At 38.9% G+C, this 252706-nt stretch overlaps 1 protein-coding gene across 3 annotated transcripts; it reads right to left on the reverse strand.

Moving 5' to 3' along the window:
* Nucleotides 1-117052: 117052 nt before the first annotated feature.
* SYT16 (synaptotagmin 16) lies at nt 117053-237840 on the reverse strand. 3 transcript variants are annotated; one of them, XM_060003420.1, is made up of 7 exons: nt 237321-237840; nt 158404-158616; nt 152930-153186; nt 146911-147351; nt 143807-143996; nt 123298-123413; nt 117053-117119 (listed from the first exon to the last, which is right to left on the reverse strand). In XM_060003420.1, exons 1-7 carry the CDS (start codon nt 237838-237840, stop codon nt 117108-117110), a joined length of 1749 nt encoding a protein of 582 aa, XP_059859403.1. In that variant the 3' UTR covers nt 117053-117107. The 3 variants fall into 3 exon arrangements, with proteins under 3 accessions (XP_059859403.1, XP_059859402.1, XP_059859401.1); XM_060003419.1 differs by lacking the exon at nt 117053-117119 and having other exon boundaries at nt 120629-123413; nt 152990-153186; XM_060003418.1 differs by lacking the exon at nt 117053-117119 and having other exon boundaries at nt 120629-123413.
* Between the last annotated feature and the right edge of the window lie 14866 nt (nt 237841-252706).

The following is a 252706-nucleotide window of genomic DNA, read 5'->3' on the forward strand; positions in this document are numbered from 1 at the left end:
TCAGACAATAGTACAAAACTATACTAATCAAGACAGTATGATACTGGCACAAAGACAGAAAGACAGATCAATGGAACAGGATAGAAAGCCGAGAGATAAACCCATGCACATATGGTCACCTTATCTTTGACTAGGGAGGCAAGAATATACAGTGGAGAAAGACAGCCTCTTCAATAAGTGGTGCTGGGAAAATGGACAGGTACATGTAAAAGTATGAGATTAGAACACTCCCTAACACCATGCACAAAAAAAAATCAAAATGGATTAAAGACCTAAATGTAAGGCCAGAAACTATCAAACTCTTAGAGGAAAACATAGGCAGAACATTCTATGACATTAATCACAGCAAAACCCCTTTTGACCCAGTTCCTAGGGAAATAAAAATAAAAACAAAAATAAATAAATGGACACAGTGACGCAGCCTGAGGAGCAGGGGTGGGAGCTTAGAGACTAGGGCAGAGCGAAAGCCGTGTGGATGAAAGGCTCTTGGTGCTACAGCCAGGAGTCAGTGCTGTGTCTCTGAGGTGGGAGAGCCAACTTTAGGACACTGGTCCAAAAGAGGCCTCCCAGCTCCACATAATATCAAACGGCGAAAATCTCCCAGACATCTCCATCTCAGCGCCAGCACCCAGCTTCACTCAACGACTAGCAAGCTACAGTGCTGGACACCCTATGCCAAACAACTAGCAAGACAGGAACGTAACCCAACCCATTAGCAGAGAGGCTGCCTAAAATCATGATAAGTCCACAGACACCCCAAAACACACCACCAGACGTGGACTTGCCCACCAGAAAGACAAGATCCAGCCTCATCCACCAGAACACAGGCACTAGTCCCCTCCACCAGGAAGCTGACACAACCCACTGAACCAACTTTAGCCACTGGGGATAGACACCAAAAACAATGGGAACTACGAACCTGCAGCCTGCAAAAAGGAGACCCCAAACACAGTAAGATAAGCAAAATGAAAAGACAGAAAAACACACAGCAGATGAAGGGGCAAGATAAAAACCCACCAGACCTAACAAATGAAGAGGAAATAGGCAGTCTACCTGAAAAAGAATTCAGAATAATGATAGTAAAGATGACGCAAAATCTTGGAAATAGAACAGAGAAAATGTAAGAAACATTTAACAAGGACCTAGAAGAACTAAAGATGAAACAAGCAATGATAAACAATACAATAAATGAAATTGAAAATACTCTGTATGGGATAAATAGCAGAATTACTGAGGCAGAAGAACGGACAAGTGACCTGCAAGATAAAATAGTGGAAATGACTACTGCAGAGCACAATAAAGAAAAAAGAATGAAAAGAACTGAGGACAGTCTCAGAGACCTCTGGGACAACATTAAATGCACCAACATTTGAATTATAGGGGTTCCAGAAGAAAAAGAGAAAAAGAAAGGGACTGAGAAAATATTTGAAGAGATTATAGTTGAAAATTTCCCTAATATGGGAAAGGAAATAATCAAGTCCGGGAAGCACAGAGAGTCCCACACAGGATAAATCCAAGGAGAAACATGCCAAGACACATATTAGTCAAAGTGTCAAAAATTAAATACAAAGAAAAAATATTAAAAGCAGCAAGGGAAAAACAACAAATAACACACAAGGGAATCCCCATAAGGTTAACAGCTAATCTTTCAGCAGAAACTCTGCAAGCCAGAAGGGACTGGCAGGACATATTTAAAGTGATGAAGGGGAGAAAAATACAACCAAGATTACACTACCCAGCAAGGATTTCATTCAGATTTGATGGAGAAATTAAAACCTTTACAGACAAGCAAAAGCTGAGAGAGTTCAGCACCACCAAACCAGCTTTACAACAAATGCTAAAGGAACTTCTCTAGGCAAGAAACACAAAAGAACGAAAAGAGCTACTATAACAAACCCAAAACAATTAAGAAAATGGGAATAGGAACACACATATCGATAATTACCTTTATGGAAAAGGATTAAATGCTCCCATCAAAAGACACAGTATGGCTGTATGGATACAAAAACAAGACCCATATATATGCTGTCTAAAAGAGACCCACTTCAGACCTAGAGACACATACAAACTGCAAGTGAGGGAATGGAAAAAGATATTCCATGCAAATGGAAACCAAAATAAAGCTGGAGTAGCAATTCTCATATCAGACAAAATAGACTTTAAAATAAAGACTATTAGAAGAGACAAAGAAGGACACTACATAATGATCAAGGGATCAATCCAAGAAGAAGATGTAGCAATTGTAAATATTTATGCACCCAACATAGGAGCACTTCAATACATAAGGCAAATACTAACAGCCATAAAAGGGGAAATCAACAGTAAAATATTCATAGTAGGGGACTTTAACACCCCAGTTTCACCAATGGACAGATATCAAAAATGAAAATAAATAAGGAAACACAAGCTTTAAATGATACATTAAACAAGATGGACTTAATTGATATTTATAGGACATTCCATCCAAAAACAACAGAATACACATTTTTATCAAGTGCTCATGGAATATTCTCCAGGATACCTCATATATTGGGTCACAAATCAAGCTTGGTAAATTTAAGAAAATTGAAATCGTATCAAGTATCTTTTCCGTCCACAATGCTATGAGACTAGATATCAATTACAGGAAAAGATCTGTAAAAATTACAAACACATGGAAGCTAAACAATGCACTACTTAATAACGAAGTGGTCACTGAAGAAATCAAAGAGGAAATTAAAAAATACCTAGAAACAAATGACAATGGAGACACAACGACCCAAAACCTATGGGATGCAGCAAAAGCAGTTCTAAGAGGGAAGTTTATAGCAATACAATCCTACCTTAAGAAACAGGAAACATCTCGAATAAACAACCTAACCTTGCACCTAAAGCAATTAGAGAAAGAATAACAACAACAACAAAAAACCCAAGTTAGCAGAAGGAAAGAAATCAAAAAACAGATTAGAAATAAATGAAAAAGAAATGAAGGAAACGATAGCAAAGATCAACAAAACTAAAAGCTGGTTCTTTGAGAAGATAAACAAAATTGATAAACCATTAGCCAGACTCATCAATAAAAGAAGGTAGAAGATTCAAATCAATAGAATTAGAAATGTAAAAGGAGAAGTAACAATTGACACTGCAGAAATACAAAAGATCATGAGAGATTACTACAAGCAACTCTATGCCGATAAAATGGACAACCTGGAAGAAATGGACAAATTCTTCAAAATGCACAAACTGCCAGGACTGAATAAGGAAGAAATAGAAAATATGAACAGACCAATCACAAGCACTGAAATCGAAACTGTGATTAAAAATTTTCCAACAAACAAAAGACCAGGACCAGACGGCTTCACAGGCAAATTCTATCAAGCATTTAGAGAAGACCTAACACATATCCTTCTCAAAACTCTTCCAAAATATAGCAGAGGGAGGAACATTCAAAACTCATTCTATGAGCCCACCATCACCCTGATACCAAAACCAGACAAAGATGTCACAAATAAAGAAAACTACAGGCAAGTATCACTGATGAACACAGATGCAAAAATCCTCAACAACATACAAGCAAACAGAATCCAACAGCACATTAAGAGGATCATACACCATGACCAGGTGGGGTTTATTCCAGGAATGCAAGCATTCTTCAATATACGCAAATCAAGCAACGTGATACACCATATTAACAAATTGAAGGAGAAAAACCATATGATCATCTCAATAGATGCAGAGAAAGCTTTTGACAAAATTCAACACCCATTTATGATATAAACCCTCCAGAAAGTAGGCATAGACGGAACTTTCCTCAACATAATAAAAGCCATATATGAGAAACGCACAGCCAACATCGTCCTCAATGGTGAAAAACTGAAAGCATTTCCACTAAATCAGCAAAAAGACAAGGTTGCCCACTCTCACCACTCTTATTCAACATAGTTTTGGAAGTTTTAGCCACAGCAATCAGAGAAGAAAAGGAAATAAAAGGAATCCAAATCGGAAAAGAAGAAATAAAGCTGTCACTGTTTGCAGATGACATGATACTATACATAGAGAATCCTAAACATGCTACTAGAAAACCTCTACAGCTAATCAATGAATTTGGTAAAGTAACAGGATACAAAATTAATGCACAGAAATCTCTAGCATTCCTTTACACTAATGATGAAAAATCTGAAAGTGAAATCAAGAAAACACTCTCATTTACCACTGCAACAAAAAGAATAAAATATCTAGGAATAAACCTAACTAAGGAGACAAAAGACCTGTATGCAGAAAATTATAAGACCACGATGAAAGAAATAAAGATGATACAAATAGATGGAGAGGTATACCATGTTCTTGGATAGGAAGAATCAACATTGTGAAAATGACTCTACTACCCAAAGCAATCTACAGATTCAATGCAATCCCTATCAAACCACCACTGGCATTTTTCACAGAACTAGAACAAAAAATTTCACAATTTGTATGGAAACACAAAAGACCCCGAATAGCCAAAGCAATCTTGAGAAAGAAAAACAGAGCTGGAGGAATCAGGCTCCCTGACTTCAGACTATACTATGAATCTACAGTAATCAAGCCACTATGGTACTGGCACAAAAATAGAAAGATAGATCAATGGAACAGGATAGAAAGCCCAGAGATACACCCACACACATATGGTCACCTTACTTTGATAAAGGAGGCAGGAATGTACAGTGGAGAAAGGACAGCCTCTTCAATAAATGGTGCTAGGAAAACTGGACAGGTACATGTAAAAGTATGAGATTAGAACACTCCCTAACACCATACACTAAAAGAAGCTGTAAATGGATTAAAGACCCAAATGTAAGGCCGGAAACTATCAAACTCTTAGAAGAAAACACGCAGAACACTCTATGACATAAATCACAGCAAGATCCTTTTTGACCCACCTCCTAGAGAAATGGAAATAAAAACAAAAATAAACAAATGGGACCTAATGAAACGTCAAAGCTTTTGCACAGCAAAGGAAACTATAACCAAGACCGAAAGGCAACCCTCAGAATGGGAGAAAATATTTGCAAATGAAGCAACTGACAAAGGATTAATCTCCAAAATTTATAAGCAGCTCATGCGGCTTAATAACAACAACAAAAAAAAAACACAATCCAAAAACGGGCAGAAGACCTAAATAGACATTTCTCCAAAGAAGATATGCAGATTGCCAAAAAACACATGAAAGGATGCTCAACATCATTAATTATTAGAGAAATGCAAATCAAAACTACAATGAGATATCACCTCACACCAGTCAGAATGGCCATCATCAAAAAATCTAGAAACAATAAATGCTGGAGAGGGTGTGGAGAAAAGGGAACACTCTTGCACTGCTGGTGGGAATGTGAATTGATAGGGCCACTATGGAGAACAGTATGGAGGTTCCTTAAAAAACTGGAAATAGAACTACTATATGACCCAGCAATCCCACTACTGGGCATATACCCTGAGAAAACCATAATTCAAAAGGAGTCATGTACCAAAATGTTCACTACAGCTCTATTTACAATAGCCAGGACATGGAAACAACCTAAGTGTCCATCATCAGATGAATGGATAAAGAAGATGTGGCACGTACATACAATGGAATATTACTCAGCCATAAGAAGAAACGAAATTGAGTTATTTGTGGTGAGGTGGGTGGATCTTGAGTCTGTAATACAGAGTGAAGTAAGTCAGAAAGAGAAAGACAAATACCGTATGCTAACACATATATATGGAATCTAAGAAAAAAAAAATGTCATGAAGAACCTAGGGGTAAGACGGGAATAAAGACACAGACCTACTTTAGAATGGACTTGACGATATGGCGAGGGGGGAGGGTAAGCTGTGACAAAGTGAGAGAGTGGCATGGACATATATACACTACCAAATGTAAAATAGATAGCTAGTGGGAAGCAGCCGCATAGCACAGGGAGATCAGCTCGGTGCTTTGTGACCACCTGGATGGGTGGGATAGGGAGGGTGGGAAGGAGGGAGACGCAAGAGGGAAGAGATATGGGAACATATGTATATGTATAACGATTCACTTTGTTATAAAGCAGAAACTAATACACCATTGTAAAGCAATTATACTCCAATAAAGATGTAAAAAAAAAAAAAAGAAAAGAAGAGATTAGGGCTTCCCTGGTGGCGCAGTGGTTGGGAGTCTGCCTGCCGATGCGGGTGATGTGGGTTCATGTCCCGGTCTGGGGGGATCCCACATGCCACGGAGCGAGTAGCCCATGAGCCATGGCTGCTGGGCCTGTGCGTCTGGAGCCTGTGCTCCGCAGCAGGAGAGGCCACAGCAGTGAGAGGCCCGTGTACCGCCAAAAAAAAAATTAATTAATTAATAAAGCTTTTATAGATTAAAATAAATAAACCAATATGACCTAATGAAACGTAAAATCTTTTGCACAGCAAAGGAAACCATGAAGAAAATGAAAAGACAACCCTCAGAATGGGAGAAAATATTTGCAAATGAAGCAACTGACAAAGGATTAATCTCCAAAATTTATAAGCAGCTCATGCAGCTCAATATCAAAAAAAAAAAGAAACCCAATCCAAAAATAGGCAGAAGACCTAAATAGACATTTCTCCAAAGAAGATATACAGATTGTCAACAAATATTTGAAAGAATGCTTAACATCATTAATCATTTGAGAAACGCAAATCAAAACTACAATGAGGTATCACCTCACACCGGTCAGAATGGCCACCATCAAAAAAATCTGCAAGCAATAAATGCTGGAGAGGGTGTGGAGAAAAGGGAACACTCATACACTGTTAGTGGGAATGTCAATTGATACAGGCACTATGGAGAACAGTATAGAGGTTCCTGTAAAAACTAAAATTAGAACCACCATATGTCCCGGAAATCCCACTACTGGGCATATACCCTGAGAAAACCATAATTCAAAAAGAGACATGTACCACAGTGTTCATTGCAGCTCTATTTACAATAGCTAGGACATGGAAGCAACCTAAGTGTCCATCAACAGATGAATGGGTAAAGATGTGGCACATATATACAATGAAATATTACTCAGCCATAAAAAAAAACGAAATTGAGTTATTTGTAGTCAGGTGGATGTACCTAGAGTCTGTCATACAGAGTGAAGTAAGTCAGAAAGAGAAAAACAAATACTGTATGCTAACACATATGTATGGAATCTAAAAAACAAAACAAAAAATGGTCATGAAGAACCTAGGGGCAAGACGGGAATAAAGACGCAGACCTACTAGAGAATGGACTTGAGGATACAGGGAGGGGGAAGGGTAAGCTGGGACAAAGTGAGAGAGTGGCATAGACATATATACACTACCAAATGTAAAATATCTAGTGGGAAGAAACCGCATAGCACAGGGAGATCAACTAGGTGCTTTGTGACCACCTAGAGGGGTGGGATAGGGAGGGTGGGAGGGAGGAAGAAGCAAGAGGGAAGAGATATGGGTATATGTGTATATGTATAACTGATTCACTTTGTTATAAAGCAGAAACTAACACACCATTGTAAAGCAATTATACTCCAATAAAGATGTTAAAAAATAAATAAAATTTTAAAAAGAGAGGAATCCAGGGTTTAGACATTTAAGTATGGCAGGAAAAGAAACAGAGAGCGGTTTGTCAATGGGAGCCAAGCAGCAGGAGGGGCACAATGAGCAGGCCCTGAGCTTCCCAGGGTAGTGAAGTCTCCAAGGATGGAGACCAGACTGACATGAATGAGAACTCAGAATGGCTCATAAGTGTAAACCCTGGGTTTGCTCCTGAGGGCCTATGTAATTTTTTTTTTCTGGAATAAGGATGCTAAAATGAATAATGGCAGATTTTTCACAGGAACACTGTGTCAATTAGGCAGCTTATCTTGAAATTAATCTGGCAAGCCCGTAGTATTAGTATTTATAAAACCCTAGTCTCCGGGGACTGGGTAACAGAAACTGGAGGCATGTTTGCGGTAACAGATTGCTTTTCCCTCTGTGCACAAACTCATCCCACCAAGCATCACAATCATTCCAAATGACCCAGGTGTTATGGGAGAAATGCTGCTCAGTATACAGATTTCCCGCTAGAATTCTCTCAGAGAAAGAAAGAGACTTTGAGAGACAATTGCTTACTGCAATGTTCAGTTAGCTAGGATCCAAAGTCCAAGCTTACTTCCAGGGAGACCCAACCCTGAGTCAACCAAATATTATTAAAAATGTGATAGAAAGTTCTATGAGTGAGAGTTAATAATAGCATGTTCCATTTCTGCCTCACTCCAAAATTCACCTGTGAAGCCATTAGCTGCACAACCCACCACTCACCTCCTTTTTTAAATTAAGTATTTGTGTAGAAGCATTAACTACCTATCAATTCTACATCAGAAAACTGAACAGAGTAAAGGTTTGAAGAACCTTACTCGTGCACAGCCAAACGAAGAGACTCAAGGGAGGAAGCTTACCAGTTAGTCACTGCTCAGCTCAAGGTAATAACAAAAATTGTAAACCTCAATATAATGCCTGAATGCCGTATTAGGAGCTGAAATGAGAATCTGACCACTATTGGAGATTTTGGTTCTATAGCTAAGCACAAAACAGCCAACTGCTGGAAAGCTGTCCTCTAGTGATAGAATGACTACCAATAATGCTCATGTATAAAGTACAGACCAACATGGAGCAGGACAAATTAACATGGTCCATCCAAATATTTTATCAGTAATAGGAGACCTTGTGGGGTAAGCTGCTTTCCAGCCTGAGCCCAGCTGACAAGTGTCATCCTGAATGTGAATATAACTACTCCAGACTCCTCTAAGTCACCATAGGAGAAAACCTAGATGACCTTGGGTAGGGCAATGAATTTTAGATATAACACCAAGACACAATCCATAAAATAAATAACTAAAAACTTTATTTCATTCAAATTAAAAACTTTTGTCCTGTAAATGAAAACGAGAAAACGGAATGAAAACACAAGCCATAGAGTGGAAAAAAATATTTGCAAAAGATTCATCTGATAAAGAATTGTTATCCAAAATATACTAAGAACTCTAAAAATTCAAGAATAAGAAAAACAACCCACTCTTAAAAAATGAGCCAAAGACCTAACAGACGCCTCATCAGAGAAGATATTCAGATGGTAAATAAGCATATGGGGAGATGCTCTACATCATCTATCACCAGGGAAATGCAAATTAAAACAATGAGATACCACTACATACCTATTAGAATGGCCAAAATCCAGGCACTAACACCACCAAAAGCTGACAAGAATGTGGATAAAAGGAACTATCACACATTACTGGTGGGAATACAAAATGATACTGCTACTTTAGAAGACGGTTGGTGTCTTACAAAATTAACATACTCTTATGACACAATCCAGCAATCACTTGCCTTAGAACTTACCCAATGGAGCTGAAACTTCTGTCCACACAAAAACTTGCACAAGGATGTTTATAACAACTTTATTCATAACTGCCAAAACTTGGAAGCAACCAAAATGTCCTTCAGTAGGTAAGCGGAAAAATAATCTGTGGTACATCTGTGCTGGAATATTACTCAGTACTAAAAAGAAATGAGCTATCAAGCCATGAATAGACATGAAAGAACCTCAAATGCAAATTACTAAGTGAAAGAAGCCAATCTGAAAAGCCTATACACTGTATGATACCAACTACAGTTGACCCTTGAACAACGTGGGGGTTAGGGGCACCAACCCTCCATGCAGTTGAAAATCCACATGTAACTGTAGTCAGACCACAGTATCCATGGTTCCTCCACCATATCCATGGATTCAGCCAACTTTGGATCATGTAGTACTGTAGTACTGTGGCATTTACTATTGAAAGAAATCTACATATAAGTGGACCCATGCAGTGCAAACTTGTGTTGTTCAAGGGTCAAATGACATTCTGGAAAAGGCAAATCTATGAAGATAGTAAAAAAAAAACAAAAAAGAAAATTAGTGATTGTCAGGGGTTTGGGTGTGGGGAGGGATGAACAGGTTGAGCACAATGGATCTTTAGGACAGTGAAAATACTTTATATTATACCATAGCAATGGATTATGTTATATAAATTTGTTGAAATCCATAGAATGTACACATTATGAGTGAACCCTAAAGGAAACTATGGACTTTGGGAATTATGATTCCCAATTATGATGTGTCAATGTAGGCTCATCAATTGTAAAAAATGTGTCACTTTGGTAAGTGATGCTGATAATGGAGGAAGATATGCATTTGTGGGGGCTGAGGATATATAGGAAATCTCCGTACTTTCCTCTCCATTTTGTGGTTAACCTAAACTTCTCTGAAAAAAACAAAGTCTTTAAAAGAAAACAATAGTAGCAGGTAGATTGGAACAGAACACCAAAATTTAAAGCACTAATGAAGTGACAGTGAGTTTACTAATTTTCCCCTCAGGATGCCTCAGTCTGGATTTAAAGCAGCCCAAATCCCAAAAGTGACCATGGGCACAGATAGAAACAGCTCCTGAAGAAGCCCTCTAGTTCTGTCTACAAGAATGGGAAAGGGGCTTCCTAATTCTCAGAGGGAGTGGAAGAGATATCTGGGGTGTTTCTTCCTTCATCTTTTTACCCTCCAGTGACAAGACAGTCCCATGTGGGTAGCAGCATTGACAGTGGCAGAAACAGAGGCAAGCAGGTGCCAAAAATGCAGGGGAATGTTCCAGTTTGATCCAAGGATCTGTGGCCCCAAGAGTGTATAGTAAATCCCTATTGTCTCTTTTTCTTTCTCCATTTTCCCAAGGGAAGTATGTGGTAGACCATGGTAAATAAAGGCCCAGCTTTCTGTCCAGGAAACTCAAAGGATTGTGACAGGCAGAAAGTACCAGAGAGATCATGGAGAGGGAAGAGATCGGAATAATGACCCCATAAAATTATCTGTTAATTTTCTGCACACTCCTGAGAAGTACATGTGTGGATCTGATCCTTTAAAGCTCGAAGTGAACTAAGTGATAAACCATCTCCTGAGTCTAAGACTGGTCACTGGGTGGCACCCACATGGGACAGATCAGAATAACATGGCAAAGAATTTGAATACAAAACTTCCATTGAAATCACAAGCTACAGAAGATTTGTCTGAAATCAACTGGGTCAACTGGGTGGTGAAACAAAAATAAACATTTTCCATGGGACTTAAATAAGACCCAGAATCTCATCACAGAATACCCAAAGTGGCCTGGATACAATCCAAACTTATTTGGCAGATGAAGAACCAAGAAAACCTCAACTCATGTGGGAAAAGAAAATCAACAGATGCCATCAGTGAGATGACAAAGGTGTTGTAAGTGTCCAACTGACTGTAACACAGCAATTATAAAAAATATTCTCCAAAATAAGAGCAAAACTCTTAAGATGGATGGAAATATAGAGAGTCTTAGCAAAGAAATAAAATGTATAAATAAGAACCAAATGGAAATTTGAAAATTGAAAACAATAGTAAAAAATTTTAAGGCACTGGATGGTTTTAACAGCAGAATGATGATAAATAGAGGAAAGAGTCCATGAACTTGATGACAGGAAAATCGAATCTATCCTATGTGAAAAACATAAAAAAGATTGAAAATAATTAACAAGGTTTAAGTGATCTGGGAGACAATACCAAAAGGATTAACACTCAGCAAACCCTCAAAAAGATACTGAAAGAAATCTCCACCCAGACACATAATAAACTGCTGAAAACTAAAGACAAAGAAAAATAGTGAAAGTCAAGGAAAATGATGCATTACCTAGAGAAACAATGAATTAAATGGCTGAGATTTCTCACCAAAAATAATGGAGGTCAGAATAGAAGTAGAACATTGTTATAGTGCTTAAAGAAAATAAATGTCAACCCAGAATTATATATCCAGCAAAAGTATCCTTCAGAAATTAAGGTGAAATAAAGAGCTCCTCCAATGGAGGAACATGAAGTAATTGGTTGCCAGATCTATTCCAACAGAATTGTTAAAGGAAATTCCTCAAACACAAGTGAAATGATAGGAGGAAGAAAAGTGGAGCCTAAGAAATGAAAAGGAGCAATAGAAGTGGTAAATATAATAGACTATTCTCTTCTTGAAGTCTGTAAAATATGTTTGATGGTTGAACGGAAAAATTAAAACACTGTCTGACTGCGTTGTCATTGTTTATAGATATAATTCATAAGAAAACTATTGATATGACATAAAGTGGGAAGGTTAAATAGCTCTAAATGATGATGGCAAGCTTTTTACATTCCACTTGAAGTGGTAAAATATTAATTCTAAGTATATCATGTAAAGTCAAGTATCTATCTGTAGATCAAATTGTGTGTGTTATTATCTAAAACACAACAGAAAACTTAAAATGAAATGATAAAACAACGTTCAATTAACCCAAAATAAAGCAGAAAAGGGGACTGGGAACAAAAAACAGAATAGAAAAAAACCATCAAATACTAGACCTAAATCCAAACATGCCAAAAATTATATTAAACATAAATTATCTAAACACACCAGTTGAAAGGCAGAGATAGCCAGAATATAATTTTTTAAAAATACAACTACATATTGTCTACAAGAAACACACTTTAAATATAATGATAAAGATGAAAAGGATGGAAAAACATATAAAATGTAAGCACTAATCAAAAGAAAATTGGAGTAGTTATTTTAATAACAGACAAAACAGATTTCAGAGACCAGGGATTAAAAAGAGATATCACATGATAAAGGGTCACTTCACCAGGAAGACATAACAGTCCAAAATGGGCATGTACCTAACAACAAGGCTTCAAAACACATGAATTAGAAATTGACAGAAAGTGAAAGAGCAATAGACAAATCCATAATTATAGCTGGAGATTACAACCTCCCTGTCTCAGTAACAGACAGACTTAGTAGATAGAAAATCAGCAAGGATACTTAAGAACTGAACACCACCACCAACCAAGTGAATTTAATTGACAGGTGCAAAACACTCCCCCAACAAGAGAAAAATATACATTTTTTCAAGTGCACTTAAACAATTACCAATATTAGGAATAAAAGAAAATATCATTACAGATTCCATAGACATTAAAAGGATAATAAGGGAGTATACAATTTACAATTCTTTAAGAACAAGAGACTATCAACCAGAAACTCACTTAAAATTAAATATAATCTGAAAAGTCCTACAACTATTAAAGAAATTCAATACATAATTTAAAAGCTCCCAAAAGAGTACTCTCCAGGACCATATTATTTTAATGGAGAATTCTACCTGACATTTAAGGAAGAATTAACACCAATTCTACACAAACTCTTCCAGAAAATACTGAGTCAGCCAAAAAGTTCGTTTGGTTTTTTCCGTAATATCGTACAGAAAAACCTGAACGAACTTTTTGGCCAATCCAATATGAGAAGAGGCAATACTTCCCAACTCCTATTATGAGGCCAGATATCCCTAATACAAAAACCAGACAAAAGCAGTATGAGCAAACTCTAGACCAATATCCCTCATAAACATAGATGTAAAAGTCCTCCAAAAAATAGCAAATCTAGCAATATATAAAGAAAATACATTACGACCAATTGTGGTTTATTCTGGAACACACAGCTGATTCAATACATAAAACTCAGTCAATAGAATCCATTACATTAAAGCCCAGAGAAGAAAACCCAGATAATCCCATTAATTGATACAGAAAAAGCATTTGACAAAATTCAATGTCTACTTATGCTAAAAAAAAAAAAAAGAAAAGAAAAAGAAAAGAAAAGAAAACCTCAGCAAAAAAAAAAAAAGGGCATCTATTAAAAACCTACAGCTAACATTATGCTTAAGGGTGAAAAAACAAATGTTTTCCCCCTGATATCAACAATAGGACAATAATGTCAATTCTCACAACTTCTATTCAACACTCAAGATTCTATCCAAAGGAAAAAGATGTAGAAGGGATCATCCAGATTGAAAAGAAAGAAATAAAGCTCTCCCCATTCATAGATGATATGATTGTGTATAAAACAAGAAAGAAAGAAAAGAAACGAAAAAAATGAAGGTGGGAGGGAGGGAAGGAGGGAGAGAGGAAGGAAGGAAACAAAGGAAATGAAGAAAGAAGGGAGGGAGGGAGAAAAGAAAAAGAAAGAACTACAACTAATAAATGTGTTTGTGTTTAGCAAGGTCACAAAGTCAACACAAAATATCAGCCAAATTTCTATATACTAGCTGTGCTAAGCAGAATAATGGTCTTCAAAAGATGTCCACGGCATAATCTTTGGAACCTGCCTATGTTATTTTACACAGAAAAAAAGACTTTACAGATGTGATTAAGGTTACAGATCTTGAGATAGAGAGGTTATCCTGGATTATCCAATATAATCACATGAGCACTTAAAGTTGGAGAACATTTTCCAGCTAAGGTCAGAAAGAGATGAAAGGAAAGATGCAAGGTCAGAAGACTTGACCTGCCATTGCTGGTTTTGAAGATGGAGGAAGGGGGGGCATGACCAAGGAATGTGGTTGACCTCTAGAATCTGGAGAAGGCAAAGATTGTTCTCTAGAGCCTTCAATAAGAAATGCAGCCCTCCTGATACCTTGGATTTTAGTCCAATGAGACCTGTGTTGGACTTCTGACCTATAGCATTGTAAGATAATAAATTTTCATCATTTAAAGCCATTAAGTGCATGGTAATTTGACAATTAATATACAACCATGAATACCTGGAAAGAGATTAAAAAATAATCCCCCTTACAATAGCTCCAAAAATATGTCATACCTTGGAATAAATCTAAAAAAACATGGGCAGGATCTATGTGCTAAAAGCTATAGGGACATCCCTTGTGGCGCAGTGGTTAGGAATCCGCCTGCCAATGCAGGGGACACGGGTTTGATCCCTGGCCCGGGAAGACGCCACATGCTGCAGTGCAACTAAGCCTGTGCACCACAACTACTGAGCCTGTGTGCCACAACTACTGAAGCCCACACACCTAGAGCCTGTGCTCCACAACAAGAAAAGCCACCACAATGAGAAGCCCATGCACCACAACGACGAGTGGCTCCCACTTGCACAACTAGAGAAAGCCCACGTGCAGCAACAGACCCAACACAACCAAAAATAAATAAATAAAATTTTAATTTAAAAAATTAAAAATAAAAACTATAAAACACTGATGAAAAATTCAAAGACCTAAGTAGAGAAACACATTTTGTTCATAGACTGGAAGGCTCATCATAGCAAAGATCTCAATTTTCTCTCCCCACATTGATCTATAGATTTAATGTAATTCTAATAAAATCCCCAGCAGAAATTTTGGCAGAATTAGCCAAGCTGATTTAAAAATTTATATGGAAAGGAAAGGGAAGCAGAATAGCCACAACAATTTTGAAAAGAAAGAATAAAGTTGGAGGAATCACACTACCCATTATTGAGTATGAAATAAAGCTATAGTAATTAAGACAATGCAATACTGGTGAAAGGACAGACAGATAGATCAATGGTATAGACTAGAGTCTGGAAGTAAACTCCCAGAAAAATAGTCAATTGATTTTTAATAGGTGCAAAGGAAATTCAATGGAGAAAGGATAGTCTTTTCGAACAATCGGTTGATAATCCATGCATAAAAAATAAAATGAATTTTGACCTAAATATTACCCCTTGAACAAAAATTAAGTCAAAATGATCAGAGATGTAAATATAAAACCCACAACTCTAAAACTTTTAGAAGAAAATATGGGGAAAATCTTCATGACCTGAGTTAGGAAAAGAGATTACAGACATGACACCAAAAAGTACAATCAGAGAAGAAAAAAATTGATATATTAGACTTCTTCAAATTTAAAGTTTTTTGTTCTTACAATGACAGTAAAGAAAGTAAAAAGACAAGACACAGACCGGTGAAATTTTTTGGAAATTACATATACAACAAAGGCTCTGTAACTTTATATATATATATATATATATATATATATATATATATATATGTGTGTGTGTGTGTGTATATATATATATATATAATGTGTGTGTATATATATATATATATATATATACACCTCTCAAAGCTCGATGGTAAGAAAACAAACAACCCAATTTAAAAATAGACAAAAGACTTCACAAAAGATCACATACAGAAGGCAAATAAGCCCATAAAAGGATGTTTAATATTACTAGCCATTAGCCAGGGAATTCTGGGAAATCAAATTAAAACCATGATGAGATATCACTCTATACTAATTAGAATGGCTAAAATGGAAAATACTAACAACACCAGGTGCTGACAAGAATACAGAGCAACTGGACCCCTCATGCATTGCCTGAGAAAATGAAGAATATTACAAGCTGGACGACAGTTTGGTAGTTTCTTATAAACATACATGTACATATGACCCAGCAGTTCACTCTTAGGTATTTACCCTAGAGAAATCAAAACTTAACGTTGACACAAAAACCTGCATGTGAGTGTTTACAACAATTCTGTTCACCGTCACCAAAAAATAAAAATAAACAAATGTCTTTCAACACTTGAATGGATAAACACACTGTATTATGCCCATACAACGCAATACTACTCAGCAAGAAAAAAAAATGAACTATTGATACACGCAATGATATAGATGAATCTTAAAGGCATTATGCTGAATGAAAAAAGCCAGTTTCTAAAAGTTGCATATTGTATGATTCTAGGTATATAACATTCTGGAAAACAACAACTTTATATAGAGAGAACAGATATATGTACCAATATAGATGAATCTTAAAGGCATTATGCTGAATGAAAAAAGCCAGTTTTTAAAGTTGCATACTGTATAATTCTAGGTATATAACATTCTGGAAAAAGAACAACTTTATATAGAGAGAACAGATTACTGGTTTCCAGGGGCTAGAGGTGGGAGGGGAACTTGACTACAAAGGAGCAGCATGAGAGAGTTTTGGAGATGGAACTTTTCTGAATCATGATTGTAGTGACAGTTATTTAAATCTATATATGCATTAAAATTCATAGAACTGTACACCCCAAGTCAATTTTACTGCATGTTAACTTAAAAAATAAAATTAAAAAAATAAAGACTGTTCTTCAAGGAACTGAGAGTCTAATGGAGTGAGGAAGACTATAAATCTCACACACACACACACACACACACACACACACACACACACACACACAGTCTGATGGCAGAGACTCAACACCCCTCAACCTCTGGAGTGGGGAGCATGTCTCGCTTATCTTTATATTACCCATCTCAGGCTCTGACATTGTTCTCAGTAAATATTAATGGGACTGAATAACTGATAAATGCTGCATGTGGCAGCCAGGTTCACTGGCACAGAATCTACTCCATGGTGCCTTACCAGTAGTGGACTGTCAGTGTTAAGAGAGAGAAAGTAAAATCTGTATCTCCCTTCGTGCAATCAAAGATCACTGTGAGGGCCTCCCTGGTGATGCAGTGGCTGAGAGTCCGCCTGCCAATGCAGGGGACACGGGTTTGTGCCCTGGTCTGGGAGGATCCCATATGCCGCGGAGTGGCTGGGCCCGTGAGCCATGGCCGCTGAGCCTGAGCATCCGGAGCCTGTGCTCCGCAACAGGAGAGGCCACAACAATGAGAGGCCCGCGTACCGCAAAAAAAATTAAAAAATAAAAAATCACTGTGAATGTGACATAGTCCCAAACAAGAGTATACCATGTCCACTGAGGGATGAGATAGGAGTGAACAAGAGATTGCACTTTGTGAATCCTCAAAAACTACATATTGGATGAATTCAGGATCTCCCACCAATACTAGCTAAGGAAGAGAAGTGGCCCACTGGCCCTGTAGTATAATCTTGTCTCTGAACACAGTCCATTCTTTCAAAAGCAAGAATGGTTCCAAGATCTCAAGAATACACTTCAACTATAATGTTTTCAGTTTGATTACTAAAGACGCTCCTTCCCTTTCTAATAGCAATTTGCTAGAATAATTTAGCTTTCTGAATTCTTCAGTTTTGTTGTCAGAAACACAGTGGAATAAAACACAAAGTTTTGCTCTGTGGGAAAACAAAACTCTAGTGACCTTATTTTGCAGCTGTGTGCTGGTGAGACCTGGAACATACAGGTTACAAAAAAGGAAACGAATAAGGCAAATACCCTGCCTTAAGGGCTTAGCAAGAGACAAAAAAATACTCTAGACAGCGTATAATTGGATGCCTGAGAGAGGTATGAATTGCTACAGGAGAGGTACATCTGGAGGAGATGGGTGGGGTAAGGTGGGAATCCGAAAAGCTTTATTGAAGATAATCTCTTTTAGTCTTCCTTTTGTTCTAACAATTGCCACTTGCATAGTATAGTATTATAGAAGTCTTTCCTACACATAGCAGATGAGGACTTACAGTGTCCATTCGAAAGGCATTTTCATCTTCCAGAAGATAACACTGCTTACGGTTTGTTCAACTAATTTTTTTCCAGGGGTAGCAAAAACAACTTTCCTTTCCAGACAGTGATATCTCTTAGAAGAAAGATGGATGTTTGGGATTAAAGCTGGTGGTAAAGTCATCTCAGGCTAAGCACTTCTAACACAGTTTTAAGACATTGTGTGAATCAGAGAAAAGACAGATGACTACCCACTGTCTGAATTATTGCTAACTCTATTTTTTTCTATCTCCTAAATTCAGTCACACTATTTTCCTTACACAAATGCATAGAGAAGCTATTTTTTATCACAGCCTAAGAAAGTCATTTCAAATTGAAGTTTTCATTTTGTAATGACAACAATTAAAAAGAAAATCACATGCTATGATAAATGCTACCCCCAAATCCCCAGGAGAAATTCTGCAATTTCCTCTTTGTATCAGCCACCAGCACAGGAAATTTTGGAGACTGTCCTGGTGCTGAGTTCTTTTGAGATCTGACACTATTGCTTTTTCTACTTTTCTCCAAATATATATTCTTACATATCAATTTGATAACTTCTTATAACTGACTATTCCCATATCAAAGTTATTAACTCAATTGTTCTTCATCACTTGCATCTTTTATTTAATAGTTAAAATCACAGCCACATTGGGTTGCACTCCCACTAAGTACTAGGCATTGTGTTATAATCCCTGCAACAGCCCTTCCAGGTAATTATAATTTTTGGCATTTTACAAATAAGGAAAAAAAGCCCCAAAGAGATGAAGTCACCTGCCCAAGCTAGTATACAGCAGAGCTCAGGTAGGAACTCATGTTTATCTGACCTAAAATGTACTGTTGATGAAAAATTAATCAGTCGATCTAAGAATTGGAAAATTTTATTTGAGCCAAATTTGAGGCTTATAACCCGGGAAAAGGATCTCAGAAAGCTCTGAGAACTGTTCTGCCCATTAGAAGTCAAGACACACTTATGTAAGTTTTTTGAGACAGAGGGCTGTACATTACATGACATATTATTGACAGGTTACTTAATCCAGATTTCAGCAATATTGTGGTGGGTCATGTGACCCTTTACAAGATCAAGAAAGAACGTTATCATTTAAGGAGCTGTCATGTTAATGCTAGGACAATGTTGCTGTTTATGGTTGAGCAGATACTCCTGCTGATGGGGAAGGTTGGGTCAATGCATAAGGCTGACACACAATGCACAGTCGGGGGAGAGGAGGCCAAAGGGCAGAGAAGAATTTTTATGTTTAAGTGTTTTTCTTGTCTTGCCATAACTATGAATTTTATTTCACAGTACTTACCAAACGTCATATGTGAATGAAATTTTCTTATTGTCTTAATAATTTTGCTAAAGACCCAATAATGAAAATAATAGTCAGTAAGGACATTCTAAAGAACAGCAGCTAAACACATTTTTGCAGAACTAATAAATGTCTGCTGAGAGCATCCCCTCATTACCCACCTCCAACTGATAGAAGGATAAATACTAGAAAGGAAAATTACTGTGCAGGTACCACCAGAGGTAGAAGTGGAAATAGGGCAAGGGACAGGGACACAGGTAATGTCAGCCAGAATATGTATCACCCACGTCAGAGAGCTCTGGTGTAGGGGCCCCAATGATGCAGCTGACAAAGAAGTAGCATTTGGACACATACCATAGAGGGCTTCATTTAGCCAGTATTTATCAAGCAAGAACCTTAATGATAGTACTAGATAAGAAAAAAAGATTTCGGAGCTTCCCTGGTGGCACAGTGGTTGAGAACCCACCTGCCAATGCAGGGGACACAGGTTCGAGCCCTGGTCCAGGAAGATCCCACATGCCACAGAGCAACTAAGCCTGCACCACAACTACTGAGCCTGCACTCTAGAGTCTACGAGCCACAACTACTGAAGCCCATGCACCTAGAGCCTGTGCTCTGCAGCAAGAGAAGCCACCGTAGTGAGAAGCCTGCGCACCACAAAAAAGAGTAGGCCCTGCTCGCAGCAACTAGAGAAAAAGCCCACACGCAGCAATGAAGACCACATGCAGCCAAAAATAAATAAATAAATTTATTAAAAAAGAAAAAAAGATTTTGCCTCTTTCATCTAATCTCTTCTCCCCTCCAAATACTGAAATGGAGGTAGAGGAAATAGAGAAATTGAAGGCTATGACGATGTCATTTCCCCTCTATAGGTCCCAGCTGTGTGTGTGGCCCAAGACTGGAAGGGAGGAAAAAAGCTAGGAATCATATATGAGACTCAAGTTTTTATTTAGGCTTGGTAAGAATTTTAATCATTGAAATCAAGTCATAGAGGCCAAAAGGAGACCATTCTTAAAATTAAAAGGGTCAAAACTACAGGATTTCCCCCAAGATATCAGAAAAGAGAGGCTATAGAGCATGTTAAAAGACAGGGAGGGGTTGGGTGGGGCGAAGGCAGGATATATCCAATTTGCCAGCCCCCCCCCCAAAGAAGTACACTTAAAATATGAAGCAATATTTGAGAAAATGATACTGCTTAGGGCTGAAGAAAACCATCTAAAGCAGTAGTAAAGTTAAAAAAAAAAAGATCCAAAGTAATGTAATAAGGGTTTTATTTTTTTTTAAGATACATGAGAAACAATAGTGCTTATTCGTGGACAGTGGCTTGTGATCAGTGAGGAAGGGAGAATTACTTTCCATTTTATACTCTTGAACACTGTTCGAATTTTTACCATGTGTGTATGTTTATAGTTAAAATGTCAATTAAAAGTGATGATTCCAATATACAACCAAGATGGCAGAGTAGAAGGACGTGCTCTCACTCCCTCTTGTGAGAACACCAGAATCACAACTAACTGCTGAACAATCATCGATAGGAAGACACTGGAACTCACCAAAAAAGATACCCCACAACCAAAGACAAAGGAAAAGCCACAATGAGACGGTAGGAAGGGCGCAATCACAATAATATCAAATCCCAAAACTGCTGGGTGAGTGACTCACAAACTGGAGAACACCTATATCACAGAAGTCCACCCACTGGATTGAAGGTTCTGAGCCCCACGTCAGGCTCCCCAACCTGGGGGTCCGTCAAGGGGACGAGGAATTCCTAGAGAATCAGACTTTGAAGGCTAGTGGGATTTGATTGTAGGACTCTGACAGGAGTAGGGGAAACAGAGACTCCACTCTTGGAGGGCACACACAAAGTAGTGTGCGCATCGGGACCCAAGAGAAGGAGCGGTGACCCCTGGGGAGACTGAACCAGACCTACCTGCTAGTGTTGGATGGTCTCCTGCAGAGGTGGAGGCGTGGGGACAAGGACACTGGCAGAAGTTCTGAGAAGTACTCCTTGGTGTGAGCCCTCCCAGAGTCAGCCATTAGCCCCACCAAAGAGCCAGGTAGGCTCTAGTGTTGAGGTGCCTCAGGCCAAACAACTAGCAGGGAGGAAACCCAGCCCCACCCATCAGCAGACAAGCAGATTAAAGTTTTACTGAAATCTGCCCACCAGAGCAACAGCCACCTCTACCCACCACCAGTCCCTCCCATCAGGAAACTTGCTCAAGCCTCTTAGATGGCCTCATCCACCAGAGGGCAGACAGCAGAAGAAAGAAGACCCACAATCCTGCAGATTCACAGAAAAATAGACAAGATGAAAAGGCAGAGGGCTGTGTACCAGATGAAGGAACAAGATAAAACCCCAGAAAAACAACTAAATGAAGTGGAGATAGGTAAACTTCCAGAAAAAGAATTCAGAATAATGATAGTGAAGATGATCCAGGAGCTAGGAAAAGAATGGAGGCAAAGGTTGAGAAGATGCAAGAAATGTTTAACAAAGCCATAGAAGAATTAAAGAAAAAACAAACAGAGACAAGCAATACAACAACTGAAATTAAAACTACACTAGAGGGCTTCCCTGGTGGCGCAGTGGTTGGGAGTCCGCCTGCCGATGCAGGGGACGCGGGTTCACGCCTCGGTTCGGGAGGATCCTGCGTGCTGCGGAGTGGCTGGGCCCGTGAGCCATGGCCGCTGGGCCTGCGCGTCTGGAGCCTGTGCTCCACAACGGGAGAGGCCGCAGCGGTGAGAGGCTGCAGCGGTGAGAGGCCCGTGTACTGCCAAAAAAAAAAAAAAAAAAAAAACTACACTAGAAGAAATCAATAGCAGACTAACTGAGGCAGAAGAACGGATAAGTGACCTGGAAGACAGAATGGTGGAATTCACTGCTGAAGAACAGAATAAAGAAAAAAGAATGAAAAGAAATGAAGACAGCCTAAGAGACCTCTGGGAAAACATTAAACACAACGTTTGCATTATAGGGGTCCCAGAAGGAGAAGAGAGAAAGGACCCAAGAAAATATTTGAAGAGATTATAGTCGAAAACTTCCCTAACATGGGAAAGGAAATAGCCACCAAAGTCCAGGAAGCAAGAGAGTCCCATACAGGATAAAGCCAAGGAGAAACACACTGAGACATATAGTAATCAAATTGGCAAAAATTAAAGACAGAAAAATTATTGAAAGCAGCAAGGGAAATCTGACACATAACATACAAGGGAACTACCATAAGGTTAACAGCTGATTTCCCAGCAGAAACACTACAAGCCAGAAGGGAGTGGCAAGACATACTTAAAGTGATGAAAGGGAAGAACCTACAACCAAGATTACTCTACCCAGCAAGGATCTCATTCAGATTCGATGGAGAAATCAAAAGCTTTACAGGCAAGCAAAAGCTAAGAGAATTCAGCACCACTAAACCAGCTCTACAACAAATGCTAAAGGAACCTCTCCAAGTGGGAAACACAAGAGAAGAAAAAGACCTACAAAAACAAACCCAAAACAATTAGGAAAATGGTAATAAGAACATACATATCGATAATTACCTTAATCATGAATGGATTAAATGCTCCAACCAAAAGACACAGGCTTGCTGAATGGATACAAAAACAAGACACATATATATGCTGTCTACAAGAGACCCACTTCAGACCTAGAGACACATACAGACTGAAAGTGAGGGGATGGAAAAAGATATTCCAAGCAAATAGTAATCAAAAGAAAGCTACAGTAGCAATACTCATACCAGATAAAATAGACTTTAAAATAAAGCATGTTACAAGAGACAAGGAAGGACACAACATAATGATCAAGGGATTAATCCAAGAAGAAGATATAACAATTGTAAATATTTATTCACCCAACATAGGGGCACCTCAATACATAAGGCAACTGCTAACAGCTATAAAAGAGGAAATCGACAGTAACACAGTAATAGTGGGGGACTTTAACACCTCACTTACACCAATAGACAGATCTTCTAAACAGAAAAAGAATAAGGAAACACAAGCTTTAATGACACAATAGACCACATATATTTATTTGATATTTATAGGACATTCCATCCAAAAACAGCAGATTACACTTTCTTCTCAATTGTGCATGGAACATTCTCCAGGATAGATCACATCTTGGGTCACAAATCAAGCCTCAGTAAAGTTAAGAAAACTGAAATCATATCAAGCATCTTTTCTGACCACAACACTATGAGATTACAAATCAATTATGGAAAAAAACATAAGAAACACAAACACATGGAGGCTAAACAATACGTTACTAAATAACCAAGAGATCACTGAAGAAATCAAAGAGGAAATCAAAAAATACCTAGAGACAAATGACAATGAAAACACGACAATCCAAAACCTATAGGATGCAGCAAAAGCAGTTCTAAGAGGGAAGTTTATAGCTATACAAGCCTACCTCAAGAAACAAGAAAAATCTCAAATAAAAAATCTAACCATACACCTAAAGGAACTACAGAAAGAAGAATAAAGAAAACCCAAAGTTAGCAAATGGAAAGAAATCACAAAGATCAGAGCAGAAATAAATGAAATAGGAACAAAGAAAACAATAGCAAAGACCAATAAAACTAAAAGCTGGTTCTTTGAGATGATCAACAAAATTGATAAACCATTAGCCAGACTGATCAAGAAAAAGGACAGGACTCAAATCAATAAAATTAGAAATGAAAAAGGAGAAGTTACAACAGACATCGCAGAAATACAAAGCATCCTAAGAGACTACTACAAGCAACACCATGCCAATAAAATGGACAAACTGGAAGAAATGGACAAATACTTAGAAAAGTATAACCTTCCAAGACTGAACGAGGAAGAAATAGAAAATATGAACAGACCAATCACAAGTAATGAAATTGAAACTGTGATTAAAAATCTTCCACAAAAAAAAGTCCAGGACCACATGGATTCACAGGTGAATTGTATCAAACATTTAGAGAAGAGCTAACACCCATCTTTCTCAAACTCCTCCAGAAAATTGCAGAGGAAGGATCACTTTCAAATTCATTCTATGGGCATTTTGGGAAGGGCATTTTTTACGGAACTAGAACAAAAAATCTTAAAATTTGTATGAAGTCACAAAGACCCTGAATAGCCAAAACAGTCTTGAGGGGAAAAAAACGGAGCTGGAGTAATCAGGCTTCCAGATTTCAGACTATACTACAAAGCTACAGTAATCAAGACCATATGGTACTGGCACAAAAGTAGAACATAAATCAACAGAACAAGATAGAGAGCCCAGAGATAAACCCACGCACCTATGGTCAACTAACCTATGACAAAGAAGGCAACGATATACACACAATGGTGAAAAGACAGTCTCTTCAATAATTGGTGCTGGGAAAACTGGACAGCTACATGTAAAAGAATGAAATTAGAACACTCCCTAACACCATACACAAAAAATAAACTCAAAATGGATTCAAGACCTAAATGTAAGACTAGACACTATAAAACTCTTAGAGGAAAACATAGGAAGAACACTCTTTGACATAAATCACAGCAAGATATTTTTGATCCACCTCCTAGAGTAATGGAAATAAAAACAAAAATAAACAAGTGGGACCTAATGAAACTTCAAAGCTTTTGCACAGCAAAGGAAACCATAAACAAGATGAAAAGACAACCCTCAGAATGGGAGGAAATATGTGCAAAGGAATCAACGGAGAAAAGATTAATGCACAAAATTTACAAGCAGCTCATGCAGCTCAATATCAAAAAAACAAACAACCCAATCCAAAAATGGGCAGAAGACCTAAATAGACATTTCTCCAAAGAAGACATACAGATGGCCAAGAAGCACAGGAAAAGCTGCTCAACATCACTAATTATTAGAGAAATACAAATCAGAACTACAGTGAGGTATCACCTCACAGCAGTTAGAATGGGCATCATCAGAAAATCTACAACAACAAATGCTGGAGATGGTGTGGAGAAAAGGTATCCCTCTTGCACTGTTGGTGGGAGTGTAAATTGATACAGCCACTATGGAGAACAGTATGGAGGTTCCTTAAAACCTAAAAATAGAATTACCATATGATCCAGCAATCCCACTACTGGGCATACACCCGGAGAAAACCATAATTCAAAAAGACACATGCACCCCAATGTTCATTGCAGCACTATTTACAATAGCCAGGTCATGGAAGTAACCTGAGTGCCCATCGACAGACGAATGGATAAAAAAGATGTGTTACCTATATACAATGGAATATTACTCAGCCATAAAAAGAACAAAATTGGCTCATTGGTTGAGATGTGGATAGATCTAGAGACTGTCATACAGAGTGTAGTCAGTCAGAAACAGAAAAACAAGTATCGTATATTAATGCATGTATGTGGAACCTAGAAAAATGGTACAGATGAACCGGTTTGCAGGGCAGAAATTGAGATACAGATGTAGAGAACAAATGTATGGACACCAAAGGGGGAAAATGGCGGGGTGGGGGTGGTGTGCTGAATTGGGTGATTGGGATTGACATGTATACACTGATGTGTATAAAATTGATGACTAATAAGAACCTGCTGTATTAAAAAAAGAAAAAAATAAGCAATGATTCCCTGTGTTGCTAGATATAATAGGAAGCCATCTTTTGGAAAATAAAAAAATATATTTCAGATAAGTTCCCAGTTACTTTTCATACTTCTGAAGGATCAGGAGAAATACAATTGATACTGTTTTCACAAAGCAATTGCATATTCTTCTTTTCATCCATCAGTAGTTAAGTGGAAAGAAACCACCATGGTCTGTTTATGACAATTCTCCTCTGCTCTGGATTGTGTCTGATATTTTTAACTTTACAATTTAGGCAGGGTTCTGAAGCAGCCAGAACTGTGGGCTTTTAGCCTTGTGCTATGCCATGCTTGAGATGAGGGCTGCAGGAAGCAAATTGATTGGTAAGTGTGCAGAAAGATCCCATTTGCTGACAAGGGAGCTCCAGAGTAATGCCAACACTGTCACTGAAACTTACAACACAGGTCCTCAAACTTCAATTATTACTCATTTTCTCCACCTTCTTATCACTTGTGTTTGTCAGCCGTTCAGTGACAATGAAAGAAAGGTTTTCCATCTCCAGGTATTATGCTGGTTGGCCAGATTAACCTCTGGAAAGATTTAATTATCTTTGAGAAGGTAGTCCCTCTGACAACATCCCTTTATCCATCTTGTCCAAACTGGTATTTGCTTCAGTGATTCTCATCCTGAGATTTAACTCCCCTGTCACCTCACACTGTGAGTGGGTGTCATCAAACACCAGAGGCTGAGCCTCTTTTCAAGAAACATTAATTCTGTGGCTGCCTATTTCCAGCTGTATCTTGATACACAGAAATGTGCTTGAGGTTGTCCATCAGGATAAGCATTAAAATTAGGTCACAGGAAAAACAGGTTATAAAACGGGCTGTTTGGTATGATCCCCTCAAATGGAGTATACGTATGCATAGCAATGTAGTCTAGAAAAATGCAGGGTACTACCAGTGATTATCTCTGTATGGTGGGATTACTGGTTATCTTTATTTGCTTTATGCTGATGTGTTTTCTGATTTTTCTGCCTACACCTATTTCCCCTTTAATCACACAAAATAACAAAGCTATTTTAAATATTTAAATGTGACTTCAGAGTTGGGGAATTTTAGAAAGATGATTGGATGTGTCCCCTAACTTGAAAAAGAGCTCTAAAACGGCCATATTTTGGAAGTGGCAGATACTCTACTTTTTTCCAATTCTGATTCATTTGATTGTTGGAGCTGTTTATTTGAAATAAGCTCACTTCGTGGCTTTCAGATTGAATTTCCAAGCAGAAGGGAATGGGAGACTGTGTGGCGTCAATAACTGAACAGCAGTGACAACTAGGCTGGATGTCAGTACTCTGTAGACAAACTGTTCATGTACTTGTGGCCGTGTGTGCATGGATGTGTGTGTGTTCGTGCACATGCGTGTATGCATGTGTAAAACCTTCTCTAAAAGGTCCAGTGGGCAAGGGTTACAATCAAAGCAAGTCAACTTCCCTGGGAGCCCTCAGCTGAAGACAGTAACAAACGCAAGACAGGGGTTTCTCCAGTACTCTCCCAACTGCCTTTTTGCATCCTACTACGTCTGCTGGTGGTAGACCATTAGGTGAGCCTAAAGCTTTCAAAGCAGGAATCTCTTCTCAGCATGTTGGTGGCCTGTGAAGCTGCCCAGAAGCACAGGAGTGGGAGAAATACTCACAGCTGTCTCTGGTTGATCCTCTAATGCTGGCATTTGGGGCCTCTGGGGTGTCCTTCTGTAGCCAACATGAAAAAGATTACTGCTGCTCTGAAAGGTAGCAGTTTATGTTTAGGGTTTATGGAGATCCAAGCAATAGTAAGCCTTCTCCTTGCCTGAGTTTAAGATCTACAGTGACTTAGAAGCTGAAAAGATGAAAATTAAAATGTCAGCTTTATTTTTGATAAAACTATTGGAGAACATTCTCTAGGTGCAGCAATATTGAGCTTCCTGACACTGAACCCCAAAACTAGACAGCTCCGTCCTAGGCAGTCAGACATAGGCAGTTCTGAAATTGCAGGCCTGTGTGTTGGAGGCACCCCAATAAATCTGTAGCATGAAGGAGCACCTTAGATTGCTTGCGTGCTACCGGCAGGGCAGTCCCTGCTAGAGATCAAAAGAGGGAGAGACAGCAACTTGAAAACACATAGCTCCCTTTCTCAGCTTACCCAACTGATAATAGAAGTGTGTGAAAGCAGGTAGAGAGGCCAGGAGTGAATAGAAAATCCTTCTTGATGGAAGCAGAGTAGGGGGAATAAGCTGCTTGCCCACTGTGTTGGGTCTTACCTGCCTTCTAGTCCTACCTCTGTAAATTTGGCAAAGAGGGGACCCCTTACTGAGGAAACTGGATCTAGTTTCCTCATCTTTACGATGGCGTGTTGGTCCAAATTAGTGATAACCCAATAAAGCTAATCTGTTGTAATCATCAGGACAGGCTTTTGCCCACACTCAAATGGCTTGAGAACCACTGAATTCAATCACCTCTGGTCTCTTCCAGGCCTGAAACTTTTCTATGTTTGTCACTTACCCCAAGTTATCACCACTCACTACATATGTTAAGCAACCTTGAAGTTAAAACAAAAAGTACGCGAATAGGATGAAAAATGGGCCAAAACATTTTAGAGCAATTTAGTGTCATTATTAATCCAGGAAAAGAATCTGAAAAGCTAAATGCTAAATAATTTGTAAAAGTTGATTAATTAAACATTCAAGTAAGAGCAACATTAAGCCGTGATTTATAATTCTCTTCTCTATGAAAACACAGTGGGCTAGAAGATAGCTTAGCAATTTTATTCATATCATGCAATTTGCTCATATCTGTTACTCTGATGGATTATTCATTTTGAAACTTGAGTCACCTGGGACAGAATATAAATAAACAAGACCCAGAGGAGCTGCCAAATTTGGAGCCCAAGTCCGGATGTGAGCCAAGCAGAGGTAGTGGTTAAGCGTGGATATTACCTACCGTAAGGCTTGAATCTGCCAAAAGAATGTATTCTTATTACTATGGTCTGAATGTGTGTATCCCCCTGAAAATTCATATGCTGGAATCTTAACGCCCATTGTGACAGTGTTAGGAGGTGGGGACATGGGGAGGTGATTAGGCTATAAGGGTGGACCCCTCATGAATGTGATCATGGCTTTATAAAAGTGGCTCCATAGAGATCCCTAGACCCCTCCACCACGTGAGGATACAATGAGAGATCTGCAGCTCAGAAGAGGGCCTCCACCCGACCATGCTGGCACCTTGATCTCAAACTTTCAGCCTCCAGGACTGTAAGGAAAAAAATGTTGTTTATAAGCTACCTAGTCTGTGGTATTTTGTTTTAGCAGCCCAAACTGACTTAGATACCCATTAACACAGATACAGCATGGCCTTCAACCAAAGGGGAAATTTATTTCTCCTTAATCTGCTTTGTTTGGCCATATTGAAATGATCCCATAGGATAACCAGAGAAAAACTGAAGCATCAAGTCACAAACTGGCCAAACAGCCATGACTTAGGAAAAAAATAGGCAGGCTTAATCCTTCATTCCCTCATTTATTCAACAAGAATTATTTGAGTACCTACTATATGCCAGGCACTCACTGTGTTAAGAATTAGGGGTTATGGTAATAAATAAGATGGAGTTTTTATTTTGGATTTTCTCTCCAAACTGACTTAAACAAAGTGAGCTATTTTTAGCAGGACCATGGTAAAGAAGGCATGATGGAGTAGAGTATTCCAAACAGAATAATTTGGTCGACTACTGATTCCTGACAAATTCTCCGAGGCCACAGCAAAATGAAAAAGAATCAGATGTATGTGAGTGTGGTGTGAGGAGTTGGGTAAGGTGGCCTCCTTGGAAGAATTATTCTTTGTTCTAATCTTAGTCCATCCAACATTTTTGGTATTAAAAAAGGTTTTTATGAAGTGTAGTATTAGTAAATGGTTGATTTTCCTTTCGATGTCCTCATTTTGCAAACTAAAAGGCTAGAAATCCTATGTCAGTCCCCAAATTGTTTTGGAAATTTTACTTGCTCTTGATTACTAAAGGCTTGGGAATTCTATGCTAAAAAGAATGAGGAAGATGTACAGGCTGAGTTGGCAGATGTAATACATCCTGGAAGAAAAGGAGAGCTGTTAAATCTCAGATTAGTAGAGGTTGAAACAGTAGGAAAAGCAGGTTGACATGCAGTAAGGGCAAAATTGCTGAGTCAGCTCTTCCTACTTTGTTGGTTGATTCCCAAGTCCGGGTTAAGACTTGATTGTATCACGGCTAGTTGACATATAGGACATAGTTTTCTTCAGGAGCTCAGAATACTCTAACCAGTAGTGGTCAGTTCTTACTGTCCAGTCTCCACATACATTTGAAAAAAGACTAGGGAAAAAAGAAGCTGGCAAAGTTCTCAATAGAACATAAACAAACTTTCTCTGAACAGAATAAACCCTACTTTCACTATTCCTGAATAAGGCAAAATAAAGTAAATTATAAGAAGCTAGATATGGACTATAAACAGCAGGAGTCTAGAGATCCTGTTTGGAAGGTCCATATGACTTTGGGGAGATTTCATACAATGTACCCTGGAGAGGTAAGCTGTTTCCTGGACTACGTGCAGGCCTGGCCCTGATAATCTTCTCTATTGAATCTGAGAGGAGGGTGGGAGGAAGAGAGAAGACTAGCAGTAAGTTTGAGGCAGCTGAGGAAACCAAAAGCAATACAGCGTTGATGAGTCACAGAGGTCTCACACCAAAGACCTTATATGCTTAAAATCCTCTCCCCAACCACTCACTTTATGACCCTATGTTCAAGTTCATAATTAATTCCTATTTTTCAGGAGCAGCTCTGTCATTTTTTGTTTAGTCCCTTTCCTTCCTTCCCCACCTCAAAGTACATTAGTTGCCATGGGAACCATGATGCTAATTCTAGGGGTGGAGCCCAGAGAGATGGACAAACAGAAGAAGAAAGATTCAGTGTCAGGGTTTGAAATACAGACCCCGAGTTAGAAAATTGCACAAGTTGAATAAACCACATGTGACTTCAACCTCACAAGTACATCCTGCTTGGACCAGTTCACTCTTGAGCCAATTAATAAAATTCTAACAGAAAAATCAAGCACGCACAGAGGTTTCTGTGCTATTCTTCACTGGAGCTTCCATATAAACCAAACCATCAAGGAAAGTGCTTCCCATACAAGCATCTGACTGAGGATTTATGTTTCCCTATCTCTCAGGTGACAGCCAGAACCAAGCTCTTACAAACCATTGCCCTCTTTTCTCTGGGTACCAATGTTATACATTACCTTCTCCTAAATGTTATTAGAGCCCTCAAGTCTTTCAAACTTTCTCACTCACCAAGAGAAGATTTCTCCAAAGAACTTATCAAAACCAGTGAGGTCTGGAGTACTTAGGTCACTGTCCTCCCAGTGGTAGACCACTGTCATATCTCTCTCTCCAAACTTTCTCCTGGCCATGAGCACCAGAATACCACCACTATTCCAACCCAGATATTTTATTCCTGGCCCTTTCATCCAATGGGCACTGAATGTATCAATACAACAAACCTGATGTTCAGAAGTTCCTTTATAACCCAGGGTATTCTGAGAGTAATAAAACTTGTGTTCATTTAGTTCCTCTTTTACATTTTGGGTTTCTACACTGGAAAGAACAGTATTTAGCCATCTAGTAAATCTGTGTCTTGGTCTTCAAGCAGTGTTCTCCATATCCTATGGAGCTGGATTCTGAAAGGGCTGAATTTGAACCTTGAGATTATAGGGTCAGGTTAAAATGTTCCAGTTACTTCCCATCGGTAAGTAGGTAGGGAAGCATCAACCGTATCAATGTGTACCAGCTCCCTCAGTAGAGGGAGCTGAAGGGCATTCAGTAAAGATGTGTCAAAAGTTAAGGGAACAAGCAGGGGACAGCACCTAGAACTAGCAACAGTGAGGAGTCCTTTAGATATGAAGCAGCCACTGGAACATAGCAATAAACTATAGAAGAAGAGCCACTTGAGAGGAGACGTGGCATTTAGTAGAGGAAGGTAGCCCCTTCCTGAGCACAGTCCAGCTGATAGGGAGGGGAATAGGGTCTGCGGAAGTTGGGGAGGAGGTACAAATACTGTAATCTCTCTCTCATCCTGCTGCCTTCTGACTGTCTCCTTGTCTTCTCCTTGGCTGAAACTAACCAGAAGAGAGAAGACATGGGAGCTAGGAGATCCATGGAGGTCAGCCTCCTGGGGCAAAAATTGGGTGGAGAAGGATTAAGGGAAATCTGGAGGGGCAAACAAAGTATCCAGCATGTAATACATTCTGTGTGTAGACCTGCAAAAGAGACAGTGCCCATCAAGGGATGGGAAGTTCCTTGCATATAATTATACAAGTCTTGGGAGTTTGAAGCATCTACTTTGCTGTGGAAAGAGAAAATATACACAAACCAACTCGAAGACACTAATGACCATACTATGGACCTACCACCAAGACAGGTGACTCCAACGTACATCTAGGAAACTAAATGTCATGCCACATCTTGGAGGAGTGACTTTTCCTAAGTCTTTCCTTTTCACAGATAAGAACTCCGATTCTGGGAGAAATCATCATCATCACAATTGTAATAGCTAACATTCAATGGCACACCATGTGCTGGACTCTGAAGTGTATAACCCAAATTAATGCATTTAATTCTAACAACTCAATAATGAGCATTATCATCCCCATTTTCTGACGAAGGAAAGTTCAATGACTGAGAAATAGAGAAGTTACATATCAAGTCAATGGTGATACCAGGATCTGAACCCAGGCAGCCTGACTCCAGAGCCTACACTCTTAAACCCTACACTTAACTGCCTCCCAATTTATTTTCAATACAGTTACACTACTAGCCATTATTTTCATGTTACTGGCATCTAAAATCATACCCAAACAGGTGTGAAAGTAACTACACAGAGTTACAGAATTTCAGGGCAGAAATCGTAACAACTCACTTATTAGGAGGGAAACACACACAGATGGATACATGGTATAATTTACCTGAGGTGAGAATGCTTTGTAGTGCCAATGCCAAGATTAGAACTCATCTTCTGATCACTCATCCACGGCTCTTTCAACTTCATCATGGCTTCCCCCGTTTGCAAAGAAATTGTACCAGGCTCTACAAAGGACCAAAAAAAGTCAGGCAAGAACCTGCCTTCCAGAAGTGACCAGAGTGAACTGAGCAGAGAAAAGATAGATGTTGCCACTAGAATCTAAGTGGTCTTGCTGACAATTATGATTCTCTATAAAATGATGGAGTTCAAAGGAGCAACTGTTTTCCACAGGAGCATCTGGTAGGGTTCGGTAGAGGAGATGACCTCTAGACTTTCAGAATAGCTAATAAATAGGGAATAATTTCTAGCCCATGGATTTGTCCAGGGCCACAACACACCCAATTTAGAGGCAAAATTGCTGCTCTCTAGAAACCTGAAAAACTTGAAGTTTGTGGGGTAAATTATTTGTAGATACTAACACACCAAGAATGCCTCACCTTCATCTTACCATTCAAGATTTTTCACCCCAATCACCCACATGGGTACCATCATCCAGGAGTTCTTCTCTTAAGAATTAGCAGTGGAATAGAAATCAGGGTTTGAAATAATGGAATGAATTAGGGCCATCACTGAGAAGAGCAATTGCAGAATGCTGGTGGGTGCATTTCTCATTCCTGGAGTCAGATTGTGGGTTTTGGTGCTCAGTGGAATAGGGAAATGTAATAACTCTCTAACTTAACAGAGACTTTGAGAGAGGGCAGAGGTAGCTTCTTCACCTGGAAGAATGTGCTCCAGCGTTTGTGACTCACACAAAGGCCCCAAGTGGAGTGCAAAGCCCACTTTGTTCTTGCTCTATAGGGCAGGCGAGCCAGGTAAAGGGTGTTCAAGTTGTAAGCATTCCTACTTTTTCTCCTATTGTCTCTAGACAATAAGCACACTCACCACTCCTGTTACCTTCTCTCACTGTCTCCAAACTCCTCTTTTGAAATTTAAATGAGTTACTTGGAAGATAAATGAGTCCCCCATGAACCCTTCTTTTTCTTGGGGGGGGCACACATTGCAGCATGGGGGAACTCAGTTCCCCCATCAGGGATGAAAGGCGTGCCCCCTGCATTGGGAGCATGGAGTCTTAACCATTGGACCACGAGGGAAGTCCCCAACCCTTCTTTCTAAGATTGTTTCCACATCTACAAATTCCGGACCACTGCAGCCTGAACTCTTCCAAACTCCACTGACCCTCCCCTTCCCTTCCCATGCCATCTGCTCCATGGTATTTGGATGGCTCTAACTCCATGTACAACTATTCCATAAGCCTCATGGGGGCACGTACAGGACATGCTTTTCCAGTATATCCCATAATGCATCTTCATAGCCAGTGCAGATTAAAGGTCTATTAATTTAATATGATTTAATTGCATGGCTGGGAAAAGAGAACAGAGGACTCATAAAAGGCCTGCCAATGTTGTTTTGTTTTGTTTTTCCTTTGAAACTCCTGGTTTAGTAACTCCCACTTTGTTCTGAAGAAAAAACAATTGGCTATCTCCAGAGGTACTCCGTGTTGAGCGAACCAGTTTTCCGCTCAGGTGTAATAAATCTCACTGTTTCTGCACTTTCCCTGAAGAGCTAGGGCAAACCCTGTTTCTAATTGCTGTGAAGATTCCTTCAGACAGAGGGCGCTCTTCCTGGAACTCACTAATACTCACTGATCTCATCAAACCTACTTGGCAGCCCATCCAGCAGGCTCTGACACACTTCCCACGTGCCCAGTGACTTAGTGACCTCTGCAGGTATCCAACACCAAAATTTGTACCAGGTCCCAGTTTGCTCACTTTCACCTTCACAACTCCATTCAGGCTCATAGAAACTACCAGCTCACCTGCAGAGCAATGATTTAAGCACAGTTTGGGGTGACCTCCTTTAGGGCCCAAACGTACACACATTAATGAGAATATCTAATGGTAATGGAATATTGCTAGGTTGTCAAGGTTTTATCCAAGGTCTCAGCCTCTGGGTAGACATGGAGGAGAATTTTTATCATCAACACTTGGAAGAATTAGATCCTCCACTAAGAGCATGAAAAAACAAAAATCCAAGAGCTTATAGCATATAGCCAATGACAGGGAGCAGACAGAATAGTACCAGATTCAGAGGATGGAGGGGGCTCAAAGCTGGCCTTTGGAGGATAGGTAGAATTCTGTGCTCAGAAGGGAAAGCAAGAAGCCAGTCCAAGTGAATAGGATGGCCGGGAAATAACAGAATGAGGATCAGATAAAATATGCCTTGTAGCTGGAGAAAAAGCAGGAGACGTGACTGAAAATGCAGGTTAGTCCCAGATTATGGAGCACATTGAGAATCAGGCTGCAAAGTTTGAACTTTAATGACACAGAGCTCTCAAAAAATTAGCTACCAATAGTAGAACGGACTTCCAATGCAATGTCCTTACATCGTTACAGGTATGTCAGCTAACACTAGATCTGTTAGGGGTGAGCAACTGGAGTTTTTCTGCCCTGTGTTATGGAATGCAGGACTGGATGATCCAACAGAGACAGTGGTACAGAGGAGTTTAGAATGTGGATGAAGTCAAAGACCTGGACCTGAGAGGAGCTGCCTCTTACTGCTTTTGTCACCTTGTGATTATCATCATGAGCCTCATTTCATCAACTGTAAAATAAGCATAATGTTACCTACCTCACAGGGTGACTGGACATTCAAAATACATGCAACGTGGGAATCTACTTTGTAAAAGTATAATACATTATAGTTAGTATTAATGAATGTTAACCAACTCCATTCCAACTTTCAATTTCTTGGTTATATCCTGGAAGTGTTATGGTCCAGAAAAGTGTGTCATGCTGAAAATTGTGTTGTAATAAAAATGGAATACTTGTAAGTCAGATAGGTTTGGAAAGAAGAGAAAGTAGAGATGGGGAGAGATTTCTTAATAGCCTAGGACGCAGTCATGGGGTGGGGAGAGCCTGAACTAAGATGGGAGCAGTGGAGAAGAGAGGGTGTGGGATAGTAATTTAAAAAAATTTGTGATGGAAGAATTTTTAAGAAGAATGTTTAGGAATTAAATGTGATTCTGAGTTACAGGAGAAGTAGCTTATTTGAAACATCTCAGTCCCAGTACATCCAGAATAAGAGAAAAATCGTCTAGCGCTTCCGTATACAATACAGTAGCCACTGGCCACATGTGGCTGTTGGGCACTTGAAATGCAGCTCATCCAAACTGAAGCGCACTGTAAGCGTAAATGACACACCAGATTTCAAAGATCTAATGTGAAAAAAAGAATGTCAAGTATCTCAGTAATTTTTATATTGCTTAATGTTGAAATTATTTGGGGTATGTTGAGTTAAATAAAAATATTTTTAAGTTAATTTCACCTGTTTCACTTTAATTTTTTCAGTAGCCACATTAAAAAGTAAGATAACAATGTAGCTGGTATTATATTTCTATTGAACTGCACTGGTCCCACGTATAATTCTCAGTAGAAACTCACTGGAGCTTTTCCCATCTCGACATTTCAGGCTACTTGAATCAGCAGAACCTGTGAGAGACTCTCTATTTTTTTTTTTTAAGAAGCTCCCAATGATTATGAGGGCCACATAATTTCTGCTTTAGAACATTCAAAGTGTGTTAAGCTTTATTTTAGTTTATATAATCATCACCGGAGGAGCTCTTTAAGAGACAGATTCTAGCCCCAGATATTTTGATGAGTTAGATCTAGACTTCTGGCTTGAAGTCCCTTGGAACCTTCATTCATCATGTGATCTGATGCACGTGAGCCAAGTACCACGTTTGGAGAAATGCCAGTCTTGGGAGGAAAGTGCTGTGTTACCAAATAGGCAGATTAGGAATAACTATCTAGCAGTGTACCAGCAGAACAGGGACAAAAGTGGGGAGGGGAGAGGATGAGGATAAAAATCAAAGATGTATCTTTGACATTCAAAAAAATTATCAAAATAGTCTGATAGGAAATCTTTTTTTTTTTTTTTTTTTGCGGTACGCAGGCCTCTCACTGCTGTGGCCTCTCCCGTTGCAGAGCACAGGCTCCGAACACGCAGGCTCAGCGGCCACGGCTCACGGGCCCAGCCGCTCCGAGGCATGTGGGATCTTCCCGGACCGGGGCACGAACCCGTGTGGCCTGCATCGGCAGGCGGACTCTCAACCACTGCGCCACCAGGGAAGCCCTGATAGGAAATCTTAACTGTTTATCTTGCTTAACTTTCTTGCATTTTGGTTTAGAATTTTCCTGCATTATTACAAATTACACGACAGGGGTGGATACTATCATCTTTTCAGAGCTTGGGGACTCTAAAAACCTCATTCTGGCCTTAGGTAAGAATAGTTATTACCCCCAAACATGGAGGCTGCTCCATCTTCCTCTGCAGGCCACTGGAACGAGAAGGTTGTGCACACACACCAACCTTTTGGTCCATTAATCTTGAAGGCAGAAAGTCTCACCTTTTTGTCTCGATGTACTGCTTTTCGGCAAGTCATATTTTCCTTGTTAAAGGGGAAAACCAAACTACTATATTCAGAGGAAGATGGATCTTCTAGTAGGAAATAGCATCTGGCAGAAGGCCTTCGGCTCATTAAATACCCTAGTTAGGTTTCCCTTGCAGGCCCTCCAGGCCTGGCTGGTCCACAGCACAGCACAAGAATCAATACCTCTGGCAACCAATTTCCTGTCCACAGAAAGTAGCTATTCAAAGACTGATTCTACTGCTAATTAAAAGCCCGCCCACCTTGAACTCCTGGGAGCCCAGGTCCAGGCCCATATGCACCATCTCTGCATTCTCAGAACATGTCAATCACACCATGAGCTGGAGCCCCCTTTTATTATATTTTAAAACAGATTTCCCAAGTGCTCAGAAATCTTATCTCTGATATGCTTCACTTCTTCTAACTTGCAAATTTCTTGCCCTTAATGAAAGAATTGTTTTGAGCCGATTCAGAATCCTAAGATTTAATCAAATTCCTACACCACTTAGTTTAGCAGTTTACTAAGAAGCTGACAGTGATCAACAGGCAGTGACCACCATGGTAAGTGGTCCCTGGAAGATGGCACTGTTCTTTTCACGCTGGGAGATTTGATGGGCTAACTAGTAAGCAGTAGGTGATCCCCTTTTTCCATCTTTCTGTCCTTCTCTAGAAGTTAGGGTGGCATAGCTGGACACCCCATACTTCCAGAAGTGCTTTGCTTTGTGCTTGTCAAATGTATGGCTGAGGTCAGACAATCTTGAAATAGGAAATTTTGAAAATTTACCTTGAAAAAGGAAACTAACCCAGCCACACAGGAATCAAGACTATGACCTCAGCATCTCCAACTCCAGGCTCTTATAACTTCAACCAGCCAGCCACTCAGGGGGCAGAGCACCCCCCTGGCACTGTGTGAAGGCATCTCATGGGAAACACGGGCTGTTAGTGCCGAAAGGTACAGAAGCAACTGTTAGACCCTACACTTCTCTGCAGGTAAAGGACTAAAGCCTGGAGAAGTTCAAGGACCTGGAAAAGGGGATGTAACTAGTTAATGGCAGAGGCAGGACCAATGCCCAGGTTGCAGCTCCTAGGTTTTAAACTCTTACTAATTATGGAAGTAATTAAGAATGATATGTGATATGACTTCAGCAAAAATTAAAATATTATAAATACATGTAAAGAGCCTTCTGATATCACACATATGCAAAAATAGTTCAAAAATTCACATAATTAATTATAGTTTTCCTATGGAATCAGCTGTATCACAGCAACTACAATTTATTGAATATTTACCACATGTAAAGCACTGTGGTAAGAATATGGACATTGTTACCCCCATTTTAGAAATCAAGGCTGAGGAATAACTGAATAACTGTATAACTGAGTAACTGAATACGGGTAAGTCATTGAAAAGTTCATTAACTAGTAGGAGGCAGAGTCTGAATCCAGGTCACTCTGTGTTCAAAGTGGACCCTCTTAGTCACAATGCTATACCTCCCCTTTGAACCACGTCACCCTCCATGGATGGCTGGATTTCTTTAGGGTCCTGCAGCAAGTTCAGGTTCCTGCTAAAAGTAGATCCCCTATCCTTGTGACCCACCTCCAATCCCCCCCAACACACACACACCCACACCCTGCTGCCCAACTTCAGATCTCCGGGATTCACTATCAGTTTACCACGGGAAGAGTCTACACACCTTCTAACCAGGGTCAGCAACGCCCTTTCCTAAAGGTCACCTGATGGCTAGATTGTCCTCATTGGAGAGCACTTTCCTATAGACTTCAAGTGTAGATACCTAGGATGTCTTCAGGGGAAGAAAGCAGGAAGCAGAGTGGCATACTGGAGGACAGGACAAACGTACCACCTCCCTCACAACTCTGCACAAACAAGTCCAACTTTGAAGACAAGGGAAAAAAGCAGTTTCCTCAAGCCCCAAGTTCTCCTCTCTTGAGGAACCTCACCTTCATACCCCAACCTCTCCTCACCCTCCTCTCAAGTCCTAGAGTCTGACCCCCTTCTCTTAGTGGATGACCTAGCTGAAGACGACTCACGACTGTAAAGTTTATCATCCCAACAAGGACACTTTGATAAGTGTAAGGGAGCATTATTAATAAATATGTTGGGACATTCAGACATAAGACAAACTGTCCTCGGCCACCTCGATGAATAGTCACCTTGTAATATCTCCCTGTTGCCTTCTAGGCAAGACAAAATTTTAATGGGCAGGGGAGGAAAACGGTCCATCTGCAGGGACAGCACTTTCCCAGTGGGGGCTCTTGTCCAGAGTGTCCACGCCCACGGCATCTCCCCAGGTGGCCACCATCCCTGACACGTAGAACCTACAAGGGCAACAACTGGCAAAGCTGGTTGGCTCGTCTTAATTCAGATTTCTTTCCTTCTTCCGACATCTAATTTCTTCAGAAGGGGGTGCTGGTTGAGGATAGCGTGTATGGAGATGAATTTCTTAGCAAACTAAGGCATCAAAGAGAAAAGGTGCGACACTTGTGAGCCTTCAAATTTGGCTGAGACTCACTCGGAGGGGAGCAAAAGCAATGGTTTGCTGCCCCCTGCTGGTGAAGACGAGTCTCTACCAAGGAGCGGACAGCAGCTGGGCTCAAGGCATTTGAGCGTTTCACGAAGTCTTCAGGAACCCAGACGCTTCAACTTATACCAGTACTGAACCACAGAACTACCATTTCAAGCATTCATTCAACAAGCACTTACTGTGAACCAGCTGCACCCTAAGCCATTGGGGAGACAGTAAGATGATTAAGATGAGACTCTCGCCCTTGGTTTGATTGGTTTAAATCTATTTCACGAGAGGACAGATGACAGATATCGTGTAATACACCTTTGTATCTTACACACACACACACACACACACACACACACACACACACACACAAGAGCCTATCCCTTGATATGTTGAAGTGTTTAGGAGTTTCCCAAGGACGATGCATGTTCTAGTAATTTCTCTCAGTTCATTTTGATTAGGAAATAATGAATGTGCCACACAGAAACTAATCCTAGGGGTTACCTTTATTCCTACTTCATGCTTCTACTTTCCTTATGACCTCTACCTTTTGTCCTATTACCATAATACATAGGTACCCAACTGTCTCAGATTAAGATGGGGAAGTAATCTTGTAAAATTATTTCTAAAGTGTAATATTAAATCCTTTCCAAGTATGTTAGCAGTAAAGGGCTTGGAGTAGGAGGGAGAAGCAGGAAAAGCAGAACAGAGCAGGCATAATACTTATTAACTGGTTAAAGAGCAAAATGCCATGAGGTTTCAAATAGGTTTTGGGTTTTGCTTTGTTTCTGTTTTGTTACCTTAACTGCTGATTTGGGGCTGAATTGAGAGGGTTTCCCAAATGGGATTGTATAGATCATCAGTATAGTCTTTAAGGCATGAACTTCAACTTGACTGCCTAGGAATTATGTAGGCTTAGGCAAATTACTTAACTTTCTGTGCCCGTTTCATTGTTTATAAAATAATGGTAACGATATAACCTACCTCAGAGGTGAGGACACTTTGAAAGTGCAAGGGGGAAGTACTAATAATTATTGTTATTATTCTGATGGAAATAATCAGAGTATTAGAGGAATTAAAATATGTCAAGCAGTTAGAACAATGTCTGGAACATAGTAAACACAAATTGTTTGTGCTTGTACATGTCTGTATTTTTTGTGTATGTCCCTTAGGCCCATTCTGTCAGGTACCTACAATCAGGGAATGAATCAAAATTTCTATTGAGAGTTCAGTGACTTCTTCATATTAACCAATGGTCAAGTGGATGCTGGAATCTGCAATACAGTCATTACAGCACAGTCTGTAGCCTAGAATAACCTCCATACCATTGTTTACCACTTGCCTCTTAAGAGGTCTCTATCTTGAGAGTTTGTGAATCACAAGCAGAGGATACATGAACTGGTTAAGCAGCAAAACCCCATGAAGTAGCAACTGGGTCATTTTAACTGCTGATGTCAGTTAGGGAAACCGATAGAGCGAAAAAGAAATAAACTCGTGTCAGGCTTTCAGCAGCGGGAGAGATCATTTTAGATGTACTCTGGCTGAAAGTCATTCCCTTCTCCTCCAAAAACAACAGCTTATAAAGCCTTTCCACCTCTGCAGCATACATATTTTGTCAGCAGTAGCTACAATAAGCATTTTATAGAGTCAGAGAGGAGCTGCCTTGAAATCCCCAGCTTTATGTCCCAATACAGAGAAACACGTTGGTAAGAACTCAATTTAAAGTTTAAGCTTTGAACAATTGCAGACAGCGAAACTGAGAATGCTCTAGAATTGGTAAACTGATCCTGGCAGTTGAATATGAGCGATCTCAGACCAGAAGGCAAAGCAGAAGAGAATCAGAGTAGGAACACATTGGCCCTGACAAAGGAAGGAGATGCACAGAGAACCAGGAATGAGACATTTCCTCTGGGTGAAGCCTCTTCCCAGATTTTAGTGAGGAAGGAACATATTGCAGATGTAGTTATAGCTGTGTGTTATTTATAATGTGTTTTCTGGGTGTATTTAAACGTGTTTAGGAAAATGAACATAAGTCTTTCCAAGGTCTCTTTCCATTTCATCACTTATGTGGTCTTCATAAAATCCCAAGTTTAAAATAATTCCTTTAAATTTAAAAAGATGCCTAAAACAAGTCCATTCCTGCTTGGGTATGTGCTAATTACACTTGTCTTTCATTGGCTATGTTTTTATGCCCCAAATGCAATTCTTAAGTCATCAGACTGATAAACAAATCTCAGTGACCCAGTAGGAAACAATAGATTTCTGACCCAGTGAGTGTCATAGAAACTGGTCATCAACATGACATGAAAACAAGTAAAAATTAGTGCCTAAAGAACATCAACTCCTTAGCTTCAGACTCTATATTAATGACTTGACAATTTGTCCCAACGTTGTTTTTTATACCAAATAAAGGAATAAACCCCTTCTCAGTTCACTTGAAGGATGACAAATTTATTCCCAATTCTACTGAGGCTACCCACATAATAGTTCTCAGAATCATCTACCACTTTATTACCTTCACCCTGAATCCTAATATATTTTTATGTTAAATTTTATATTAGAATATTTAGCATGGCCCTAGCAATGTTTCTAATGAAGGCAGTTACTGGAAATGGAGGGAAAGGCCAGACTCTGAGTCATCATAAAGAAGAGCTGATGTGGCATTTCGAGAACAGGTCACCCTGCTTCACGTTCACTTAAAATAATGCAGGAAACAGAAAAATCAGCTATTGATTTAGACTGAGCAAGAATTTCCAATTTGAGCGCGTGAGGTCAAAAGCATCCGCTAATGAATTGCTCAGTCAAACTTAATCGGTGCACACTCTCGACCTGTGACAGGACTGAGGAAATCTCAGGCTAGTGCTTCTTTCCTGACCTGAAGAGACTCTAGTTAATCACCTGAATAACTGTCCTGCACATCAGAGATGAACCGCTCAGAACCTGCCCTTCGGCACCTACACATCAGAGCCGAGACGCCACATGTCACAATGCGGTTGTTTGAGGTTAAGACAAAGGGAGACTCGGACTCTCTGATCCAACATTGTCTCTCTCAGAGAACACAGAATAAAGATGCTGAGGGGAAAAAAATATTTCGGTGGAAGAAAACGAAAAGCTTTACTAACCTTTCTCTCCATCTCATTAATTAGCATAGCCACTAACTCATCATCTCCTGGCAGAATGCCAACTGTGCCGCCGCATGGATTGTGAGAGGGAGGTAATTCCATTAGGTCTCTGGAGTTTTCCTCCTTTAAAGTCCACTTTTTAAAGATTCTTTCCAATGTCCTGTTCTTTCTCAGCTCCCAGTTATTGCCTCTTCTTTACAGAAAAATTTCCAATGTAGGGGTAATCTAATCACACGAGGAACTAGAAAAGGGGTGTGGTACCGACTGCTCCTAATGGGTATGTGTTTAAGGAAGAAGGTAGAAGGAAGAAAAGAGGCAAACAGCTACTAAAGGCCTGATAGAACCTAAAAGTGGAAGAATATATTTAGTAAATATTTAAAGAGTCCCTAGAAAGAAAGAAATGTTCTGAAATGTCTTTAACAGGTGGCGGTAAATGAATTCTACACAGAGATGGCATCTATAAGTTCACAGTGACACTCAGTCACCAAATGACAAGTCATTGATGAGGGTTAAACCAGCTGTTTGGCATCTTGTACCAGAGAAAAGAGATTCCTATCCCAATCCAGAGAAGCAGGCGTCAGAAGGCTGCAAGCAGTCCTTCCTGGGGTAGAGAACGAAGTTTCTGATGGCACATCCATTTTTGTGCACTAATAACTAAGCCACTTTTATCCCCTGAGACGGCTATGTTTGCCTAAATATCCCTTCAGTCCTAGCATTCTCTGAGCTTTGACCTATCCTTGCATTTATTCATTCAGCCAACAGTTGGGTAAGATACTCTACAAAATGCTAGAAAGGATTAAAAGACCCAGAACACACCCTGAAGGGTCTCATAATCTAATAGAAAGCTCTACAAATAATTCCATTTTAGAAAAGGCAATCATTCCTATCATATACATATAAACACACACATATATACACAATATACGTACACACAGAGGGAGGAGGAGAGAGGGGGCGAACAAATGCACTAAGAGCATAGACCAGAGTCTCTGTTAGCCTAGGAAATTCAGGACATGTCACAGAAATGGGAAGGAATGTTTGAACCAAAACTTAAAGGGTGGGAAGATTTTGTCAGGTCAGCAATGGAGGGGACAAGGCAAGCCACGTTCAGCTAAAGGAATACCATGTGCAAAGCTCCAAAGACATAAGATAGCGGAGCTGTTCAGGGAACTAAAATCCTGTAACCACCCTCAACATTTTCCTATTTCCTCTTTGGTTGACTCTTGATGGACAACAATCAGCTTCATAGAATGATCCAAATGCATTCACCTCATGTAAGAGTAAAAGCACTGGCTCTTTTCATGACCATGATCAGGGGTGGCTGATCAGTGAATTCAGTAAGCTTATGCGGTGAAGAACAGTGGCCCTCAAGACTAGCCACTGGAAGGGGACACGGGGCAGAGGTTAGGAATGTGGGCTTTGGAATCAAGGCACCTGTGAGCATTATGCAGTATAATGACACTAGGAGGTATTTAGCACAATGTCTGGCACAAAATCGGTGCAACTGTTGAAAGCTTTACAGCTGATGAACAAGAATTGGAACGAAATGCATTAGCTAACTTTGAGGGGAAATAGAAACTAAGGACAGTGAAATAGGGTGGCTGTTGCCAGCTGTTGATACTCTGGATTAAGACAAAAAAAGCTGAGATGGACAAATTGGCAGTTAAAAGCTAAGTTTAAGGGCTTCCCTGGTGGCGCAGTGGTTGAGAGTCCGCCTGCCGATGCAGGGGACACGGGTTCGTGCCCCGGTCCAGGAAGATCCCATATGCCATGGAGCGGCTGGGCCCGTGAGCCATGGCCGCTGAGCCTGCGCGTCCGGAGCCTGTGCTCCGCAACTGGAGAGGCCACAACAGTGAGAGGCCCGCGTACCGCAAAAAAAAAAAAAAAAAAAAAAAAAAAAAAAAAAAAAAAGGCAGTACTTCCTTGGTCTTGAATGAAGTGGTTCTTATCTCCTCAGCGGGAGAGAAGAAAAAGCTATGGACCTCACCTAGGAACAGTCAAGTTTCATAGAATAAACGCCCAACTAAGGCAGATCAGCTGTGCCACAGTCAGGACCCTGATTTCAAAGAAATGAGATGCTGACACATGGGATGAGGACATTATGCTGATGGGCTCAAAAATCTTGAATCACTGCTGTAAACTCTCTAAGCCTGCAAAAGTGGCCCAATCCTCCCAGTGAAGGGTTAGCCCTCTTCTTTTGCTTGAAAGTCACGCAGAGATCTCACCCATGCCAAAACATATGTGCAGCTCAGAATCTGGCCCCACTCTCCCTCCTGCCCACTTGACCAATAACTCTAGTAAAATCACAACATAACTCAGTTGGAGACATGCTAGAAGGAGGGAGGCAGTACCCCAGAGTAACTGCCTGGTTCAGTAGCCAGAAAAAGTATAAACAGCACTGGATTCTGAGTGCGCTGGACCAAGGTGGGTAAAACATAAATGGGAATCAAAGTATTGATATTGGAGTAATCCTTCATGATACAACCATTAATCTGACAAGAACCCTTGGAAATAATGCAAACACAGCTAGGATGGCCTCTAGAAGCATGAAAAAGGTAATGGCCCAAACTAAGTGAGATAGAAATAGCAGCATTACTGTGTCAGACAATGGAAAAGGGCTTAAAAGATGTAGAGAAGTGGTTATGTCCACATGGATATACTACGTAAGACCAGAAAATCCGCCAGATCACTTTGTTTCACAGGAGAGCTAGAGGGTATACCATTTACCAAAGCAACAAGGAATGACTGGTGAGAGGGGCAAGGACATCACTAGAAGTTTGGTGGTAGCTCCCCTACGAAGGCCAGGAGATGCAGAGGTGGGCTCACATCTGATAACAATGAGCACGCTAACTCGCAGAAGCAAGCAAGCCCCTTATGTCGGCACTTAAACAATAGAAGCCAGGTGGATGCAAGTACTGTGATGAGTGGCAAGGTCAACGTGGCAGTGCACGGAGGGCTGACCAGCTGTGGGATATGAAGATCGTTAACAGAGAGGCGTTTCGCTAGGAGGGAACTAGATGGGCAGTCAACAAAGGTGCTTTTCAATCTGTATAACTAAAAGAAATCCAAGACGGTTAATCAGGAATCTGAAGGCAGTCACCCCAATACAAAATCATGATTCCTTTATCAGTTTCTAAATCTGAGCCAGGTTTCAGCATCAGAACCCACTGATTGAAGGAGATGCTGGGTCTCCAGGAGGAAGAACCCAGCAACACCGTGGCAAGTATCAAGAAATGATTCCCCCAATCTTTTCCCAGAGACATAGACAATGGATTCAGGGAACTGTACACTTGAGAAAGGGAAATCCAAACATTTTAAGGACTTTTGACAAAGGGTCTGAGTTGACAGTGACACTTGGATACTCAGAGAGTCTGCATCCAGTGACTGGTCAACACAGTTAAAACACGACCAGGCCTCTTACCAGAAACTCAGGGGGACTCTGGAGGGTCATCCAGGCCCAGAGCTCCCCATGTGTTTGGCTGAGGCCTTCTTTGGGACTACTTTGCATCTCATCTCTTTCTGCCCAATTCTTCCTCCTTCTCTTCCACCTGTGTGTATTGATTGCAAAAACACTTCATACTGAATCCTGCAAGCTAGTCTTCTTAGAGTCCACTCCCAGTTAATCTACAGCACTGGGTGAGTAAGGGAAACTGGTGGGAAATGAGAGGTTCCTTGTGTGTGATCTCCTGGTCTGTTCTCCCCGCTTCTTTCTGTTTGTTCTCTGGACTGTGTCATCTAAGCCCCTTTTGCCCACTGGCTTCTCAAGGGAAACTAACAGGAGATTGACAGGTGGGAGAAGAAAGCAAAGCCTCCCTCACGGTCTTGCCACAGGTTGGGTCATGACTGCAATCCTCTACTGAAGACCTTAGCTCCAGAGGGCGGCCTTCTCCTATGTCTAGAGCTACAGCTCTCCCCAGTTTCCCCTAACTGTCCCCCACATCCTCACTTATACCTTTGGATCTAGGAGTATAAATGACTCTTTATTGCTAGCCCTGGGAGCTTCATTTAACGTTTTTGAGGGGTTTCCCTTAATCCTGATCACACCTTTGTAAAGGGCATACTTAATAAACTCTGCTAAATACCCTACTTGACTATGCAATGCTTCCTGCTGTCCCCTCAAAAATACAGACCAGCTAGAGCCTACTGTTCAGGAGATTAGAAGTCAAGCAGATCTGGATTCAAATGTCTACACGCATGACCTGAAACAAATGATTTTACCTCTTCTATGAGCCTTAGTTTCCTTATCTAGTACCGGAGAGCAAGGATACCTGCCTATAAGATGCATTTAGCTCTAAAAAACAGAAAATCTGAACCAAATTGACCAAAATTATCATCATGTTTACCTGGTATAGCAGGAAATTCAGAGGTCATGTGGACTGAGTGAAGTACAACCAGAGTTCCAGCACCATTTCTCTGCAATTCTCTTGCTTTAGCTTTGCCCTCCTTTGTGTGTAGGTTTTGTCTTGCAGCCAGCACTCTTCACTATTGAAAGAAGATCACGAGCAGCAACGATGGCAACATGATTTCTGGTTCCCTTCCAGTGGAAGAGCGTGAACAGCTTTCACCTGAACCATGAAATGAAGCCTTTCCTTCATTCTGATTGGATCAACTTAGTTTGCTTTGCCCGACCCTTTCCCAGTGAAAATTGCTCTGATTGGCCAAGGCCTAGATACTGAACCAATCACTGGCAAGGAGAATGCTATTACCATGATTCATTTAATATAATTAGGATCCATCCCCTTGAGTTGGCATTTCATAGGCTGCCTGGAGGAAAAAGAGATGCCTTTTGGGTGAGGGGCTCAGGTAAACACTGTCTTGTGGAGAGCAGGCTTGGGCTGGTATAGCTGTATGCAGGGTACAGCTGTGCTCTAAGGAAAGACTATCATTCCATGTCATTCTCCCTTTCTCTGATCTAAAACAATTGAATTTGGTCATCAACTTGTCTGAGTTGAGCCAAGTCCTTGTGATTTGTCCTCTTTTCTATACGTATGCTAACATACATACAATTTTAAAAACTCAACTTCACATTCTCCATCAACTACCACCCATCTTTCACGTGCTGTTCTAGCTTATCATCTTCCACTCATTCCTTAAGCCACACTCATCGGGCTACTTGCCCCATGATTCCCTCATAATCGGTCTAGCTACCATCACCAATGACATTCATGCTGTGAAGCCAATGGATTTCTTTCACTCCTAGTTTTATACGACTTCTGGGAAGCAGTCCACCCATTTCACCTCTCCCTTGTTTGGCTTCTATGGCTCCATACTTTTCCAGTGTTCCTGCCACAACTCTTGTCATTCCTTAGATCCTTTCATTACCCTCCTCTACAAAACTACTAAATGTTGCAGATATATTCTAGTAGTTCTCAAATTTTAGCATGAATCAGAATCACCTGGGAGGTTTGTTAAAACACTGAGTTCTGGGCTCCACCCCCAGAGTTTCTGATTCACTAGGTCTGAAATGGAGCCCAAGAATTTGCATTTCTAATAAGTTCCCAGGTGATGCTACTGCTCTAGGAATCATACTTTGAGGATCACTATCCTACCCGACTCTCTTCTGGACTCCAGATCTATATATTTAACAATACCTTTTGGATACTTCCCTGGCATTGCAGATGCTACTTGTCTAAAGCTGATGTCATAATCTAGTGCCCACACCTGTTTCTCTTCCAGTTATCTATGACTTAATCAACTCAACTACTTGCTGAAGCCTGATGCTGGGATGATTACTTGATTCCTTGATTACTCCCTTCTCCTCATTCCCCATATAATCAATTACTAACCCCTGAGTCATCCACCTCTTACATATCTCTCAAATCCATCACCTTTATCCCCATCACCACCAAAACCTTTTGCCTGGAAGATTGCATAGCTTCCCACCTAGTCCCCTATTATTCATACACTGAGCTATTCTCCACAAAGCTGCCAATGATCTTCTCTAAACCTAATTTGATCCCATTATTTTCTTATTATTTTCTTATTTTAAACCTTCACATAGCTCTCAGATAAATTCAAAAGTCCATAGTATGGCCGACAGGCGGCAGGGATTCCCGCCCCCCCCACACCCCAGCCAGTCACATCTCATGCCACTCTCCACCGGGCACCAGCCATCCTGGACCCACTCTCAGTTCCCTCCCTCCTGGGGTCCTGTGCCCTGCCTGGCTCCCTCACCCTGTTCTTTCACCAAACTAACTCCTAGTCTCTCTTGGCTTCCCAAACTAGATTGTTTTAACTTCTGTAAGAATTTATTTGTAAATCTTGTAAGAAAATTGTCCTTTATGAAATTTTTCCAAAATATCATTAGTAATCAAGGGGCATTTCATTTACTACAGAGCTCTGAAAAGCAGAATCCGTGTGTGTCTCGTTTTTGTGAACCCCAAAAGTAGTTAGCACTCACTAAATATTTTTGAAGGAAGAATGCATGAATGTGTGCGGGAGTACAAAGGAGGTAGCTAACTATCTCTGGATCTAGAGGGACCAAGAGAAGCTGTGTAGAGGATGAGATATTGGAGTTGAGCGGTCTTGAAAGATGCACAGTAATTTACTAGTTGATTGTCTCAGTGATTTTCCCCAAAGAGTGACAAGGTTCTTACCCATTTCTCCTATCTAAAGGATTAAAGAAGTCTCAGGCTATCCTGAAAGGTGGCCATCCATCCAGAAATTTTCATATTAAAATTCAATTTCTGCTCTGTTCATGTAGGAGAGAGGCTACCACAAAGAGAGAAGCAGGTGAGAGTGAGTCATAGGGCACACCACCAATCCTGTCCTCAGAGAAGTGAAGATTCTCATACCTGCAGATCAGGAGGAACCCGGAGACAGAAGATGCCCGGGAGAGCTGTAGTTGGGCATAAGGAGGAAAAGTGAGATGGTGCACTGCCAGGTTGCCCTGAGCATAGAGAGGAAATGTGGTAGGGTTACATATTAAAACAACTTTGTGGATGGGAGCATATTTCCATCTTTTCAAGCTGCAGGATCTGCATCCTCACTGTACCCATGTAAATGTTTACCCCCTTCCCCAGAGGCATGTCACAAAGAGCTAATGCCAAGATAGAATTTGTGGAGTCTTGGCCTTAAATAAATGCTTTAGAGACAAAGTTTATGTGACCACTTCCCCACTGTTGTCTCTCTTCTGTTTTAGCCAATCCATATACAATTGCGAAAACTGTCCTTATCCCTTCTGTGTAGTGACAGAGCAGGATTTTAACATGATGAAACATTGCCATCTACAGGAGAAGAGCATGCACTGCAGCATGTCGCCCAAAAGAGAATCTGACCACAGAATCCTAGAATCACAATACATAACCCTGCAAAGAGCAAAGTGGCCATATGGAGTGACGTGAAAAGCCTTGTCTCTTGGATCCCCTTTAAGGTGGAAAAGCCCCCTTTCAGGAATTTATTCAAAGGAACTTATTCACAAGCTGAGGTCAAAAAACCACCAGAAATCATTAGAGACCTTACAGGCCTGTAAACTCTAAAGTTTGTGAAACGATCTTAAAAATTAATCAATGGTTGCATGCAAAGATTTATACATTTCTTATCAGAGAGATATTTTTGACACCAAAAGAACTGAAAGAATAGCAATGTCCAACAATAGAGGTTTTTTTCAAATTGTGGAACACTTTAGAATCACTAAAAATAATATTATGAAAAATATTGAATGACTTTAAAACATTTTTATAAAATATAGTGTATTATATGCAAGTGTGTGTGTATGTGTAAAAGTAAGGTTTAAATAAAAAACGGGGGCTTCCCTGGTGGCGCAGTGGTTGAGAGTCCGCCTGCTGATGCAGGGGACACGGCTTCGTGCCCCGGTCCAGGAAGATCCCACGTGCCGCGGAGCGGCTGGGCCCGTGAGCCATGGCCACTGAGCCTGCGCGTCCGGAGCCTGTGCTCCGCAACCGGAGAGGCCACAACAGTGAGAGGCCCGCATACCGCAAAAAAAACAATAAAAAACGGTATGTCCAGTATTATCCTACCCTTGGGAGGGAAAGAAAGAGAAAGAGAAGGAGAGAAACAGAGAAGGAGGAAGAGAATGATCTATATGAAAATTCAGAGAGTGGTTATCTCTGAATGTTGAATTAAAAGTGATTTTTATTAGATTCTTTTTCCTTACCTATATTTTTCAGGTTTTCTACAATAAACATCAATGTTTTCACTGAGTTGTTTATGTTTTTCTAATGGAAAAAAGCATTAATCTGACAAAGTGTTTATGAGCACAAACAAGTTCCCTGCAACTCTGAGCTCCTATCTAGACTCAAAATGATACTACAGGGGAAAGAATTCAATCTCAGTCATCAGTGGGAACACACACACACACAGTTGTACCAAAGTAATTCTGGGTCTGCATAGTGACAAGACGCAGGGACGCCCACTCTGGTTACAGCAGAGATGAGCACTGTCTCAGCCTGCGTAACCCCTTCAGATCCAGCTGTTTCAGGATGTGGAAACATCTGGCATAGACGGAGCTCCCCATGGCTGCAGTTCTGGCTCTCACCTTTACCCAAGCAGTGCACCCCTGCCTGCTCTTTTCTGGTTACATAGACCTTTATTCGCCTTCCAAGTCTGAGGGAAATCTCTCCTCTCCACAGTTTTCTGAAAATTTGTTCACTATTTTATCCTAATAGAATATCTGGAATGGAGATATTTCTTTCCCCCATACTTATATACCAGGTATATCGGCCAGTCACTGAACAAATGAAGCTTTGTGCTTGGCGACTCCTGAGACGTGGTCCTTACATGTAGCGGGGCAGCCATTCCAACTGGGAAGGAGCTGGCTTGTGAGGAATAGCCCAGGTCCCTCCCAGCGCTATGGTAACATTGTCAGTGCCAGCAGGGGAACATCAAAGAGACCGATGAGATGGTCTACGAAGATAAGGGATAGCTTAGATTATATCAGGCTTCGAATTCTGGAGGAAAATGTACAAATTTGCCTAAATTCTTTTTCCTTTTGTTCCTATCATTGGTGCTTGTTGCCCTTTTTGATGATGCCATTATAATTTTTAACACAATATTCGGTGATGTTGCATACTCCCTTTTTGTTAGAAAGGTTGCTAGTCTTCTTTTTGTTGACTTTGGAATTATCTAACTTCCCATACTCGCCACATAGGCTCTATGGAGTCTTAACATTTGCTTTGTCCACGGGTGTTGCACGTAAGGAAGCTCACCTGCAGCTCTGAGCAGTGTCCGCAGCACCTACAATGCTGAAGGAGGCTGCCAAGTGCTCCTTGACTGTGATGTTATCCATGCCTAGAGCCCAGAAGAAAATAAAAGTCTCTCAGGATTGGCTTCCCAAGTACAAACAGTGCCAAAGGAGGGAAATTTGCATTTATAGGATGCAACACAGATCAAGTTAGCAGTGGAGTTACCAGGTTTTACATGGGAAAAAAAAAAGAGCCCTTCGTAAGACCTTTATACATTTTAATAATTCACAAAGATGATTTGAAAATGTCATAGATTCTACCACTGCCACAATTTCATACTTACCAAAAATAGCAGGGAGTTAAATTCAGAGGTATTGATCAACTGGTCCCATTAATTCATTCAACAGATATTTGTTGAGTGCTTACCATGCACAAGCTTGTGGCTTGACAATGAAGAACAAGACAGACATTTTCCCTAGGATCAGGGGTCTAATACTTTACTGGGGAAACTGATGTTTAGAATGCAGAGCTCTACGAGTTATCATATCCACGGTCGCCAGGCACACCACTTTGGTGTCCCGACTTTTTATCTGGTATCTATTCCACCTCACTTTCTGTCTGAGGGTAGGACATGTGACCTAAAGCCAACACTATCAGCTCATTTTGCTCCTCTCTGTTTAGGGATAGGTTCTGGATTGGGTTCATAATCCAGGGAAAGCCAATAAGAGCTAATAAGGAACAATTCCCAAACTTTGGTTTGCGCTATTAGAGTGGAGGGTGTTCTTTTCTGGCTGGACTGTGGCAGCCACCTTACCACCACCAGGGGGAGATGTTGGCGAGCAGGGGCAGCACAGGGAAGCCTGCAGGGTAGCGACACCCATGTCTGAGAGGTTGTCTAAGCCCCCCACATTTCCCCGCCCCCCCACAAGCCAGCTATAATTCCAGCACTTGTGTATCACTTAAGCCAATATTTTCCATGTTTGGATTGTGTGAAAATATCCAAATGGATAGGTGAAGCTCAACATGCCATGGAGATTAACAGTCACCAGAAAAGGTTTCCCTGAAGTTTCTAGAAGTTCCCCAGACTGAGTAGAAGGGGGGAAATTGCTCCCAGAAGAGGGAACAGCAAACACAGGACTAAAGGCCAACAGAGCAGGGAGCCTGGGCTACCATTTGTCACCCAGGACACACTGCCTGCAACTGTTTCAACTATATATCTATCAGGAAATGAGCCTTGTGTGCATTCCTCACTTTCAAATGAAAAAAGAAATGTTTTGAAGCCCCTGAATAACCCCATCGTTCTTAATGAGAGTGAAAGTGTGAGAAGTCTGTAAAAAAAGGAAAACAAAAAAAGATACAAAAACATCAGAAGCAAGTCACAAAGAAAACTCACATATACCAGACTCCCACCGAAGGACTCCTTTCCCAGAATGAATAACAGACAGACACACTCTCACCACACTTATGCGTATGTATACATATTCCAGTGATGCTTCATGCTTTAATAGTAGTCACTTAGGGCTTCCCTGGTGGCGCAGTGGTTGGGAGTCCGCCTGCCGATGCAGGGGACACGGGTTCGTGCCCTGGTCCGGGAGGATCCCACATGCCGTGGAGCGGCTGGGCCCGTGAGCCGTGGCCGCTGAGCCTGCGCATCCGGAGCCTCTGCTCCACAGCGGGAGAGGCCACAACAGTGAGAGGCCCGTGTACTGCAAAAAAAAAAAAAAAAAAATAGTGGTCACTTATTTTGCCATCTTTCAATGAAAGATAATAAAAATAGTACTACTAAGGTGTGGTGATACAAGCACTTTCAGATGCTACAATACAACCATTCTGAAAAATAATTTGAGAATACATATCAAGAGTCATAAATAATAACTTAATTTGACATAGTAATTCTGCTCCTAGAAATCTGTGATAAGAAAATTGAAAAAGCTTTAGGTATGATATAGATACCATCACCATTTGTAATATCAAAAAATTAAAGTAACTTAAATATCCAACGACAAGGTAACATTACTGAACTTCTAATTGAATAAATATTTTATATCAAATGATGTTTATCAAAAGTTAATAAAACAGAAGAATACATTTTTCTACAATAAGTGAAAAGCTAAATAAAATTTGCATGTACAGCACAATCTTGATTCTGGGAAAACAAGATACATTCATTTCAATCTTTTTGTTGATTCATCTTTTAATTTTTAGGAATAAGTGAGAAATGGATTAAATATATTTCCCAGTGAGACTAACCTTAGTTTTTCAGGTGTGATCAAAGTAGTCAGCTTAATTCTCCCCTCAGTTATCTGGGTGTTCCATGTGGTCAGCTCCCTTAGGTGGTTTTATTTATGGCAGGAGCCCTGATAGCTCAGTACTAAACAGCTGACAGCAATACCAGTCCGGGCTGGGCTGCCGGCTTGTGAGCTGAGTAGTTGTTGATAATTGACACAACTTCTGTTAACAGTGTGATCATGTGCACTGCTTAGTGCTTTAAAAATAGTTTGTAGTTTATATCCTCATTTCTTCCCTTCTTTTAAGTGTGCATCATCGATATGTGTGGCCAAGAAACTCCATTACTTACATTCAGGCAGAAGTTACAATAACCTTAATTAAAAATACATTTTCTTGCTTCCAGGATGTGAAAAAATAATTCACCTGGCATATAGCCCAGCTATCTGGTCCCTACATTAAAAACTAGGCAGTTGGCTGTTAAGAGAAGACAACAAGAGACAGGCAGTTCAGTTCCCTGACGTACAAGGAGCCATTAGTGAAAGACATTTCCTTATGTCACTTTGGAGGATGTTCTGTTACACCCTGGAAAGTGGGAGGGAACAATCAAGTTGAGAGTACATTTCACAAACATAATAGTTTTCATTTGATGGAGGGCAAAAATAGCATTGGCTTCTACTATGACTGGTTTTTAAAAAATCACACAGAAAATGCCTTAAAAGCTTAAAAATCTCCCATAGCTGCCTGAGTACAATCCCCAAAAGCCTACATCTGAAGATCAGTGAGGTGACACTGATGTTGAGGGGCGCAATTGCAAAGCACATACATCCTCCCTTGGCTGTGTGGTTCTTTTATTTCTCACACACCACGCATAGCCAGTTACCACAAAACCCAGAGAGTATGGAGTCTATTCATTAAGATGGTCCCAGCCAACCTGAAGGGCCCCAGGGCTGCTGGGATCTCAATGGTGCGGAGATTCACAGGATCTCAGATCTGTTGTATTTTTATACCACATAATACAACACCTTTGGAGACGTTTAGAATTTTTCCACTTATCTACAAGGTATTTCTACTTCAGTATCTCCTCTCTTGTGTCAAACTCGTGGACTCAAGGTGTCCTAAGGCTGGAAGAAACCCTAGAGGATTCTACCCCGTTCACGAGGTGAAGGATGGGGAGACAGTAGGTAGCAAAGTCAGGGATACTTACAAAGGCAGGGGTGGGAGTGCTTGGCTAGAGGGAGCATTCATTCCAACTGATAACCTGTGGTTTGTGTCAGGAACTAGTTGCCCTCATGACCACCTGCTCTTCCTGAAAAGTTAGGGTCTCTCAGTAATTCAGCCCCCTGCCTCTCACCTGGGAGGAGTGAACAGCTCAGCAGAATAACCTTCAGCTGAGCCCACAGATCCAGTTGGCCATCATCTAATAGAGACAATGCATTTTCTTTCTTATTTATAACTAATTTTGTATTTTGATGGAGTTTCTCTGTTTTTTTTTTTTGGATCTCCTGTGAATCTTTTGTTTTTTTATACATCTTTATTGGAGTATAATTGCTTTACAATGGTGTGTCAGATTCTGCTTTATAACAAAGTGACTCAGCTATACATATACATACATCCCCATATCTCTGGAGTTTCTCTTTCAATAAAGTTCCCATATGTGGTCCAAGCACAGCAGGAACTCTTCTTCAAAACTCACCCTATTACTTTTGCCTTCCCAGCCTCATTTCTTCTGGGTAATGGAAACTTCTCTGCATTTTGAAAAACCGCATCTCCTCCATTTTCCATCTGTATGATTTGGAGAACCCTGCCCTTGGCTCAACTTTCCTTCTCAAACACCTCCAATTCACTTAATAAAAATCTACCCTTCTTCTGATCTCCTAGCAATTTTGGAACTATTCTAGATTATTTCTCTTCTTCAAATCCAATCAATCTCTTGCTTATCCAACAGTTGCTTCCTCTGCAAAGGCTCCTCCCTCGTGCCTCCTGCTCTCTTCAGCACTTGACTTGACTCTGGGATTGCTAAGCAATGCCCTGGTGGTTCCCCTTACCATCACTTTTCTTCAGCTCAGTGCATATTGCACTCTACTGTCAGACTAAGCATCCTTTAAAAATCATTGTCATCAAATCTAGAAACAATAAATGCTGGAGAGGGTGTGGAGAAAAGGGAACACTCTTACACTGTTGGTGGGAATGTAAATTGATACAGCCACTATGGAGAACAGTATGGAGGTTCCTTAAAAAACTACAAATAGAACTACCATACGACCCAGCAATCCTACTTGTGGGCATATACCCAGAGAAAACCATAATTCAGAAAGAGTCATGTACCACAATGTTCATTGCAGCTCTATTTACAATAGCCAGGACATGGAAGCAACCTAAGTGTCCATCAACAGATGAATGGATAAAGAAGATGTGGCACATATATACAATGGAATATTACTCAGCCATAAAAAGAAACGAAATTGTGTTATTTGTAGTGAGGTGGATGGACCTAGAGTCTGTCATACAGAGTGAAGTAAGTCAGAAAGAGAAAAACAAATACCGTATGCTAACACATATATATGGAATCTAAGAAAAAAAAAAGTCATGAAGAACCTAGGGGTAAGAAAGGAATAAAGACACAGACCTACTAGAGAACGGACTTGAGGATATGGGGAGGGGGAAGGGTGAGCTGTGACAAAGCGAGAGAGTGGCATGGACATATAAACGCTACTAAACGTAAAATAGATAGCTAGTGGGAAGCAGCTGCATAGCACAGGGAGATCAGCTCGGTGCTTTGTGACCACCTAGAGGGGTGGGATAGGGAGAGTGGGAGGGAGATGCAAGAGGGAGGAGATATGGGGACATATGTATATGTATAGCTGATTCACTTTGTTATACAGCAGAAACTAACACACCATTGTAAAGCAATTATACTCCAATAAAGATGTTAAAAAGAAAAATCATTGTCATCTTGCTCGCCCCTTTCTTCAGAAGCTACAGTGACTCTCTGTCATCTGTCACATCAAACATAAACTCCTCTCCTTTGTTTTGCCTTTAAGCACCTCAAAAAAACTGTCCAAGTTTATTTTCTATGGCTCCTTGCGACAATGAACTTTTCCCTGTTCTTGAACTCACTGTGCTCTGTGACAACCACTGTGTATACGCAATGCCCTCTCTTGTTGAAATGATCTCCTTCCCCCGTCTCCCAGCACTTTTATCTTCAGGTCATACCACAAGACCCAGCTCACAGGTCACCTCCAAAACAGTAGTCATTGGGCTCACACAGAATGCTAACACTATAGCATTCTTTATGCGGAATTGAAAGCATCCATCTTCTCCCACTAGATTGTGAGACCCTTGAGGACAACATATCCATAACTTCCATACCTGTCCCATAAAAGGGGCTTAATAACAGTTAACAACAATGATGATGATGAACATTATTAACTAATATTTATATAGAACTCACTATTCGCCAGGCATTTTCTAAGAGAAAATATATATATACACACACAAACATATATAATCATTCTCACCTCACACATAAGGAAACTGAAGCTCAAGGTGCTTGAGTAACTTCCACATTTTATCATTAGTAAATAGCAGAACAGAGATTTAAGCCAGAGGGTTTTGAGACTATACTGATGGATGTATTAATGAGCAATGAAGAAACAAATTCTAATCCCTGATACCTACCCTTCTATGCCTCAGTTTCTGCTCTGACTAGATTGTCTACCACTTATTACTTCCAAGCCCTGGGCTGCGGTTCTGAATTCTGATACCTCCTCTCCCTGCCTATGGAGTAACTCTCCTGCTTAGAACTGGGTAACTATCAACACTTGCATCTGTGCTAACACCTCAGACTCTGTACTCACCTTCTTGGTCTGGGTCTTTCTGAAAGGGCATGCCCTTCCCTGCGGTGACATGTCTCATCATTGCCTCCGCCTTTGTCTTTTCTTTTTTTTCCTTTCAGCTACCATTTATTGTATACTGTGCTATGCCCTTAATATGATTTCTTGAGTAACACTTCATTTGTGAAACCACCTTTATTATTGGTGTGTGTACATATATGTGTATAATATCATATATATAATATATAAACAATATATGTAATAGATAAAAAGCAAATATATTTGGTTACTTAGAGTTGTATGTTAGATATCATCACCCGGCACCTGTAGCCTCCTAGTTTTAATTATTATGGCTTTATAATAATATTCACTGTCTGGCTCAGCAAGTATTTTCTCCATGTTCCCTCTTCAAACTTTGATTATCCATCCCCATATTTTTGTTAAGAAAGATGTTAGAACCGTATTGCTGAAAGTTTTTTTTAAGTAGGTTTTGGGTTCCTGTGCAAGATGGCAGTGTAAGAAGATCTTGAACTCACCTCCTCCCACTAACAACCCAAATCTACAGCTACATATGGAACAACTTTTTCTGGAAAACGAAAACAAAAACAAAAAACCTAAAACCTGGCTGAGTGACTCCTACGCATCACCTCAGGTGAATGATAGAGGGCCCACATCAAACAGACAGGAGAGTCTAGAACACTGTCTCACCAGAAACCTCACCCCTGGTGCAGAGACGCACAGTTGGGAGAGTCCTCAAAACCCAGAGCCTCCCTCTGAGTATTCAAGGGTTTGAACCCCACATCAGTCACCCCAACTTTTAAGACCTGTACCCCCAAAACATCTAGCTTTGAAAGCCAACTGTGCTCACATCTACCACACCCACAAGGCTGTAGCAATCCGAGAAATGGCTATTGAAAGGCTTACATGCTCAGACACACCTGCCCTAGGGCCCAGCATGGAAGCAACCAGTGGAAGGGTGCCCAGACTTTTGTAAGAGAGGCTCATATCCTTGTCTTGGAGCCTCAGCCCAAGGAGCAGGCATCTCATTTGATGCATACCTGGGGGCCTGCTGGGGTGCTCTATGCAGACGGAGACTGGAGGGCACCATCTTTGTACTCTACCGCACTCCAGCCAGTGGGCATCATCTTTCTTTTTTTTTTTTTTTCTTTTTCTTTCTTTTTTCATTTTCTTTTTTCTTTCCCAGTGGGCACCATCTCTACACTCTTCCTCTGTCTCTGCCCCCTCCAGCTGGTGGGCACCATCTTTGTGCTTTCCCCCTGCCACACTCCAGGGTGCCAGCATCTCCTAGAGGGAAGCTTCTACACACATCTGGTGCCCCAGTTTTTACATCTGGTGCCCCAATTTTTGCTGCTGCCAGGGGGTGGCAATTGAATTTTGACAACGGTAAAAAGTTTATTCAGTGAAAAGGATAGTCTTTGCAACCAGTGGTGCTGGAAACATTGGTATCCATACACAGAAAAGAAAAAGAACTTTGATCCATATCTCACACTATATAAAAATTAACTTAGGGCTTCCCTGGTGGCTCAGTGGTTGAGAGTCCGCCTGCCGATGCAGGGGACATGGGTGCGTGCCCTGATCTGGGAAGATCCCACATGCCGCGGAATGGCTAGGCCTGTGAGCCATAGCCGCTGAGCCTGCGTGTCCGGAGCCTGTGCTCCGCAATGGGATATGCCACAACAGTGAGAGGCCCGCGTACCAAAAAAAAAAAAAAAAAAAAAAAAAAAAAAAAAAAAAAAAAAATTAACTTAAAATGAATCATATATATAAATATAATACTAAAAACAACAAATCTCCTAGATGAAAAAATAGAATGTGAATTTGGGATTGGGCAGATGCTTCCTATATAAGACACTAAAAGCTGATTAATAAATTCAAAAGTTAATAACCTGGATTTTATTAAAATTTAAAAAAAATTTTTGTAACTATATGTGGTGATGGGTGTTAACTAGTTTACTCTAGTTAGAAGTGTGGTGATCATTTCACATATATATACAAAAATTGAATCATTACATTGTACACCTGAAACGAATATAATGTTATAATAATAATATAAGGTTAATATAATATAAGGTGTCAAGTATGCCTCAATTTTAAAAGAATTAACTATAATTAAATTAAGCTGGTTTTCTGAAGTCCAAGCTGTTGATTGGATATGGGGGCTATTTTGTCTCTATTCATGCTTAAGATACTCTGCTCTTAAGAGTATAAGCTCATCTTCTCTGTGGAAATAAACAGCAAAAAGAAGAGGTTCTACGGTGTCTCCAGTATGATGGGCTTATAAGATAGGCAGTAGTAATTGTTATTAAGTTCAGTGTACTCAGAGTCTCCAATGATCTGGCAAATGTGAATGAAAAAAATTTTTCCTATGAGTCTGAAAAAAAGTTTGTTTTTGAAAATATAAAACAAAAACTCATTTTTTATTAAATTTTATTAAACATAAATTAATTTGGGAAAAACTGATATGTTTATAGCTTTCAGGAACTCCCATTCAAAAACATGGTTCCACTCTCTCACATATCCTTTTAATATTATGGTAACTTCATTACATAGGATACACTCAATAACTAATTATTATTATCTTAGATATTTGTGCTTTTATTGCTATTCTGAATGGTAGTTTTATTACATTGTTTTCTTTTTCCAGCTGAGAGTTACTAGTTAATCAGAAAGCTATTTTTTAACAGTCACTTAAATGTTTTCTTTACTGATAATGGCTTTTTATCTTGTATCTGTAGAAAAAAATACCATCTAAAAATAATAATGTCTGTTTTTGCCTGTACCCATACCTAGAACATTAGGGCAACATTAAATAGAAGTGGCCAATAGTAGACATTCTTAGCTCACTTCTGATTCTAATGAAAGTGCTTCTGGGATTTCATTAGGTACAAGGCATAGATTTTTGACAGAATGATATTCATTATCATCTTTTAAAAAGTTCTTACACTTCTAATTTATTCAGAGATTCATTTTTATCAGAAACTTAAAATATTACATTGTCTTCCTTTATTAATATAATATGCTTTATGACTAGTTTTTTAATGAAATCATCCATATATCCCCAAAATAAAACTAATTTGGTCTTGGTAAATTATTCTCCTAATTTACTGCTGAATTTTTGGTTTAGAACAAACAAAGTGAGTTTGTTCTGTTTTTCTTCTCTGTGTTATATTTTACTGGATTTGTTAGGGTTTTCCTAGGTTTAAAAGTGAATTGTATAGCACAGGGAACTATACTCAATATCTTGTAATAACCTATAATGGAAAATAATCTTAAAAATTATATATATATATATATATATCTGAATTGCTTTCCTGTACACCTGAAACTAACACAACATTGTAAATCAACTATATTTCAAAAAAAATTTTTTTTAAAAAGTGAATTGAAGAGCTTTTCATTTTTTTCTATATTGTATAACAGTTGATATGTGTCTTCAAAGCTTGGAATAATTCAAGTTGGTAAGAACATCTAAACCCACAGCTTTTTTGTTGTTGTCACTTGTTTGATAATTTAAAATTTTTTTTCCTTAGATATTTATACCTTCAACTTATCAATTCCATGTTATTCAGTTTTGGTTATTTACAATTTTTCAGAAAATTATCCATTTTAATTAGAAAGCTGTACATACCTCATAATTTTTAAAGTTGCCCATTTATGGTGTTATAGCGTTCTTTTTACTTCTGACATTTTGTCTATTTTTCTTAATCCAATTGGCAGTGATGTCTCTATTTTCTGGTTTTGTTTTTCTGAGAACTAACTCTTGAATTTGCTTATTCATAACTTTATATATATTATATATATTGGCCTCTTTATTTTAAAATAATCTGTACTTTTTCCTCTAATACAATCATTTGCTTTTATTATGTCAAGTTCATATTGGTTAATTCAGCCATAAAGTACCATGCTTTCAGATTTTATGTTTTCTTCCTTATTTTATAATGTGTATTGCCTAAGTGGAGTGTGTTTCCTTTGCTTTTACCTTCTTCAGGGTAATGTTCCAAAGTCACCATAATCCTGATGCCAAGACAGATGAAAAAGAACCATTTCATTATAAACAGAGAAACAAAATTCTTAAACAAGACCTCAACAAATCAAATTCAAAAGAGAGTTAAAAGAATAGGACTTTACAACTGATTAGCATTTATCTTACAAATGTTAAGAATTGTTCATCATTAGGAAATCTATTAAATAGAAAGGTGAAACCACTCAAAGCATCTTGTCAACAGATACCAAAAATAATTTCAATAAAATTTTACACACTTCCTAATGAAAAGCAAACTGAAGAAAACTAACTTAATTTAACAAGAAAACTAAAGGAAATTATAGACTTAGTTGTGTAATATTAAAAGTGTCTCTACAAGGAACAAGACAAGGAAGCCCATTAGAACTATTATTAGTCAACACTACATAGCAGGTCCAAGAAAAAAATCTGTAATTAAAACTTAAAATGACCAGAAAAAAAGTGATGAAACTACCATCTTCGAAGATAATCTTTTACCTAGGTAAGTGAGGTAAATCAAGTAGAAAACCATTAGAGTCAGTAAAGTGGCCAGATAAGATCAACAACAAAAAAAATAAACAGATTTCCTATAACCCAACAATGATAGCTGAGCAAATTTAACTTTTAAAAAAGATCCAATTCTCTATAGCAATAAAGCCCATGAACTAATTAGGAATAAAGCTAACATGGATGTGCAAAGCCTTGGGTAATGAACTGTAAAACCCCACTGGATAACACAACATTGTAAATCAACTATACTTCAGTTAAAAAAAAAAAAAAAACCACTGGAGGATATAAAAGAAAACTTGAATAAACAGAAAGACATAGTGTATCTGTTGGTTCACAGTTGGCCCCCATACATGGAGGGCAAGGGGAGACGCTTCTGGGTTGGTAGGTGGCTGGTTTAAGAAGCAGGGGAAATTATTTACATGTGAGGCTTGTCCTGGGCGGCCACAGATGAGTAGATCTCCACACCCTCCTGCCAGAATCTTGAGTTTATACAGAGGCCTTAACTGGGTTCAGTCACGTATTCAGACCAGGTGGTCTCCACAACACTTTACTGTCTCAAGGCTGTGTCCTTGGAACAGCTCCTAGTGTGGGCATGGTGGGCAGAATGTACCTTCCAAGAACAGGGGAGAGGGTAAGGAGCCTATGATTGCCCAAGTGCAGCTCACTGGTCAAGTGGCGCTCACGTCCTCTAGATCAGCGGTCCCCGACCTTTTTGGCACCAGGGACCGGTTTCGTGGAAGACGATTTTTCCACGGATGGTGGGGAGGTAGTTCAGGCGGTATCTTGAGCGATGGGGAGCGGCAGATGAAGCTTTGCTCAGTTGCCCACCGCTCACCTCCTGCTGTGCGGCCGGGTTCCTAACAGGCCGAGGAACGGTACCTCGGGACTCCTGCTCTAGATGACCTCCCCCAACAGTGTCCCTGTATGGACAGATGTACTGTTGTAAAAATATAACTTCGCTCCAATTCGTCTACATTGATCACTGAACTTGCCAGCTGATTCCCAACTTTATGAGCAAGAACGCTTAGAACTTTTTTTAATGTGAAAAACAACCGTAAGTGGTGACTTACCCTACAGGATATCAAAATTTTCATCAAAGCTATCATAAAATGGTGGAGTGATGGCACAAGAAAGGGGAAGCATATCAGTGGAACAGAGTAGAGATTTCAAGAACAGACCCTCATTTACATGGGAATTTAATTCAAGGTAAAAGTTGTATTTCAAATGATAGGACAGAATGCCTTGGCGGACTTCTGGTGAAGATTACAGAGTAAGCAGATGAAGAAAAACTCACCACTACTACACACCTGACTCTCAACAATTAGAATTGCCAGATTTTTTTTTTTTCGTTTTCTGCATAGCTTAGCTTAAAAGCAGAAGAGGAAATCTTCCAGTGCCAGAAATAAAGAAACTACTTTATTGAGTAGGAGGTGAAGCTATATGGCCCAGAGAAGTAATTGGATTTGATACATGCTTAGGGATTTATACTTTAATATCTATACCTGCATTATGTTAAGAACCAGGTGGTCCTGTCAGGAAAATATTGCCTGACAACACAAGATTGCAGCCGCAAAGCCTCATGGTTATTGGTGGAAACAGAGGAGCCGCAGAAGCCTTTCCAACTGTAGCTTCTCATCACTGGCAAGGAAGACATAGCAGAGACTAGGCCTGTGGACACTATACTCCTGGCAATAAAATCACTGATGCCATTTTTGATAGGATTCAATAACTCCTACCAGGGTACAGGTCTGCAAGCTTCTTGGTTTTCCAGTTTGATGAATAGGTCTCATTCTGATATTAGTGATGATATCCATAATGATAAGAAGTCATAGTAGGAATTCTCTATTCCCTAGTCCCTCAGGTTCCCATAGAAGTAGTCAAGCCCTATCACTCCATCATTATCACCACCCTACAGCACTCTGATTCTGCCATTGCAGGGAATCAGATGGTTATCTATGAGATCAATTGAAACCTCAGTATTGAGTGCCCACATGACACTAACCCTCACTGCATGAATGGGCTAAAAACCTTGTAGGCACTCTTCAGATTCCTTTGTTTCATTTCTTCCAATGGTGCTGCCTGCCTTCCTGAGTTTTGCCATGACATATGGTCTCTCTATTTCTGGACTCAGATGAAATGAGATGTCACAGATATGGTAACTTAGATTCCCAAGTATTTACCTACAGGATAGTGAAGCACAGATGAGCCTTGGCCAATGGGAAACAGGGAATGGGAGGGAGCTGAGCAGATAAATTTTCTCTCCCTTCTCCCCTCCACGAACTATTCAAAGTGCATCTCCTCTTTTCTGACCTTTCAGGCAATACCTGCATACAAGTAAATGCTGCTGCCCCATGCCAAGTCTCCTCTTACTCTCCGTGAAGCTATGAACCACTGCTTCATTTTGCCTCTTTCCTGCTTCACTTCACTTTTTTCCTTAATCTCACTATCCTTGGCTTGTGTTTCCCAAATACATGTCATTTTTCACATGACATGTGTCTCCCCCTAGCTTTTATACTCCATTGTCTTGAATGAGTCTTATTTCTGTTACCTATCCGCAGTGATCCATGAAAATTTTGTTTCTAAAACAATTTTAAAAGAATAATATAGAGCTTGAGTCTTTAAAAGTATATACTTTCTCTTTAAGAATGATTTTTCTATCTTATCCAGTTTCGTAGCCATATTTCTGACCTTCATTTATTCTTACTTTTGTATTTAATGGATTTCAATGTTCACTGACAGTTTTTATACCACTTTCTCCATTCTTGATTTCTTAAGTGTGTATCAGCATTTCTTCAAGTAATTTTTTGTTAAGAATATGTTGAATTGATTGCAAAAATGTCCTCAGTTTTTCACGCCCTCCCTGTATCCATGTCTCCTGCAATTTTACAGGTCTTCCCATTAAGAGGTAGAGTCTATCTTCCTACTCTTGTGGCCTTGAGACTTGCTCTGACCATATCTGTATGGTGCAAGTGATGTTGTGTCCGTCTGAGCCTAGGCCTCAGAAGATCTTGTGTACTTCCACCATTGGAACCCTAAAACCACCAGCTGAATAAGCCAGGGTAGCCTGCTGAATGATGAAATATATGTAGCTCCCTCACCACAATGGTCTTACCTGATAGCCAGACAATTGTCAGCCAGCTAGCCACCTAGCTCTCAGCCAATGCATTAGCTGACTACAGATGCATGAGCGAGCCTAACCAATCAGCTAAGACAAGCCCAGCTCCACAGAACTGCCCAGCTGAGCTGTAGAGTTATAAGGAAAAATTAACATTTGAGGATTTAAGGAACTAAATTTTAGGATGATTTATTGAACAGCAATCCCTAACTGATACAAAAGATAATTGGGTGGCATTTTCTAAGACTATGCACACCTAAGAATAATATATTTATGCCTCTTTATTATTTGACCATCAACCTCACATTTCAAATTGATTTAAAAATTCTTTCCTCAAAACCCTGTATATATTGCTCTATTATTTTCTGGCACTATATTTTGTTATTTGTAGTCCTTCGTATGTGCTTGTACTTAATGTCTGATTCCTTTTATATTTTTATTTATCTTCGTAATTGAAACATATCTCCATGATCTGGCATTTTGTCAACCTTTCCTCAAACATAGGAAATTGATACAGAAGTGACATTAAAAGATATCACTGAAGAAGATACTTATCTGTATGATAAGTATCTTCTTCAGTGATATCTTTTAATGTCACTTCTGTATCAATTGTTTACACCCCATAAATATCTGTGTCTTAAAGTTTTTCCCTCTGTTGTATGTCCTCTATAAATGCACTTTTTCATAATATTACAACTGTTTAACTGTTGCCTCTGCATTATGGGAGAAATCATTAAATTTGCCTTCATGTTACTATTCCTATTATTAATGTTATATTGACATTCTGCTATGTTTTCAATATTGATTTTAATATGCTTCATATTTTTAATTACTATGTAATCTTTTCTAACCCCACTCAACTCCATCTTCACTTTTAACTATAGTTCATCTGATCATCTTTTCTTTGCAACTTGTTCTCTTGTTATAGCTTTCTCTCCCTGTTTTATAGATGCCACATCATTACATATGTCACTGTCGACACTAATTTTTTCCTAAATGTTTTTCTAATTTCAGGGATTACTCATGTAAAGAGATTTCTATTTCTCTGAGTTATAAAACTTATGTAATATTTCTTTTATTCTGAAATAGTTTTACATGTTGAGCAACACGCCAGCTGTTGTTGGAGTCTGTTCTTGTTTTTCAGTTTACTCCTCATGGAATAAGGAAAAAACAGCCTAGACTCAATGTTTGCCAACACACAGAGATTGTGGCTTAGTTTTAGTACGGTGCGTTGCAATTGGAAGGCATAGTGAAATACATAGCATCTAGCTCAATCTCCAGGGCTAGGAGATAGTCCTCTATTATGGCTTTGCTGGATTTCAGTGAAATAGTTAATCACCCCCTATTCCTGCCATTTGACTCTCTGATATTGTGAAACATTGGAGAATTAGGGCTATTCTTGTTTTTGCCCACACCAACAGCCTTTTAACATTTTGGAACTGTATCTCCAATAATACAAAGCAAAACTCTTTGCTACCTCTCCACCCAAATGCCCTTTTTTTGTCCCGTGGTTTTGTGGAAATTTCAGTGCCCAAATTAACGTATAAAAACAAGTACTAATGAGGCACGTGGAAATAGGAGGGAAGAGGTACAGTACTCAGATAGGAGAATAACGTTCCAGTCAGAAAGCAACAGTGAGAGGGGGTTTCATGGAGTTTCAGGTGGCAAAATAGATGTCAACAATCATTTCAGCTCCATTTGTCTTAGACAATAGAAAATATGACCAGAAGCTGGAAGCAGATAAGCTGCAGCTTAGTTTTAAAGGTATTTTGAGGTGTATGTGGCAAGGTTGAGGGGATTATAGGGAGAGGGTGCCTTTGGAGTGGACATTGTAGTGGAAAGTAGGAACTAAGTCAAGGAATTCTGGACATGTACACTTCAACCCTCAAGTTTTTATCCCCACACCGTTTCCTCGAAATTCAGTTTTATTATTCATATAGGCTTGTGTAAATCTGTTAAGAAATTGTTGAGATGACCCATTATCTAAAAACTCCTGAAGTTGACAATTGCTTGATGTACCTAAAGGGAGAATACAGATACATTCAACCTCAGCTGGTATCAGGTAGAAGAGGATGAAATGAGATTCAGTGTTTTAAACACACTTAAATACCATTAACTTATGTTGAAGTTACTGACACTACTCATATTTTATGAATAATATTAATCACTGCTAGTAGAACATTCCTGTTCCACCTGAGCTTACAAATATCAGCAGAAACCCAAGTCTGTCACAAATCAGTGTAATAAGATAATAGTTCTGAATATTACCAGATGTGGTTTTCATCTTCAGAAATTCTTGCACCACACACTGAAGCTGAGGCATCCAGTGCTTCAGAAGAAAGAGAGACACATCCAAGAACAACAAAGGAATTATCCAACTTTGACTTTCAGAGCACACTTTTTAAAAGAGTGCAAGTACGAACAATAATCTTTAGTTGCCAGAATGAGGCATTGGAGAGAGGAGTTATCTGAATCCAAGTGTCTCTTTAAATACCCAGAATTAGTTCTGGCTGATGCTTTTCCCCTCTGGCCTCAACTAGTTGGGTTTCCTTCCCATGAGACAAAAGGAATCCTTACCAATATATTGCTTTCTTAAACATGCTAAACTCTAGCCTCAGTAGCCAAGTGTGCAATATCAGAGTCTACCTGTAAGGGCAGTGAGCTGAGCCCTGGGTTTGAAATTAAGAACCCCAAATTGTATATTTACTTACGACTAACTTTCAACGTAAGGTTGAGCAACCAATAATTTGCTGCTTCCAAGGAAGCACCTAAAACTTTTAATGGCTTGCACCTAAAACCCCATCTTTTTTTTCTGAAGCCTTTCTAGGCTCTGGATAAATCATAGTCTTTTGTTTTTAACATCTTTATTGGAGTATAAGTGCTTTACAATTGTGTGTTAGTTTCTACTGTATAACAAAGTGAATCAGCTATACATATACATATATCCCCATATCTCCTCCCTCTTGCGTCTCCCTCCCACCCTCCCTATCCCACCCCTCTAGGTGGTCACAAAGCATGGAGCTTATCTCCCTGTGCTACGTGGCTGCTTCCCACTAGCTAGCTATTCTACATTTGGCAGTGTATATATGTCCAAAAAGCATAGTCTTAATCTTTATCTTTCCATCTATTAATATGATCTTTTGCAATGTATTTAAAAATTAATATATAATACACTTACCTCCTTTACTCATTTAATTTTGGCGTGCTTTTATTTGCCTGTTTGAAGATATTCTGTTTGACCACAGTGCCACCAGCTGTTCTCCATGATGATGCCTACAGAGATTAGGAATTAGATCTGTTTACCTTGCCCTGAAAGCACCTTCCCTAGCAGCACATCCATTTGTCATCGTGTTCTACTTTAGCATCCACATTTATTTAGCACATCTTTTACTTGGTAGTTTCATTTGTTTGTTACGTTTTCATTTGCAATATTGATTCTCCTGGACTGTAAACATCTAGTGAATAGGAATTGTGTGTTTTGCTCCAGGGACCTACTTTCACTATCAGAGCAAAAGACACTTTGTCTCTTGGGGACCTCAAAGTATAGAGAAGGAGACAGGCAAAAATCACTGATTACACAAATCATGCTTAATATGGAAGATAAACTCTTAAATTCCCTAGCACTTGTTAATAATAATGTTAACTGCATACTAAAATAAGGCTAGAGAAAAAACTCTTCTACTAGTCCAAACTGTAACCTCTCAATAATGTACTTTTAAACAAACAGCTTTGAAGTTCCAATTCTCTGCCAATTTACCTAGCTGTGTTTATCTCCTCTCAAGATGAACTATGGGAGTGGGAATTAAAAATTGGACACATCATTGGTCACCATACCACGTTGCTGTGAATCAGACCAATAGCCATCTGGCTCGTGAGTGTGTTTGCATACACCGCCAAGGTTGGGGAAGGGCTGTTACTCAGGCTTCTGACCACAAGTATTGAGTCAGATTCTCTGGCTGATTAGAGTCCTTTGTTGGGAGAAGGCTTTGTGCTTGGGAAGCCTGTAGTTGTGGTTGTGTGGTTGTGGACATCACTTAGCTCAGAAGAACATGGCCTGGAAAACACCCAATGGGGAAGGTTGTAGTCATGCTTTACTCTTTATCCCTGGCATCAGTTGTCCTCGTTTCATCTGTGGTGTGTATGAGTATATATACCTTAGGTTTCTCCAGCATGTGTTTGGCAGGAAGGAAGGCCTCCTCTTATTTTGAAGCCCCCCATACAGAGATAATTAATACACACATTGGAGTAAAACAAAGCATATTTTATAGAGAAAAATACCTCATGCTTTGAGAACTTTCCTGAGAAGTGTCAGATTTATTTTTGGGGAACCATGTTATACCAGGCCCTTTTGGAGGGGAACCCAGGATAACTGGAAAACTAAAGATTTATTATTATTTCTGAATTAGTAACAGAAATTTACTTAATTGTGTTAATGGATTGGCATTTTTCTTGCATTGTTATTTATTTTACATGGCTAAAACTTTTTGAGTATAGAGCTTAAGTTGGGCATGGTAATAAATGTTGCACATGCATTAACTCACGTGATTTACGTAATAAACCTCAGAGGTAAGTGAAATCATTTCTCCTACTCTAGAGATAAGAAAACCAAAGTTTAAAGAAGGTTACAGAGGGACTCCAGAAAGTCCTACAGTTTTAGGTAGTGGAACTAAGACTTGAAATTGGGTCTGTCTGGCTCTGAAAATTATTTTCCTAAGAACTACCATATCTACCATACAACTACTGTCTCTCACATTGAAGTATCTGGAGTGACACCACTGGGATTCCAACTTTGGCTCCACCACTGATCAGCTAGATAGCACTGGATAAGATTCTTCAATCCTTTGTGCCTCCATTTCCTCATCTATAAAATTGGGAAACAATAAAGTGTAACCTATATGGTTGGTAAGAAGTATAAATATGTACAATGCACTTAGTTCAGTGTCTGGAATCAGTAAATGCTCAACAAATGGTAGCTATCTTAATTTTTATTCATTCAGCACAGCACTTGTTGAATGAAAGCAAATTGAGCACTTCAGGGAAGATAAATATGTGATGTCTGTATTCAGGGACCATATAGTCTAGGGGAAAAGAGAGAGATGTAATTAAAAATTCAGTACAAGGCAGACAATGATTTAAAGTTGAAAGAGAGGGAGAGAATCTCGAAAAAAGAGAGTACATGCAGTTGGAGTAATCCAAGATACTTTAACGAAAGAAAACACATTGGGTCAATAATGTGTGGGACAGCTTCAATTGCTGGGTATAGTTCGAGATACTGAAATCAAAGGAGAAAAATCTCACAGTCTAGTGGTGTTTTATATCCACCAATCAGATTATAAGATCATGAAGAGCTTCTTTGTTTCCTCCCAAAACATATGTGGAGGGTTTTCTTAGTGTTAATACTCAGATTACCAAAACAAATTAATTTGGTCACAGATGTGGCAGCACCCTGCACCCTTGCCTCCCACTCCATCCCAAGCCTCCGGCACCTCATTAGTCAACTGCATCTATGGGTATTTGAAACTAAAGAGAAGCTTGTAAGGATAAAGGCCCACATGGAAGATCAAAGAGATCCATATATTTGACATTGATTCTTAAGAGGTATGCCAGCAAAATGATTTGTCATACAAATATCTGTCATAAAATAATATATTTTTGAGTCATTATCAGTAGTTCTGGAAGATTTAGCAACTGTCTTTATTACTGCTTCTCCCATTCAGCCCTCTCTTAATTCCAGATTTATGTTTTCAGGTGGTTCACAGTTCACTTTGATATTTCACTCTAAGCTAAAGTGTTAAAATCTGAGTTGGTGATTTCTTTCCCTCAACTAGTTCCTGCTCCTCCTTTCTATGTCCATTAATGGTCCACAACTGTCCTCGTTCTTCAGAGTCTAAACAACACTGCCAATAGAAATATAATGTGAGCCATACATCTAACAAAATTTTCCAGTAGCCATTTTTTAAATTTTTAAAGAAACATGTTAAATTACTTTTTAAACATCATGTATAATCCAATACATTAAAAATACTATCATTTAACAGGTAAGCAATATAAAAATTAATGATATTTGCATTCTTTGATGAAAACGTCTTAGAAATCCAGTATATTTTACACTTAGAGTACACCTCAATTTAGACCAGCCAAGGTTCAAGTGCTCAATAGCTACATGTGGCCCGTGGCTACTATATTGGATAATGCAGGTCTAGACCTTAAGTTACCTTTCACTCTTTCTCTCTCGCACTCTATATCCAAACATTTGGCATGTCTCTTATAACTATCTTGTCATTTCCATTTACCACATTATTTCCTTATCTACTAAGCACCTTAAATAACACACAGGTACCCGATCCATTGTGTTTTCTTGTTCTAATCCATCAGATACACTACTGTGAGGCTAACCTTCCCAGTGTGCTACCATCAATGGCTCCCAATTACCTACCAAATGGCATTCAAATACCTCACCCTGGTGTTCAACACCTTCTACAAGATGTCCCTTAATCATTTCATAGCCTCCTTTTTCATGGTTCCCCTCCAAAACTCTGTCCTTCAGAAACCAGACTACAGGTTGTTCCTCACTTACTCCTACATTCCCAACTCTCCCTTTGCTCACTGACCACCCTTTCTGCCTATTAAAGTCTTACCCTTTCTTCAAAGTCGTTGTGGAATGCTACTTCTTCATTAACTCTTGACTGTTCTTCCTAACTAGATAGAATCTCTTCATCCTTTCATAGCACAGTCCTGTATTTCTCACGCAATTTAAGCAAATCTATTTCTTTTTTTAAAATTTTATATTATTTTTTTACAGCACGTTCTTATTAGTTATCTATTTTATACATATTAGTGTATATAAGTCAATCCCAATCTCCCAGTTCATCACACCACCACCATCCCCGCCCCCTGCTTTCCCCCCTTGGTGTCCATACATTTGTTCCCTACATCTGTGTCTCTATTTCTGTCTTGCAAACTGGTTCATCTATACCATTTTTCTAGATTCCACATATATGCATTAATATATGATATGTTTCTCTTTCTTACTTACTTCACTCTGTATGACAGTCTCTAGGTCCATCCATGACTCCACAAATGACCCAATTTCGTTCCTTTTTATGGCTGAGTAATATTCCATTATATATATGTGCCACATCTTCTTTATCCATTCATCTGTTGATGGACATTTAGGTTGTTTCCATGACCTAGCTATTGTAAATAGTGCTGCAATGAACATTGGGGTGCATGTGTCTTTTTGAATTATTGTTTTCTCTGGGTATATGCCCAGTAGTGGGATTGCTGGGTCATATGGTAATTCTATTTTTAGTTTTTTAAGGAACCTCCATACATTTCTCCATAGTGGCTGTATCAATTTACATTCCTACCAACAGTGCAAGAGGGTTCCCTTTTCTCCACATCCTCTCCAGCATTTGTTGTTTGTGGATTTTCTGATGTTGCCCATTCTAACTGGTATGAGGTGATACCTCGTTGTAATTTTGATTTGCATTTCTCTAACGATTAACGATGTTGAGCATCTTTTCATGTTGTTTGTTAGCAATTGGTATATCTTCTTTGGAGAAAGGTCTGTTTAGGTGTTCTGCCCATTTTTGGATTGGGTTGTTTGTTTTTTTAATATTGAGCTGCATGAGCAGTTTATATATTTTGGAGATTAATCTTTTCTCCATTGATTCATCTGAAAATATCTTCTCCCATTCTGAGGGTTGGGTTTTAATCTTGTTTATAGTTTCCTTTGCTGTGCAAAAGCTTTTAAGTTTTATTAGGTCCCATTTGTTTATATTTGTTTTTATTTCCATTACTCTAGGAGGTGAGTCATAAAAGATCTTCCTGTGATTTATATCCAAGAGTGTTCTTCCTATATTTTCCTCTAAGAGTTTTATAGTGTCCAGTCTTATCTTTAGGTCTTTAATCCATTTTGAGTTTATTTTTGTGTATGGTGTTAGGGAGTGTTCTAATTTCATTCTTTTACATGTAACTGTCCAGTTTTCCCAGCACCACTTATTGAAGAGACTGTCTTTTCCCCATTGTATACCTTTGTCTCCTTTGTCATAGATTAGTTGACCATAGGTGCGTGGGTTTATCTCTGGGCTTTCTATCCTGTTCCATTGATCTATATTTCTGTTTTTGTCCAGGACCATATTGTCATATTACTGTAGCTTTGTAGTATAGTCTGAAGTCAGGAAGTCTGATTCGTCCAGCTCTGTTTCTTTCCCTCCAGATTGCTTTGGCTATTTGGGGGGTTTGTGTCTCCATACAAATTTTAAGATTTTTGTTCTAGTTCTGTAAAAATGCCATTGGTAATTTGACAGTGATTGGATTGAATCTGTAGATTGCTTTGGGTAGTATAGTCATTTTCACAATATTGATTCTGCCAATCCAAGAACATGATATATCTCTCCATCTGTTTGTGTTCTCTTTGATTTCTTTCATTGTGTCTTATAGTTTTCTGAGTACAGGTATTTTACCTCCTTAGGTAGGTTTATTCCTAGGTATTTTATTCTTTTTGTTGCAATGATGCATGGGATTGTTTCCTTAATTTCTCTTTCTAATATTTCATTGTTAGTGTATAGGAATGCAAGAGATTTCTGTGCATTAATTCTGTATCCTGCAATTTTACCAGATTCACTGATTAGCTCTAGTAGTTTCCTGGTAGCATATTTAGGATTATCTATATATAGAATCATGTCATCTGGAAACAGTGACAGTTTTATTTCTTCTTTTCCAGTTTGTATTCCTTTTATTTCTTTTTCTTCTGTGATTGCCATGGCTAGGACTTCCAAAACTATGTTGAATAAGAGTGGTAAGAGTGGACATCCTTGTCTTGTTCCTGATCTTAGAGGAAGTGCTTTCAGTTTTTCACCATTGAAAATGATGTTTATTGTGGGTTTGTCATATATGGCCTTTATTATGTTGAGGTAGTTTCTCTCTGTGCCCACTTTCTGGAGAGTTTTTATCATAAACCAGTGTTGAATTCTTTCAAAAGCTTTTTCTGCATTTATTGAGATGATCATATGGTTTTTATTCTTCAATTTGTTAATATGGTGTATCACATTGATTGATTTGCATGTATTGAAGAATCCTTGCATCCCTCAGATAAATCCCACTTGATCATGGTGTATGATCCTTTTAATGTGTTGTTGGATTCTGTTAGCTAGTATTTTGTTGAGGATTTTTGCATCTATATTCATCAGTGATATTGGTCTGTAATTTTCTTTTTTTGTAGTATCTTTGTCTGCTTTTGGTATCAGGGTGATGGTGACCTCGTAAAATGAGTTTGGGAGTGTTCCTTCCTCTGCAATTTTTTGGGAAAGTTTGAGAAGGATGGGTGTTAGCTCTTCTCTAAATGTTTGATAGAATTCACCTGTGAAGTTGTCTGATCCTGGACTTCTGTTTGTTGGAAGATTTTTATTCACAGTTTCAATTTCATTACTTGTGATTGGTCTGTTCATATTTTCTATTTCTTCCTGGTTCAGTCTTGGAAGGTTATACCTTTCTAAAAATTTGTCCATTTCTTCCAGGTTGTCCATTTTATTGACATAGAGTTGCTTGTAGTAGTCTTTTAGGATGCTTTGTATTTCTGCAGTGTCCCTTGTAACTTCTCCTTTTTCATTTCTAATTTTATTGAGTCCTCTCCCTCTTTTTCTTAGTGAGTCTGGCTAAAGGTTTATCAATTTTGTTTATCTTCTCAAAGAACCAGATTTTACTTTTATTGATCTTTGCTATTATTTTGTTTGTTTCTATTTCATTTATTTCTGCTCTGATATTTATGATTTCTTTCCTTCTACTAACTTTGGGTTTTGTTTCTTCTTCTTTCTCTAGTTCCTTTAGGTGTAAGGTTAGATTGTTTATTTCAGATGTTTCTTTTTTCTTGAGGTAGGATTGCATTGCTATAAACTTCCCTCTTAGAACTGCTTTTGTTGCATCGCATAGGTTTTGGATCCTTGTATTTTCAGTTCCATTTGTCTCTAGGTATTTTTTGATTTCCTCTTTGATTTCTTCAGTAATCTCTTGGTTATTTATTAATGTATTGTTTAGCTTCCATGTGTTTGTGTTTTTTACGTACTTTTCCCTGTAATTTATTTTTAATCTCATAGCATTGTGGTCAGAAAAGATGCTTGATATGATTTCAGTTTTCTTAAATTTACTGAGGCTTGATTTGTCACCCAAGATGTCATCTATCCTGGAGAATGTTCTGTCTGCACTTGAGAAGAAAGTGTAATCTGCTGTTTTTGGATGGAATGTCCTATAAATATCAATTAAATCTATTTGGTCTATTGTGTCATTTAAAGCTTCTGTTTCCTTATTAATTTTCTGTCTGGATGATCTGTCCATTGTGTAAGTGAGGTGTTAAATTCCCCCACTGTTATTGTGTCACTGTCGATTTCCTCTTTTATACTGTTAGCATTTGCCTTATGTATTGCAGTGCTCCTACATTGGGTGCATATATATTTATAATTGTTATATCTTCTTCTTGGATTGATCCCTTGATCATTATGTAGTGTCCTTCCTTTGTCTTGTTACATTATTTTAAAGTCTATTTTATCTGATATGAGTATTGCTACTCCAGCTTTCTTTTCATTTCCATTTGTATGGAATATCTTTTTCCATCCCCTCACTTTCAGTCTGTATGTGTCCCTACGTCTGAAGTGGGTCTCTTGTGGACAGCATATATATGGATCTTGTTCTTGTATCCATTCAGCTAGCCTGTGTCTTTTGGTTGGAGCATTTAATCAGTTCACATTTAAGGTAATTATCATTATGTATGTTCTTATTACCATTTTCTTAATTGTTTGGGGGTTTGTTTTTGTAGGTCCTTTTCTTCTCTTGTGTTTCCCACTTAAAGAAGTTCCTTTAGCATTTGTTGTAGAACTGGTTTGGTGGTGCTGAATTCTCTTAGCTTTTGCTTGCCTGTAAAGCTTTTGATTTCTCCATCGAATCTGAATGAGATCCTTGCCACGTAGGGTAATCTCAGTTGTAGGTACTTCCCTTTCATCACTTTAAATATATCATGCCACTCCCTTCTGGCTTGTGGAGTTTCTGCTGAGAAATCAGCTGTTAACCTTATGGGAGTTCCCTTGTATGTTATTTGTCATTTTTCCCTTGTTGCTTTTAATCATTTTTGTCTTTAATTTTTGTCAGTTTGATTACTATGTGTCTCGGTGTGTTTCTTCTTGGGATTATCCTGCCTGTGACTCTGCACTTCCTGGACTTTGGTGGCTATTTCCTTTCCCACGTTAGGGAAGTTTTCAACTATAATCTCTTCAAATATTTTCTCGGGTCCTTTTCTCTCTCTCTTCTCCTTCTGGGACCCCTATAATGCAAATGTTGGTATGTTTAATGTTGTCCCAGAGGTCTCTTAGGCTGTCTTCATTTCTTTTCATTCTTTTTTCTTTATTCTGTTCCACAGCAGTGAATTCCACCATTGTTTCTCCCAGGTCACATATGTGTTCTGCCTCAGTTATCCTGCTATTGATTCCATCTAGTATATTTTTCATTTCAGTTATTGTATTGTTCATTTCTGTTTGTTTGTTCTTTAATTCTTCTAGGTGTTTGTTAAACATTTCTTGCATCTTCTCGATCTTTGCCTCCATTTTTTTCCCAAGGTCCTGGATCATCTTCCTTATCATTATTCTGAATTCTTTTTCTGGAAGGTTGCCTATCTCCATTTCATTTAGTTGTTTTTCTGGGGTTTTATCTTGTTCCTTCATCTGGTACATAGGCCTCTGCCTTTTCATTTTGTCCATCTTTCTGCGAATGTGGTTTTTGTTCCACAGGCTGCAGGATTGTCATTCTTGTTTCTGCTCACTGCCCTCCAAAAATCTATTTCAATTTAGAATCTTATTATATTTTTCTCTGTGTCTGGTATTTTTGCCTTAAGAATCTTTGCCATAGACATCTTTGCCACAAGCACTTTTACCACAAGTATTTTCTCTGCACAACTAATTGGTTCCAAGGTAATTTTGTCATAAAAGATTAAAAGTAAAAAATAAAAGAGGGACATTAAAAAGGATGTAATGAAAAATGAGAAGTGAATAACATAATTAAAAAGACCTTATTGAGAAATACAAAATATTGGAATATGTTTAAAATGTCTATAAACTCATGGCAATACCATATAAATAACTGATTTTATTTTGTGGGTTTTACCCAAACACTTGTCTTCCAAGTCTTTCCTTCATAGTATTTTATACTTTTATTTATTCATTTTTTTATCTATTCTTTTTAATATTTGTGTATTTATTTATGTATTTACTTGGATTATTGATTTGTCCCCTTGTTGGTATCACATTTTTTCTTTTTTGCTAAAATTTCTTCCTTCATTAAGAGAGGTATCAATTTCCAAATACTATGATGTATATTTGTAAACTAAATTTTGGACTGCATTGTGAAAGTCTTCTCACTCTTGTTTGTTCTTAATATATTGTAACATGTCCATTGACAGAAATTCCATAGTTCAGTGGGAACTATATGTTCAACTCTGAGCCTTCGAGGTCCCCAGCATCAGCCTCTTTCTCCTCCAATGTAGTGTGTTTCAAAATAAGAAATGAACTCCTGGGGCAAATCATCATCATCTGTCATGATTTTGTATATGTCAAAACAAACTTCTAACCAGTTATTTTGTCTTGTATGGCAAAATTGCCTTATGGACAATTACTTATGCAGAGAAAATTTATGTTGCAAAAATGCTGCAGCAAAGATGTCTATGGCAAAGAAGCTTACAGTGAAAGTAACTGGAACCATTTTTTCTTATCCTTCCTATAGTGTAGCCTGTGGACCAGGATAGTATCTTTAAAATCCCACCATCCCAGGCAGCACTCAACTGGTTCCATGAACCTATAAATAGACAGCTAAAAGAAGCAAATCTCTGAGAGCCATGGTGGAAGTAAGCAAAAGTGTGGGAAACAAAGTATTTTATTGAACTATAGTTGATTTACATTATTAGTTTCAGGTGTACAACATAGTGATTCAATACTGATTTTTATAGATTATATTCCATTTAAAGTTATTATAAATTATTGGTGATATGCCCTGTGCTGTACAATACATCTTTGTAGTAGTTTATTTTATACATAGTAGCTTTTACCTTTTAATACCATACCCCTATCTTGCCTCATATTTCTTCCCACTCTCTGCTGGTAACTAATAGTTTGATCTCTATACCTGTGAGTCTCTTTCTACTTTGTTATATTCACTCATTTGTTTTATTTTTTAAATTCCACATATAAGTGATTACATACAATATTTGTCTTTCTTGTCTGACTTATTTCCCTAAGACTGACACCCTCTAGGTCCATCCATGTTGCTGCAAATGGCAAAATTTTGTTCTTTTTTATGGCTGAGTAGTATTCCATTCTCTGTGTGTGTGTGTGTGTGTGTGTGTGTGTGTGTGTGTGTTTATAAAAGAAGTGGTGAATATATATATATATATATATATATATATATATATATATTCACCACTTTATCCATTCATGTGTTTATGGACACTAAGGTTGCATCCATATCTTAGCTGTTGTAAATAATACGGCTATGGATATTGGGGTCCATGTATTTTTTTGAATTTGTGTTGTTGTTTTCTTCAGACATATGCCCAAGAGTGGAACTGCTGGATCATATGGTAGTTCTATTTTTAGTTTTCTATAGAAAACAGTATGGAAACTCCATACTGTTTTCTATAGTGGCTGCACCAATTTACATTCCCACAACAGTCTACAAGGGTTCCCTTTTCTTCATATACTCAGCAACATTGGTTATTTGTGGCCTTTTTGATGATAGCCATTCTGACGGGTGTGAGGTGATATCTCATTGTGGTTTTGATTTGCATTTCTCTACTAATGAGCATCTTTTCATTTGCCTGTTGGCTATCTGTATATCTTCCTTGGAAAAAAATGTCTATTCTGGTCTTCTGCCCATTTTTAAATCAGGTTGTTTGTTTTTTGATATTGAGTTGTATGAGCTGTTTATATAGTGTGGGTATTAACCCCTTATCAGTCATTTCACTTGCAAGTATTTTCTCCCATTCAGTAGGCTGTCTTTACATTGGTTTGTCAATGGTTTCCTTTGCTGTGAAAAAGCTTTTAAGTTTTATTAGGTCCCATTTGTTTAATTTTACTTTTGTTTCCTTTGCCTTAGGAGACAGATCCTAAAAAACATATTGCTACAATTTATGTCAGAGTGTTTTGCCTAAGTTTTCTTCTAGGAGTTTTATGGTTTCCAGTCTTACATTTAGGTCCTTAATCCATTTTGAGTTTTTTTTATATATGGTGTGAGAAATTTTTCTAATTTCATTCTTTTACATGTAGAGCTGTTCAGTTTACCCAGAAACACTTATTGAAGAGACTGTCTTTTCCCCATTGATTATTTTTGCCTCCTTTATCATAGATTGATTGACCATAAGTGCATGGGTTTACTTCTAGGCTCTCTATTCTGCTCCATTGATCCATGTGCCTGTTTCTGTGCCAGTACCATACAATTTTGATGAATGTAGCCTTTTTATATAGTCTGAAGTGAAGGACCATGATACCTCCAGCTCTGTTCTTCTTTCTAAAGATTGCTTTGGCTATTCGGGGTCTTTTGTGATTCCATACAAATTTTATGATTATTTCTTCTAGATCTGTGAAAAATGTCATGGATGTTTTGATAGGAATTGCATAAAATTTGCAGATTGCTTTAAGTAGTACAGGCTTTTTTTTCATGTAATAAAATGTGATATACTTATTTCTCAAACAGTTAGACAGTGATAAGGGACAAGGACGATAGAGTTCATTTGTAACTGCTGCTTTGTTTACAGTGGGTGAAAAAAAAATTGCTTCCCAAAGCAAGCTCAGTACTTTTTAAAACACGTACATTTAAATCTGTTTTTTAACCAATATATTACTTGAGAGCATCATCAATCTAAAGCAGATGTTGGACCTATATGAGAACCACTGAGAAAGAGGCTTGCTTTAAAATATTAAATATTACTATTGGAACTTTGCTGAATCTCATGGACAATTATAAAGGTGCCATTAAATTGAAAAGGAAAGTAAACGTATATCTTACAACAGTAAGATATACAGTAAAGCCCCAATGTTAGTTTTTATTAAGGTTAAAACATTCTTCCCACGAAATAGAAGATTGTTAAGAAGATTTTTAGGTAAGATGTATAGACATTTTAACACTATTAATTCTTCCAATCCATGGACATGGGATATTTTTCCATTTATTTGTATCCTATTCAATTTCCTTCATGAATGTCTTACAGGTTTCAGAGTACAAGTCTTTCACTCACTTGGTTAAATTTATTCCTAGGTATTTTATTCTATTTGATGCAATTGTAAATGGGCTTGTTTCCTTGAATTCTCTTTCTGATAGTTCATTCATTATTAGTGCACAGAAAAGCATGAGATTTCTGTATATTAATCTTGTATCCTGCAACTTTATTGAATTATTTGTTAGTTCTAATTGTTTTTTGGTGGAGACTTTAGGGTTTTCTATATTTAGTATCATCATCTGCAAATAGTGACAGTTTTAATATTTCCCTTCCAATTTGGATGCCTTTCTTTTTTTTTTATTTCTTGTCTGATTACTGTGGCTAGGACTTCCAATAGTACGTTAAGCTGAACTGTCAAGAATGAGCATTCTTATCTTGTTCCTGATTTTAGAGGAAGAGCTTTCAGCTTTTCATTGTTGAGTATGATGTTAGCAAGTTTGTCATAAATGGCCTTTATTATTTTGAGATATGTTCCCTCTATACAAACTTTGATGAGAGTTTTTATCATGAATGGATCTTGAATTTTGTCAAATGTTTTTCTGCATCTATTGAAATGACCATGTGATTTTTCTCCTTCCTTTTGTTAATGTGGTATATCACATTGATTGATTTGTGGATATTGAACCATTCTTGTACCCGTGGAATAAATCCCACTTGGTAATGGTGTATGACCCTCTTAACGTATTGTTGGATTCGCTTTGCTAGTATTTTATTTTGGATTTTTGCACCTATGTTCATCAGAGATATTGGCTTATAATTTTCTTTTTTTATTAAATCTTTGTCTGGTATGGGAATCAGGGTAATGGTGCCTTTGTAGGATGAATCTGCTAGTGTTCCCTTCTCTTCAATTTTGGAAGGACAGTTTGAGAAGGATAGGTATTAGCTCTTCTTTATATGTTTGGTAGAATTTTCCTGTTAATCCATCTGGTCGTGGATTTTTCTTTGCTGAAAGTTTTTTTTTGGTTTTGTTTTTTTTTTTTTGCTTTTTACAAATTCAATTTCACTACTAGTGATTGGTCTGTTCAGTTTGTCTAGTTCTTCCTGCTTGAGTCTTGGAAGATTGCATCTTTCTAGAAATTTATCCATTTCTTCTAGGTTGTCCAATCTGTTGGCATAAAACTGTAACATTCTCTTATGATTTTTTAAATCTTTGTGATATTGATCGTTATTTCTCCTCTTTCATTTCTTATTTTGTTTATTGGATCCTCTCTCTTTTTTTCTTGTTGAGCCTGGTTAAAACTTTTGTTTATCTTCTGAAAAAAACAGCTCTTTGTTTTATTGATCTTTTTACTATTATTTCTTTGGTCTCTATTTTATTTATTTTCTCTCTGATCTTTATCATTTCCTTCCTTCTGCTGACTTTGGGCTTTGTTTGTTCTTCTTTTTCTGATTTCTTTAGATGGTAGGTTAGGTTGTTTATTTGAGATTTTTCTTGTTTCTTGAGGTAGAACTGTATTGCTATAAACTTCCTTCTTTGAACTGCTTTTGCTGCATCCCAAAATTGTTTTTGGAAAAATTATTTTTATTTTCATTTGTCTCATGGTATTTTCTGATTTCCTCTTTTATTTCTTCACTGACCCATTGGTTTTTTAATAGTATGTTTTTAGTCTCCATGTGTTTGTGTTTTTCCCATTGTTCTTCCTGCAATTGATTTCTAGTTTCATATTGTTGCATTTGGAAAAAATGCTTGATATAATTTCTATCCTCTTAAATTTGTTGAGACTTGTTTTGTGGCCTAGCATGTAATCTATTCTGGAGAACATTCCATTTGCACTTGAAAAGAATGTGTGTCTGCTGTATTTGGATGGAATATCCTGTCGATATCTATTAAGTTCAACTGGTTTAATGTGCTACTTAAGACCACTGTTTCCATACTGATTTTCTGTCTGGATGATCTGTCCATTGATGTAAGTGGGGTGGTAACATCTCTTATAATTATATGTAATGTCAATTGCTCCTTTTATGTCCATTAAAATTTGCTTTATATATTTAGATGCTCCTATATTAGGTACATATATGTTAACAGTGTTATATCCTTTTCTTGTATTTATCCCTTTGTCACTATATAATGCCCTTCTCTGTCTTTTGTTATAGACTTTGTTTTAAAGACTATTTTATCTGAATGAGTATTGCTATCTATCAGCTTTCTTGTCATTTCTATTTGCATAAAATATCTTTTTCCATTCCCTCACTTTCAGTGTGTGTATGTTTTTAGATTGAAGTGTCTTGTAAGCACCATATAGCTAGGTCTTTTTATTAATCCAATCACCCTGTATCTTTTGACTGGAGCATTCCATTCATTGATATTTAAAGTGATTATTGATAGCTATGTATTGATACTTATTGCCATTTTGTTACTTTTTTTCTGGTTGGTTTTGTAGTTCCCTGTTTTTTCTTCTTTGTTCAGTCTCTTCCACTGTTGTTTGATGATTTTCTTTAGTGGTATGCTTGTGTTCCTTTTTCTCTAGTTTTTGTGTATCTATTGTAGGTTTTGATTTGTGGTTACCATGGGGCCCATATATGTTGACCTATAACTATATATTCTTGTTTTGAACTAATAATAATTTAACTTCAAACACATTCTAAAAGATCTACATTTGTTTACTCCCTTATCCCATGTTTTGTGTTTTTGATGTCATGTTTTACCTCTTCATGTTTATCCCTTCACTGTTTATTATAGTTATAGTTGATTTTACAATTTTTTTGTCTTCTAATCTTTGCACTAGCTTATGTAAGTGGTTGAGCCACAGTCTTTACTATATATTTGCCTTTACTAGTGGGATTTTTCCTTTCCTATGGATTCTTACTTCTTCTTGTAGCCTTTTCTTTTCTACTTAGAGAAGATCATTTAACATTTCTTTGAGGGTAGGTTTAGCATTGATGGACTTGCTTATTTTTTTGCTTATCTAAGAAGTACTTTAACTCTCCTTCAATTCTAAATGAAGAGCTTGGCCAAGATGGCAGAGTAGGGAGACCCTGAGCTTAACTCCTCTCATGGGCAAACCAAAATTACAACTATTTACAGAGCAACTATTGATCAAAAAGACCAGAATGTAGCAGAAAAGACCTTCTACAATTAAAGATTTAAAGAAGGAACCACAGTGAGACAGATAGGAGGGACAGAGTTGTGGTATAGTCAAGACCCATATCCCCAGGTGCATGATCAACAAACAGAAGAATAACTACAACTGCAGAGGCTTTCCACAAGGAGCAATGGGTCTGAGCCACACTCTGGACTCCCTGGCCTGGGGGTCCTATACCAAGAAGATGAGCCCCAGAACATTTGGTTTTGAGGGCCAGTGAGGCTTACTTTCAGGAGACCCAGAGGGCTGTGGGAAATGGAGATTCCATTCTTAAAGGGAGCACACAAAATCTCACAGACTCTGGGACCAAGGGCAGAGGTAGTAATTTGAAAGGAACCTAGGCCAAACTTACCTGCTAATCTTGGAGAGTATCCTGGAGATGCAAGAAGCAACTGGAGCTCACCTTGGGGACATAAGACACTGAGAGCAATCATTTTGGTGAGCTCATCCTACCACATGAACACCAGTTCTGGCAAATGCCATTTTGGAATCTTCCCTCTAGCTCTTTAGCACAGGACCTGACATCACCGACCAGCTTGTCGGCACCAGTACTGGGATGCCTCAGGCCAAGCAACTAGCCAGGCAGAGTCGCAGCCCCATCCACCAGCAGATAGGCTGCCTTAAGACCTCCTGATATTACAGCCACCCCAGGACAGGGCCCTGTCCACCAGAGGGCCCAAGATCTGGCCCCACACACCAGTACACAGGCACTAGCCCCAGGACCCCTAGAACCCTGCAGCCAGAGCCTCCAGTACACAACTCTGCCCTCCAGTGGGCAGGTACCAGCCTCAGGAGCCCCCTGAGGTCCTGAGGGGGGCCCACCAACCAACCCACACACCAACTCTGGGACTCCCAGGTCCCTGCAGCCAGAGACCCTGGGACCTGGCTCCACCCACCAGTGAGCCAGCAGTATTTCCAGGAAAAAGACTATAACAAGAGGCAAAGAAGGATATTACCTAATGATCAAGGGATCGATCCAAGAAGAAGATATGCATGGGTCAGGGCATGGACTGTGGCAGACCCAGCCCCAGTCAGAGTTCCAGACCACTTTGAAGGTACCAGCAAGGAAAGCAACTTTCTAAGAATAGCTTTTCATTTTTCAGGCAACAAGAAATACCCAAAAGGCAAAATATGCAATGTGATAAGTTTTTCCAGTAAATTTTAACTGGGAAGTCAAGATTTAAAGTCAACACTTAGCCTATAAACTTTCTTTTGAGGATGTGTGTTATAGGCGGAGTTGTCTTGAAAAGTTCTGGATATTAGAGAAAGGGCTGTAACCATTACTGAAGTGTTGTCATACTATAATTCAGATATAAAATGTAAGCTTCTTCACCATGTCTGAGAGCATTTTTCCAACACTGTCATTGATTATGGCTGAGGATATCACCTGCATTCTCCCAGGTAATGTCAAACTCTTACGGACCATTACTGAGTCTTTGTTCCAGAGTAATAGGACTCAAGTTTATAAAGCAGTGGGCCAGTAGTATGCAAAGAAATCTATGAGTTTCTTTAGATGAAACCCAACCAGTGAAAATAAATTAATTGTGAAGTACAGAAGTGAGAGTAGCAATCAGTTCAGCCATCTGCCTCATTCCCACAAAGCAAATTCAAAGAAGGAAAAACAACAACTCTAAGTCTTGGACCCATGCCCAGGGCCCTTTTCCTCTAAATATGGAAGTAGGTATTTAAGTCTCTGGTGCATTTGTACCCGCGGTCCAGGTTGTTTCTGTGGTTCTGCCTCCCACATGTGCCTGCTTCTTATGCCCAAGCAGAAAGCTCTCTCTGTACTGACTGCATCGATTGAATTCCATTCACTTATGCAGGGATCCAGGAAAGTGGAAGTAATGCAAACCAGAGACAATGAACTACTTAGTGTTGGAGACTTTTCCCAGTTCCTAATAGCCTATCAACTATAGCAGAATGAAGAGTTTTTAGAGTTGGCTTATTTTGAAAGCTAAATAGAGACAACAGTCACTGGTTTATTTAGCTCTCCTGATTAATATCAACAGTGAAAACTTCCTTGGAGAGTTTGACATGAGAAGGAGTTTAGCCTACATGTGTTTTTTAAAAAATAGGGCAATCAGGATAAGGTTCCATTGTAAGGAGACATTTCCCTATTCACAGTAATCACAAGCAGTAAGGCCTAGCCCTGGCTGGTACCGGTTTCCATGGTGACACCTCAAGATTGACACTTGAGCCCCTGCTGCCTCTGATGGCAAGATGATCTGCCTTAAGGGGTCCTCCGTTCTCATCTTGGGCTGAAGCTGGCTAGTGACCTGTGGAAATGGCTCTCTGAAACACCTTGGAAAAGGCTTTCCCAGAAGAAAGACTGGACTTCCTGCCAATGAGGTCAAGTGAGGGTGAAGTCGTTTTAATTTGATAATTAAAAAATGGTGACCTAGTTTGCATCACAGATTGATTTTAAGAAACTGAGTATGAGACATACTGATAAAACTTCTGTGTTTGGCTCCCTCATAAACTATAGAAATGCTGTGATCATAGTCAGTCAAAGTGGAGCTATATTCTACTTGTACATATGAACTAATCATTTATTTGATATATCTTCTTTTATCTTGAGAGGAGTAATGGTAATTCAACATAACTTGTGTTTACACGGCACTGTTTACAAACATTTCTAATTATAAAATCCATGAGGCAACAGCAAAAATACCTTCCAGAGCAGTGAACGTTTGGGGGTGGCCCTCACCCTGTGGAACATATTTAATTCAGCAGACTCGTATCAAACAATTTTAAGGACACTGCCGCAGTATGAAGGAATGACTGTGATGATTTAACCAAGGCTTTATAAAGATCTGTCCTGGTAGAACTTGCCATGACTATTAATTAATTTCACTGATAGCAATCAGGTCACAAATAGAGGGCCTGGCCAGGGCTGGGGTGGAATGAGGTGGGGAAGTAATGTCGGGGAAATGGGAACAAGGAAAAAATGATCATCAAATCCTTTTGTGTGTGTGTGTGTGTGTGTGGTGGGTCTTTTTTCGAGGTTAAAACTTGGTTGTCTTTACTACTATCAACTCAACAACACTACTGTATTTATGTTTCACGATGTGGCTTCAAATTCTTATGTAGATTCCAGGCTTCTGGAGAGAAGTACCCTAGAGTATCCATCCTTCTTTTACTTCTAATAATAATAGATTTTAAAAAGCCTATCCGCCTGTAACCTGTGATTTCTTGATGTTTGTGTGCGTGTGTGTGTGCATGTGCGTGTGCATGTGTGTGTGTGTGTGTTCCTTAAACCTTCGAATAGGAAAGAAAATCATAAACGCCTGCTTTGGGGCTCAAAAATAGAGCACAAATGGAAAAAATGCATTTATTTACAAAAAGAAAAACTAAGAGTCACTTGGACAACAAGATTTATTACCACAGAATACATACTAGGCAGTGTCCAAGGCACTTATATAACATATAAGGTTGTTTTTTGTTTTTTGTTTTACTTCCAGAGACCAATTGGCTCTTTATTTTACCATCTTAGGTGTGTTCACCCGTATGTGTTTAAGTTTCCACTAACACATACATGAAAGTCTCTGTAATTTATATGGGTTAGTTGTTCCTGGATTGCTCAACTAACTATAAAATTAATCAAGATTTTGTCTTGCTGGATACACACAGAAAAATGTTTATTTGGAAATACCTTCTACTTGGGTATTGATGTCCCACATAAGTCAATGGATTAAAGGGGGTTTCATAATCACTGGCTTGCAAAATTGATAATAAACACCATTTCCTACTAGAAAGAGAAGGAATCTATTTTCCTGGTGTGAGCCACCTGCCCTTTGCCTAACAAATCTATGAAGGACCATTGAGTACCTCTGCTGTTCTATGGGTAGAAAAATTATCTTTGACTCTGAGATTTATGATCTTATATTTGAAAAAGACCTAAATTGAGTGAGTTCTGTCAAGTGTTCTCATGACTCATGCTACCTCAAAAACATTTCGGGGTCAATTTTAGTGAAAAAAAAAATCCACCTAGAGATTGGAAATGTCTTCGAAATACTTCAGTAAAATTTGTGCTGAAAATAAACTATTGAAAGAAATAAAACCGTACGCCTTTAAAATGAGACCTCTGGAAGTGAGGGACATAAAGCAAATGCCAAAGTTCATGATCCCCCCGCCCCTACTTAATAAAGGCACCTATATTTCACCAGAAATAAAATTTTATTAGTAACATGTCAAATGTGTTTTAAAATACAGTGACCTTTCTTCTTCCTCTCAGCTTAAAAAACAATCCAATAAAAACTCTAAATCATGACCCAAATATTTTGAAATGTGAAAAAGACACATTTTAGATTATGTAACACATATACATTTTCCCAAATAAATGTTGTAGAACACTATCTGCTTGGTATTTGGGTACGTTCCCACAAAACTAAATTCCTGCTTTTCTCCTTTCGTTAATGGTTTGTGACAAATTTATGACACTATATTTCACAATAGCTATACCAATAATTTATGACCAAAGGAGAGCCTGACAAAAATCACTTGGCATGCTCAAATCGACAGTTTATCTGACTTCCTCATTTACACCAATCCTCCACCCCTCACTCAGACACCGACAACAAAAGAGAAACAGAAAGTCCATAGCAAAGGAAGGATCTCTCATGGAACAAAGCTCAAGAAAGAGTTCAGGCAAGAAGACGAAATTCTAAGTACCATTTTTCAGCTCAGGCTTTCCAAATTCTTCAGCCCATGCAGACACCCATAAGTCTGAATTTAACACAGAAGGTTTTTATAAGACTCTCTCAAATTTAGTCAAGCAAGAAATTGCCAAATTCATGTTAACTGTGAACAAAATTTCACCTTTAATGTTACCAAATGAAGCTCCCTTATCTGGGTATAATCAAGGGGGAAAAAATCAGGAGAAGAAATTTACCATGTGTCGCTTCCTGACTGATTAAGAATGGTACATGACTACATCCTTGATCCCTTTCTGCACTTGATGTAGATAAAATTTATAAATCATTTTCTAGATATTTTACTTTATAAAATATTGTAATATTTGTGACCAATTTGGAAAACCAGCTTATGATACTTACTTTTTGCTTTTCATTTCTTTAAAGAAAAAAATTGCTATGGAAAACAGACGTGAATGCATATGCTTTGAACCAGTGGAAGAGCAACACCCATATCACCTAGGAAACTTGAGAAATGCAGACTCTCAGACCCCACCCCAGAACTACTTAAAAGGGTTTGTATTCTAACTTGATATCCAGTGACATATATGCAAAAGAAGGTTTAAGTGCTAATGTAGAGGAATGTTCTTTATCTACCCAACTATAGAATAATTCTTGTGGAAAGTTAGAAACTTAATAGGGAAATATCATCCAAAGGGTTCAACCATGAATGTAACAACTTTCAGAAATGATCATTTAATAAGGAAATAAAAATTCGGAGACATGTCACACTGCTGATGTACAGTAATGAAGTTTGAGAATGGGAAAAAAGAACATAAATTTAAATTCCAAATATTATATAAATACTCATGAACTGCTTGAATTAATTACACATGATCTTCCATTGTTTCCAACCTAAGGTATTTTCTTTAGCAAAACATGTAGAACTGATAACCTTTCACTGAACTCTAGAAACATAAAGATTACCTTAGTAGACAATTATTTAATGACGATGTAGAGTAGTTTTTAAAAGAATTGTATCAAGAAACTGAGATGAATTCCAGTTTGATACACTCTGGAAACCTTTCCCAAGGGAGTTCAACCAGTACTGCAAATTGTTGCTTTTTTCCAGGTACAATATTTTGGAGCAAATCAATATCAATGACGGAAGAAAGGAAAGGCAATAAAGAATTAGAACCATAACCTCCACTTTCAGCAAACTGCAAAGACAGGGGCTGTGATTCAGAGAGGAAGCCAGTGGAGAGAAGGAGCATGGCGCCAGTAGCTGATGTTAAGAAATCCAGAGGTTCGTTTTAGCAATTCAGCAACACAAGGCAAATTAAAGGAAGCTGCCCTTCTAACCTTGAGCACACTATATTCAACTCTCAGGCTGTGATCTCCTGATTTTGCTTCTCCTTCAAGGATCTCCTTGACATTGATACTAACCTGATTTGCCCCGTAAAAGAACCTCACAGCTAGAGAGGTTGGGGAGGAGAAATTGTTCTGTACTTGCACTTGTCTCCCTACCTCCTCCTATGCCCCAGGTGAAGCTAAGGCCAGTGACACTTCCCTTCTGCAGCACTGGTTTTCCATCATGCTTCCAAATATAAAATACACTGCAAAGCAGAATGTACTCTCCTTCTGCTCTAAAATCTAGGTCAGTAGACATTCTCTTCCCCTGTGCATCTTCTTAGCTGCAAACACCTTTGGAGATACACGTCTGATACCCATCACACAGTTTGGAAGAGAGAAATTCAGGTGCTACTCCCAGTAAAGAATTCTTACATTAAAAAAAACCCCAAACATCTCCGAGTTCCTCCCTTATCAATGAACTGCTTGGACAAAAGAACTGTGCATCGTTCACCTCTGTATCCCCAACCCTGGCACAGTGCCCGGCTCATAGCAGTTGCTCAATAAACAGTGGGGAATGGCACTTATTTCCAAGTCCTCTAGCACTGAGTTTATTAAATCTTGGGATGTACACTGAAATCTGATCATGTGTTTGAGCTTAACCACATGTACACAGGCTCACAATTTAGTTTTTCTTCCAACTTAATTTCTGTTTTTTCTTTTCTCCTCTACCCAAGAAGTTCCATTTCAGGGATATTTCACAGTAGTACCACATTTCAAATAATACACATGCTGAATAGAATCTAGTCTTATGCATCATTGGTGAACGTAAGAAAACATCAATACATTGTGGAAATTTGGATTTGGGATCTACAGCAGACGCAGGAAAGAACAATTGAGTACAGCAACCACCCACCCCCGACAGGAAACAACTTTTGCTTTCACTTACTAATTCTTTTCCTTATTTCCCTATCCCCTCCTGTTTTCTTCCTTTTACCCTCATTTTTCCTCTCTGTTTCATTTTCTTATTCTTTATCAGGTCTTTAGGCTGTCTGGGCACCCAGAAGATTGATCAACATTACCAAAGGCACTCAGATTTCCTATTCTATCTTTCTTACATTAAGCATGGCTCTTGTCACCAAAGAAAGGATGTCAAGGTTCTAAAAAAGTTGTCACTGTTCTCTTACCTTTGCATCTCCCATAATAGATCATGCAGGATGGCGTCAGCAGAGCAGGTCTGAATAGGGTCTCCCTGTATATCAGGTTGCCATGGTAAAATGACAGTAATCTTATTGATTAACTCAGACAAGTTAACACAGTTTAAATACAAATTAGTATTTTTTTAATAAGTCAAGATGACATTAGTCAACTCCTTGTCTATGAATTGTTTATTGGAAAAGAAATTAAATGTTCTAAAAGATATTTTCTAAATAACCTGTTTTGAAATCAACACATATTTCTTAAAAAAAAAAAGGCATATTCACAAATACCACTGGTTTCTAAGACAGTTCCTTCTCTACATATGAATGTAAGATTCAGAGAGTTCAGTTAATGATGTCACCAAATAAAACAGACTTTATGTCTGTTATGGGTTCATTGTCCAAGAGTTCCTGCTTTAACATTTCTGACTACAGTAAATATTACAATTTTACACTTTCTTGGAAACTTTTTCTCTCCTTCTCTTTTCTCTCCCAAAGTATACACATTTCTGTCCTCAAACAATTTCAATATGTGGTATATTTGTAAGTCATACCTCTTAGCACGGGCATGTTTTCTTGTAGACACTGTCCTAAACGAAGCCAAACGTTCCTTTTGGTAAAAAGTTTTAAACTATTAGAGAGCTAATTCTATCTTTCAAAGTACATAATAATTATCCTATCAAATTCGGAGTATATTCAATTAATATTCCCATTGTTTAAGAAATCTACATTTTAATAAACCCATTCTGAGGAATAAGGTGTGGTATAAGCAGTGAAATAAAGTTTTTGAACTTAGGTGACAAATCTTGCCCTTAAATTATTTTTAAAATATTTATATTTGTACGGCAAAGCTATCTCACCATTCACACTAAATTGCCTTAAAAACTAGTCTCGACTTCCCTGGTGGCGCAGTGGTTAAGAATCCGCCTGCCAATACAGGGGATACGGGTTCGAGCCCTGGTCCAGGAAGATCCCACATGCCGCGGAGCAGCTAAGCCCGTGCGCCACAACTACTGAGCCTGCGCTCTACAGCCCGCGAGCTACAACTACCGAAGCCCACGTGCCTAGAACCCGTGCTCCGCAACAAGAGAAGCCACCGCAATGAGAAGCCTGCGCACCGCAACGAAGAATAGTCCCCACTCCCCGCAACTAGAGAAAGCCCGCGTGCACCAACAAAGACTCAACGCAGCCAAAAATAAAAATAAATAAATGTATATAAAAAAAATTACCTTCAATTATAATTTTCCAATTTGTTCTAAAGCATTTTTTCCTAATTCTGATTGAGCAATTAAATAGAAACCCAATACTTTTATCAATTATATATCTATGTGGTCTTTAACAATGCATGCTAATTAGGGCACCAATATTCTTTATACCGAAAGCATCCATGTTAATCACCCCGATGATTCATTAGAGGGAGCAAGTAGTGAATCAAAACTAAAAACAAAATTCTCTTTAAGAGATAAAGGCCTTCTTGTTTACAAGATGGCATCCAATGAGGGAAGATACAATGTTGACAAGTCACCATATTTAGATTTGCAAAAACATATGATCACTGAAGGCCCAAGCCGTGCCCTTGACTATCGTCATTATGTATGTATAAAGTGCTCTGAAAGCACGTTAGTAAGCAAATCGTTCCAAATCTCTTTAACACTGTTCTTCTATGCCCTGTACAATGCTTATTTTAGATTCTTATCTTCATTATCATAGTCTCTCTAACACTCATCTTTGGGTCTTTGGTATTTTCTTGAATATAGCTTTGGCACCTAGTTTTCCAATCTGTTTTATCAGTTAATGACAATTCTTTAAATGATGTTTGCGCCATGGAACGTAAGTCTGGACATTGAAATCAGACATCTCACTCAAACCTCAGAGAACATCACGAACCATTTCAAACAATTTCAGGAATCTATGAAACTTGTTAAATAATTACCTTTCACATTGCAAAATATAGGAACTTATCTAAACTTCACCACCAAAGGCATTCTGAAACATTTTGTCAAATAGTGAATGGTCGACTATTATACAAAAATCAGTGCAAAGTTTCATCCAGACAGCCTTAAATGAACTCTTAGATGAAGAAATAACATCATGTAGAATTTTTGTTGTTCTCACCAGTTTTTGCAGGTAAGATTTTTTAAATTACCTGCCTATTAAAATCAAATATTACCTGCCTACCCTTTTCCTGAGCTTCACAGCCTATAAAAATGACATCATAAATAAATTTAAACTCAACTAAAAGCCCACCACAAATTTTAACTGACCCCTAGAACTTAGACAAAAGCCCATCTGCAAGGCTATTTTATTAAATTTCACTTTGAAAGAGAAAACTCTATGAAGTCAAAAAAAATAATAATAATGTAAAATGGATCGACGTGGAGTGTTCTGGTTGTTACATTCAGCAGTTAAATTGCAGTAGGTTTGCCACCTCTTGAATTGCCACTGATGGTAAAAGGAGAATGGTGTCAATTACTTGGCACAATGCTTGACAAGCCAAAGCATTTCAGAAAGGATCTACCCTTCCTCTCATCATTTACAGAAAATTTAATTCGTTCCACATTTAATCCTCGGGACAAGACATTATTTGTTTAATCTGAATCTGTTACTTTTTGTTACTTTCCATTAAGAGTAGTAGAATTTGGAAATAGGGGGCTTGAAATGTTTAAATCTGTGTAAGAACTTAATATAGGTCCCTTCCTACACACCTTATCTTAAAAAAAAAACAAACAAACTTTGCTTCTAAAGCACTTATTCTCCGCTTTATAATATGTGGACATATTTTCAATTTGGCTGGCTGATAGTAAGGACTGCTGAATAATAACCAGGGTTCTCTCCAATCAGTTCAGCATGCATCTCATCTTTGATCTCAAGGGCACTGATAATTAGTGCCTTATGTTAACATCTTCACTATAAACAGTTCAGGCATTTAGAAACAAGGTATCAATGGACTTTAACAGTTACTTTAATTCATTTTATAAATAAGCAACTGAGAATTTTGCTCCAAGTGGCTGCTAGTGTAGCCCATTCCATAAATGGCATTCTCCGAAGCATAAGGCACAATATGATACGAATGCAGCTCTTCATAATAGAGAGACTGAGAACAGCATTCCTGTACCATAAACTTCAGCCGTTTTCTTGTATCAGAATAAGCAGTCTTATAACAGGGAGCTTCTTTAAAGTATTCATAGCTCTCTTTCTCCGTCTCTAGATGGATCTTCCTCAGCAAATTGTTAATTAACACAGACCTTCTTAAGTAGGTTTCTGGGTCTTCAAGAAATCTGAGCTTCTCTAGAGAAAGTTTGAGAATGCAAGTCCTGTCCTCAGGCAGTATCAGGTGCTGGAAAGCAAATACATCATTCAATCTACATTTTAGAAAAATGAGAACAAGAGCCTTTGTTATCGACAAGACTCATAAAATTTTTTTAAAAAATAATAAATAAACCCTTACTTTTGGAAAATACCCATGGTAATCTTGATGTAAATCTTCTTCTTCTGCATATTTTCTCTTAAAGTAGGCTACTTTCGACGTTGTTAACGTATGTGTTAATACTTTTGTTGGATAAGCTATAGAAAATAAAATAATTGGAGAAAAATCAGATATTACTGTAGCAAAAGAACATTTTATAACATAAGTTCTACTTGTGAAAAGAAACTGGTGACCCCAGAAATTAATATTCTCTCTTCATTTACTGAGCAATGCAGTGAAGGAGTCAGTGGCAATTGTCCTGTTGCTGAGAAGCCTGTTTGCAGGCACATGCCACTATTCAGACCCAAATTAGATGTTCTAGGTTGGAGAATTATATTTACTTCCTTATGTAGCCCCTCTGAAATAAAGTACATACTTAGCAATCCTCTGTTTAATTTCATGCCATTTAATGTCAAAACATACCCACATTTGAAGTTGATGCACAAAATGCAATGGAAAGAGATGTTACCTTTCATCATTCTTTTAGTAAAACTGCCTCATTTACAGAAGGAATTTAATGTTGCTAGGTTAACCAAATTTGTGTAAAATGGTTGGTGACCCCATTACACTTTAAAAAAATAACTGCATGTCTATAGACAAACCCTATGATATGGTCATGGTATAACCATCCTCATAACACCTGGCTTAACAGAGGTAAATCAAAAGTAAATAAAAGTTTAAATAGCACACTGACTTGAAAACTTGACCTTGGTATATAATTTCTGAAAGTGAAAATTTTGTTCTCTCCTTTAACATACTATTGTTGAGAATTCTGACTTGTTTAAAAAAGGACAGTGTTCTGAAGGCAGATTTTCAGAAAGAGATGGTTTGGTTTAAAGGGAGTTTTTAGTATGTACGCTAGGTGGTGCTGATATCACGGAAGAGAGGCAAGTACAGCCTTGAAAGCTGAAGATACATAAGGAGCTTCCTAGTGAAAGCCTTGAATGGATTTAAAATACTACAAATTGTGTCCTGTTCAGTACTCATTCAACCTCAGTGGACCAGATCAGAGAAAAAGTTTATACTTAAGCATCAACAATTTTACCTTTAAACACACCCTGGAATATTTTTAGGTGCTGACACCATTGGATTCACAAAATGAGGAGTTTATTAATGTGTTGGTTAAATAAGTTCATAGTCAAGACATTTGATGTTTTCCTCTAACATCTTACATGTTTTAAATATTAAAAATGTGCTCTTTAAGAACATGCCTCTTCTAAGTTTTTCCTCCATTTGGTGGCATCTGTATAACATTTCCTGCAGTTTTTTGTAGCTGGGTGGTTTTCCTTAACAAGTAGGAAAAGCTACAAAAAATCACACCTAAAGCTTTCCAATTTTTCACTGGCACCACTGTGGATTATAAACCCAAGAGAGCCTTAAATTAGAGTTGGCATGTTTTGTAAGGGAAATAAGAATGTTAAACCACTGGTGTGTCTGACCTAAAAAGAGACAAATGTGTAATAATCATTCACAATTGGAACAAAGTCAGGATACAATTTCTGAATTCAGTAAGCATATTTCAGTTTATACGGCGTTTTCACAGATTTCAGAAGTTAGAAAAAAGGAAAACAAAATTGTTTATAATGAAAACAAAGGAAGCAGCACGGAAGCCAGTTTTCTCAGGGGTTGTTCTTTAGTAATTATTTTCTTAGGTGGATTTTTAAAGGATTGAATCAAATAATTAGGTGAAGCTTTGGGTTGTTCTGTGATGACAATTAATTATTGTGACTGATTTCTTTTTAAACTGCTTAACTAGTGGATGCCACCATGGTTCTCAAAAGTTAGTGAACATTAGAATCATCTCTCCAGAATCATCTCTCCTAAAAACACAAACTGCTATTTGTCCCACCCCCAGAGTTTTTAATTCAGTAGATCTGGGCTAGGAGCAGAGAATTTCTATTTCTCACAAATTTCCAGGTGATGCTGATAAGGCAGGCCTGAGAGGCTCTATGTCACAGCATTAGGCAAATGTAGTAGAAGCACTACAACAGCAATTTGAAAAACAGAACATTCAGCCAATCAACTGATTGCTTAATCACGAGAATGCCAAGCAATCGGCTTGATGGATTTTTGTCATTGTTGTTATTGTTATTGTGACATTGGCTACATTGGCTTAGATGTTTTAGCTTTATGAGCAAAGACAGACTCCACTTTAACTAATAGTGAAGAAAGAATCAAGTCACTTTTCAACATAAATTCCTGGGTTCACATTAAGAAGTATCAACGACTGACGGCTATTAGCATTATAGCTGGACAGGTCACTGATTTTTTTTTTTTAACAAGGATCAGTGAATTACTGTAGTGCAGGAAAGTATGAGGAAAGATTTGGAAATAGATATGTGTATATATATTCATATATATATTTGGAGGTGTATAGATATATTCATTTTATTTTATAAAGTAACACAATGTCTACAGCATTTATGACCAATTAAAAACTTTTTAATGAATGACACAAGGGAGGGCAGGTGGCAGCTTGGAGAACCAAATATCAAGTAAACCAAGTGATGACCTAGTAAAATATTTTTTATTTAACATCAAGACCAAAAAATTATACCAATGGCTCCGAGGTTCATAAAGATTCTGTCTGCTATATTCAGGCAGTTATCCTAAGATAGAGAATGTATTAGACCCTGGAAACACAGTAATTTCTCAGGGGTCTAGATTTGTGTCTCAGCTCCATGGGCAACACGCTTAGCCACTTAGTTTATTGCTCTTAAGAAACACCCCCATGGGTTGTTGAAATGCTGAAAAGTTTTCACAGCTGCTATCTGTTTGACAATTACTTCCTTGCATGCTGTTTAGCTATTTGCAATGTTTTCAGCATCAAATTTGGGAGGATGCTTTTAGCCACTTTGAGGCTAAAATATATGGCAAACATAAGTTCCTACATCTATTTTCCCGGCTGGATGAGAACTCAAAAAATTCAGAGCTGGAAACTATTTATTGATCACATGGTTCAGCCTACAAGATTTACAGATGAGGAAACTGAGGCCCAGAAGGGTTCAATGATTTCCAATTTGGTGTGTGGCTAAGAGTTTGGGTTTTGAAGTCAGATGCAAGTGGCCCAGCTCTACCACTTCTTAGCTGTGTGACTTTGAGAAAATTACATAAACTCTTTACATATTTCATTTGTAAAGTGGGGATAGAAATAATACTGTCTCAAAGGATCACTGACATAATTCATGGAAAGTGACTGGCATTATGCCCAGCATATAGTAAGCACTCAATCAAATCCTAGCTCTTATTAGTGCCAATAAGCACAGATCTATCCCAGAAGCAAATCCCAGCCTGGCCTCCTAGCTCTGGCCCTAAGATTCTTTCTACCGCTCTGCCTCCCACAGATATTCAATTATAATTAGAGAGTTAAAAGACTGCAAAAGAATATTTCAAATGGTCAAGTTGAAAATAGCACAAGTACTATAAAAGCTCCAGAAAAATGTTTCTGGATATATTGTCACTGGTCATACATTTGGAGTGAAGGAAATGTAACTGTTTTTAAAATATCCAGATAGTCATTTAGAGAATTAATTAAAGTTAGTCTGAAGTTCCAAATGTTTGCCTGTATGATCCAATAAACATATGTAAATCTATTTATATAATTCTCCCATAATGAAAAAGCCCAACTCAACCCAGCCTGTTATTCAAATAAAGCTGATGAAATAGACAAGGAAAAGTAAAATGATCTTATGTCTTCATAGCCCATGTCCTGAGCTCTGAGAACAGTATATAAATTATACAACGAAGGCGGTTGAGCCTAAATTTATCTCTAAAAGTAAAATAGCTAATGCTGGCTTGAATATTCAAATTGTTTTTAATGTTCTAACCTCTGGGCACATAAAATATCTGTGCCAGCCTCAATGCTTCAATGTATTTCCTAGTCTAAAACTTCAATACAGCAGGTTAAGAGTCACAGAACACAATGGCCATCCCTGTCATTAGAGTTCTGACAGTACAATTTATACATATTTCTTTAAATAAACGTTTCAAATGTAATTACAAACGATTGCTCCAATGCTCTCCCTTATTCTTCTGCTTCTGCCTCCAGACAACTGAAATCCTATTATTGTACAAAAGTGATTTCATTTGGTGCACGGCCCACAGGCAGTACATTAAAGAAAGATCATCAACAAATTAATTTACAAACACTTTGAGAGCACAGACGATCATAAAAGAACGACTCCTGTCATAGTAAACCATTCTTTATCCAAGACCGTGAAAAGCCTGAGAGATGGTAAGGAAGCAATGAGTATAATGTATCTTAATTTTGGTAAGGTTTTCACTTTCTGCCTCACAACACTTTAATCAACACACTGCAAAAACAGAGTTCAGACCATCCTATTGGCCATGGGCATCTGTAGCCAAAGACAAAGGAAGAGTTTGATCAATAGGGAAAATAAGGTGCTTCTAGTCTCAGATCAACAACGGACCCGTGATGTGGACAAACCACGTGCCTCAGCTTCCAGTCTCTCAGTGATTTCTCTTTGTATAGTGTTAGCCTGGCAAGAGCCTTTCAAAGCACATAACCCTACCTATCTACATAATGCTTTGCTGGTGGCAAAGCTACCGAAATCCTTCCTTAAGGGCCATGGGCACTTTTGTTCCAAGAGCTGCTCTACCTGTCACTGTGAGTTACATTCTGCAATCTTACTGCATGGCTTCAAACACTTCAGCACGACCTGCTGGGGCTATCCTACAGCACTGGTTCCAATCCCAGTTCCTCATTTTATTTTCTCAGTGATGTTGGACAAAGCATTTAATCTCAAAGAGCCTGAGTTTCCTCATTGATTAAGTGAGGCCAAATATCAAACTCATTGAGTTATGTGTGGATTAAATGAGATGATTAAAAAGCACTGACTTCATGCCTGTCATATACCCACATATTTTCTGCTCACTAAATATTAGGTATTATTACTGTAGTGGCCTCATTTTTGAAGTCACATATATAGGTATATAAATGTGCTACTCAGAAGCACTGTGTTCTATGGAGGACATCTGTCCTCTCTTGTTAAGCAGAGGGTGCGTGAAACATCCGTGTGTATGCAAGAAGGCAGGCAGGTGCCACATTCAAAGCTGTAATGCTGCACCTTCTATAGACCTTCCGCTTTGTTGATGTTTAGCAATATGCCATCAGTCTTCTCCCTCATAACCTCTTGTCTGGCACCCTTCTGGATAATATGCTCTAGAGGAGCAGAACTCAGTGCCAGTTTTTAGCTCTGAATCAATGGAGCAATCTGTCCCTTCAGATCTATCATCCACCCTAAGCACGATTGTCTCTACCGGCAGTTTAGAATTACCGACACGTTGCAGCTCCTGGAAAACTTTCTTAGGAACTTCCAGGGGTACGGACAGCCAGAGAGTTAGAAATGTTTTTCAAGAAACCAGCGGCATTGAGGATAGCCCCAAGCACAGATGTGGAATACTAAATAAAAGACCACTAGTTCCACACGCCTACCTTGTTCCATTGGTGATGGTCTCTGAACCAAAGACAACATCATTAAATGGGATATGACCAGTCATATAATCATGAAGTTACCTTAGATGGTGCACTGAAGCCTACCTAACTTCTGCCATGAGCTGGCCCTATTAATGAGAGAGACCAAGTGCAACAGGTTCCTCGGGGAAGCTCTGGGATTTGCCACCCCTCAGAAGTGCATCCCTTGTTTTGGAGGATGAGGCTCCCTTTCACTCTACCTTTTACCTTGGAAAGCGGGAACGAATCAGAAAGAAAACTGGCAAAGCAATAACACTGACAGATGGAGGTTCCAAGAAATATCTTATGTCTAGGGAGATGCTCTCACTTCCTTAGGTACCCCAGTCTGTTGCTCAGAGAGAAGGGTTTTTAACCCCTGACATGTGCACGGCAGTGGTGTTTTGAAAAGTACCCCATCTGTATCACCCTCACTGTCTTCCACTTTGATACTAACATCAAGTTTGGGTATATCACCAAAAACACTTAGCTAGATATCCCAGAAGGGTTGAGGAAAAACATAAAATGGAACTAACCATTAACTTTACTCACTAAGAATACAGTCGTCCCTCAGTATCAGGGCATTGGTTCCAGGGCCCCCACGGATACCCAAATCTGCAGATGCTCAAGTCCCTTATGTAAACTGGTGTAGTACAGTCGACTCTCTATATCCGTGGGTTCCACACCCGTGAAAATCGAGGACCGACTGTATGAGAATTTGCTCTGGAGTTGGTTAATTCTCTGCCCTCACTCATATGGTGCCTGCTTTGTGTCGCCACCTGGAGTTGCTCTAGTGATGAAATGTTCCTCATTCACAGGGCACCTTTATTCTAAAGAGTGATAGGTGCTTCATTAAATTATTATATTGTGTTCAACTCAAGCATGCCACTTAGTAGATGGGCTTATCCCCCATATTAGACATGGAGAAACTGAGCCATAAAGCAGTACAACAGGTAGCACATGGAGACAGAATTGAGACTCCAGGCTCCTGAGTCCTGGTTCTCTTTGCAACATCCCCGATTTTTCTTGACGTATTACCACACACACCCTTTTAATAAGCATTTAAAAAATAACACAAACTCTGCTCCACCCCTGCAGAGGGGGTTTCCCAGCTTCACACCTCTCCCTCCACCCCTTTTGATCATCACTAATATTTAGAAGACTTGTATCTCTACCTCCCAAGAAGATTTTTGTGCTGCATTTTACTTTCTATAATTTATAACATGAGAAAAGGTTCAAATTTTTTCTAAATATACTTATATTACAATACTGAACATAACACTAGCAAACCCTTAGTACTTTTTAATATCCTCCTACCACCCCACTGAGAATTATTGCAGCAAGCTAGATGACTCTGTTTTTAGCCTGTTAAATTTAATCAGGAAAAATTAAAAAATAATTGGTTAGGTTAAAAAGGGGAAACATTAAAGCAACGTACCAAGACTATTTAGACAGACCTTATTAAAAATAAGATGGAGGGTGGGGAGGGTCGACAAGGATTACTTCCTCCCAATATCTAAAGGTGTACTTCTTCCTCGGTTTTAGTCCTACACAGTTATAGTCAATTTGCCGCCCTGCTTCTGAAATCGCTATTTTATTTCAGCTTTTTCTGGGTTTCTGAAACATATTGCTTTTACAGATACAACAATCTGAACTGGTTGTGCCTTGGCTTTAGAGCTATTGTTGGGATGTTGGTGTTTTGACAGCTAAAGCCAGCTGGCATGAGTTCTCAGTGGACAGCCCAGATGTAGAGGTAAGGGCCCCAGCATCTTAATCAGACCTTTCAACATTTCTCCATGTTTCAAGCATCTTCTAAATCCCATGAAAGTAACATGACATAAAACTGAACATGGAATGTTCATAAACACCTAAAAGCTTCCAGATAGAGTATTTGATGAAAAACTGAAATTAGACTTGATTTCAGTTTTAACTTGCTTAAACTCAGCCTTATCTAAGTCTTACAGACCTAAGTACACCCCTTTTTATAATCCATGGTATGTACAAGTACATACTGGTGTTCCCATTGATAAGAGTGACTAGATCCTTCATTACAGATTGGTGGAATATTTTTCATGCTCTAACTTAGGATCTACCAATGTCTCTAGGATTAAATGTTTACACTATAGTGATTTATTTGATTTATTTTTATTTATTTAAACTAAGGACCATGATAATATTTTCTGATGAATGACTTTAAACAGATATGGGCATTAAAATTGCACAGTAAATATCCTGCACATTATACATTCATGATAGAATCAAAATTAAAATTTAAGAGCCCCTTTTACGTGACCTTTTGATTGTGACAGTGATCTCAATGAAAGGGCAGACTCATTCACATAAATTAAAGGGCACTGAATGATTTTAAACTTCTATGCATATTACATAGAGATAGGATGTGTATAAATTACTAATACACAAGACTAATGCATATACATGAGCAAATACTTGTGGCTGCTTTATTCAAACTTTCCTCAGATTGATAGCATGACTAGAAATTTATATGCATCTCATGACAGATGACAGTAAATCTTACTGGTCTCTTTGGATTTGTTTCTCACCATAAAATGTAGTAATTATAATGGAGGAAGGGAAAAGGGTGGGTGGTGCTAACGGCTAATGAAACCAACATTTTTGATGGCTCAAACAATCATCTTTAATGCTTAAATTTATTAAACTACAGATATTTTACTAAGTGACTACATAGACCAGTACTTTTAAAATCTCATGATATCCATAAAAACTATACAACCAGAACAGAGTAAATTTTCAAATAGGTTTCTGAATAAAATTGTTCAATTATTTATTTTTACAAAGGGAAGAAAGGAAAGGGAAGAAATGTGGCATGGTATACTTTCATGAATTTGATTGTAATTTGCTAGGTTGGTTACCTCTAGGAACTGCATATGGATAGCTCAGTACATGTGAAAGTTATACAATGCTGGAGGGCTGAACCCTCATTAAAATTTTTATACATAAAAAATAAGACTCTATTATATTCTGAAAACGGAGTTTAAAATGCTTAACACTCATGGGTTTCTATCACCATGACCTTAATGCAAATTAAATTTTAAAAATCACTACAACCTTTTTTTGCAGAGAGAGCTCTCTTCATTGCCTTCATATCGGACATGCACCAATGTGCTCACAGGGTTTCCGCTTGGTATGTTCCCCAAGCCAAGCTACCTAATTTGACCTCACCCTATTCACATGGGTCTTAGAGAGGAAAATCTGCCTGCCTACAAATGTCCTTTCTACAGAGAACCTCTATTGACTTCTGCCCAGCAACCACCTATATAAACAATCCCTTATATTGATCTTGTAAGTTATGGTAATGCTACATTAGCATTTATTTCTCTGGATACATATTTAAACAGTAATTTCTTTTAAGCTAGTGATTACCTGGTAATGCTGAATCAATCTGAAAAGTGTATCTCTAGGACAGCTTCAGAAAATCTGGTGAGAGTTCCCCTTTGCACAGCGAGCATTTCTCAAAGCCTCGGGCTCATGAATGGCTACCTGAGATTTTGAAACAAGGAGCAAGACACAGATAACATTGGAAGAGTCAGAACTGCACTGACTTGAACTAGTTACCAAGTCAGGAGAAGGCATGCAGTAGGAGGACACTAAGATGTTTGAGGTGGAGTTGATCTGAACCAGAGAGATAAACCTTCAAACATACACAATTACTTCAATATTCTCCAGATTTAACTGTGAACATGAGGAATCTTAACTACCCTAAGAAATGTGAAAATAAGTGAATCAATCACAGATCTCACCAACTATTTACTAGGAGATTATTTGGGGGACATTATCAGTATGCTGATTTAAAAAAAAAAATCAGAGTCAGATATACTTGTTTTTAAATGCCAGATTTTGTGTAATTTCAAGAAATATTCTCTCTAAAGTAACAATTCAGCAGTTAACTCAAAACAGACTAACTCAATCGTTCACTGGGATACACACTATTTCTCACAAGATTTGAAATAGCTAAATAGTACTTTTTCTTTGAAGACAGGTTTTCTTTAAAGGGCCATATTTAACTGCACCTTTTTTTTTTTTTAACATGGATGTATGCTTACAGATCTCATCATCTTCTATATTTAGAGAGATGAGCTTTCCAAAGGAAGATAGGCAGCCAATGAGGAGGATCCCATCAAAAGAGAGGTGAGTTACTATGGTTACTTTTCAGGAGATTGAGTAACAGTGAACTGGCTGCTCCCGGCCAAATGGACCCTTTCCAGAGCAGGACCTAAAAAGAATGTTGCTCTCCGTACGTGTTGATTCAATTAGTCGAGACTACACTATCCTTTTCGCCTTAACCATAGGTTTTCTATGGGAGCTCACTGCTTCCAGCCCTCCTAGCTGCACACAGTCAGCGAAGTCAAAGGGAAAACAGGGAGGACTGAAAACTTCCGAGCACAAACCTAACAGCGACGGGCAGGAGAATCTGCAAGAACAACCCCAAGATTAAAAAAAAAAAAAAAAAATCAAATCATGTTCTTTGGGACCACCAGCTAGCCACTTTTCAATGGCTGGGGGCGGGGTAGGATCCCAGAATACGTCCCTATCCACACCCTCAATGAAAGAGTCTTTTCTGAGTCTCAGAGGAGGGCACCTGGCTGGATGAGTCCAGACGTACCTTGCGATCTGGGTCCACTCACCAGGAGTCAGGTGCACGCACCTGTTTCATAAATGCGCGGGATCCGGTGCTCCCTCCCGTTTTGCGGCGCTGTCACTCTTCAGACGGGCGCTGACAGCGACAGCGACGGCGGCGGCGACGCGACAGTGGCAGCAGCGGCAACTGCAGCTCGGCGGGCTGCCCTGGCTCCTGCAGGTCCGTCCCTCCAGTCTCTGAAGCTCCTCTCGCTCAGGGTTCGCGACGCGAGGCGGGCGCGCAGCTGTTCTCGGCTCGCATTGGACCAGAGGGAGCAGATGTTACCGGTTGCTAGGAGCGTTGCTAGGAGGCGATGACTCCCCTCCACAGCTAGAGAGCAACTTTCCTGCGGTTCGGGTGCGCTGGCGGCGGCTGCTGGGTGGAAGGTTTGGGAGCAGGAACCAGGAGGGAGGCGAACAAATAACCCCAAACAGGGGGTCCTGTGCTTGCCTGAGTTGGGTCCTGGAGAGCGGCCTGGGGAGCTGCGGTTGGCTGAGCGCGCGGGGCTTCAGGCCCTGCTCCGCCGGCTTGGGCAGGTGATGGGGGCCGCGCCTCCCACGGCAGGGTCACTCGCTGTAGACCCTAGCTGGGTGTCCCGTGGAAGGATCGGGTCTGGGGACGCGAGTGGGTTGGCACTTCCAGCGGCTGTGAAGCAGGACTCGGTCAGTGCCTTGAGACCAGCTGGGATGGCCTTGGGGTAGGTCCCCAGCAAGGGGAGAGAGAGAGGAGTGTGTGACATGAGGTGAGGCATGTGGGATGAGTAGGGGATCTTCCACCCTCTGGGACTCTTCTCCCCAATGTTCCTGTTTGTGTATGCAGGTTTGAACAGTTGATAGATTTTGAAGAGGGTAAAAATAACTAATACATGAAAATCAGTCCAGAGTCTAATTCCTTTTGGCAGTGTCCGTGGCTGCCTGCTGGTGCCAAAGGTTTCAGAAAAAAATGATCCTGTGGTCTAAAATACTTTATGCAGTTAGAAAGACTTCATTTTGATTCAGTGGCTAATTAAAACCTCAGGCTAATAGGCAAACTTCTTTAAAATAAAAACATGCAAGAGAATGTACTTTTCACAAGGGAGACTGGAGAAGATATGCATGTTTCAGTCATTTACACTTTAGTATAAATTCACCCAAAGGCTTGTATTGTCTCTGTATTGGATCACTCAGGCTATGTTTTTATTTTTTATCATTGCTTCTTCTTGTTGTTGTTCAATGCAGTTATTGTTCTTGGGTGAAGGGGGATGTTGAGAATGTCAAAGTGGGCAAATTTGGGTAGCCAATGAACGATATTAAAGAAGGGAAGATGACAAACGTAGCAGAGAAATTTTGCCCATGCTATTCTCAGAAAGGGAATCTCATTGAAGAAGCAGATACACAACTTCCCTACAGCTTCAGGCCAGGGCCTGGAAGGAAGAAGGCAGCACTGGGAATCAACTAGAAAGAAAAGCTGCAGTCTTTGGAGCCAGGGCAGAGCTGCTGTACAGTGTCATGTTGACTCCTGTAATAGCAGACATTCTGCAAGGTTGAAAGGGCTACGGAAAGTGGCCCTACAAATCTCAGGGGCCCCTGCCCCCTCAGGCACCCAGTACCAACTCAACACCTATGACAAAACGTAGAGTTAAGAGTTTGTTAGCCCTAAGATTTAAAAGCTGATAACTTTGTGTTTATTATTAATCTTGTGTTAATAATAAACTCAGTTTTAGCCATCCATTCACAATGAGGAGAATCAAATCATTATGTTGTATGCTTTAAATATCCTACGGTTTTGCCCGTTATACCTCAGTAAAGCTGGAGAAAAAAGCTGGTAACCTAACATCTAGCTGTGTGGAAGAAGTAATAAGTGGGTTGAAGATCTGATGATCACATTTCAGCTATAAGGTATGAAAGGGGGCTTTGAGACCAGCACACCTCAAATCTGGGCAATAGCCACAGCCAGAATTGCACCACTGCTACTTCTTTCTTTTTCACTGTCAAGGAAGAAAGGAGCTGATATCTCAGTCGGCCTTGCCTTCTTGGCTAGCCCATCTCAGGAGGCGCTCTCCTTTACTGCTCACAGTCCATTTTTTTCAGTTTCCTTGAATACGGAAGGTTCTCATTTGTCTCAGGTATTTTGCACATGTTGTTTCTCCTTCCTTAATGTGCCTCCCTTTCACCTGGCTTACTCCTACTCAGCCTTCAAGTCTCAGCTGAACTACCACTTCTTCATAGTGGCTTTCCCTCGGAGCCTCCCACCAACTAGATTAGGCTCCTAATTACATTCCCAAATCATCCTACTGATCCCACTTCACAACAGTCATCACGCCAGGTTTCCAGCTTGTTCCGCCTTAACACTGTATCCCCAGCTCCTAGCACACAGTGCCTGGTACATCAAAGGGAATCACAAGCACATGTGAGTGGAAGCACCCACCCTGCCTGGTTCAAGGCTTCTGTTTTCACCTTAGCTATGCAGCTATCAGTGAGCTTACATAAGCCATGAGGGCAGCCACTAGTTGCTGTACTTTTTGTTAAGTGAAGGAGAGGAAAAAAGCCTCTCACATAGAAAACCGTTTTCTGCCCTTAGTGAGATGTTGCACTGATATAGTAACTTCTTTTCCTTCTCAAACCATTTTATAAAGGTCACTATCTGTACATCTGAAACTAACGTAACATTGTAAATCAACTATACTCCAATATAAAATAAAAATTAAAAAAAAAAGAACACTCTGGCTGAGTTTGGTTGGAAAAAAACACAAAACATTAACTGATTCCTACAAAAAAAAAAAAAAGTCACTATCTGAATTTTAATGGCATTGGAAAATAACCTAAAAGTCCTTTATCTGTTTTCCTAATTCTCTTCTTTCTGTGTCCTCCAAAGTAGGTGGGAGACCTCTGAGTTGAACTGTTTCATCTTTCCTTAAAATTCTCCTCTACCTCAGGTGAAACGTAGCCTCCATCATCACATGCTGCATCTCTATGGAGCGAAAAAAAAAAATCTGTTTAGAAGCAGCTAGCTAACTTGACCAAAACGAACAGCACTTTTAGTATACCTTATTAGAATGGACCAGGAAATTGCCTTTCCTGCTGTCAATATAACTCACCAAATAATTGCCGAATTCCCTCTTCATCTTGAGGGACCACCTCAAGAAAAATAACAGATTTTTGAAGACATGAAGGAAAAGGTCAAGGTAATCTCAAGATTGCAGAATTGCTTGGTGGCAAAGCCAGAAATAGAACATGGGTATAAGAGTTTAATCTTTACTGGACCCACTGTGTCTGCAGATATAATTTTATAAATTCTTCAATTCTTCCGGTGATTAGAGCAAACCCTTCACTAAACAATTTTGGATTTAAAAATTAAATATTAAAATACCATGCTAACCACCTTAGAATTCATCTAAATTCTAATCTTTTCACCACTGAATCTTGTCCCTCCTTGAGACAACCACAGAAGTAATGTTAATCCTGTCTCCTACTCCTAATCTGTCTGCTGAAAAGGATGAGATGTTGTATAATGTAGTAGAATGCACATTAAAATTCATCAGAGCTCTGAATTGTCACCCAAGTCCTCTTGAGCCATGTCTCTGAATCTCCCTGGAGAAACCCTAGAGAAACTGTAAAGAGACTATGAGGTTTACAAGACATATAATGTGATTTGATTCATCAATAAAATGTTATTCAAGATGATTACGATTTTTTAATTGCTACAAAAGACTTTAAGAATCACAGTCATAGATGGCTGTCTCAATTATTTTAACATTTAAGGATGTTTAAGTCTCTGTTGAGGGAATGTCAGAAGACAGCAATCAAATTTGTCAAGTTTTTTGTTCTGCAAATGATTTACTTTAAAAATCTGTTCCCTCAGCAATTTTCTGCTTTTGCTCACAATTTTATATATTTTCTGTTTTTTTTTAAATATCACATATGTATCAATATGTAGTGCACAGACACATGTAGAAATGCTCAACTGTACTCAGTCTGAGTGCTCAAACTCTGCCCTGTGGCTTTAGAAATGTGACCTCAAATGATCTTTACTTGCAACCCCCCACAACCACTCTAAACAGTGTTCAGATGCTCTAAGATGACTAGGGTGAACAAGGAGAATTCTTAATCAGCGTGTAATGTTCTAGTGTCACCACAGGTTAGGAAGAACTTCAGCAACATCAGAAATGAGCTTGCAATTAGCAAGCTTTCCTTAAATAATCACCACTACCACAACATCTGAGATAATTTTTTTAAAGAGAAGAAAAAAAATATGTGCCAAATTCTGCCTAGAAGATTCTCACTAAACTGATTCATTTTTTCCGTATGCACAAATAAACAACAATTCCCAGCCTTCTTAAACGTAAGGGGAACCAAGTGACTAGCTCTGGCCAATGGACACACAGAAGGAGAGGTCGCCACCTCTTAGCCTGGCTCCTTAAAGCGATTCGATTCTCATGCCTTTTCTTCCCCCTCTATTTGTATGACCAACTAAATATTCCTTTAGAGGCACTAAGGATTCTGAGATGGGCTTCAATTCCTGAGATGCTAAGAAAGCAAGCTGTATGGGGAAGAACATCTTAGTGAAAATAAACCTTTCTTATACTAACTCACTGACATTTAGGCTTGTTATAACACATAGCATTAATTCCCTCAACTGATACAGTATGCAAAATGTTAAAAATAAATTTTCCCTGAAACATCTATAGTTTTTTTTTTCCATTTTCTTTTTTTTTTGTTTTGGGGATATTAGTTGTGTTTTTACTGCTGTGGAGGTGGCTGTTCATAATAGCTCTGCTCACTCTACTTCTAGCTTGCTGCATCGGAGCCTTGAAAACTTATCAGAACTGTCTATACGTAGAAGGGAGAGACCTCTGGACGAGAGCCTCCTGGATGAGTAATTACCCACACGTTTGTACAGGAACGCCTATATACTGCCTTCTCAGAATGCTCCTCAGATGAAGTTAAGTTATTTCAGGTGATCTTTACATTTATAGAGCTACTTACTTACCCGATATTCTTTTTATTTTTATACAGCAGGTTCTTATTAGCCATCCATTTTATACACATCAGTGTATACATGTCAATCCCAATCACCCAATTCAGCACACCACCATCCCCACCCCCCCACGCTTTCCCCCCTTGGTGTCCATACGTTTGTTCTCTACATCTGTGTCTCAACTTCTGCCCTGAAAACCGGTTCATCTGTACCATTTTTCTAGGTTCCACATACATGCGTTAATATATGATATTTTTCTCTTTCTGACTTACTTCACTCTGTATGACAGTCTCTACATCCATCCATGTCTCAACAAATGACTCAATTTTACCCAATATTCTTAATTTAAATTCAACACTTTAAGCTAGCTTTTGAGTTGATATACATTGATTTGTATCTGTGTTCCACATAAAAGCCTACAGCACCCTAAAACCAAAATAAATTATATGGGTCATAAATGTAATACTTATAGTTCTAATATATCTATGTCTGCAGTTGGTATGGTTTGAGAGTTAACGGTTTTTGTATATAATGAAATAAGTAATATCACTCAGGCCCATAAAATTTGCATGTTGATGCTGCAAAACTGTATCTTTTTTGACATACAAAAATTTCACATGTATACGTATAAGCCATCTGCTTAGACTTTATTGATAAAACCAGTAGCAGCAGTTTTACAAAACTGGAATGATTTTCAGTTTTGAACTAATGTGAGTTCAGTTGCAGCAGACATTTTGTACAAACTGGGGCTAATGCTTCTTCTATGTTTCTGTTTTAAACAAAAAGCAATTAGAACTTATCCTCATGCATTTAAATATCTAATACAGAAATAGTTTTTAGGCTGCATAAAATATGCTTCCAACATCATTGTGAGACTGAACAGCTGCTTTAAGGATTATTTGTACAAGAAAAACAGTATAATTCTTCCAATCACAAACTTATTCTTTATCACAGGTAAACAATTTTGTATTTTCTAACGTATTTTCAAAGGGTGTTTCTAACACAAGAGTATTAACATTGAATTGAGTATCGACATTGAATATTTCACTAGCTTGCCCAGTTAAAACACAAGACATAACAGTGCAAGAGTAATACATTAAAACCATTGTTGTTGAAATCTTGAACATTACAAAAATAGAAAGGTATTCTAGTTTTTAAGTTGACCAGTTTAAAAAATTCCAAACTGTTTTCTATACACTATTCACTGATAGAATTTAGTAATTTTAGAAATGGGGTGGGTCATTACATTCTATAGCTGTTTGTTCTGGTAACAGTTAGAGATACATTCATGCTTCTTAAATAGGAGACACCATAAGTCAATAAGTCATACTGTGAGAAACAGGAGGACACCTATTTGGAATGTTCTGAAGATTTTCAGAAGTTTCTAAAAGAGAGTTAAACCCTTTGGAAGAAAAAAGTACTTTTCGTTTTTCTCTTAAACCTCTGGGCCACCCAGAGATTGACTCTCTGCTAGAAAATCTGAGAAAATATGACAGCAGCTGCGTCTGAAAAGGCCCATGAAGCAATGGGAGAGGTTTGGACAGCTCCTACCTTACAACCAGCAAGTCTGGCCCTGCACGATGAATTTGCCCAGGAACGCCTGCTTGTGACAGAAATCTAAAGGAAGACCACCTTTTATATTAAACCATGTCATACTAAACTATCCCCGTAAGTGAAATCCATAAAACTAATGACCAGCCTTCACAATCACCAAAAAGTCAGGGCAGTCTAGTACATATAAATAACTCGTTAAAGTAAACAAGGGAAAGAAAAGGTACAGGTTTACAATATTAATACATCTCCAGCATCCAGCTGTGAATAGAACAGAAATACAAAGCACACTCCCTGCTAAGGACAGTGTGCTCCATGTAGGGGAGCACAGTCTCCCCAAAATAGTTAAATATGTTCAAAATGAATGAATCATTCATATTTATATTTTTTTCATGCAAGTTCCTCAAGGACACCCATCAAAAGTTGAGATATAAAGGAAAACCAATAAAATATTTTAAAACAACAGAGTTGCACACAGTATGCATATGGTAAAACATAAATGTGTGAATGTGAACAACTGTTTCAGATGCCATATGAAGACCGAAAAAAAAAAATCAAGAGTCAGATTTATCTTGCATTGTGAATACAAAATATTGCTATGAAATCTTGGATGTACCTTGAAAATATTTCTTTTAATCTTTACTTTTTTCTGGGAGATAATAAATGCTATTTAGGAAGAAAATGATTATGTGGGTGAGGACAGTCACTTGAGAGCAGAGAGGTGGAGGAGACTGATTCTTCAAAAGAAAAATAATAATGTAGATTGAAGGACCTTTTTTTGGTGGGGGAAGCATCTTTCCAAATACTGTATTTAAAATCCCATTTTGTAAAACAAAATGCTATTCAATTTAATACTTTCCTTGTGCTTGAAGTTAAAATGTTCTTAAAAAAAGGTCTGTGTTCAACTCAAAGATTGGCAAGCCTACTGAAAAGATGGATTTGTAATTTGTTCTGTGGTCAGGGTGTCTGAGCAAAAGAATTAGAAGATAATACTTTATTTTTATCTTCTCAGAGGGGGAATGGCTAAAGACCATTCCAACTTTAACTTTTAGTCAAATTACTGACATTCTATGAATATATAGCTCAATGACTGGCAGAGATTTAAAAGTGTCAATTACTAGGATATAAGTAAGAATTGATTTACCTTAAAATAAAAATAATGAAACATCTCACAGTCTTCAGAAACTCTTAATTCTGCAAAATATTTTTTCATCTGTTACTTAGGCCTATGGCCCTGGTACACAGTGGGGACCCAGAGTGTTTGTTATATTAATGAAGGGATGAATGAAACTTTTTCTTACCACAACCTGGCAAAAATAAGTAAAATGAGTACTACCCTTCCCATGTGACAGATGCAAAAACGAAGGCTTAGAGAACTTGTGATCTGACATTCATTTTAGAGCTCATTAGGGGAAGATTTGGTACCAGAACAGAGGCCTCATTCACCTAATCCAGTATTCCTTCTACAACCACACCTTCATCCCTGCAATAATCAATAATGCCCAGTTCCACAAGTTGCTGCAGCTACAAAGCAAAGGGTAATCAGTACACATATAAATAATGTCAAAATGCTCACCAGATATTGATCATCAGTCAAGCCTCCCCCTTCGCCCAGTGTGATTATCGGTGTTATCACTCCATCACCCACCGCTTGCTCAGTCAGCCTACGCATGATCAGGGCTCATCCTTCCATTCAGAATTCAGAGCTCCTGTATGACCCAGATGCTTACATACCACCTTTGGCTAATCTGTACAATTGACTATGACAGGGCACAATCACAAAGCTTCCTTTCTCTTGGCAGCAGTGATAAACGTAAAGTCATATAAACTAGTAACAGAGGTGGTTTTCGGTCATGAATCAGTAATAATGTAATTAGTACTTTTTATCAATGCATATTTAAATCACTGCTCAACAACAAAAACGCCACAGAGTATCTAAATTTGGGGATCACGTCCTCAGAGCCTTCGAAACTTTCCCTGCCTAGATTCTAAAGGAAGGGGAAAGGGCTTAGATATGTTAACATAAATGATAAAATTATGTGATTATTTTCATGAATCTTCTCCTCAAATGTAAAATAAGCTCAATATCACATAGGTAAAATTGATTCCAGATTGGAGGTTGCTACATTTTATTTGATGAATCATATGGATTAATCCATCTATTTTTCTTGAGATCAGGCACATTAACAAAATGTAACATAGTAATGAAAACTGCAAATAAAATTAAACAGATAATAAACAAACCAGTACATCCAGACCGGTATATTATTACTCAGAGTTAAAAAGCAATGAGCTATCAAGACTTGAAAAGACATAGAGGAACCTATAATGCATGTTACTAATGAAAGAAGCCAGTCTGAAAAGACCACACACTGTATGATTCCAACCATATGACATTCTGGAAAAGGCAAAACTATGGAGACAGTAAAAAGATCACCAGCTGCCAAGAGTCAGCAGAGAGGGACGAATAAGCAAAACACAAAAGATTTTTAGGGTAGTGAAACACCTAGGAGTGAACCCTAATGTAAACTACGGACTTTGGATAGCAAGAATGTGTCACTGTAGGTTCATCAATAGTACCGAATGTACCTACCCTGGTTCGGGATGTTGATAGTGGGGCGGGATGGGGGCGGGGGGAGGTGTAAGTGTAGGGGAAGGGAGTTACTTGCACTTTCTGCTCAATTCAGCTGTGAACTTAAAATCGCTAAAAAAATTGTTTATAAATTTTTTTAAAAAGGAAATAGATCACAAGGACCATCATGTTTTATTTCCCAAAAATAGAGGTCAAATCTTATTCCAACAGATATTTTTACAGAAATTTCTCAGTCACAGTAAAGTATGCAAATACTAACTTCTTATTCATAAACTTAAAATAATAGAATCTTCAATAAAATTAAATTAAAAATTCTGGGAAAGACTGCGTTTCATAACACTAAAGTTTAACTTGTGGCTGCATTAGTATGGTGGCATGATAAAAGACTGCATTATATTTGGGGATAGTTGTAAATTAATAAACATTATCATGGTCCACAAGGAAATGTGGCAAAATTAGTAAGCCTTGCTGAAGGTGCCAACGATAAAGAACTTGACAGACTCTTGAGAGACACACAGCCCTAGAAAGTGAATGTATTCTATGGAATAACTTACATGGAAATGTTCTTTTAGTGCACATGTTCTTCACCAATCAGTTTTCATTGGCAGCCTTCTGATATCTTTTCCCAAACACCAAGGCCTTTAGCAAATTAGAGATGGGAACTTTTTGTCATGGATTTTATTACGGACCATCAATTGGGCAACACTAAAAAATTGTCATCAGTAAGAATTTTTAGGCCACCAAACTTTTTTTTTTTTTAACATCTTTATAGGGGTATAATTGCTTTACAATGGTGTGTTAGTTTCTGCTGTATAACAAAGTGAATCAGCTATACATATACATATATCCTCATATCTCTTCCCTCTTGCGTCTCCCTCCCTCCCACCCTCCCTATCCCACCCCTCTAGGTGGTCACAAAGCACTGAGCTGATCTCCCTGTGCTATGGGGCTGCTTCCCACTAGCTATCTGTTTTACATTTGGTAGTATGTATAAGTCCATGCCACTCTCTCACTTCGTCCCAGCTTACCCTTCTCCCTCCCCGTGTCCTCAAGTCCATTCTCTACATCTGCGTCTTTATTCCTGCCCTGCCCATAGGTTCTTCAGAACCTTTTTTTTTTAGATTCCCTATATATGTGTTAGCATATTTGTTTTTCTCTTTCTGACTTACTTCACTCTGTATGACAGACCCTAGGTCCATCCACCTCACTACAAATAACTCAATTTCTTTTCTTTTTATGGCTGAGTAATACTCCATTGTATATATGTACCACATCTTCTTTATGCATTCATCTGTCGATGGGCATTTAGGTTGCTTCCATGTCCTGGCTATTGTAAATAGTGCTGCAATGAACACTGGGGTGCATGTGTCTTTTTGAATTATGGTTTTCTCTGTGTATATGCCCAGTAGTGGGATTGCTGGGTCATATGGTAATTCTATTTTTAGTTTTGTAAGGAACCTCCATACTGTTCTCCATAGTGGCTGTATCAATTTACATTCCCACCAACAGTGCAAGAGGGTTCCCTTTTCTCCACACCCTCTCCAGCATTTATTGTTTGTAGATTTTTTGATGATGTAGGCCACCAAACATTCTGACTTAACTTACGTGGATTGCAACATGTTTAGTATATATTTGAGATAAATTTTTATGACGTGAAGAATTACAAGCAATAAACCCACTGGAAAAATTCCTAGTTTTGCCTTCTGTTATAAAACTGAAAGCATTAAGAGTTAGATTCACACTGATTTTAAATTCTTTGAGACTAGAAAATAATTATTGGTCCATCTGCCAAGATAGGGACACCCCCAATGTTGACATTTACCCATTTCATAGGATGCCCCAAATGTGCTTAGTATATAACATCTAAGACAAATTTTAATCAAAAGAAGCAGAGGAGCAAGCAGGTATCTTTGTTCACAGTGTCACCCCTTTATCTGGCAGCCTCTGTCCAGTTCACTTTTTCAAAAAGTACAAGGTAGCCGTGCCTTTCAACTATTAAATCACTGAGCTCATAAGAACTGTGTCACATTTGTTTGTATAGACCTAGTGTTCCAGGGTCTAACTTACTGCCTTGCAAAGAGCATTCAATATTCAATTCTAAAAATAAATATATTAAATAAATATTTAGAAACAAAAATGATTATTCGGCTCAAGCTGTTTTCCTCACCTGCTATTCTCCAGCCCCTAGCCCAGAGTCTGGGATATAATGTACTTAATATCTTTTGAATGAATAAATTTTATATAAACTAAAACAATAGAGCAAGTAGATAGTTTAAGGGGAAAATGAAGTAAACAAAAATACTGCCTAAGTGTGGTGATACCAATGGGAAGACAGCCTTCTCACCGTCTTTAAAGTGCAATTGATAACACCGTCATTTGAAGGCATAGAACCCCCATGGAGACACCCGAAGGCAGCCTTAGTGAGTTATGGAGAGCAGGTAGCATTGTTTTGTTCTATGAGTGTCCCTAGGCCTCCATGCCTGCCTCTGAATTTGTTCTGTTAAGGCTCAAGCTGTTTTACAGGTCTCACAGTGGCTATAAATATAGCTGATTATTGTCTGTGTGTCTAGGATACTGCTTTGTGACCTGAGGGAAACAAAAACAAAGTATCGTAGGAAAGAAAACTCACCTGGAGCCTGCAGGCATCCCCAAAGTCACCTAAACAAAGCCTGAGCAGGCACTCCCTGGCAAAAGCCTTCTATGATGCAGAGAAAAATCAGTGTGGACAAATGTCCAAAGGGGAAGACGGCAGGCCTGGAGTACTGTTATTGTTGATCCTGTTTGGAGGTTACATATAAAATATTAGGCTCAGAAGGAACTTTAGAAAGGCTGTCTTCCTGGGTGCCCTGCTGTTCCCCTTTAGTCGGAACCCACAGCTCATGCAGATGTTTCTTTTCTTTTTCTTTTTTTTGATGTTTCTATTTTAAAAGACTTCCAAAGGTGATGATTCTGTGATCTCCCTTGGTGATCCCCCTGCAATATGACCAAGGCCTACTCCAAGTCCTGGGTTTCCTAGAGGATTTTTCCAATACATGGAATTGATACATTTCACCTGTTTCCAATAACTCAAAACAAGAAACTTGACTTTTCATGGTACATGATTAGACTAATTGAACAATTGTAGGTTGGTAAGCATTGCTGTTTTTATTGTGACATTGCTTCAAAGTGTAGTCACCGCACTCCAAAAAGATTTTTAAGTCCCGTGCTATCTCAAAGAGACAAGGAAATCCAGAGAATACATTGTGAATTAGCGCAAAACCCTCTTCATATCATTCTCCTTATATCTCAGTTAAACTCTCTTGACTTGCTTTAGGTGGAAGCTCTGACTCTGTCCACATGTTAAGAAGACAGGGGGTGAGTCATCCTCTTGGTAAGAGCTCTTTACATTCTAGATAACTGTTCCTAGAAATCACTCCTCAGCTTTCTCAATACCTATCCAACCCCTTTAACTTCCCTACGTGCTAAATTATTCCCAACTAAAACCCCTAAGCGATCCTTCTCCAATTTCTTCATGTTTCTCCTTAACTGAGAATCGTAGGACTTGAGTTAACACTTTGGCAATTTGGCAACTTTGGGAATGTGGCCTCACACTTCCCCATCCCAGAACCCTGCTCAGTTTAAAACCACCGTATGCGTGACTGGTTCATGGCACCTGGTTATGCCCAACATGAGGAGGTTTGCTGCTGACCACTTCTTCAGATCAAATGTCCACAAAGGCTCTTCTAAGTTCTCAGGAAACTCTCCTCTTTACTTAAGGTTTGAACACCAGAGGACAACTGAACACATTCTCTATTACATCAACAAGTCACTCTTAAAAACCATTCTAAAAAAGAGTATCAACCCTGATAGAATTCCTTTGAATTATGACTTCTGAAGGGAAACAGATAAATAATTGGTCCTATTACTTCCCAGTTGAACAGTTAGGTAAGTTTGAATAGCTGCATTATTAGATCTTTAAAATTTTTTACCTATACGTATGTAATATGGATATGTAACATAAGCCCAAAAAAAGAATGTTGCCCATTTTGAAAAGAGTGTCAGTATAGTGCCACATTATTTATTTTACTTTTCAGATCGAAGTTGAAATAGGTACTCAAGTTGCCATCTTTACCAGCTCTTTTGATGGGAACAAGGTGCTCTGTCCACATATGAACAGTAGAGAAGAGCTGGGTGTGAGGAGACGCCATGAGTGTGATTTACCAAGATGTGCACAAAAGCACCAGGGTGGATAAAAGATTTGGTCATTATACCTCACTGGGGGTTTATTAAGACTCAGTTTCCTCCATACACCAGGCTTATCCCAGTTGAGCTTGCCCCAAATTCAGACTAGCTTCATGTAGTGTCAGTGGTATAGTTGGTGAGCAGAGCTACCTTCCAGACTAGCTTCATGTGCCTACCCTTTTTAAAGTATCTGAAAATTGTTATTAGTTTTTCTCTAGCATTACTATTACTTTCACTAGAAAGAGAAACAAATCTTAAATGCATTTTTTTAAAGCATGATTGTGAGAGGGCAACACTGAATGGTTACCATATGCCCATCTCTATGCTGTTATTTCATTATTGGAAAAAAAAAACAACAAGACCTTATGAGGTAGGAATTATTTCCATTTTCCAGTTGAATAAACAGGGTCACAGGCTGGCTAAGTTAATTTTCTTAAGGCCACACAGTAGGCAAAGTTCATCCAAACCCAGGCTAAGACCACAGCCTGTGCCGACTTCTCTGAGTTGCGTTAGACCAATTTCATTCTCCCCAACTTAAAGTATTTTCCAGAATTCCACAAGTTGTGAAAAATGATACTTAATCTAAAATGGCTTTTGGTTTACATTTGTTTACTCTTCTTGCATATATGTAATAGACACTGGCAGTATCTAGCATATTTATTTATTCTTTAATTCTTCCATACTCATGCTATATAATTTGTTTTATAGTTTTGCCTAACTTTTCTCTTTGGAACACACAAATGATTTTTAATACGGTAAAAAATACTTCTGCCATTTCAGGATTATCTATCATTTGCTTTCATCGTGGATCAAACAGAATGGAATGCTCTTTAGTCACAGTTTACTCAAAGGTAAGAGGAGGGACCACATGTAATTTCTAGCCCTGCTTCTTCACCATTAAAGGATATGCCTGCATTTGGTTTTAAGTCATCTACGAATAATCTTTTCCTACTCACTTTTTTGATCTTCATGTACTAAGCCCTCTGCTGCAAAAGGAGAGCCAGGCTTTTCAGAAACCCCCAGTTCCATGGTCCACACTGAACCATGAATTTAATCAATTCAATGGCTATCAGAGAAGGATTTTCACTTAACCTGATGGGAGTTTCAACTTAAACAATGCATTACTTGAAAAGAAAAGAGTTTTGGTTGTCAGCTAAGACCATGTGGTACAGCCAGGATGTAAAACACAGTGACTGACCGAGACTTGTTAACAATTTATAAAATATTGTGGGTGCTACATGTTGCAAAGGCAGAGGCTGTGTTTCAGGCTCGCTGTAGCACCTAGCACTATGGAGAATACCCACATTTGAGGTCAATACGTCACTGTCATGGAAGGAGTTGCAGAGTGAACAGTGCATAAAGTGAGCGACAATGCAGTACTATGCTCTCTTTTTCTCTTCCCATCATGGCGGGGATTCTGTCTCAAACTTTGCACAGGTGGAATGCCAGGTCTATTACTTCCGAAGGCATTACAAGCTCTTTTTCTGTTAAGAAAGGCAAGACCTCCCCCCTCATAGTTATGCAACAGGAGCAAAAAGAGGTTCCAAAACAACTGCACATCACACTGGGAGCCAGTGAAGGAGAGAAGTGAGAGCAGGTGCTCGGCTGCCTGGTGAATGGCCCATTTAAAAATTCAACAATAGTCAGAGGGGCGCAGAGAACACAAGAGTCACCACCGTGTTTGGGGAAACGGGCACTTCTCGATTCAGTGTAAACTCATTCCCTGAAAGAAGGCACGCTGGAAACCAGCTTTCCATAAACCTAGTGCATCCTTTACCCTCCACAATAGTATTTTAAAAGCATTCTCTTCGGGAAAAACTCATGGAAAGAACTACTCAAGCAACAAATATTAGTGCTTCTTCAATTTCGTATGTCCCTATGAGATATTAGTTATTAGCTAGATGAAACAGGCAAAAGCAGCTTTAACACGGCAGAAGCAACTAATTATCTTTCGTAACTCCTTTGAAAAGCAAATGCAGATATAAAAGCTCAAGTGAAAAACATGTTAAGTGCATTGTGTCCAGACTCCGCCAAGAAAATAAGGAAATTTAAGTGCACAAAAAGAAAAGATTTTACTAAACCAGAATTTCAAGTCTATGTAAAAAAATTCACCTCATATTTTGATGTATCTTGTCATTAGCATTTTATATTTATACAATCAGCTTTAGGGTGAACGTTGCTAGATATTCAAGATGTACATGCATCCTACATGGTAAATAGCACCAACATAGTAAAATTATACAAATGAAAAATGCTTTTCAGGCATTCTTCCCTTAAAATTTCTGTAAACTGTATCATAAGCAGACTATTAGAAAGCAGATCAAACACACAAGGATATTTTCACTACCCCGGCAGAAAACCTTAGAAAGGGTGAGGCAAGGCAGCAGTAAATGAAGTATAGGTGACTATTGGGCTCTATGAGACAAGGGATGCGGCAAAACATTGAGCAGGAAAATATGAGGAGAAAACATCCAGGCCTGTCTGTACAATAGATGCAGATTTTTTCAAATGTAAATTTTAAAGTGAATGCTGCTTTTATGTCACTGCAGAAAGGAAAGCATAACAAGGCTGCTCTGCTTCCCTTTAAGCACAGGCGCATAAAGAGAGTAAGGGATGTGAAAAGCCAATTCTTTGTGCTGCTACTTAATCAATTGCACTCAGTTCTACTCCATGACACAGCCGCACTGCACAGACCACTCAGCAGTTAATGGATACGATGTTGGAAAAGCACTTTGAGGTCTTCCAAAGCAAGGGAGGGGAAAACCCCAAAGGAGCATGGTTTTACTACTTGTTCCCAATAACTGAGCAGCATGATATCCGAAACTCCCATGCCCTGAAAAGAAATTAAGATATTCCTTTATTTTTCTAATTCTGATTCTTCCATATGAAATCACTTCTTTCAAAAGCTTCAAATCAGAGTCGAGTTATCCTGTGTCTTAGTCTGGGCTTGTCAGGATAACCGTTACATGCTGTAAGGAATAAATATGTGCTTCAAGTGTTACAGCCTACGTTTACAATCTGTCAAAATGTAGAGCTGAGGAGGAGTTATGTGTTTTTAACTGTATACATCCATCACTAGCTATCACTCTTCCCACAGACAGCAAAAAGTCAACAATGAAACATAAAAGCTAAAAATAAGTGACAGCAATTGCTCAGAAGAGCTGCACACGGGGCTCAGTGTTACATGTACACACATTCCTTCCCTTTTCTTATTACTGCCAATTTAAAGTAATTGAAATTAAGGGCTCAGATCTAAGAAAATAAACATGCACTGCACAAAAATGTACAAGTCAGTTAGAAGTAAAATTTCATGCTCATAACCATACATGATCAGTGCTCTAAATGGCACGTGCCCAAAATGCAAGTAGTGACTAATATATGTTGCTGCAAATACCACGAAAAAAATGACAATTATAGGCACTTCAAATGCTCAAAGAAGAATTAGGGTCGTTGCTTACAAACTGAAAATATTCTTCATTCACAGGTGTTATAGCATGTTCATTTCTAAGAGTCAATCAAATCAACATCTATTAAAGTCCATTGTATACAATTTACTATGCTCTGATGATGGAAAATATGGCATTAAAAAAGTATGGTTTACATGCAAACACAGAATCAAAATATATGTATGAGTGAGTATACTGTATTGAATATAGAAAAAGCATAATCTAGAAGGAGAACACTAGATTCAGAAAAATCAATACCTCCATGACTTAATAGGTTTTTCGGTTTTCTTCTCATTCTGTAAGAATTTATTAGGTGAGAAAAACAGCATAAAAACCTAGAAAGTTTTCATTTTGAAATCTTACATACTCAAAAGGAGACAAGTTGTCTTACAACAGTAGTTTTCGAATTCTTTTTTAGTTTCAAAATGGGTCACCTAACCAAATCTCATAGGAAACCACAATATATAAGTGAGATAAACAAAGAGGTATTTAATTCAAATTTGCTTTATAAGTGTAAGTTTTTAAAACTTATTTGTTAGGCAAATAAATGAAGGGTTTTTTTATAAAGAGAAAAACATGAAATAGGGGATTATGGATGACAGTTACATTCTTCTATGAACCTCGGCGACAGGTTCATTTCTGTATTTTGGAGTATTTTGCCCCATACTAAGAAAATTCTGATTCCTACACACAAGTGGTTACAAACAGTAACTTTTAACATCTCCCTTGCAATCGAAGGGAGCAGAGACAGCCAGAGAAGCTTCCTTCTATAGCCTGAACCAAAATTTAATAACCTATTAACAGAAATTAACTCAACATCATTCATCTCAACTACAATAACATTTCCAATAAAGTATACTCGACAGTGCATATGGGCTTTTAAAAAAAATTACAGTATTTAAATCCAAATCAAACCTTTGAGAAACCCAAAGATCCCTCCACCCCCAGAATGTCCTAGGGTCTAATAGAATCCAATCCCTACTTAAAGCCTGTCTTTAAAAAAAGCCTGCCAGCAAGCACTGAGTTGGTATCAGTACTCAAAACACGGGTCACCAGGGTAGGTATAGCCCACAAACACCTCTTGGCAAACCTAGGATTCGAGTAAAGTGTGCCACCTGCAGACCTGCTGCCCTTTGGTCTCCTTCATTTCCTCCCAATGGTCTTGCTCCTCCCCTCCACTACTGTTTTGACCCAGAGCAATCCAACCAATCATCTCTTTACGCTTCATGGTACGCCTGTTATACACAGAAATCACCAACGTAACGTCAGAGAGCTGAAAGAGGGCCACCTGGAAAACAAAGGTCTCCTTATAGACAGGATTGGGCTGACCACGTCGGATGGAGGTCTTGCAGCGGGACATCTCTTGACCCACAGAACTGAGAAGAAAGAGCTTTCCATATGTATCTGAGGAAACAATGGAAATGAGAAAACATCAGTGCCTTCCGTTTTGCTAGGTTAATTGCAATATCTACACATACTGACATACTGAGCAGCATCTTTAGGCCCGGAATTTGCTGTAGGACTAACACATCTTACATGAGCTCTTCAGGAAAGGGATTATTACCTTTATGCTTAATGTTTCATGCAGCCCACCATGGGGCACCTTGCTGATGTTCATTAGAAGCTCTGTATGTGCAAGGGTATGTACATGCACAGGCATGTGTGCAATGGTATTTGTAGACATGCACAGTTCTTCATCCACATTTTATTTATGTAACTATAAATACACATTTTGCTCTATGTGTCTTTCTTTTCATTTTCAAAGGGCTGTTTATGCCTAAAGAGTCTCTTCTCTTCTCATTCTCTACATATTCTTTGGACCATATTATCCACTCAGTGACAACTACCAGATCTGTATCTCTGGCCTAGACTTCCCTCCCAAGCTCAAGATCTAACTGAATATCATACTTCTTCTTGTGGAAATCCCATTTCACACTCATCATGTCTCCAACTCTTAAAAACTTGCTGTTTTAGTCTTCTCCAGCCCTGTGAATGGTAGCATCATCTGCTCAAGTACCCAAGTCAGAACTCGGGACAGCATTTTTGACTAGACTGGCTTCCTTACCCCTAGTCCAGTCAATCAACCACCAAGTTCTGTTGATTCTACCTCCTCAATAGCTCCCAAATCCACCCACTTCCTTGCATCCCAATGCCACTGAACTCTCAGTGTACACCATCAGCTCAGGTCACCAGCATTTCCCACTCGCATCACTGCATGTTTCTTCACTGATCTCCACTCACTGGATTGTCAGAGGGGTCTTTGTAAAATGCAGATCTGGTTGTGTCACTCTCCCTAATAAACAAAGACTAAACCTTCAACACATCCCACTAGTCTCAGGATAAAAGCTAAATTTCTCGGTATAGACCACATACCCTGACACTTTTCTCTTCCAGTTTCATTATGCACCACCATTACCTTTATACACTGCATCCCCACTACACTGAATACCTTATCCTTCCAACCCACTCTGCTGTCTTTCCCTTTCACTTCTGCATAAGCTACACATGCCCTGATATCCCGAATGATATCTACCTTCACATGACTTCTATTCATTAGTTTAGTTTGGATGTCATCTTATCCTGGAATCTTTGCTGACCACTTGCCCCCATGCTGACCATCTGTGGGCTCCATCAAAATCTAGTTTTAGCCTCTCTCAGCACTTATTACCCAGTATTTCCATTGCCTGCTTACTTGTCTGCAAAACTGTCAGTTCCCAGATGGGAGAAAGAGAGACTGCCCTGTTTACCACTGTACCCCCGTGCCTGGGGTAATGCCTAACATGTGGTAGACACTCAGTAAATATTAAATATTTTGTAATGAATGTCTATGACCAGCCAGGAGGCTCAACTTTCTTTTTTCTTTTGGACTTAAGTTTTCAAACTTGCAAAATGGAGCTAAACCCCTCATTTTATAACCCCTGCACTAGAATGCCATGAGATGGTGACTAGCATCATAGGTTTAGTCATTTATAGAAAGTAAGTACTAACATAGTCTATTACTTTTACTAAAATTCCTGAATGGATAATTACAAAGAAAATTATATCCTAAGAAAATTCTATTTTTATTAAAATCATTTATCAATTTCTTGACTTACTCTTAACTACAGATTTTACCACTAATTTATGTGTCCTATCCTTTAAAAAAAAATCTACAAGTTCCGGTGTTTCCCGAATTTTATAATTCTGTACATTCTGTTCAATACAGGCTAAATGCTGATTAGTGTTTACTGCTCACTTTCCCACCTAACAACCAGTCAAACTTTTTAAAGTGTAAACCCAGAGCTCTGTAATTTACTGTTCTCCACAAGAGCATTGTAAGATAGGAAACAAATTACAACCTGCAGTTTTCTTTCTTTGTTGATCTTTTTCTATTCTGGTTTGATATGTTATTTTATGCAGTTATCTGCTGAGAAACACAAGGTGTGAAATTACACTTCAGGTGTGAAAAACACTCCTCTGTCTCAAAAACAGGGCTCTCCACTCTTCAAACTACTCTATGGAAAAAGCTGTCAGAAAACCAACAATGGGGGAGTGAACTTGTGTTTCTGCAGCTGGACAGCTACACAATTCCTGTAGGAAAAGTTCAATCCAGTCACCAAACTGGTCTGGCAATTCTGCTACCAGTTATGGCAGTGAAAATTGAATCAATCTTTCAGACAAAGAACTGCTCATTTCACAAAGAGAGCAATTTCCAGCTTTATCCTGTCAGAAGATCATTTTCTAATTATGAGAAAGGCTACTTACTCCCAAACCACCATCAATGAAGCTGAATTGTACCTGTATGACAAAAGGGGGAAATAATAATTTTATAAACAATCCAGTCTGAGGACACCTGACTAGAAGAAGAGAAATGTTGCTGATCATTCCAGCTCAAAAGAGAACCTTTTATTGGCTGTAATAATGTGCTTAATTCTTAGTGACCCAGGGCTGTGCCCAGAAAATTCTACTTGTGAGGAATAGTGGGGAGTAAGGCTGGGGTCTTTGGGGGTTCAATGACTTAATCTGATGAGCACCAGTCGGAATGGAAGAGAAAGAATCAAGTAAATATGCAACTTAAGTGAGCTCTGTTTTAATTCTTTGGAATTGATAATACTTGCTGCAGAGCACCACCGAGTAGCATTTTTTTTTATTAAAACAGAAAGTCATAAAAATTATAATCATCCTCATCAGTTCACTCAGTCCCATGTAATTTATTTTTCATCTTGATCTTTTGTTAGCACTTTTATGAATTCATCAGTTTTCCATTAGAGTTCTGAAAATGCTTATTGATTCAGTTCACCAGTATAGTCAGTTACCAGAAACCTGTACTTGTCAGTTTTTTCCATGAATTCCTTGAAGATGAAACCCTTTTATAGGAACATTTTTGCAAAAGCATCACAGTACACCCAGAACTGTCTGTAAATGACAAAAGACTTAAAAACGACCATGGTTAAAGATTTGATGAAAGTTCATAATAATGCAATTGACAAGGAAATATAGTTATTTCTGAATTATACATTTTAAAGCATTAACTAGAATTATGACTTATAACATTATACCAGAACATATAAGATTTTCAGAAATTTCATGTAATATCTGAAACATTTATATTAACATATTTCAACAAATATCTCAAAGAAAGTTTAGTATTAGTTGTTTTTTGTTCGTTTGTTTTTTTATACTGCAGGTTCTTATTAGTCATCAATTTTATACACATCAGTGTATACATGTCAATCCCAATCACCCAATTCAGCACACCACCATCCGCACCCCACGATGGTTTTCCCCCCTTGGTGTCCATACGTTTGTTCTCTACATCTGTGTCTCAACTTCTGCCCTGAAAACTGGTTCATCTGTACCTTTTTTCTAGGTTCCACATATATGCGTTAATATACGATATTTGTTTTTCTCTTTCTGACTTACTTCACTCTGTATGACAGTCTCTACAACCATCCATGTCTCAACAAATGACTCAATTTCGTTCCTTTTTATGGATAATATTTCATTGTATATATGTACCACAACTTCTTTATCCATTCACCTGTCGACGGGCATTTAGGTTGCTTCCATGACCTGTCTATTGTAAATAGTGCTGCAATGAACATTGGGGTGCACATGTCTTTTTGAACTATGGTTTTCTCCGGGTATATGCCCGGTAGTGGGATTGCTGGATCATATGGTAATTCTATTTTTAGTTTTTTAAGGAACCTCCATACTGTTCTCCATAGTGGCTGATTCAATTTACATTCCCACCAACAGTGCAAGAGGGTTCCCTTTTCTCCACACCCTCTCCAGCATTTGTTGTTTATAGATTTTCTGATGAAGCCCATTCTAACTGGTGTGAGGTGATACCTCATTGTAGTTTTGACTTGCATTTCTCTAGTAATTAGTGTGTTGAGCAGCTTCTCATGTGCTTCACGGCTATCTGTATGTCTTCTTTGGAGAAATGTCTATTTGGGTCTTCTGCCAGTCTTTGGATTGGGTTGTTTGTTTTTTTAATATTGAGCTGCATGAGCTGTTTATATATTTTGGAGATTAATCCTTTGTCCACTGATTCATTTGCAAATATTTTCTCCCATTCTGAGGGTTGTCTTTTCATCTTGTTTATGGTTTCCTTTGCTGTGCAAAAGCTTTGAATTTTCCTTAGGTCCCATTTATTTATTTTTATTTCCATTACTCTAGGAGGTGGGTCATAAAAGATCTTCCTGTGATTATGTCAAACAGTGTTCTTCCTATGCTTTCCTCTAAGAGTTTTATAGTGTCCAGTCTTCCATTTAGGTCTCTAATCCAGTTTGAGTTTATTTTTGTGTATGGTGTTAGGGAGTGTTCTAATTTCATTCTTTTACATGTAGCTGTACAGTTTTCCCAGCACCACTTATTGAAGAGGCTGTCTTTTCTCCATTGTATATCTTTGCCTCCTTTGTCATAGATTAGTGGACCATAGGTGTGTGGGTTTATCTCTGGGCTTTCTATCTTGTTCCATTAATCTATGTTTCTGTTTTTGTGCCAGTACCATATTGTTTGATTACTGTAGCTCTGTAGTATAGTCTGAAGTCAGGGAGTCTGATTCCTCCAGCTCCGTTTCTTTCCCTCAAGACTGCTTTGGCTATTCGGGGTCTTTTATGTCTCCATACAAATTTTAAGACGTTTTGTTCTAGTTCCATAAAAACTGCCATTGGTAATTTGATAGGGATTGCATTGAACCTGTAGATTGCTTTGGGTAATATAGTCATTTTCACAATGTTGATTCTTCCAATCCAAGAACGTGGTATATCTCTCCATCTGTTGGTATCATCTTTCATTTCTTTCATCAGTGTCTTATAGTTTTCCACATACAGGTCTCTTGTCTCGCTAGGTAGGTTTATTCCTAGGTATTTTATTCTTTTTGTTGCAATGGTAAATGGGAGTGTTTCCATAATTTCTGTTTCAAATTTTTCATCAGTAAAGTATAGGAATGCAGGAGATTTCAGTGCATTAATTTTGTATCCTGCAACTTTACCAAATTCATTGATTAGCTCTAGTAGTATTCTGGTGGCATTTTTAGGATTCTCTATGTATAGTATCATGTCATCTGCAAACAATGACAGTTTTACTTCTTCTTTTCCAATTTGCATTCCTTTCATTGCTTTTTCTTCTCTGATTGCCATGGCTAGGACTTCCAAAACTATGTTGAATAATAGAGGTGAGACCAGACATCCTTGTCTCGTTCCTGACCTTAGAGGAAACGCTTTCCGTTTTTCACCATTGAGAATGATGTTTTCTGTGGGTTTGTCATATATGGCCTTTATTATGTTGAGGTAGGTTCCCTCTATGCCCACTTTTTCGAGAGTTTTTATCATAAATGGGTGTTGAATTTTGTCAAAAGCTTTTTCCGCATCTATTGAGATGATCATATGGTTTTTATTCTTCAATTTGTTAATATGGTGTATCACATTGATTGATTTGCATATATTGAAGAATCCTTGCATCCCTGGGATAAATCCCACTTGACTGTGGTCTATGATCCTTTTAATGTGTTGTTGGATTCTGTTTGCTAGTATTTTGTTGAGGATTTTTGCATCTATATTCATCAGTGATATTGGTCTGTAATTTTCTTTTTTTGTAGTATCTTTTTCTGGTCTTGGTATCAGGGTGATGGTGGCCTCATAGAATGAGTTTGGGAGTATTCCTTCCCCTGCAATTTTTTGGAAGAGTTTGAGAAGGATGGGTGTTAGCTCTTCTCTAAATGTTTGACAGAATTCACCTGTGAGGCCATCTGGTCCTGGACTTTTGTTGTTGGAAGATTTTTATTCACAGTTTCAATTTCATTACTTGTGATTGGTCTGTTCATATTTTCTGTTTCTTCATGGTTCAGTCTTGGAAGGTTATACCTTTCTAAGAATTTGTCCATTTCTTCCAGGTTGTCCATTTTATTGGCATAGAGTTCTGTGGTGTCTGTTTTAACCTCTCCTTTTGCATTTCTAATTTTATTGATTTGAGTCCTCTCCCTATTTTTCTTGATCCGTCTGGCTAATGGTTTATCAATTTTGTTTATCTTCTCAAAGAACCAGCTTTTAGTTTTATTGATCTTTGCTGTTGTTTTCTTTGTTTCTATTTCATTTATTTCTGCTCTGATCTTTATGTTTTCTTTCCTTCTGCTAATTTTGGGTTTTGTTTGTTCTTCTTTCTCTAGTTCCTCTAGGTGTAAGGTTAGATTGTTTACTTGAGATTTTTCTTGTTTTCTTGAGGTAGGGTTGTATAGCTATAAATTTCCCTCTTAGAACTGCTTTTGCTGCATCCCATAGGTTTTGGATTGTCATGTTTTCATTGTCATGTGTCTCTAGGTATTGATTTCCTCTTTGATTTCTTCAGTGATCTCTTGGTTATTTAGTAACGTATTGTTTAGCCTCCATGTGTTTACGTTTTTTACGTTTTTTTCCCTGTAATTCATTTCTAATCTCATAGCGTTGTGGTTCGAAAAGATGCTTGATATGATTTCAATTTTCTTAAATTTACTGAGGCTTGATTTGTCACCCAGGATGTCATCTATCCTGGAGAATGTTCCGTGCACACTTGAGAAGAAAGTGTAATCTGCTGTTTTTGGATGGAATGTCCTATAAATATTAATTAAATCTATCTGGTCTATTTTGTCATTTAAAGCTTCTGTTTCCTTATTTATTTTCATTTTGGATGGTCTGTCCATTGGTGTAAGTGAGGTGTTAAAGTCCTCCACTATTGTTGTATTGCTGTCGATTTCTTCTTTTATAGCCATTAGCAGTTGCCTTATGTATTGAGGTGCTCCTATGTTGGGTGCATATATATTTATAATTGTTATATCTCCTTCTTGGATTGATCCCTTGATCATTACATAGTGTCCTTCCTTGTCTCTTGTAACATTCTTTATTTTAAAGTCTATTTTATCTGATATGAGTATAGCTACTCCAGCTTTCTTTTGATTTCCATTTGCATGGAATATCTTTTTCCATCCCCACTTTCAGTCTGTATGTGTCCCTAGGTCTGAAGTGGGTCTCTTGTAGACAGCATATAGATGGGTCTTGTTTTTGTATCCATTCAGCAAGTCTGTGTATTTTGGTTGGAGCATTTAATCCATTCACGTTTAAGGTAATTATCGATATGTATGTTCCTGTGACCATTTTCTTAATTGTTTTGGGTTTGATTTTGTAGGTCCTTTTCTTCTCTTGTGTTTCGCACTCAGAGAAGTTCCTTTAGCATTTGTTGTAGAGCTGGTTTGGTGGTGATGAATTCTCTTAGCTTTTGTTTGTCTGTAAAGCTTTTGATTTCTCCATGGAATCTGAATGTGATCCTTGCTGGGTAGAGTAATCTTGGTTGTAAATTCTTCCCTTTCATCATTTTAAGTATATCATGCCACTCCCTTCTGGCTTGTAGAGTTTCTGGTGAGAAATCAGCTGTTAACCTTATGGGAGTTCCCTTGTATGTTATTTGTCATTTTTCCCTTGCTGCTTTCAGTAATTTTTCTTTGTCTTTAATTTTTGCCAATTTGATTACTGTGTGTCTCGGCGTGTTTCTCCTTGGGTTTATCCTTTATGGGATTCTCTGTGCTTCCTGGACTTAGGTGGCTATTTCCTTTCCTGTGTTAAGGAAGTTTTTGACTACAATCTCTTCAAATATTTTCTCTGGTCCTTTTTCTCTCTCTTCTCCTTCTGGGACCCCTATAATGCGAATGTTGTTGCATTTAATGTTGTCCCAGAAGTCTCTTAGGCTGTCTTCAGTTCTTTTCATTCTTTTTTCTTTAGTCTGTTACACAGCAGTGAATTCCACCATTCTGTCTTCCAGGTCACTTTTCCGTTCTTCTGACTCAGTTATTCTGCTATTGATTCCTTCTAGTGTAGTTTTCATTTCAGTTATTGTATTGTTCATTTCTGTTTGTTTGTTCTTTAAGGCTTCTAGGGCTTTGTTAAACATTTCTTGCATCTTCTCGATCTTTGCCTCAAGTCTTTTTCTGAGGTCCTAGATCATCTCCACTATCATCATTCTGAATTCTTTTTCTGGAAGGTTGCCTATCTGCACTTCATTTAGTTGTTTTTCTGGGGTTTTATCTTGTTCCTTCCTCTGGTACATAGCCCTCTGCCTTTTCATCTTCTCTATCTTTCTGCGAATGTGGTCTTTGTTCCACAGGCTGCAGGATTGTAGTTCTTCTCTCTTCTGCTGTCTGCCCTCTGGTGGATGAGGCTAACTAAGACGCTTGATGGGAGGGACTGGTGGTGGGTAGAGCTGACTGTTGCTTTGGTGGGCAGAGCTCAGTAAAACTCTAATCCACTTGACTGTTGATGGGTGGGTCTGGGTTCCCTCCCTGTTGCTTGTTTAGCCTGAGGCAGCCCAACACTGGAGCCTACCTGGGCTCTTTGTTGGGGCTAATGACAGACTCTAGGAGGGCTCATGCCAAGGTATACTCCCCAGAACTTCTACTGCCAGTGTCCTTGTCCCTACGGTGAGCCACAGTCCACCCCCTGGCCTCTGCAGGAGACCCTCAAACACTAGCAGGTAGGTCTGGTTCAGTCTCCCCTGGGGTCACTGCTCCTTCCCCTGGGTCCCGATACACACACTACTTTGTGTGTGTCCCCGAAGAGTGGAGTCTCTGTTTCTCCCAGTCCTGTCGAAGTCCTGCAATCAATTTCCACTAGGCTTCAAAGTCTGATTCTCTAGGAATTCCTCCTCCCGTTGCCGGACCCCCAGGTTGTGAAGTCTGACATGGGGCTCAGAACTCTCACTCCAGTGGGTGGACTTCTGTGGTATAAATGTTCTCCAGTCTGTGAGTCACCCACCCACCAGTTATGGAATTTGAGTTTACTGTGATTGCTCCCCTCCTACCATCTCATTGTGGCTTCTCCTTTGTCTTTGGATGTGGGGTATCTTTTCCGGTGAGTTCCAGTGACTTCCTGTCAATGATTGTCCAGCAGCTAGTTGTGATTCTGGTGTTCTCTCAAGAGGGAGTGAGAGCATGTCCTTCTACTCTGCCATCTTTGTTCCTCCTCCCACCGAGCAGTATTTATCTTCTGCTGATGATTCAGACGCCTCTTGGTGTCAAAACCATCAACAACAGGCTGAATGGGTCCCAATCCCTAGATCGTCCTGGATGCTGTTCTTCTGACCCAGCCTGCCAACTGCTCTATGGGTCACTTGTCTCTTTCTTCATAAAGGAAGATACCACATGCACCAAAAAAATTATGACAGTAAAGTATCTCCAATGTATCATGGCACAAAATTATGTCATTTGGGACTCAGAAGTCATTTTTCCAAAGAAACAATATAATACCTAACTATTTAACTAACCACAATAGTTAGTTAAATAGCTCATACAAGACACCTGCCAGTGGGCAGCATGACGGTCTACCAATTGTAATAGACTCAGCCTCGGGGAGGGGGTGGAAGTGTGGCACCACGATTCTCTGGGTAAGGGAAAGAATTTGGTCATTTAACCTCCCCTTAGCTTCTAATGTATTCATAATTATAAAATATTTTCAACATACATAAGAGAGAATAATAGTACACATACCCAAGTATGCAGACTTGTGATATTTAGCATTTGTTGTATTTACTATGGACCTTTTTGCTTTTTGTTTGATTTTTAGGAAATAAAGTGTTATAATTGAAGATCCTTGAGTATCCCTCCTAGATCCTGTTTGGTTTCCTCTATCACTAAAGGTAATTCCTCTCCTGGATTTGCAGCTCATCATCTTCATGTATGTTTTTAGCCTTTCACTATATAAATAGCTGTAAATAAAGATATCCAAAATACACTTAACAGTAGTCTGCACATTTAAAAAGTATTTAACGTTTTACTGTATGTCCTCCCAAAACTTGCCTTTTTTGCATTCAGCATTAAATTTTTTATATTACCTATATTATATATATACCTGTGATTCAAGTGCAATATAAAGTTCCAGTATATTAATAAACCACAATTTATTCATAATCTTAATTAATGGACATTTTAATTGCTTATAATAAACAAAAAGTGAAAAGATTTCAGTGAACATTTTTCTATATTTTACATTGTACCAATATTTGAGAATTTCTCTAATACATACCTAGGAGTAGATTACTGGCTTTTTACAAATTCTAGAGACAAAATCTTGTTATTTTTATTGCTAATATCTTCTCCCTGCCTGTAACTTATCCTTTTCCTCTGTGTAGTAACTTCTGTAGTATAAATGCTTTAAATTTTTGTGGAGTCATATTTATCAATGTTTTCTTTTTCAGTTGACATATTTTAAAAAATTGTTTAAGAAATCCTACCCAAACCCAACAGTCTTCCACATTTCTCCTATGAGTCTTAAGAGTTTGTTTTCCACATCTGATCTTTAATCCACCTTAAACTGATCTTTGTGTGTGGTATAAAGTAGGGATCTAATTATTTTTTCCTATACGGGAAGCATTATTCATTTAATAGCCCATTATCTCCCAGCTGATTTGTAATATAATGTTGATCAGATATCGTGTCCAGCTTTAGTGTCCTTCCCCTAACTTGATAATATTTATCATTTTAGAATATATTTTGATCTGCTCAGTAGAATCCTTCTATCATCTTTTTAAAAGCTATTTTAGTTATTTTAAGCTCTTGCTTCATTTAATTGGCTCTTGCATATGAATTTGAGAATCAGTTTGTCAAACTCTTTTTTTAAAAAGAAAAAAAAATACACCAAAATAAATCTGTGGGGATTTTGATTGGGATCATACTGGGTATATAGATTAATTTGGGGAAAGCTGTTATTTTCACAATATAGATTATTCTAAACAATGAACATGGTTTATCTATTTAGTTTTCTTTTGTGTCTTTCAAACAGTGTTGTGATTTTAAAAATAATTTTCTTAGTCATCTTTTATTAATGTTATCCTTTGGTACCATAGGTACTGTTACTTTTGTAAATATCCATGTGTTAAAACTCCACTTTCTAACTGTCCTTGACGTATTAGAAAACAAGTTTGTATTTTAAAAAATGTTATTAGTTTAAAATTGTAGGTTTTTTGTATTTTTAATGTAGACAATCATATTTTCTACAAATAATGGCAGTTTTGTTTCCTCCTCTCAAGCTTTAATTTTTATTTCTTTTTCTTATTCTACTGAATTGCCTTGAGTTTCCAGTCTAATGCTGAGTGAGAGTGATGCCAGTGGGAACCCTTACTTCATTCTTGACTTTAAGGGGATTTCAGGATTAAGAATGATGGCTAGTGTCTATTTTCTTAAAACACCCACTATCAAGGTTAAGCAAGTTCCCTTCCGTAACACAAACTAGTTGTTGATATTTAATACCATTTCTACCTTTCTAAGCTCTTTCCCTTATGAAACATAAAATTACATTCCCCTGAATCTCTTGCAGTAAGATCCCAGTTAGAGTCCACTAATGAAAGCAACTTGTATGAGACTGCAAAGTAGAAGGAAAGCGTTGCCACAGCCCTCTAGTCCCAGTTGCAGGCATGTGTACAGGCATTAGCAAGCAGATGGCAAATTAGGGTTTTCCCCCATGGTGTTCAAACATCCTTATGAGAATCATCCCTTTCATATGTACACAGCTCAGACCGTCAGGCATCTTTCCTGTGATACCTACACTTCTGGATTTCCTGGAGAGCTTTCTTGACATTTATCACAAGCCTTCCCATGCTTAAAACCTGTAAGAAACAACTTCTGACTCAAAATACCTATTTTGTATTTTCCTGACAAAATCTGACTGATATAGTAACTGGTAATCTGAACTGGAATGCTACCAAAATAAAAACACAAGAATGACCACTGGCCTAGAAGTTGGGTGCCAGGTGATGAAGAAACTAATATCAGAGGCTAGAACAATGGAGATCCATAATCCATATTATGTGATAGTAAAACCACCATCTGCTATAACTTGGAAGGAAGAGCATATGCCTAATGTTTATAGAACTAAGGAAACAGACTGAAAAACAGAACGTTAGAAGTGTGTATTTGTACTACTAGCTTTATTTGGGTGGTGAGGGTGAAAAGTAAGCTTGGGAAAGAACTGACCAATGTGCAAGGAAAAAGAGAATCCTGAAATTCAGACCTTTCTGTGGTTGGAAAAGTTCCTTGCTTCCAGACCTCCAAACAGTAAGAGACGGATTTTAAAAGGCTTCAAACAACAAAGGCCCAGTAAACCTTCTTAGGGGAATAATGTGATAGTGACTCAGGTTAAGTATCAAATTAAGGATGTAGGCTTCACACCAGATTTTAGTTGACTGAGCCATGTGACTGAGGTCTGAATAACAGAATATGAGAAGTGGTAAATATCATCTTCAATCACAGCTATAGGCAACCACTCCCCCGTCTCTTCCCCTTCCATGACAACAAAGCAGGTCACATTTTGAATATAATATTATCACCTCATTAAATGGAAAGAACCTGTATGCCTTAGTCACAGCTTAGAGGAAAGGCATCTGCTTTACTTTGGACTGTGATGCAAGGGAGAAATAAACCTTTGCTGTTAAGCCACGAACTCTGCAGAATTTGTCGTTGCATCATAGCCTAGTCTATACGAATACACCTTCTATTATTCCTCTGCTTTGAGTTATTTTTATCAATAATGGATACTGCATTTTATCAAGAGCTTCTTTTGCAACTATTGACATGATCAGGTTTTCTCATAAATCAATTGGTATGTGAACTGCAGTAGATTTTCCTAATATTAAGTCATTCTTGCATTCCTGAACTAAACCCAATTTGTTGGTAATTAGTATCTTTTTCTTATACATTGTGAGGCTATGTGGGCGCAATATAAACTGCAGTATATGTGAGAGGATGTGAGGAGGGGGACAGGGAGAGATTGGGAGGAAGAGAAATATTAATCTAATGTTATAACTACCTTTTACATAGCAGTCTTAGTCCCTTTACATTTATTATGATCACTGATATATTTTGATTTATTTTTATTGTTTTGGTTTGTGCTATCTATTCTGCATTTTCTAGGCTTTTAAATATCTCTTTCTGCTTTCTATTGGATTAACTGAATTTTCTTTATTCTAATTTAGCCTCCCTACTGGTTTGAAAGTTGGAAATTTTAACATGTACACTTGACTTAATGTCTAAAATGAATCAATACGTCTACCCTCTTTTTAAGCAACATAAGTACCTTAGAATTCTTTGATTCCCATCTCCCCTTCGTATCCTTCATGTTATTCCTGCCCGTAATTTCATTTCCACGTTGTTGTTGTAGTCCCAACATTAGGCATGTTTCCTACTATTGCTGTTTCTGCTTTATGCAGTTTATACATGCTTACCTTTACCTACATGTTGATCTTTTTGTTCTTGTTGTTCATTTTCCTTTCTTGCACTTCACTACTTCCTTCTAAGTTCGATTTCTTTCTCCCTGAAATAACATCAGTTAGTAGCTCTTCCACTGATAAACCCTTTCAAACTTTGTGAAAAAGATCTTTATTCTTCCTTCACTCGAAAAGAATAGTAAGTTGAGAGTACTTTTTTCTCTTTGATGATATTCCCTCCCTTGTCCTCAGCTTTCTATCGTTGCTGTTAATAAGCTTGTCCTTAGTCTGACTGTCATTCTTCTGCAGAAAGCTGTTTTTTTTTAAAAAAAAAAAAAAAGCAGCTTTATTGAGATATAACTCACATACCATGGTAACTGTATTTTCTCCCCTGTTGCTTTTCAGATTTTCTAACTTTGATATTGTTGTGAGAATTAAATGAGATGATGTAAGTATAGGAATATCCCATATGCAATCAATAAGTTATTGCCACATACAAATCTTCATATGAATTGGTCCTAATTCTAAGCACATAATGGCTATTAGTAAGTACTCGCTATACTTAGCTTTAAAAGAAGGTGGTATGTCCTATATCTGTTCATTTCCATGTAGTCCATTTTTCCCCTGCCTTCCATCTGTAGAGTGTACCCCCCTGCATCTCACTTGTTCTTCACACTAAACACGAGCCAGCTTGATTTGCTTTTTTGTTTTTCCTTCCTCTAGTCTCTGCTATTGTGAGTACCTAACAAGGTTAATGTGCTGCTGCTGTAAGTATTATCATTTGGGATGTAATTATCACATGTGGCTAATCATGCACATGCTGAGAGGCTGGGGAACTTGTTGTTTTTAACTGGAGGGGACATCTTAATGATAGTTTTTGACAAGGACCATTATATGGGTGTATATATACACAGTGCAGTAATGCATTGTAGAAGGACGGAGAAAGAAAACCTGCCAACAGAACAGTTAATACTTTTTTAAAAAACGTAGACTTGTATCAGTAATATTATCTAGTTAACCTTATTTAATAGGGAAAGAAATTAAATTCAGAGAGGTTAAATCAAATGTCGAGGTCATGCAGTAACTGGGTGGCAAGCCCAGGAAAAGAACAGAACAGAGCTGCTAAATTGTTAGTGAATTGCTTTCCCATGAAGCCAAATTCAGAAGATAACCAAATATTTCTAATTCTCAATGGTAACTTTTTCAAAAGCTTCTGTAAATGTGTATCAGCAATGGAATATTACTCAGACATAAAAAGGAACTAAACTGAGTTATTTGTAGTGAGTTGGATGGACCTAGAGACTGTCATACAGAGTAAGTCAGAAAGAGAAAAACAAATACCGTATGCTAACACATATATATGGAATCTAAAAAAGGAAAAAAAAGAAAAAGAAAATGGTCATAAGAAGCTAGGGGCAAGACGGGAATAAAGATGCAGACCTACTAGAGAATGGATTTGAGGATACGGGGAGGGGGAAGGGTAAGCGGGGACAAAGTGAGAGAGTGGCATAGACATATATATACTACCAAATGTAAAACAAATAGCTAGTGGGAAGCAGCCACATAGCACAGGGAGATCAGCTCAGTGCTTTGTGAGCACCTAGAGGGGTGGGATAGGGAGGGTGGGAGGGAGGGAGATGCAAGAGGGAAGAGATATGGGGACATATGTATATGTATAACTGATTCACTTTGTTATAAAGCAAAAACTGACACACCATTGTAAAGCAATTATACTCTAATAAAGATGTTAAAAACTAAGAAAATTAAAAATAATAAAAAAAATAAAAAATAAATCATAAAGATCAGAAATAAATGAAACAAAGAAAGTCTATCAGGATTTCAGATGTCTAGAAGGCACAATAAGAGGCTTTTTCACCTGGACCATCTGCCATGTACAGATGTGGAAACTCTCTCTTGCCATCGGATTTGTAGACTAGCCTGTACCATCTTAACAGCAAAAATGATAGCACTGACCACATGTACTAAGTGAGATTTTACCTTGAAAGTGCCTGGAATGGTTCTTGGCACACTGTTACCTGACCTGAGCTAAGATTAGTTCATTTTGTTAACTTGTTTATATATTGTTTCTGAATAGGTTCTATGGAATAGTTTCAGTAACTTTCAAATACCCTATTTTATCTTCCCTAGCCCACCTAGGATTTGAAATATATACATATACATATTTAAATTTTTATAATACGGGCATTTTCACCAGAATGAAAGGAAGGAAGGAAGGAAGAAAGGCAGGGAGGGAGGGAGGTATAAAAACCTGCCTACCTTTCTATCTATCTGTCTGATGAATAGAGAAAAGGTTAAAGTTAGAAATAAAGAAATGCCCAACCACATACTTTGTCTTGGGATGGATGTGGTTTATAGAGGATGCTACAGAAGATGCCTGCAGGTTCATTTGCTTGGTACCCTGTCTATTCCATCCAAAACTGAGTCAAAGGAATAAGGTCGGAACTTGAGATGTCATCATAATTAAAAAAAAAAATGTAATGCCCACCACAGTAACCCCTATCAATGGCTAGACTCTTGTTTTATTTTTATCTACCTGGCCCAGCTGAACTATTCCAGACCAGACCAGATTTTCATGCACATTATTTTATAACAAATTTTCAAATATGCTGAAAATTCAAAATAATTATACAGTGGATACCCATATACCCGTCACCTAGATTCTTCAGTTGTTATATTTTTCTCCATTTATGCTATGGACTGAACGTATGTATCCTCCCAAAATTCATATGTTGAAGCCCTAATCCCCAATGTGATGCTATTTGAATGTGGGATCTTTGAGAGATAATTAGGTCACGAGGGCTCCACCCTCATGAATGGGATTAGTGCCCTTATAAGAACAGACATGAGAGAGATGTTTTCTGTCTCCGCCATGTGAAGATACAGCAAGAAGATGTCTGTCTACAAACCAGGAAGAGGGTTCTCATCAGGAACCAAATCACCTGATACCTTGACCTTGAACTTCCCAGCCTCCAGAACTGTGAGAAGTAAATTTCTGTTGTCTAAGCCACCCAACCTATGGTATTTCTGTTATGGTAGCCTGAGCTAACAGCATTTGCTTTTTCACATATCTATGCATCTATCTATCCATCAATCCATCACAGCTGTAGCCATCATTGTTCTTTACCCCTAAACGTTTCAGCATGTGTTTCATTAACTAGAGTTCAATAATTTATGGCTCTTTTCTATTATAAGGTAAAATTTACATGCAGTGAAATGCACAAAGCCTAGTACAATTCAGTAAGTTTTAACAAATGCAAACATCCATTTAACCCATACCCCTATCAAAATGTAGAATATGTCCATCACCCCAGAATATTCCCTCATGTTCATGCCCAGTCCATCTTGATGCCAATACCAATCCTGAAGCAACCACTCCTCTTCTGCTTTTCTTCACTATATGTAAATAAGTTTTGCCTGTTTTAGAACCTCATATAAATGGAATCATACAGTAGGTACTCAGTGTGATTTTGAGATTCCTCCATGTTGTTGAATGCCTCAGTTAATTTCGTTCCTTTTATATTGTTGAATAGTATTCCACTATGGAAATATATCTTAATTTGTTTATTCATTCATGAGGACATAAGGGCTCTTTGCAATTTTTCCATACTATGAGTAAAGCTGCTACAAACATTCTTGTTCCTGTTTTTGTTTTTTAAACTTATGGGTAAATGCCTAAGAATGGAACTGCTGGATTTTCAGTGCATGTTTACCTATATAAGAAACTACCAAGCCTCTTCACAAAGCTGTTATTCCATTTTACACAATCACTAAGAATGTATTCTCCACAGCCTCACCAATACTTGAGGGAATCTGTCTTTTAAGTTTTAACCATTCTGGGGTGGGGGGCGGGGTGGGGGCGGGGCAAGGTGTGGTAGAGACTCATCTCTAGGAATGTTCCCACCAGCTCCTGCACATTGGAGCAAAACCTGCCTTTCACCGAGCCTTCTCCCCTAAGGATTTGCCTCAAAAATCTTGGGAGGGGAGCTTACATCTCATTGGTTTATTTCTTCTAAGACCCTAAAAGAGAAGAGGAACTCCATCTATTATTTGTCCACCTCTCCTCTATCTTGCTTAGAAAGAAAAGTTTAAAATACCAGAATAGTCATCTAGCTGGATCAAGTTGGCAAGTTCACAGTTATCTTTTGGTTCATGATATATTTTGATGCAAAAGATTCTCTCTTCTAAATCCCAGCCTTTGTCTCTTTCCATCAAGATTTAGCACCTTCAATATTCTAGAGAGGAGAAGTCCTCACTCCACAGGTTCAACCTCTTTTCCTTTGGGCTTCCCTAAGAACCATTCTTCACATTATCATAGCCAGCCTGCAAGGCAGGATTGATGTCCCCTTTCTGCAGAGGTCACCGCCTCTGAGATGAGGGTCTCAAGCACAGGATTTGTGACCCTCACACACGTTTCTACCGGTGACTTTCCCCTGGCAGGCAGCTCCCTTGGGGTGCACTCTGACACAGGGCTCTGAGGCTAAGCCTGCCCTCCTTCCACCTTTACCAGGGAGATGAGTGCACTTCACCGCCTCCCTCCTCCACTCCCCACTCCAGGCCTATTCATCTTCCAGCTTGCATCCTCTCCCCTTCACACCCTCTTTCTTCCAACGATGCTCAGTTACGTCATAAAACTATTGTTCCCTCATCCTCTCTCTCTCTTATTCTGTTCCATATGGGAACTAAAATTGTATCCTAAGCTTGCCTGATGACTGCCAAAGTCCTGTTAGTGGTGTAAGGAAGTGAGACATAATGAAGGACCAATGTCGTCAACATCTCAAGCCCTTGAAAGTACCAAGAGGTCCCTTTCAGAATCTCCACAAAAGAACCTTCTACTTTCTCAACCCCTCCTAATTAAACTGGCTTTTCCTCAAGTACCAGCATTCTATGTAAACAAAAAACTTTTGTCTTCACTATTGGGTTTCTGCTTTAATTAATAGCATCACAGCAACACTGTCTTCTATTACTTTGGTCACAAAGATACAGCATGTCAGTTACATTTGTCAGTTAAACTGTAGCACTATTCTATAAAAAATCATGTAAATGCCAAACTGACTTAAACTTCTGGAATGAAATCAGTTTCAAAATGAGGACTTGTCTTTTTTCCTACTCAGTTTTAAATATTTGTTATAAGAGTTTCCTCTATGGCATATTTTCTTTTATATAGAAATGCATGAAGTTTCACGAGCACCATTCTCAATATCACAGCTTTATATGTAGTATCCCTACCTAGAAAGTATATATTATTATGATCCCATTTTACAGATGAGAAAACTGAGAGTCGAAAAAGTTTAGTAACTCACACCTAGTAAGTGACAAAGACCTTAGATTGGCACACTCCAGTTGATGCTTTCTTAGCCACCATGCTGTCCTTCTCCCCTGTATTGCCTGGGATGACCCAGCATGCAAATTAAAGCTTCCCAGCACGGACTGGAATAGGCCATGATTGTGTGATCCACCTCCGCATCATTCTCTGCAGCTGCACCATGTTCTTCCCTGAAAAATTTTCAGATCTCACCAAATCTCAGGAAGACAGGGAAAGAGATCAGAAAAGGCTCTGCAGGGAAAGCAGTAAATCCAGAGCTTTTTTTTTTTTAAAAAAAAAAAAAAAAAAAAAAAAGCTGTATCTGGAAAAAAGAGTCTAGCCATGCAATTAATAATCAACACCTATTATGGATTTTAAATAGCTCTTACCTGGTTCTGAGAGTCGATACAGAATATGGCCTATGCCTCTGGTCTCTTCTGTTCTCCAGAGTGCTGGGCTTTCCTTACTAACTTGCTCTAATGCCTTTAACACAGACTGACTAACAAGATACTATTGAACAGAGACATTGTGGGCAGCAGCACAGTTAAAGACTAAAAGGAGTGAGAGCCCAGATTTGGTTGTAGGAGCTGACCTTTTTCTACCAGCTCAGCTGGCTCTTCATGGGATGCTGACATGTGAGGCTGGAGTCCATTGCCTCTTGCAGCCTATCAAGGCTGACTTCGTCCTTATTTCAGCAAGTTTTGGCTGCCTGGGGTGGACACCCTCACTTATGCTCCACTCTACCCACTTCTATTTTACCTTCTCGGACTCAAAAGGCTGGAATTTCAACAGCATTTTCCAGACTCTCTTGCAGCTAGAATTCTAGATATAAATTAGATTCCTCAAATTAGATATGGTTGCATGAGAGCCAGAAGGCAGAAGTGAGGCAGAAACCATCTTCCCACCCTTTCTTAAGCTGTTTTTGCTGATAAGCAAGATCATTAAAGATGAGCTGATTTTTTTTAGCAGCATTATTCCAAGGTTCAATCTCCAGCTTCTTGGGTATTGAGAGGCAATTTGGCAGCAGCAGCCACAGCATCTTTATTCTGGTTTCCTGAGCCCTGGACGGCAGCTGTGCGAGTATGTCTTGAGCTGCTCTTTCCAGGTGTGATCTCAGAAGCTGCCCTGGTGAGTCAGGCCTGGATTGCCCCATATCTTCCTGTTCCACCTCCTCCACCATCAACCACATAACCACTCACATTTCTTGAACGCTCACTATGTGTCAGGCACTGAATGTTCTACATAAATCATTTTATTTAAACCCCAAAACCACCCATGAGAAAGGTACTATTAATATTCCTTTGTTCCAGATGAGTCTGCTGAGATTCAGAAAAGAGAGGTAAATTGTATAGGATCAGAGCAAAGCTAGCAGGTGAATGAGTAGAGCTGGAATTAGATCCCAAAACTGCCTGGCTCCAAAGACTGAGCTCTGTCTCTTTAAACGTATTTGAGGACCTGGGACCTATTAGCAGATTTGAATTGTTCATATATGTTATGTTGCTGAAAAGACATCATTCTTTTTCCCCTTTAACGATCTACACGTAAAAGCCAGCCTATTTTGTATCAAGATGCATCCAGACATCGAAGGAGGCTTCAATCTAATTAAACAGAAAGGCATTTGAAAAATCCAGAGGTATCACTTGGTAAAAACGTGTCTAAGTCATACCAAGATCATTTTTATTGTAAAAGTTAGAGAATTGAGATGAAGGCAGACACAGCCTTCTTCCTGCCTCTGGGAAGACCAGAGCTGGGGGTACAGGCATGAACTTACCAGGCACTCTGTTAACCGCGAGGTTTCGGAAATGGCTGCCTTTGATCATCTCCACGGATAATCGCCCCGTTGTGGCATTGTATGATAGCCCCACCAGCAGCTCTGGCGCCCCTCCATGTGACAGCGACTGCGTGGATGAAGCACTGTCACTGTGAGAAACTGCAGATGGGCTGAGCGGAGACTCTCCACTCTGGAGGAGAAGAACAACAAAGGATCCATTGGCCCCACTGCGCTCCTCTCCCTTACAGAAAGCCGATATTATGTTTGGTGAAATTGTGGCCCAGTCTCCACTGCTGCCAAAGATTACTAATGGCGCACTCGGTGTGAATGATAATAGGGCCTGGGGAACGCAGTTTTGGATGGGATCCCCTGCATTATTAGCAGACATATTTGTTTCAAGAACTGTCTCCATTCACTCTTTCCTCTCTAAAGACAAAACGGACGAAGATGTTATTACTAGTGTAAATCAAACCCTGGAAGATACATGGAGAGCTAACAGGACACTTAATATAGACCCAAATTTCAATGAGTCTATATTAGACCCATATGGAACCCGTCCACTCCAGGCATGAGTTCTACGGAACCTGTCCGCTCCAGGCATGGGCTCTGCTTCTGTTCTCTGCAGCCTCTTCAGGAATGTAGCAATACAGGAGGCATTTTGTCTTCACCAGAAAAGAAATGACCACTGGCCATCTACCACCCCATAGGACATTTGGCCCCTGGTTCTGCTTTTTCAGGTTGTCAAGAATATGGCAGATGCTACATTTTTTCTTCCTAAGGAGATGAATTATATTGAACGTGAACACTTTTACAACTGTTTAGTGAGGAAGCTGGCACATGGACAGTGCATCTTAGAGACCTTGCAGGTACCAGGGGACTCCACACTTTGTGTCATGTATTCATGCATGTCCTTCTCTAAAGCACCCACCTCTATGCACCAGACACACTGGGAGGAGGAAAGCAAAGTAGATCAGGACGTTGACTCTCACTCAAGGAGCATGAGTGGGAGTGGAGCCTGAGGGGCAGGCAAGCCAGCCTCCCGGTCCCACAACTGCTCCAACCTTTCTTCTCAACATCTGCAATCATTTCCTAAAACTTCTTATCAGGAACCCCAATAAATACATGCATTGAAAGAAATTAAATATTCTTCATATCTTAGGAAACTACCCTGTTTACCAAGCCATGGACATCCCTGTAGAGCCCATGGAGGCTTTCATGGAACACAATTTGTAAACTACAGGGCTAGGTGGTTTTGATAGATGCCTTATAGCCCCTGCTGTCTGGATGATGATAACCCAACAATGAAATATTTGCCTAGTTTGGGGTGAGGGCCACCCCCTCCCCTGGGCTTGTGCAGAAGTGTCCACTGTGGCACCTGTCACTGCACAGCTTGCCTCTCGCATCAAATTCTCAACCTTATAAATCCCCCAGTCCACAGGGCATGGCCCAGTGTGTAGCTTATAATCATGCTCAACAAATAACTGGTGAATGGGGGAATTTTTACCTTCAAGGTTCTTTCACACTGGCTCATTTCCCCCACTCAACTCTGTGCCTCCAGCACAGGGCCCAGGGCCGGCACAGAGAAACAGGGGTGTAATAATACCTATCCTTATGCTTTATGGTGCAGGATTCCTCTGACCTCCTGTGGCTTCTGTCTCCCAGGATTTCAGAAACACTCTACTCAGAGCTTAAGAAAAAAGAGGGATTTGAACAGAGATGAGACATGATCTGGCTTATGTTTTAAAAGGCTCTTTCTGGCCCCAGTGTTGGGAATAGTCTATAGAGGGCAACGGCGGAAGCAGGGAGACGACTAGGAGGCCATTTCAGTAATCCAGCCGAGAGTCAAGCTCTGCTTAGATTTTCAAGATAGAGCCAGTAGGATTTCAGGTGCAAAGGAGAGAAGTCACAAGTGACTTTTAAGATTTTTGACCTGAGCAATTAAATGCACGAGATCGCCTTTAACCAAGATGGAAAGACTGCAGGTAAAATAGATTTAGTGAGGCAAAAATCAGGATTTCGAGTCTGGAGATATGAATTTTGAGACATCTATTAAAAATGTAAGTGGCTGGATCTCCCATCAGCGCACTCTGGCCTTTCTGGCTCCTTTCCCCTTCCTCAGACAAGTCAAGCTCTTTCCCACCTCCTGATGTCTGCATATGCCAGCCCCTCTGTCTGGAATCCCCGTCCTCCACATGGCACCCAGTCTGGCTCCCTCGATTCCTTGAGTTCTCTCGTATCACCACCTGAAAGATACTTTCTCTGACCTTCTAAAGCAGCAGCAGCCTCTGCCTCTCTCTCTTTACCTACCCCAGTTTGTCTTTTGTCACCCTCCTCCACCACACTGTATGCTCCATGAGGGCATCACCTGTTTTGTTCTTTCCTGCATCCCCTCTGCCTATACGGCACCTGACATATAATTGGTACTCAGCAAACATTTTGGAATGGATGACTTATTTGTCCAAGAGCCCAAGATAGTTACCCGATCTTTTATGTGATTTTTAAAAGGAGATCCTCACACTGGATGACATATAACCCATGGGAAGAGAGGGTTACCCATCTTGTAGACATAAAAGCTGTGCTGTATTATTTTGCAATCTGAGGGACACAGAGGATGGGGCATGTGGGAGAAGCCCAGTCATATAAATGGAAGGTCTTAGAAGTGGCTGGAGTTCAGGGCTTCCTATGCAGCCTACGTAGGCATACCTGTTAAGGACCTCACCTTGAAAGTCCCATCATCTCTGAGATGCATCATGATGCATGCTGGGGTCAGGGCAGGGGGATGGGTGGTAGGACCACTTATCAACTAACGAGAAGGCCAAAAAACCTCTCCCAGTTTCCCCGTGCCCTCCTTCACAATGCTGCTGTCATTTCCTAAAATGGACAGAGAACACATCCATCAGGTTACAGCGACTATGGGCACACACAAAAAAAGAAAACCCATTGTACCGTGAAATGCAGATCATGTCTCAGAAGGATGAGGAGAGCCAAATGGAAAATTAAATTAAGGTGTTTGAATTCACGGGCTGAATGTACTAAATCAAGGGCTGACGATTCCAGATCCTCAAACGTAGCGCGTCATTAGCGGCACCATTTAACATACTCACAATGATATTACTTCTTGGCTCCAGAACCAGAGTCACTTTCATTTCCCCTTCTTGGTGCAGGTGGCTGAGATAGAAGAGCCTCTCGCCCATCATTCTCTCCCAGGTCATCTTGCGGGTGGCGTACAGGCGGAAGCGGACAGCACAAGCAGCCACATCTCTGGGCTCCAGCTTGGCGAAGGTGACTTTCTCCTTGAAGACGGGGTTGGGCCCTCTCTGTATGTTCGTCCTGCCCCTCTGTTTCTTACTGGGCAGCAGCACGACATGCACTTGCCAGGAGTTGATGCCACTTCGGTCCTTATCTGGGAGGCCCTGTGCTCTTACGATGGTCACTGTGAGCTTCTGGCTGGCAGCTCTATATTCGAAGATGACATCCAGGCCACCACATTTTGAGATGGGCTCCGGGACCCCAGATGGCACTTGAAAATTGGTTGCATCCTGTTCCTGTTGCAGACAGAGGGAAAGATTAGGAATGGAACAATGCCTAATACATCGTGGAAAGATGGTGCCCCTCTGTGCCTCTTCAGAACCTCATTCTTTTGGACTGTTACCATATATCCCTAAACATTAGAAAGGTCTGTTTCCTGGTCTCTCTCTCCACTGGACTGTGAATCCTTTGAGGGTACAGCACTGGGCACATGGTAAGCCTTCATGAATGCTTTTGGAATGAATGAACAAAGCTTTTATATTTTGCAAAGTGCTTTCCTCTACACTGCCTCTCAAAAAAACACAATTGACCACTATCATTGAAACCAACTGAGATACTAAGTCTAAAACTAGTCAATTATGCACCTGCCAAAAGGTAACTTCCTCAAGTGCCCAGGAGAAACGGTTCAGCCTGGGCCTGTGCTCTCTGAGCCAGGACCTCCTGCAGATAAGGATCCTAATGGGGGTCACAGACAGGTGATCCTTCAGTAGATTTTCAATCTACATGGCAGAAAATGTTCAGGACAGAGCTTCTCAAACATCCGAGTGGACTTGAATCATCTGGGAATTCTGATTCAATAGGACTGGGGTCAGGCCTGAGATTCTGCATTTCTCAGGCCACAAGGATGTCTCAGCTGGACTCAAATCACTCTTGGAATAGCAAGTGTTTAAACCCTGGAGACAGAACACCTGGGTTGAAATCATAACTCTACCACTGACTAGCTTTTTGGCCATGGCCAAACAGTCCAGTTGCTCTGTACTCCAGCTGAAAAATGAGCATCAGGGTACCTGCTTGATAGAGTGTTGTTGTGAGGTTTTAATAGATGTGGGGAAATACCCGGCTCAGACCAGCCTCCATAGGTATCTATTCCCATCGCTGGACTGATACTACTTATTTTCAAACACGGCCCCTCATTATGAAATACACTTTTAGACAGCAGTTCACCTCAGCCAGTCAGATCCGATGACCTCCCTGAGAAAACTGAGCTGAACTACATTTACTTTACTATAATGAACCACCCTCTAACAAACTATTACTAATGTCAACATAATTTGATTTTTTTCCTCTGAAGGCATGCCTCTTACTCATAACTAAACTTTGGTTTGATTCTTATTGTAAATCAGAAGCAGTTCTTCTTTATGTAACCGAACACCAACTTTGCTAATTCAAAGAACTCTTTGTTTTTAAAAATATAATGATACACTTCAAAAATGCATGTTCATCAATGAAACTTTCCCATAGATCTAGGTGAAAAAGTGCATGGTTCTCTGGAATGAGACGTGCTTAGGAATCCCAGGTCCATCACTTACAACCTTTAGGACATTGGGCAAATTATTTAATCCTTCTCACTTTCTGTTTTCCTCAACAGCAAAAGGGGGATGATACCTATTTTATAAGGTTACTGTGAAAATTAAAGAACTTGACACATAGTAGACATCTAATAATTGCCCTCTCTTTTAAGATTCACATTAATCTACCACGAAAATTTAGGCTTCTTGCAAAATAAGGGAAGCTTTTTACATCCTTTCCTCTGAGCATGCATTCATGTGTGAGTGTTTCTATTCAGAGGTACTTAGTTTCAAGTGATAAAAGTGGTTGCTATAGAGACTTCTGAATACAACTGACTAGTGTAGATATAATATTAGAAGCAAGTCTCCAAGGAGTTAGGCTAACTCAAAAACCAAGTCACAGTCTTCCGTTCAAACTCCCATCTATTTTAGCCTACCTTTGGTCATCTCCATATTGCTTGCTGGACCATAAGTAGTTACAGCTAACATCCACTAAGCCCTCCCTTATGCCAGGTACCACACTAAACCCTTTATGGACTGTAAAAGCCCACTCTTATGCACTTCAGAACTTCTTGGCCTCCCCTCCTGTTCCATTTTCCCCTACAGGCTGTCTGGGCTCTAAGTGGCTTCTCCCTGGCACAATGCAACAAAGTCTTGCCTCCCTCCCCTGCAAGGTAACTCTCAGCTCCCACCACAGGCCTCTCCTTTGATGTAAAGGCTTGGAAATTTACAGAATCCTGCTTGGCACTCATGTATATAAAGTCCAGAGTTGGGGGGTGGGGTGGTGGTGTTAATGCCCCATGCAGTAAATTTTTCTCCCCTTGGACAGATGTCCTGAGACTAGTTTATACAGCTTCTTAGGGTATGGTTTCACAAGAGCAAGCCATGAGTCACAATTAGTGGTAGCCAACTCCATTAGACATTCTCATACCGGCTCTACCTTCCCTGCCTCACTCTTCTCGTCCTTCACTCTTGTTGCCGGGAATTGCATGTCCTAACAAAGTAGGCTCTGCTTTTGGGAAATCCAGCTAAGAAACATCTTTTTTTTTTTTTTTTTTTTGTGGTACGCGGGCCTCTCACTGTTGTGGCCTCTCCCGTTGCAGAGCACAGGCTCCGGACGCGCAGGCTCAGCGGCCATGGCTTACGGGCCCAGCTCCTCCGCGGCATGTGGGATCTTCCCGGACCAGGGCGTGAACCCGTGTCCCCTGCATCGGCAGGCGGACTCTCAACCACTGCGCCACCAGGGAAGCCCCAGAAACATCTTTTTAGACATTCATATTAACCTAATGAGGTAGGTATTTCAATATCTTCATTTTATGGGAGAGGAAACTAAGGCTTAGAATGGCTAAATAACTTAACTCCTTGCCCCCAGTATCATATGCCCAGCCAGAATTACCCAGGATTCACCAGTATTAATGCTCAAAGTCCCAAGCTTTACGGGGAACCATGATGTTTACCTTCTTCCCCCACAAACCTTTCACCCTAGCTATTTATAAGTATAGTAAGTGTGTGAGATGAAGAGGGGATAAGATGGACACATCTTATTGGAAGTTGGAAACTTCCAACTTATTGGAAGTTGGGAGCTGGAAACACACACTACTTTGAATTTCATATCCTTTGAGGCCCCTGCTCTTGATATTAACCAACAGTTCCTAGTTTTGTCATCAACTTCAATGCCAAGGTTAAAATATCCTAGTTAATAAGCATCTTCCCACTTATCTATCAGGCTCTCTGTTCAGATAAGTGCTCACTCCATCTGCAGGTTTGTGGTGAAGTCCTGGGGAAAGGGTCTTAAATAACTGTCCTACGAAACTTGAATCTGACGCCACTCCAGGCAATGGCCAGGCTCTGGATGGGGACAGTCCAAGCTGTGGTCCGTGGGAACGGGGCTTTGTGGCCCCTTCCTGGGCTGATCTGAGACCAAGATTTGTGAAGGCTGATATTTTTATAGCAGTTAATTATTTCAACACACTCTACCTATCACCAGGCAACTAAAGGCGCTCCTCTTGTGGGTACTGTTAATACCGCTAATCCATCTGACCTTCCTGCGAGGCAAAAATCTCTTCATTTTTATCCCCATTTGGCAGATTTTAATTAACTTCTCAAGGCCAATCAGTTAATCAGTGGAAAGCGGAGATGAAAAGTGGGACAGCTGCCTCTCTGTGCACTCAAAATCACCAGCCACCCTCCCATCGTCTTCCCTGCCAAGCCTTAGGTCTGCAGGAAAAAGTCGACAGCCGTTTCCGGCAGAGAAGAGCAGGGCTTGCAAACCCATCAGCCTAACAGGTAGTCACACTGCATGACCAGTTCCCTTCTGAGGCAAAATAAATGATTCCTTTAGCTCTCGTATCCTGGGTTTTTCTTTACGATGGGAATACTTGTGTCACATTGTCAAAACCCATGAAGATATAAAGATTTTCTATCAAACCGAAAGGCTTTCTGTTTTAGCAAGATAGTGTTAATGTCATCTGTGTGGCCCAAAGTAAACAGACCCACAGTGTGTTCCCGATGCCAGATACGCAGGGGAAGACAGGCTTCTTAATACAGCTAAGAGGCAAATAAATCAATTCTTAAAAGGCGAGCTAAGCCTGCAACGCAGGCATTTACGGGAACTGCCTCCGAGCTGCATCTGAGGTTCTACTGTAGGAGCACCAAATTACAGTTTTTGTCTCAAAATAGATAGGAGGTTGAATGGAGCACACAGAGATGTCTGGGTATTTTTGGAGTCTGAGAACATTTAGTGCCCTCAACACCAAATCTTCTACTAAAGCTCCATGAGGCAGGTAAATGGGAGGTTACCTGGAGAAAGCGATTCCAAGGCTAATGGTACAGTTATCAAGGGGAGAGACTGTCAATAGGCAGGTAAACAGTTCCGTTTTGTTGTTGTGGCGAGAGAGCCAAAAAGAATAGTATTTTTAAACATTAAATGTTAGTGTGTGGGATGTGATATGACTCTTGGCAGTAAACTGGTAGGGAAGCACAATTTTTTTTACAAAACGTATAAGGTTGATAGCTTTGAGGGTCTCTGTATGAAGGTTTGCTTTTAACCAGCCACAAGCCACCTATCTGTGTGGCCACTTCCGGTCCTCAGCAGTAACACAACACCCAGGCACACATGCACCTGTGCCATCTCCTTAGGCGCTCTCTACATGCCCCAGTGCCTTAGCAGTCAGGCTTTGAAACATAACTATCTGTGATTATTTTTCTTCTCCTTGATTTGGAGAAGCATTTGAGCATTTGGTGTTTATGACAGTCCAGGTCCTAATAAGAGATGCGTCCTGTTTCTTTTCTCAGTCAGACTGATACTAACAAAATCCATCCACCCTTCTCCTTCCTCTGTTCGCACAAATTAAAAGTTTCATAGAGTTACGTGACTTATTTCATCAAAATTAATTTCAAAGTAGGTACTAGACACCACTATTTAATATCTCTTAATGTCACAGAATCATAATCAGAGGGGTCTAGCTAATAAAGAATAACCATAAGTGCCTGTAAGGTAAAACAATGTTTGTAAATTCTTATCACGGTGCCTGACACATAGTAATTGCTCAAAAATGGTAGTTTCTATCATCGTCACCTCCAGTCATACTTCTGGGTGTTTAGGCATATTCGAGAGGAAGTTTCAATTGAAAAAGAAATTTAGACGACGCGTCTTTTATCAGAGATTTATCCAAAAAGCAAAGTCAGTGGCCAGAGGATCATGATAGACTAATGCCATCGCCTAGATCTTCAATTCAGTTCGGAGCTAACAAATACGCTCATACTGTAAGATCTTCCTCATGATATCTTGTATAATCTCATTTGCAGGGGCATTGTATTTTAGTTTCATTTTTGAATGATTCTCACATGCAAAGAATCATAACTCAAGATTTGGTGTAAATAAAAATAAACTCCATTTAATTGAAACCACGAAGGAAATAATCCAGTCTCCCTAAAGAACTAAAAACCCGTTATATATATAAAAAAGAAGCCTGATGGCTGCTGGGTTCACTCTGCCACCATGCTTCTTTTCATTCTTCCATTTTGATAGATTCCACTTATATATAATCCTTTTATTGGCACACATAAGGGCTGGGCCTTGGTCATCTGAACAAAAAATATATTTCCATTAAAGGCTCTTAAGATGTTTGTTCTTCAAAGCAATGCTTCCTTATTTGGAGAAAGTTTTTCTTGAGGGATGGAGGAGGGGAGAAAGAAGCGGGGGGGGGAAGGAAAATGGGGAAGGGAGAGGGGAGGGGAAGGAGAACGACCAACCAGAGAGCACACAATACTCGAGCAAGAAAAAAATGGAAAACAAACAACTTGCCTCTGGACTCCACACAGAGGAGCTGTCAGTGGCATAGGAATCTTCAAATCTCCGGTTATTAAAAGCTGTCTCCATCTCCAAGCTGCCCTGTGTGGACTGCCGGCTGAGGCTGCGGACCACGCGGGTCTCTTGGGGAGATGTGCCATGGTGCCTGGTGTCCCCCACCTCACGAGGGGACTGTGAGTGGGCAGAGATGGGGTCATCTTCGCCATAAGACAGATTCTCAGAATAAGTCAGTTGGCTGGCTCCATCCAAACCTAAATTTGCAAAAAGGAAACTCTTTCAAATATATTATCATGTTTCACCTTTTTATCTAGAGAAAATGAGCAGTAGCAACTACACCAGTCAAGTCTGCAAAAACAAACTCACTAAACAACACCTGCAGAAACATACTTTCATCTATATGGTAGATAAATTTGATCCATAAAATCGAAACCCATTAGTTCATTATGTAGGGTACAAGAAGGTTTAATGCTTTATAATAATATGAGTATAAAGGATGAGTATTATGTGGATAAAATAAACACATTAGCATTTGGTTGGAGCTAATGACCACAGGACCTTCGGGATGAATCTAGAAAGCAAGAATAGTAATCAGCTATAGAGATCATATGTTTTCCTGGCTTTACCATTCTTCCGTCTCTCTTCCACGTTCGCCACATCACCCTCTGCTCAAAAGGCTTCAGTGGTTCTCTCAAGCAAAAAGTTCTCTACTTAATCCATGGAAAGAACACTGGACCTGGATTCATATGATCTGAGTTTAAATCCTAGCTCTGCATTAAGAACCTGAACAACATTTGAACTGCCTTAACCTTTGTTTTCTTATCTATAAAATGATGATAAAAGCCATCAGAGAGTCATTGTGGACACATGAAATAATATCTGCCTGGCAACCACCAGCCCTCCCATAAATTTTAGACTTGCTGACCTGTCTGGCCTCAACCAACCCAGCAAATCCCATTTGCTATACTACCTCCCAACTCACAGACACCTGTGGTCTCACAGGTCCATGAAAATGTTAGCTGTGTATTTTGGTTCACAGCGGTCCTCAAGCCCTCCCTCCTGTCCTTTCCTTCCCGTCCATCCAAAGCCCCGACAACTCCTGAATCTTCCCTGACTCCTTCAGGCTCAGTGTCTTTCTCAGGCTTCGTGTCATACTATTCTCTTTCTCTTCATCCCCTTCCTCTTCCTCAGTGTCCAGGTTACCCTCAGATAATAAGGAAAAACTGACAGGGTCTCCCTAAGCAACAGCTTTCACCCTAACTTGCTTCCACATCCAGAAAGTAGACAACGATGTCGTATCTCTTGGGCCTCTACTCTTCTCCAGTGGGCCCCATCCCAGGATGATAGAAAATTAGAGATATAGACAGGATTAGTGAGGATGACAAAGTATATACGGTAAATTCAGCTCTTATTTACACACTGTATGATAGCAATTGCTCCCATAGTTGGTCTTAAAATCCGAGCTAAAACATACGTCCTTGAAGGCACTAAGCCACATCTGTATACTGCATAGTCTTTATCTACCACTGGGTTTTACTAAATCTCAAATAACTTTAAATGCTAGGCAGATAAAAAATATTTGAAACAGTAAGGTGTGCAGCAATATCGAGTGGTGGTGACAGTGGTTTAGCAGACAATATATGACCCACCTACAATAAACACCCAAATTTTAAAATACGTTATCACCCTATGCAGACCATATAAAAACATCTTTGGGAAGACTTGGTTTTCAGGGCACAACTTCAGACTCCTGATTTGGGATTTTGCCAAACCATGGCAAGCCATTGAGATGTTCCCCATCTGCCCTGTTATTCTTAATAACTCACTTCAGGCCTCTTGGAAGCTCTGTCATAGGGCACCTAACATCTTTACATTCACATTTTCCGTTATTTGGCAAATGCCCTTAAAAATGGCCACAGAAAATGACAGAACGAGGGGTATTCCATATGCAAAAACCCCATAAGACAAAGCAGAATTTTCTCTCAGGCTCTAATTAGCCCATCCATTCCTCACATACACGAACACTAAAATGTCCTATTAAACAGTGGGTCATTCATCAACGTGTGTAGCACCCAGCAGGATCTCAGCACAAAATCTAACTTTGCCAAGAAATTACCCCCATAAAATTGTCTCATGACTTCAACTCCTACGGTGATAATACTTAGATCAGTAATAATGGAATTTTCAAAAGCTACATTAAAGCCTTGAAAAGCTATTCATAACTGAAAAACATAAGAACTATATTAATGTAACAAACCATTTTCCTTGACAGACAAGCAAGGAATGAATTAGAAAGGCAAATCTGGGGGACAAGTCAAGTTGCAAGGAGGGGTGAGGGGAAAGGTGATTCACTGTTACATAAAGCAGTCTTCCTGTGCTTTAAGTTAAAGAAGGTCATGTCACCTTAAACACATATGGAAAAGTAATTGCCTGTTGTCGAGAAATGTATCCTGGCTTCTTAGAAATTACAGGGCATAAGTATGTCACATCAACCATATTTATTTTAGTAGAGGAACGTTTTTAGTTCATATCCCATTTTGATGGAGTGTAAACCTATTATCCAATTACTTTCTTTCTACTCCCAGACCCCTCCCTCCATCACCCATATACCAATACTTTTGCTAACCATCTGTGATGGTCAGTTTTACGTGTCAACTTGGCTATAGGCCTCAATTATTCAATCAAACAGTAATTTAGGAGTTACTGTGAAGGCGTGTTGTAGGTGTAATTAAAGCCCTTAAGCAACTGACTTTCAGTAGAGGGGATTATACTACATAATCAGTCCATTGAAAGGCCTTAAGAGGAGAACTTAGGCATCCCTGGAGGAGAAGCAATTTCATCTATGGACTGAAGTTTCATCTCCTTCCTGAGAGTTTCAGCCTATCCTTCCCAGCAGCCTGTCCTGTGGATTTCAGAGCTGCGTATTCCAGTGGCCGACACAGCCCCTACAATCGCGTAAGTCACTTCTTTGCAATAAATCTCTTGAAATATTATATATATATATATATATATATATATATATATATATATATATCTCACCCTGAAATCCCCTTCATATCTGATTGATACAATCTTGCTTGATACACCATCCTAAACAAAAGTGAGCACAGATTCTGGGGATGATTGACCTGTTTTAAATGACACCAGGAAGGTAATGACTAGCTTCTATGAAACACCCTAAGAACTAAATATTTCACAAGCAAAAATAAGGCTTTGCTCAAAACAAACAAACAAAAAGCCCAATAAGTGGGCTATTATTCTGCAGCCCACCTTTCGTGCGTAAAGACCTCATGCACAACTTCTGATTCAGATCACTTGGCTCAAACCCTCTTTGACATTATCAGGAATACAGGGACAATGAATGCACAATAACACTAAATCAGATATGTGAGACAGGAGAGAACTTGCCTGGAATATGAAGATTTTTTACGTGGGTTTGGACCTTGAATTTCACTGGTCCAACATTTTGAATGCATTTTTTAAGTGAAACAATTGTCTACAATTAAATTTGATCTTAGAAAATTGTGTTTAAGGTAGAGGGAAAAATAACTAAATAGATAAGAGAATAGGCACCAAAAAACAGATCCTCTCTGGGGTTCATGCTTAATCTTTTCCTTATTCTTTACTGCCGATGCAAATTCACTGATCTAAAGATGAACAAAAAAAAAGGACACAAAAAAAACTCATGCAATAAAAATTACATTAACATTTCCATGGCATTTGATAACCTAAAATTTAGCACACAGTTAATCATTCCTATGAAAATCCTGATGATTTTCTTCCAAATCTACAGGTAATTCATTGAATGTAGTGGACATTTTCCTCCATCCCGATAGAGAAAAATTTAGCCTTTCTATCACCATCTGTCAAAAACTTCAGAATTGCACCAGTTATGACAAAAGTTTTTGCTAATTCCAGGAAGGGTGAGGGCTAGAGTGTTTGTGAGAACTCTCAGAACAGCAGCCATTTCTATAAATCAAAATCTAGATACTTGGGCTTCTGGGAAATGGGGCCATTAGCTTTAGAATTAAACAAGCTACTGTAGGGGATCAGCTGCTATTAACTTTCATTAGCTAACATTTGCCGTCTCAGTGGAGAGAGAGGAATGCTGTGATGTAACAGCAGAGAAAGAGAGGGGGTGAGGAGATGACAGAGGGCCATTAGCTACTGCTACTGTGCTTTGGTTACATCGGGAGTTTATCTCCTGGCTTACCTGGGGCTAAAAAGGAGAGCAGTAAAATGTTACGTAGGCCCATGCCAATAAGTAAAATTACATGATGGTCAGCAAATTATTATATTCCTGCTGAAAAATAGGGTTCTTTTTATTAATTTTACTCTTTTCCCCCTGCCTCATCCACATCACCAAATCAGAAATTTCTTCTCTGTTACCTTCTCTCAATCCTGCACTCTCCTTTTTGTCTTTCTACTACTAAGTGTTGAAAAACAAGGAAGATCAACTATGCCCCCATTGGCTGGACGGACCACAAGCCCAATGGAAAGAAGAAGACTAGAGAACCCAGGTCATTTAGACCAGGTCACTACAGTGGACAGTATGACATTTTCTCTGGCTTTTTACCAAATACACTTCACAGACCCTTCCCTGTTCCAACGTCCTGTGCCTATTCAGGGTTCTGGACATAAAGGAGTTGGAGAGATGCCTGACCTTCGCTGGGGAAAGCACTAAGAAATATCATACTGTTCTTTTCCTAGGTTCTTCTGTGTGCATGGTGGGGAGGGAGAAGGACCCTTGACAAGGCCCACCCGCAGTCACAGGCTGTGCTCACCCTACCTCTGAGTGTCCTCCTCTCCCTTGGTGAAAGGCAAACTTACGATGAAGATGGGGGCTGGCGTAAAACCTGCTCTGACCCATGAATTCTCACACGGGCTGGGGTCCAGAAACTACGGGGAATGAGGGAGGGTGTGCCAGGCATGTGTTGTTTGAAAAAGGTTATTTAATATTATTATAACACATATTTTTATTTGGAAGATAAAACACACCTACTGTTTTAATATTACAAACTATCGAAAGTAAGGCTTCAAAAATCTGAGGTTACATAGATATATGGAAAATAGACTCTACGTTTCCAAATGGGAGGAAAGGCACAGAAGTGCAATGTCAGCAGACAGCTATGTAAAATTTTTGTCCTCGTCAGATTTTACAAAGATTTTACAAAGCTTGGTAAATACCGTTATAGTCGTTAGTGTTCAAACTGTACAAAGCAGTAACCTACAAGAAAGGAAGGGATCCCACAAGTGGGGGTCAAGACTTTGGCACGTCTGATCCTTTCTCTCTGCAACGAGGCTGCTTGTGAGGTTTGAAGCAGCCCTTTTGCCCTGTCCCAGCCTCTGGGTCCTGCCCTATTTTTCTTTTTCCTCTCTGGACTCTTAGATGCAAGTGCAGTGACTCAAAAACGTTCTTACCATTAGACATCCCGGGTCTAGATAAAGGAAAGGTTTGATGCAAAGAATACCTTTGCAGGCAGACACTTCTGTGCTGGCCTCTTCGTGGGTGGAAAGCCAGCGGCTGGGTTTTGGTTTATGCTCCAGTCCTGTCTGCTTTCCTTTCTCAGATGCTCCCGAGCGGAAACTCTGGGACCGGGGCACAGAAATCTCAAATTGTTTGATAACCTCCTCGTCGCTGTCAGAAGATGTGGGCAGCTTCTCATCAACTCCAAAGGTGTTAACTGGAAGCAAACAAGAGCAATGAGTCTCCTGCGGGGCCCATGAGAAAACAGAGATAGATAATCCAGAGAGATAGAAGAACATGGCCAATCAGTCTGGATCAAAGCAGACTGAACCTGGGTAGAAAGAATTCAAAGCACTTTTTTTTTTTTTTGCGGTACGTGGGCCTCTCACTGTTGTGGCCTCTCCCGTTGCGGAGCACAGGCTCCGGACTCGCAGGCCCAGCGGCCATGGCTCACGGGCCCAGCCACTCTGTGGCATGTGGGATCTTCCCGGACCTGGGCACGAACCCGCGTCCCCTGCATCGGCAGGCAGACTCTCAACCACTGCGCCACCAGGGAAGCCCTCAAAGCACTTCTGAAACACAAATTTGAGTCCACAGGAATGAAACAGGAAAAGAAAGCTCAGGAAGGTAATTAGAAGTACACGGCTAGAACCAAGAGAAACTACTGCGACACCCCTGACTAACATAATGAGCCCTCTTGCTGAGCTGGGCACCCTGCTGATGTGTTATGTTGCTGGCATGTGCTCATGACTGTGAACAGGACAGCAATCTGCACCTGTGCCTTATGTGTAGTTCTAGTCAATGATGACGGAAAATACTCTCTTCGCCTCACCTCAGTTATTAAAACATACAGAGCCAAGCCCCACTTCAGAGAAGAGATATCAGCAACTGAGATCTTCCCCAAACTTCCAGTTTTGACAAGTGACACCACACTGTATGGGTTTAAAAAGTTAATAAATAACTAGTTTATACTAGAAATGCCTTTCTCAGCACCAATGACTCAACCCAAACACCCTTTAAATTATTCGCACCACTTTTCCCACCCCAGCACACTGCTCTGTCCTCTTTGTTTCTCCAGCAGGCCGTGATCATGATCAGTTCTGCCCTTGCCTGTGCTGCTCCTTCCACCTGAAACTCCCCCTCCCGCAGGTGTTTACCTGGCTGGCTCCTCTCACCACGGAGGTCTCAGCTTGACTGTCACTTCAACCTAAACACTTCTCTGACCATCCTCCTACCTGAAGCAGCTCTGTTCCCAGTACCTACCACCTTTCTTTCTTTCTTTCTTTCTTCTCCCCCATAACTTCCATGAAAATAAAGACATCACCTGTTTTGTTAACTGATGTCTCTGTGGTATGTAAAGCAATGCCTGCTGCATAGTAAGTACTTAATAAACACTTGTTAAATGTTGAATAGATTGGTGAATGGCCAGTATTTTCTCCCAAAACCCTGAGCGCTCCTCCCCGCTCCCCAACAACACTCACACATGCTTTCCTGTGCCTGGAATATGCTTTTCCAGCCCCGTCTAGACTCGTCCAGAATCTAGCTCACCATTCAGGTCTCAGCATAGACATCATTTCCTCCAGAGAGTCCTTCCTTGACCCCTTAAATCAAGTTTAGGGATTTAAGGCTCCTTCCACATGCTGTGAAATCACTCCCTGTCCTGTCCTGTCAGTGCTCCCTCCAGCTCTGTGGCAGAATTACCTATTTAATTGCTGCCCATTCCACCTAACCTGTACACACCCTGAAGGTAAGGCGCACATCAGACTGCCCACCTTTGCATCCCTCCAGGCATTATCTCTGTGCCAGGCGCGTGGCAGGCTACTCTGTAAACATTTGCTGAGTGAGATTTGGAAACGATAAATAATGTGGAATTATTTTTTAAAGATTTACTCTTTCTATCCAAAAGTCACACAGTGGCTCCTGGGAAGGATATGGGTGTTAATTCACAGATGGGTCCTGAAGATCACTTCTGAATCAGAGGCTAAGAAGAAATTAAAAAGCAATATTTTAAGTGAGAGAAAATACTTCAAACACCAGCCTGGCCAAAACATTTATTCTCTGGCTTAAGAGTTGATTTTCCTGAGGCTCTTTGGAAATAAGTAAGTATAACAGACTGAATGCTTTTCATGTGCCAGGCGCTGTCCTAAGCGCCTTACACATATCTCACACAAAACCCCTATTACTGTTCCCATTTTCCAAGTACGAAAATTGAGGCAGAGAAAAGTCTACAACTGGCTGAAGATCGTACTGCCAGGAAGGGGAAGAATCAAGATTTGAATCAAGTCAGCCTGTCTCTAGAGACCACGCTTCTAAACACTCTGCCAGAGAATGGGAGAGAGATGGCAGAAAGAACTCTTATTCTCTGTGCTCACATTAGCTAGCTGAGTCTATGTGGCCAAGTCTCTTAACCTCTCTGACCCTGTTTCTTCATTTGTGGAAGAAATATCTTCACTTTTAATGTCTGGATAATTTCCCAGGTCTTTTCTAGATCTAAATTCTCCGACTCCAAACGTTCTACCTGACAGGCACCAACATTCAATCTGTTTCTCTCTTTTATGGAGCAGCTGATCCATGAACATAAGAGCATAATCTTGTTTTCAGCTCACTCAATTCTACTGTTGGCTGTGACCAGCCCCATGGTAGGACCTGAAAAGCTAAGTGTTAGAAAAGATTCCATTGCTGTCTCAACAGAATGCCATTACAATGGACAGTCTCCTCACGTCTCAACATGCTGGGCATAGTGCTCTGGCATGGGATGGACCATCACATATGGAAGATACCCAGAGACGAACAGGACCAAAACTAAACTCTCTCCACCTTTAGAGTATAGGACCAGCTAAGCACCTGGGAGATACTCAGGGAGATACATGCATTGTGAAGTGGCTGGACTAGACATCCATTGGCACTTTTTCCAACTCTGATATTCCATTCCATTTGTATTACTAGGCCAGTTTTTAAAAATGTAAATAGTCAAAAGTCCTCAATTTTAAATTAAGTGAGTTAGTCCATGGGTATTTCCTCATGTATAAAATCAGGAACTAGAATTCATTCATTTACCAGCATGTAGTCCTTGATTTTTTTTCAGTGAGTCACTGATCAGCCACAGAGCACATATTCTCCTCACTCGATATAAGAATCATAACAGTGATTATAATGCTTCCCATTTACTAAACATATACTATATGCCAGGCACCTTCTGGGTACTTCGCATATATTATCCCATTTAATCATCACAGCAACACCATGAAGTAGGGATGATTATTATTATTCCCATTTTAGAGACAGGAAACAGAGGCGTAGAGAGGTTAAGTGACTTGCCCTAGGCAACAAAGTTAGCAAAGTAACAAAGCTGGGACTTGAACACAGAATCTCTGTTCTTAGTCACTGCACATATCATCAAACATCATTGCATCAGGACACGAGAGCCATATCTGGCTTACTTTTCAGAGTGAGGTGAGAGAGGGTTCTACCATTTCCACCCTGAAATCTGCCAAGAGGTTGCTTCCTTTGTGAGAAGAAAAGAGCAGTGGGAAGAAGAGTCAGTCCATGTGAGAGTGAACACACTCAGGCTGCAGTATAACTGGCCCATTGCTCCTCGTGGGATTATAAATGCAACTGCACATGTTATGCTAAACCTGAGTCCCCAAAGATCTCAGGGAATTCTCTGTTTAAAAAGGAAACCTACCATCTCTCCTAGAAACCACTGAGCAGCAACAGAAATCAATAGTGGTGCTATTATAACAATAAAAACAATCCCATATAAAGCATTTATCATGTTCCAGGCACTGTTCTAGAATCTTACATATGATAACTTATTTACTCCTTACAATAACCCAGTGAAGTCAATACTTTATTATCCCCATTCTGTGGATGGGAAAACTGAGGCACCATGAGGTTAGTAATTTGCCACAGTCATAACAGTTAATAAATAGTGGAACCAAGATTCAAACCCAGGTGGTCTTGCTCCAAAGTCAATATTATTAATGACTACATTATGCTCCCTGTACCATCTGCTTCTTCAAGGAAGAAAATCCAGGTTAAAATCTATACAACTGCGTTTGGTCACTAAGACGATAAAATCACATAAGTTGGGCTAGAAAGGATTTCCATGAGCATCTATCCGTTCCCTCATTTTCACGAAAAGAAACCAAAGCCCAAAGAGGCAAACTGATTTGCCCATGGTTATACCAAGCCAGGACCAAACGGAGGTCTCCAGGTTTCCAGGTCAATGGTTTTGCCACATTATTTTCCAAGCGCTCTCACTGGTCGGTTATTTTCTCAAATTTAAATTTTGACTCCTACCTTTTTGAAAGATCCCAGATGCTACTTGCCTTGTAAGAGTCTGTGTCAACAACTAAATAGCTGATCTGCATTTCATTCAACATAAATCTTTGAAAATCACAAAGTCTCATCTAAGTTGTAGCACTTATTTCAGACATAAGATAGTACTTTCTGAAACACTGTATAAATACCAAGTTCAAACCCCTTTCAAGATATGCATTTGGGAAAGAGCATGATGGAAATTTGTAATAAAATCTTCACCTCTGGGCTTCCCTGGTGGCCCAGTGGTTGAGAGTCCGCCTGCTGATGCAGGGGACACGGGTTCGTGCCCCCGTTCGGGAAGATCCCACATGCCGCGGAGCGGCTGGGCCCGTGAGCCATGGCCACTAAGCCTGCACGTACGGAGCCTGTGGTCCGCAACGGGAGAGGCCGCAACAGTGAGAGGCCCATGTACCCGAAAAAACAAAACAAAACAAAACAAAACACTTAATCTCTTTATCTAATTATCTTGCTAAAACAACAGAGAAAAAGTTGCACAAACGTCATGGATGTGAATACATCTTGAAGTTGAGATTGTGCATTTCACTCAATCACAGAATGCAGGAGATCTTAGACACCCCCTCAGTAGCTACCACCAAAGAGAAGTCAGATGCTCTGCAATCTTTCTGATGCATAGCCATCCAGCTCCATCCCTCTGTTCACACACTACTGAGTTGCCACTGTGGGCTTCTTGCACTGGCAGGAAGTTCATGACTTTGACAGAAAAAGAGAGTTATCTGTAGACCTATCAGTATCAAGTCTCTGCAGCAGTGCCATCGGAACATGCCTCCCTCTGATTTTTAGTGAATTTTTTTTTCTGGTAAACAGGGGCAGAGGAAATGCCATCTTCATCTTCCACAATTAAGAGACAGGAAGGCGGGACCCCAGTGCCACAGAAACTGCCTGTCAGTCTAACATCAGTGAAGGCTAGGGTGGTTAAGAGTGCAGAATCTGGAGTCAAGCTACCTCAGTTTGAATCTGGGATCTTCCATTCGCTGGTCTGAGATCTAAGCAAGTTCCTTAATCTTTCTGAACTTCAGGGTCCTTATTTTGCTATTCCTTATTTCTTAAAGTTGTTGAGAGGACTAAATGGGATAAACCATGTAAAGGTACTTAGTATATGCCTGACATATGATAGGCTAAATATGTTAACGATTGTTATTATGCCTCATCATGGCAGTGCCCTATGTGGAAACCCTTCTAGGAAGCCTCGCATTTACATGCAAAGGGAAGAATGCCTGTTCTCGCAGGGTCTGACTTGCAAACTCATCATTAGAGCTGCTGTAGGGAAAGGATGAAAGAAACAAGGGCTGGAATAGGAGAAAATTAAGCTGAAAATGTGGGTTGTATCACCTTCCTTCCCTCACTCTACTTTTTTCCAAGCCTAGAGGTGGAGCACTCTGTGAGAGTTGGCAATGCTGTCTGGATGTGGGCAGTGCTCAACACCTGCTCATTTTGTTGCTTCTTTTAAGGCAACAAAACCACCAACTGGTGATGCAAAGAGAGGATTTCTTAAGCCTGACTGCTGCTATTTTACAGATGGAGAAAGACTTTATACACGCTCAGTGAAGATCCAAGCTTATTAATTCCTTCCCACCCACACAGGAGCAATCAGGTGCAGGGAAGTACTGCTCATATCTTATAGATGGGTTGTAGAGACAGGCGGGGGTGGGCTGTGCTCGGTGGTACGGTACCTGGGTGCCACTTTTAGCTACAATTGCAGGAATCCCTAATATACCAGATTTCTCAAATACCCACGGCAAATGTCTGCCTAGGGTGGTTGGATAAGGATAGAAATAAGAACAAGAAGTTGGTTAGGGTGAGATAGGGAGGGTGGGAGGGAGAAGCAAGAGGGAGGAGATATGGGGAGATATGTATATGTATAGCTGATTCACTTTGTTATACAGCAGGAACTAACACACCATCGTAAAGCAATAAAGATGTTAAAAAAAAAAAGTTGGTTAAAGTGAAAAAGCAGAAGGGAGCATCAAAGGTTGACAACTGCCCCTGTCAGATCCTAAAAAAAAATGGTCACATTTTTAGATGCATAATCCAAACATTCTTGGACTCAGGCAGGATAGGAGAAGATTTTTATAAATCATCAGCCTTGATTTTTTTCAGACTATGCTTTGTGGAGGTCTGGGTTTCCACAAAGGAGCTTCAATGCCACCCACAGTAAAAGTGGAGATGTGGGTAGTTGCACTGAGCAGGTTGAGCTATACACCCTGTACAATCAGGGCTGTTTTGCTTTAAGACCGTTTATATTTTTATAAGATTCTGTTGGGAAAAAAACAAGAGTCCTGACTTTTTTTTTAAGTTTGAAAAACATTGATATAACCCAACTCTCTCATTCTACAGAATAGAAACTAAGGCTGAGACTACTTAAGGCACATAACTATATGTCAAGTAGCTAGTTAGTGGCAGAGGAAGGATTACAATCTGGTTCTCCGATGCACACTTGTTTTGTCACCCTACACCTTGTATGAGATGTTTTGACAACTTTATTTCATATATGAACAAAGAGACAGCACTTGTAATACTTAAATATGAGTTAGTCAGACAGAAAATATTTTACTAAAATTAGTAACATAAAGATCACTACACTAGGGAAAAGTAAGTTACAATATTGAGGATTCCAGTTATGATAACAGCAGAGTAAGAGACTTGAACTAACTTAATAACACTTATGAATTCATGAAAAAAATTTAAACCAACTATTTGAAGGCATAGGGAGTGAGCAGGAGCAGGCAGAAACTGGAGGGGATCGATTTTTTTTTTTTTTTTTGCGGTACGTGGGCCTCTCACTGCCGTGGCCTCTCCCGTTGCGGAGCACAGGCTCCGGACGTGCAGGCTCAGCGGCCATGGCTCACGGGCCAAGCCTCTCCGCGGCATGTGGGACCTTCCCGGACCGGGGCACAAACCCGCGTCCCCTGCATCGGCAGGCGGACTCTCAACCACTGCGCCACCAGGGAAGCCCCGAGTATTTTTAAAGAAGGAAATTTCACCGGATGAGATCCATGGTTAAACTACTTTTCTGCTGAAAGTATTCCTAAGTCTATGAGGCACAGGGCATCAAGGACTCAGGCAGAAATCACAAGCATTATTGACTCGAGGTGTCAGAGGACAGAATTCAAGGCAATCCAGAGAAGCTGGAAATGGAGAAGGAAACCCCAGAAAAGAGGAAACCACAGAGAGGGAGCCCCAAAGTCTGCATATGAACTTAGCTCAAACACTTGGCTAAAACCTGAACTATGAAAGCATGGGGGAAGAGTCCAAGAAACCTAGAAAAAGTAACAGCTAGTGGGCTAAAAATTTGATTAGACATTTTGGTTTAAGCCTACCTCAGTAGGGACTGAGTTAGGAGATTGAATCTGGCCAAGGTAGAGGGGCTTGGAAGACACCCCAGGTTTTCCATTAAAACTTTAGAAGGGTCAACATTAGAAATAAGACTAAAACTGAAATATGCCCAGCATAACAAGCTATAAAACCAATATAGTCAAAGGAATCAACTAGTAATTTCACTGTGGGCTAAAACAAAAAGCAATATTCTTTATAAGAAAATGAAAGAATCTATTACCTCTACAACATTTCATCCATAATGTCCAGTGCACAGTCAAAAGTCACTAGACATACAAAGTAACAAGAAAAATGTGAATCATCAAGGAAAAAAAGCATTCAATTGAAACTAGCCCCACGATGACTCAGATGTTGGATGCAAAAGACAACATCTTTGAAGTACCTATTATAAATAAGTTCAAATAATCAAAGGAAAAGGTGATTGTAATGAATATAAATAAGGATAATTTCAGTAGAGAAATGAAAATAATATTTAAAAAACTAAATAAACTTAGAATTGAAAATAAAATCTTCGAAGTTAAAAAATTCAGCCAATTGGTTTTGTAGCAGATTGGAGATGGCCATGAACTTCGAAGGAGCTCAGTAAAAAGTAATCAATCTGAAGAACATAAAACCTTTGGAAAGAAAATAAACAAAACCTCAGTGAACAAGGATAACACATCAAGTTGTCTGAAATATGTGTAACTGGAGTCCAAGGAGGAAAGAACAAAACAAAAGGACTCTCCCCCATGCTTTCATAGTTCAGGTTTTAGCCAAGTGTTTGAGCTAAGTTCATGTGGAAGAAAAATATTTGAAAAACAATGGCTGAGAATCTCCCAAATTTGGTGAAAAATCAGCATACAGATTCAAACATTTTAGTAATCTAGTTCAAAAGTTCTACAACTAGGCACATCACCATCAGCTAGCTAGAAATCAAAGATTAAACAAAATACCCGAAAGTAAGAAGAGAAGGAAAAATGCATTGCATACAGGAAAATAATAATACAAAGAAAACTGTCTTCTCTCAGAGACACTGGAAGCCAGAACACAATAGAATGACATGTTTAAGTACTGAAAGAAAAAAAAAAACTGTCAACGCTGAATTCTATATCCAGAGAAATCATCCTTCAGAAAGGAATATAAAATAACCACAATTTTATATAAATGCAAAGAGAACTCATCAGACCTGCATTTCAAGAAATGTTAAAGGAAGTTCTTCAAATGAAAGGGAACTGGCAACAAACTGAATCTCAGATCTAAGGGAAGGAATGAAAAGCAATAATAGCAAAGGTAAATATGTGAGTAAATACAAAAAATATTTGATGTTTTCTTCTTTTACTTCTTCTGAAAGATAACTGAAGAAAGTATCTATATACTATTGCATGGGGGCAGGGGATGGATAAAGTGTGGAAAAGTAGAACATGAGATACGAATAACACAAAGGAGAGGGGAAGTAAGTGATTTATACTGTTGCAAAGTGGTGTTAATGCTGTGACATAAAGCAAAGAGTAAATCTGAAGTGGTACAATACTAACTCAAAGCGGACTATGATTAAACTAAGGATGTATATGTAATTCCTAGAACAGCCATGAAGAAAGAAAATCCAAATATGTATAGCTAAAAATTTAATAGAGGAATTTAAATTGAATAGTAAAATAATAGGTGATTAACACAAAAGTAAAGCAGTAAGAGCAACAGAAGATGAAAATCAGAGGCAACAAATATCAACAGAAAACAGCAAAATGACATACTTAAACCCAATAATTTCCATACATTAAATGCAAATGAAATATCACATTTGAAAGTAAAGATTGTCAAACTGAATAAACAAGCAAGACCCAATTATGTGATGACCATAAGAGACACACTTTAAATATAAATACACAGACAGGTTAAAAGTAAAAGGATTAAAAAGATAAGTTATGCAAACTGTAAGCACAAAGAAGCTGATGCAGTTGTATTAATACCAAAGTAGACTTCAAGACAAGAGTTTTACCAGAGATGAAAGATATTTTATAATGATAAAGTGATCAACTCATCAAGACATAAAAATTATAAGTGTGTATGAACCTATTAGCAGGGCTTCAAAATACGTGATGGAAAAACTAATGGAACTTAAAGGAGAAACAGAAAAATTCAAAGTAAAGCTGAAGATTTTAACACCCTCTTCTCTGCAGTTAGTGGATAGAGCAACTAAGAAAAAAATCAGTAAGTATATAGATTTACATTATAACTCAACATATAGTTCACTGTGATAATGTGGACTTGAAAAGAAAGAGCATTCTGCAGTTTTGGGGTACAGAGTTCTATGAATGTCAAATAATACCAATACCTACATAACTCTTACAGAAAGTAGAGGAAGAGAGAACATTTCTCAACTCATTTTATGAGGCCAGCATAATCCTAATAAAAACACCTGACAATGACATCACAAAAATAGAAAATTTTACACCTATATCCCATATATCATAGTTACAAAAAATCCTTAGCAAAACATTAACAAATGAAATCCAGTAATGTATTAAAAGGATCATACATTATGGCCACATAAGGTTTATCCTAGAAATGCAAAGTTGGTTTAAAATACTAAAATCAATTGATATAATTCATCAAATTAACACAATAAAAAAACCCAATCATTTCAACAGGCACACAAAAAGTAACAATATCCAACATCAATTTCTGATTAAAATAAAACAAAAAAATCTCAGCTTACTAGGGATATTCAACAATCTGAAAAGAGGGGGAATCTACTAAAACTCTATAGCTAACATCAATGATGAGACTACTTAATGAATTTAGTAAAGTCATTATATAAAAATCAATTACACTTCTATATTCTGATGACAAATGGAAATTTTTTAAAATTTTAATTCTGTTCTCAAAAGATGAAAATACATTAATACTTAAGAGTTAGTTTAACAAGAGGCATTCAAACCTACCACACTAAAAGCAGTATTTCTGAGAAAAAATAGAGAAGTCTCAGTATTGTTAAGATATTAATTTCCCCAAATTAGTCTATTGTTTTAATGCAATCTAAATCAATATCCAAGCAGATATTTTGTAAAATTTGACAATCAGACTCCAAAATGTATAAGGAAATAAAGGACTTATAGTATTCAAAACAGGGACTTCCCTGGTGGTGCAGTGGTTGGGAATCTGACTGCCAATGCAGGGGACGTGGGTTCAAGCCCTCTTCTGGGAGGATCCCACGTGCTGTGCAGCTAAGCCTGCACACCAAAACTGCTGGGCCTGCGCTCCGGAGCCTGTGAGCCACAACTACCGGAGCCCATGCTCTGCAACAAGAGAAGCCACCACAATGAGAAGCCTGCGCATCGTGGCAAGGAGTGGCCCCCACTCATTGCAACTAGAAGGAGCCCACGTGCAGCAATGAAGACCCAATGCAGCCAAAAATAAACAAACAAATAAATAAATAAATAAATTTTTAAAAAAGAATATTCAAAATAATTTTTAAAAAGAACAAAGTGGGAGTACCAACCTACCTGCTCTAAAGACTTATGATACAGGTACGCTAATCAGGACAATTTGCTATTGGCAAAAAGGTAAACTAATAAATCAGTAGAATAGAAGTGAGTCCAGAAATAGCACCACATAAATATGGTCCATTTTTTATACAAAAGTGGCAAAGCAATTCAAAATTGCTTCTGCAATTAAATTAAAATCTTTTAAAAAAGGAAATTAAAATCTTTTAAGAAAGGAAAATCTTTTAAAAAAGGAAATTAAAATCTTTTAAAAAAGGATGCTTGAGCAAAATTGATATTAATATGGAACATCAACCCTTACCTTATGTGTGTGGGTGTAAAAATTAATCATAGATCAAATTGTAAAATTTTATAAAACTCCTGGGGAAAAAACATAGGAGAAATTTTTGCAACCTTAAGATATATAAGAGCATGAACCATAAAAGAAAAAAAGCTGCTGAATTAAACATCAAAATTTAAAACTTTTCCTCATTGAAGATATTAAGAAATGAAAAGGCAAGACATAGACTGAGGGCAAGTTTTTACACACATGTCAGATAAAAGACTTGTATCCAGGCACCAGGAACTCTGTTCTGAAGTGCCTGGTGCCAGGCCTCTGCACTCAGTACCCTTGAGCAAGTAACACTAGACTAAGCACAAAGGAAAAGAAAAAGGCCTCAGCAGGTGATGAGAAAGGCATGAGAACAGGCTGGAAGGAGAAAGAGGCACCGAGAGGCCCAAGCTGAAAGAAATAAAGACTTCCAGTACATAACCCTGACAGTAAAGAGTGAAGGAAAAGGGAAGTCTGAGAACTGCAATGCGTACCACTTGAACAAAGGGAAGTTGGGTTGTGATAATATAATTCTGGATTCCACAAAATGTTGTGGCTCAGAGAGGCAAGAGATAAAAGACAGAGAAACAATATAATGCCATTGGGCTGATAGGGTCTTGGTGCTCCGGCCAGGTGTCAGGCCTGTGCCTCTGAGGTGGGAGAGCCAAGTTCAAGACATTGGTCCACCAGAGACCTCCCAGCTCCATGTAATGTCAAATGGCAAAAGCTCTCCCAGAGATCTCCATCTCAATGCTAAGACCCAGCTCCCCTCAAAAACCAGCAAGCTACAGTGCTGGACACCCTATGCCAAACAACTAGCAAGACAGGAACACAACCCCACCCATTAGCAGAGAGGCTGCCTAAAATCATAATAAGGTCACAGAACCCCAAAACACACCACTGGACATGGTCCTGCCCACCAGAAAGACAAGATCCAGCCTCAACCATCAGAACACAGGTACTACTTCCCTCCACCAGGAAGCCTACACAACCCACTGGACCAACCTTAGCCACTGGGGGCAGACACCAAAAACAATGGGAACTACGAACCTGCAGCCTGCAAAAAGGAGACCCAATACACAGTAAGTTAAGCAAAATGAGACGATAGAGAAACACATAGCAGATGAAAGAGCAACGTAAAAACCCACCAGACCAAACAAATGAAGAGGAAATAGGTAGTCTACCTGAAAAAGAATTCAGAGTAATGATAGGAAAGATGATCCAAAATCTTAGAAATACAATGGAGAAAATACTAGAAACGTTTAACAAGGACCTAGAAGAACTAAAGAGCAAACAAACATTGATGAACAACACAATAAATGAAATAAAAAATTCTCTAGAAGGAATCAATAGCAGAATAACTGAGGCAGAAGAATGGATAAGTGACCTGGAAGATAAAATAGTGGAAATAACTACCGCAGAGCAGAAGAAAGAAAAAAGAATGAAAAGAATTGAGTACAGTCTTAGAGACCTCTGGGACAACATTAAATGCAACAACATTCAAATTATAGGGGTCCCAGAAGAAGAAGAGAAAAAGAAAGGGACTGAGAAAATATTTGAAGAGATTATAGTTGAAAACTTCCCTAATATGGGAAAGGAAATAGTCAATCAAGTCCAGGAAGTGCAGAGAGTCCCATACAGGATAAGTCCAAGGAGACACATGCCAGGACACATATTAATCAAACTATCAAAAATTAAATACAAAGAAAAAATATTAAAAGCAGTAAGGGAAAAACAACAAATAACATACAAGGGAATCCCCATAAGGTTAAGAGCAGATCTTTCAGCAGAAACTCTGCAAGCCAGAAGGGAGTGGCAAGACATATTTAAAGTGATGAAAGGGAAAAACCTACAACCAAGATTACCATACACAGCAAGGATCTCATTCAGATTCGATGGAGAAATTAAAACCTTTACAGACAAGCAAAAGCTAAGAGAATTCAGCACCACCAAACCAGCTTTACAACAAATGCTAAAGGACCTTCTCTAGGCAGGAAACACAAGAGAAGGAAAAGACCTATAATAACAAAACCAAAACAATTATGAAAATGGTAACAGGAACATACCTATCGATAATTACCTTATACATAAATGGATTAAATGCTCCAACCAAAAGACATAGACTGGCTGAATGGATACAAAAACAAGACCTGTATATATGCTAGCTACAAGAGACCCACTTCAGACCTAGGAACACATACACATTGAAAGTGAGGGGAGGGAAAAAGATATTCCATGCAAATGGAAACCAAAAGAAAGCTGGAGTAGCAATTCTCATATCAGACAAAGTAGACTTTAAAATAAAGACTATTACAAGAGACAAAGAAGGACACTACATAATGATCAAGGGATCAATCCAAGAAAAAGATATAACAATTGTAAATATTTATACACCCAACATAGGAGCACCTCAATTCATAAGGCAAATGCTAACAGCCATAAAAGGGGAAATCAACAGTAACACAACCATAGTAGGGGACTTTAACACCCCACTTTCACCAATGGACAGATCACCCAAAATGAAAATAAATAAGGAAACACAAGCTTTAAATGATACATTAAACAAGATGGACTTAATTGATATTTATAGGACATTCTATCCAAAAACAGAGGCATACACTTTCTTCTCAAGTGCTCATGGAACATCCTCCATATCTTGGCCTGGTAAATTTAAGAAAACCGAAGTCATACCAAGTATCTTTTCCAACCACAATGCTCTGAGACTAGATATCAATTACAGGAAAAAATCTGTAAAAAATACAAACACATGGAGGCTAAATAATACACCACTTAATAACCAAGAGATCACTGAAGAAATCAAAGAGGAAATCAAAAAATACCTAGAAACAAATGACAATGAAAACATCACGACCCAAAACCTATGGGATGCAGCAAAAGCAGTTCTAAGAGGGAAGTTTATAGCAATACAATCCTACCTCAAGGAACAAGAAACATCTCAAATAAACAACCTAACCTTACACCTAAAGCAATTAGAGAAAGAAGAACCAAAAACTCCAAAGTTAGCAGAAGGAAAGAAATCATTAAGATCAAATCAGAAATAAATGAAAAAGAAATGAAGGAAAAAATAGTAAAGATAAATAAAACTAAAGCTGGTTCTTTGAGAAGATAAACAAAATTGATAAACCATTAGCCAGACTCATCAAGAAAAAAAGGGAGAAGCCTCATATCAATAGAATTAGAAATCAAAATGCAGAAGTAACAATTGACACTGCAGAAATACAAAGGGTCATGAGAGATTACTACAAGCAACTATATGCCAATAAAATGGACAACCTGGAAGAAATGGACAAATTCTTAGAAAAGCACAACCTTCCAAGACTGAACCAGGAAGAAATAGAAAATATAAACAGACCAATCGCAAGCACTGAAATTGAGACTGTGATTAAAAATCTTCCAACAAACAAAAGCCCAGGACCAGATGGCTTCACAGGCGAATTCTGTCAAACATTTAGAGAAGAGCTAACACCTATCTTTCTCAAACTCTTCCAAATTATAGCAGAGGGAGGAACACTCCCAGTCTCATTCTACAAGGCCACCATCACCCTGATACCAAAAACAGACAAAGATGCCACAAAGAAAGAAAATTACAGGCCAATATCACTGATGAACATAGATGCAAAAATCCTCAACAAAATACTAGCAAGCAGAATCCAACAGCACATTAAAAGGATCATACATCATGATCAAGTGGGGTTTATCCCAGGAATGCAAGGATTCTACAATATGCACAAATCAATCAATGTGATAAACCATACTAAAGTTGAAACTAAAGTTGAAAAACCATATGATCATCTCAATAGATACAGAAAAAGCTTTCAACACAATTCGACAGCCATTTATGATAAAAACCCTCCAGAAAGTAGGCACAGAGGGAACTTACCTTAACATAATAAAGGCCATATATGACAAACCCACAGCCAACATCATTCTCAATGGTGTAAAATTGAAACCATTTCCTCTAAGATCAGGACAAGACAAGGTTGCCCACTCTCACCACTATTATTCAACATAGTTTTGAAGTTTTAGCCACAGCAATCAGAGAAGAAAAAGAAATAAAAGGAATCCAAATCAGAAAAGAAGTAAAGGTGTCACTGTTTGCAGATAACAAGATACTATACATAGAGGATCCTAAAGATGCTACCAGAAAACTACTAGAACTAATGAATGAATGTGGTAAAGTAGCAGGATACAAAATTAATGCACAGAAATCTCTTGCATTCCTATACACTAATGATGAAAAATGTGAAAGAGAAATTAAGGAAACACTCCCATTTACCACTGCAACTGAAAGAATAAAATACCTAGGAATAAACCCACCTATGGAGACAAAAGACCTGTATGCAGAAAACAATAAGACACTGATGCAAGAAATTAAAGATGATACAAACAGATGGAGAGATACACCATGTTCTTGGATTGGAAGAATAAACATTGTGAAAATGACTATACTACCCAAAGCAATCTACAGATTCAATGCAATCCCTATCAAACTACCAATGGCATTTTTCACAGAAGTAGAACAAAAAATTTCACAATTTGTATGGAAACACAAAAGACCCCGAATAGACAAAGCAATTGAGAAAGAAAAATGGAGCTGGAGGAATCAGGTTCCCGGACTTCAGACTATACTACAAAGCTACAGTTATCAAGACAGTATGGTACTGGCACAAAAACAAAAATATAGATCAATGGAACAGGATAGAAAGCCCAGAAACCCACGCACATATGGTCACCTTATTTTTTGTGTGTGTGTGTGTGTGTGTTATGCGGGCCTCTCACTGTTGCAGCCTCTCCCATTGCGGACCACAGGCTCCGGACGCGCAGGCTCAGCGGCCATGGCCCACGGGCCCAGCCGCTCCGCGGCATGTGGGATCCTCCCGGACCAGGGCACGAACCCATGCCCCCTGCATCGGCAGGCGGATTCCCAACCACTGTGCCACCAGGGAAGCCCTGGTCACCTTATTTTTGATAAAGGAGGCAAGAATATACAATGGAGAAAAGACAACCTCTTCAATAAGTGGTGCTGGGAAAACTGGACAGCTACATGTAAAAGAGTGAAATTAGAACACTTCCTAACACCAAACACAAGAATAAACTCAAAATGGATTAAAGACCTAAATGTTAGGCCAGACTCTATAAAACTCTTAGATGAAAACATAGGCAGAACACTCTATGACATAAATCACAGCAAGATCCTTTTTGATCCACCTCCTAGAGAAATAGAAATAAAAGCAAAAATAAACAAATGGGACCTAATGAACTTAGAAGCTTTTGCACAGCAAAGGAAACCATAAACAAGACGAAAAGACAACCCTCAGAATGGGAGAAAATATTTGCAAATCAAACAACTGACAAAGGATTCATCTCCAAAATTTACATGCAGCTCAATATCAAAAAAAGAAACAACCCAATCCAAACATGGGCAGAAGACCTAAATAGACATTTCTCCAAGGAAGATATATAGATTGCCAACAAACACATGAAAGGATGCTCAACATCACTAATCATTATAGAAATGCAAATCAAAACTACCATGAGATATCACCTCACACCAGTGAGAATTGGACCATCAAAAAATCTACAAACAATAAATGTTGGAGAGGGTGCAGAGAAAACGGAGCCCTCTTGCACTGCTGGTGGGAATGTGAATTGATACAGCCACTATGGAGAACAGTATGGAGGTTCCTTAAAAAACTACAAATAGAACTACCATATGACCCAGCAATCCTACTACTGGGCATATACCCTGAGAAAACCATAATTCAAAAAGCATCATTTACCACAATGTTCACTGCAGCTCTATTTACAATAGCCAGGACATGGAAGCAACCTAAGAGTCCATTGACAGATGAATGGATAAAGAAGATGTGACATATATATATACAATGGAATATTACTCAGCCATAAAGGAAATGAAATTGAGTTATTTGTAGTGAGGTGGATGGACCTAGAGTCTGTCATACAGAGTGAAGTAAGTCAGAAAGAGAAAAATAAATACTGTATGCTAACACATATATATGGAATCTAAAAAAAAAAAAAAGGTTCTGAAGAAGCTAGGGGCAGGTTAGGAATAAAGACACAGATGTAGAAAATGGACTTGAGGACATGGGGAGGGGGAAGGGTAAGCTGGGACGAAGTGGGAGAGTGGCATGGACTTATATATAGTACCAAATGTAAAATAGATAGCTAGCGGGAAATAGGTGCATAGCACAGGGAGATCAGCTTGGTGCTTTGTGACTATCTAGAGGGGTGGGATAGGGATGGTGGGAGGGAGATGCAAGAGGGAGGAGATATGGGGATATATGTATAGCTGATTCACTTTGTTATAAAGCAGAAACCAACACACCATTGTAAAGCAATTATACTGCAATAAAGATGTTAAAAAAAAAGACTTGTATCCAGAATACAGAAAGATCTTTTACAACTTGATAATAATATAAGTCAATACAAAGAACCCAATAAAAAATTTCAAGCACGTGCTTCACAAACTAATATGTACAAACAAATGGCTTATAAGCAAATGAAAAGATACTCAACATCAGTAATCATCAGAGGAATACAAATTAATACCAAAATATTATACCAATAAAAATTTTCAAAACTGACTGCAAGGAAGTAAAGATCTGGAGCTCTTGTACACTCCTGGTAGGAATACAAACGGTAAAACTGCTTTGCTGGTTTCTTAAAAATTTAAGCAGACATTTGGTCATTTAACCCAGCCACTCCACTGCTAGATATTTTTCCCAAGAGGGGGAAAAAAAGCACATGTCCACCCAAAGACTTTCACACAAGTGTTCTTATAGGCTTATATTTTAATAGCCAGAATCTGAAACCAAGCCAAAAGTGTGGCAACAGGTAGATGGATAAACAAATAATGGTATATCAATACGATGGAATACTAGCCAGCAGTCAAGAGGACTGAACTATTTATACCTCCAACAACATGGACGAACCTCAAAAGCATTAAGCTGAGTAGCGGGAAAAAGCAGTCAAAAAAGAGTACACATTATATAATTCCATTTATATAATATTCTAGAAAACTGAAAATAATATATTGCGACAGAAAATAGATCAGTGGTTGCCTGCAGGGGCGAGGGGAGGTTAGAGAGAAGGATGGATTACAAAGGTCGTGAGGAAACTTTTAGAATGATGTAGATGTTTGTTTTCTTGCTTGTGATGATGGTTTCACAAGTATAATATGTCAAAGTCGCCAAACTGTATACTGCATATGTGTGCGGTTTACTGTATGCCACTGTACCACAATAACGCTTTTAAAAAGTGAATTGAAGTAAAGCTGGTTCCCATGACAGCCTTCTCTCTCTCCCTCACTGCAACGCACTGAAGTTCTGTCCTCCCCTTATTGATTCAAATATTCCCAGCCTTGAGCCATTTCTGTGCAGTTGAGAAGACTGGAAACCAAGGAAGTCTAGAACTCGTCCTCCTGCTCTAGCCAGAGAGAAGAAGTCTGAGGACCAGACTGCCCACCAAACGGAGTGTCTCTCTGATCCCCACTGTGTGCACCTGGGAAGTTTCTCCTGGCTTTCTGATTTATATTCTGAGCTCCTAGATAAACCTTGAATGTCACCCACAATTTAGCTCTGGTCTGACACCTCTGTGCCTCTAGTTACTATACCCTATTCCCAACAGCCACCAGCCACAAACTGAAGTTAAACCTAAATAGCCCTGAAGACAGACAGTACTGACACAGCCTGGACTCCCCTGCTGCCACACTCAGCCCACCATTTTTATCTCCAGGAGCCAGGTGTTTGCTAAATCAGCCCCAAATTTTCCTGGCTTCTCTGGACAGAAATCTGTATAGCTAATCACCTAAGTGAACAGTCCTGTAACAAGGGCTACTTTAGCCACGTTGAAGCTTATTTCTCTTCCCTACCAGGCCAAACTCATCCAGGATACGAAAAGAGGCATCATGAAAGCATTGAGGGGTACAGTGATTAGGTCTGACTATGGAGATCACAAAAAGCCTTCAGTACAGGTAGCATTCTGAGCAAGACCTGTATCTGTACTCATTGGGCCTTCATTTCTCACTATTTGGACTCTCTCAAATACAAATGTTTTCTGAACACTTGGCTTTGAAAATTACTCTAAGCTGTTTGATCACTCCAACAAGGTTCACCTGAACAAGAGCAGTACTAAACCATTTACTTACCTGACTATTTTAAGCTCTGCTAATTTGTATGCCTCCTACAAGGACATCTCCTTTTTTTTTTTTAACAGCTTTATTGGAGTATAATTGCTTTACAATGGTGTGTTAGTTTCTGCTTTATAACAAAGTGAATCAGCTATACATATACATATACCCCCATATCTCCTCCCTCTTGCGTCTCCCTCCCACCTTCCATATCTCACCCCTCTAGGTGGTCACAAAGCACCGAGCTGATCTCCCAGTGCTATGCGGTTGCTTCCCACTAGCTATCTATTTTACATTTGGTAGTGTATATATGTCCATGCCACTCTCTCACTTCGTCCCAGCTTACCCTTCCCACTCCCTGTGTCTTCAAGCCCATTCTCTACATCTGCATCTTTATTCCTGTCCTGCCCCTAGGTTCTTCAGAACCATTTTTTGTTTTTTTTTTAGATTCCATATATATGTGTTAGCATACAGTATTTGTCTTTCTCTTTCTGACTTACTTCACTCTGTATGACAGACTCTAGGTCCATCCACCTCACCACAAATAACTCAATTTCGTTTCTTTTTATGGCTGAGTAATATTCCATCGTACATATGTGCCACACCTTTATCCATTCATCTGTCAGTGGACACTTAGGCTGCTTCCATGTCCTGGCTATTGTAAATAGAGCTGCATTGAACATTGTGGTACATGTCTCTTTTTGAATTATGGCTTTCTCAGGGTATATGTCCAGTAGTGGGATTGCTGGGTCGTATGGTAGTTCTATTTTTAGTTTTGTAAGGAATCTCCATACTGTTCTCAATAGTGGCTGTATCAATTTACATTCCCACCAACAGTGCAAGAGAGTTCCTTCAAGGGCATCTCTTGATAGGACTCAAGTGTTGTGTTGTTTTCCTACAACAGGGGCATTTACATACAAATTAATGACCAAGACTGTAATTTACTCTGCTGAGAATGAGGTGACCTGATAATTAAATTTCTGCACATGTACAGAAAACATAAAACCAGAATGCTTGTTCTTTCTTTCTTTTCTCCAACCTCCAATAGTTCTCTATCACCCCCCATGAATCCTTACAAGCAAATGTGAATCAACATTATAATTTACAAATGTTCTGATTAGGAAGACAAAAGAAAAAAAATCCCATTGCCATGGATACTAAAATGAAGGGACTGGGATATGTAACCAAGGCTAAGAAAGACAGTGAACAGATCTTGTGATTTGCAGGTGTTGTGAGTTTCTGGATTTCTAGTTGTTCAGTTCATTCCCTCATCTTCCAACTCCACGCTGCCAACTCCACGCTGCAAATCATCCTCAAGGCAATTTCCAAAGTTGTTTTATCTTGAGATAAAACTCAACTGTAGCCCAGTCAAGCTACACAGATAATTTCCATACAACAGTTTCAAAGTTTCTTCAGCACCAAATTCACAGTAAATATATCCAAATATATCATGACAACTGAAAAGAAATAGACTGAAAATATTCACTTAGCTAAGTAACAGCTTTTTCAGAAAAAAAATAATACAAGCATAAAATCCATATTCCAAAAAAAACTCACACAATTTGTACATCAGCTATTCAGTGGTGGTATGCATATATCAGAAAAGTAGCTCCCAATAATGTCCCTGAAAATCAGGTAATAAATAACTTTTCTCCATTTGCAGAAAAATTAATGGGAAATTTGCTAAATGTTCCATTTTTCCCATACAGTTTCTAGGCTTTGGATGCCTGTTATCACATATATGCTGCAAGCACAAACAGGCAATAACACAAATGAATATTAACAAAGAAATATGGGCATTGCTAATCATGCTTCTTTCCTCAGCCTGTTTTGTCATGGACATGCATACTCATGGCTGTGACTATTATATGGCTTATACAATCTAGCTATATTTTCCACTGGTAAAATGATCCCTGATTCATGATGAAAATAAATACATTAAAATTTCATGGGGTGCCACAAAAAACACCTCAATTTTAGGCATTGAACCAACTGAACAAGCCTGGCACCACTGAGTAAGAAATGTTGCCCTGGGTATAATAATGTCCCTTGTTCCATCCATATTCTTAACTGCCATGCAGTTTACCTTCCAATATTTTTCTTACTTACATTTTCTAAATGGGTTTATGCAGCTGTGACTTCTCTAACATCTTCAAAAAATGTGTAGTCTTAACTCATTCTTCTCTAGTCTGTCCCCTTAGTGTCTAACATACTATTAGAAATAAAACAAATGCTTCAATAATTAATAAAAATATAAATTTAAAATTAGTATAATAGTGTATTAGTCAGAGTTCTCTAGAGTAACAGAACCAATAGGAGAAAAAAAAAAAAAATATATATATATATATATAATTGGCTCCCATGAGATTATGGAAGCTGAGAAGTCCAAAAATCTCCAGTTGGCAAGTTTGAGATCCAGGAGAGCCAGTGTGTTGTTCCAGCCTAACTGCAGGCCTGAGAACCAGGAGAGCCAATGGTGTAAGTTCCAGCCCAAGGGCAGGAGAAGATCAATGTTCCAGCTCAAGGAATCAAGCAGGCAGAGTTCCCTCTTGCTCAGCTTTTTTGTTCCTTTCAGGCCTTCAGTTGATTGGGTGAGGCCCACCCACACTAGGGAGGGCTATCTGCTTTACTCTGTTGAACAACTCAAATGTTAACCTAATCCACAAACATCTGCCCAGACATACCCAGAATATCTGACCAACTTTATCTTGGCACCTCCGTGGCCCAGTCAAGTTGACATATAAAATTAACTATCACAAATACCATATAAAAGCCAAATGCAAAGGAGGAAGAATATCAATAAGAAGCAAATCAAGGGCTTCCCTGGTGGCACAGTGGTTAAGAATCTGCCTGCCAATGCAGGGAACATGGGTTCGAGCCCTGATCCACGAAGATCCCACATGCCACAGAGCAGCTAAGCCTGTGCACCACAACTACTGAGCCTGTGCTCTAGAGCCCACGAGCCACAACTAGTGAGCCCATGAACCACAACTACTAAAGCCCACGCACCTAGAGCCCATGCTCCACAAAAAGAGAAGCCACCACAATGAGAAGCCCGCACACTGCAACGAAGAGTAGCCCCCGCTCACTGCAACTGGAGAAAGCTCGCACGCAGCAACGAAGGCCTAACGCAGCCAAAAATAAATTAATTAAATAATTTTTTTTAAAAAGAATCAAATCATATACAGGTTTTAATCCCAGCTCTGACACTTCCCAAGTGAGTAACCTTGGGTCATCAATAAACTTCAGTTTATTCATCTTTAAAAATTAGACCAGCTTTTGGTTCCTGCTATACAGAAGCCTGAGGCCATATAGAACCCCTCCTACTACAAACTCACAGAAATGCTGATAAAATTAGAAAGACGCCTGGTATTAGCCCAGAGTGGTAGTTAACTTGTTTGCAGGTCCCATAGGCTAATATCTCAGACACGAATAGCCTTGGGTTCATACAAGGCTGGATTCAGTACCCTAGCATAAGACTACTACTCTTTTTGAAATCCTGTCCTTTCTTTGAAAAGGGGACTAGTAAAATTCCATCTAGTAGTTTGTACTTAGAGAAGTGGGAAGAAAGCTTGCTATTTGCTTGGGGCTGTGAATGGAAAAAAAAATTATCCTGTGAGAAATAAAAACATCAAGTCTTCACAGAAATATAATATCAACACAGGGCAGACATCTGAAGGCAATAAATTTAATAAGAAAAATGATCAAGCACCTATGAAATCCAGGAGACCTAACAGAAGTAAGTACAAAATTGTTCTATAGGAACACTTCTATAACCCAAGGTATACAGGATTATACCCATCACCATGTACAAAAACACCCTTCTGAAGATGAGCTCACCCACAAACACACAGAAGATAATACACAAGAGGGATTAAACTAGCACAAGGTGGGATGCAAAACAATCTAAGAATACACAGTAATTTTAAGCACATGTGGAAAAGTTATAAAAATCAGCCAAGTATCAGGTCACAAAGGAAGCTTCAAAAATACAGTTAGACCGCATTTTAATTTCAGTACAGTTAGAAATAAAACAAGACTTTTAACAAATTATAAAAATGCTTTTGGAAACCAGAAACCAGTTTTAAATAATTGATGGGTCAGAAAAAGAAATCCTAATTGGAATAATAAAATATTAATAACTGAAAAATAATGAACACATTACATATCATACACTTGTAGGATATAGTTAAAGTGGTACTTAAAGAAAATTTATGGATTAATTTAGAGTATGTATTAGGAATCAAGAAAAAGATGAAAAAATTAATATGATAGATGGTCAATTCAAGATGTTATCAATCAACTGTTTAAACCAAAGCAAAATAAAAGGAAGAAATGGAAAAGATAAAAGCAAATATTAATAAAAAATATCAATATAAAGAAAATATTAAAAATAGAGAAGATAAAAACTATCTTTTAAAGATAAACCATTGACAAGGTTGATTCATACAAATATAACTACAGAGTGGACATTTAAAAATCACAAGAGAAAAAAAAGGTTTAAACAATTTTTTAAAAAGAGAAAATAGAAAACATATAGGCCAGTAACCAGTAAAAAAATAAAACGTAGAAAAATTTCAAAAGGGACATATCACATCCAGATGGTTTTATATGACTTTTTCTAACCTTCAAAGAACAGGTAACTTGCTCTTTTATATAAGCTGTTCTAGAAGGAAAAACTTCCCATATCAGTTTATGAACCCAAAGAAGGTAATTTATATAGTAGCTCAATCTCTGATGATCCTAGTTACAAATATCCTAAACAGCAGCAAACAAAATTTAAATGTATTAAAAACAAATACATCAAAAATAAAAATTCACAGCATACATGCAAAGATGTTTAAATACTAGGAAAGTATCTTAAGTGTAAATAACCACATTAATAGGTTACAGATGAAAAACATATAATCATCTCAATAGACGTATAAAATCATTAACTAAACTTCAGCACCCATTTATGATAAAATACTCTTAGAAAACTAGGAATAGAAGGAAACTTTCTCAAACTGAAAAAAGATAATCTACCATTCATCACACTTGAAGGTAAACTTTAACATTCCTTAGAGACTCTACAAGACTTGGAAAGCAAGAAATAAAATTCCAAAAGATCAAACTATGTTAAAAAAAAATCCAAGGTCAATTTTAAATTATTAAGAGTTCATTAAGGGGATTTCTGCCTCTGATCAAGGTGACAAAACAAATACTAAATCTGCTCTCACACATGAAACAACTAAAAACCTGGACATAACACATGGCTCTGAAGATATTAAACATTAGGCAACAAAAAACAGCAATTCCTAAGAGATGAGAAACAAGCAAGTCAGTCCTATGATTGTCTAAGCTGACTACCTGGAGAAAGTTTTGAAGCCACTGTACAGGGAAGGGAAACCCAGGCAAGGTTGGTGGTCTCCCTGATTTGAGGTGATAAAGCTAGGAGGCCAGGGAGGCCAAGGCTGTGAGAGCTCACTAAACAGTATTAAAGAGGAGAGCTAAAAACAGAGAGAACTCTATAAGTCTGCTGTATTTGAGTTTTCAGCTGAATACTGATAAGTGCATGCATGTGAGGAAACTACCTGCAGCCATGGAAAGAACCTCTGAAAATGATGAAGTAACAGTCCCTTGAACTCACACAGAGCCAAGAACATTGTCTGGTCCAGCTACCTAGAGTAGAAAACCTCATAATTGATGTGGCATTGAGTAAACTACTATGAAGGGTTTTGCCTCAGTGGGGAAGAAAAATTAAACCTCGATAAAACATTGTTTTGGTCCTACCTAAAATGGCTTGAAACCAAGACCAGAAAGGATCAAACTGTTTCCGAATTACTTAACCACAACTCAGAGCAGAGCTCAAGAATATTTCTATATCCAACACGCAACAAGGTAAAATTCATGATGTATGACATCCAATCAAAAATTTCTAGGCATGCAGAGAAGCAGGAAAATATCATGCATAATGAGAGAAAACGTCCATCAATTGAAATGGAGTAAGAAATGACACAGATAACAGAGTTTGTAGACAAGAACATTAAAAATGTAAATATCACTATATCCTATATATTCAAGAAGCTTGAAGAAACACAGTAAGTAGAGAAAGAGTCAAAATTTTTAGAGCTGAAAACTACACTAAGATAAAACAATAACACTGATTGGGATTAATCACACAATTGGACAATGCAGAAGAAAAGAGTAGAGAGCTTGAAAACAGCAGTAGAAACCAATTCAAAATGAGACACAGAGAAATATAATCACTGTAAAAACACAAACAAAGCACCAGTGAGTAGTGGGACCATTTGAGGCAGCACAAAATACATGTAATTGAAGACCCTGACGGAGGGAGGGGAGCAGAAAAAATATGTGAAGAAATCATGGCCAAACTCTTCCATATTTGATGCAAGTTACAAACCCACCAATTTAAGAAGCTCAAAACATCCTAAGTCCAAGAAATATGATGAAACTACACCAAGGCACATCATAATCAAATTGCTGAAAACCAGTTACAGACGGTCAGGAATAAAACAACAGAGTGAACCCTAATGTAAACTATGAACTAGTTAACAATAATGTATCAATATTGCTTCATCAATTAGAACAAATATACCACACCAATCTAAGATGAATAACAGAAAAAAGAGGGCAGGGGGAGATTATATGTGAACTCTCCATACTTTTTGCCCAATTTTTCTGTAAACCTAAAACTTCTCTGGCAAAGTAGTCTACTAAATTTTTTTTAAGTAGAGGGAAAAAAGATACTATGAACAGAGGAATGTAGACAAGGATGGCAGGCGATTTCTCATTGTGAAATCTCACAGTGAAAAAATATTTTTAAAGTGCTGAAAGAAAAAAAAAGCTGATATTATTCTATACCTAGAGAAAATATCTTTCAAAATCAAAAGCAAAATAAAGACTTTCAGAAAGAATTCATGACTGACAAAACAAAAAATGTTAAAAGTCCTTCAAACAGAAGAAAAATGGTACCAGATATAAATCTGCATCTACACAAAGAAATGAAGAACCCCTGAAATCACTATGTGGGTAAATACATAAAGACTTAGGTTCTTATTAAATTTTTTAAAAAATGCCCCAGGTTTTACACATGTGTTGCAGTACACAGATGTTAATTTTGACCTTCCAGAATCTTTCTCTCTCTTTCGGTAATGACATCTGATTTTCTTTAAGGAAACCATGCCTCTCCAAATCTCAATCCATGAGGTTTGGGTGAAGCTGACTGACTCCACATTCCGTCATTTTAGGGTAGGCAAAAACCTCAGATATGGGCAACAACAGTCAGCCTCAGAACTTCGCTGGAAATATTGAAAAAGCACCTCTACGCCTGCAGCTGGGGCTGATAAGGTAGTAGGATATAAGCCTGTATCTGCTGTCACCTGGGGGACAGCCTGCCTGAGAAAGAAATCAACACAGAAAAAAGCGGAACCAAGAATTATGGATTCCTGATACTAAGACCCACGGCGAAGTGGAGCCAATCATTGCTGTCTCAAAGCACAACCCACTGGGCTTTTCACTTCTGTGAGCTAAAGAACTCTAGTGTGTGTGTGTACATGTACACACACACTTAAGCCCCTTTTGATTGAATTTCTGTCACTTGCACCCAGAAGGATACTGACTGGTGTCGTAAAGTGCAGAGAGTAGTATAGGTGAGAGTAAAAAGATCTCCATTCTAGATCTGTCTCTGTCAACACATTATTATAAAATCTTGGGCAAGAAACTTTATTTCGCTCTCTTCTCTAAATTCCTACAATAAATGCTGTCTGCATAATTCATTAAGAAAATAAGTATGTACTGCTTTGTGATGTCTTCTAGCTTGACTAGCTATTTAAGTCTTTATTAACATTTTATTTCACTTATGTCTTATTTCCCCAACTGAATTATATCCTTGATTCCTCCCACACAGCTGGTGCATCCCCTGAACCCAAACACATACACAGCACAACTAATATGAGAAAGCTGAGCTCTTAGGGTCCTCTCAGTTTAAAACAAATTTATGATTCTATAAGAATACTGTGGCCCCAGATACCATGTCTGCTCTCTGATTCCACAGCATTTCATTCATATTGACGAAGCTGCCCCATGTCTTGTCCCTGAAATACCATTATTCCCTGGAAGCAGAGTCTGCCCTGGGCCTTTACAGTCCCAAGATGGAGCACAGTGCCCTTGCCACTGTCAGCATACTCAAAGCATTGGCTGAATTGAACTCAATTCTATCCAAATTTCCCTTTATGTTCAGAAATACTGTCCTTCACAGATGAAGAGACGTAAAAGGCAAATAATTTAGAATCAAAAGACCTGAGTTTTAGCCTTGATTCTGCCCACCTGTTAGCTGTGTGACTTGCCATTTGTTAGTTGACTTTTCTGAGCCTTCAATTCTTCATATACATATGAAAATAATAATGATCCCTGCCTTCCCTTTTAAAGTTGTGAGGGACAAAAGCAATCATTTGTAGGCAAAGGACTCTAGGCAACATTTACTAAACATTACAATGTACTCATTATATTATAGATAATATCCCATTTAAAACTTATCCTCAGGGGTAGCTATCACATCCTCACGTGACAGGTGCAGTTACTGAGGCCCACAAAAATTAAGTAACATGTAGGCTCTGTCTGACTCCAAAGTCCATATTCCTTCCATCACACTATTCTACTTGGTAAACACAAATAACAGGTGTTTCATTCCCCAGGTGCCAGGGAACCATGAAAGACAACAGGCTGGGCCTCAAATGACAAAGGACAGCAAGATCAAAGTGGGATCCAAAGAGTTTCTGCTCATCCACAGTAGCTGGTATTGCACACGTGCCACTACAACTTTTCCCTCCTATACCCAAAGCAGAGGATACTAACTGGTCATGGCACTCTTTCCCGATAAGGCTCAGAATCTGTAAATGCACTTAAAAAAGCAAAACCCACTGATCAGAACTGCCTACAGGATGGAGCTGATGGCCAAACTTGTGCCCAGTAAAGACTCTCCTTACATCTTGTTTAGAGACTGCAGAGCAGAGCTATAGCCAAGCCTGGAATCAGGAGAGGAAAAGGGAAGACAATGTTAGGAAATTCACTTAAAAGCCCATCTGCTTAATAAACAGCTCTGACCCTATGAGATGCCAGGCCCAAGGCCAGAAGTCAGGCACAATCGATGAGCAAAAATGGACCCAGCCTGGCAATTATAATGCCACCAACTCTCTCTGTGTTATACCAAAAGCCTGTGAAGGGCCAGGAAGCAGGCAGGAAAAGTGGGCTCATTTAAGAAAGCAGAAATAGCCTAGATGGGTCAAGTAACTTCAAAGACTGCCAAGTCTGCTGCTGGAATGCTGGACGCTAGATATGTTTCAGAATTCAGGTTCTCTTGGATTTTAAAAAGGAAAAAATGGTGCACATACCATAATTTATTTAACACCCCAGTGGGGTCTGGGGCAACACGTTGTAATAAGACATACTAATAATTAAAACATGCAAATGCTTATTCTAAGAGAGATAAGTAAAGGCTCTACATAACCTCATCTCAGTTCAAGTCATCCCTGACCTTTTGAAAAAATTCCAGTTTTCAATGTCTTGGATTTTGGAATTCCTGATAAGGGTTTGTACCTTTGTATCAAGAATAACATTGCAAATATCAATTTGAAAGTTAATTTTATGTGTCTGATTTCTAGAAGAGACGTCCCAAACCATATGTTCGTGTTTAATCAAGGCATGCAAACCTTTTCCCCACAAGATTTATTAAGAAATATTTTTTAAGATGTAGGAATCTCGAATATTCTAAAAATTTTTGTTTGAAGATATTAAAGAAGTCCATTTGCAGAATAAAACTTAATTCTAGGGGTTGGAGTAGCACAGAGTAGGTGAAGAAATTATAAAAATACAAGGTAAACACGAGAAAACTAAAAGGACCTTGTAAACAGGGCTCCTGCCATAATTAAGTCGAAGGGGCAAAAAGCCCACGTTCCTGAAAGTCACCTAATATGGGGAGCAGGCTTCTCAGGGCACCTGAGACTGCTCTTGCAGCTCAGAGGCAAAGGCGTCTAAATGCAATGACTTGTCCCTTGATGCTGCACTCAGAGGATGCTGCTTTTGAGTGCTACGTACTGATCCGCTCATGAAATATGACACTGAGGACGTTCCTCCCCTGATCTTCCACAGCAAGGCAGCCTCATGTTTCCCTCTGTCCTCCCTGCTCATCTCTTGGCACCAGTGCTCCTTAGGGTTCTACCCTGAGCACTTTGCTCGGTCCATATGCTGCACCTGCTAAAATCTCAAACTACCCACAGCTTCAACTGCCAAGTCCAGAACGGCGACCAGCAAAGCAGCTCCTCCATCCTCTCCTGATCTCTTCACTCATGCATTCAACACCTGCCTCTAGCCTGGATCTCTCTACAGCCCCACCATGCCCATCCTGTGGCCATCTACTCCCAACCTACATGCTGCCACCTTTTTCCTTTACTCCCATCCTCGTGTCTCTGTGCCCAGAATGACCTCTGCTCCCCTGAGTCCCATTCTCATACTTTTTAATTGAAGTACAGTTGATTTACAATGTTGTATTAGTTTCAGGTGTACAGCAAAGTGATTCAGTATATATATACATATATATACACATATATATATGTATATATATACATATTTACATATATACATATATATACACATATATATAACTATATATATAGTTATAGTTATCTTTTTCATATTCTTTTCTCTTATAGGTTATTACAAAATATTGAGTAGAGTTCCCTGTCCTTGTTGGTTATCTATTTTATATATAGTAGTGTGTATATGTTAATCCCAAACTCCTAATTTTAACCTCGTTCTTCACCTTTTTCCATCTTCAGCTTTTTCAGGATCTGTTCCCCCCTCCCCCTCCCAAAACACAAACCTGAGCTGGGGTTCCTTCCCCTTATTCTTGCTCCCCCTTCTGTCGGTGCTTACCCCTGTGGGAGCCCTTACCAAAACAATTTAAAACTCTCCGTTTACTTGTATGTGCCCCCTCTAGACAGGCAGCTCCTTGAAAGTGGGAGCACAGTCCCTCTGTCTGCAATCTCAGAGCCAAGCCAGAGAAGTGTCCGGCCCACAGCAGCTGCTCGATAAATATTTATTAAATGAAAGCAGTAATTAATTAGCCGTATCTAACTATAGTGGAAAGAGATGGACTCCTCAAAGCATCAAACACAGAAAAGCACCTATCACCATAATCAGGCACAGAGTGGGTGTTTAACACAAATGTGTTAAATGGATCAGTTAGATATTTCATTAGCATCTATACAACCCGTCATCTTGTATTTCTGATACACACAGATTAAATGGGCTTTTGTGGTCTGGACGTCAGCCCCAACTCTTAATAGGAAAAAGCCTTTCACGTTCCAAATAGCTTACGAAGAAACCCTTGGAAGAGAACCTGCTGGCAAACAGGGGCTGAGTGTACAACAGTGAAACACTGTTTATCAAATTTAGCTTCTGTTAGTCTACTTTAATTTCTTTTTGCTAAACCCGTAAGTGGATATCTACTTGTCTCTTTAATAAAATTACAAATATTTTCCCTCATTATTTTCTTCCTGTATTCTATCCTTCTTTTCTTTATTTTCATTTTTTTCTCTTAACTAAATGGATTCACTGTTTTAACAGCTATTATAATACAATAAAGAGATGAACAGAATCATTGACCAAATAATTAGGACAACATAAAAATCAAAGCAGTATATAGCATAAATAGAAACAATTCATATTTTTAAAATAAGATCCTAAACAACTGGGCTCTGTGCCCTTGGAACTACTTCATGTTGAGTTCTAGAACATACACTAAAAGTGATCATGATGCAAGTTGGATTTAAGGGGGCTACCGTTTCCAGCAACATGTTAAATAACCTGCATGTGAGAATCTGACCCTCACAGCACCCTAAGGGCAGCATTTGACTCTCCATACTCAAAAATTACCCACCTAAAGCACCAGGAATACAGACAGGCATACGCAAACACTTAAGGTCACTTCAGAGACACTGCATCTGTCATAGCCAAAAAAGCCAAAAGACAAACTAAGAAAACTGTGGTCTGCAGGTATAATGTTCAGTCAAGTCCATCCTCAACAGTAAAGCTTTTGTCACTTTCTGGAAGATGACTATGTAGGACAGTTTTTGTTTCGGGGGGGGAGGGTTTTGAGGGTTTTCTTAAACAGCTTTGTAGAGATATAATTCACATGACATATAATTCACCGATTTTAAGGGTGCAATTCAATGGTTTACAGAGCTATACAGCCATCACCACAATTTTAGATCATCCCCCAATTTCTCCACATCCTCACTAACACTTGTTATTACCTGTCTTTTTTTTTTATTATAGCCATCCTAGTGGATGTGAGGTGCTATCTTATGGTTTTAATTTGCATTTCCCTGATGGCTAATGATGTTGAGCATCTTATCATGTGTTTATTGGCCATTTGTATATCTTCTTTGGAGAAATGTCTATTCAAGTCCTTTGCCCATTTTCTAATTGTCTTTTTATTATTGAGTTGGAAGAGTTCTTTATATATTCTAGATACCAGTCCCTTATTAGATACATTATTTGCAAGTACTGTTTCCTATTCTTTAGGTTGTCTCTTCACTTTGTTGGTGGTACCATTTGCAGCACAAAAGTCTTTTAATTTTTAAAAAGGTCTAATTTATGTAGGTTTTTGTGGGGTTTTTAGTCACCTGTTAATAAGGCTTTGGCCAAACCAAGGTCATAAAGATGTATCCCTGGGTTTGTTTCTAAAAGTTTTATAGCTTTGGCTCTCACAGTTAACATCTAGGGCCCATTTTGAGTTAATCTTTGTGTATGCTGTAAGGAGGTTTTGTTTTTTAATTGGATATTAGCTATAATTCATAAATCAACATATCTCTACATCTTTCATTTTCCTGCAGGGTACTAACCTTTTCCTCTCCACCCTGCTCATGCTCTCATACCCTCTCCCTTTCTTCATATTGGCTTGTGAACTTCTTCTTGTCAAATGATTCAGTTTATCTATGATTGTTAAGTTTCTTCCATAATATGTGTCCCTGTTTTGAAAATAAAAACTACTAGTTTCTATGCTTTATGCCTTGGGGTAGGAGAGGAGAGATATCCCTGGTTTGATAACCAGAGTTTATACTTAGTACATTGATTTGTCATAAGGTGCATCATTTTATTTCCACATTTGAGCTACAGGGGGAAAACATTAAGCTTATTTCATTACTAACAAAATCTAAAGATACATTTTTATCCTTGATTTTAAATGTCTATAGCACTCACTTTCAATTGTCCTATGGTTTTTGAGATGTACTTCTGCCTTAATATTTTAAAATCAAATTAAAAATTTAGCTTCCTCTGTGTTTTTCTGAGATATTATATTTTCCGAAATATTTATAGAGAAATATATTTTCCTTAAGTTTATTACGTTAACATCAGAGATACTTTAAATTTCACGAAATGTCTTTTAAAGGTTGCTGATATTGTAATTTATTATCTGATAATTAGCTGTACATTCAATAGTTTGTATATTTTTAAAACCACGGAATTAAAAATAAACCAAACCTGACAGGTACACTAAAAATAATTAGGGGTAAAAATTTCTTTCATACATTGTAATGACACTTTCATTAGGTAAATGGGCTGGAAAAAAATTCTGTTTACCAAAATACTCTATTCCTGAAAAAAAAACACTAACCACTCCTACTTTAACCCCTCCTCAATTTGTTTCTAAACATTTTGTTACATTTACCTTAATGATTTTTTTACTAAGTTTAGAAGCTCCCCAATCTACCAATGTTATGTTTAATCAGATTTTTGAGACTTTTGTTCGCAAAACTAACCAGGCATTTAGAGCTAAAAGATCATTGTCATTATTCAGTATCATTACCCTATGTGGATTCATTTTTATAAACTCAAATAAATAATATATTTATAAACTCACATAAGAATGTGTTGTGTATTAGGTAAACAAAAGTATCCTAAGCTAATGGATACTACAAAATAATAGAATTGAAATTGTCACTATTTGGAGAAATTTTTAAGTAAATGATCCTTCCTTCTAAATGTCATAAAGTAACAGACTTTTAGGCTGATATGCTATTTTAATTCTTATCGTACAGGGAAAGAAATTAAAACCCAGAAATATTAAGTGGTTTTTCCATAGTGAAGAAAATGATAAAAATTATCTTAATAGAATCTCGCATTTCCATGAAATTTTAAATTTTATTAAGATATTCAGTTGCTGACAATAATGTCAACATTCACCTTCTTTATTTTTAGGCTTCTACCATCTTTCTTTTATAACTTGACTTTCCTTCCACTTCCCATGCTTACCTTTTCTTCAACTTACTGGGTCATCTATCTCATCATTCCTGTTTTGTTCATCTAAGCCAGTGAATTCCCTCCTAATCTCTCTAGCCACTGTCAAGGTAATTCACCTGCTATTCTGCACTCCATTAAATGCCCTTCCAATTTTATAGTCTGAAAACTGTGCTGCTGCATTTTTTAGGATTTTAGTATCTTCAGCTTCTTGCTTTTAGGGTTCAGATTATAAAGTCCATCTTTCCTGGTCAGGCCCTTTCTCATGTCCCAACAGCCTTTTCAGTACCAGATAAGCTAAAGCCTTCCTCTTTGGCCAAACTCTGACACAGACACCACCCACTCTTATCTTCAGTACAGGGCCTGGTTCCTTGGTGTCAAGGGTCACTGAGTTAGCGTCACCACTTGATCCAGATTTCCTAATTTACCCAGGGAGGTGAGTTAGATGTCAAGCCACTGCATGAGTCATGATGCATGTCCCCCATCACCACCTATTCATGTGATTTAGAGCAAGCCCACCATATCCCCCAGGTGTCTGTTTCCTGGACTGTAACATAAGGGAACTCTTCTGATTTCTAAATTACTTTCAGCCCTAAAACACCATCATTTACCTCACTTCCAGGCTCACATTTGCCTTTCTTGTTTTCCCGATTAGTAGAACTGAAAAGATGTCCCACAGTTCAACTAGCTGCTCACGAAGATTAGTAACTATTCGCTTTTTAAATAAGGTTGAACTATTTTTTTCCACCTTTGAAATATACTGTGAACATCATCTCCATTTCCGAACAGCTTCATGGTGTTCTTCTAACTATAGTGTTTGTGCTAAATGGGAATAGACCTGCAAATTAATGCAGTTTAGCTCCCTAGAAACCCAGATTGTAAGTCTTCTCTGAACTCAACCAAACAGGAGTCAGTTTTGAGGACGTGGTTATATTTAATATCGACAGGTTTGTAGTTATTTGCACATTGTGACCTTTTATCTTTTAACATGCTGCATATATTTTCAAAGAAACTTTAAAGCCAACATTCAAAATATTAAACTAAGTAGATTTTAATAGTTCAAGAAAATCTATTCTGTGCAGCTTATGTGCTTTTTCAGTATCTCACATAATCCTCACAACAATGCTATGAGACAGATACTACTATTTCTCCCCATTTTATAGATAAGGAAACTGAGGCATAGAGGATGTAAGTTAACATGCCCAAAGTCACCTAGGCTTTAATCGCAGAGAGTTTGGTTCCAAAGTACATGTTCTTCAACTTGAAATTAAATGATGCATTTGTTTATTAATAAACATCTCTGATGTTTATTAATAAACAATTGCAACAGGTAAGTCATGACCTTGATTTTCTTTCTTTGCAGCTTTTCATTTTATGAATACAAAGGCCACTGTCTGGAAATCCATTTTATTTCATCTATGGTTGGCCTCAATCAATGATAACACACTCTTTTCACTAACTGAGAGAAAGGTTAAAACCACCTTTGAATCTGATTAACAAATAGCAAATGAAAACCTCTATAATCATGCTGCAAACCGATGAAAGCTACATTCCACTCCTGGCAAGGGAGTGAAACAGGTAGTTCAACTCTGTGTGAAAGAGAAAGTGAGAGTAATAAACAAAATTTATAGCCCAAAACTAGATGGGATTTGGACTGGTGTGGGGATGGCCTCCACGGATCTTGTATTTTTCAACCAATTAAGGTAGATCAAGGCCACACTTGTCTCAGTACAAGTGGTCATTCAGACATTTCAAAATGATTTCTACACAAGGGATTCATCACTTTTTGGTTGAATTTTCAATATTCCATTCAGCAAGTTCTGTTTATAACACTTTTAAGACTAACTTTTCTCCCCCTAGCAGCACAATAAAAGTGGACAAAGGTACCATTCTACTGAAAAGGAACTGATGAAAAAAGGAGTCAGAGAAAGACTTGCAAAAACGGCTTTCGTCTAAAATTTGGTTTTGTATTGAATCTTTTCAATAATGGTCAGACTTCCCTACTATCCAAATCTCCCTCACAGAGCTAAGCATCCCCTAGTTTTTCGGCACTATCTGTTGATGCCCAGCCGAGGAAGAGGGTGGGAGGAACGGGTGGTGGAGGGTGGTCACCTACCAGCTGCTGTTAAAATCTGTCAACTGGCAAATGAAGCCTCCTGATTTGTGAGCAATTTCCAAAACAAACAACAAAAAAAATCAGAACTACCATCTGGGAAGTGGGAAGAAGATACCACTTGGCAAAAATGTTTCAGAAAACATAGGAAAACACAGAAACACACACAAATACTCCGATGTGTACACACACATACACGCACAGAAAGGCAAGGCCCTCAAACTGATAAAACCGGCAAACTCTCCCTACTACTGAGACTTTTTTTTTCCCAATTACCTAACATTAAAAGAGAGCTGGGAGACCTCCTCCAGAGAGTCAGCAGGTGACAGAAAAACTGGATTCTGTTGGTAGTCCCACTGCTGACTCACTACCTGACTTCAAGCAAACCACCTGTTATGAATTTAGGGCAGAGTTTATCAATTTGCAAAGCAGGTGTGAGCGTTCTCACCTTCCACGAATCATGAAGTGTATTTAAATGAGGATTTCAAAGAACTATGCTATTCTGGGAATAGAAGTCCCAAAAGGAAGTGTAACATTTCATTTTTAGAGTCCCACATGATCTCCATACCAGCAGCAAGAAGCTTCACACTCAAGATCAAAGCACCGGTGGCCATCGCTTCTGGTCCACACAGGTGCAGCAGAAAAGCCTGACGTCTGTTCCCAGTGTGAAGTGTGGCCGCAGCCAATCTGGGGGAAGGTGATGGATGCTCTTTATATCTCCTTTCACCTCACATTCACCCAAGATGTTTCTCCAAAAGGGCCACTTCATTCCTAATTGTGATGTTTAGGCTGGACCTTCGGGAACCACCCGGATGAAAGGTAATTGTGCAAAGCATCACACACTGCATTCAACACTGGCCCCTGAATGAATTTTCCTCTGGGGAATAGACATAGCTACTTTTGCTTTAAAGAAAGAGCTCCCAGAATACTGAAATGTTCTATATTTGTTTTTTATTTTACTTAATAAATTCCACTAAGTTTTTCCTACTTCTTTTTCTTGATTACACTTCATGGTACTTGTCTATATTCTTAGTACGTTCAAGTTTGCATTTATAAATTAATTTTCAAGTTCCCTTTTTATATTGTCTTCTAACCCATTCCAAAATTATTGTGTACGTACTTTACTAAAATATATATCAATCCTGGTTATAATAATAAGACTTTAGCCTTTCAGATGTTTACACTTTGGTGACTTTTCCCATTCAACTATAAAACCTGTTCTCCTTAATCAGTCCTTTCATATAGTTCTTTTTGTGTGTGTGTGTGTGTGTGTGTGTGTGTGTGTGTGTGTGTGTGTGTGTGTGTGTGCGCGCGCGTGCGCGGTATGCAGGCCTCTCACTGTTATGGCCTCTCCCGTTGCGGAGCACAGGCTCCGGATGCGCAGGCTCAGCGGCCATGGCTCACGGGCCCAGCCGCTCCGCGGCATGTGGGATCTTCCTGGACCAGGGCACGAACCCATGTCCCCTGCATCGGCAGGCAGACTCTCAACCACTGCGCCACCAGGGAAGCCCTCGTATAATTCTTAATTCTATTTTGACAACTATAATTCACATGAAAATTCATATAAAATATTCTGCAACTTACCTAAAAGTTTAAGCAAACAGAGGGATGCTATGGGTTAATTATTTTTAAAGGCAGAATAACATTGTGGTCAAGAGCCAGACTGCCTGTGTTCAAATCCTGCTCTGCCACATACTAGTATGTCCTCTGCGCCTCAGTTTCCTCTTTTGTAAAATGGAGTCAATATAGTACTTATAGGCTTGTACATAGAAAGCACTTAGAATTGTGCATATAAAGCAGTTAGAACTGCTTGGCACCCAGTTAGCTTTCAAGAAATGACACCAGTTATAATAACCATCACCACTGCTACCACTACACTTTTCCATATAACCCAGTAAGTGCACAACCCACTTATTTGAGGCTCAGATCAAACAGTTGCAAGAGAACCAACTGAAGGCAGTGGCCAAACATAAGTGACTATTGTGTGGTGACACAACCCAGTTGAGCAAATTCTGTCAGCCAAAGCCCAGCCAGGCCAGGAACAGCACAGTCATGGCCACTGAACACAGAGTTGCTCAGGTGGAACATCAAAACCTTCAGGGACACAGAGGATAAGGATAACAACTCTTTTGGGTGTATAAAACTCAGAGGCTTCTCTTTCCTAAGGAATCGTATCCCACGTTTGACACAACCGCCAGCAGTCCAAAGCTCTGCAATAAAAATCAACAATTTGTCAGAGATGCACTGACTGCACAAAGTACAAAATTCCCTCTGAAATACGAAGGCTCTCCTCAAGCAGTTTGGGGAAGACAACAGAAGGAACAGAAGACTCCTATTAAACATGGCTGTTTTGAGACTTCTGAGTTGTGTTTTCAATCAGGTACCCAAGCCTGATTTAGTGGGAAGGTTAAGGAGAGTGAGACTCCTAACATAACATCAAACATGCAATGTCAGGACACTGAGGGAACCAAAGGATCGTGATCAGTGAAATGTCACCTCTGAGTATTACTGCCACGCACATAAGGCTGGATTGAAATACAAGAGCTGGCAAACTCATACTTCAATCCAAAAAGCAGAATAACGTAATGACAAGAGGATGATATTAAACATTTTTAACAGCCCATGAGACATCGGCACCAACCAATCAGAACAGCCTCTGGATGCAAAAGCTCTTATATCCATTCCTGCCACACCCTTAGAGAAACCCAGGTCTAGGGCCACCAACCCATAAACAAGGTATCTCTCCAGTTCAGACCACAGCCCCCCTTTCCTGGGCTCTGCCTTTGAGGTGCTAGAGCCATTTCTCTTTCCTGGTCCCATATACCATTAAGTCTACATTCATTCTGGAAAGTACTGCTATCAGAGATGCAAAATGGCCAAGGCTGAACTGGGATATGAAACCAGATCCTGAATCTTATGGATAAAGTCCCAGATGCCAGGGAAGGAAACAGAAAAAGTAAAACCCTCAACATGTTCTCAGGGAACTTCTCCCCATTTTTTCCACAGAGTTTTTGATAAAACAACTTACAGGTTAATCTCAGGAAAAGATGAGTTTAAGGCAAGGCGCATTAAGTAGACAGAGAAAGTTAGTTTTGAAAATGATAAAAGAGAAACTTCATGATGAAGACATCACTATCATGAACAATTCTGTGACGAACACAGCATCCAATTGTGTAAAAATATTTTAACATATACCTGAAGAAATATTTTTCAATCTCTGACAGATCAAGTAAACAAAAAGTAGTTGAAAATATGAATATAATTAATACATTACAAGCATTGCCCCCCCTTAAAAGTAGAGAAGACATCTTATTTTCATCTGTCAATAAAGCACTTATAATAGGTCATATACTCGGTCCTGAAGGAAAACCTAATAGATTATTAGAAGGAAAACGTATTATTCATTTATTCAACAAGTTTCATCTGAGCACCTACTTACATCCAGGCTGTGTACTGGTTCTACTACAGCAGTAAACAAGACTGATAGGATGCATGCCTCCATAAAGCTTATAAGCTAGTGAAAGAAAAAAGAAAGAATAGGTTATCACAGTTTGAAATATACTTTATTATGGGAAAAACATAAGTCGGGGAGACTCCTCCTCTCACACTATGTAAGATTAAAGAAGAGGAAGTTCTCTAATTAAACAAAAGGACAGGGACAAAGAGAAAATTTGGAAGTTTCTAACAAAACTAAACATACTATTACCATGTGATCCAGTAATCATCCTCCTTGGTATTTACCAAAAGTTTTCGAAAACTGAGGCTCACACAAAAACCTGCACTGATTATTTCTAGCAGCTTTATTCATAATTGCAACAACTTGGAAGCAAACATATGTCCTTTGGTAAGTGAATGGATAAATAACTGTGTTACATCCAGATAATGGAACATTATACAGCACTAAAAATGAGCTATCAAGCCATGAAAAGACCTGGGGAAAACTTCAATGCATAGCATTAGCAAAAGAAGCCAATATGAAAAAGCTGCATGATGTATGATTCCAAGTTTATGGCAGTCTACAAAGGCAAAACGATGGGCAAAGTAAAATGACCAGTGGTTGCCAGGGTTTATAGGGGGAGAAAGGGATGAATAGGCAGAGCACAGAGGATTTTTAGGGCAGTGAAACTACTCTATAAGCTACTATAACGACAGATACACGTGGTTATGTACAGGTTTGTCAAAACCCATGGACTGTATTAACACCAAAAGTGAATCCTAACGTAAACCACGACTTTGGGTAATAATAAAGTGTCAGTGTAGGTTCATCAATTATAACAAATGTACCATTCTGGGCGGGGGGCAGAGGAATGTTGGTAGTGGAGCAGGCCATGCATGGCGGGGAGTGCAAGGGGTATAAGGGAACTCTGTACTCTGTGCTTAACTTTACTGTGAACTTAAAAGTGGCCTAAAAAATAAAGTCTAATAAATAACAAGCCACCTCATTTTATGTAAGTTTCACTCCAAGGATAATACATAAGCATCACTTTTCTTAAATCAAATAGTAGTAATGAATAATAATGAAAAATAGCAGTCCTTGGTCCCACCTCTCTATTCTTCTCCTCAGAGACAAATACTTTAAACTCTTTGAATTCATTCTTCTGGAATTTACTTCCAGTTTTAAAAGTATATTTACACTGCTATTTTTGACTTATCAAGTTTAGACTGTCTACAGAATTACTGTCATAGTAGATGAAGATTTGGCTATTTTATACTACTACTCTCATCTTCTTCCTCTTTTGTCCAAATATTATATACAATAGTTTTTGTTAAATCTTAAGTTGGTGTTTATATTATTATGACCATAAAATTACTGTTCATATTTTAGCTACTTCAGTGATATTTATTAAAGGGCATCAGGAAATAATGGGAAAACATTCCACAATCATAAATGGAAAGGCATGTTATAAAGATATCATTTCTTCCTCTGATTTATATACAGAACTAACACAATAAGATTTTTATTAGAATTTGATAAAATTTTTCCCATATGAACTTTCGAATCAAACAGGCAAGATTAACACATTTGAAAATTCATACCAACATTTGGTTGAAAACAGGACAGTTGAAACGTGCTTTATGAGGTAGCAAAATAATACAATTAAAAATCTAAGGACAGAGTAATATTCTGATAAAGAATAACCATCCGACAAAACCATTTATAAAAGCTGAACAAAAATAAATTTAAAACAACTGTTTGAACAAATGTTGAATCTATTCAGGAACAACCAACATAGGCAGTGCTTAGGGTCTATGATGTTGAGAAATAGGAAGCACTGAAGGTGAACTACACACTCACCTCCACTATCTCCCTGAGGGCAGTTTTCAAAATCCCAGGATGGGGAACTAGAAAAAAGATCAGAGTTTAGAGCAGCCAGAAGCAGCTGAGGCTCTGAGGTAAAATCCCAGTGAGGAAGTAGCCTCAGAAAAATCTGAGTAAAAATTCCCCTCAAGTTGTTGGCCAATTCCTAAGCTGTACATGAACTTTAAAAAGCTAACAGCTCAGAGGCTAAAAACGTAAACATAGATTTTATCAATTTCATGTTTCGAGAGAGACAGAGGTTGGAGGTCAAATTCCATGAAGGTAGAAGAAACTTAAAAAACACTCTTTCAGGGGAGACCTCAGAGGCACTACATGTTCGGAATAAGAGATATCTCAGGGAGTAAAGTTAAGAATAAAATAAGCCTGCCTCCAAAAGCCCAGAAATAAATCCTTAAAAGTATCCCAGTGATCCTGGTACTGCTACTCCAGCTGCCTGCCAGCAGAAAAATTAGGCTCTTTTGGAAGAAAACAAAATCATCCAGACCTCTACAATTTTTGATCCGTAATGTCTGGAATTCAGTTGATGAGCTCAATAGCAGATTAGACAAAGCAAAGTGGAAGAAGAGTGATCTGAAAATACCCATGTTGAAGCACATGGAAAAATAGATTACAAATATGGAAAAAGAGCCCAAATAACTTATGAAATACACAAGTGTGTGTGTGACTGAAATTTTAGAAGAAAAAGAAAGTGGCAGAAGCAGTATGTGAAGAAATAATGGCCAAAATCCTCCCAAATGGATGGAAGACATCAAACCACATATTCAAGAAGTCCTATGAAAATAAATAAAAAGCAAACTACCACTAAACACATCATGGTAAACTGTAAATAAATAAGACAAACTCATAAAAGCAGTCAGAGCAAAGCACATTAGCTTCAAAGGAGCAACAATTGAAGTCTAAATACTCAACAGAAAAAAAAAGATGAAACTTGAAGAGAATGGAATAATATATTTAAAATACTGAAATAAAAATAACTACCAATTTAGAATTTTATATCCAGTAAAAATTAACTTCAAAAATAAAGAAAAATACATTTTAAACATGTAAATACTGAGAAATTCATAAGCAGCAAACTGGCACTACAAGAATACTAAATGGAATTCTTAAAACTAAAGGGAAATTATCCAATGTGGAATTATGGAAATGTACAAGGGATGAAAAACAAAGGAATGCATCAATGTAATTTGAACTCTTTAACAATAACTATAGTATGCTTCCCACAATAGATTACCTTCCACCCCTACAAAAAAATTTGCAATACTACAACTTTTCTTGAACCCATTAGAGAGAGCTTATCTTTCAGGGCAACCAAGTAACTGACAAATCTAAGGAAAGACAGGAGCCTCCAGAAAGATACAAGATACTAAAGCCTGCTTACCTGAGACAGATACTGGACCCAAGTCAAGCATTATGAATAATTTAGCTAAAACTTTTAATAAATTGCTGAAATCCAAGTATGAGCTAGCATGAACATAAAACCTCTAGGAGCTGCGGACACAGAAATTTATACCCACTCACAGACTCTCCTCAACCATCTTCATTGGGTATTAATAAGAAAAACTGGAGTGAAAGACAAGAGAAAGCCTCCTTCTTGGTTCAGTCTTGCTGAAAGGAAACAGCAGCCACTGTGGAAAATGGTCCACACAGATTCTTCTCCCCTCCCTCTCCTAAGGCATAGGAGACATAACCCGCTAAAGACAGAAAATTCTGTTGGCTTTAGGGCACAGGTGAACACCTCTGCAGCTAGAGAAAAGGAATGGAAAAAAGTCTCTAATTCTACCAGCAGAGAGTGGCAGAAACACATCCTGGATCCAGATCATTAGCTGTCCTGTACCTCTGGCCAAGAGAGAGGATTACCAAGAATGCCACAACCACAAGACTCAGGGACATACCCCTCCCCAGAGACCAATCTATATCAGATAACAGAGAACACCATCCCACTCTGCCCACCAGGCTAGCAAGTATCATAACGAGAAACAGCAATCTCCTGCTGGGGGTGTGTCAAGAACGTGGAGACAGACCTTCTGTGATGTGGAGGCCAAAGGGAACACTTAAACCTAAGGGTGGAGCAAACATTAAGAAAAAACTCTCTGGTAAACCTGCCCCTACCCTGAACACCAAGGTAACACTAGAAGAATTTGAAGTCTATGGTGCACAGAAGGTAACAATAACAATAACTAAACCTAAACCCAGCTCAAATCTTGGCTATTTTGACTCAACTCCTCATATTAAAGGTGTAGTAAAAGATAAGGTATGCGTATTTCCAATCATAAATGCTATTCACCTCAGTTCTCAATCTATATACCTTACACAAGATGTCTAGATTTCAGAAACAAATTATGAGACACGCAAAAAAGCAAGGAAAAACAAGACACCATTGAGACGAAGCAATCCAGAGAACCAGACTCAGATGTGACACAGATGCTAGAACTATGAGAGAGAAAAATTAAAACAACAATGAGAAATATGTTAAAGACTAACAGAAAAGGTAGATAACCTGCACTATCAGAGGAAGCATTTCAGAGATGGAAACTGTTAAAAAAAAGAAAAAAAAAAATCCAGATGGAAATGTTAGAAAAGAAAAGCACTGTAAGAGATGAAGAATTCCTTTAATGGAATCATATTAGACTTAACATAGTAAAGGGAAAGAAATTATAAACTTAAAAATAAGTCAACAGTAATTATCCCAACTGAAACACAAATATAAAAAAGAACAGAACATCCAAGAACTGTGGTCAATATCTAAAGGTATAACATATGAGATATTGGAATCCTACTAGGAGAAGAGAGAGAACAGAGGAAAAGAATGTTTAAAGAGATAACAGACAAGAATCCCCCCCAAATTAATAAACATCAAACCATTGATTTAAGAAGATTAAAAAACACAAATCCAGATAAGTTAAACACACACACACCATATTCAAACTGTTGAAAAACAATGTTTAAAAAAAAAAACCTTGAAGGAGTCAGGGGAAAGAAAGGACACATTACATGAGGGAACAGAGATAAGAATTATGGCAGATTCTTCATCATTTATTTGCAGCACACCTATACTACAAGACCTAGTTCTTCAGAGTGAAGAACCATAATACAGACAGAAACTTGAAACTACGTAACAAAATAAAGAGTGCTAGAAATGACGTAAATGAAGGTAAATTTTCAAATTATTTTCTTCTTATTTCTAAGTTTTCTGAAAGATAATTGTCTAAAGCAAAAATAATAGCAATATACTGGGAATTTAGAGCATAAGTTAAAGTATATGTATGACAACAAAGGATCGAGGTAAGAATTAGGAATATACTGTTGTAAGGTCCTCACACTACCCAGGAAGTGGTAAAATATTTAAATTATACCTTAATAAAAAACAAAAATTAATTACAACTCCCTGGGGATTTAAGATATTTGTGTAAATAAAAGATATGACCACAGAAATACAAAAGTATAGAGGTAGGTGTATAAAATTAGAATGTTATAAAGTTTTTGCATTGCTCAGGAAGTATCTGATAAAAATACTAATTTAGAGTAGACTTTAAAAAGTCAATAATGAATATTATAATCTCTAGAGTAACCACCTAAAGAATAAAAGAATACATAATTAAAAATTTAAGGAAAAAATCAAATAATACAAATATTTGATTAATCCAAAAGGCAAGAAAGAAAATAATGGAACGAAGAGCAGACAGGATGAGTATAGAAAATAAACAGTAAGATACCTTAAACCCAATTATGTCAGTAACTATATTAAATGTAAATTGATGGAATAACCCACTTAAAATATAAATACTGTTACACTAGATAAAAGTAAAAAAAAAAAAATCCAACTACAGTTGACCCTTGAACAACACGGGTTTGAACTGCATGGGTTCCCTTATACATGGATATTTTTCAAAAGTAAATACTATAGTGCTACACAATCCAAGGAAATCTTCTGGATGCGGAACTGCAGATATGGCTGAGTATAAAATATACACAGATACTAGACTACCCGGAGGGTTGGTGCCCCTAACACCCTGTTGTTCAAGGGTCAACTGTGTAACTATTTATGAGACCACTTTAAATTTGATACAACTGGAAAGGAAAAAGATCTAACATGCAAACAGTAACCAAAAGTAATATGGTACAGTTATATAATATCAGAATAAACTTTAAGGCAGGAAGTATTAGTGAAAATAAGAAAGGATGCTTCATAATGATAAAATGGTCAGCTTAATAGGAAGACATAACAACCCTAAATAATATAACTTCAAGTTATAGAAAGAAAAAAAGAACAGTTTGTCATATTTCAAGGTTTTAACACTCCTCTCTCCAAAACTGATGTAAAAAGAAAGAAAAGAGGGGCTTCCCTGGTGGCGCAGTGGTTGAGAGTCCGCCTGCCGATGCAGGGGACACGGGTTCGTGCCCTGGTCCGAGAGGATCCCACATGCCGTGGAGCGGCTGGGCCCGTGAGCCATGGCCGCTGAGCCTGCGCATCCGGAGCCTGTGCTCCGCAACGGGAGAGGCCACAGCAGTGAGCGGTCCGCGTACCGCAAAAAAAAAAAAAAAAAAAGAAATAAAAGAAATCAGATTACATAAAAATTTAATATGATTAGCCAAATTACCATAATACAGAGAATGTATATAACACACACCTTCATGATACGCATTCTTTTCAAGTTTACATGGGATATTTATCAAAAATCATCTATATGCTGTGCCATAATGAAACCATCACGAATTTCAAAATCCAAAGAATTGAAATCATGGTATATTCTCTGACTACAGGGCAGTTAAACTAGAAATCAATCAAAGAAAGATAACCAGAAAAACACCTGGAAAAAAATTAGAAAATTTGTTGAGCTTACTTACAATGAAAATATATTAAACTTGTGCGTGGCAGCTAAAGCAGTGTTTTTAAGGAAACATAACTTTCCATGTATACTTTAGAAAAAAGTTATGTATTAGAAAAGACCCAACAGAAGTAGAAAATCTGAAAGGTCCACCCTATATTACATAAATTTAATCAATTATTCGATTTGTTTTCACCAAGAAAACGCCAATCCCAAATGGCTTCACTAGTGAAATCTGCCAACTTTAAAAGAAGAAAAAATATCAAACTTACATAGTAAGAGAGCAGAAAAAGAAGTAAACATTGTTCATACATTGTGATGGGGCAACCATAGCCTTGGTACTAAAACCTGAAAAGGACATTACAAGAAAAGACAATGACAGGCCAATATCACTCATGAACAAGATATGAGAAACCATAACCAAGATATTTGAAATTCAAATCCATTGATCTATAAGAAGAATAACATGTCATAACCAGGTGGGATTTACTCTGCAAATGCAAAGTTGGTTTAACATTTGAAAATCAACCAATATAATCTACCCAGTAACAGAATAAAGAAGGGAAAAAATCTTGTGGTTACTCCAATAGATGCAGAATAAGAGTATAATAAAATGTATCTCCCCATTCTATTCCTAAACAAACTAGGAATAGAAAGAAATGTCCTTAATCTATGGTGATAGAAGTGAGAACAGTGGTTATCTTACAGAGCCGGCATGAGGGGGCGGTCTGAGGTTTCTAACTTGATGTGGGTGGTAATTACAAGAGCAGAAAGATAAACATTCTTCAAGGTGCACAGTTAAGACTCTGCACTTCATTGGATATAAGTAATACTTCAATAAAAGAGTAAATATAAAGAAAAAAAAAAACCCCTAAGTACTAGAACAAGAACTGACCAACAGCTAATTGACTAGAGAAGGCATCCTGGAAGCAGATAACAGAAAGCGATAAATGATAAATGAAGCTTTACAGCTTTACAAAAATCAATGAGGAAGGAAGAAATTGTTCAAAAAAATGGTACTTTGAAAAATATGACCCATCAGGAAAACTCCAATTTAGAATTTCACCTTATACCATATCCAGAATGAGCTCCTAAGGGGTGAAAATGTTCATCGTAAAACCACCCCCTTCCCACCCCTTCTGTCCCCAAGGGCAAAAACGCTAAAAGAAAATGTAGCTGAATGTTCAACTGACGGAAATTCGCATGGTTAATGTTCATGAAGAATTTACTACAGGCCAGGCACTACCATATACACTTTGCATATAGCACACACTAAACATTCACAATTAAGAGATAACATACATGGGAAAACTGAGGCCCAGGGACCCCAAGTAACTTGCCCGAGGTTCACACAGGAAATAAATGGTTAGACCAGAGCTCAAATCCAGATTTCTCTTGCTCATTCCACGGCATCTTGCGGCTTCATACTGATATCTCAGAAAATGGGACTTTATATAAAATTGATTTGAGGTTTTATTCTTGTCTCCTGGAGTGATTCTGAACCAAAAACAACAACAACGGATCAATCACCTCCCCCAAAATGACCAATTGACACTAGATCAAAGTGTATTTGGAAAAATATTTGCAAAACATGACAAAAGCTTACTAGCTATACAAGAAGAGTTCTTAAGTAGGCATGGATTAGGAAGGAAATCCACAACAATGAATAAAACCACGAGAAGGGCACCTGCACTGTATGTCAATACACACGTTTTTAAAAATCACAAATAGTTCACACTCCAACGAAGAATAAAATGTCGCCTCTCACGAGTGTGAACCCTCACAACTTTTCTTTTTCTCAAACCACCTGCACCCTCAGAACTCAGGACTCAAGTTTCCAACGAAGACCCACGCTGGTCGCGGGCGTGTGAATTTCCTTGCTGGCGGTCACCGCCAAGGGGCGCAAGCGGCGCGCACCAGCGCTAGGGAGCTCGGGTTCCCAGTCAGCGCGCTGGCCGTGCTCACCGCTAAGCCTGTCAGGACCAAATTCCCAGCTCACTCAGTGATGTCCAGTTTGATCCTGCGAGGTTCCTGGTACCGAATGGGAATTTTAGCTAAGTTTCACTTGAACAAAGACGCGACCAGGGTGTACAGAGCCCACCGAAGGTGAGGGCCGGGTCCACAGTTTCTGCTGAGAATCAGGAATGCTGGTTGGTGAAAACAATTGTGGAGGGGGGAGTGAAAACTTGGAGGCTTTTTGGGAGATGAAGGGAAATCTTCATTAGCTCCTGCCCACCTCTTCCCTAGGAAAATATGGAAAATTGGTAATTGAACCCTCCAAATTCAATTCAACATTTCCTTGGCAAATTTATAGGTAAACTTAGTAACTTTCCAAAGATCCGTAAAAGAATAAAGTTTTTTTTGTTGTTGTTTGTTTTTATTTGTTTTAAGAGAGAGGTGCTAGGTTTGTAGCTACTCTCCTCAAAAAGAAATAAGGTGATAGGGATATAAAGAAAAAGATTATATAAACCTGTGGCAAACTTGAGTGAGATCATATGTTAATTTACTTTTACCTACCTACTATAGAGGGAGGAAAAAACTTCTTTAAAATGAAATTAGTGACAGTCTTAAAGGTTTTAAAATCTCTAAAGTTCTTTACAACCCACTAAAATAAAGAATCACAAAATAAACTTTCAGAATTCAACATAACCCCAAGATTGTCAGGCCAATTTCTTCATGAACTGTTAAATATGATATATGAAATAACCCAGATAAAAATCAACTGCCTTTCCTAATCCAAGTGTATCTCTAACTAATAAGTTGGGGAGAGGGGGGCGGGAAGTGAAAGGATTTCTTTATTGAAAAAAGAATTCCCTTCATTAATTCCCACTGCGGCCCATTTCCGAGGTTTCAAACACCGCAATAATAGTCTCTGGTGGGATTGATCAGGTCACCATTCAGACTAGGGTGTTGGATCAGCGTTTTTAAAGGATGCAGAGGGCAGCTCATCTTTATCAGGGGTCCTGGGAAAGAAGGCTGGTGCCCCATCCACTAGGCACTCTCCTCCCAGAAGGGAACTGGAGAACTTTCCCACAACTTCAGCTCTACCCCAGCTACTGCCTGATCACACAGCAAAAACAATTCCCTGTGTTTGCAAAGGTATCACATGAAGAAACATCTGGAAGCCTGGAGCATCTCCTCCAAATCTAAGCCAATCTTCAATTTGCAAAAGACCATAAAGACCAAAAAAAAGACTAGGCATATCTAAGAAAAAAATAATACATCTGTTACACGCTTAACATGTTTTGTGTAGGTTCTCACATTTAACTAGATATTGTTATCCACATGCTATAGATGAGGAAAGAGAGGCCTCTTTAGGTTATGTAATTTGTCCATGCTTACATAAGTAGCAGTGTTGACATATGAACCCAGGTGGCTCTAAAGACCAGTCTTCACACACATGGTTCACATGATAATTCAGAACATGGAACTAACTCGTTCCACAAGGAAAAAAAGGCATAAAATATCTTCATTTGTGTACTTTCTTCATTTGTGTGTGCTCTCCAAGTTCTTTTAAGAAATAAGCACATTCTAATTCTGCTTCATCATCTGTTGAAATCTAAGCCTCGAAAGTCTTTTGTATTACTTCAGTGTTATTTCTTCTATTAAAGTTTTAGCCTTCTTCTTTCTAATATACTGTGAAAAGTGAAGAAAAGCTACAGTTCTTACATTTCAATAGCTTATCGTTCCTCTTATTACAAATCTAAAAGCATCTCATGGCAAATTCAGCCACTTAATTTGTGAATGCTGTCAGAATAAACTATTTGAAAACAGGATATACCAAATACAAAAAAAAAAGTATTCATTAATTTATTCAACAAATATTTATTTCTTACCACCATAAGGCAAGCACTTCTAGATGCGGGGGACACACCCATGAAAGAAGTGGATGGAAATGTCTCCTGCCCTCACGGAGACAGATAAATAAGTAAAACAGCCCAAATAGTGAAAAGTTCTCTAGAGTAAAAAATGGCATAGAAATAGATGGGTACAGCTTAAATTTGTGTGATCGGGGAGGCCTCTGATAAGGGCCATTTGAGTATAGACGTGAGGGAGCAACCCTGGAGATGTCTGGAGGATGGGCATTCCAGGCAGAGGAAACAGTTCATGCAAAAGCCCCGAAGCAGCAGCACAGCTGGTGTTTTAGAAGAAGAGCTAAGGGGGCCAGAGTTGCTAAAGCGAACAGGGGGAAAAGAGTGGAATGAGGTCAGAGCAACGGCATGAAGCTAGATTACTAAAGACCTTATAGCCACTGAAAGGGCTCTGGCTTTTACTCTAAATGCGATGGAAGCTACTGACAACAAAGGAATGACACGCTCTATCTTGAGTTTTAAAAGGAACACTGAGTGCTGTGTTGAAAACAGACCACATGAGAGGAAAAGTGGATACAGAGAAATCAGGGGGTAAATTCAATAACACAGGGGCAAGATGATGGTTGCTTAAAGCACGATGGTAGCAGTGATGGTAGGAAGAAACAGCCTAATTCTAGATATATTTTTATAGTAGAGCCAACAGGATTTGCTGATGGATTATATGCAGGGAAAAAAAGAGAGAGGTGTGAATGACGACTCCAAGATTTTTGGCTGAGAAACTGGAAGGATGAAATTGCTATTTAGAGCTAGGCAAGACTGTGGGAAGTGCAAGGTTTTGAGCGGAGATCAGAAATTCTGACTTGGACAGATTAGACATGAGGTTTCCATTAAACATCCAAGTAGAGTAGCAAGCAAGCACTTGGACACATCAAGAGTAGCCTGTAGACTCATTAGCATATGAATATTATCTAAAACCTTGAGATGTGATGAGATAAGGGAGAGAGGCAAGTCCAACCCTGAATCCTGACATTTGGAGCTCAGGGAGATGCTGAAGAGCAAATAAAGGAAAACCAAGAGAAACTGGCCAGTCAAGTAGGAGGAAGCATTTATATTGACACCAACATTTGATCTTTCAAAAATTATTAATAAAACAAGTATTTGATAAATATTAGTTTTCCACAAATTTCCTTCTTAAAAATCCCCACATTTCAAAACTTCCTGAATAACAAGGCAGGCCGAAAGAGTAAGCCACCAGGAATTCTTCTGACGTGTCCCCTAGGGTCTTCGATTTTGCCTGACAGAGCTGTGTCAGATCCTGAGCAAGGTTTAAGGTTCCCACTAACTTAATTTATGAAATATTGATTATGAATCTAGCATATGCTAGTCACAGTGCTATAGATAGTGGTGAAGGGATACAGGGATGATTAATATGTGGTACCTGTCCTAAGAAGTTGATAGTCTAGCAGGGAAGATCAAACACGTACATCAGAAATAATGATACAAAGTTAATGTAGATAAAATCATAACAGTTTCAAAAACATATTTGGGGGGCGCTTCCCTGGTGGTGCAGTGGTTAAGAATCTGCCTGCCAATGCAGGGGACACGGGTTTGAGCCCTGGTCCGGGAAGATCCCACATGCCACTGAGCAACTAAGCCCATGCGCCACAACTACAGAGTCTGCGCTCTAGGGCCCGCAAGCCACAAATACTGAAGCCCGCATGCCTAGAGACCGTGCTCCGCAACAAGAGAAGCCGCCGCAATGAGAAGCCCGTGCACCGCAACGAAGCGTAGTCCCTGTTCACCACAACTAGAGAAAGCCCGCATGCAGCAACAAAGACACAATACAATCAAAAAAAAAAAAAAAAAACATATTTTGGGGTCAAATTCTTATAGTTTAACAAGCATTCCATTATAATCAATGCTGTAACTCTAAACCAAAAATACAATTGAAATATTTCAAAGACTCCATTGATCACCAGCAAAATAAATATTCTTCTGCACTAACACTGAATGGTAGTACCTCTCTAGTACCTAGAACATCTTGCCCATCTTAGCTAAGCATCTTCTGACAAGGAGACACCTCTTATGAGAATGACTTGGAGCTGTGCCACTGAGAACTGAAATATCATGACTTCATTCCTAAAGCTGGAGTGCCAAAGAAGAGTTATTGCTCCCTTGATCTTTTGTCCCTGGTGCATACTCAGATGTTGCCAGAGCATATCAATTGGCTCTACACTGTAATGGTTTTACCCCTGCCAAGTTGTCTGAGACGGTCCCATCCACAGCTGCTCTGCATGGTGATGTCACAGTAGCCTCACCTGTGCACCTGGAGCTCCCTACATCAATTGCAGAGGCAGGACTCACATGTCTTGCCTTATATCTCAGAGAAAGAACAAACAACTACAAGTGAAGGCTGACAGTAACATTCACAGCTCATTCTCACTTGTAAGTCCTCATTAATGCTGGATGGAGAAGGTCGAAGCAAGTCTTAACACACTTTTTGCCTATGTCTTCCAACACGGTGTCAAAAGTGTTAAGAAACCTGGAGAGTGTCATTGACTAGATTCTTCCAACAGTCTGTAATCTACAGTTACTTGTAGGATATTTACAGGCTGTTCATTTTCTTGAAAGTAATGAGATATGATGGTGCCAGCTGAGATAAGGTTTATATTCATTCATTAAGTCATTTTTTTCATTCATGTTACTGATGTTGTACTAAATCCTAGGACTGTAAAGATAAAAGCACAAACCCCTGCCACCAAGGAGCCTACAGACTTGGGTGGGTACAATTTTTTTAAAGTTATATACAATACAAAACCTATATTACTGAGAAATGTAATGTGCTATTAGAACACAGAAGAGGAAGCAGCTGCCAGAAGAAGGCCCGGGGCATGGGGGTGGGGGTAGGGAGGGGCAGTGTGGGGAATATGACAGGATATTATGAACTGTTAGGAACTAAATTCTTGTGTCTCCCCAAAATTGCTATGGTGAAATCCCAACCCCTCAATGTGATGGTATTAGGTGGTAGGGGCTTTGGGAGGTGATTAGTTCATGGGGTAGAGAGCTCAGAATGGGATTCCTGTCTTTATAAAAGAGATCCCCAAAAGCTCTTCCCCTTTTCCACCATGTGAGGACAAAACAAGAAGACAGCTGTCTATGAACCAGGAAATGAGTTCATGGAGATAGAGAATCTGCTGGTGCTGGAAACTTGGATTCCCCATTATCTAGAACTGTGAGAAATCAGTAATTATTTTTGTTTTTTTAATAAACAATAATTTATGAGATTTATTACAAAACAATGTGTGTTTCTTTTGGGGTTTTTTGGGGTTTTTTTTTAATTTTGGAATTTTATTTTACTTATTTATACAGCAGGTTCTTATTAGTCATCCATTTTATACACATCAGTGTATACATGTCAATCCCGATCGCCCAATTCATCACATCACCACCACCACCCACCATGGCTTTCCCGCCTTGGTGTCCATACGTTTGTTCTCTACATCTGTGTTTCAATCTCTGCCCTGCAAACTGGTTCATCTGTACAATTCTGCAAGTGTTCCACATATATGCGTTAACATATGATAATGGTTTTTCTCTTTCTGACTGACCTCACTCTGTATGACAGTCGCTAGATGCATCCACGTCTCAACAAATGACCCAATTTCGTTCCTTTTTAAGGCTGAGTAATATTCCATTGTATATATGTACCACATCTTCTTTATCCATTCGTCTGTCAATGGGCATTTAGGTTGCTTCCATGACCTGGCTATTGTAAATAGTGTTGCAATGAACACTGGGGTGCATGTGTCTTTCTGAATTGTGGTTTTCTCTGGGTATATGTCCAGTAGTGGGATTGCTAGATCATATCGTAATTCTATTTTTAGTTTTTTAAGGAACCTCCATACTGTTCTCCATAGTGGCTGTATCAATTTACATTCCTACCAGCAGTGCAAGAGGGTTCCCTTTTCTCCACACCCTCTTCAGCATTTGCTCTTTATAGATTTTCTGATGAAGCCCATTCTAACTGGTGTGAGGTGATACCTCATTGTAGTTTTGAGTTGCATTTCTCTAATAATTAGTGATGTTGAGCAGTTTTTCATGCGCTTCTTGGCCATCTGTATGTCTTCTTTGGAAAATGTCTATTTAGGTCTTCTGCGCATTTTGGATTCGGTTGTTTGTTTTTTTTAATATTGAGCTGCATGAGCTGTTTATATATTTTGGAGATTAATCCTTTGTCCATTGATTCCTTTGTAAGTATTTTCTCCCATTCTGAAGGTTGTCTTTTCGTCTTGTTTATGGTTTCCTTTGCTGTGCAAAAGCTTTGAAGTTTCATTAGGTCCCATTTGTTTATTTTTGTTTTTAATTCCATTACTCTAGGAGGTCGATCAAAAAACATCTTGCTGTGAATTATGTCAAAGAGTGTTTTTCCTATGTTTTCCTCTAAGAGTTTTACAGTGTCCAGTAATTTAGGTCTCTAATCCAGTTTGAGTTTATTTTTGTGTATGGTGTTAGGGAGTGTTCTAATTTCATTCTTTTACATGTAGCTGTCCAGTTTTCCCAGCACCACTTATTGAAGAGACTGCCTTTTCTCCATTGTATATCCTTGCCTCCTTTGTCATAGATCAGTTGACCATAGGTGCATGGGTTTAGCTCTGGGCTTTCTATCTTGTTCCATTGATCTATATTTCTGTTTTTGTGTCAGTACCATACTGTCTTGATTACTGCAGCTTGGTAGTAGAGTCTGAAGACAGGGAGACTGATTCCTCCAGCTCTGTTTTTTTCCCTCGAGACTGTTTTGGCTATTCGGGGTCTTTTGTGTCTCCATACAAATTTTAAGACGTTTTGTTCTAGTTCCATAAAAAATGCCATTGGTAATTTGATAGGGATTGCATTGAACCTGTAGATTGCTTTGGGTAATATAGTCATTTTCACAATGTTGATTCTTCCAATCCAAGAACGTGGTATATCTCTCCATCTGTTGGTATCATCTTTCATTTCTTTCATCAGTGTCTTATAGTTTTCTGCATACAGGTCTTTTGTCTCCCCAGGTAGGTTTATTCCTAGGTATTTTATTCTTTTTGTTGCAATGGTAAATGGAAGTGTTTCCTTAATTCCTCTTTCAGATTTTTCATCATTAGTGTATAGGAATGCAGGAGATTTCTGTGCATTAATTTTGTATCCTGCAACTTTACCAAATTCATTGATTAGCTCTAGTAGTTTTCTGGTAGCATCTTTAGGATTCTCTATGTATAGTATGATGTCATCCGCAAACAGTGACAGTTTTACTTCTTATTTTCCAATTTGTATTCCTTTCATTTCTTTTTCTTCTCTGATTGCCATGGCTAGGACTTCCAAAACTATGTTGAATAATAGTGGTGAGAGTGGACATCATTGTCTTGTTCCTGATCTTAGAGGAAATGCTTCAGTTTTTCACCATTGAGAATGATGTTTTCTGTGGGTTTGTCATATAATGGCCTTTATCATGTTGAGGTAGGTTCCCTCTACGCCCAGTTTCTGGAGAGTTTTTATCAAGAATGGGTGTTGAATTTTGTCAAAAGCTTTTTCTGCATCTATTGAGATGATCATATGGTTTTTATTCTTCAATTTGTTAATATGGTGTATCTCATTGATTGATTTGCATATATTGAAGAATCCTTGCAGCCCTGGGATAAGTCCCACTTGATCGTGGTGTATGATCCTTTTAATGTGTTGTTGGATTCTGTTTGCTAGTATTTTGTTGAGAATTTTTGCATCTATATTCATCAGTGATATTGGTCTGTAATTTTCTTTTTTTGTAGTATTTTAGTCTGGTTTGGGTATCAGGGTGATGGTGGCCTCATAGAATGAGTTTGCGAGTGTTCCTTCCTCTGCAATTTTTTGGAGAAGTTTGAGAAGGATGGGTGTTAGCTCTTCTCTAAATGTTGGATAGAATTCACCTGTGAAGCCATCTGGTCCTGGACTTTTGTTTGTTGGAAGATTTTTAATCACAGTTTCAAGTTCATTACTTGTGATTGGTCTGTTCATATTTTCTATTTCTTCCTGGTTCAGTCTTGGAACGTTATACCTTTCTAAGAATTTGTCCATTTCTTCCAGGTTGTCCATTTTATTCACATAGAGTTGCTGGTAGTAGTCTCTTAGGATGCTTTGTATTTCTGCGGTGTCTGTTGTAACTTCTCCTTTTTCATTTCTAATTTTATTGATTTGAGTCCTCTCCCTCTTTTTCTTCGTAAGTCTTGCAATGGTTTATCAATTTATTTTTTCTTCTCAAAGAACCTGATTTTAGTTTTATTGATCTTTGCTATTGTTTTCTTTGTTTATATCTCATTTATTTCTGCTCTGACCTTTATAATTTGTTTCCTTCTGCTAATTTTGGGTTTCGTTTGTTCTTATTTCTCTAGTTCCTTTAGGTGTAAGGTTAGATTGTTTATCTGAGATTTTTCTTGTTTCTTGTGGTAGGACTGTATAGCTATAAACTTCCCTCTTGGAACTGCTTTGGCTGCATCCCATACGCTTTGGACTGTCGTGTTTTCATTGTCATTTGTCTCTAGATATTTTTTGATTTCCTCTTTGATTTCGTCAGTGATCTCTTCGTTACTTAGTAACGTAGTGTTTAGCCTCCATGTGTTTTTGTTTTTTACATTTTTTCCCCTGTAATTCATTTCTAATCTCATAGCATTGTGGTCAGCAAAGATGCTTGGTATGATTTCAATTTTCTTAAATTTACTGAGGCTTGACTTGTGACCCAAGATGTGATCTATCCTGGAGAATGTTCCGTGCGCACTTGAGAAGAAAGTGTAATCTGCTGCTTTGGGATGGAATGTCCTATAAATATCAATTAAATCTATCTGGTCTATTGTGTCATTTAAAGCTTCTGTTTCCTTATTTATTTTCATTTGGAAGATTTGTCCATTGGTATATGTGAGGTGTTAAAGCGCCCCACTATTACTGTGTTTCTGTCGATTTCCTCTTTTGTAGCTGTTAGCAGTTGCCTTATGTATTGAGATGCTCCTATGTTGGGTGCATATATATTTATAATTGTTATATCTTCTTCTTGGATTGATCCCTTGATCATCATGTAGTGTCCTTCCTTGTCTCTTGTAACAGTCTTTATTTTAAAGTCTATTTTATCTGATATGAGTATTGCTACTCCAGCTTTCTTTTGATTTCCATTTTCATGGAATACCTTTTTCCATCCCCTCACTTTGTCTGTATGTGTCCCTAGGTCTGAAGTGGGTCTCTTGCAGACAGCATATATTTGGGTCTTGTTTTTGTATCCATTCAGCAAGCCTGGGTCTTTTGGTTAGGGCATTTAATCCATTCACATTTAAAGTAATTATCGATATGTATGTTCCTGTGACCATTTTCTTAATTGTTTCGGGTTTGGTTTTGTAGGTCCTTTTCTTCTCTTGTGTTTCCCACTTAGAGAAGTTCCTTTAACATTTGTTGTAGAGCTGCTTTGGTGGTGATGAATTCTATTAGCTTTTGCTTGTCTGTAAAGCTTTTGATTTCTCCATCAAATCTGAATGAGATCCTTGCAAGGTAGAGTAACCTTGGTTGTAGGTTCTTCCCTTTCATCACTTTAAGTATATCATGCCACTCCCTTCTGGTTTGTAGAGGTTCTGGTGAGAAATCAGCTGTTAACCTTATGGGAGTTCCCTTGTATGTTATTTGTTGTTTTTCCCTTGTTGCCTTCAATAATTTTTCTTTGCCTTTAATTTTTGCCAATTTGATTACTATGTGTCTCGGTGTGTTTCTCCTTGGGTTTGTCCTGTTTGGGACTCACTGCACTTCCTGGACGTGGGTGGCTATATCCCTTCCCATGTTAGAGAAGTTTGCGACTATAATCTCGTCAAATATTTTCTCTGGTCCTTTCTCTCTCTCTTCTCCTTCTGGGACCCCTATAACACGAATGTTGTTGCATTTAATGTTGTCCCAGAGGTCTCTTAGGCTGTCTTCATTTCTTTTCATTCTTTTTTCTTTATTCTGTTCTGCGGCAGTGAATTCCACCATTCTGTCTTCCAGGTCACTTATCCGTTCCTCTGCCTCAGTTATTCTGCTATTGATTCCTTCTGGTGTAGTTTTCTTTTCAATTATTGTATTGTTCATCTCTGTTTGTTTGTTCTTTAATTCTTCTAGGGCTTTGTTAAACATTTCTTGCATCTTCTTAATCTTTTCCTCCAGTCTTTTTCCGAGGTCCTGGATCATCTCCACTATCATCATTCTGAATTCTTTTTCTGGAAGGTTGCCTATCTGCACTTCATTTAGTTGTTTTTCTGGGGTTTTATCTTGTTCCTTCCTCTGGTACATAGCCCTCTGCCTTTTCATCTTCTCTATCTTTCTGTGAATGTGGTCTTTGTTCCACAGGCTGCAGGATTGTAGTTCTTCTTGCTTCTGCTGTCTGCCCTCTGGTGGATGAGGCTATCTAAGAGGCTTGTGCAGGTTTCCTGATGGGAGGGACTGGTGGTGGGTATAGCTGACTTTTGCTCTGGTGGGCAGAGCTCAGTAAAACTTTAATCCACTTGACTGCTGATGGGTGGGACTGGTTTCCCTCTCTGTTGGTTGTTTGGCCTGAGGCAACCCAACACTGGAGCCTACCTGGGCTCTATTGTGGGGCTAATGGCAGACTCTGGGAGGGCTCAGGCCAAGGAGTACTTCCCAGTACTTCTGCTGCTAGTGTCCTTGTCCCCAGGGTGAGCCACAGCCACCCCCCGCCTCTGCAGGAGGCCCTCTAACACTAGCAGGTAGGTCTGCTTCAGTCTCCCCTGGGGTCACTGCTCCTTCCCCTGGGTCCTGATGTGCACACTACTTTGTGTGTGCCATCCAAGAGTGGAGTCTGTTTTCCCCAGTCCTGTCGAAGTCCTGCAATCAAATCCCGCTGGCCTTCAAAGTCTGATTCTCTAGGAATTCCTCCTCCCATTGCCGGACCCCCAGGTTGGGAAGCCTGATGTGGGGCTCAGAACCTTCACTCCAGTGGGTGGACTTCTGTGGTATAAGTGTTTTCCAGTCTGTGAGTCACCCACCCACCAGTTATGGGATTTTATTTTACTGTGATTGCTCCCCTCCTACTGTCTCATTGTGGCTTCTCCTTTGTCTTTGGATGTGGGGTATCTCTTCTTTTGCGAGTTCCAGTGTCTTCCTGTCAATGATTTTCCAGCAGCTAGTTGTGTTTCTGGTGTTCTCACAAGAGGGAGTGAGAGCACGTCCTTCTACTCTGCCATCTTGGTTCAGGCTCCTCAAAATCAGCAGAAGAGGATATATATATATGTGTGTGTGTGTATATATATATATATAGATATAGATATAGATATAGATATAGATATAGATGAGTTAAGGTAGAGGGGACAGAGAGAAGTTGTACTGATACAAGAGAAATTGCAGAGACAGAATCAATATAATTTGGTACATACTGAAAAAACAGAGGCAGGTTAGGATTGCTGTGAGGGATAAGGAACTGAGAAAGACTAATCTCTTACTTTGATGACTAGCTTTCCATAAATAAGAATAAAAGATGATTTTGTTTCTAAACATGTTGAATTTGAGATGTGTGATACCACCCAAGTGAAGGCAACTCGGATATATGAGCCCAGAGCTCAGGAGAGAGGTCCAAACTAGAGATGCAGATATTTAGTGGAAGTCACGGAAGAGTGTGTAAGAGGGAAACCAATGTTTAAGGAATTGGCAGAGGAAGGTGAATGAAAAAGACGTGGCAAGGAGAAAACCAGGAACAAGTGGAGTCCAGAACCCAGGGGAGGAATGAGTTTCAAGGGAGGAATATTCAACACTGTCACTCTCAAATAAGTAAAATGGGTGAGGGGGAACTAGTCATATAATTCAGTGCATGTTCATTAGAGTAGAAGACTAGAGGTCAAACAGTAGTGAGGAAAGAAGTAGGGGCTAGGGAAATGGAGACTGCAAATGCAGCCTATTTTCCCATTAATCCCTTAAACTAGACTTGCGAAGGTTTGAATCCACCAGTCAGAAGCTGTAATGCCCAGTAATTTGTTGCCAGTAACTACTGTTGAACTGGACTTCTTGTAGCAGAGGTACAGAGGTGTGGGATGGAAGTGGGAGCACTTGAATCCACTTTGGGACAGCGGCTACATGGAGAAGCACCTTGATGTGTTTTTTAAAAAATAAATCTATTTATATTATTTATTTATTTTTGGCTGCATTGGGTCTTTGTTGTTGCGCACGGGCTTTCTCTAGTTGTGGTGAGCAGGGGTTACTCTTCCTTGTGGTGCATGGGCTTCTCACTGCAGTGGCTTCTCTTGTTGCGAAGCATGGGCTCTAGGCACGTGGGCTTCAGTAGTTGTGGCTTGCGGGCTCTAGAGCGCAGGCTCAGTAGTTGTGGCGCACGGGCTTAGTTCCTCCGCAACATGTGGGATCTTCCCGGACCAGGGCTCGAACCCGTGTTCCCTGCACTGGCAGGAGGTTTCTTAACCACTGCGCCACCAGGGAAGCCCCCCACCCCTCGATGTTTTGAGTCAGACGCATGTGGTTTGGAGTCCCAGCTACTTTACCAGCTAGAGACATGGAAAGAGTTACTGAACCTCCCCAGAACATTTGTCTTTTCTTTAAAAATAGGAATAATAATCCACCCACCTACTCGTGGACACACCTCACAAAATTATGGTTATTAAATAATATAATGTAATTAAAATATTTAACACAAAGGTAAGGTTACACTTTGTTGATTGCCTATGGGTGTTATATTTATTATTACTGATATTAACAATCAAGAAGTTCTTCACCTGGAGTGTTCTACAAAATCAGTAAGGACTCTTGGCAAAGTCTCTTGGGCACTTGCAGTGAGATAGCACATGCCAGTGGTGAGTTTTCCTGTGAAGTCTGCATTCCCTTGATACTCTACCATCTGCAAACTGATTCAGGTCTATAGATTTAGCTTCTAACCAAAATCTTTTTATGAACAATTCCTGCATGAATCATTTGCAGAGCAGCCAAGAGAAAGGAGTAGTTGCCTTTTAAGACAGAAATAAAATTTTCTCATTTAAAAAAATCTGTAAGAATAAATAACTCACATGAAGGTATTTAAGTAGCTTCTACCTTTTGTGCAATTTCTCTACTTTATTTAAATAGCCAGTCTAGGATCCCATGGTAGGCAGACTCTAAGGTGGTCATCCTTACCCCCATCCCTCCCGCCTAGTGTCCATACCTTTGTGTGACCTCCTCCCCTTCAGTGTGGGTGGGACTTGTGATGTTCTTCTAACTAGCAGAGTATGACAGAAGTGATGGAATGTCATGCCCATGATTTCATTACGTAATATAAGATTCCTTTTGCCAGTAGCCTCCCCTCGCTAGCTTGATGTAGTAAGCAACCACGTTGCCCATGTGACAAGGAACTGTGGGCAGCCTCTAGGGACTGCAGGCAGCCTCCAGGAGTGAAGGGCAGCCTCCAATCAACAGCCAGCATGAATCTGGGGCCCTTAGGCCTACTTCTGCAAGGAAATCCATTCTGCCCATGACCTGAGAAGGCAGCCCGGCTGATCCTTTCACTGCAGCTTTGTGAGACCCTGAGCAGAGGACCCAGCTAACTCATTTCTGGATTCCTAACCCAAATAAACTGAATAATAAATACATATCATTTTAAGCCACTAAGTTTGTGGTAATTTGTTATGCGGCAATAGATAACTAATTCAGACACCATTCAGTTAATTGTGCAGTTAAACCAATCTAAAAGGGTGAGTTAGAGAGATTTTCTAATATCCAGGGGAGTAGCCATGATCTAAATCAAAATTATCAAGTGAAATATTGCTTTTCCTGACTTGTAAGAGATGTGCGTTCATAAGCACTGAGAAGCAGGTGTTCGTGGCACCTGTGATGACAATATGCCACATGTGGTGACACAAGGGGTCCAGGTCCATCCTTGGAACAGGCTTCTGATCAGTGCACAATGTAAAGGCAGTGGGGACACCCATGAAAGGCACTGGCTCCTCCAATAGAGCTTTTGTTTCTTTGCCACCGGATTACCTATTCTTTCAACTTCTGGAATCCTGATTTTTTTCTGGTAAGCCACCTGTTCTCTATGCTCACACCACGTTTCTGGTAAAGGTCTCTCTCCACCAACCCCAGGAATGACATGTGACTTAGGCCTGGCCAATCAGCGCTCCACATTTCCCTGATCTCAAGGATTGCTAAGGTTTGCCACATAATTCAAGCAAAGCAGAGAGAATCAAGCCAATGAGTGCTAACCCCAGAATTGTTCTTTAAGTTGCCAGAAAGTGGCATTTCTTTCTCCACTAGATTATAACCTAAGAGGATATAAATCTGGAGCTTCTGGCGACCATCTCACTACACATGGAGCCAGAGAATGGAACCAGCTCAGATGGATGCAGAAATAAGAGATTGAGGGAGAGAGAGAAACCAAATTCCAAAGACAACATTTGAACTCCTGGATATACCTTCTCATGGAACGAGATTTACCTCCCCCATTTGTCAATTACTTGAGCTCAACCACTCTTCTCCTTTGCTGATAAGGAATTGAGAAACTCCCTATATAATTTGAGTTTAGTTCAGTTGTATAAATAGCATGGTTTTTGGTACATAAACAATATTGCCTCAATGCCATTTTACAGCTAAGAAGTCCAACCTTGCAAAGGGAAGTATCACGAGTAAAACTGATCTAGCACAGACTCAAATGAAAGTAACTGCTTGTCATTATAGGTCTAAATGCAGGGGAGCAATTTTCAAACTTTCCATACAAGCAGTGGCTGCTTTTTGCAGGATCAAAACAGGATAAAAACTAGGCAGTCCCAGAAAAACTCTTATTTTGGTTTTGAAATAGACTTTGATATCACAGCTTAAGAAGATAATGCTTGAAGTTCCAACTTCATACTGGTTTCTCTTCCCCCAGAGGAACTGATTTTTGAAATGATATAAAAGTTCTTGAAGTCCTTCTGTGTCATGAACAAGAAAGTCTCCTGTGATAATCCTGTACCTGGCATCCATAAGCAAAAGATTTATGAAACATCAGAAAAATCTCAAGAACAACAGAAACTCCAGAGTAATAACTGGACAGTATTACTGATGACCAGATGCTGATAAGCTTCAGCAAAGCCACATTTTACAATCATTCCACCAAACACAGTCCTCATCCTACCCCATGGCTTGTCCGTTTACTGTTCGCTCTACTAGGAATGCTCTTTCCTTCAGATCGCTGCATAACTGTTGTCTTCCCAGACAGGTTATTCTATAAAAAGTATAGGAGGAAGGACAACCCTATATAAAATAGCACTCATACAATTAATTTTTATCCCCTTATCCTGTTTTATTTTTCTACATGGCATCTATAACCTATGTTATATTAATTTGTTTACCTGGTGAACATCAGAATGGGTAAGACTTAGATGTCCATTGTGCCAGTTACCTATCATCTCTAGAAAGTCCCAGTTCACCTGCAAATTGTAGCTCTTGCACAATTAACATAGACTATTTCAAAATCTACACAACTGCTTGAACAACACTTTAATTACTACACTGGTCAAGGTCCAGTCAGAAAACAAAACCCACAATAGGTATTTCAACAGAGGGAATTTAATATAGGGAACTGGTTCCACAGGTATTGGGTATTGGATAAATAGAAGGAGGAACAGAAATAGACCAGAGATTGTAACTGCAGGAAGCAGCTACCACCCCTCTGGCTGGGAAAGCAAAGGGAAGAGGTCAAGGTTACTATAAACTAGGAGTTCAGAGGTGAGGCGCTATGGATATGCAGCTCAGACGTCTAAGGAGGGGAAACTGCCTGGTCAGTGTTGTCACCTCTGAGTGGAGTACAACGAGCCTGGATCTGGAATGCTCAAAGAAGCTGGAGACTAGAACCCACACTGCTGACAGCACTGTGAAGGGCAGTGCTGAGATGCCAACAACAGGAACAGTGAGCAAAGACAGGAAAAAGTAAGCTCTTTCTCCTTACCTCCCATCTTCCGATATCCCTCTACTGCTCCTCTTGCATAGATCAGAGAATACCCCCAAGCAGAGGCAAACTGGAGTTTGCAAAATTCCAGCCCCAACATCCAAAGCAGTATATGGAAGAATGGATTTGAGCTGAGAGACAATAGTTTAAAAACCAGCACATATCCTAATGCATTTCTCCAATTTTATTTTCATAAGAAAAAAGCCAAACTTCAAATGAAATGGTACAATGCTTGACTTCTGACTGTATTATCACTAGCTCTTTCTTGTAAACCTTGTCAATTTTAATCCAGAGTACCATAGATGAACTTTGGGTGGTGCAGAAACCCATGAAATTTCATTGCTAAAAACGTTTGATATGTTATGTATGTATCTTCCTGCATAAGTAGGTTCATAACTTTCACTGAAGTTTCAAAGAAGCCTATAACACCCCTTAAAATTTGGTATCACTGTCCCATGTTCCCACTCATTATTTAAACTTGTTATGGAAAACACAGACAACTTATAGATTCCTTTAATGCCTTAACACACACTGTTGGTTATGACTGTTCGTTATAGGGAAAAGGAACCAATGTGAACAATCACAAGAAAAAGTGGGGCTAGAGCAAGAGTATCAATTAGAGGGACCTCAACGAGGGAAGAAACTACCATGTTTACAAAAGGGGCTCAAAATAGGACTGTCTCTTTCATATATCCCATCTAAATACACTAGTATATGTGCTCAGAGATATACTTACATTGCAGAATTATCTGTTACGGTAGTGAAAATTGGGAAATAAATTAGATGCTCATATGAATGGATAAATTAGATCAACAGAAGAATGAATCAATTAAATGGAATGTTAATTAATACAGTGGATTACTATATAGCAGTTAATATAAACCATATGGACATGTATCTGAACAATGTAAAAGTGTAACATTGAGTGGAAGCAAAAACAAGTGGCAGAATAAAATACGTTCAATATTATACCGTTTGTATAAAGCTTTAAAACATGCAAAATTATGTTGCACATAATTTACAAATACCTGCAGCAAAAGAATAAAAACACAATAGGAATCATAATGCCCAAATTTAGGTTTGTTTTACTCCTAGTAGGGAGAGAAGGGGAAGAAACAAAGAGGGGTCCTCAGGGGACCCCAATGACCTCCATCCTGATGGCTTCTTTAAAATAAATCTGAATTAAATATGGGAAAATGTTAAGACTTGGCAAAGTTAAGTGGTGGGTGTTTGCTGTATGATGCTATATTTTTCTATGTTTTTGAAATGTCTCATAAATTTAAAAACTAGGAAGTGTGAAGGGCACTAAAAGCTCCATTAGCAATGGCCTAGACCACCCCTTAGCATAATTATCAAGAGCTCAAAGAGAAGAGGAACTTATAATCACACCTCAGCAACTCTTTCCATTGCAAGGCTCCTTTTCAGAACCACTCTTCACTAGGGTGGACACTGGAAAAGAGTACCAGGGAGGGAGAAAGGGGACTTACCAAACAAAGGAAAAGATAAGAGGGGAAGAAGAGAAGAGGATAAACATTCCATGTTATTTTAAAAGATAAGCAACACACCGAACAATACAGGTAAGAATCTCCCTCAGCAAGAAGAAACAGGCACATAAGTGAAAAAAGTTCTTATTAAGCTGTAGTTCCTACCTGGCTCTGGATTCTTCCCTGTTGAGCTAGATAATTGCAAAAAATAATACACCTGCCTCAATTACGGTGCGTGCCTCAGGGCAAGGAAGACCCCTGAGCTTTTACTATCAAGTAATTCCATTATTAAGGAAAAATTTCTGGTTCCTTGGGAATTGTGAACATGGAATTTAAGCTTATTTGTACCATAATTTACCCTCTAATCCATTCCTAAAATCCATTTCCTCTTTCCTTTTAAGAAGAGGAAAATAGAAAACAGGCTTTCTCATTTTAAACCTGTCCTTAAAAATGTCCTACTGTGTATTATAGTATCCAGAAAGTAAGGCAAAAATTGAATCTCTATTTGACCATTTATACAAGTTACGTGTTCTAACTTCTGTCAATATCAAATTGTGTTACATGTCTGAAGTTTCCTTTTAAAATGACACAAAGTTGCAAAACAAGTAACAATGGCAATAACAACCTCCTTGCCTTAAATATCAAAGCTCCGAAAGCTGGACATCAGCTCCTGGCATGTTCATTAATACCCAGCTTTTCTAAAACACGCAGGTCAACATAGTAAGAAAATTAACTTCATAAAGCTTTTAGAAAACAAATTCTGAAGCTTTTGCAGAATACTCAAACTTTTTCATGGACAATTCTGGATAACCAATGACATGGTGGCAAATGCTATCAAATGAAGTACTAACAAATGAAGATAAGTTTAACTAGGGATGGGTTTACTTTCAAGAAATCACTTGGGCAATGAAAAAGCAAAGTTCCAGTATCGCAGTTAAAGGAAAGGCAGGATGCAGCATTTCACGTTCAGTAATACATCCTGTAGAGAAGAAATGAAGCCTGTGTAGTTTATAAATCAATTGCATGCTCTTGCCTGATACCACTTACTCTCAATTGCCACAAGCAATCCCCAAAACATCGACAGAACAAAATACCTTCAACCCATAAAAGCTTGAGACCAACCAGTAACTAAGAACTGGTTGGGACAGGATTTTCCCATGTTACATTAGCCTTGTCGAATAATCTGATTGAAAAGTCAAATTATATCACCATGATTTCAAAGCCTGCTGTTCTGTTTTTTAAATACACTCCATCTAGTCAAAGAGTGTTTCTGAAGTTCTACATGCCAATGTACTCGGAACACATTAATTCTATTAGCAGGCTATTTCAGGAAACAGTGAGCATATTTCTTGGAAACAAATATATGTGGTTGAAAAACAGCCTTAAAAAAGTATGAGGTGAAAAACTGAAAACAAAGATGATTTTAAAATGCAATAGAACTCCTTCCCATCACATATTAAAGGTGTCATAATTGCTTCTCGACTGAGAAGTTGCTGTTTGGGATTTGGGTCTTTAAACCAAAAAGCCTATCTTGAGATGGCACTATAAGGACTCTATCTGCCTCTTAATCATAGGCAACTGCTAAATGAAGTGTATCTATTTTCTCTGTTACATTACTATTGGCAACCAGGTCCCCAGTAACTGCCCAGAAATGTTTCCATGGTTACAAAAAGCATTCAGCATCCCTCTTGTTTTGGGCCAATTTATCTTAAAATCTATTGTGGAGAAAAATATGGCACATTAAGGAGCATAAAATCAAGATACAACGTTATGAAAAGAATTCAAGGTTAAATGGGAAAAGCAGGCTTGACAAGGCTTTTTAAAAAGTGCATATAAATCACTGATTAAAATGCTGCCTTTTCTTAGCGTATCTCCAAATACATCTCTCTAATAGACTGCAAAGCAGCCCATGCACTGAGGCTGACGTGATCTCCAGTATAAAGGAAAAAATGAGCAAGTGAGGATAATTTAAGAGTGTTAACCAGCAGGTAACCCACCCCCCAAAAAAAAACAAGGGTTTTAATATTCTTGCAGCTGAGAGTCCAGTCCCATATGCTAGTTTCAGAGGGTTCTTAGGGCATTTAAATATTTTGACGAAAGAGAGGAATAAGAGCTTTTGTTCATTGTCTATAAGGCATCTGAAGTAAATCAGTGGACTCCATCTCCTCAGGGCGAGGGAGAAAGAGGGAAGTTCTCTAGAGACAACTCAGTAAAGCTCCTCCGTCTACAAAGTCATGAGTGATTTGGGCTAACGGGGCTGTCTCATTCTAGGTCTCTGCTGCATTCCCAACTCCCACTGCCACCAAAGAGCCAGGGCATTAAAAACATTTTTGCATCTTCTGGAACATGTTAAACAAATGGTACAAGTATTTCAATCATCTGAAGGAGAGGTCCACGGCTTATGCTTGTGTGATTTGTCCATTCCCCCCAATGCTTTGTACATGGTAGGCATTCAATAAATATTTGGTTAACTGAGGAGGGACATCATACAAGACATCTCTTTACAGAGGAATGTTTCTCCCCATACTACCTATACATACATGCCACCCTGTATCATTTCTCTATTCCTCTTATTTTCACTGTGAAATGGAGAGAAGTGGGTGGGATTTAAAGTCATAATGCTATTAAGGACTAATTTGAAGAATTTCACTTCCAAGGAAGACAGAACAGAAATACTTTTCCCTATTCTTCCCCCCAAGTACAACTCAAAACTCTAGACATTGTATATAAAACAAAGATGAGAAGACTGAAAGATGCCAAGAAGAAGGCAGACCAGCTAGTGACCATGAGACTCAAGGAACAACATGGGGGTGAGTTTTCTGGGTTCTTTTGCCTTATATATCTCAGACTGGAAGCTGGCAACCCAGAAATGCCAATGAGCACACACCAAAAAACTCAAGAGATGCCAGTTCTCTCTGTGCAAAGGGCCAGGAAATGGACAGACTACCCAAAGAGAAAAGTTTTAGACAGTAAGTGTCTAAATCCAGCCAAATAGCACAAGAAAAACTGTGTCCCCCACCCTCATTCATGCCAGCAAAGGCTAGAGAGACAGCCTAGACTTCCATACTCACCAAGCTTTAACGAGGGACCCCAATATCCCCACTAGGGGGTGCCAGAGAAGGCTGAGTAGGAATCCAGAACTTTCATCCTTGATGGCCAGTAATGAGCATCCTGTACCCCCGCAGTATCAGTGAAGGGCACATGGGGAGCCTGCACCCCACCTGAAGTAACAAGGCACCCCTGCCCCACTCTACTTGGGTGGTGTCAGAGGAAGTCTAGTGGAGACTCAGGACTTTCACCATCAGTGCGGCTACCTTCACCTCCATGTCAATGGAGACCACATGGAGAGATGGACCTGCCATCCAACCCAGCATTAGTGAGGAGCACTCCTTCAAGGGTTAAGGAGGCCAAGAGGGAAACCTGGACTTCTGCCTCCACCTAGCAATAATAAGGTGGTACCCCACTGCCCCGCCAGAGCCCTGTCAAAGACTCTCTTTAGTTGAGAGGCCTTTTAGGGGGAGTAATGTCAAAATAAGGACAACTATTTCTCTTTATGTGTTCGTATCGGCTTACACACTGTTTCTTCTTACCAGCTACTACAATAGCTCCCTAACATATATCCTTTCCTCCAGCGTAGCCTGCAAACTGATGCCACAGTTATCCTTCTAAAATGGAGTTCTGTTGGTATCACACTTGATTAAGAGCTCTTTGAGATTCCCAGCTGCTTACGAGACAAAACCCAATCCTTAACACAAAAAACAAAGACCTCCCCAACTGCAGCCTATGCTACTAGCCCCATCCCTGAAAATGTCAGTCTTGTCCACGTGTCTGTGTTCATGCCATTCCTTCAAATGGTATGCCTTTCTCTCTCCACTCGCCTCTTAAATTATAATTCATTCTTAGGGTTTGTAGTCCTATATCATCTGCTCTGTGGAACCTTCTCTGATCACCACTGGCAAAACCACCTCAAAAGTTACCACATAGATAACTGTTCTAATTTTCCACAAACTTTAATAAATGGGACTACTTACATGTAACTATCTCTTAGGCATTAGAAAATTCCTTAAGACCAATATTTTATTTGTACATTTATCTCCAAGCCCAAACATGCCACCCAAATTAATGAGAATGTCCAACTTAATTTTAGAGTTTAGTGTTAAGTGTGCAAAGCTCTATGTTCTAGCTTCCACTTAGGATGTAGAAAAACTGGAAATAATGCTCTCGCTCTTTCAATAAAAATTAAATCTGCATAATATGTCAAATTACACATTTTAAAACCCATCAGAGAGCTGAGATCATAAAGCAACCAACTAATCCAAAAGTTACAAAAAGAAAACTTCTTTCCATGGGAGAAAGGACAGAAGCGTTTGCTTGCCAGGGGCAGATGCTGGATTCATACAAGCTGGCAAGAAAAATTAAGCTAATATTTTCAGAGAACTTCTAAAGACTAAGTGTGTACTAGCACAAGAGTGGAGAACCCATGGGAGCCACAAACCCCAGGGAAACTGAAACCCACTTAGAAGCCTGGCCCCACAGAACTCACCTGGTACTCATAAGAAAGACAGAGCGGAGCGGGGCAGGGCAGGAGTGGAGAAAGGTTCTCTCATGGTACAGTCCTGGAGTAGGGGGAAGAGCAGCTGCTATAGACAAAATCAGAAGTCTCACCAGGATTCCTCTCTCATCTTTCCACTATGGAATAAAAGCCACAAGCCACTTGGGAAAGGGCAGCAAATCCCATCACCCTCAGACCATAGGTAGAGACACATTAAGGTGAGTGAAAAGAACAGAATAAAAACTACCACCGCTGGGGAAGAGGTAGAAAGAAGTCCTGGAGTCATACCAGTAGAAATCCCCTAACTCTGAGGGAGGGGCAAGATTACCAAGAAGGCCCTAACCGAAGACACAGGAACATATCACCTGCCTAAGACAGAGGCCGTTCCACAACAGCAGAAAACAGAAACTTCCAACACAACAACACCATATGAGCAAACACCAAGTAATGAATAACATCAGGCTCCTTCTGGGAAAGGGCCAACAGCCTGAAAACAGAGACCCTCTCTGAGGTACGGGCAACGAGAAGAGACTTGAAGCTGAAGATGGAGCAGATTTTGACAAAGCTCTGTAGCAAACAAGCCCCTACCCTAAACACAATGTAATAATAGAGGGTTTTGAAGGCTATACTACAAGGAGATAACAATAACAACAACAAAACTGAAACCCAGCTCATATTCTGACTAAATTGACTCAACCCCTTCACACTAAAGGCCCAACACTAGAAAAGGCTCACCTACTTCCAGGCAGACATACTATTTACTTCCCCTACATACGATGTTCAATTTTCAGTCTAAAATACAAGAAAAACAAAAAAGCAGAAAGGAAAAATACACTGTCAAGACACAAAGCAATCAAGAAAGCCAAACTCAGATATGACTCAAGTGTTAGAACTATCACACAAAGAATTTTAAAATACTATGATTAATATGCTAAAAACATATTAATAGTGGAAGAAGGGAGAAACATGCGTGAATTGATGAAGAATTTCAGCAGAGAAACTGAAATAAATTTTTAACCAAATTAAAATGCTAGAAATGAAAAACAAGGTAACCGAGATGAAGAATACTTTTGATGGCCTAATCACCAGACTTCACACAACCAAAGAAAATATTAGTCAACTTGAAGACTACGTCATTAGATACGACTACCCAAACTGAAATACAAAGAGAAAAAAATAAAGAATGAAGGCAAGAAAAAGAACATTCAAGAGCTGTGGGATGATATCAAATGGGCTAGTATTTGTATAATTGGAATACCAGAAGAAGGGACAAGAGAAAATGGATTAGAAGAAATATTTGAAAAGATGATGGCACAGAATTTTCCAAAAGTAATGAAACTTACTAAATCACAGACACAAGAAGGACAGAGAACACCAATAAAAATGAATACCAGAACACACACATACACATATGCAGTACAAATATAAACGTACACACACACACACACACACACAGACACACACACACAGACACACACACCCCTAGATATATGCTGCTGAAAACCAAAGATAAAGACAAAATCTTTAAGGCATCCAGTGGGGAAAAAAAGACACATTATATGCAGAGGAACAAAAGTAAGAATGACAACATGCTTCTCATAGGAAAACTATACAAGCCACAAGACAGTGAAATGGAAACCTTAAAGTGCTAAAAGAAAAATAACTGTCAACTCAGAACTCTATACGTATCTAAAATATATTTCAACACTAAATAAGAAATATTTTTCAGACAAACAATAACTAATTCATTAGCTGCATATATGCACAAGAAAAGTTAAAGAGTGCTTCAAATGACATAAATGATGTAAATATAGAATTCTTTTTTTCTTATTTTAATCACTCTAGGAGATAACCAACCAAGTAAAGCAAATATCAAATATCAGCATATTGAGTATTTATTAAATATGTAACAACAGAAAAATAAAAGATGGGAAGGAAGAATTGGGAGTACACTGTTGTAACGTCATCTAACTATACCTGAAGCAGTACAATATTATTTCAAGATAGACTGCGATTAACTAAAGATATATGTTGTAAAATCTTAGGATGATCATTAAACTTTTTTTAAAAGAGATAAAAATAATGAGCCCATAGTGGAGATGAAATGGAATCACAAAAAGATTCAATTCAAAAGAATGCAGAAAAAATAGGATAAAAGAAACAAAAATAGATGAAACAAATAGGAAAAAATCTAACAAAATGACAGATTATAATTCATTATCAATAATTACATTAAATACAAACAGTTTAAACATACCAATTAAAAGTAAAAGATTGTCAATTTGGATAAAAAAGCAGGACCCAATTATATGCCACGTACAAGAATCCCACTATAAAGATAAAGATAGATTTAAAGTTAAAGAGTAGAAAAGAACATGTCATGCCAACAGTAATCAAAAGAAAGCTGGAGTAGCCATATTAATATCAAAGTAGACTTTAGGTCAAGAAATACTACCAGGGATACAAAAAGGTACATTATATAATGACCAAGAGGTCAATTCATCAAGAAGACATATATTTCTAAAATGTGTATGTATTTCACAACAGAGCTTCAAACTACATGAAGCAAAAACTGAAAGAACAGAAAAGAGAAAAATAGCCAAATCCACAAATAGAGTAACCAACAGAACAAAATAAGTAAACAAAATCAGTATAAAAATAAGTATAAAAAACAGCCTCAAACAACTTGAAGTAATTTATAGAACACTGTATCCAATAACAGCAAAATACACAGTCTTTTTAAGTACACATGAAACATTCAACAAGTTAGAACATGTTCAGGATCATAAAACAAACTTTAATATTTTTAAACTAAAGTAATACAGAGTATGTCCTCAGACCACAACTGAATTAAACCAGAAATTGGTAACAGAAAGTTATCCAGAATATTCCCAACATTTGGAACCTAACCTATACACTTTTAAATAAACAATGCATCAAAAAGGAAGTCAAAGGGAAATTAGGAAATATTTTAATATAATGAAAATAAAAACATATTAATATTTTTGGATGTAGACAAAGCAGCGTTTAGAAAAATGCATCCATTAAATGATTATATTAGAAAAAAGAACAAATTATACCCAAAGCAAGCAGAAGGAAGAAAATAATAAATAACAGAATTCAATAAAATTAGGAACAGAAAAACAATAGGGAAAAATTAATGAAACCAAAAACTAGTTCTTCGAAAAACATATAGACATATAGATAGTCCTCTACTCAGACAGACCCCACACCCCTGGAAAAAATGAAGATAAAAATTACCAATATCAGGAAACAATGGAGACTACTATATATCCTACAAACACTAAAAGGATAACAAGAAAATACTATGTCCATAAACTTAACAACATAGATGAAATGAAAAAAAACAATCCTTGAGAAACACAAACCGCCAAAAGTCACTCAAGAAAGACAGACATCTTGAATAATCCTATACACACTAAAGAAACTGAATTTTTATTTCAAAATCTTCCAACAACAACAACAAAATTCCAAACTCAGCTGACTTCAATGGAAAATTCTAGCAAACATTTAAGAAATAAATACTGATTTAACACAAATTTGTCCAGACTATAAAAAAGGAGAAACATTACACAACTCATGTTATGCGTCCAGCATTACCCAGATACCAAAACTAGACAAAGATATTGCGAGAAAAGAAAACTATAGACTAATATCCCTAATGTAAATTGATAAAAATTCCTCAACAAAATATTAGCAATATATGAAAAGAATAGTACATCACGACCAAGCAGATTTTACCCAGGTATGCAAGACAGGTTCGACACTCAAAACTTAATCAGTATAATTCATTTCAACAGATTAAAAAAAAATCATATGATCAGCTCAACAGATGCAAAACTGCACTTGACAGAATTCAACATCCTTTTTGATTAAAAACTCTCAACAAACTGGAATAGAAAGAAATTTCTTCTATATAATAAAGAGCATCTACAGAAAGCTACATCTAACTACTAAGTAACAGTGAAAGACAAAGATTTTCCACTAAGCCCAGGATCAAGGCAAATATACCCACTTTCACCATTCTTATTCAACATGATAATATAGTGTAATCAGTCCAGAAAAAGAAATAATAGACATGGGTATTGAAACGGAATAAATAAAACTGTCATTTGTGTGATTATATTATTATCTACGCAGAAAATCCCAAAATAGCTATAAAAAAGCAATTAGAGGTGGGGCTTCCCTGGTGGCGCAGTGGTTGAGAGTCCGCCTGCCAATGTAAGGGGACATGGGTTCAAGATCTAGTCCGGGAAGATCCCATGTGCTGTGGAGCAACTAAGCCTGTGCGCCACAACTACTGAGGCTGTATTCTAGAGCCCGCGAGCCACAACTACTGAAGCCCACGCCCTGAAATGGGAGAGGCCACCTCAATGAGAGGCCCACGCACCACAACGAAGAGTAGCCCCCACTCACTGCAACTAGAGAAAGCCCGCGCACAGCAACGAAGACCAAGTGCAGCCAAAAATAAATAAATACATAAATAAAATTTTTTTAAAAAAAGCAATTAGAACTCATCACTGAGTTTAGGGAGGTTGCAAAATACAAGATTATATACAAACATCAATGGCATTTCTATATACTAGCAAGTAGCAGTTGGAAATTTAAAGTTATAGATATACTATTTACAACTAAATCCAAGAAAAGGGAAATACTTAGGTATAAATCTAACAAAATATGTATGAGACCTGTATGCTGGAAACTACAAAACAGGTGAAAAAAATTAAGAACTAAATAAATTAAGCGGTATACCATGTTCGTAGATTTAAAGACACATTATTTTTTTTAACATCTTTATTGGAGTATAATTGCTTTACAATGGTGTGTTAGTTTCTGCTTTATAACAAAGTGAATCAGTTATACATAAACATATGTCCCCATATCTCTTCCCTCTTGCACAAAGACACACTATTATTAGCCTGTCATTCTCTCCAAACTGATCTATGGATTCAACAAAATTCCAATAAAATTCTCAACAAATTTTTTTGTAAAAATCAGTAAGTCTAATCTAAAAACTATATGGAAACAACTAGAATGGTCAAAACAATTTTTAAATATAAAATTGAGGGCTCACCTGATTTCAAGACCATAATGCTATGGTCAGTGTGTTATTAGAGAAAGTGTGTTATTAGAGAAAGAATACAAATGTAGATTTGTATTAGAGAAAGAATACAAATGTAGATTAATGGGAAAATATAGAGTCCAGAAATAGACCCACACGTATATAGATAATAGATTTCTGACAAAGATATCAAAGCAAACAATGGAGAAAGTATAGTCATTTCAACAAATGGTATAGGAATTATTAGTCATCTACATGGTGGGGGGAGGGCTTAATCCACACCTTGCATCATATAAAAAATATCTCAAAATAGATCATAGCTCTAAATGCAAAATCCATAACTTTAAAATTTCTAGAATAAAACACAGGAAAAAAAATCTTTCTGACCCTGGGTTATAGAAAGATTTCTTAGATATGATACCAAAAGCACAATTCATAAAAGAAATACTTGATAAGGTGGATTTCATTTAATTAAGAATCTCTGTTCTTTGAGGGACATTGTTAAGGGAATGAAAATTCAAGCCACAAAACTGGGAGAAAATATTTTTAAAGTACATTCCTCATATTCAGAATATAAACATAGTTCCCAAATCTCAAAAATAAGAAAACAAACAATTCAATGAAAGTGGGCAAAAGATTTGAAGACCCTACAAAGAAGTCATACAGATTACAACTACATGAAAATATGCTCAGTGTCACTAGTTATTAGGGACATGCAAATTAAAGCCAAACGGGATGTTAAAACCTATGAAGGGTCTATGATTTTATCCTACTTGCATCTAACAAGTTTGCCTGCTACTGTTTTATAGACGTTGGCAGAGATGCAAGACTTCTGGGTTAGAGACAAAGGACAATTTACTACTCACAGTACCTCCAAGTACCATGGGGGTAATGCAGAGGCTTGGCCCAGATAGATTCCGTGCGTGCAACGGGTTTATGTCGCCAGGGAACACCAAGCTTGGAAAACCTCTACCATTTGCAAGCAAATTTGCCTAAGCTTTGCCCTGAAGAGAGACATTAACTTTATTAGATTGGACAGCAAACACATATCCCCTGTGCTCTGGAGGGACACACTATCTTCCAAGGCTGTCATACAAACACCCTTGAAAAGATAATCCAAAACAAAAGGCTGTTTGTGGCTCTGCCCTGCTCATAGGACATGCAAGACACTGATGGAGAATTATCTCCCAACCTGAGTTATCACCACACACCTATGAGAATGGCTAAAAAAAAATAATAATAATACCACAAAGTGTTGGTGAGGATATGAGTGACTGGAAATCTCATACATAACTTTTGAGAATGCAAAATTGTACTCTGGAAAACAGTGGATTTTTTTTTTTATAAAGTTAAACATATACTTTCCATATGACCCAGCAATCCCACTCATAGGTATTCACCTAATTGAAAACATATTCACACCAAAACCTGTTTTGCAGGTGTTTATAGTAGCTTTATTCATAATGCTAAAAACTGGAAACAACCCAAATATCCCTCAACTGCTGAATGGATCAACAAACTGGGGCCTTCCTGCAATGGAATACTATTTAGCAATAATAAAAAAAAAAGCAAACCAGTGGAACACATGACAACACAGATAAATCTCAAGGGTGTTACAACAAGGGCATTATGAAAATAGCCAGCCTCAAAATGCAGCCTCAGACTGCATGATTCCATTTATATGACAGGCTGGAAAAGGCAAACAAGAGAAAGAGAAAACATATCAGCAATTTCCAGGAGCTGGAGGTAGGGAAAAGGACTGGCCCCAGAGGGACTTGAGTGATAGAACTATTTCATACCTGGATGGTGGTGGTGGTTAGAAGACCACGTGTGTCTGCCAAAACTCACAGAACTGTGCACTACAGAAGGATGAATTTTACTATATGTAAATTATAACTTTAAAAAGGGTGGGGGTCGGAGAGTTATATGTGTAAACTCTAGAATCAGACTACCTGAGCACTGCCTCTTTCTAAATGTCAGTCTTGGGTAGAGTCCCAAATTCTAATCATCAATTTTCTCAACTGTGAAGTGAGAATAATAATAGTATTTACCTCGTAGAGCTGTTAGCTTTCCTTGTTGTTCCATCAGTAATTATTATCTGATGTCCTGTTATATACCTAACATTGTGTTTGATAGTAAGGATACAGAAATGAATCTGTGACATGGCTGCTGGCTTCCAGAAGGCTACAATCTAGTGAATCAACATTTCCCGAATGAACAAATGGACACAATTATTTAATTGCCATTAGATTATTACAACGATTACAAAAATTAACAGAAGCCAGTGTTAAGCATCTATGGAGCCAAATTCATGTTAATAATTTTAAATATAGTTCAACTTTAGCAAGAATTTTCTAAAATAGGAATAGAAATTTCAAGTCAAATCTAAGAAATCCTAATAGTAGTCCAGACATTTCTAGGATTCTCTCTATAGATAATTTTAAAAAGCTTGCAATTGCATTTATTTATAGTTTATCAGATTCAGAAAGAATATTAGGTTACCTTGGTTCACCAATTCATTCTAGCATTTAATACTTTAATTTGAGTAAGAGTATCAAGAAAGCATTATACATATATGTGGAATCTAGAAAAACGGTACAGATAAACCGGTTTGCAAGGCAGAAATAGAGACACAGATGTAGAGAGCGGACATGTGGACACCAAGCGGGGGAAGGGGGAGTGGGATGAATTGGGAGATTGGGATTGACATATAAACAACAGCATATATAAAATGGATAACTAATGAGGACCTGCTGTATAGCACAGGGGACTCCACTTCACTATACGTTAGAAACTAACACAACATTGTAAAACTATGCCCCAATAAAAAAAAATTTTTTTAAGAAAGCATTATAAAAAGAATATGAAATTATATTTCTTCACTTACTAAGACTGTATGTACCTGGATAAAACATTCCTCTAAAAAGATAAAGCTAAGAGGAATCACTGAAAATGGATGAAGACACTAAGAAAGTATTCCAGAAAAGTCTGCTCCCTCCAACGAGAAGAGAATTAATGCGTTCACCTTTTACATTAAAAGATCTGAAAACCTGCATAAGCTATGTGCGCATTACAAACACACATCCTATATACACATCCAGCACCTTTCTCTGCCTATCATGTATCTCTCTGTCTCTCAATAAAATGGAATGTCCTTACTTCAGGCTTAGAGTAACAGAAGCGTGAGAAATTTATGCCAGAACATACTACAGCTACTTTTATAGAGTTAATTACATTTTCACCATATTCATTATGCATTTATTGAAGGCCCATTATATGCTCAGTTCTGACAGGATGAAGCTCTATAGGCAGTTTGTTTTAAATGTGTCCTTTCCATTCAAGGCTAGAAGAAAAGCGAGCTATTCTTATTCCAAAGATTTCCTATCTACTGTCATCTCACATCACGTCTCAGTACAACACTGTGAGAAGTGTTCTTGGAGTGTTATCAACTCAAAATTTTGCAACAAGTATGGCTTTTTGCACAGGATTTCACACTGAATAATATAGTAACATCTAGAGATTCCTAACCTAGTTTAAAAAAGAGAGAATATTTTAAAAGATGTTTTAAACAGTATGACATATGCACTAGGGGCTTCTCAAACAGAACCCACAGACTCGCTTTTCACCATTTCACTTGCTCTGAACTATTGTTTTGGAATATGGAGCCCACCAATGTGGATCTTCCTAAGTTCTATATACTGAAAATATTCCTAAGGATTACAACTCTCCTTAAGAAGCCAGTATGTGGAAAGGTATAAGAGACAAAAATAAAATTCAAATGACAACTAAAACAAATAAAAATAAAATGAGTAGAAATGTCCTTTGGACAAACCCATAGAAAATGATTACTGGCTAGCTTACCTTGCATTTTTCCATTAATGTTTTCTAAAATACCAGAGAGGTGGCTGTCAAAGCCCTGTTGAAGGCCACTCCTTTGCTTTTCAAGGTGATGTTCTTCCTCGGCAATAGAAGAAAGCACATGTGGTGGCTTTTGGTCATCAAGGGTCTGACTGGGCCACTGGGTCACTACAGAACAGGCGTCCTTTGCATGCTGGCTAAGTCTGGGCCTTGAACTTTGGGCAGAGTCCTGCAAATCACTGTTACAACAGGAGAAATGATCCACTTCAAGAAACAAGGAATTTATGTCCTCTTGACTCCAATTGCTTTGTTCTTCATCTTCAAAGTAAGTTTCCTGAATCTGAATATCATCTAAGTCCTGGTCTAGCTTGTCACTCAATTTAGAGTCTTGTTTGTTGAAGTTAACCAGCAAAGCAGATAACGTATCTCCTGCTTGCTGGAGAGCTTCATAAACCCGATATATCCAGGAAGAGAGAGGCTGGAAGAGGTTCTGAGCATCCTGAGACGCCATTGTCAACAGCATGGCCAACTATCTGATGTCTACAAGTCCACCTGTTCCGTTCCTTCAATACTCGGGACTTAATGTGAACTACAGAACAAGCATGATGAGAAATTAAATTGGAGGTCTCTCAATGGCTGTGAATATTTCACTCTCAAAACTTCTCAGCTGAAACAGAGGAAAGAAATACTTACACCTGTTAAAGTTACAACCTCAGGCCCATCACCAGATTCCTACAATCAATGTCAAACACTATATGGGGACAAAAAGGGGTCATCATTGAAATCCTTAAGGCAGCTAAATAAAAACGACTGTAAAAGTCTAAAGGTATCAATAAATTGTTTCAATGCCTATTCACCTCTGCAGACATGTGCAAAACTTCCATTAGCACTAATGGGCTCTATTCCTGTGGACTGAGAGAAGTCTATCCCCATAGACCGTACTTAACAGTGTAAAAAGGATAAATGAATCTTCATTAAGAGGCAGCCGGACATGACATTTCAAAATACAAGAAAGGTTGGATGCTTCATCTATGAATCTGCAGATCACAGAAAGCAGGCTAATAAGCATCTCTGCTTCATGACACGAAGATTCATCCTTTCAAAGGAAATGTGTGCCTGGAATTAAAAAGCTTTTAACAAATCTTAGAGCAGGATTTTATATTTTTATGCAATTTCTAGAAATTACACCTATTCTTGGGAAACAACCAACCTCTGAAAGACTGAGGGTGGCAAGTAGATTACACAGCTTATTGGAGACATGTCCAGAGCGTTTTGTTGCTTCTGTCTGTGTTCCAACTGCCCAAAGACAGCCCTCTACAACCTGTGAGACTCCTGGGAGACACTCCTTCCCACGAGATTCATAACCTGAAGGAGGCTCAGCTACAGGATGGCGACAGAGCAACAGGGCACAATGAACACTCCAGGGCTAAAGATCTATACTTTCACGGATATGCGTGAATACACACAGATATACAAACATGTACACATATATCTGTGTATACATAACCATATGTTATGTGCATTATGTGTGTACACACTTATTGCCTTTACACTGCTCATCAACAGCTCAGGATGAATGTTATACATGACAGCAGAGCCTAAATTCCTGCTTGCACTTAATCACCCCATCTCTTTTATAGTAATAGCTTCCTTCTGACCAAATCTATCAGCAATCCTGTAAATTTCAGCCATCTTGACCTCAGGCTGCTACACGTGACATGACTGCCTACATCCTCCTAAAAACTTCTCTTTAGATTCTGTGCGAGCCACACATTGATTCATTCAATAAACAAATATTGATTAAATGCCTATTAAGTGCTGGGCACAATGCCAGGTATAAGGTAACCCTGAGGTTTCTATCCCCATGGAGCCCACATTCCAGTTAAAGGGAAACAGCTCTCTGCACTTTCCTGACGCTGAATAATTCATGTGTCTGTCTTTCAGGCTCTTCCTGGTCTAAACACCAACTACATATATGCAATCACTCATTGTCCTACAGTTTCCCCTCTTCCCCCTTAATACTCATCACCTGGGAAAGCTGACCCATCCATAAGTCTCAATTAACACTTTTTTAAAATTCTAAAATATACATCTCCAGTCCTTAACTCAATCCCTCTTTCCAGACTTGTGTCTGGTTATCTAAGCCAGTGGTTCTCAAACTCTGCTGTGTCAGAATCACCTGGCGAGCTAATAAAAAACACAGAGGCCCAGGCTAGTTGAAGGAAAAAGGCTCTGGACCTTTGCATTTTTGTCAGGTTCCCCAGGTGATTCTGACAACCACCAACGTTTGAGAAATGCTGATCTAAGGAAATAGCTACACTGGGACAACTCACCAAAATCTCAACTTCAGCTCATCAAAACCTAGCACATCACTTTTGCTACAACAAATGTTCAACACTCTAAACTCACATTTTATTGGTTGTGAATTTCTCCCTTCAACCCTCCCCCTTTCCATTCCTTCCATCCCAAGTTCTGCTAATTTGAGGTCTATGAAGACTCACTTCCATTACATTTTGTATAGTTATCACCTTTCCCCACACTCAAATTTCCGCAGAAATTACATACCTAATTGGTTTCAGTCTCTGATCTTCCCTGGCCTCAATCCATCCTCTAGGTTTGCTCACCAAACCTGATATTGCATCGGGTTTATTGCCTGTCTCCTCCCCTAGAATGGAAATTCCATGAAGGCAGGGATTGTCTGTTTTGTTCTCTAGTTTATTCCCAGTGCCTGCAAGTATGCTGAGCACATAGTAAATGCTCAATAAATGAATTAACAAATTCTATTTAAAATTGTGCAAAAACAGTGTCTAGCATATAGTATGTACTCAAATGTGTTAAACTGATTAATAAAACCTACTCAGAACTGTGGAAAACATCTTAATGTTACCATACAAATCCCTTGCTTGGTTACACTGAAGAGTTCTTTCAATATTTGTTCCACCGCATTTCACCACCCACAGGGTTTTTTTGTTTGTTTGCTTTTCCTCCACAAATATTTTGCTTAAATTAATATGCTTTGGGGCATCCCAGACCTACACAGTTCCCTGAAAAAACACTGTATCACTGTGCCTTAGGTACAAGAAACTTTTTAAGATAGAAATGACATATTTGCCTTAATAATCCAGTCATCTTTTTTATTGTTCTTTTATACAGAGAAAACTTTTTTTCATATACAACCCAAAATATTTGAATCTATGCCAGCATTTTTTTTTTTTTTTTTTTTTTTTTTTTTGTTGTGGTACGCAGGCCTCTCACTGTTGTGGCCTCTCCCGTTGCGGAGCACAGGCTCCGGACACGCAGGCTCAGCGGCCATGGCTCACGGGCCCAGCCGCTCCGCAGCATATGGGATCTTCCCGGACCGGAGCACGAACCCGTGTCCCCTGCATCGGCAGGCGGACTCTCAACCACTGCACCACCAGGGAAGCCCTATGCCAGCATTTTCTTATCCAATCTTGGAACTAGTAACAACCCATGCTTTCGGTCTTGTGTCTCCATGTCTTCTGAAATCTCTGTCCATCAAACCCTCATGGCAATATTTTTTAAAATAAATCTTGTATAACTCCCCTAGTTTAAAAACAAACCAACCACAAAAAAAAAAAAACCTACTGTGGCTTCCTAGTTCTTCTACTGCAAAATTTGAGCAATAGCAAACGTTAATTCATACTTGTTCACACAGAATTTTTAAAAAATTAATTTGAATGCCTCCAATTCACTACAGTCCTCACCTCTTCCTGCTGTTTATACCCATTTGCTTCACTCATTTCTGTTTAGCCTGCCTGACCCCTGGAGGCATTTAGTTTTCCAGTTCTACCCTATAGGATAAAGTTTACATTCTTTACCATGGCAAACAAGAGGAGAGATGCTCAAAAAAATTAACAACCAGCATTGTCTTACTGCCCTTACTGCTGGCCGGGGGGGGGGGGGGGGGGGGGGGGGGGGGGGGGCGGGGGGTGGTCCCTAAAGGCCTCCAGCTGGGTGTCAACTCTTTAATTGCTGAAACACTAGCTGTGAGGAGGTCTGGGAGGTGAAACAGGACAGTGGGAGGGGTCTCAGATCAATGGCTATTTATCAACCAGCTTGGAACTATTTCAATATTTGCACAACTCACAGGGTCCTACCTTTTGTCCTCACCGAACGTCCAGCTGTGTGTGAGCTGTTCCCACTAATACCACCCCACAGTGGGAACTCGGCCGTTCCCCACCACTCCTCACTCTGAAGTCCTATTTACCCATAACACTAACACACTAAGCATTTTCCAAAGTGACTGTGCTCTTTCCTGACCTCTGTTTGCTCTGCCCAAGGTGCCTTCTCTTCCTACCCTGCCTGGTAAAGACTTACTTATTCTTTAAAGTGAAACTATTATGTTAACTCTTTATCTATAATCAAAGGTGTGGCCTCAGAGTGCTTTGAATGTGCCTTTATAAGGTTTTACTTGTTGTGATAATTATTGGTCAATCTTTCTCTTCCAATGGACTCTGAGACCGTAAGTACTGGGACTGTGTTTATACTTTATAGCTCCAGAACCCACACAGGGTAGGGACACTGTAAAAGTTTGCTGAGTGAATGAATGAAAATTACTAATGAAAACTTTTAATGGTAAGTAGCCCTCATTCCTTTGTTTTTCTTCATCTGTAAATTAGATGACCTCTAACAGTTCCTTTCCACTTTAAAACCCAAGAATTTACCAGTGTGGGGCAAAACGCATTTTAATACTGAGGCTGGATGTAGTATTCTGCAGTAAGTCACCTTTTCAGGGACTGGTTCTTTACTTTTGCCAATAACCATTGTCAGATGATCTCAGAGTGATTGGAAAGAGACCAAATCTCAGTCTATATATGAAAGGTTGTCCGGTTGTTATATTCCAAAATAGTAAGACAAAAGGGCACCTACAACTAGAATCTGAAAAATTACCAAGCTAGCAACTCTAGAGAACTTTCATTTTATAATAAAGCAGTCTGAAGCCAAAAGGGCTAAGAGTTGGCAGAGTAACCATGGAGATAGCTTTGCTGCATAGGTAAATTTCAACTTAATTGGTGGAACATGACAAGTGTAATACCAGTTATATACTTGGTATCCTTGTTTTCTAAGTGGTAAGAAAGCCCCCAAAACTAAGTTGATTCTGGTGCTCTAATAAAATTTTTTTAATAAAAAATAAAATAAAACCACATGAGAAATAAAGAAGAAAAGATGGTCTAGGTCCCTGGATTAGAAGAGAAAATACATATACAGTCTGTGGTAGCTGAGAGGGCTCATTATTTGAATTAAAATAGTTGATGAATTTTCATTAGTATGAGAAGTATAAAACAAAACAACAAAAAACGTGTATATGTGTGTTTAACATACAAGCTCCTACCACAAACATGACCAGGGCCTCTCAAAATACTTAGAATAAACTAGCAATCTAATAAAGAATTAGTAACAACTGATAAATAAAGATGAAAGGAAAGCCACTGATAAATTCCTAGGGGCTATATTTCTTTAAATTTCGTTTTAATTAGAATTACATTTTAATTATAAAAGTGTTCAATTAAGGTCATTTCAAACACAGGAAATGACTAAACAGTAAACATTAAAGAGCTTTGCTTATGCATGGGGAAAAACTATCAAATTCCTGAGCCATATGTTTTCTCACATATTTTGATCATCCTGACCAAGGGTAATTGTGAACAGAGAAGAAGTGTACCATCCCCAGAATAATAGTGCCCATGGTCTTTTAAAGGCTGTTAGGTAGTCTTTCTGAACTCACTTCCTATCTGATGACAGATGCTTGGCTGGAAGAAGAGAGTGATGACCTAAGAAGGAAACCAGCTTCTAGGAGCTATGCCTTAAAAATCTATGTTATTTTGGTGAAATCTCAAGTGGAAGCCTGTAAGCATGTGTGGTTTTTAAAGGATTATCAGCTCCTGGAGAGAGTCAGATACATTCTGAGAGAAAAGAAAATCTCTCCAATGATATGGCCCCCAGGTAACCAAACCCCAAATCAACAACTTATACAAGTTCATCTACTGAAGTGTGTTAACGTTTAGCATTTTTCAAAGAAGAAATCACTTTGGAAAATCTACTCTTCTTATTCTCTACCAAGAACTGTAGGGCAATCATAAGTAAAAGTCAACAATACTGGGCTTATGTAAAGTGCCTTCTCGCAGCCATTATTTAACTTCCTTGTGTCATCTATTAGATGTGGATTATTTAGGGTTCCCTGGAGTAGTGATGGGGCTAATTAAGTCTATAATTTTTATGACACTTATCATGCCTTTAGGAGAAAGGCATTTTGCATTACCTAGCATGAACAAGAAGGCTTAGAAAGATGAATAATACATGGAGTCAAAATAAGAACTATAAAATGGGCTGCAAGCCATCCTTAACATGATTTCAAAGAGTCTACAGGTGTTTTCTGTTAAGAGCAAATTTGTCATGTGGGTAGGAAAATGTGCCGTTGAGATGAAATATCTTTCGTAGCATTTGTCCAAAATGTGTTCTAAATGCTGGACTCTTAACGAATATAAAAATGGACTACTCAAGACTCTTGATGTTAGCAATACGGATATAATACAGCCACACTGTCAATGCTGAGGAATGGGCAATCCAACAGACCCTTCACCACTGGGCTTCACAGGGATAAGTAGCATAAAGCAAAATATGAAACTGCCCTCTAATTGAAATATACGTTGGTCAGTAGACACTGAGAAAAATGAGTCAGTGTGAAAAAAATTAGCAATGGTTTTGGAATCACACAAAACAAGGCTTAGTGTTGGATCTTCCCTCAATTACGGCACAGCACGGGGCCAATCGGGTTACCTGGGTGCACCTAAATGTCTTGATCTGTAACATGGAGAACACTACCCCCTGCCTTGCAACTCTCTATGGAAATTAGATTGCACAACGTTTCTAAAGCACTTGGAACAGAGCCCAGTACATAACAGGCGCTCAATATCATTTATTCATTACTAAACTCAAATTTGTGACATTTTAAAAGGTAAAAGTATATTAAACTTACAATCTTTTCCCTGATGTGGTAAGACCTCAGAAGAAAGATACTATAATTATAACTAACATTTGCCAAACACTTCGCAGTATGCAATGCTTTTTGACAACTTATATGAATTAAAAACTCTTTGTGAAGAATATTAGCCTGCCTATTTCGCAGTTGAAAAAACTGAGGCTCAGAAAAAGTAAGTGACTTGCCCCAAGGGTCATACCTATAATAAAGAGTGGGGCTGATATTCCAACTCTCCTTTATTGAATTCCAAATTCTTGCGTTAACTGCTATTCCACATCTTCACAAAATGCCAACAAGACAGTGAAGACACTAGAAATAAAATATGTGGCACCCCTAAGATCACAGAAGCACTATTTACAATAGCCAAGACATGGAAACAACCTAAATGTCCATAGAGACAACCTAAATGTCCATCGACAGATGAATGGATAAAGAAGATGTGGTACATATATAAAATGAATACTACTCAGCCATAAAAAAAAATGAAATAATGCCATTTGCAGCAACATGGATGGAGCTAGCGATTATCATACTAAGTGAAGTAAGTCAGAAGGGAAAGACAAATACCATACGATATCACTCATGTGTGGAATCTAAAATATGACACAAATGAACTTACCTATGAAACAGAAACAGACTCGCAGACATAGAGACAGACTTGTGGTTGCCAAGGGGATGGAGGCTGGGGGAGGGAAGGATTGGAGTTTGGGGTTAGTAGATGCAAACTATTATATACAGAATGGATAAACAACAAGATCCTACTGTATAGCACAGGATATATTCAATATCCTGTAATAAACCATAATGGCAGCCACACAGCACAGGGAGATCAGCTCGGTGCTTTGTGTCCACCTAGAGGAGGGGGATAGGGATGGTGGGAGGGAGATGCAAGAGGGAGGGGATATGGGGATTTGTGTATATGTATAGCTGATTCACTTTGTTATACAGCAGAAACTAACACACCATTGTAAAGCAATTATACTCCAATAAAGATGTTAAAAAAATGAATATGAAAAAGAATGTATGCATATGTATGACTGACTGAATCACTTTGCTATACACCAGAAACTAACACGACATTGTAAATCAACTATACTTCAATAAAATAAAATTTTTTAAATGTAACGTATTTTCCTAATAAGTAGTCAATGTGCTGTTCAAATCCAGGTTTGCAGGACTCCAGGGTCTATTCTCATCCTGTTTCCACTCCACCTTGGCTACCTATTCCACTAATGAAACTCTTCTAAAAATAAAAACTTCTGCAATATTCCAAAATAAGTATGATAAAATAAAAAAAAAATTACACTTTTCCAAAGTAAGTATAAAAGTAAAGTAAAAAAATATTCTAAACTACTACCTAAGTCAAGGAAGACTTATTTTAATCTTTTTTTTTTTTTTATGGCTGTGTTGGGTCTTCGCTGCTGCGCATGGGCTTTCTCTAGTTGCAGCGAATGGGGGCTACTTTTCGTTGCGGTGCATGGACTTCTCATTGCAGTGACTTTCCCTGTTGGAGAGCACGGGCTCTAGGCACACAGGCTTCAGTAGTTGTGGTTAGCGGGCTCTAGAGCATACGCTCAGTAGTTGAGGCACACACGCTTAGTTGCTCAGCAGCATGTGGAATCTTCCCCGACCAGGGCTCGAACCCGTGTTCCCTGCATTGGCAGGCAGATTCTTAACCACTGCGCCACCAGGAAGTCGCCGGAAGACATTTTAAAATCTATTTTTCAAACTCCATGCAACAGAAAGCTTTGTTTATGAACATGATGATCTCAAAAAGACTTGAGTTGACCCAACAAGAATTTTTAATTGCTCAAGGTTTTTGCCACTGTAACAATAACATCCTTTAAATATTCTCCAGGGGCTTCCCTGGTGGCGCAGTGGTTGGGAATCCGCCTGCCAATGCAGGGCACACGGGTTCAAGCCCTGGTCTGGGAAGATCCCACATGCCGCGGGGCAATTAAGCCCATGCGCCACAACTACTGAGCCTGTGCTCTACAGCCTGCGAGCCACAACTATTGAGCTCAGGTGCTGCAACTACTGAAGCCCGCGCATCTAGAGCCTGTGCTCCGCAACAAAAGAAGCCACCGCAACGAGAAGCCCATGCACCACAACGAAGAGCAGCCCCCCCTCCCCGCAACTAGAGAAAGCCTGCACGCAGCAACGAAGACCCAACACAGCCAAAAATAAATAAATAAAATAAATTTTTTAAAAAGAGAAATGCCTTCATAAAAAAAAATAATAAATATTCTCCAAATTTCATAAGCCCATTGAGTATCTTGGAGTATCTATTATATCCAAGGCAGAGATGTAAATATGCTTCACAAATACTCAGTGGTTATATAAACACATAAGTTCTTCAGCATTTCCAGAGGGACTATTTAATGTGGCTTTAATAATACAATTGTCTTAATAGATTGTCACTGCTCTTGCCCAGAAACCCATTTTCAGACACACATATAATATTTTTATTGAGAATTTAAGAATGAATTATATTTGATTAATATTTACCTTTCTAAAGACCCAACCATAATGAGGAAGAATCTCATTTTGCATTATCCTAGCTAATGTGATCACAATTAACTCCCGACAAGAAGGTACCTGCGTTCCAAAGCCACTGGCACAGATCAACTGGCCCCAAATAAAGGAGATTCTGAAATCTCAAATAACATACACAGTACAAAGGAATGTAATTAGAAGGTAACATAACGAAATTGAGGAAGGCAAAATGCAGGCACAACTAACAGGAATTACTCTCAGACTATGAGATTTATCAGATTGTTGATTTTTGTCCCAAGAGATAGAAACATCATTCGTATCTCTTGAAAACGCACTAGGCTCAAAGATAAGGGAAAATTATGGAACTGAGGTAATTGCAGCCCTCTAGAGATAAATTAAGCAATACTGTAAGTATCAGCAATCATTTAGCGTTTGTTAAATTTTTTCATTAATTATAGAAGCAATATCAGCTTTATGAAAATTTGTTTTAAAAAAGAGGGGAAGATAATGTATAAACCCTCCACTTTAACCCAACTCTCATTATTTTTGCATATTTCTTCTGTAATTTTTCTTTGTAATTTACATCGAATGGTAATCATATTACATAGGAACCTAACAGTTCTCTCTTCTCCTATTTTTCATCTAGACCTCATCACCAAGGCCTACCCATTCTTTCATCTCTTGAATCTACCTGCCTTCTCCCACCTGCACAGGTAATACCCAAATCCAAGTCACCATTATTTCCCAGCTGAACCACTTCAACAGCCTCTTAAGTGATGCCTTGCATTCTCTCCTACCCCCCACAAAGCCCCCACAGGACTTAGAAGGCTATATGCATGGTTTGACCTCTTGTCTGTAACCACTCTCTATTTGCTGTTTTTAAGCATCTCACCACCTCCTTTCAGCATCTGACTTCACCAGGCTCCTCCCACTGGCTGAGAAAGCTCTCCTCCCTCTAGGCTTCCCTCCCCTCTCCCCTAAAGCCCATTCATCTTCTTTCAGCACTTAGCTTACACTTTGCTTTTCAGAATGCTTTGCTTGACAACCAACCCCCATAATCCAGACTCAATTTTATGTCTGGATTCTCTTCTAGTACTTCTTCTTCCTTCTTCTTATTAATACATTGTAATTGTAGCTTATTAATAACTTATGTAATTATTTCTTTTAACAGCTGCCTTCCTCATTAAACTAGAAGCCACATGAAATCAGGCAGTGTGTTCATTTTTTCTTTGCCCTATTGTCAGCATCCAGTCAAGTGACTACCATAGAATAGGTAGTTTCGAATCAATAGTTTCGAATATCTAAATACACACACAAGACAGTATTATATCCTACTTCTTTCATTTAACATTTTAAGGCATTTTGCATCTTTTTACAGGGTTTGTGTTTACCATTTTTAATAATTTAACATTTTTAAAACTAAATTTTCCATTAAAACCTGAATACCTTTTCCCAAATTCAAACCTATGAAAGTACTTATTTTTATAACAATATGCAATCTTTTACACCTCAAGAAAAAATTATCCAGTATTCTCCATCAGAATGAGAATACAGTTAAATTATATTAATTCAGACATCATAAATTTGACATTTATAAAAGCTTTGACGGGAGCTAGGGTAAAGCTTACTTCTGTATTTTCTATTAAAGTAAAAGTTAAAAGTAAGCTGGCTAAACAAAATCACCATCATCGTCACCCTCATCATCAAAATATTTCAGGGGACTATTTACCTTACAGTTCGTCTTATTGTTTTCATTAAGGGGTTAGCAGAAGGGCCCAATGGTTTTCTTTTCTAATCACGTCCCAGGTAATCCTCATGCTGTTGGTCCAATGACACACATGGAACAGCAAGGTTTTATTGAGGTATGATTTACAGGTCATAAAATTCACCTTTTCTGAACATACCCATTCGAATCATAAACAGTTCAATACTTTTTAGTAAATTTATCAAACTGTGCAACCATCATTATAACCCAGTGTCAGAACATTTTCATTACCCCAGTAAGATCTCTAATGACTATATACAGTTAATCCCCATTCCCACCTCCAGCCCCAGGCAACCACAAATCCACTTTCTGTCTTTATAATTTGCCTTTCCTGGGCATTCCATATAAATGGAATCATACAAGAAAGAAAAAGATTATGAGAGACAGTGGAAGTAACACTAAAATAGATATGAGACACCATCAGCCAGTTCCACTTCTGCAACTATCTATGATCTTGGGAAAGATGTTTAATTCCCTAGACTCCCATTTCCTCACATGCAAAATGACAGAATTGGACTTGGAAAGTTGTCAGTATTCCTTGCAGATAAAATTCTAAATCAGCATCTTGGGGAGCTCCCCTTTGCCACCCTCCTTTCGACTTCGTACTATTGATGTCATCCAACACACATGAAATTCATTTTGCTTCAAACATAACTATGACAGACATCACAAATTCAACCACATCAAGCATACATTATAGAAGGCACTCGAGAAGTATTCATTGAATTAAACTGAACTGAATTTGGTTGGCCTCCACTAATTAAGTTTGCTTAATCCTATAAAATCTAGGAATGGTTTTTATAAGTTTCAAACTATTTGCAAAATGTTGGATGAATAAGCTTTTTCCTGGAGACGATGTCCCTATCTTTCTCAGAATCTCAAAAGGGCCCCTTTATCCCCACTGTCATTTCTATAAATAGCACAGATTGGTGAGATTAGTCTGTCTCTGAAAGGTACCCTGCCACCAACAATTAGGAGGGTCGAAAGGAGGGTGGCAAAGGGGAGCTCCCCAGGATGCTGATTTAGAATGTTATCTGCAAGTTTTCATCTGGTTCCCACTATGTTTGTGATGAGGGAAATAGGAACCTTTCATCTAATGAGATTTTCATTTATAGCCAGAAAACCATTCCAGCACAAATTATTAATCCACTGCACATGTTTCTGCTAGGTCCTGGGACATGGCCTCACGTTCTTACTTATATTGGCCCCCTTCTGTCTATGAGTGAACACATCAATACTCTTAAGTTGGAACTCTCAACCTAGATCAATGCTAACAAAGGTTCAGTATTTTTCCTCACGTTTTCATTTGTTTACACAAGCTACAAACTAAGCAGGCAGTAATACTGCTCATCACCAAAACGACAACCGCCACACATTTTATCTCCTTCGCTAGTGGTTATCAAAACAAGGTCTCCTGGGGTCCTTGATAACTGGGCTCTTAGAATAGTAATGCTGATAACATGAGAATGTCAATACTTCTGTGTCTGGCAAACATTAATAATCAGATCCCCCTGGGATCCCGTCAAAAGCAGCAGCCTTAATGGCATCTTTGTGGCTGCAAACGTAAGTAGGTTAGGTGGGTGGTGCATGATGTCTCTCAGGTCTGCCCAGCCAAAGTGGCCCCAATCAAAGAACACTTGAAAACATTCCTTTTACATTTCCCTTACCACTGGCAGGGAATTTCACATAAGAAATGGGAACACTGTTTTCTAAGCATAGTAATGGATTCAAACATTCTTAACTAATTCTACATACATATGTGACCTATTTTATAACATTATATATAGTTATACAGACTGTATCTATTTAGTTAAACCAAAATACTAGTTATATTTCTATTTTAAGTCAAAAATTCCTGTCTTTTCCTTTTTCCTTCTCTTTCTTTTTTAATCCTTCCAATTTCTCACTAAAAGATGTGAAAGTTTGCTTGCTGAGGAATAACAAATACCTCTGCGGTCTTCTGTTAGCACAGCTCAGTTCAACTAGGATTTACTACCATCACCCATAATGAATGGGATACTACTTTCTAGTAGCAAAATACTAACATTTCATTCCAAAAAGCATACTAGTATGAATATGAGTCCTGCAATAGAGCAGCTAATGGAAAGGAAAACCCTCCAACTGATATAGAAAATGATGTCTCACACTGGTGTCCCATTTCTAAAAAGTCCCAAACAAAATACACATTTGGGGTTAGTTTCAGATTTGGGGGTGGGGGGATTCTAAATGGAACTCTTGCCCTAAAATGTTTTAAAACTAATACCAGTTAGGTCTTTGACTATAAAGCCTACCCATGGGAAAAACAAAAATTTGAAAGGACTCTGACATCTTTCCAACATAGAATGATGAGCTACGAAGTACATCTTTAATAAGCATTACTTGTTAAGGGGCAGAAGAGTGATGGAGAGATTTGGGAAGATCAAAGACCAACTTAACAACAACAACAACAACAAAAGAAGCTTTCTGCTTAAGAGTCCCAGTAAGACACTGAGAGCTTCATCACACTTTCCATAATGTGCCTTATAATGCCATGATTTGTATTTTGCTTCAAGATAATTTAAAAAGAAACATTCAAACAGTTAATGCCCTAACGGTAAGGTTTTCTCCATCACCCTCTCTCTCATCAAGTGGCCCACATTTGTATAGAATGACAACTATAAATTACCACTCTGTGGTCAATGCTCACTAGAGAAAAGCGAAAAAGAAAATCAGTTTTTAAGCAGATGGCAATTTCATTCTATAAAACTGACATTAATTTGTCCTAAGTATTAAGAACTGTTTTGAGAACCCAGAGTATAGAAACTAAGAAAATAAGATTCAAAATGTTTTTGGAATTCCTAAATTCACACATTTCAAATAGTACCTGTCACCTTATCATTAAACCTCACTCATAAAGCCTCAATAATATAAGCTTGCAATTATTATGAGAGATTTTGCGAGTAAGGTATTTGCTCCTTTGAGTTTTAGAGGAATACAGACATTTTAATGGAACTGTAGAACCATAGACATGCCCTTTCTTTTACCTTAATCTGACAGACTAAGAAAAATGAGATTTTTAAACCTGTTACTCCAGTAACTAGTTTAGAACTGATTACTCAAATAGCTAGTTAAGCACGTACTCCTAGACACCCATTTCAATGCAGAAACAGTGACCTGTGTTACTATTGTACACAAACAACAATCCTTTTCCTTGCTGCCCACTCATCAGCTGATTTTTTTTTAAGTTAAGGCATGTGTCTCTTTAAAGTATAATGAACCTTGTTGACAAGAGAAGCACAAAAACCCAGTATCCTCTGAGAAATCTAACTCATAGCACTATGTATCTCTGGAAGATATCACAGGGAGATCAACTGTTGTTACGATACCATTCTTTAGCATGTGCAGACCAACGTACGCGCTTTGAACGTCCAAGTAATTTCCTCATCCGTAAGTGAAAATGACATGTTCATCTCCAATACATCAAAGTCCCTCAAAGCTACCCATAAAGTTGATGAGATAGTTTCACTAGCTCCAGCAAAAGGACGTGTGATTAACACCTCCTCAGGTCATCCTGGGGACCCATGCTGAAGGAGTGAAGAAAGAATTTCAATCCACCAAGCAATCAACACTTAGTGGGTGCTTCTACATAGACTATTAAGGTTTACTGAGGTCTACCCAGAACTCAGTCATAAGATTCCATAATATGGTGATTCCAAATACAAAAGGCTCAGAGTTTCTGCCAAAAATTGACTCCACACTATATATGTTATATATATATATATATATTTATATACACACACACACATACATACACACTCAACACACACACACCCCCCATATGTTATAGTGTCATTGGGAAGGTGAAAAATCATGAAGGGAATTCTCTGCAGCAGTTTGTACTGTAGAGAGAGCTTCGGATTTGTTTTTATTAATATCCTAGCACCACAGAAGAAGCTCAAATGCTACAAGAAGAATCTGTTTCCAAGGTAACTCACTAGGCACCCTCAAGTAAATAGCTCAGAAAATAACGCTGCTCATATTCCGACTGTAAATGTGCCCAGATCCATTGAAGGACTTTTAGTATCTTCCCACCTTCAATCTAATGTCTCCCATCTCCAGCAATCAGCTAGCTGTGTAACATGCTGGGTC

This window comes from Delphinus delphis, chromosome 2 (assembly GCF_949987515.2).
Source record: "Delphinus delphis chromosome 2, mDelDel1.2, whole genome shotgun sequence".
Lineage (NCBI taxonomy): Eukaryota > Metazoa > Chordata > Mammalia > Artiodactyla > Delphinidae > Delphinus > Delphinus delphis.

Bases quoted from the DNA above. Each gene is read 5' to 3' on its own strand.
- SYT16 (XM_060003418.1), bottom strand. From the start codon at position 237,840: ATGCTGTTGACAATGGCGTCTCAGGATGCTCAGAACCTCTTCCAGCCT. The intron at 147,352-152,929 runs GCAAGTTGTTTG...TGTCTGCAACAG, and splicing joins CCTCTGTGTGGAGTCCAGAG to GAACAGGATGCAACCAATTT. The intron at 123,414-143,806 runs GTAAGTTCATGC...TTGTTTCCTCAG, and splicing joins CGCGGTTAACAGAGTGCCTG to ATACATATGGAAAGCTCTTT.